Source organism: Eublepharis macularius, chromosome 18 (assembly GCF_028583425.1).
Source record: "Eublepharis macularius isolate TG4126 chromosome 18, MPM_Emac_v1.0, whole genome shotgun sequence".
Classification (NCBI taxonomy): Eukaryota; Metazoa; Chordata; class Lepidosauria; order Squamata; family Eublepharidae; genus Eublepharis; species Eublepharis macularius.
This window is the reverse complement of record NC_072807.1, coordinates 716,826-1,005,183: the sequence shown is the minus strand read 5'-3', so window position 1 is coordinate 1,005,183 and position 288,358 is coordinate 716,826. Positions and strand designations below refer to the sequence as shown.

The window sequence follows — 288,358 nt, the reverse complement described above, 5'->3', positions numbered from 1 at the left end:
CCATGTGGGGGTGGGGTGGAAATACTTTAGATCATTTCCAAGTTGGTCACGTGTTGCTGCATCAAAACCATTGTGCAGAGATGGCACCTGATTACAAGAAAGCTTTTGACTCGTTAAGTGCATCAGCCATTAGCAAAGCTGGGATGAATTGGAAAATTGAAGATATTTTAAGCCACACAAGAAAATGGCATCTGCAATTACACTGCCGATGATAATCATACATTTCAAATCCGAAGTGCAGCACGACAAGGGGGCAAAGGGTGCATTGCCATCAGGATACAGCTCAGCAAAACCCGCTGCCATTGGCACAGAATCCTGCAGCCAGCCAGCCAGCCACAGACGCTCCACATGGACAAGGGAGAGGATTTCCCTCTTGAGTGCAGACTGACATGTCCTGAGGAGGCATCCTGTGATGTTTCAAAAGACGCATGGCAACATTTAATTCAGCAACTAGTTAATTAATTAAATACCTTTCAATAAATGAAAAAGGTCCTCTTCATCCTTGGGGTAGATTATTTAAAAATACCTTTAATAGAAGTATTTTTAAACAATAGCTAATAGAAGAAATCATTCACTCTTTCACGCCCAAGGAATGCCTCTTCTGCTCTGACTGTGATGCATGCATAACAACATTCATTTTATATAGTGCCCTTCAGGATGACTTAACACTCACTCAGAGCAGTTTACAAAGTATGTTATTATTATCCTCACAACAATAATCACCCTGTGAGGTGGGTGGGGCTGAGAGAGTTCTGAGAGAGCTGTGACTGACCCAAGGTCACCCAGCTGGCTTCAAGCGGAGGAGAGAGGAATCAAACCCAGTTCTCCAGATTAGAGTCCCGCGCTCTTAACCACTACACCAAACTGACTATAATCAATAGTCAGCATGCCTCAGCTAAAAGCAAAACATCCAATTTCCCCTTCATAATTCTTCACTTGATTTAAACTGACTATAATCAATCAATCAATCTGCAGAGAGTTTTTTAATTGGGTTGGCATCCTAGAACAGAGAGCCAATTTGGTCTAGTAGTTAAGAGTGGCACGACTCTAATGTGGAGAGCTGGGTTTGATTCCTTCCTTACTCCTCCGCTTGAAGCCAGCTGGGTGACCTTGGCTCAGTTGTAGCTCTTCTAGAGCTCTCTTGGCCCCACCCACCTCACATGGTGATTGTCATAAGGATAACAACAACGCACTTTGTAAACCTCTATGAGTAGGTATTAAGTTGTCCTGAAGGGTGGTATATAAATTGAATGTTATTATCATGGCATCATCAGGTGCAGTCAGTGAGAAGGGCTCCACTTGGCTGCTTGAAAGGGAGCCTAACCTCTTGCAGTTGTTCATCAAGCACAGCCAGCCAACTGGGAAAGGGCTTGGCTTTAAATGGCAGGCTCCCCCCCACTCCGCCTCCACTTCCACCTGCCTGCGGACAATCTCATTAGCAAGCGGCATTCCCTTGGGGGAGAAGAGCAGGGGCAGATTTGCCAGCTGGAATGGGCTCTTCTCAAGGAAGACGAGGAGCTCCACCAGCCAGCGGATCTGCTTCCCAGGACTTCTTATTCATGAGCAGCTTTTCCGCTGTTCTCCTTGGCAGGTGCATATGGTCATGTCTGCAAAGAACTGCAGCAGAAATGTCTTAAAAGAAAAACCAGGAAGAAGGAAGAGCAGCTTCTCTTCTGCTGTGATCAAGTCACTCTAAATTTGTTAACGCTATACTGGCAAAAGCAGCATTTATTTATTTTATTTATACCCACCTTTTCCCCCAAGGGAGACCTAAAGTGACTTACATCATTCTCTTCTCCATTTTATCCTCACAACAGCCTTATGAGGTAGGCAAGGCTGAGACTGGCCCAAGGTCACCCAGCAAGCCTTCATGGAAAAGTGGGGATTCGAACCTGGGCATTCTAGTCCAACACTGTAGAGCACCAGTGAGGCCATTTGCAGGTGGCATGCTCTGGAGATCCACAGGAATATGTTATCCACAAGGCTAAGATGGCTCTACCCCATGATGATAATTGCACAAATATTGGGGGGGGGGACCTCACTCCAGGAGTACAGAATTCTATTGATTCCTGCCCTAATTTACACTCATCCAATTGTGTAGGTCAAGGTCAAGGTCAAGGTCAAGACTCGGTAAAGGTAAAGACTTTAAGGTCTTTAATGACACATGGGGAGACATCGCATCATGGCATTTTCTTGGCAGACTTTTGTTACGGGGTGGTTTGCCATCGCCTTCCCCAGTCATCTACACTTTACCCCCCGGAAACTGGGCACTCATTTTACCGACCTCAGAAGGATGGAAGGTGAGTCAGCCTGGCTATCTGAACCCGGCTTCCGCCAGGATCGAACTCAGGTTGTGAGCAGAACTTGGGCTGCAGGACTGCCGCTTACCACTCTGCCCACGGGGCTCTTCCAATTGTGCAGCATGGCAAAAACCAGGATTCTTTGCTCCTTTGCAACTGGGGCTTCATCTGCAGGTGGTGAGCGACTGACACTCTTCACTAGGCTTATCACATGTCAGTTCCCGTAGATCAAGTCACTGTCAAAGGGGTACAGCTACTTGGCCAGTCCTGGTTGAATGTTGCTGTAAGACTGAAGCTGAATTATATTTGTTTAGGAAATTGTATGTGCTGCCTCTTCTTCTCCTCAAGAGAACTGCTTGAGATGGCTCACACAATTAAACCAGATAAAAACATGGAAACATAAAAAAATTAAAATCAACAAGCCATTAAAAATCCACCCGATAAAAACAGAGATCATAAAAGCACAGAAATACCCAGACCATCAAGCATTTATCAGCCTGAATGGTCATGACAGCTCACAATGATAGTAGCCCTTACTTGAGACTGCCAGATGTTCACTGCAGCCTCTACCTTTAACAGTGCCTGTGGGTCCTCTAGAATCCGCATGCAATGGCCTCCACACTGGCCAAGAATGTTTGCCTGCTAAGTGCAAATGAATTCATTTCCCAGCCCTCACTTTGGCATCCACTTGCCACTTTTGAAAGGATGCCATACATGAAATCCTGCCCGCCCCAAATGGCATGGGCCCTTCTTCACTCTGATGTGGAGGACTATGCAGCTTGTCGTCTAGTAATGGCACATCACTGATCTGGAGTTATGGGGTCAGGCTCTCAGCATCTGCGCAGGTTCCATTGAACTGCAGGTGGCCTGAAACAGGAGGCAGCTGGCAGGGATGGAATTCAGCAACACGAATGCTAGGGCTCTTGTGGTTGAGTGGCATGGTGTGTGTGTGTGGGGGGGAGGTGCAGTGAGGATGGCAGGTTGGCCAGTCTCCAGGTAAGGCCTGGATGTCTCCCAGGATTCTGATTTCCAGATAAAACAGCTCAGTTTCCCTGGAGAAAATGGCTACTTTGAAGGGAAGACTCCATGGCTTTATACAGGGCTTTTTTCTGGGAAAAGAGGTGGTGGAACTCTCTATTATCACATGTGTGCACGCAAAGCACGCGGGTTCCTGGAAATGCATGATGACGTCACTCCCGGAAATGCTGTTACTCCCGGAAGTGCCGTCACTCCCGGAAGTGATGCTGCTTCCCGGAACGCAGCACAATGCATAACAACGAGAAAAATGTTAGTAAGCTTGGAAAAGTACACTATTATGAGAAAGGGTTTTTTCCTTTCTGTATCCTCTACAAAAAGTGAACTCTTCCATACCCTTTCCCAAACATTTCATTTCTTTGGAATCATATTTCAAAATATGCAAGGAGGGAGCCTCTAAAAATCCAAAACCCATCTCACAAATCTAAATTCTAACAGATTCCCTCGGCCAGCGTAGAAAAAAAATCCAAAATTCTTTCTCAAAATTCCAGAGTCTCAAATTCCTAATCTAATGAATATTGAATTTTCAAATTTTCAGGGAAGATTTTGCTTTATGGGAGCAAATCAAACTTAGATACTCAACTTTAGCTGCATTAGATTTATACTTAGTTTAAAATGGCTTTTTTGTTGTTGCCTGCCAACTCTACCTTACCAATTGCTAAGCTGTTATGACATTGTTAAAAGCTCATAAATATTCCAATATCCCAGACAAACAATATTCATAAAAACTTCCTTAACGCCCATATGTCCACTGCAATTTCAGTGATGCTAATCAGCTGAGGGAGGGAAGAACCGTTTGAGTTACAGCTATTAAGACAAAAGAACACCTATATTCTGATTAATATATCGATGAAAGCCTTCTGTGACTTGGACACAGCTATCCATTCCTAGCATAAAACTGGAATAACCATAACTGATATTTTAACTAACACAAATAACCATAACTGATATATTTAACTAACACAGAACCAATCTGCATTCAAAAGCTGTGGGAACCATAACAATATCAACTTCAGCTAAGCCTCCTCTACAGAGTTTGTGCTGGGCCCCAGCACTCTCTCTCTCTCTCTCTCTCTCTCACTGAGGAATGGGAAAAAAGCAGAATGAACTCAATGCAGCTAAGCATCCTCTGCAGAGCCCATGTTGGGCCCCAGCTCTCTCTCTCATTCACAAAGGAATGGAAAAATTGCAGAATGAACTCAAAGCAGCTAAACCTCCTCTGCAGAGCCCTGTCAGGCCCCAGCTTTCTCTCTCTCACAGAGGAATGGAAAAAAGCAGAATGAACTCAAAGCAGCTAAACCTCCTCTGCAGAGCCTGTGCAGGGCCCCAGATCTCTCTCTCATTCACAAAGGAATGGGAAAAAAGCAGAATGAACTCAATGCAGCTAAGCATCCTCTGCAGAGCCCATGTCGGGCCCCAGCTCTCTCTCTCATTCACAAAGGAATGGGAAAAAAGCAGAATGAACTCAAAGCAGCTAAACCTCCTCTGCAGAGCCCATGTCAGGCCCCAGCTTTCTCTCTCTCACAGAGGAATGGAAAAAAGCAGAATGAACTCAAAGCAGCTAAGCCTCCTCTGCAGAGCTGACCCCAGCAGCTCTGCTTGCACGCTCTCACTCTCCCTCACGAATGAGCAAAAAAAGCAGAATGAACTCAAAGCCACTAAGACTTCTCTGCACAGCTGGCCCCAGCAGCTCTGCTTGCTCTCTCTCTCACTCACAGAGGAATGGAAAAAAGCAGAATGAACTCAAAACAGCTAAGCCTTATCACCGACCTTCCCCCCTCGAAGGGAAAAACAGTAATTTTGGTGGTGGTGGATTTCTTTTCTAAACAAGCTCATTTCATCCCTTGTTCTAAAATCCCCACCGCAAAGAGACTCGCCAATCTATTCATGCAGCACATGAGGCTGCGTTCATTTCTTGATAGGGTAATTTCAGACCATGGAGTACAATTTGTTGCCAACTTCTGACGGGAGCTATTGAAAGTAGCAGGGATAGAACAGGGGCTCAGCTTTGCCCATCATCCCGAGAGCGATGGTCAAACTGAAAGGGTTAATCAGGTACTGGAACAATTCCTGAGATGTTATATCAATTACCAACAGGATAATTGGACAGAATGTTTAGTTTTTGCTGAATACTATTATAACAACACAGTCCATGCATCCACCGGTGCCTCTCCATTCATGGTGGCTCAAGGATATGAAGGCACAGTGATGCCCTTCACCCAGACCCCAGTAACTAAGCAACCAGGTGATTTGGGGGAGTGGTGGCCTAAACTGACAAAGCAATGGGACGTGTAATCCAAAGAGGATTACAAAAAATATGCTGATAAAAAGAGATCAACTCCTTGGGAATTACAAAAGGGAGACTATGTATACATCTCTACTAAGCACTTAAGGGGAGAGCAGCCAAGCAAGAAACTAGGCTGGAAATTCTTGGGCCCCTTTCCGGTTGCAAGGATTATAAATGAACAGTGGAGGTAAAATTACCCAAGAACTTAAAGAATATCCATCCGGTTTTCCATTTCAGCCTCCTGAAGAAAGCTCCACCTCCTGACAAGTGGCATCCAGACTGCAGGACTCCCCCCCCCCGCCCTTCTCGTGGATGGACAGCAGCACTATGAAGTCAAAGAAATCTTGGACTCAAAACTAAAACGAGTTTTGTTTTACTTAATACACTGGATGGATTTTGATGAACCGAGAGGGAGAGGGTGAAAGCCTCTGATGTAAACACCTCTGAACTGATTCACAAATTCCATAAAGCTTACTCTCACAAGCCGGGGCCATAGTAAGGGGGGGGGGGTCAATTTTGGAGGGGGCCGTATGTCATGTATGCCTGCCTGCAGTACATGCCATGTGTATGTTATATGCCACTTATTAATCCTCTGACACTATGAAGAGTTCTGATTACCTCTCCTTGCCTGTTCTTGGGAAATTAAGTGTGTTATCTCTACTATGAACGCAAACACTCTCCTGAAACAGCAGAATACTTTCCCTTTGGAAGCGATCGGCCTTGAGACCGGCTGCACCTAACATAAACAAGGCTTCTCCTGGGAACAGGGATGGTTTCATGCTTACTCTGTAGATGTAGTCTAAACTGTGATATTTTTTGTCTCTGGTGTTCACACCAGAGTTTGAATGGACTTCTAACCTGGGGGTGGGGCATTACACTATATCTAACCATGCTTTTCCTTAACACGTCACTTCTGCCAATTTCACTGTCTGAGCACCTTGAAACTGATATATCTCTAATAAAGTTACTTCAACCAATTCACCTGTGTGATTGCTGTGGAGGACTTGGGGATTTACTTGCCAAGGACTGACAACTCCAAGTAAAGGGGATTCAGGGCTCTATAAAACAATTAATGCATCATATTAAAGAGTATGGTACAATGGCAGGAATGAAAGTAAACTATCGAAAGATAAGTTATTACAAAAAATATGACTTCAATACAAGAAGCTGAATTAATTGACAGGATTTCAATTAGAAAAGAAAATATTTGGGAGTATATATATATATCCGCAAAATGTAGTTCTTTGATGAAAGATAACTATGTAAAACTACAATAAGAGATCAAGGAAGATTTAGAGAGATGGAGACATCTTCAAATATCGTTTATGGGAAGGACAGCAGCCATTAAAATGAATATATTCTGCCACACCTCATGTTTCTATTCCAAACTATTCCCATCTATATCAATCAATCCTTTTTTAAGGATCTGAATAAGTTAATTGCAAAATTTATATGGCAAGGGAAAAACGAGAATTAAACTGAAAGCACTACAAGACTTTAAAGAAGATGCAGGCTTCTCACTTCCAGATTGGCAAATGTACTACAGAGCATGCTGTTTAGTGTGGATGAGAGAGTGGATTATATTAGACAATCCAATGGCAATTGAAGGTCATGATTTTAAGTTAGGTTGGCATGCTTTTGTCTGGTATGGTAAAGCCACTGCCCATAAATATTTTAAAAATCAAATGGTAAGAAAATATATACTTTCGACATGGGAAAAAGTTGTATCATTAATATATGTTAAAACACCACAATGGGTCTCACCCTTGGAAGCCTTTACACAACCAAATGTATTCTCAACAGATAAAATTTTTAGATATAAAGAATTATTGGATGATAAAGGGTCTTTAAAAACAAAAGAAGAATTATTAAAGCAAGATATTAATTTAGATTGGTGGTCAAGAGTACAGATTGAGTCTAGATATCATAAAGATAAAAAATTGGGGAGTTTTATACGGAACAAACTGAATTTGAAAAATTGTTATGTGCCTCTGATGAAAAACTGATTGGAAACATGTGTGTATTTTAATGTGAATGAAGAAGGAAAATGAACTGGTAAAAGGTTGTAAGATTAAATGGTCACAAAATCCAGGATATGAGATTGACTCAGAACAATGGAATAAAGTATGGAAGGTTAATATGAAAATAACTAACAGCGCAATCCTATGGCCGGCCCCAACGCCGACGCGGCTGCACTGGTGGTGTGGCGGCGCCGCCGGGCCGGATCCTGTGCCAGCAAAGTGTGGCCGCAGCGGCGCCCGCAGCGGCGCAGAGATGCAATTTTGGAGAACCAGAAAGTGTTGTGGGCGGGTTTGATCCACGGCCGCCGCCAGGCGCAGCCAAAGGGCGCTGTTCCTGACAAGCGTCAGGGGGAGGGGCCAGGAAAGGCGCAGCCTATGGGCAGCACGCGATCCCGGCCAGGCCCCAGAGCAGCAGGCAAACCGCGCCCATGCTGGCAGACTGCCTCGGCTCGTGTGTCGGGCGGGGCTCGCAGTCGGGAAGGAGAGGGGTGGGCGTAGTCTGAGAAGCCTTTCCCCCGTTTGCCCAATGTAGCACCAAGTCCCTGGCGGCCGCGTCCAGAGAGGTTGGCATGGGACTGGCAGGCGCCCTGCCATGAGGAATCCAGGGCAGCAGCCAGTCTCTGGCAGCAGGGGACAGCCCCCAAGTGGTGCCGAAGGGGAGGGCTGGCATGAGGCCGCCACCAAGAGGCAGACACAGCGGGCCTGCCCCCTCGTCCCCATCCCAAGGCAAAGAACACAGACACCCATTGCACAGAAATCAGCCTTTATTATTATATCATCCCACCTCCCCCAGCAGACGTGAGGAAGGGGAGGCGTGTAGGAGAGCCGTCTGTGCAGCAAAACACCCCACCCCACCCCCAAGGCGGCAGCGGCGGTCACCGGCGAGGCCGGCGGCCGGACCCCCTTGGCCGTCCACGGGCCCGGCCTCTCGCACGCAACTGGGCCCGAGGGAGGGGTGCCTCTGGGGCGGGTGGAGCTGCTGCAGCGGGTGGGGCCGGAGGGTCGAGGATGGCGACGAGCCGCCCGAGCAGGGCTTCGGCACGGACTTGAGAGGCACGGACCCCTTCCCCCACTTCCAGTACCGCAGCCATGAACTCCCGGCCGCGGTTGTTCGCCTCCTCCCATGCAGCGTGCATCTCTAGCCGCTCCCTCTCGATCGCCGCCCACATTACGGCTAGTGTCGGGGGAAGCCGCTGGGCAGGGCGGGGCCGCGAGCCCGTGCGCCTGGAAGGATCCCCTCCATGGGCCCCTCCCCCTCAGAGGCGGAGCCAGGTCCTTCCCGCACACGGCCCATGGCACCCGGGGGCGGGGGGGCTGGAGGGGATGGTGCTGCAGGCTGGGACAGCTCCTCGAGCGGCTCTGTCGATGAGGTGTCCTGAACCGGCGGAGTCCCAGGGCCACCTTCACCCTCCACCGACACAGGGAAGCCGAGCGACTGCAGGAGAGCTGCTCCGGCAGCAGAGGTCCTCCGGGAGGGTGGCAGCTCGCGCAGCTGGGCAATCACCTCCCCGCCTATCTCCAGGCGCATGGTCCCTGCTGGAGCGAGACATGGGTGGGAAGAGGCCCCAGGGAGGGAAGAGCAGCGGCCCAACATGGGCTGCCACAGGCCACCGAGCCGGGCCAAGCACACCCATTCCAACTGCGGCCGCAGCCCCTCGTCTTGAGACCGGTCGGCGCCATGAGTGGCCTTGGATGTGTGGCCGAGGCCGGCGGCCTAGCCGGTCCCTGGCCCCACCAGCAGCAGGGCCACAGATACATACCGTGCTCCGGATCCATGCCCCCCGACGGGCCCGGTTGAGGCTCCTCGTCGCTGGCAGCAGGGGCTTGCTGTGGCGGTGGAAGGGCTGCCAGTTCCTGGGCCCCGCTCTCTGCCAGGGGGGGCACAGACTCCGCTGCCTCTGCCTCCGCCTGGCTTGGGTCTGGACCCTCAGGGGCCGTGCCTACTCACGGGAGAGGCCCTGTCACACATGTGCCACGATCCATACGTCCCCCCCCCTCGCCTCCCTGAATCCACAAATACTAACCGGGCAGGACCTCAACGCCCAGGCCGCCCACCACCGCCTCCGGGATGACCGCTTGCATGACCACCTCTGGGCCTGGGAGCCCCTCGTCAAGGGCCTGCTCATAAGGAACCCCCTGAGACATGAGGAGGCGCACTCGTTTGCGCGCGGGCCCGAAAGAATCATTCCAGCGCTTCATTGCCGAGTGAGCAGTGCGGGGCGCGTTGCCCACAGCCGAGACCCTGTCAGCTACCATCTGCCAGAATGCCCGTCGTCGAGACCGGGACGAGGCGCCCCTGTGCGTGCTCAGGGCGACCTCCGCATTCTCCACCACGAGCCCAAAAAGCAGCACTCTCTCGGCCTCTGTCCAGTTTGCCTGGCGCTGGCTTCCGCCGCCACTAGTGCTCTCAGCAGACATGGGGGTAGTGCCCGCTGGAATGTCCGGTCCCCGAGATAAGTGGTGGGAACCAGCCACCTAGTCATGTGCTCACCCATCCCCTCGGCAAGATGGAGGAGGGCACAGGGGGTGCAGGACCGGGAAGGGTGGCTGGGACGGCCCATGCAGCGGACAGAGGACCTGCTCCTGAGCACCACTTGCAACGGGCCGCTGAGACCGGTAGGCCTGCTGCTGTGCGTGGGGGGGGGGGTTCAGGGTGCTGGAACTCAACCTGCGTTCCTTCCAGGCAGGACCTTGATCATCCCCGCCTGGTGCCCGCCACTGCCGCCGCGGCTCCCAGCCATCCGGACCAGCCACCTCCTGCCAGCCGTGTTTGTCCGAGCGGCCCTCAGGCGGCGCCGCCTCAGACGCCGCCGCCGGTTCCAGGCCAGGGTGCCATCCCTGCTCCTGGGCGACATGACTTGCCTGGACCGCTTCCGCCTGGACAGGGCAGCCATACAGGCTCTGTGCGAGGAGCTCGCGCCCGCCCTTCAGGGGCAAGCTGCGGCTCCCCGGGGCATCCCCGTCCTCCAGAGGGTCCTGCTGTCCCTCCGCTACCTTGCAACCGGCTCCTTCCAGGGAGTCATGGCTGAGGCCTTGGAGGTCTCCCAGTCATCCGCCAGCCGCTGCCTGCATGCCTTCCTGGACGCCCTAGTTGGTCGGATCCGCGAGCACATCCACTTTCCCACCTCGGAGGCAGAGTTGGCACCCATCCGGGCTGGCTTCTCCTCCTTTGCAGGCTTCCCCAATGTGATTGGAGCAGTCGACTGCACGCATGTGGCCATATGCGCTCCCAGAGAGGAGCCGCAGGTCTACAGGAATCGGCACCGGTTCTACAGTATCAACGTCCAGGCAGCCTGTGACCACCAGGGGATCTTCACGGACCTCGTTGCCAAGTTCCCGGGAAGCGTCCACAACGCACAGATCTTCACCACCTCCGGCCTGAACAGGCTCCTGTCATCATGGCCTGAGGGGAGAGGCTGGCTCCTAGGTCAGGAGTTGGTGGGGGAGCTGTGAGGGGACGGGGATGGGAAGGGAGATCCTAACTCCGCCTCCCCTTGCAGGTGACCGTGGCTATCCATTGCTGCCTTACCTCCTGACGCCATACCCTGCGGATGAGCCCGCCGACAGAGCCAACTACAACGAGGCCCACCGGCGCACGAGGATGGTGATCGAACGTGCTTTCAGTCAGCTGAAAATGCGCTTCAGATGCCTCCATCACATGGGCGGCCGCCTGGCCATGCAGCTGTTCACCGTCGCCAAGCTCGTGGCTGCCTGTGTCATGCTGCACAATATTGCCGTGCGCCATCAGCTCCCCTTGCCAGCCACAGAGGGCCCAGGCGAGGACCCCTGGCTGCCGCCCGCCGGTCGCCTTTCTCCTGACGCCCCTGCAGAGCCCCAGGAGCATGACTGAGCTGTGCGAGACAGGGTCGCGGAGCACCTGTGGCATGCTGCGCGCTGAGGGCCATGCCTGGCCATGGGGGGCTCGGCCGGCCAAACACTCGCCCTTTACGCCCCTATGGTGTCCCAGGCGGCCCCTCCGAGTCCCCGCTCCCTCAACCCCTGCATGTAGAGAGCATGGGAAAGCCGCCCCGGCCAGCAGCCACCGCCCCCCATGGACGGGCTGCACGGGAAAAGCGGTTAACGAACTTGGCTTTATTCCCAATCGATTCCAGGGCCGCATCAGGCGCCCAGAGAGCAGCTTGCCAACCCAGAACCCCGGCCTCAGCAGCCAGGAGGGTGAGGGCTAGGTAGCGCGTCGGAGCAGGGGGAGGCCAGCGGCCCCGCCACGGCATCCCCGTTACAGAGCAGGGGCCCGGCTGGGGTCCAAGATGCCTGTGCCTGGGATGGCATATCGGCAGCTGCCCGGCCGTCTGCGGGGACGGGCTCCAGCTTCGGCCGCTTCCTGCCAGGCCCCTCCACTGGGTCACCCTCTGGGTCTTCAGCGGGTGGCGGGTAGCGGGGTGGAGACCAGGCGGTGAAGCCCCTCCCAAGTTCCTCCTCATCTGGCGAGGGGCTCCGGGCGGGCGCCGCTGTGGGGGCAAGAGGTGGGGGATGGGAGCGTCAGGGCCCCTGTGGGCTCTGGGGTTGTTGTCGCGGCCGCAGGCCGCCCCACCCCACATGCCCGTGCCCCTCCTGTTGGCGAGACTCACATGGTGCCGCTGCCCGCGCCTGCTGGAATGCCCCGTGAACCCGGTCCATGGCAGCCATCCACCTGTCATTGATGGTCCCTGCAGAGGGGGGAGAGAGGGAGGGGGGGCACCCGTTGGTGGCAGCCCGGCATCTGCTGCAAGCACCTGCAACCTGCGCCTCGACGGAAGTGGCTGGGACGCCTCCGGGCCCTTATGGCCTGCCCTCTGTGGCAGCGGAGGAGGCTCCCTGGATGGCGCCGAGGACCCTGACTTACTGCGCGCAGGGCCCGCAGCCACCTCCTCTTGCAGGAGGTCATGCTCCACCTCGCACAGCGCCGTGTCTAGCCACGCTCGTATGAGGTGGGCCTCCTCCGCACGGCCAGGGAAGAGCTCCTCCAGGTAAACTGGCCGCGCAGTCATCGCACCCTCATCTGCCAGGAGGTCATTCCCGGCTGCCTTGGCAATGAGCTGGGCCCCGAGCCTGGCCGCCCACTGCTCCCGCCACCCGTCGCCCTCCATGCAGCCAGGACCGCTGTGGGTATAGTGTTTCTGTGCTGCCCACCGAACTACACCACCCGCCGGCATGACCTTGGAGGGTCTGAGATGTAACAATTCCCTATCTTCTGTCTGGCAGCTGCATAGTTCATGGATAGGTTCAGCACAGCCCCCCCCCCCCCGTCTCAGACCTGTGGGTTGGAGGGGAGGGGGCCGTGGTGGTTGGCTTCCTATGGCCCCAGGGCCCTCTTCCCTTGCGGGGATGCTGTGCTGCTCAAGTGCATCCTTGCGGGACGTGAACCCTTGGGCCTGGCTGTACGTTGCGCCGTGGGACTGGGAATAAAGCTCATCTACACATGGACCCGTGTCTGCCTGCGATACTTTGGTGAACTGCCAGCCATATCCTGCCCTGGCACCATGAGCGCATGACCAGGCCCGCGGTGACAGCGCATCCCTTCCAAGGGGGGGGGCTTAGGATGCACAAGGACTGGCCAGGGGCCGCTCTGGCATGTCTTCCATATTGCCCTAACGCACCTGCCCTGCCTGGCATGCCGCCCTGAGCTGGGGCAGTCACGCAACCTGCCATCGGGGGGCCCTCCCGGGCCTGGGGTGGCCACCCAGCCTGCATGGCCCGGCCGGGGAAGGGGCACGCTGTGGCAGCCAGCCGGGAGGCCTCGGGCTCCCGCATTTTAGCCACTTTGCGCAGCTGATGCGCTCTTCCACTGCCCCTGTGGGCGGGGCCAGCGGCCTTCCCTGCAGGATTGGTGGGGCTGGCAGCCTCGGAGTGGTTCCCCCCCCCGGCAGGGCAACGCGAGTGGCCACAATTGCTGAACGCAGGAGACGGCGCCGAGCCAGGGCGGAGCCACGCGCAGCCTCGGACACACCCCACCCCGCCCAACAACCATGGCCTGTTGGCGTGGGAGGCTGGCAACTGCTCCACGGGATTGGATGCGAGGCAGGACGCCCTGGGGTGGAAGGTGTTGGAATGACCAATGGGGCTGCTGCAGACGCCCGAGGGGCTGGACCCACTCTGGGAGGCGGCCGCTCATGGGACTGTGTTGCTGGGGCTGCGGCTGCGATGGGGGCGACCCTCCCCAGGCGCGCGAGACCTCCTGCCCGGGATATGGCATCCGCCTGCCACCACCCTGGATTCTCCATTGGTGGGGGCTAGGGTTCCCGCGAGTGGACCGTTTCCCCTGCCATCTCCCGCCCCCTTGCAGCGGCAGCTCGCACCACCCTCTCCCTTGCTTATCGGGTGCCAGCTACTCTCCCCACCGGGGATTGATCCCCCTCCCCGCTCACATGCCCCGCCCCAACCCTCTACCTGGCCATAGATGCAGGGGGGTTAGCCGTGTTAGCCTGTGGTAGCGAATTCAAAAAGGATCCCATAGCACCTTTAAAACTATCCAATTTTATTGTGGCATAGGCTTCTGAGAATCAAGTTCTCTTCTGCAGATGGGTGGTACAGACACTGGTCAAATACAGAGGAGGAGGGGGGGAGGAGGGAGGGAGGGGGCAGGGAGGCAAGACGGGGTGTGTCGGATACATTTGTGGCAATGTGCAGGTGGGGAGATGTGACGGGAGTGTTGGGGGAGGGGCGGAGGACGAAGTCAGACTCGCAGACACAGAAAACAGTTGTTGTACATCTCGTTTTATTGCACTGGAAAGAGCGGGCTTGCGTTTAGGCTGGCGAGGGAGCCGGAGCATTCCACACAGCCCTCCTTCCCGCTCGGAGGGGCGGGGCTGGGATGCAGGCTGCGGCGCGACGGTGCTTCCTGGGCTGCAGCCAACCGTCCGTCAGAGATGTTTGGGGAGGGCGGGGCGCGGGGGAGCAGCCATGCCCTGGATGTGCCTGTGGGGGAAAAAGACACGTGTGGGCTTTGCCTCATTCCACTGGCAAGGCAAGCCCCACACTCCGCCATCCAGGGGGGGGGTTGCACATGGTCGAGGGCAGCAGCTGATGCATGACGGTCTGGTGAGGATGCACTCGGCCTTGGCAAGCCTTTACCTTTAAGGGAGAGAATAAGCTGGTCACAACAAACACCTGGCCACATGTGGTTTTCGAGGCGCCTGCCTCTGAGGCAGCCAGGGGCGGCCATGGTTGCCCCCCACCCCTGCTGGGCCTCACCCAAAGCGGCAAGTGAGCGGGTGGGTTCAGGTGAATGGGCGGTTTGCACTAATCTGCGGAATGCCCCCCCACCTCCTCCTTACCTGTCAGCGCTCCGTCGGTCATCACCAGGTGGGAGCGCCAGAGTCAGGGCACCTGCAAGGAAACGGGAGAGCATGCGGTTAATTTGCAAAGTGTCATTCCCTTCTGCCACGGAAGGGTTAGTTTGTTTGTGCTTAGTTAGAAGCAACTAGCATGCATCAGTTAGCTGTGGAGTCATTCTTTCTATCACGGTAGAAAGAGAGTTAGGCAGACATTTGCACCTCTTCCCCTTTATGCGAAGTTCCCCCAGTTTTTCGCAAAGTCCCCGGAGTGCATTCTGCGCCTGCCAATGTGAATGCCCTCAGCCCGTTTCGGTTTTCAAAGGGGCAATGCCACTCAGCAGACGGGCAGAGCCTCCGGCCGAGTGCTCACTTACCTGGGGGTTTGGGCGGCGCTGGCCGGATGTTTTGTAGGGCGCGGTCGCAGGTGATTGGGTGCAGAGAGGGGGGCTCGTCCACGCCGGGCGCGCACGCTGATTGGTCCCCGGGATAGTTCTCATCCTATGCTCCTTCGGGCCATAGGGGCGGGGCGAGGCGCTCAGAGAGGGGGCTGATTTTTCGCCGTTCCATGGACGCCTATGGGCTACGCCTTCTTTTTCCGTGGCGTAGCTTTTTTGCGCCGCTGTGGGCGTTCCCGCTTCTGGAGGAGCTTAGGGAGCGGACTAACTCTGACCCCGCCTTGCTCCCCGCCTCCCCTGCGTCGGCGTAGGGCTCTACGCCACTTCTGCGCCGCCGCCCGGGCGCCTGTGGCTTGCACCGGTGCTGGCCCGCCGGCGGGCCAGCGCCGCGTCCCAGCGCGGGCGGAAGGCCACTTACGCGGGCGTACGGGCTAGATGCGCCCTCGCAAGCCTTAGTTCGGTTCCTGTTCACTTTCCGTGCCCTTCTTAGGATTGGGCTGTAAATCGGTTAATTTTAAAGAGAATTTATATAAAATGTTTATAGATTGTATCTAACTCCAGATAGATTGGCTAAAATGTACAAAAATACCCCAAGAAAATGTTGGAACTGTGGAAAATGTACAGGAACTTTTTATCATATGTGGTGGATATGTAAAGCTGTACATAGTTTTTGGATAATGACACATACATTACTCCATTCAATTTTACAGATACCAATACCTTTTAAGCTGGAATTGTTTCTATTGAACTGCATCCCAGAGGAATTCAACAAAGATGAAAAACATTTTATAATACATGCAGTGACAGCAGCTAGAATTCTATTAGCATTTTATTGGAAAGAACAAATAATACCAACTCAAGAATAACTAGTGGGAAAGATCATGAAAACAGCGTAAATGGACAAATTGACAATGATATTAAAAGGGAAAATGGAAAAAGAGTTCACCAGACCCTGGATACCGCTTTACAACTGGATTACAAATAAACATAAAGACTTGAATTTACCAAGAATGTAAAAGGACTCAAATGTCTTGCTATTAATAGTATAGGTGATTACTAAGAATGTTTAATGATATATTGAGCATTCAATAGAAAAAGGGACACGACAACGTTGTCCACTCTCACCATTAATATTTATTTTAATGCAAGAAATACTGGCAAGAGCTATAAGGAAAGACTCTATAACAAAGGGAACATCAATTAGAGGACATAGATATAAACTACAAGCATTTGCAGACGATCTACTATTCATACTGGACGAACCTCTAGAATCAATAGAACAACTAATAAAACAAATAAAGGACTATGGATCGATGGCAGGAATGAAGATTAACTACCAAAAAACAAAAATGATAACGAAAAATATGACCACACAACAAAAAATAAAATTGACTAGAATGACAGGATTTCAATTAGAAAAAAAAGTAAAATACCTTGGGATACACTTGACATCAAAATGTAGTTCACTAATGAAAGATAATTATGTGAAGCTACTACAAGAAATAAAAGGAGACCTGGAGAGATGGAAAAGATTACAACTTTCGCTGTTGGGAAGGATTGCAACTATTAAAATGAATATACTACCATGTATAATATTTTTGTATCAAACCATCCCGATAAGTATTAACAAATCTTATTTTGAAGAATTAAATAGAAGTCTAAGCAAGTTCATCTGGCAAGGGAAAAAACCAAGAATTAAATTGAAAACACTTCAAGGCTTGAAAGAGAATGCGGGCTTTGCACTACCAGACCAGGAAACTTATTACCAAGCGTGCTGTCTAGTTTGGATGAGAGACTGGATCTTACTGGAAAATCCAAGACTGTTAGGCCTTGAAGGTCATGATCTACAGTTAGTATGGCATGCATTTATGTGGTATGGGAAGACAGCTGGACATAAATATTTTTAAAACCACCTGATAAGGAAATCTGTTATAACAATATGGGAAAGAATTTTATCACAAATATATGTAAAGACCCCTCAATGGGTCTCCCCATTAGAGGCGTTCACACAACCAAATGTATGTTCTGCAAATAAGATTATTAGATAAAATTGTTAGATAATAAAGGAATATTAAAAATGAAAGAGGAATTGCAAAACCAAGATATTAATTTGGACTGGTGGTCAAGAGTAAAGATTGAATCCAAGTATTACAAAGATAAAAAATGGGGGAGGTTCTATCTAGAACAAAAAGACTTTGAAAAACTGCTATGTGATTCAGATGAAAAGTTGATTAAGAAAATGTGTATCTTCCTAATGCAAATGAAAGAAAATGAAGGGGTGGAGAAATGTAAAACTTTATGGGTACGGAATTTAGGCAATAATATTGACCCGGCACAGTGGAATTGTATGTCGGATATGAGCAAGGAACAGAAACATCTGATAATTCATATAGTAACGGCGGCTAGAACTTTATTAGCGACCTACTGGAAACAACAAAGAATTCCACAGCAAGAAGAGTTAATAGTGAAAGTAATGGAAACTGCGGAAATGGACAAATTAACTTCGCTAACTAAAGGACAAATGGAAGGAGACATTTTCGCACCATGGGGTCCCTTCTACAAATGGATGACAAATAAATATAATGATTAAATGTAATGTAATATTAAGGGTAATAGTATACGATACAATAGAATTCACAGTTAAAGATGCAGAAGCATGAAATTCAGGAGATGAAGAACCAGATAATGGATACAGGCAAGCATAATGATACCTGTCTCATGTCTCTTCTATATATATGTGAAAAAACAATAAAAATATATTAAAAAAATAATAATGATATATTGAGCATTGCTGTAAGCAGGCTATGATGGATATATTTATCTTTTTTTCCTAATTTTACTTACTCTGTTCTAACTTCTTTATCTCTTTTTTCTATTTGCTGGTTATTTAAAAACTAATAAAAATACTTTTTTTAAAAAGGAAAACTATTTCCCCACAAAAGTGACATCATCACACACCTGTGATGCCACTGGGTTTTTTATTTTTCCCTCCACCACTCCAAGTAAAGGGGATTCAGGGCAGGCGATCCTCCGCCTTGACCAGGGCTTGGCAGTCCTACCCCCTCCCCAGTTTTAGAAGCCAGAAGCCCTGGAGCTCCCACTTTTGTATTCATGACAGCTCACACTAAACCGCACACTAAACCAAAACAGGTTTACAATTACTTGTAAGGCTCAAGACAGACCATAACATGAACAGAGAAGTCATACCCACAGCACAGTAAAGAAAGAGGAGCCTGCCAGACGATCTCTTTTGTTCGGGACTCCAATTTCCTCTTGGTGTAACCACAAGCTCAATTTCCTCACAGATTCATTGTTTACATGATATACACACAAACCTGTTATTCAAACACATACCCCATTAGTCTCGCTTCTCCTGCCTGGCTCCTTTGGGCTGCTGGCTGCCTTAAGTGCCTCAGATGCTTATTCATTTATATGTTCATCATTCTCCTTTTTTTAAAAAAACAAACAAAAATAATGGCTTTTAAAAACTCTGTTTGCGTAACTGTCAAAGGAATAAGGGATAAGGTATGTTTGTGATGTCACAAGGTACTAGTGGTTTTTCGGCCTGCCCTCGCCGTGAAGCCGCTTTCTCTTGAGTCAGACCCCTCGGTCCGCCAAGGTCAGGCCAGGGTGCTCCCAGGGTCTCGGGCAGAGATCTTCCACTTCACCTACTGTCTGAGCACCTCCTGCATACAGATGCTCATACTGCTGAGCCACGGACCCTCACCACCTCAGTGGTTCGAGCACGAAGCTACTTTATACTGAGTCGGGCTTTTCGTATATCAAGTATTGTCTTGATAGACAAATGAAGCTACTTTCTATTGAGTCCAACCCTTCTGTCTGCCAAGGTCAGTATTGTCTACTCTGACTGGCAGTGGCTCTCCAGGATCTCAGGCAGACGTTTTTCAGATCTCCTCCTACCGGATCCTTTTATCTGGAGATGCTGGGGACTGAACCGGGGACCTTCCAAGCAGACGCTCTCCCGTGAGCCACAGCCCCTTCCCTAAAGCCATGCACGGCCCACCATTGCTGTTTTTCTTTTAAGACTTTGGACTCTTCCTAAATCACCACACCCACACTGTTCAGATGTGTAATAGATCAAAATCTAAAGCTCCCCTCCCTGCAAAGAAACAGAGTTATGTATGAATGTGATGAAGAAATAACAGAAAAAGCCAGCCAATAAAACGATGCACATATAGGTTACCACGGAGACCAACTTCAGGAAGTCTTGCCCCACTAGAATTTGTTTCATTGGGTCTGCCTCTAGGATTGCCAACATCAAGGAGATCTCCCAGATTTACAACTAATCTGCAGGCTACAGAGATCAGTGCCCTTGGAGGAAATAGTAGTTTTGGAGGGTGGACTCTATGGCCTTACACTCCTCTCACCAAACTCCACCCCCAAATCTCCAGAAATTTCCCAGCCTGGAGTTGGCACCCTACTGGTCTTGCTTTCCTGGCCATTTATTAAAATCATCACTGCTCTTTCTGTGTATAGACATCTTTTCTCTATGGTTAAACTTTTCCTTCTGCAGACCCAGCCAGATTCCTGGTATGCTTCTGGTATTTTTCAAGCAAAGAGACAAAGGTTATTTTGATAAAATACTAGATCAGATGCGGGGAGAGTTTGAGTGAGTGACTAATATGTATGTAAGGCTGTTCCCTCCTGCCATCTAATGAACTGGAAGCTTAACAAGGCGATGCCGATAAGCCAAGCATGAACAGGCGCCACGGTCAGTCAAATCACAGTAGGCTTGCCATTCCCCTGCTCGGGGCTGGGGATCCCCCGCTCCTGCCTCCTCCTCCCTACCCCCACTTACCTGGCCAGCGGGGGGCGAGCCCTCTGGCGTGCCTCCCCAGCGGTGCGGCGTGGCGCACCCCCACGCCCTGCAACGGGCCTGTTTTGGGCTGAATTGGGCCCACAGGGTGTGTGTGTGATTCAGCCCTTTGGCGAGCGCAGGAGCGCTCCTTGGCTGCCGTTTGACCCACATGATGATGTCACTTCCTGGAAGTGACCTCATCACACGCGCTGGGAGGAAAGACACTGCAGCCTCCGCAGGGTAAGTGCCAGGCTCCCAGGCTCCCGCCGGGGGACTCAAGGGACCGGGCAAACCTAACTCACAGCCAGAATCAGAATCGTTACTATGGACCAGGCCAGATGTATGGAAATCCTCCTTCTGCCGCATTTGTATGGCTGTGGTAACAAACACTTCGTGACCAATGCGGACAGGAGCTGTTCCAAAGGATTCAACCAAACGCAGTAGATTTAAACAAGGGCTCTTCTGCATAGTATTCCTGAACCACGACTGTGTGGCTGGAAGAGCTGAGCATGTGAGCAGGACCTGTGTTACATGGCCTGGGAATGCCACAAAGAAATAGGATTAGCAATCTCTGGGGGGGGGGGGCTGGGGTTCTCCCGGAATTCCAGCTGATCTCCAGACTACAGAGACCAATTCCCTGAAGGAAAAGGCCAAGGAGGAACTCTGAGGGATCACGTCCCCATTGAGCTCCGCCTCCCTCCCTTCCCCAAACTCCACCCTCCCCAGGCACCACCTCCAAATCTCAAGCGATTTCCCAAACCAGAGTCAGTCATCCTACACAGGAAAGGGAACCAAACAAAAACACACTTATTTATTTACTTAATTTGTACTTCACTTTTCTCCCCAACGGGGACCCGAAGTGCCTTACAAAATTATCTCCTTTTCAGTTAATCCCCTCAACGACCCTGTGAGGTGGGCTAGGCTGAGAGTCTGGGACTGGCCCAAAGTCACCCAGCAAGATCCCATGGTAGAACAGGGATTCAAACCTGGGTCTCTCAGATCTTAGTCTGACACCCTAACCACAACACCACGCTGGCTCTCAGTCATAAAAGAGCATTAAAAATGTTATCTACATGCAGCAACGCTCAAAAACATCACACTTGTGGACCAAAGGGTTCATAAGGAACTACATGAACAACACAAAGGAGGAGGCTCTGGGGGAGTAATTCTTCCTTACGCAAGGACACAGCGCCTGTCTGCGTGGTGCCATCGCTCAGCAGAACTCTGTCTCTCCACTTCCCTTACAGGATGTGTGCCAGGCAAGTAGGGTGGCCGGGTCCCTCTACCCCTGGGCGGGAGGTTGGAGGCCTGGCACCTAGCTTTTGCTGTCCCCCTCAGGGAGTGATGTCATCGCGCCAGCCACGTGCCGCCCCGGGAAGCGCACCCACACTCCGCAGGGGGCCGAATCAGGAAGTGAGAGGCCTGTGCTCACCTCTGCTATCTCCTTTCATCCCTCCTTTCCTCTACACTGGACAAGCAGCTCAAAATCTGGTTCTCGAGTAAACTGCAACACACAGGATTTTTCCACATGGGGACAGCCATGTGCAGTTTCTCTGCTGCTGCCGCCGACACGGAGCAGCGTCAAGGGCAGGTCTCCTCCCAGTTTCCCTGCCATAGTCTCCTAGTAGTGGCCAATAGAACAAAAGGGGTAGAAACCTCTGAATGACAGAAAAAAGGGGGTACTGAGTACCAGAGTCTACAAAAGATTATGAATGTATAGGGAAAATATTAAAGGTACATATAATGCAAAAATGGTAAAAAAATTATAAATACAAAATCATAATTACTGCAATTGGACATATGCTATAAGAAATTAAGAAGCTGCAAATGGCACACAGCAACAACAAAGACAGAATGCCAGCTACATTCCTGTTTCAATGAATGAATCTTCCTTAGCTGAACAATCTTTTACAAATAATTTTAAAAACAGAAATTCAGAAGTTAATTAGTGGTATACAATATGATCTAACTTTAATCTTCATTGGACATAAACAACTTTGCACTTGTAAATTTGGAAGCCAGAGACTAAAAAAAACCCCAATTCATGATACGTGATTTCAAGGACAACCATTGTAGCTCATATCCAAACTCTTGTATGTATAGTATGCATGTGGTGGCCACCACCGTCCCACAACACCAGGGCTTTTCCAAGATTTTTTAAAATTGGCAATTGAATATTATATATAACAATTGAATATATATATATAATACCAATCCAATTCAGCAACCTTTATTGGCATTACATCCATGTTAACAAAAAACACTCGACACAACCAGAACTCAGTCTACAAATACACAACTTGCCTCATAGATGCAAGATACAAAAATTTAGCTGCAGTTTCGATAACTTTTTGGTTCTGAGTATCCAACAGGAAGATAACTTTACGTTTATCAGATTTTCCAATTTGCTCTCTCAACAGCGGGTCGATGAGTGTAGGACGTATATCACAGTAATAAGTACAATACAGAAAGACATGTTCCAGGGTTTCTATGTCTTGCTGAGCACAAGTGCATAACCTGTTAGCATATGGCGTTTTATGGAATCTCCCATAAAGTATCGCAGAAGGTAGCACATTAAACTGAGCTAATGAGTAAGCTCTGCGATAATGTGGGGCCACTAAACAAGTGAGATATTCTGCCCTATACCCATGGGGTAAAATCCCCAAACCTAGGGGTGAACATCTGCCTATTGCAAGACTCCTGAGATTCTGAATCTCGATGTCAAGGAGTCTTTGTCTGATCTGTGCATAAGCTGATTTTTCTGTGAGGGAAAACAAATCTTCAATATTAATCCCTATTGAGTTAATTTTTTCCCCTATGTTGTTAAGCCACATGGATGAGACTCCATCAGCATGTAAAAGATGAGACTATCCTCATTATTCTTAAAATGTAGATGTAACCAAAATGTGATAGTATTTATCCATGCTTTAGTCTCAAGGAGTCTTTGATTGGTTTCAAGGCAGATGGCCGCATAAGACACACACATGGGAAGGCCCAATATGTTCCGTAGGAAGGTGGATTGTACTCTTTCTGCTTCCTTGTTGAAAGCCATAATCCATATCGGTACACCATAAAACAGTCCTGCACTAATTTTGTGATTGAATCCTCTGCTAGCTGCGGGCACAAATTGATTACCCTTGGTGAAAAAGAAGCGAGTGAGTGCAAGTACATAGCAGTTCACAGATTTTATCAATTCCCTCCTATGTGGAACCCAACTAGCTCTGTAATTGAAATAGATTCCTAGATAATGAAAGCTTTTGACCTGCTCAATCCTGTTACCTCCATGATTTTCGATTTCTCAAAATTCAGGGTCAGTTTGTTTAATTCGCAAAAAATCATGAAAGCGTGATAATAATCTTTTCAAACCAATTGGGGAGAAAGTAAAACTGCATCGTCTGCATATAAAAGCAGTGGAACATGGATTGGCCCGAGTCTTGGAGCGTGGCCATCTATATCCTCCAGAAAGGGAGCCAGATCATTTATAAAGAGATTGAACGATAGTGGGGCTAAAATACAGCCTTGTTTTACCCCAGAATTTATTGGAATTTGGGGGGTTAGATCTCCTTCGCGAGAGCATCTAACCTGACACGTAGTGTTTTGATGTAACTTTTAAATCAAAAATAACAATCTCTTATCAATCCCAGCACTTATAAGCTTCTTCCAAAGTAGTTCTCTTGAAACAGAATCAAAAGCACCCTTGAGATCTAGAAAGGCCACGAACAGTTTGGAGCCCCTCACTTCCTTATTCACAAGATGGCCCGGCACTACACAATGATTCTAGAGTAGATTTCCCACGACAGAATCCAACTTGTTCTGGTCCCAAAATTTTCCGCTCTGACACCCAAAGCACTTAGTTTTTTCGCTAAGCGTCCTGCATAAAGTTTCCCTGCAACTGACAGGAGGCTAATGGGTCTGTAATTACTCGAGAGTTGGTAATTCCCTTTTTTGAATATTGGCTCCAATATTGCATTTGTCCAGGCATCCAGCATTAACCCTGCCTTATCTATTTCATTAAACAGAGTGGCTAGAAAGGGAGCCCACCACTCTGAGAATGCCTTGAACAATTCAGGTGGGCATCAGGCCCAAGGGTATATAAAATACAAAATGTGTAAACAGATGCTCTGGATTTCCAGCTTTCATTTTTTAAAGTAAAGTAAGTTTCTAGCCCCTTTCACTGCAGCGATAAACCTTTCCCCTTATTTCTCTGCAAGGAAAGATGCTCAAGATCTACTCTGGGGATTGAGACCACCTGTTGCACCTGTTTTTTAACATGATATCACTATAATGATGTTCAGTTGTCAATTAAAATAACTTCTCAGTGGCAGAGGGAGAAAATGATTGCTACAGGAAAAACGGCTGCAATGTGGGCAGAACCAGGAAAATCCAAATGTTCCCACCCACATGGCAGGCACCCAGGCTTTCCTGCAATCTTTCCCAAAAATTTGGAGTACAGCAAGTTCGGGAAAGATTGAGGAAAAGCTAGGAAAATTTACCTCACAAACAACAAGCCTGAAATCCAACGGAGGGATTTTAAAAAGACGCTTTGGAGGGAAGACCTGCAATCAAGCCACGGGGTTAAGGGTTCTAAGCACCCCTCTCCTTGGCGCAAATCCCTCCCTTCCTGAAGCTGCTACGGCCAGAAGGCGCCACTACTGTCCTTTAGCCCACAGATCTATTGCAAAAGGAGGCAAAGATCTGGGCAGATCTGGGTAGATTACTGAAACCAGACATCACAGCCACACGTCGCTGAGGAGAAATCATTCCTCCACAATAACCCAATTGCCTGTGCACACCAGGTGTTATATTTGAACCAGTTCATAGAAGAATCAGACAGCCAAATACTACCAACAATTGGGCAAAGCAACAACCAACAGGCAAAAGCTATGAGAGAGTTTTGCCCACTTTTGCCAGCTGTTCAAATGCACCAGAACAGAAATCAAGAAAGTTGGTTGTCACAATTGTTGCCACCGGAAAATCTTGCAGTTATGTTGGAAATACTCTTTGTGTTAACTGAGAGTCAATCATAGTGATCTAAAAGCTTTCCCAACGCACAATGACGTTCCCCAATCAACACGACTAAATCAATTTCTTCTCCCTCCTTTTCACTCTTGCATAATTAGTGCATTTCAATCTAATTGCATATTCATAACATTTATTCTTCCATTCAACTAACACAGGCATTGCTACTCTCCAATTTTTTTTAATTTTTTTTTTATCAAGGTTAGGTAATAGGCCTTTAATGTCTAGTACTACGTTTAAAGGGTTCTTAGTCCATGCAATTATTTATTTTAATATGTTTATTAGTGCTTTTCCGCTCAAAAAAAGAGCTCGCCAAAACAACTTTAGAAATGGGAGCGTGCACGAACATTTATTTAACTGATGAGGCCTGTATACCGTCCTTCCTCTAAGAAGCTCAAGACTGCATGCATGGCTTCCTCCCGTGCTTTTAGTCTTACAAACAACCCTGTGGGGTGGGTCAGGCTGGGACTGGTCCAAGATCACTGAATGTGCTTTGTGGCACAGTAGAGATTAGAACCCAGGTCCTACCTGATTACAGACCAGCTCTCTAGCCACTATGCCACAACGATCCTGTGATGGAATGCCAGTCTGTTAAACGGCAAGGAAGATGCTATTGTAAAAACGGTACTCACTTGCTGTGTTTATTCTAATAATGTTATACTGCATGCAAAGGGGCTGATGAGTGAATTGAAATAAAAGTTAATGGGAATAAGACTTAAAAACAACAATCTACACTAATCAAGACTTGTATGGACAACACCAGATTTATGCTTTTTAAATCACAGCCCATTCTTTAAAGCAACACTTAAAACAGAACTCCTGCCCATATACAGAATATATAAACACAACACTACAAATTGCCTAAAATAGTACAATTTGGAATAGATACATTTACAAACGTACAGGAGTAACCATGTATTCACATGTGCTAATGTACTGGTGAAATGTGCAGATAAAGCTGTCAGTGCGCAGCTATTCTCACAAAAGTGCTTGCGCAAAAATGCTACACCTGACAGATGCATTACTACCCACCCAGGCTTTAAAAAAGCCATGAAATTAAAAATATATGTAAGGATAGAACCAACTGGAGCAAATAATCCCAAGATCATGCAGCAGGCAAAAATATTCTTGATAGTAATTCAGAAGCACTCTGGCTCCTCCTGAGGACTTCGGCTCTCTCTCTTACCAGCCACCTCATTTTTGTTCCTTAGTTCCTAATTACAGCATGAAAGTTAACTGCCCCCTAAATGCAATATTGGGTTGCAAAGAACCCCACACAGATAAAAGCCATTCATGCACCACACTGAACAGAACAGGAAGGGAACTCAGGCGTGGTCTTTTAGAGTCAGGCCTCGAAGAGCAAGCTCCCTGTAGGGTTGCCACCTCCAGGTTGGGATATTTGGGGACAGTGGAGACTTGGGGAGGGTGGCATTTCAGGAGACCAGGGAGCTTAGCGGGGATGTGATCTCATAGACTACACCCCCCAAAGCTGCCATTTGCTTGAGGGGAACTGATCTCTGAAGTCTGTGGATCACTATACTCTGGGAGAACTCCAGGCCATACTTGGAGGTTGGTCCCTCTACTCCTGGGACTTGAATCTGTCTCTGCTGGAGCTTGTGCCATCTCCCTTCTCCAAGGAAGGAAGTCACACAACATTCTGATTCTGTTTGTTCCGCTGTCCTACAATCCTTACAATTAGAAACCAATTCCAGCTACATACACTCCATCGGCTGCAACTGGACTCCATAGCTGCTTACACTTCCCTCAGGGTATCTGGGGAACTGAGCTCTTTTTAAAAAGGCATATATTTTTATTCAACAGCACCCCCCCCCTCCCCAAACCATGTTCCCTCCTCAAGTTCTTTCCTCCAGGCAATACCTGACATGTTCCTTCAGGCACGCATCTATATCATACTAGGAATCTTCTTGCTTCCTTTTGTAGAATCGTTTGTTTAAATGTTTGGAATTTTCCAGGAAGAACAGTCCCCTCCCCTGTCTCCCCTATCAATTTTTAAAAAGTTGAAAATCTACTTAAAAGTTAGTATTCAGCAATACTGAAAAGTTTCAATTGTGAATGCAATTCAAATCCATTATAATCTGTATCCACATTTTCCCCCTAAGGGGTAGGCCCAGGTCTGAAAAAGTCCTGTCCCTTTCATAAGGGCATTTAATGTCACTGACCAGAGGTTATTTTCCTCCATGCCATGAACAACCTCAACTGCCATTTCCACGCATTTAGACTCTACTAGAGGGACAGAGCACCTTTGTCCAGGGCCATTTGGAAACCGTTGGTGCTCTCAGTTTGTCCAAGGAAAAGACAAAACAAAACCTTGAAGATGTGCCTCTGCCAAAGGGTGAAAAGGCCCAAGTGACTTTTGCTGAATCCTAGAATCACAGGGTTGGAAAGGCTCTCCAGGGTCATCTAGTCCAACCCCCTGCACACAGCAGGAAATTCACAAATTCCTCCCCCCACCCCTAACATTCCCAGTGCCCCCTGCTCCATGCCCAGAAGATGGCAAATCACCTCCAGGATCCCTAGCCAAACTGACTTGGGGGAAATTGCTTCCCGACCCCAAAGTGGTGATCGGCCTTACCCTGGGCGTGTAAGAAAGGGCCACGAGAACTAAGCACTGATGTAGCCCTTCCTGCCCTCCCTCTCATGACCTGCCCAGGCTCACAAAATCAGCATTGCTGTCAGATGGCCATCGAGCCTCTGCTTAAAAAACTCTAAAGAAGGAGAGCCCACCACCTCCCGAGCAGGGTGGATAAAAATCAATGATTTTTTTTAAAAAATCCAAAAAAATTGGATTTTTTTAATTTAAATCAGATTTTTTTTTATTTAAATCGGATTTTTTTAAATAAAATGCTTTTTGAGGAAAATATATTACCATCCAAAGGTTATTCCATCATGAAATAAAGATTAGTTTTTAATTATGTAGAATAAGGCTGTATATGTTTAATTTTTTTGGTAAATAAATTCCATTAATCCATTCACAATGTCATGCTCTTCCAGAGGTTTTTGTAAGATTATTGGGCAGTTTCTCTGCCTACAAGATATTATCACAGATGCTTGGTTTTGCAGTTCTCAAAACTGAATTTCTGTCAGCTCAGCAGAGATCACATGCCTCTTCTTCACAGCAAAAATGTTGTAACATGAACAGAGTTGAGAAAAAGACCTTAATCCTATTGTTCTACAAACCTATGAAGACAGAATCAACCCCTCCAGTGCTAAGTTTCAAGAAGTTCAGTGAACAGAAACAATATTTTTCTGATTGTTTGGAGTGGAATAGATCTGCACAAGAAGAAACTAAGTGTGAGGAGGGAGGGGCAAGCAGTACAAAATGAAAGTGAAACTTTTTGAGCACAATACTGCACAAGTCTTTGGATCTTTTGTGTGCATGACCTGAGGTTTATCACATTCTTTCCTTGGAGGAAAAAACCTGTAATGGCAGCAGGCCGTAAAAGAGACCCAGTTTGGGAATACTTTAATGAAGTTCCCTTTACCTATCGGTAAGGCAGGCATCTACTTGCATATTAAAGTTATACCAGCAAGAATTAGTCTTTATGTAGAAAACTATGATTTAAATCAAGCCTTAATGACTAGTGATTTAAATCATGAATTAAAATCCAATCCACCCTGCTCCCGAGGAAGCCTGTTCCACTGAGGGACCGCTCTAACTGTCAGGAAGTTCCTTCTAATGTTTAGCCAAATACTCTTTTGATTTAATTACAGCCCATTGGTTTTGGTCTGACCTTCTGGGGCAATGGAAAACAACTCTGCGCCATCCTCTATATGACAGCCCTTCAAGTACTTGAAGATGGTTATCATATCACCTCTCGTCTCCTCTCCAGGCTAAACATAGCAAGCTCCTTCAACCTTTCCTCATAGGACTTGGTCTCCAGACCCCTCACTATTTTCGTTGCCTTCCTCTGGACACGTTCCAGCTTGTCTCTATCCTCCTGAAATTGTGGTGCCCAAAACTGAACACAATACTCTAGATCAAGTCTAACCACAGCATAGTAAACTGATACCATCTCTGATCTGGACATGATACTTCAGTTGATACAGCCCAAAATCACATTTGCCTTTTTTGCTACAACATCACACTGCTGACTCATGTTCAGTGTATGGTCTACTAAGACCCTAAATCCCTTTTTGCACATACAACTACCAAGACAAGTCTCCCCCATCCTGTAATTATGCATTTGATTTTCCCTGCCTAAATGCAGAACTTTATATTTATCTCTGTTGAAATTCATTTTATTTGTTTTAGCCCAGTTTTCTTGTCTGTCAAGATCATCCTATATCCTGATCTGCGACCTGTCAACTAGTTACAGATCCACCTAGGAGTAGTAAGATCCAAACCACATTTTACCAACTTGTCCACAAGAATATTATGTGGAACCTTATCAAAAGCCATACTGAAATTGAGATAAACTATGTCTACAGCATTCCCCTGATCCAGCAAGGTAGTAACTTTCACAAAAAAGAGCTAAGGTTAGTCTGACATGACTTGTTCTTGAGAAACCCATGCTGGCTCTTAGTAAGCACAGCCATCCTTTCTAAATGCTCAAGGACTGACTGTTTGATTTGTTCTAAGACTTTTCCAGGTATAGATGTCAAGCTGATGGGTTGGTAGTTACCTGGATCCTCCTTTTTCCCATTCTTGAACATTTGCCCTCTTCCAGACTTCTCATACCTCGCCTGATCTCCAAGAATTCTCAAAAATGATGGGCAGAGGCTCAGAAATTACGTCTGCGAGTTCTTTTAGTACTCTAGGGTGCAATTCATGTGGCCCTGAGGAGGACTTAGTTCCATTTAAAGAAACTAGGTGTTTATGTACTACCTCCAAGCTGATCCTAGGCTGTAACTCCCTTCCCCCATCATGTGTTCTGTTATTACCATGTTGAGCACCATCTCCCTCACCGGGAGAGGTGCTCAGCATTTCCTAGAAAAGTCTTTTTTATTTCTCAACTCTTTAGAAAGTTGTTTATGAAGGCACCTTGGCTTCTTTAGGCTCCTCCCATTTTTCCCACTCCTAGGAATCATTTGTGATTGTGCCTTCAATATTTCACCTTGAAGAAACTCCCTCCCCTCTTGAACTCCCTTCTCCTTAAGTATTTATGACCATGTGATTCTACCCAGCATAACTTTGTTAAAATTTGCTTTCCTTAAGTCCAACCTATACATCAGACAACATTCAGCTTTTCCCTTCCCCAAGACAGTAACTTCCAAAATTACATGGTCACTACTATTCAGGTTGCCTACAACTTTCACCTCTTCAACCAGTTCTTCCCTGTTGGTGAGAATCAAGTCCAAGATAGCAGAACCCTTTGTTTCCCTCTCCACTTTATGAAAAATGAAATTGTCAGCAAGACAAGTCAGGAATTTATTTGACCTTTTATTTTCAGCAGAGTTAGACTTCCAACTGATATCTGGGTAACTGAAATCGCCCATGACCACTGCGTCCTGTCTCTTTGAGGACTTTGCAATTTCTTCTAGAAGTTTCTCCTCCAAATCCTCTGCTTGGCTTGGTGGTCTATAGCAGACCCCCACCATAGTATCTCTATTATTGCTTATTCCTTTCTTTACCCAGAGACTCTCAACTGAACTTCCATGCACAGATACACGTATTTCTTCACAAGCAGGGGTCATTTTGTAGAAAAAGAGCTGCAGGAACTCATTAGCATAACTCATTAGCATTTGCCACACCCTTTGACATCGCCAGAAGTGTGTCATTGGCATGACTGATTTGCATATGCCACACACCGCCTGACATCACTGGAAGAGATTTTTAAATAAAAAATTCCAGTCCACATGGGGGGGGGCATACAGTAACATTCAAGAACAAAACACACTCAGATGCTTTCCTGCCAGATTAGAGTATCTCATCAGAAAGCCGTCAAAGCAGAGATTTTTAAATAAAAAATTCCAGTCCATATAGAGGATGGGGACATACAGGGGGGGTCAACGAAGCAAGCAGACACACCGCTTGCAGTTTGCAGGAAGATGGTCACTGGCACTGGCTGGCTGTGGGGCTGTGCCTTCAGAGGGCGCTGCGGGCCACAGGCCGTGGGCCGCCCCCACCGGCTTTCAAGCCAGGAGGCCGGCCAGCGCAGCCCTGAGCGCCGCGGCTGGCTGCAGGGCCGGCTTCGGAGGGGGCCCGGGCCGCTTCGACTAGCTTGCAAGCTGGGAGGCCGTTCAGTGCAGGCCCAAGTGCCCCTGCTAGCTGCATGGCTGGCTTCAGAGGGCACCGCGGGCTGCCTCAACCGGCTTGCAAGCCGGGAGACTGGCCAGTGCAGGCCCGAGCGCCCCGGCTGGCCACAGGGCTGGCTTTGGAAGGTGCCGCAGGCTGTGGGCCACCTCAACTGGCTTGCAAGATGGGAGGCTGGCCAGTGCAGGCCTAATCGCCCCCGCTGGCCACAAGTTCAGCTTCGGAGGGCGCCATGGGATGCCTCAACCAGCTTGCAAGCTGGGAGGCTGGCCAGCGCAGGCCCGAGTGCCCCAGCAGGCCGCAGGGCCGGCTTTGGAGGGTGCTGCCCCTGTTCCCCCATCTCCCCCCCCGCCCTCCCTAACTCACCAGGAGATAATCCAGGTGAGAGCTCTCTCTGCTGCTACTGCTGCAGGGAGGAAAAGGAATCACTGGGCATGTAGGCGAGGCCACCACCAATGTGGTGGCCACCACCCACATGATTTCTTTTCAGAGCTACCAGAACGGTGTTCCAGAACGTTCTCCCCTCCCAAATGGAGCCCTGCTCACAAGTATATACCTCCTTTACTTATACTGCTACTCCCCCCCTTGCTTATTCCTCTATCCCTTTTGAACAAGTTGTATCCCTCAATCCCAGTATTCCAATTGTGAGTGTCATCCCACAGTTTCAGTAATGCCTATTATGTCATAATCCCATTCTTGCATTAGGATTTCAAGTTCCTCCTGCTTGTTTTCCATACTCTGGGAAAAGAGTATGGACAAGAGGGTTCTCAACAATTGCTTGGGGGTGGGCAGCTGCTACTTTCTCCCTGGGCGTCCTGCTCCTGGGGAGCTGCTCTGGAGAAAGCCGCCGTTGTGTCGATGAAGCTCCAGCCCAGGGAGGAAGTGGCAGCTGCCCGCCCCCAAACGATCGTTGAGAGCCCTCTTGTCCAGCAGGCTTGTGACTGGAGGAACGATTCGCAAAAGCTGCTGCTGCCACCGGCTTTCTCTGGCTCTTCAGGCAGCGATTCTAACAGAGAGGGGAAGGACACTCAGACTTCAGTTCCCAGGAAAACTTGCGAAAACGATCAAGTGTTCTACGCGTGAAAAAAGTCACTTGTAGCTTGGCTCTCAGTTAGCTCTTCTTTATTTTATCTCCAATGTATCCTTTATTATTTTCCCTATATGTAGTAAACATTTATTTTAGAAGCGGAACACACTTGTCTGTGATTCTTTATCTGCTGTGCAAATTTTCTACTCTGCAACAATACATCCAACAAAAGGTCATTGGGCCCAGATGTTCTAAGACACAGCATTATGTGTTTTCAGCTTGAAGGGGCAAGCTAAAAAAATTTTTTTAAGGGATCCTTCCCTTGGATTTTTCCTACGCTTCTTACTGGACTTGCAAACTGCAAAAGGGACTATTTGTGCCCAGCACTCCAGGTGAGATGGCCAGAGAGCGAACTCCCTTTGTTTGCCTCAGCCAAGAGGAAGAAAGGATCATCTCCACTTCAAAGAAACTCGCAGCCTGCCCGAGCAGAGAGCAATGAACACCAATCAAGGAGCCAGCAACAGCGGAACCCAAAAAGAGGAAACAGAGCTGGGAGAGAAGGAACACGGCAACTCCAATTTGATGAGACCCAATCTTTCTTTCACTATCCCCAAACTGGATGATAACTACCTCATATGGCGTGCCAGTGTTACCTGTACTTTAGATGTGCATGATTTGAGCCACATAATCTCTCAAGAAGCACCTCAAGATGAGGAGAGATGCTCATTCATGAAAAACGACTCAAGGGTTAAGCTTATGATGCTCCCAACTCTAAACAAAAAGGATGCCCCTCTGGCTATTAACATAGCCACCGCTAAAAGTTTGTGGCAAGCATTAGAGGAACGTTACAGTCATAAAACAGGAAGCCAATTCCTAAGGAGACGGCTATACAACTCTAGACTTCCCGAAGGGGGGGCATGGAAACTCATCTTAACCGAATAATGTCTTTGGTCAATGAACTCAGAGCGGCAGGTTCTGTAGTACAGGACAGCAAAGTAGCTGCCATGATTTTAATAGTCTCCCAGAATCCTGTGCCAGCCACATCTCCATCCTTGAGACTAAAGGAGAGGTGGAACTTTCTTACAGCGTCCGTTGCTTGTGTGATGAGGCACTAAGGAGATCCATCCGTCAAACATCGCAGGGGATGCAAGCCCTGAAAGTTACTGATAGACAAAAGGCTGTAGTGTGTGACTTTAGTTACAAGAGGGGGCATTATGCCAAATACTGTAGAGCTCACCAGAGACAAAGGGAATCCACTGAGCACATGACCCCCTGAGGCCGTAGAGAGACAAGCGGATCTGATAGGAAGAGTAGGGGAGGCTTGCATAGGACAAAGACAAATCCTTCTAAGAGTTTTGCCTGCATGGTTTCAGATGATAATTTTAATGTGAAAGGCTTATGGTTAATTGACACAGGTTCAACCGTTCACCTTTCTCACAATAAGGCTTTGAAAGCTTGGATGAAGGCTATAAACGCAGTATGACCCTTACTGATGGGTCTGCATTGGAGGTTGAAGGGACTGGAACAGCAAAAATAAGAGTTTTGGATGTTCATGGAGAAATAGTGGAAATATCTCTGGAAAATTGTATGTATGCCCCTAAGGCTGACCAGAATATTGTGTCTCTTGGAAAGATGTTGAAGTCTGAAACTGAATTTCCAGTGAAAGGAGATGTCTTCTGCATTTATAATCCTAAGACTGATGTTGAGATTTTGGCACAAAAGATGGATGAATGCTTTACTTATAGGGCTTTGGTCTACCAGTGTATCAAGCAAAATTGAATGAATGCCAGCGCACTGACTGTCTCTCCACCTGGCACTGCAGGTTAGGTCATAGAAATATTGACTCTATTCAAATATTGTTGAAAGATTGTGGAATTGAAGTTGTTGATTGTGGTCTTTTGAAGAATGGCTGCTCAGTCTGTGCTAAGGCAAAGGGGACTGCCCCCAAGCACAGCAGGAAACAGACCAAGCCAATTGAAAAGCCAATGCAGAAAGTGTATTCAGATGTGATTAGACCAATTAATACCTCTCTTGGAGGACATAAATATGTTGTATTTTCTGGATGCTGCAACAAGATATGCATTTGTCTTTGTACTGAAATTTAAGAGTCAAGTGCTGGATAAGTTCAGAAACTATGTAGCCATCGATCCAGAGGAGTTAGCCGTGTTAGTCTGTAGTAGCAAAATCAAAAAGAGTCCTTTAAGGTGCTACTGGACTCTTTTTGATTATGTAGCCATCATGAGAAATAAATTTAATAAAGCTCCAGAAGTGTTGTTCACTGACAATGGAACTGAATATTGTGGCAGTGAGTTCCAAAGGTTCCTAGAGGAGGAAGGAATAATGCATGAGACAAGTGTCGCTTACTCTCTGCAACAGAATGGCATTGCTGAGCAATTTAATAGAAGCCTATTGGAAATGAGTCTTTGCTTGTTATTTCAGACCGGTCTGCCCAACACCTGCTGGGCAGAGGCTGTAACTACAGCAGCCTATCTCTACAATAGAGTACCATCAAAGGCTACAGGAAAAACTCCATTTGAGATGTGGTTCAGAAGAAAGGCAGGACTCAAACATCTCAGAATTTTTGGGGCTAAGGCATATGCACATGTACCCAAGGAGAAAAGGGGGAAGCTTGAACCCCAATTGGGAATTCTTGTTGGGTATGCGCCCAGTGGAAAGGGATTTAAAATCATGAATCCTGAAACATTCTGAGTTAAAATAAGCAACGTGGTTTACTTTGATGAAAGTGACACTTTCCAAGCTCTTGAGAAGGACTCCACAGTGGAAGCCAGCCTAGAAGCTGAAGAAGTCTCTTTTACTGATTTGGCTACAAGGACACCTGCCCGGGATGCCAACCCACAGGAGGAGCACCAAGAAGAGGCTCCACTATCAGAAGGGGAGGCAGGAACCCTGGAATCAGAAGGGGGAGCAGGAGAGGACAGGCCAGAGAAGACTGAGACCACTGTGAGATGTTCACAAAGAATCAACAAAGGAGTACCACCACAAAGATTTGAATTCTGTGCAAGTGTGCAACCTGTGTGTGAGCCCTCAAGCTGGAAGGAGATAACAGAAATGCCTACTCATGAAAGAAACAAATGGATGGAAGCTGCACATGAGGAATTTGAATCCTTACAAAGCAATCAAACATGGACACTCACTGAGTTGCCACCTGGAAGGAAGGCTATCGGATGCAAATGGGTGTTCAAGGTATAAATGCAAATGGGTGTTCAAGGCATAAATGAAATACAACGCATTGATAAATACAAAGCTCACCTAGTGGCCAAAGGATTTACACAGCAACCTGGGACTGACTTCACTGAAACCTTTGCACCTGTCATGAAGTACACATCAATCAGGACCCTGCTAAGCATAGCAGCATCAAGAGGGATGTATGCTGAGTATCTAGGTATCAAAACTGCATTTCTCAAAGGAGACTTAACTGAGGAGATTTATGACTCAGCCAGACAGATTCAAAAGGAAAGGAAAAGAGAACCTTGTATGCAAACTCAACAAAAGTCTCTATGGTTTGGCCAAGCTGTGATGCCATGGAATGAAAAGCTATCTGAACTACTGAAGAAGCAAGGATTTCAACAAGGAAAAGTAGAGCCTTGCTTATTTTCAAGACTAAAGAATGAACAGTTTGAGTATATTCTTGTGTTTGTGGATGATTTGATCCTGTGCTGTGAGAACAGAGAGCACGCAAATGAAATTGCTGAGAAACTAAACAAAGATGTGAGAGTAAAACAGCTCGGAGAGTTAAAATATTATCTTAGGGTCGCAGCGGAGAGGAATGGACGCATGTTAAGAGCGCTCCGACCCTCCTGATCCCAAACCCTGCCAATAAACACCACAAGAAGGAAAAAGTAAAAGAAAATAATGCTTACAAACCCCATCAAGAAAAAGAAAAACAACACGAAAGCGGTGAAAAACTTACAAGCATTCTTCGCGACCCCGGGAGAGCCGAAGGGGAAGGAACGCGGCAAGACGGAGGAAACTAAAATGGCGGACCTCATTGTAAAAAACGGCGCGACTGAGGTAAATCAACCAGAAAAATATTTGGACCCCCAGCTAGCACAATTAAAGCAGGACATTATAGATCAAATGGCCAAACTCATTAATCCGATCACAACACAACTCACGGACATAAAACACGATTTACAAACAGTTAACCATAAAGCTGATAAAGCTATGGAAGTGAGTGTGAAAGCTCTACAGGACGTCACAGACATGCAAAAACTAATTACAGAACAACAAGACAGACTAATGAAACTCGAACTAAATGCCAGGCAAAATCAGGTTAAGATAAGGGGGATAGATGAACAGCATACGTATAACACAGATCTCACAAGCTTTATTGCCAACTGGCTAGCTAAGCAATTAAAGCTAGAGGAAGGAGTCTATCCCTATATCACAAAAGCCTATCGTGTGGGACCCTATCACCAAAATAAAAATAAGGACCGCCCGAGAGATATAATTATCGAGATACCAGATCAAAGAACAAGAAGAAAGATAATGGAAGAAGCCAGAACACGAGGATCATTCAAATGTGAAGGCAAATTGGTATATATTTTTGCTGATCTACCAAAGGAAGTACTTGCCAAAAGAAGAGAACTCAAGCCAATTTCTGAGACTCTGCAAAGAGCGAACAGAAGATATAAATGGCTGGATCAATGCAAACTTATGGTCTTTCATCAAGGCAAAAGGTATACAGCAACAGATATAGACATGGGACTGGAGTTACTAAACGCAGTCGGGCTGGAAATGCCGATGGAGACGAACAAGCAAAACCAAAAAAGAAAATCTTCTGAACTACTATCCCCTCAGAAAGGGAGCAAGATCCCCATCAGAGACACTTGAATTATCTTATCATTGTCTCTCAACGTATTGGTAAAATGATTGATAGTATAACAGCCTGTTTAAATAAGAAGTGGTGTAACTGTAGATAGAAGTACAAACTCAGAGGTTTTTGGGGGAGGGGGGGGCTCTTAACATAGCTCATATAGATCTGTTTAGCTCTCATAAGTGGATAAGGAGGGAGGTTGATTTCCACAACCGGTGAGTGAAGTTAACTCATCAGTTTGAGAGGGCTAACCTTGAATAAATTTTAATAGGAATATAGTACATTGATAATATAATCAACGAAGTGATACGTTTAGTTCATTACGGTACAAGGTGGTAATAGGGAGGGAGTGAGGGTGGGGGTGAGGGTGGGAGGGAAGAAAAGGGGGGAAAAGGGAGGGTGTTGGAATAGTTAATTAGTTGCATATATCAGTCATATAGATTTATATAGTTAGCAATCTTTATAACAAAAAACAATATTTGTTAAAAAAAAAAATAAAAATAAAAATAATAATAATAAAAAGAATATTTATATATAAATATTACAAAAATTAATAAACAAAAAATAACAATAAATAAAAAATAATAGCAATAATTTAAAAAAAAAGTAAAAGTAATAAAAATTGATATTCTATAGTTCATTGATATAGTTCATTAGTATAGAAGGGGAGAGAGGGGGTATAAGAAAGGGAGGGGGGTTAGGGTGGTTATAGGGAGGGGGAGGGAAAAAAAAAGAGACGAATACAAGCAGTTCAAAGTTTGCAACGAAGATAGGAAACCAAGAGAAGGAAAGGTCATAAAAGGGAGAAAGAACAACACTACGAGGTACTTACACAGAGAGGAATTAAAACAGTACTAAGAGGTGAAGAGATATAAGTGGTTTTATTGGACTGTACTCTAAATAATTTGAAAGGTTTATGATACAAGGAGAATAAAGAAGAATTGTATTAATAATATATATACACCGATTTGAAGAGAGTGGTTTAAACAGAATATCTTTGAAACAGCATACTAGGGAAAATATTGTGATAATAGCAATACCTTTTTAAATAATTTCCCCTTTTTTTCATTTTGAGACGGATTAATCAAAAAAACTGGTATTATAATGTATGCCTGCTTATAATTGGGAAAATTCAACTTGCAGTAGTAGTTTATACTTCAGACTATAAAATATAAGCCAAGTCGGAAAACATAGAGTGAGTCAACAACAATATAGAAAACAAGAGTAGAACTTGAGTAATTATTACAATCAAGGATAGAAATGTGTTCTAAAATCAAAACTTTATCTTTCAATGTTAGAGGTTTGGGAAATCCTGTTAAAAGAAGGAGAGTGATTTCGAATTTAGCTCATACTAAAGCACAAATAATTTTTCTACAAGAGACCCACTTGCGGTATAATAATACTGATTCATTGAAAGCTAGGTGGCTACAAGCACAATACCATGCACCTGGTAATTCCAAATCAAGAGGAGTAGCCATCCTAATCGCAAAACATATACAATTTCAACAAACAAAAACTCTCAAAGACAAAAAAGGTAGATACATCTTTGTTAAAGGGAAAATAGGGGAACACAAACTTACACTAGCCTCGTTATATGCTCCCAATATACACCAATTAGACTTTATAGAGGAAGCATTGCAGAAATTAACTACATTTCAGGAAGGAGACTTAATAATCGGGTGTGACTTAAACTACATAATAAATCATCAATTAGATAAATCGAACTTCAATAACCAAAACACAAAAAATATACACAAAACAACAAAATTAGCAGCTATTTTAAAGAAATATCATTTAATAGACACTTGGAGACACTATCATGAAGGAGAAAAAGATTTTACATATTTTTCACAAAGACATAACACATATACAAGAATAGATTACATATTAAGCTCCAATACTATTATAGACAAGGTAGAGGAAATAGAAATTGGAAATAATACAATCTCAGACCATGCATGGGTAACAATGACACTCAACCTAGATGACAAGACACAGAAAAGCAATCAATGGTGCCTACCAAAGCACTTATTATTTAATCAATACGCAACTAAGGAAATTGGGAAAATAATAGAAACAGCTATTGCAGAGAACCTATCTAATGAAATTGGGGTGCACATACTTTGGGACACAATAAAAACAGTGACCAGAGGTCACATAATAGCTCTTACAGCAAAAATCAATCGAGAAAAACTGAAACAAAAGCAAGAGTTAATAAATAATATTAAGGCTCTAGAAATCAAACACAAGTCAACAGGTAGTAAAAAAACATATAGTGAGCTCCTAACGCAAAGGAAAATCTTAGAGACCTTGGAAAGTCATACAATATATAAACAGCTGCTGGCTGCTAAGCAGACACACTGGTCCAACTCTCCCAAAACTCTTCGCATTTTAGCATACAAAGTAAAACAAAGAAGGTCACAAAATAATATTAACAGAATTTATAACAGCAAAAATGTCATACAATATAAATCAGAATCAATCCTCAAGGTCTTCAAAGACTATTACACACAACTATATTCTTCAAATAATCCTGACCCAAAGAAAATAGCCTATTTTCTAAAATCACTAAAAAGTCTCAAGAAATTAGAGGAAGTACACAGAACGCTTCTTGACAAACCCATCACTATACAAGAAACAATAAATGCAATAAAAAATGCTAAAAATAATAAAGCAACAGGACCGGATGGCTATCCGGCAGAATTTTATAAAAAATATACAAATTTATTAGCAATACACCTGACTAATTTGGCCAACTCAATTCTAGATGTAGGTAAAATGCCTCCTACCTGGGAGAGAGCTGACATTATTGTGATTCACAAACAGGGAAAAGACCCTTTGAAATCAGCATCCTACCGCCCCATATCGTTGCTCAACCACGATTATAAAATTTTCACTTCCATCATAGTGAATCGTTTAAACACATTCATATCTAACTACATACATACAGATCAATCAGGATTTATACCAAAAAGAGACATTACAGATAACATTTATAAATCACTAAACCTTATAGATCATTGTACTCACAACAGCATGGAAACTATTTTGTTATCATTAGATGTCGAAAAAGCTTTCAATTCGGTAGAAGTACCATACCTCTTAAAAACACTGTCATACATGGAATTTGGAGGAAAATTTTTAAATATAATTAGAGCAATTTATCATCAACCAATAGCAAATATTAAAGTAAATGCTATGCACTCAGAAAACATATATATAAAAAGAGGCACAAGACAAGGATGCCCCCTATCTCCCCTATTATTTGCTTTTGCCCTTGAACCCTTCGCGGCTGCCCTCAGAGAAAATGATCAAGTAAAGGGAATAAAGGTTAATTCCGCAGAATTCAAAATTAGCTTGTTCGCAGACGACATGTTGTTATACATAACTGACCCATTAAATTCGCTGCCCTATCTCTCAACCCTACTTACAAATTTTGGAGCAATATCAGGATTAACAATTAACCAAACAAAATCTTATTACCTTGCCATTAATATCCATAGCAAAATGATCCAACAAATAAATAAATTATATAATTATCAGTGGTCTCCATCATACATAACTTATTTAGGTGTTAATATCTCTCCTAACCTAAATGAACTGGTAAAATTGAATCATCTTAAATTAACAAATCAAATTAAAACAGACATTACTAACTGGAATAAATTAAAACTCACGTGGTATGACAGATTTCATTTAATAAAGGCTTTTATATTACCAAAATTTCTCTATATGTTTAGAGCGATCCCTCTTACCATAAACAGATCGCTAATAGTACAATGGCAAATACTGATCAATAAATTCCTGTGGCAAAACAAACATCCGAGAATTGCGTTTAATACTATGAGGAGGAAATCACTAAATGGAGGTTTCAACTATCCAGATTTATCACTATACCAATCAGCAGCAAGACTGGCCAACCTCTTGCAAATAACATCTAATTCAACTCTGCCGGATTGGATTAAAATTACGCAATCCTCTTTAAGGCATTATGACATCACAGACATAATTTGGAATAAACCAATTAATAGACCAAAAAATATTAAAACCGGTCTTGTGATATCGTCTATTTTAAAGACGTGGGACCAAATTAAGAGCAAATTAGTCCCAAAACTATCCAGATTCTCATCATTTATAAATCAAGAATGGTTCTCACCGGGGTGGGACCGGTCCCTCATTCTAACACTGCGACAGGCAAAAGTAACCAGACTAATTGACATCACCACACAGTCAGGACTATTAGAGAAGGTAGATATAGAGAGAAAACTAAAAAGTAAACTACAATGGTTTAGCTATCTACAACTTTTGCACATGACGGAGAAAATAAAACTAAGGAACATCATGAAAGAACCTCTGACTGAATTTGAACAAATTTTAAATTCCTCCTCACAACAAAAAAAAGGGATGATAGCTCGTCTATACAAAATACTATTAAACGCAACGGAGAACAAGCAATTAAGTTGCCAAAATAGCTGGAGTAAGGACTGCTCGATTGAGAAATCCTCAGAGGCTTGGAATGAGGTATGGTCATCTGGCATATTTACCTCAAAAGTCATTGTAACAAAACTTCAAACATTCAAAGTGATACATAGATGGTATCTAACTCCCCAAAAGTTAGCATTGATATCTAATAAATCGTCCCCTAAATGTTGGAAAAATTGCGGTGAAAAGGGAACCTTTGCCCACTGTTGGTGGGAATGTAAAAAAATTAGACAATTTTGGGAGGAGATATTAATGAAAATTAAAGACATTACTAATTATGAACTTCCTTTTGACCCGAAAATGATTTTTCTAGACCTATGGGGAAATTTGCATATCCCTAAAATCAGAAAGGAACTCATTGCATCACTCTTTATTGCAGCTAAGAGTACTATTGCAACAGTCTGGAAATCAAAGAGACTACCAACAATTGAGACTTGGTTCTCCAAAGTTTGGAATCACTTTATTTTAGAAAAAATAAGCAACGATATACAAAATGCAGAGCGTTTCACAGAAAATACCGGTTTTATTGATAAATGGCTCCCTTTCTTGGAATATATAGAAGAACACAATTTGCAGCCCAACTCAAAAATTTTCCAAGTTATAACAAACAATGGTTACCTCTCGTTCTACTAAACTAACTGTATATTTGAGTCATCATAAAGAGATATTATTGTTAATTTTCAAGAACACAAGGTTAATAATGTATTGTAAACTAAACTTTTGATCTGACTTGAAATGATGTTTATGATTGTAAGTTATATGCTGCAACAAAATTCAATAAAAATTAATAAAAAAAATATTATCTTAGGATTCAAACTGAGAGAGCAGAAAATGGGAGTTTCCTCCTAAACCAGAAACACAAAATCAAAGATCTTGCAGAATTTCTGGGAATGGAAGATGCCAAAAGGGTAAGCCCACCAACTGAACCCACTTATCTCAAACTCACAGATGGGACGCTACTTGAAAGCAATCAGCAATACAGAGAAGCAATTGGCAAACTTCTCTACCTGAGTACAGTGTCAAGACCTGACACATCTGCGGCAGTTGGAATCCTATGCAGAAAGACAAATTCACCCAACCACCACGACATGAATGCTGTCAAAAGACTTACCAGATATCTTATAGGGACAGCTGACCTGAAGATTTCACCCAAAGCTGGTTGGATACATGGATGCTGATTGGGGTGAAAACCAAGCTAACTACAAATCAACCAGTGGATAAAGCCTGATCAGCTGGACAAGCCAGAAACAAACTTTAGTTGCCAAGTCTACCACAGAGGCCAAAAACACATCTGCTGCACGAGCCTGTGATGAACTTGAGTGGATCATCAATTTGCTAAAAGACTTTGGCATAGATGAACCTAAACCAGTAACTATTTGAAGACAACCAAGCTTGCGTTGCTTTATCCAAGAGTGAGAGCAAGAAGCAAGCACATCGCTGTCAGATATCACTCCGTTCAAGAGATGCAGCAACAAGGAATAATTGATCTCAAGTACTGCCCTTCAGAAGAAATGGTTGCTGACATTCTCACCAAGCCACTCGTGAGAGTGAAGTTCGAGTACCTGCGAGAGAAGATGAACCTTCATGACTTCAGCTACTAACACGAGAGAAGGGGTTGTTGGGATTTTTACAAGTGCCATTCTCTTCAGTCATGAAAGAGTTAATTTGTTTGTGTTTAGTTAGAGACAACTAGTTTGCATAAGACCAGTTAGATGTCGAGTTGTTCTTCCTGCCAGGGTAAAAGGGGAGTTGCATGCTTAATGAATAGATCTAGGATTGATTATTGGCTGACCAGGTTTACTGGGGGGCAATTGACATTTTTTCCTTTACTCAGGACGCCATTGCTCTCCAGTTAGTTAGACCGTTATCTCCAGGGATGTAAGGATGTAGGAACTGAGTTAGCTCCTTTATTTTATCTCCAATGTACCCTTATTATTTTTCCCTATATGTAGTAAACATTTATTTTAGAAGCTGAACACGCATGTCTGTGATTCTTTATCTGCTGTGCAAATTTTCTACCCTGCAACAATACTTATCCAACAGATACCCTGGTTTGAATCCCTGCTCTGCCATGGAAGTTTGCTGGGTGATCTTGGGCCAGTCACACATTCTCAGCCTAACCTACCTCAGAGGCTGTTGTGAAGATAAATGGAGGAGAAGAGAATGATGTTAGCCACTTTGAGTCCCCCTGGGGAGAAAGGCAGGGCATAAATGAAGACAGGCTGCTATATTCTGTATTAAATTGAAGATTCCAATTTGTTTTCAAAAGCAGCCCCATGTGACACTCATTGCAGTAGTCTAGTCATGAGGTTACAACTGCAAGGATCAGCATGGCCCAATTTACTAATTCTAGGAGATAAGCTAATGTACAGATTTTCCTGAGTTAATGGTGGATGTCAGTACTGTGTTTATAGTATTAAGTCATTAAAGTGCATTCTAGAAAATACAACATACGTTTTATAAATAGTATAGCTAGTACACTGTTCCTCATATGACTGGCATTATTACCCCTCTCAACACATATGCACTGGAAGCACCAGTCAGGGATGTACATAATGCTGGAAAAACCCATCCGGACTGATATAGTGAGGAGGAGGCAAGACTTCCCATTCTTTCTCCCACTTGACTCCTGGGCTCCCTGCCCACTCAAGGCTGAGGCCATGGTCACCGCTGAAGAAAGCAGCACATGTTTCTCCAGTTCTGGCTTCATTCCATTTTCCCAGACTAAACACAACCCTCGGCCCTAAGGTTAAGGCTCAGGCATAGTTCCCACTTTCCATGCCAGAAGCTGCACATTCTGCGCAGTCTCTCAATCTCACATAAGTACACACCTAGGGACCTGTGTGTCCCTGAGGGCAGAGCCTCACATTGTCAGGAGAAGCAAGCCACTGCAACGTTTTATTTCTCTCCACAGGATGAATGGAAACTATTCACATGTACGTGGAAAAGTAAAAGTGCGCTCAAGGATGCCCCAGTGCAGTGGAGCTTTAATCTGGCTCCGGTAAAAGGGGGGAGGGGGTCAGTGTTTTGCACCTACTCAACTGCCTCCCAGATTACTGCCCATTTCCTTTGTTCCACGAAACTTGATGAGAACAACCTAGAACCTGGCCAGCTCCTTTCCGTATAGCCATCTTCCTTCACCTGTACATCTCTGCCTACTGTCCACATCCTAGTTTGATGCACAGGAAACCCCCCCCCCCCAATTATAGTCAGTGAAATGTATGATTGCCAGGATCCCTCTGGATCTTGTGGCTGAGGCCCCACTCATCTCTGGAACAATCTGGAGGAGGTCAAATGTAAGGACCATCCCCAGCTCCCTCATTAATTCCAAGCATGGGAGGCAGGCTGAAGTTTCTCAAGACTCTCCGCAGGAGGGTGGGTCGCTGCTGGCCATTGGGGAAGTATATGGGGAACCAGGTATGCAGCTAGATCCTGGGGAAACTGGCTTTTTTTTAAAAAAGCAAGAGAATCTATTCATTCCTTTCTGTGTTTTTCTAAATCTTCCTATTTCTAAATCCTTTAAGATAGTAAAATATTACAAGCAGGATTTTAGGCTGTGTTCACCCCCAAATATCCTATGCAGCAGATAACTTCTCTTTTGCTTTGCACCACCTCCGTACTACACATTCATCACTGAAACCTTAATGTTAAAAGAATTTGGTGCAGTGGCTGGTTTCAAGGTCAATAAGCAGAAGACCAAAGTGTTAACTAAAAATATGAAAAATACAGGATCAAATGAAATTAGAGAACAGGGTTTAAAATCGAGAAAAAGGTAAAATATTTAGGTATCACTTTGTCAAATATAAACTGTATGTTATTCCAAAATATTTATATTAAGACTTGGAATGAAATTATAAGGGATATGTTAAGTTGGGGTAAAATTCAATTGTTGTTGTTGGAAAGAATTATTCCTATTTCAGACAATTCCAGTTTTGACAACTGAGGCACCATTTGAACAATAGCAGAAGGATATATCGAAATTTATATGGCAAGGCAAAAAACCAAGGGTTAAATTTACGGTTCTGCAGGATGCAAAGGAAAGAGGAGGTACGGGTCTACCAGATATGAGATTACACTTTGCTGCTAACTTTCTGGTTTGGATGGAAGAATGGATTTTGTTAAAAAAACAGAAGACTACTGGACCTCAAAGGGCATGACCTAGAATTTGGGTGGAATGGATACTTATGGTATGATCAGGCTAAGGTAAATGCAGAGCTTAATAATCATTACGTCAGGCGTAATGATTATTAAGAGAGTATGAGAGTATGGAATAAATACAAACGTAGGTTTTATTCGAAAATACCTCTCTGGTTATCATCACAAGAAGCTGATTTTAGAAGAGAAATGGTGAGTCCAATTAAATGGTTAACTTATTGTGATTTGTTGGAATTTTCTCAAGGTCAAGTTAAAATTAAATCAAGAGAGGATTTGGTAGCAGAAGGACATGCTTGCCAATGGTTTTCTTATATGCAAATCTCAGAGAGATTTTAAGTTAGACAAGAGATATTGTAACTTTGAGCAATCTAAAACTGAATTTGAAATTGCACTTGGGGGGGGGGCAGAGCGACGCTCGGGAAATGGCGGGTGCTCCTTTCTGAGTCTCCGAGCCCGGCCTGCTCCCAACGCTACTAACAACCCATAACAGTATTGAATAAAGATGGGAAAGACAGAGGCAGGTAAAACAAAACCTCCTCAGCTGCATTCTACAACGGTAAGATCTTATTTTACCTCTGAAGATGTGAGAAACGGCAAAGCAGCCCCTGCTGAACACAGCCCTAAAATGGCGGAGCAGGAAGATGGCACGGCCGCTTTAACGAGGCAGGAATTTCCTGAATCTCTTCAAAAGCTGGAAGTTAATATTATCGCTTCTGTATCAGAACAATTAACCGATGAAATACAGAATGGCTTAAAGCCTATAACAGCTTAAAGAAATCAGCAATTCTATCTCTGCTGTTGCCCAAACAGCCAACGAGGCACTTGAGCTCAGACTCAGTCTGCAGGAAGACTTAAATCAAACTCAGTTAGTGGAAGAAGCTTTGTCAGTGGAGGTGCTTGAACTGGAGACAAAGCTAAAAGCTAGAAATTTGAATCTGAGGGGCTTTCCAGAAAATGAGGAAGAGAATATAGATCTTCCTATATTTATAATGTCCTGACTGGCTGAAACTCTCAAACTCATGAAGGGAATTGCGCCAAGCGTTGAAGCAGCCTTCAGACTGGGCCCCAGTAAGACAAAAAAAATCTCATTTTCCAAGAGACATTCTGGTTATGCTCAGAGACTTGAAAATGAAGGGGGGGAAATTGAAAGAAGCTCGAAATCGTGGGCACTTGATCTACAAGCATAAAGAAACCCAAGTGTTTCCTGATCTTCCATCAGAAATGCTCAAAATGTGTAGGGACCTTAAACCAATTACTACCACACTTATGAAGGCAAACTTGAAATACAGATGGGTGGGATCATCCTCTAAACTCTCTGTCCTACATGAAGGAAACCTGTACTTCGCTAAGGATACAGAAGAAGGCTCTGCACTGTTAAACACCCTGAACCTCACAGTCGACCAATCTTAAACTATGAGACCCATCCAGAAAGAATCTAGACTTCCAAGGAGAACCGAGCGATGGAAGAAAGTCAACCCTACATCCTAGAATACTAACCGGAAGAGTAATTTTATATTATTAGTGGAACCAAGATGCCTTTGATAATTGCACTTACTTAGACTCGTTGGAGTGGAAGCTGGGAGTCGGTAGTCTTCAGAAACGTTTCCCTCTGATACTTGTTTGCCTCCAGGATGAGAGCTTCAGCGCTCTCTATCTTCCTCCTAATTTTGTGGTGGTTGCCAGGAAGGCATGGGGGGTTGTGGCCAGCCTATGCTGACCCTACATTTTTTTTTGTTCTATGTTAAAGAGAAACATCTTTGTGGGAGAATGGAGGGAGGAGGGAGAGGGGGTGGTCAAGTTGGGATGGTGGAAGAAGGAATTGGGAAGTTGTTGTTGGGGATTGAGGTTCTGACTTGGTTAACATGTACCGATGTATTTATGATTTTGTTTTCTATACCCTAAGTTCAGAATTGGTTATTGAATCTACAGGTGGTGTCTACTTTGTATAAGTTAACAAAATCACAGAAGAATCTAAAAGCAGACTTAACTAAAAATTTTGTCATGTACCATAGGAGACTGGAGCGAATGCAAGGGACCCTATTGAAAGAAATAACAGGGTTTAAGTTTGGAAAAATTTGGGTTTATTTTGATCCTGGTCCAAAAATGTTGACCTATCGTTGGACCATCTACATGGGTAATGAGTGAACAGAATTATAAAATAATTTTGGTCAACTGTAGGGGCCTAAATAATAAAATTAAACTCAAGAGAATATCAACTGCTTTTACTCAGCAGAAGTCTTCAATACTGTTTCTCTAAGAAACGCATTTGAAAACCTCTAACCAAAGGGTTTTTAAGAATCGCTGGTTTAATCAACAATTTCAATCTCCAGGATTATCAGAATCCAGGGGCATAGCTATACTATTTTCAAAAGAAACTAAATTGTCTTTGAAGGAATCAAAAATAGACCCACAGGGAAGATATAAGGTCCCCCATGACATTCTGATGGGCAAACTGGAAGACTGTGGACTGGACTATAAGACAGTTCGGTGGATAGGGAACTGGTTAGAGGACCGCACCCAAAGAGTGGTAGTCAACGGCATTTCATCAGATTGGAGGGAGGTGTCCGGTGGGGTGCCGCAGAGCTCAGTTTTGGGCCCGGTACTTTTCAATATTTTTATCAATGATCTGGATGAAGGAGTGGAAGGGCTGCTCATTAAATTTGCTGATGATAGCAAATTGGGAGGAGTAGCAAACACCCAAGAAGATAGAATTAAAATTCAACAAGACCTGAATACTCTGGAGAAGTGGGCAGCTGTGAATAGGATGCAATTCAACAAAGACAAGTGTACAATATTACACCTGGGCCACAAAAATGGGAAGCACAAATACTGGATGGGGGATACACTTCTGGGCAGTAGTATATGTGAAAGGGATCTTGGGGTAAGTGTGGACTGTAAACTAAATATGAGCAGTCAGTGTGATGCGGTGGCAAAAAAGGCTAATTCAATCTTGGGTTGTATCAAAGGGGCCATAGCGTCGAAATTGCAGGAGGTCATAGCCCCTCTCTATACTGCCTTGGTCAGGCCACACCTGGAGTATTGTGTGCAGTTCTGGAGGCCTCACTTCAAAAAAGATGTGTACAAAATCGAGAGGGTGAAGAAGAGAGCGACAAGAATGACAAGAACTACCCACACATTGACTGGGCCAATGGGTGTTCGAATCGGGGGAGAGAAAGTGAGTTTCTAGACTGTCTCAATGACTGTGCTATGGAACAGATGGTTACAGAACCTACTAGGGGAGAGGTGATCCTGGATTTGGTCCTCAGTAATGCTGAAGACCTGGTGAGAGATGTAAATGTGATTGCACCACTTGGGAACAGTGACCATAATGTTATTGAGTACAACATATGTATAAATAGGAAATTGCCAAATAAGACCAACGCAGCCATGTTTAACTTCAAAAGGGGTAACTTTTCTGAGATGAGGGGGTACGTGAAGAAGAAACTGAAAGGGAAAGGAAAAAAGGTCAAAACACTTGGGGAATCTTGGAGACTATTTAAAACTACAATCCTGGAAGCTCAAATTAAATATATACCGCTGGTTAGGAAAGGCACAAATAGGTTTAGGAAAAGGCCAGCATGGTTAACAAGCAATGTAATAGAAGCTGTAAAAGGTAAAAAGGATTCTTTTAGGTAGTGGAAAACTAGTCGGAGTGAGGTTGATAAAAAGGAGCATAAGTTGTGGCAAAAAAAGTGCAAGTCTGTGATCAGACAGGCAAAAAGGGAATATGAGGAGCATATTGCAAAGAACATAAAGAAAAACAATAAACAATTCTTTAAATATATTAGAAGTAGGAAACCAGCTAGGGAGGCAGTGGGGCCCTTGGATGACCAAGGCGTAAAAGGATTACTAAAGGGTGATAGGGAAATGGCCGAGAAGCTGAATGCGTTCTTTGCTTCTGTCTTCACTGTGGAAGATAAGAAGTGCATGCCCACTCCGGAAGCACTGACTTTGGGAGGGGTTTTGAAAGACCTGAGTCACATTGAGGTGACGAGAGAGGAGGTTATGCGACTGCTAGATAATTTAAAAACTGATAAATCACCGGGCCCAGATGGCATACATCCAAGAGTTCTGAAAGAACTCAAGTGTGAACTTGTAGATCTCCTCACAAAAATATGTAATCTGTTATTAAACTCTGCATCTGTTCCTGAGGACTGGAAGGTAGCTAATGTTGTCCCCATCTTTAAAAAAGGTTCCAGGGGAGATCCGGGAAATTACAGGCCAGTCAGCCTGACGTCAATACCGGGTAAGTTGGTGGAAACTATTATCAAAAATAAAATTAGTGGGCACATTGATGACCAAAAGCTGATGAGGAAAACTCAGCATGGGTTCTGTAAGGGAAGATCTTGTCTCACCAATCTGTTAGAGTTCTTTGAGGGAGTGAACAAACAAGTGGACAAGGGAGACCCGATAGATATTGTTTATCTTGACTTCCAGAAAGCTTTTGACAAAGTTCCTCATCAAAGGCTCCTAAGTAAGCTCAGTAGCTATGGGATAAAGGGCCAAGTCCTCTTGTGGATCGAAAACTGGCTAATTAATAGGAAACAGAGAGTGAGTATAAACGGGCACTTCTCACAGTGGAGGGTGGTGAGCAGTGGGGTGCCACAGGGGTCGGTATTGGGTCCAATGCTTTTTAACTTGTTTATTAATGATTTGGAATTGGGATTAAGCAGTGAAGTGGCTAAATTTGCAGATGACACGAAATTGTTCAGGGTGGTGAAAGCCAGAGAGGATTGTGAGGCACTCCAAAGGGATCTGTCGGGGCTAGAAGAGTGGGCATCCATGTGGCAAATGAGGTTCAATGTAGCCAAGTGCAAAGTAATGCACATTGGAACCAAAAATCCAAAATATAAATACAAGTTGATGGGGTCTGAACTGGCGGAGACTGACCAAGAGAGAGATCTTGGAGTCATGATAGATAACTCACTAAAAATGTCAGCACAGTGTGCGACTGCCATAAAAAAAGCTAATGCTATGCTGGGGGTTATTAGGAAAAGGATTGAAAACAAATCAGCCGGTATCATAATGCCTCTGTATAAATCGATGGTGAGGCCTCATTTGGAGTACTGTGTACAGTTCAGGTCGCCACACCTTAAAAAAGATATCATAGCACTGGAAAAAGTACAGAGAAGGGCAACTAAAATGATTAAAGGGTTGGAACACTTTCCCTATGAGGAAAGATTGAGGCGCTTGGGGCTCTTTAGCCTGGAGAAAAGACGACTGAGGGGAGACATGATAGAGGTTTACAAGATAATGCACGGGTTAGAGAAGGTCGAGAAAGATGTGTTTTTCTCCCTTTCTCACAATACAAGAACTCGTGGGCACTCTATGAAATTATTGAGCAGTCGGGTTAGAACAGATAGAAGAAAATACTACTTTACACAAAGGGTGATAAACACATGGAATTCGTTGCCACAGGAGGTGGTGGCAGCTACAAGCATTGCCAGCTTCAAGAGGGGACTGGACAAATATATGGAGCAGAGGTCCATCAGTGGCTATTAGCCACAGGAGATAGATGGTATTCTCTTTGTGGGGAGGTGGTGCTCTGTTGTCTTGGTGCTGGAAGGAAGGCAGTGGGAGGGCATCTGGTGTCCTGGCCTCACTGACAGTCCTTTAGATGGCACTGGATTTCTAGCCACTGTGTGTGACAGAATGTTGGACTGGATGGGCCACTGGCCTGATCCAACATGGCTTTGCTTATGTTCTTATGTTCTTATGTTAGGGGTCTGGAGACTGAGCCCTACGAGGAAAGGCTGAGGGCCTTGGGAATGTTTAGTTTGGAGAAGAAGAGATTGAGGGGGGACAAGATTACCCTCTTTAAATATTTGAAAAGCTGTCATTTGGAGAAGGACAGGGAGCTGTTTCAGCTGGCAGCAGAGGGTAGGACCCGAAGCAATGGGCTTAAATTACATGCAGAAAGGTACCGGCTAGATATTAGGAAAAACTTTTTCATGGTCAGAGTAGTTCAAAAGTGGAATCAGCTGCCTAGGGAGGTGGTGAGCTCCCCCTCACTGGCAGTTTTCAAGAACAGGCTGGATGAATACTAGTCAGAGATGCTTTAGGCTGATCCTGAACTGGGCAGGGGGTTGGACTAGATGGTCTGTATGGCCCTTTCCAACTCTATGATTCTATGGTATCTGTTTTTAAAAGGTAGTCTAGTCCACATGCCTTTAACATTGGCTGTAATTTATGCACCAAACAAGGACCAACTAAATTTTATAGACAATACTTTTAACACTTTTAAATTCTTTTGCAGAAGGAGAAATGGTCCTTGCTGGAGACTTCAACTTTATGATGAATTATGATTTGGACAGGACCCGTAACCACTACTGCCACCAGAGTAAGAAAAAAGATATCTCTGATTTAACAGCATAATGAACAAAGCAGGTTTACAAGATATCTGGTGCACCCAATACTTGTGCACAAGAGACTACACTTACTACTCTTCTGTTCATAATGTATATACACAAATAGATTACATTTTTTTGACTCCCAAACTTAGCAATCTTGTTTGTTCGTCTGCTATAGGTGAAAAATTATGGACTGATCATGCCTGGATGGAATGTGTTTTCAGTTTAGGACTCAGAACACAAAGGTAAACAATTTGGAAATTAAACACATCACTTTTATTTAACAAACAAATTCACTCAAAAATTTCCTCAGATATAAAACAATATTTTGATTTGAATACAGCTTGTGGCGTCTCCCAAGAACTGGTGTGGGATGCTATGAAAGTTGTCCTTCAGAGGCAAATTATATCAGTGGCTTCCTATCATAAAAAACAAAAAGAGAAACTTAGAAATGAGATAGTTGGCCAAAATTTAAACGTTGGAACAGGAGCATAAGAAAACTTGTAGTAAACAATTTATAAACAGTTAACATTGGAAAGGAAAGCCTTGGAAAGTTTAGAAACAGTCCCGATTCAGAGAAAATTACTATACATTAAGCAAAAATATTGGATCAGGTCACCTAAATCTACTAGGCTTTTCATTAAAAAAGTCAAAGAAAAATCTGTGACATGTGCCATAAAAGCTATCAAAAAAGGGCAAGTTCACTCAAAATCTGAAGAAATAGCAAATGTTTTTGCAGAATTCTATCAAACTTTATATACTTCAGACTCTCCGGATCCAGTTAGCTTAGCTGATTATATATCCAATAGAAATCTAGTTAGTAAAATATCGGATGAGCACAAGTTAATTATGGAACAACCAATATCAGAGATGGAAATTAAACTGGCAATTAAATCGCTTAAGAATAACAAGGCTCCTGGAAGAGATGGCTACCCATCGGAGTTTTATAAAAAATATACAGATTTGATTTTAACTCCACTAACAGATACATGCAATTTTGTGATGCAGTCAGGCAAAATTCCCCCATCCTGGAAAGAAGCAGAAATTATTGTAATTCCTAAGAAAGGCAAAGATACTGCGGATCCCAAATCATATAGGCCAATCTCCCTCCTGAATCAGAATCAAAAAATCTTTACTACTATATTAGCAAGAAGACTAGTAAAGAACACTCTACGACTCCCCTAAAGCTATAGTTAGAGCCAACAGTACCTATTCATCGGAGTTTCAAATAAAAAGGGGTACCAGACAAGGTAGTCCCCTTTCCCCTATACTGTTTGCCCTGGCTATAGAACCCATAGCAACATCATTAAGGTTGCATCCTGATGTAAAAGGAATCATAATTGGAAAACGAACCTTTAAGATTAGTCTGTTTGCAGATGACCTGGTGTTGTATCTAACAGATCCCAGGAGTTCACTACCAGCTGTTGAACAATGCTTAACAGACTTCAAAACAGTTTCCGGTTTAGCTATTAACCACCTTAAATCTGAAGTTTATCCCATGAGCCTACAGCAAGAAACTATCCAGTTTATTAAATCAAAATATAAATTCAAATGGATTAAATCCTACTGGTCCTATCTTGGAGTAAAAGTACCTTTAAGCTCGGATGAAATCTGGGACTTGAATTTTAAAGAGCTTTATACCTCCTTTTCTAGAACACTAGGCAGCTGGAATAGACTTCATCTAACTTGGCTAAAAAAAATAATTTAATAAAAACTACGATACTCCCACAGATACTATTTTATTTTCCAGTGCTACCCATCTTTATTAAACTACAAACCTTAGAAAAATGGCAGAAATTGCTGAACAAATGTATTTGGGCAGGAAAGAAACCTAGGATTGGATTTGCTATTTTGAGAGGTCATACCAAACAGGGTGGGCTGGGAATGCCTGATATTAAATTGTATTATGAGGCTAACCAACTCACTTACTTGGTCCTCATGTTGCATCCCAATTTTAACGCTGATTGGAAGGCTATTGAACAGCAAATTGTACTCCCTAAAACGATACAGGAAATTATTTGGAACACAGTATCTGAACGTACAAAGGCAGTTAAAAATCATATTCTTCTAGCTCCGGCACTAGAGACTTGGGATAGGAACAGGGCTATGTTGGTGGACATGTCCTTCGATAAGCAAATTAGCATTGTCCTTTTCTCCTTTTTCATGTTTTATGGGACAAAAATTGTTCGAACCTGCCCTCAGCAAAGACTCATTTGTGGAATGGAAAAAGAAGCATCTTACAAGGTTTGTAGATATAACCTCAAGGGGGCAGCTTTTGTCTAAACAAATGACTGAGGCATGCCTACAATCTGAGATTTCTTGGTTTCAATGACTACAGATTCAGCACTTAGTAGCTGCTCCTGAGACACAAAATTCCCTAAGATGTGAAATAACTGACTTTGAAGAAATATTGAAATCTGGTGGCGGTGGAGGTAAGGGCCTTCTATTGAAGATTTACAAAATTATTTTGAAAGCCCTAAAAACAGCCCTATTCATTATAGAGATGAGGCCCTTTCGTTTCTCATTAGATGTTTGACTTAGAAGAATTTCAAATTCGGTTTTGGGTTTACTCAATATGTCTAGAATTTTTATTTTAGAGGCTATATGTGATAATTGCAAATAGTGGAACCATGGTATAGTGGCGTTAGTTTTCTCTTCCAACTCTTTTGGACAGTAGTCCTCTGTTGGAGGCTATGTCTGTGAGGATTATAATATTTAGCAATCTCCAGAAGTTACTAGTTTGTATATCTTTTCCCGGGGGGAACCAGTCTTGCAGAAATGCCGAGTACCTAGAAATCTTAGGGAAGGTCTTTATTTTATATTTATACCAAACCTTAAGTATTTCTGGAAAAAAAATATTTTTCTGGAGGTACTTTGAGGAATTAGTTTTTTGACTCCATAATATTTCTTGGAATGATTTGGGTGTGATTAGCGGTTGAAGGATTTTAACCCAATCAGGAGGGTTGTTTGTCTTGAGTAATTGAGTTGCATTCATGAGGCGTGTAGCATGAGTTAGGTCAAGATATCTGAGGCCACCTTGATTTGTTTTTTGTTTTAAAGTTTGAAAAGCAATTCTCAATCGCTTGTAATTCCAGAGGAAGCTGTTCAAAGTTGCTTGCCAGTGTTTAATTTTTTCCGGAAGGGGTGAAAGAGGAATACCCCGGAATACATATATTAATGAAAGCTTTAATCAGATGAAGTCTATCAAACCACGAGTGTTGTTGTTTATTCTTTTGCATACGGATTGGTACTTGATGTGCTAATCTTCTCTGCAGGGCTATTGTCGGGGATAGAATGTTTTGTTAGCCTGGTGTTTTTCAGAACTGGAAACCATGCTCTGTTCATTCTTAAGGTTTCTTCTTTCCTGTTGAAGTTTTGCTTATGCTTGTGAATTTCAATGGCTTCCCTGTGCAGTCTGACAAAGTAGTTGGAAGTGTTGTCCAGTATTCTGGTGTCCTGGAATAAGATACTGTGCCCTGTTTGCGTTACCAATCCATATGCAAAAGAACCTCCTCAGGATACAGTGAAGCCTCCCGCCATTAGCATTCCACACCCTGGGAAACTCTTACAGGATGACTCAGCTCAACCCCACCCCTCCTGAGTAGATACAAATGACCTACATCTTTTCCACACTGTGACACTGAGAGATCTCTGTCTTTTGGTGCTACACCTCTGAAGATGCCAGCCACAGCTGCTGGCGAAACGTCAGGAACTACAATGCCAAGACCACGGCAATACAGCCCGGAAAACCCACAACAACCATCGTTCTCCGGCCGTGAAAGCCTTCGACAATACATCAATTGGACAGATCTTCTTCATTTCGCAGAATACACATACAACAATGCAGTCCATAGTTCAACAGGTGAAGCACCTTTCAAAATTGTACATGGGTATGATGGCAAGGCGTTCCCCTTCGAAATACAACTGGGAAATCAACCCAGCGGAGTCCTTCAACAATGGTGGACTGCTATTGCAGAACAATGGGCAGCCATTCAAACAGCTTTGAACAAAGCTAAAGCAGACTATAAAAAATATGCAGATCGCCACCATGTGGCGCAGTGGGAACTGCGGCCTGGAGACAAAGTTTACATCTCCACAAAAAAACCTCAAAGTGGAGCAATCCAGCCGAAAACTAGCTCTAAAATATCTGGGACCCTTCCCTATCAAACGAGTAATCAATCAAGTAACTGCTGAAATAGCCCTTCCAAAGAACCTACGCCACATCCACCCAACATTCCATATCAGCTTATTAAAAAAGGCTCCTGCACCGGATACGTGGCATCCTTCAACAGCAAACCCCATTCCCACCCTGATCAATGATCAAATACATTATGAAATTGAAGAAATCCTGGACTCAAGACTCAGATATAATAAGTTATACTATTTAGTCCGCTGGAAAGACTTTAAGGAGGGGTATAGGGAGTGGGTAGAGGCCATCCATGTTAGAGCCCCCCGGCTCCTGAAACAGTTCCATCAACAGTATCCTGAGAAACTGGGTGGAGGAGGTGGAGGGGGGGTCTTAAGGAGGGCAGAATGTCAGAGTCTGTTATTATAGAGAAATGCAACCTGAGTAACGCCATACTTATTTCTGTAGTTGTTTAGTCTTCCTCTCTCTCTAGGCCCGTGGGATGCCAGGAGCCGTTTCCATGGGAGAGGATACTGCGTCTTATCTGTTCTCTTCTCAGCCGACCTTGGCTGGCCAGCGTTCTCACCGAGAAGTTTCCTGCTATGTGAACTCTGGGGGGAGGCTGGGCTCTGAGGGTTTGATGTGTAACAACTTTCGTTCTGTATCTCATTCCTAACAAAGCTTTGCTCAGCCAGGATCTGCTTGGTCCTGGAATGTGTCCACCTGGGCCTGAATGCTGTCTTTCTAATAAAGCCTTTTGAAATCAAGGGACCTTGTCTTGTATTGTCGAAGGCTTTCACGGCCGGAGAATGATGGTTGTTGTGGGTTTTCCGAGCTGTATTGCCGTGGTCTTGGCATTATAGTTCCTGACGTTTCGCCAGCAGCTGTGGCTGGCATCTTCAGAGGTGTAGCACCAAAAGACAGAGATCTCTCAGTGTCACAGTGTGGAAAAGATGTAGGTCATTTGTATCTACTCAGGAGGGGTGGGGTTGAGCTGAGTCATCCTGTAAGAGTTTCCCAGGGTGTGGAATGCTAATGGCGGGAGGCTTCACTGTATCCTGAGGAGGTTCTTTTGCATATGGATTGGTACTTGATGTGCTAATCTTCTCTGCAGGGCTATTGTCGGGGATAGAATGTTTTGTTAGCCTGGTGTTTTTCAGAACTGGAAACCATGCTCTGTTCATTCTTAAGGTTTCTTCTTTCCTGTTGAAGTTGTTGAAATCTCAACAACATCCACCTGAACATACAAGTCACAATGGAGAAAGAAATCGAGGGAAAACTCCCATTCCTGGATACCTTGGTCATCCGCAAAGCAAACTTTCAGTTAGGTCACAAGGTCTACAGGAAACCAACTCACACTGATCGGTACTTACACAAAAACTCCAGTCACCACCCCCGACAGAAAAGAGGCATAATGAAAACATTAGTGGATCGTGCAAGACGGATATGTGAGCCGCACTTTCTCAATGAGGAAATTAATCATCTAAACCACGCACTTCAGGCAAATGGCTACTCCAGAAATGAAATCCGAAGAGCAATCAAACCCAGGATGAATCAAACAACCAAGGAAAAACAGTCTCCTACAGGAAAAGTGTTTTTGCCATATATCAAAGAAATTACTGATCAGATGGGAAAGCTTATGAAAAAGCATAACCTTCAAGCAGTATTCAGACCCACCCGAAAAATACAACAGATGCTACGATCAGCAAAAGACAGTAGAGACCCCCTCACCTCTGCAGGAGTATACCGTATACCCTGCAGCTGTGGACAAGTTTACATCGGGACCACAAAGCGTAGCATCCAGACAAGAATAAAAGAACATGAAAGACACTGCAGACTTGGACAACCTGAAAAAAACAGGGTTAACATACCTGTAACTTATGTTCATCGAGTTCTTCTGTGCCGACACACATGGGTACTGCGCACGCGCAGGCCAGCCGCCGGAAGATTTTTTTATCGCTTTCCCAGCTCCGAAGGGGCCGTTTGGCGCGCGCCTCAGCGACCGTTTCCCGCCCAAACGGTCACATGCTCCTCAGCGGCCAACGGCCCCTTCCCTCAGTTCTCCCTTGCCGCCGCTCAACCAACACACAGAGCCATAGCCCCGATAAGACCAGAGCCATAGCCCAGCCATAGTACAGCGATCTGTGTTGGAGTTCACAGCGGGGTAGGAGGGAGGGTTGTGTGTCGGCACAGAAGAACTCGATGAACATAAGTTACAGGTATGTTAACCCTGTTTTCATCTTCGTTCTTCTGTGCCTCCACACATGGGAGAGTACCAAGCTTCACACAATAAGGAAGGTGGGGTGAAATCCAACTCAATTTTATTATACAACAAGAAAAACACAAAAAACAACATATATACACATACCCATATATTACCACAGAAAATATATCAACCCCACAACATCCAGCAAGTATAAATACATATCAATATATATATATATACACCATATACAGCGACTTCACCTCCCCATTGGAGTATATTAACCATAGCATACTCCTAGGGAAACAAGGAATGGAGGACAGCCCTTGCAACAGCTACATCCTCATTGGCATTTACATCCACAGCGTAATGCCGTACAAAGGTATCGGCGGACGACCAAGTTGCAGCCCTGCAAATATTAGCTAAAGGTATACCCTTGAGCAGTGCCGAAGATGTCGACTGGGACCGTGTGGAGTGAGCCCTGACACCCAAAGGACAGTCCACCTTAGCCGTGGCATAGGCCTTCACAATGGCTGTCACAATCCAACGTGACACCGTCTGTGCAGACGCCCTGCGGCCTTTGTCCTTCGCCCCGAAACACACAAAAAGGTAAGGACTGTTCCTGAACACCTTTGTCCTCTCCAAATAAAAAGCCAAAGCCCTCCGCAGATCCAAACTGTGGAGGGCCTTCTCCCCTTTAGTTGAAGCTTCAGGGAAAAATACAGGCAGAGAAATCTCTTGTGAAAGGTGGAAGGTTGACACCACCTTGGGCAGGAACGACAGACACGGTCGCAAGACCACCTTATTCGCATGAAAGCGAAGGAACGGGGGGTCTGCCCTAAGAGCAGCCAGCTCGCTGACCCGTCTGGCAGAAGTGATCGCCACGAGGAATGCCACCTTGTAGGAGAGCAAGTCCAGAGGGCACGTAGCCAAAGGCTCAAAAGGGGGCAACATCAACCTGGCCAGGACTAGGGAGAGAGACCACTGGGGCACAGGGGGTGACACAGGCGGGTAAAGATTAAGCATCCCCTTCAAAAACTGGCGAGACTTATGGTGAGAGAAAACCGTGCAGCCATCCACCCGATCATGGAACGCAGAGATGGCCGCAAGGTGCACCTTCAGAGATGCTACACTAAGGCCCTGGTCTTTCAGCTCGCAGAGATAGTCCAAGACCATCCCCAAGGGGCTATCCATAGACGCCACCTTCCTAGAGGCAGCCCAAGCCTCAAACCTACTCCACTTTGCCTTGTAGGCACGCCGTGTGGAGGGCTTCCTAGCGTTCAGTAGGACCTTCCTGACGGGCTCAGAGAAACCTAGGGACGGGGCCGAATCCGCCAAGCGGTCAGGTGTAGTTTCCTGGGCTCGTGGTGAAAGAGCTCCCCGTGTAGGAGGAGATCCCTCCGGGGCGGAAGGGCCACGTAAGTTCGGCCGGACATCTCCAGCAGCTTTGGGAACCAGAGCTGCCGTGGCCAGAACGGAGCCACTAAGATGCAGTCCGTGTTGTCCCTCTCCACCTTGCACAGCACCCTGGGTATGAGAGGGACGGGCGGAAACATGTAATGTAGTCCCCGGGCCCAAGTAAATTGGAAGGCATCCCCAATAGAGAGGGGATCGCTCCCTGCCCGAGAACAAAAGACCTCGGCCTTGGTGTTTGACGACGTCGCAAACACGTCTATGCTCGGGCGACCCCACTTCCGAAAGATCGGCCCAGCGTACTTTGCGTTGAGCCCCCATTCGTGATTCAGCATGTGCACCCTGCTGAGAGTGTCCGCCTGCACATTGTCCGACCCAGCTACATGAATGGCGCGAAGCGTCACCCCATTCCTGATTGCCCATTCCCAAATGAGCGTGGCCTCCCTGCAGAGGATCATGGACACCGTGCCGCCCTGTTGGTTCAGGTAATACATAGCGGTAGTGTTGTCCGTCTGCACCAGCACCTGATGGTTCTGCAAGATTGCTGTGAACGACATAAGTGCAAAACGAACAGCCCTCAGTTCAAGCACATTAATATGGAGACCCCTTTCTCTCTCAGACCAAACATCCTGAACACACAGCTCCCCACAGAAAGCCCCCCACCCTTGCAGAGAGGCGTCCGTGGTTACGGAGAACTCGGGATGATGGAAACCAAATGGGGTCCCTTTAAACAAATTAACATCCGACAACCACCAGTTCAGAGAGGATATAACGGCTCTGGGAACAGAGAATTTAGCAGTCGGAGGATGCTGTAAAGCATTGTATCTCCTCACAAACCAATTCTGAAGCGGGCGCATCCGCAGCCTCGCAAAAGGGACCACCGGAGTCGCAGCAGCCATATGCCCTAACAAGCATTGAATCATGCGCACTGGCTGATAGCGATTCCGTCTAAACAGGGTTACCAGTCTCTTCAAAGAACGTGCCCGCTCTGGAGGCAATAAAGCCTTGGCCTCCCCTGAGTCGAACACTGCCCCAATATAAGGCACAACACGGCTAGGTGTCAGCTTAGATTTTTCAAAGTTAACCAGGAGGCCTAAGCGTTCGCAAGTGTCTAGCACCAATGCCACATCTTGCAGAAGCTTAGCCTCCGAGCTCGCCGTTATGAGCCAATCGTCGAGATAGGGATAGATGGTACAGCCCTGCTCTCGAAGAAAGGAAACCACAGGAGCCACGCACTTAGTAAACACACGTGGGGCTGTGGAAAGGCCGAAGGGGAGAACCTTGTAACGGAATACCCGCTGCTTGTAAACGAAGCACAGAAATTTCCTGTGCTCCTCCAAGATCCCCACGTGGAAATACGCGTCCTTTAAATCCAGGACAGCGAACCAATCCCCCTTCCTCAAAAGGGCAATTATAGCAGGCAGTGTGATCATTTTAAACTTGGTGACCCTTAGAAAGGCATTTAGGCCCCTAAGATCCAAAATTGGACGTAGACCCCCATCCTTCTTAGGGACTAGGAAGAACCGGGAAAAGAAACCCCTCACAGACTCCACAAAGGGCACCTCTTCCACAGCACCCTTAGCCAAGAGGGACCGAATTTCATCCTCCAGCTCAACCAAGGTATTATTCACCGCACTCAGCGGTGAAGTACACATCGGCAGTTCAGTGAATTCCAGCCCGTACCCCTTATCAACAATTGTTAAGACCCATGAGTCAGATGTTATTGACTCCCATTCAGACAAAAAAGGACTGAGTCTGTCCGAAAAGTTCAGGGCTGCCGCAGGGCCGGGTCTTCAGAACTGCCTTCCAGCCCCTTGCGGATCTTTCTGCTGGGGTGGAGGTTGAGACGAGCGGGGCTTGAACGGCCTACGCCTCCTGCCTTGGTGTTGAGCTGGGGTATACTGGCGCTGCGAAGTAGGATACTGCGGATAGTACGGACGGGGTTGGTATCTGCTGCGGTACTGGTAGGGATTATACCTCGACGAATACCGAGACTTGAACGTGGACCTGTCCGCCGGAGTGACCCCCAGGGAGCGAGCTGTTTGCCGGTCCTCCTTCTTCTTCTTAAGCGCCTCATCGGTGGTGGTAGAGAAGAGGGAGTCACCCTCGAAGGGCAGACGTTCAATCTTGGCCCTCACCTCCTGCGGGAGGGCAGTTGACCGCAACCACGAGTGTCTCCTCAGAAGCACTGCTGATGCCATACCCCGAGCCGCCGTGTCAGCTGCATGACTTCCAGCATTCATCTGTTGTTTTGATAATCGTACTGCCTCCGTCTGCAGCAACGACACCACCGCCTTCTTGTCAGCAGGGAGGTCAGTGACATAGTTGGCTAGCTTCTCCCATAGGTAGAGCTGATAGCCCGCCATAATTGTTTGATAGTTGGCTATCCGGAGGGCTAAAGCAGCGACTGAGTACTGACGCCTACCCAGTGCGTCCATTTTCTTTCCCTCCTTATCCGGTGGTACGGAGGAGGACCCCGACCTCTTGTGTTGAATCTCCTCGGCTATCAAGGATGATGGTGGAGGGTGCTTGATGAGAGACTGCCACGTCCCTTGTTTGATCTTATACATCTGTTCGATGCGTTTGGACGTGGCAGGCAGGTCAGATGGTGACTTCCAGACCTTGTCGATGATCTCCTCCAAGCCCTCCAACATAGGAAAACCTACTGTAGCCGGGTTCTCTCCATAGATTCTGCACAGCAGCTTGTCTTTCGTCTTCGGGACCACGGAAGATACGTCAATCTCCAAGGCCTTGGACATGCGGGCCATTTGGTCTGCATAAATCCGCAGGTCCTCGAAGGGAGAGCTGGTGGATGGACCAACATTGTCGTCTGGGGATGGTTCAGAGAACGACTCAGAGCGGTAGCCGGACCCCACATCCTCGTCATCCTCATCAGACGGAAGAGCTGATACTTCGTCTCCTGGGAAGGGTGGGGGCAACCACTCACGACGGCTAGACGACGACGGCCCCGGATCCGACGATCTGAAGCCAGGCGGAGCCCCTTTCCACTGGCACCGAAAGGCCTCAGGTAGATCTGTAGCCTGTCGATGACGCGCAGCCACAGACCGTTCGGATCCAACTCGCTCGGATCCGACACTCCCCTCCGACCAGTACCGCTGACTACGGGCAGACTGTGCAGGCGAAGGATCCCTGGTCGCCTCTCGGATCCGACGACGCGGAGCCGGGCTCGATTCCGGTGTTGGCGAACGCCGCCCACTCGACAGGACCACATAGGCCCCGGGATCCGGCACCTCTTCTTCAAGGAGGGGACGGTCAGGGGAGTCTAGGTGAGGCGACGGCGTAGGTGGAGACACCAGGACCACCTCCTCTGCAGGCCGGCGCCGAGGGGACCGAGAACGATGTTTGGTCTTCTTAGCCTTCTTCTTCGGCACCGATTCGGAGGAAGCTTTCGGAACCGATGTCCTCTTGGTCGACGCCTTTCGCGCAGCCTCCGGTCCCGGGACTGACGCAGGCCTTTCGATCGACGCCGGGGCTGATCGTATCGGTTCCGACTCTCCCGGTTCCGGCCTCGGAGTCGACCTCCCCGGTTCCGACCTCACCGACGCCGACTTGTGCGGGGACTTCGCAGACCTCGCCACCGAGCTTGCCCTCGATGCAGGCTTGTCCGCCGGGCGGGATGTAGCCACCGATTTTGAAGAGGCTACAGAGCCCGCTCGCGACCGGCTCCCGACATGGGTGGAGGTTCGGCCAGCCTTCTCCGCGGCCCCAGGTTTCTCCGCCTCGGAGGGCCCAGGGGCGTCCAAGACCCGCTGCCACAGTGAAGCCTTGAGGCGGGCGGACCGCTCCTGCCTGGCTTTATGCGTAAAGCCCTGGCAGATCTTACAAGTGGGGACTACATGTTCCTCCCCCAGACAAAGCAGGCAAAGGCTATGCCCATCCGTTTGGGCCATTTTAGCACGGCACTGGGCACAGTGCTTAAACAGGGCTGTAGAAGCCATTCCGAGGGGCAAGCCAAAACGCGAAGTCAAATACAGTCCGGATCGATACACTACCAAATCAGTCAGTCCAAATCACGAAGCAGAAGAAAGGTCAAGTTCAGAATCCAAGTCAAGCACGAGAAAGCAATCCAAAGGCACAGGAAAAAACACGGAGCTACAAGCGAACGTTCTCCTCAAGCGGCGGCAAGAAGAGAACTGAGGGAAGGGGCCGTTGGCCGCTGAGGAGCATGTGACCGTTTGGGCGGGAAACGGTCGCTGAGGCGCGCGCCAAACGGCCCCTTCGGAGCTGGGAAAGCGATAAAAAAATCTTCCGGCGGCTGGCCTGCGCGTGCGCAGTACCCATGTGTGGAGGCACAGAAGAACGAAGATGAATCAGCAGTGGCTGAACATAGCCTAATGCAAACAGGGCACAGTATCTTATTCCAGGACACCAAAATACTGGACAACACTTCCAACTACTTTGTCAGACTGCACAGGGAAGCCATTGAAATTCACAAGCATAAGCAAAACTTCAACAGGAAAGAAGAAACCTTAAGAATGAACAGAGCATGGTTTCCAGTTCTGAAAAACACCAGGCTAACAAAACATTCTATCCCCGACAATAGCCCTGCAGAGAAGATTAGCACATCAAGCACCAATCCATATGCAAAAGAACCTCCTCAGGATACAGTGAAGCCTCCCGCCATTAGCATTCCACACCCTGGGAAACTCTTACAGGATGACTCAGCTCAACCCCACCCCTCCTGAGTAGATACAAATGACCTACATCTTTTCCACACTGTGACACTGAGAGATCTCTGTCTTTTGGTGCTACACCTCTGAAGATGCCAGCCACAGCTGCTGGCGAAACGTCAGGAACTACAATGCCAAGATCACGGCAATACAGCCCGGAAAACCCACAACAACCATGGACCTTGTCTTCTTGCAGAAGGGAGGAAGGCAGACTCTAACCTATTGGAATGCCATAGTCTGACAGTAGCAGAGAGTACAGATAGCCTGTTTCTAAAGAATCAAAAGCTTTCTCGGTGTCGAGGGATAGAAGTAGAGTGTCCTGACTTGAATGTTTACTTGATTCAATTAGGTTTAGGGTTTTGTAGAAATTGTCCATGATGTCTCGGCCTGGGATAAAACCCGATTGGTCAGGGTGGATATACTGACCAATAAATTTATTAAGGCGTTTGGTTAAGATTGATGCGAAAATTTTATAGTCCTGGTTGAGCAAAGAAATTGGTCTATAAGAAGCTGGTAGTTGGGGTTTTTTCTCTTGCTTAGGAAGTAATATTACAGAAGCATTATTCCCGGACGGGGGCAAAATACCTGTATTCAAGGTTTCATTACATGTGTCTGTTAGGAGTTGTGTTATTTTATTTCCAAATTTCTTATAGAATTCCGATGGAAACCCATCTGGCCCAGCTGTCTTGTTATTTCTAACATAATTGGTGCGTCTAGAAAATGTTGGTGTGATTTTCTTAATATGTTTGTGCGTTTTTAAAAAGTCTAATATTTCATATTCGCTTGGGTTTTTAGAAGCATATAATTTAGTATAGAATTGATTAAATATATTGAGAATATCAGCTGTTTTATTGTGCGACTGGCCTTTCGTATCTTGTATTGATGTAATTGTTTTGGCTATTTTCTTAGTTTTAACTCTCCATGATAGGGAGAATGGTACCAATGTTTTTGTTTCAAAAAAAGTAGATTTTTTTGGATTTGGTTTGCCTCTAGAGTTTTGAGGATTTTAAGTTCAATTTGCAGTTTTTGGTAGATTTTAGTGCTGCCAGATTTTTTGTGTTGTTGTTCTAAAGATCTTATATTGTCTAATATTGTTTGTTTTTGTTCTTTTCTTTTTTTATTTGTATAAGCAGATATTGAGATTAAGTGCCCTCTCATTACAGCTTTAAGAGCATCCCATTTTATTTGTGGGGAGGTTTCAGGGGAATTATTGTCTTTTATGTAGTCCAGGATTCTGTTTTCTATTTCTTTGCTTACAGATTCACTGTTTAGTAATTGTTTATTCAATGTCCAGTGGGATTCTGATGCAGTTTGAGTGGTAGCTGACAAAGTACAACCAACCCATGCGCGGTCCGACCAAGTTATTATAGAGCCAATATTCGTGTCTATCGCATAGGACATTAATTTGGTAGAGGTATGAAATCAATGCTTGTATGTGTATTATGGCGGGCCGAATAATAGGTATAGTCTTTTGTCTGAGGATGCATTTGCCTCCATATATCATGAAGTTGTGCATCTTTAATTACTTTTACTAATCTTGTGTTTTGTTTTGCTTTCTTTGATTTTAGGTAATTAAAGTGTGATTTATCCAGGTTATACTTCATTATATAATTCAGGTCAGCCCCTGTGATTATTTCCCCTTCATGGAACTTAGTAAGATTCTTTAGTGTGTTTTCAATGAATTCTAATTGGTTTTCATTCGGTGCGTAGATTGAAGCAACAGTAATTAACTCATCATCAATTGTCCCTTTGATAAAGATGTATCTGCCCTTTGGGTATTTGCAAGTTGCTTTATGCAGAAAATTGGTATTTTTGGAGACAAGTATTGAGACACCCCTTGATTTGGATGTGCCATGGGCATAATATTGTTGGCTAATCCAGTTTGCTTTTAGTTCCCCTGATTTGTTTAAGTGTAAGTGGGTTTCTTGGAGGAGTATAAAGTTAGCTTTGAGTTGAGCTAAAGTTGCTAAGACCCTCTTTCGTTGAATCACATTACCAAGACCTCTCACATTTTGCGAGATTACTTTGATGTCTGGTTTTATATTGTTAGTATTAATAAAGTTATAGAAAAATAGCTATCAGATCAGTTTTAATGCACTTTGTAATTTAGAAGTTGCTTCTATTTTATTGATTTGTAGTTTTTTTATATTTTAGGTAGCCTTTGTCACTTTCTTTGTCACTTTTGTCACAAAGCTTAACAGTTCCCTATAATTGGAGAATTACTTCACTCTCCAATTATTGGTAAAAAAACCAAAACTGAGGAACTGTTGATGTATTAAAGTGGGGCTAACAACTAGAGGTCCCTTCCCTCCCACCCCCTAGACCCATGATTATTCAACTTTAACGATGTGAAAATAGACAACAAGAAAACATTGGCTTCTTAGCAATATAAGAGCATTGGTCTCACATGCAAGCGAAAATGTGTGTCATCAGGAGTTCTTAACAGGGATCTTACATCATACGTCTCTTTGTCGGCCATATTTGCTTGGGGATTTATTTCGTCCCTCAAAGCAGGCACCGGGGCTGAGGAGAAAAGGTGCTGGAGGTTTTTTGCAGCTTTGGTATGTGTTCTCTTCTTGTCTATATCTTGCTTGCCCATATCATCAAGTTGAAAAGAAGCGATATTAAGCTTTTTCGGGTCTTTTTAGGGGCGGGAGGGACGGAGCTCAGAAATCAGGCATCCATTCCTCAAAATGCGACACCACGCCCCCATACTCATCAGTTTTGATGTTGTATCCCTGTTTACTAAGGTTCCAGTAAAAGACACAATCACACTTATTAATCAGATTTTCCAGAGGATGTAACAGCCTTATTCCACCATTGTCTGACAACCAGTTACTTCCAATGGGATAACGAATTCTATGAACAGATGGATGGGGGATGCTATAACTGGGAAGCCCGCTCAGCCCAGTTATAGCAAACTTCTACATGGAACATTTTGAAAAGACAGCTCTAGAATCAGCACCCCACAAACATACAGTCTGGTTCCGATTCGTGGATGATACCTTTATCATTTGGAGCCATGGTGAAGAAGAATTGATGGAGTTTTTAAACCACCTCAACAATATCCACCTGAACATATAATTCACCATGGAGAAAGAAATCGAGGGTAAACTTCCATTTCTAGATTTATGAATTACGAATCATGAACAATAGAAAAAAGAGGGCTCTTATGTTTAACACAGAATAAGTGACACTTTGAAAACAACATAGTTGTTGCGGTGAAAATTGGAACTCAATTTGTAGTTTAGTTTTTGTTTTTTCTTATCTTTCTAAACTGTATTTTCTTTTTTTTATTGTTAGCTGCTTGACTCATGGCTGAGAAGTGACGTAGCTCTTGTTTATCCTTTTACAAATAAGAATTAGGGAGGACACATATTGCACCCTTCTAACTGATCTCAGAACACAATTATCTAGAAGGAACAGCAGGGCTTGGCATCTACAGTTGCTGTATGTACATAGGTAAATGCAAACTGTGTTGTTGTTCCCTCTTTTCCCATCAAAAAGAGGCCACAAGGACAGTACTGGGCACTGACCCTTGCAAAAGATTTCTTGGGAGGGAGTAGTCTAAAAGAGAACACACAAGTCTCATCCATTCATGCACCAGTTAACAGAACATAATCTAATACATGCTGACATAGGGAATAACAAAAAGCATTTGCAGTATGGAATGAGAAGGAAGAAATGCCACTGTCATGTACGCCTGCCTGCAGTACATGCCATGTGTATGTTATATGCCACTTATTAATCCTCTGACACTATGAAGAGTTCTGATTACCTCTCCTTGCCTGTTCTTGGGAAATTAAGTGCGTTATCTCTACTTTGAACGTAAACACTCTCCCGAAGCAGCAGAATACTTTCCCTTTGGAAGCGATCGGCCTTGAGACCGGCTGCACCTAACACAGACAAGGCTTCTCCTGGGAACAGGGATGGTTTCATGCTTACTCTGTAGATGTAGTCTAAACTGTGATATTTTTTGTCTCTGGCGTTCACACCAGTGATAATAAAGTTACTTCAACCAATTCACCTGTGTGATTGCTGTGGAGAACTTAGGGATTTACCTGCCAAGGACTGACAGCCACTTAAGCAATGCAGTGCAAAGTTGCACAAGACATATGTGAAAAACTGCAACAAAAAGAGAAGAGCGAACGGCATTTCTCGCCAGATGTTGCTATCAGCTGGGGAACGTGAAGAACCACAAGGCCTTCAATGGTCAGAAGGAAAGTCCAGCTGCAGTTGGTGGCTTGGCTTCCACACTTGTTTTCCCACTTGCAGAAGCACCTTCTGCCTAGGGGAGGCGGGGGCAATCATCAGCAATTCCCTTATCCCTTAGCAGACTCTCTTTTGGCAACTACCTGCCATGCTGTTTCCAGACAACCACTGGCCTCTCAGTATGGTCAAAGCATGCCATAACAGAAGAGCGGAACCAAGAGAGCCAGTCTGGTGTATTGATTAAGAGCGCGGGACTCTAATCTGGAGAACCGGGTTTGCTGGGTTCCAACAATTATCCAACATGGAGTGAATGGAACACAAGGATCTTTCTTCTAACTTTTCCACTACATAATCGCATAGCAAGAGAGAAATTTGGCTAGTAGGGGGAGCAGAGCGGCCAGAAAAAACACATGATGCAAACAGAATTACACAATAGCTGTGGCTCCACATACAGCCAATCTCCAGGCTAGGAAAACCCTGGAGATTTGGGGACGACGTCAAGAGGATAGAGTTGAGGAAGGGGAGGGAGCTCAGTGGAAGAATCGGGCATTTCTTTCAGGGGATACCTTCCAGTTTATCCATTGTGAGGTTATGGACAAGATTCTTGGAAGTCTGAGTCCTACTGTCAGGCCTGGCTAGGGGATTCTCTGACTCTCCACTTCATCCAACACGGTTGTATGAGTTAAAGGCCTTTATTCAGATAAAACTCCCTAGAAGTGCTCTGTTACATAGAGATTGCCTGGAATACTGAAGCAAAGTCCTCTCTGAGAGGTTATACCCCCAGTCCCCTCCCCGCAATTCAAACAAGTCTGTTGAAGTCAGCGCAAGTCCTGAAAAAGCTGCAAAGCTTAATTTCCCAAGATCATTTCCCAGACTGGTAACACTCTGCAAAGCGTAACCAAGATACAGTGAAAGAAGAAAGCTACACTACAGGAAGAAAGCCCACCCCCATCCCGGTACATATGCATTCACAGATAAGGCAGGCAGGCAGGCTGGCTTGCCTGGCTGACACCTACTACCTACTTGCACGCCCCTTGCCCCTCTTCACTACTTAAATCTGCTGTGGGGGGGGGGGCACATTGGTGGACTGGATCCTGGAGGGAATAGATGCCTTCCTAAGAGAGGGGATGGTCAGCCCTACTTTGAAATGGGCAGTGGTGCATCTGCTCCTAAAGAAATTTACCCTGGATCCAGGAAAGTTGAATAACAACCATCCAGTCTCATTCCTGACTGAGCAAGATGACTGAACGAGCGGTGGCTGGGCAACTTCAGGAATTCGTGAATGAAGCAGATTTTTTGGATCCGTTCCAATCTGGTTTCAGGCCCAATAATGGGACTGAAATGGCCTTGATCGCCCTCATGGGTGACCTGCACTGGGAGACGGACTGGGGGATTACAACCCAGTTAATTCTTCTGGGCCCCTCACCGGTTTTTCATACCATCTATCATGGTATCCTTCTGAACTGACTTTCAGAGCTGTGAGGGACTGTTCTGTGGTGGCTTCAACCCTACCTTGAAAGTAGGTTTCTGAGTGCGGCGCTCAAGGGCAGCTACTCTGCCCCTCGGCCTCTTGCCTATCAAGTTCCACAAGGTTCCATCTCATCCCTCATGCTTTCCAACATCAATGTAAAGCCGCTGTGAGATGTGACCTGGAGACTCAGGCCAAGTTGTCTCCAACATGCAGGTGACATTCAGCTCTATCTTGTGCTTCCAGCAGATCCCAGGGAGACTGTGGAAACTATGAACAGGTGCCCGGGGGCCATTGTGGGATGCATGTGGGCTAACAGGCAGAAACTTAATTCAGACAAAATGGGGGTGCTACTGGTGGGGGGAAGGTTTGACCCAGGAAAAAGGTTACCTCCTGTTCTAGATGGGGTTGCGCTCCCCCTAAAGGAGCAGGTTAGTAGCTTGGGAGTACTGCTGGACCGAGGCCTTCTGTTGGACAAAAAAGGAGCAGCAGTGTCTGGGGCACTGTCCACCAGCTCCCGCTCGTGAGCAAGCTGCTGCGCTTCCTTGGCAGGAGAGTTCTTGCCACTGTGATGCGTGCAGGATTGCCAGGTCCCTTGAGTCCCCCGACGGGAAACTGGGACCCTGGCACTTACCCTGCAGAGACGTCAGTTTCTTTTTTCGTGTGCGCGCACAGTGCGCATGGACTCCTGGCATGTGTGATAATGTCACTTCCAGGAAGTGATGTCACCATGCGGGTCAAAGGGCGGCCTGGGAGCGCTCCTGCACTTGTGAAAGGGTTGAATCACCCTCCCCCACCCTGGCGGGCCTGATTTGGCCTGAAACAAGCCTGTTGCGGGGCATGGGGATGCACTGCGCCACTTGGGGATGCGTCGTGCCACCAGAGGGCGCCCTGGGGGTGCGCCCCCTGCTGGCCAGGTAAGTGGAGGGGGAGGAAGTGGGAGCAGAGGACCCCCCCCAGGCGGAGGAATGGCAAGCCTAGGTGCACGCCCTGGTAATAGCCAGATTAGCTTACTGCAACACACTCTATGTGGCGCTGCCCTTGAAAACTGGAAGCTGCAACGGGTACAGAATGCTGCGGCCAGAGTGTTGGCTGGAGTGGGTCACAGGGACCATCTCTTCAGTCTTGTTCCATCTGCACTGGCTCCCAATTTGCTTCTGGGCTCAAGTCAAAGTGCTGGTATTGACCTTTAAAGCCCTATATGGCTTGGGGTCAGCATACTTTAAGGGCTGTCCTCTCCCATGCGAAGCTGCCCATCAACTCTAGTCGTCTTTAGAGGCCTTGCTTTGAGTACCCCTTCATTTCGGGCTAGACGGGTGGCAACTGGAGGAAGGGCCTTCTTGGTCATGGCACCAAAACTTGGAACTCCCTTCTCAAGGAAATCCACCTGTCCCCATCAGTCATCGTCTTCCACCAGTGTGTGAAGACTTTTTTGTTTCATTTTATGTACCTCCAATGAACTCTCCTCCTAGGTTATATGTGTTTGTTTTATGTCCATCAATATGTTTTAGTTGTATTTTATATGTGTATTATAAATGTTATTTTAATATTTTAATTATCTGTTTGCCACTTTGGGGACCCTATAAAGGCAGCATATACATATGAATGAATGAATGAAATTCTAGGCTGGTAATCCTATCCTACAGTGGTACCACTGTGGCAAAACCTGAATTCTACAAACCAAAGAGCAGAATTTGAATCACTAGGGCTGAATCAGCCAGAGGTGGCAAATTTTGTGGGACCTGGGATGGAACTGAACAACCCCAGGTATCATTTTCATTGGGGAGGGAAAGGGAAAGCTATACACAAATGCCCTAAGCAGATATTTAAAGCATGTGCAGGTCAATGCTTGGATGTTGTGTGTGTTGGGGGGGGGGGAGGACCAGTAAGTGCAATCATCTGTACACACAACAAATCCTGGCACAGGCTAAGAGTTTCTTCCGACTGACTGACTGACTGACATTGATCTGATGGCTCCTCAGAAAGACAGACAAGCAGATAGTAAAGCGCCACAAAATGGAACTCAATGGCAAGAGTGGAGAAATAAACCTCCTAGGAGTGCGACAGCAGAATATTGGAATGAATGCCTCCCATCCACCCATCTCTGAGGCATACACACTTCAGAGCAAACTGAACAAGCAACAATGAACAAAAACATTATCATCTCATTTGTATCACACACCTTTTCTCCCACTATATTATAGGATCACGGTCATTCTATCAAGCAGCAAGTCTCACATATTCCATCCTGAAGTCAACGGGATTTATTTAGAAGTGCTGAACTTGGGCTGGATTTTGCCCTCTAGAGACCCATCCACAAAAGGCCACCATGGCATGAGAAGGACTTCCCTGTGCCTTCTCCTCACCCTTTCCCACTAACATTGGGACACAGATATCATTCCAGCGGGGCCAGCAACTCAGTTGCTTCCTACCTGAATACAGCAGTCCTCCCACTAATGCGATTCCTGCTGGAGCAACCGGGGTGGGGTGGGGGACAGCTTCCCTACCCTGTAACACAGGACTCTGCCCCAGTTCTAGAGGATTTTAGAACTTCTAGGCAAGTGGTGACTTTAGAGTCCAACCCACTTATGAGCCAGGGGCCTGTGAGTTGTGGAAGTTTCTTGTCCTTTCTCTAAACAGGCAACCCCCTCCCCTTCTTAGCACTGCTTCAGACTTTATGAAATTTCTACACAAAAGTTCTTCTGTGTGGAGAAACACATATGCATGCTATTGCATGTGAAAAACCCAAGTCCAGATTTACATAGATCATTTTTGGTAAAGCCATGGGGATTCTTATAGGGTTGCCAGCTTCAGGTTGGGAAATTCTGGAGATTTGGGGGTTCAAATCTGAGGAAGTTGGAAGGTTTGAAGAAGGGAGGGACCTCAGCTGAGAGGCGCTGCCACAGGCTCTACCTTCCAGAGCAGCCATTTCCTCCAGGGGAACTGATCTCTGTGGCCTGGAGATCAGTTGTCATTCCAGCTCTCCGTGCCCCACCTGGAGGCTGGCAACCCTCCTGTCTTAAACTTGACATAGCTTAGGTGTGTGTCTTAATTTGACCCTGAAAAAAATCATACACACACACATACACACACTGAGTTACACACACCAGGAAGCTGCAAAGAAAAAAATCTTGGCTCACCAGTGAGAAGACCTGGAAAAAACACCTGGTGCGAGCGGCAACTCACAGTTGACTTAACATGACAAACAGGCAGCCTTTGCCTCCCACCTGTTCAAGAAAAGGATGGTTAAAAATGATAAAATCAGCAACTGCTTCTCACAAGGTTTGTTTCCTGCTCATGTCAAAGATCTGATGGAGGAGACAGCTGCCTCGGAAGAAAAACTCACACACCCGTGTTAATTTTGTTAGACTCCAGCGGTGCGTCAGCACTTTTCTGCTGTCTTGCCATGACAGACTAATACGGCTGGTGCTTCACGAGAGGTCCCCCCGAGCCACCCACTCCTCTGCTCCCATTCCCTAACTGCTTGAAGGCCCAGCATGCGCTAAACCAATCAGCTTTAATACATTATGGAGCTGAACTCCCCACTCTGCTCTCTTAATGATGCCAGACCTCATTAGCTCATTTCCCTTCAAGAATCTCCATCCTTCCTGCCCTGTTGTCTTTTTATTTATCCAATTATTCCACCAAAAATACTATCCAATCAGATCTCTCCTCAAAATACATTGTTGGTCAAATGCCTACACAACTTCTTGACAGTCCCTAGAAGCCGGCAAACTCTCCTGGATAAATCCTGGGGCCTCACACAATCCAGTACTGCTGTCGATAACAACACCAACAGCTCCATCACTTGGTATTTATATAATCCTGAATGTCCGAAGTGCTTTATGTCTTATGTTCGTAAAGCTTTCCCACAACACAACTTCTTGGATCTCTCTCTGAAATAGGCAGCCGCAGGAGAACACAGTCGCATTCTTCACGCACGACAGCTGTGTGGCAGGAATCACTCCCTGGCCAAGCCACCCAAGCAGCTGCGTTTGGGAGCCAGGAGAATACTGATGTCCTGCTTCCAGCCACCAATGGTGGCATTCCCTCCTGGACCCACACCACTGCTGGCAGGGGCCACACCAAACTCATGGCACTGCCACAAGAGCTTTCCTTGGACGCAGCCTGTGGCAGTGGAGGCCCAGGAAGGGTGGTCTGTGTTGCTGAGGGTGACAAAACACCTCACCGTAGGTTTTGACTGTACACCCGTAGCACATACTCCAGAATCTTAACACAGTGCAGACATGCTGGGGCTTCTTCCAGCAGACATATCTAATCTGGAAAGATATAACCTTTGAAATCATAAACGATCTTTGATGTGTCCATGCAATCGGACTGAGAATTAGAACTAATTTCACCAGAAGAGCTGATGTGATATTATGGCTAAGCATTTGAGCTACAAGTAGGAGTCATCTTCATTCTTCTGTACAGTCCTACATTGAGACTGCGCATGCGCAGGCCAGCCATAGAGAGATTTTCTAACTTAAAAAATCCGTTGGGGGGGGCGCTCAGCCTCCACTGCGCACGTGAAGTGTTTTTTCCTGCCCAAACAGCTGTTAGGCTGAGTGCCCCCCCCACTTGCCTAAGTTCTTCTTCCACCACCATTGAGAGAGAGGGTCTTTTAGCACTCCTGTTCTCATCAACTACGATCTTGTCGAGTGTTTCGGAGATCATGTCTCAGAAATCACTCTTCAAAAAGTGTTTGCAGTGCTGGATGAAGATGATCCAAACTGACAAACGTGGCCTTTGTTTAATATGTCCTGGAGAGGCCCATAATGCATTGGCCTGTCGCCACTACCAAAAGTTTACTCCCAAGGCAAGGAATGACAGAGCCTCCTGCCTTAAAGCAGCATTAGCCCTGAAAAAACAGCAGTAAAGACACCTGCTGCGAAAGGGCTATCGTCGACCACCGAACTGTCCACCCTGATTCCAATTCCAATTCAGCAACCTACAATTCCAACAGAGCGAGGGTCCTTGGCTCTGACATTGGTTCCATCTGAATCCCGATCCAGTGCTAGCAATCCGCATCCTGGTAAAGCTACTGAGTGCATAAAACATCGCCTTTCTGATCCAAGTCTACCTGAGCATGTAGCCTCTGAACTTCCTGCCAAGAAGGTGAAGACCAAATCTGAGCATCATAAATGGTCAACGACTGCTTCCTGGAGCAATCGCGGCCATTCTCCATCTCTACCTCCCCCAGTTATGTTGAAAGAGGACATTATGGAATTGCTCCATATGCCCTCGCCATCTCGCACTCCATCACTTCATGAGGCAGATATGGAGTCTTTGCCACCGAGGGACTTTACGGCCTCAAACATATTCCTGATGCACCAACAACAGACTCCAGCACAGGCACAGCAACCTACATAGCATTTGGCTCCTATGGCAGGTCCCACTAATGTCTGGCAAGGTTTCATGAATTGGCTACAGTCTGCTCCTGTTTTTCTACAGCTGCAGCAGCAACCCTTTACCACGGATCCATCAACTCCGATTGTCCAGCCCAACTTTCAGAACCAATCTCATCGGATCCAAGGAGTACAACTCAACAGGCCTCATCGGTTCCACATCATCTCGTGACCCCTTCTTATGTGCCTAGGATAAGGCCAATGGCCACCTTGGGGACAAGTAACAATTTTCCACAGGCCTGTTTGTCTAGGGATCCTGACGGCGTTTTGCCATCTTCTGGGTATGGAGCAAGGGTCACTGGGTGTGTGTGTGGGGGGGGGGATATGTAGTTGTGAATTTCCTGTATTGTGCAAGGGGTTGGACTAGATGACCCTAGAAGTCCCTTCCAACCCTATGATTCTATGAAAGGAGCATCATGTTCAACCCAGGTCACCGACCTTTTCTGATTTGGACGAAGATGACGGTGGAGCCTCAAGATCTGGCCTTTGACTCGTCTCCTGAGGAAGCAGTTGGGGATACAGGACCTTCTTCCCCAAATGATTGTCAGCTCTTCTCTGAGCAGATGGTCCATAGGGCAAGAGCTCTTGAACTTGATGTTTCAGTTTCAGCTGTGAAACCCAGGAGCAAGATATTACACACCTTACACTTTAATTCCACGGCCTCTACTGCTTTTCCATCTATGGAGGATTTCCTGGACATTGTGCAAACCATGTGGCAAATGCCGACTTCCATCCTAGCCATATCTTGAAAAATAGAAAAATATTATAAGCTCAAACAAGAAGACTGTCCTTATTCAACCATCCTCGTCCTCCTTCCTTCATAGTTGAAGAAGTGCAAGCTTGCTACTGCCATGGCTCCTTTTTGACACCAGTGGACAAAGAGGGCAGAAAATTGGACACTATCGAACAGAAGGTTTATTCTTTGGCTGTGCTTACCTTTAGAATTGTGCACTATCAGGCCATTATGGACCCATATAATCTTTACTTACGGGATCGGCTTTCCCATTACGTCCAAGAACTTCCTGACAACTGACGCGCAATGGTGAAACTACTACAGGGAGAAGCCACTAGGCTTGCAAAGCAGCTGATGACCAATTGTTCAGCAAGGTCTATGGCTCTGGCCACAGTCCTGAGACATCATGCTTGGCTGCACTCCACAGTACTCCCTCACGAAAAAAAAGCTGGGTCGAACACCTTCCTTTCGAAGGGATGCCACTTTTTTTTAGAGAAGATGGATGATTCTTTAAATCAAATGAAAAAGAATCATTCGGCGTTATCGCTCTGTCTCAAGGCCAGACGACCGGACAAGGGATCCAGACTTCACAGGGTTACCATCACCATCAAAGACAGTATCACTACCAGCAGGCCTTGTGCTCAACGCCCTTTCACCTCATATCACCAGCTACCACCCAAGAGAGTTCCAAGAGGGGGGGGGAAGCAGATTCATGCCCACTTGCCCCCTTGCCGTTTTCCCAAGGACAGAAGTCAACATTCTGACTAGGCGCATTGGGTCCACCTCTTCTCTCTCTTTCCTGGACAGACTGCATCCTTTTGCTCATGTTTAGGAGTCCATTAAAAGTGACTCATGGGTGCTTTCAACAGTCAAGCACAATTACAAGTTATACTTCTCTGAAGTTCCTCCACTGACCTAACCCCCTCCAAGTTCAAGTTGTTATTCAATTGCAGTTCAGGAGGCAGTTTCAAGCTTGTTAAAGAAAGGGGCATTCAAAAAGTCCACTCTCTTATGGGATTTACTTCAGGTATTTTCTAACAGAGAAAAAGAGGGGGGGGGGTAAGTGGGATTAGGCCAACACTGGACCTCCGTAGTCTCAACAAGTTTATTAAAATTCAAACGTTCCATATACTTACTTTATCCACTGTCATTCAACTTTTAGAGTTTAATACTGGGTTTGCAGTTGTCGATTTGAAGGATGCTTACTTTCATAATTCCGTACATTGCACAGGATATATCTCAGGTTTCAATGTGGCTTTGAGTGTTATGAGTACACTGTACTTCCCTTCAGCTTGGTGCCTGCACGACGTTTTCACCAAATGTACTGCTGTGATCATCGCTTTCTTGCGATCTAAGAGTTGTGCAGTGTACCTGTATTTGGATAACTGGTGTCTTGTGGCAGAGTCTGAATCGTTACTACTTGACCACATTCAATTTACCTTGGCTCCTATTTCTGATTTGGGTCTACTGATTAGTTGGGATAAGTCTAACTTGTCACCTAGCAGAATTATCCAATTTATTGGAGCCAGACTTGACTCTTGCCAAGAGACAGCCTTTCTACCTAGAGATAGGATGAGGCACATACTATCTTTAGCAAGATTGTTCCTCTCTAAGCTCTCTCAGACGGCCTTACTCATTTGGACGTTAGTTGGCTTAATGGTGTCTACCACTTCCGTGGTGTTTTTGACCCGCTTAAAAATAAGACCTTTACAAAATTTGTTTGTAAGGAACTTCAATCCTAGAACATCCCATCAGCAGGTTAAACTTTCCATTCCAAGGTCTGTCCTGAAATCTCTGGTGTGGTGGGTGTAAGCTGAACATTTAAATCAGGGGTACCCCTTTGGGAGGCCTTGTGTGGAAATACCTACCACTACCAATGCCTCCACGTTAGGCTGGGGAGTACTTGGTCACTGAGGGAATCTAAATTACACATTAATGTTTTGGAACTTAGGATGATTCATTATTCCCTTGCTTCTTTTGCCGGTCTTCTGCACAACACAAGTTCACACAGACAACACTATCACCTTTTACTATCTGAACAAATGGGGGGTGGGGGTGGCATCCCTCACCCTTTGTTCCGAGGTGACAGCTCTTTGGGAGTGAACCATAGACGACGTTTTTTCACAGGCCATTCATACAGCCGGAGAAATGAACAACAGGGCAGATGTCCACAGCAGAATGTTTTACCTGCAGCACGAGCGGTCACGAAACATGAAGTACATCCTACCTATTTTCCAGTTATGAGGGTTCCCTTCCATAGACCTATTTGAAACAGAACAAAACAAGAAGGCCGAAAAGTTCTGTTCACTAACGGGAACAGACCCCCTATCTTTAGAGGATGCCTTCCATTGCAGGATCCGACACTTTCAATCCCACTGTATTTTGGGCACTCCTTTTTGGAATCATCAGGAATTGTTTACCATCCTCCGGGCCATGTCCCTAGACAGATGCATATATTCCACATCCGTACTGGATCTATCCCAAAGAGGCAGGGTATGTCATCATGACATCCCTAGCCTCAGGTTGACAGCAAGGTTACTGAACCCACCAGATAGGCCTTCTCTGAAAAATGGAAGCATTTCAGTGAGTGGTTGGCTCCCAAGCACCTCTCACCCTTCACTTGGCCTTTGGCTTCTATTTTTAATTACCTGTTGTACCCCCATAATCAGTGGCTTTCGGTCTCCTCGATTATGGTACATCTTGCCACCATTTCCACTTTCCGTGAGAAGGTTGACGGCAACATAGTTTTTTCATGAAGAAATTCCTAAAAGGTACGTTTTAAGATTTTCTCACCTAAGACCCTTCCGGGCCCTCAACTGGTTCTCAACTGGTTCCGGGCCCTCATTGGTTCTCTCCAAGCTTATCCTAACCCCTTCTGAACGCTTGATATCCTGCCTGATCTCTTTCTTGTCTTGGAAGGTAGCATTATTACACGACATTACGTCAACCAGATGAGTAGGAGAGATCACTGCTCTTAGGGTAGTTGCTCCTTTGGAAGGGACTTCTGGGGTCATCTAGTCCAACCCCCTGCACAATGCAGGAAATTCACAACTACGTGTCCCCCTCCCCCCCACACACACCCAGTGACCCTTGCTCCATGCCCAGAAGATGGCAAAACACCGTCAGGATCCCTAGACAAACAGGCCTGTGGAAAATTGCTACTTGTCCCCAAGGTGGCCATTGGCCTTATCCTAGGCACATAAGAAGGGGTCACGAGAACAAAGCAGTGATGTAACCCTTCCTGCCGACCCTCTCATGATCTGTCTAGGTTCACAGAATAAGCATTGTTTTATCGTCCTGAAGGGCAATAAAAAAAAATATGTTGTTGTTGTTACGGTTCCTCACGCAGTTGAAGTTCTTCTCGTAGAGCACAATATCCAGCATTTTCCCTCTAACCACCTAATCTACTATGAAGTTTTACTCCTGACAGCTGAAAACCTAATCACTCAGCATTGTGCTAGACTTAGCCAGACAATAACACCCCCCACCATGACTGTTGCCAGGTAATCTGCCTTGTGAAAAAGCCTTGCCTGGACCTCTCTGATTCCTCTCTGCACAACCCTGACTTTTTGCTTTTCATTGGTGGATCTTCCTACATGTCAAGAGGTCTGCGACACTCTGGTTACGCTGTGTGCCCTGACGCTACTGTCTTGTCTCGTGACAGGGCATTTCCCCGCCCTGTCATGTATAGTCCCAGGCAGCTGAACTGTGTGCCTTGCAACATGCCCGTCTCCTTGCCTTGCAGTGTTCTGTTATACTGACTCTCAATATGCATTTGGTATTTGCCCTGTCACTGGTGCTCTTTGGAAACACCAGGACTTCTTAACTGCATCTGTCACCCTACTGCCCACTGACATTTGCTGAAGGCCTTCTTTCTCTCATTTTGGCCCCTTCTGCTATTGCAGTTGTCCATGTGAAAGTTCATACAGGTGCTACCACTTCAGAGGCCAAAGGAAACCCTTTGGCCAGTCAAGCTGCTTGTGCAGCAGCCCTTCAGCCACTTGAGATTCAGGCACTGGTCATGGCCCCAGCCTTCTCTCTGCCACCCAACTTTCAGTCTGGAAAGGAAAGTGGCCAGGAAAATCATTTTGAAGCCACATTTATATCTGGACTGTGGGTTTCGCCAGACTGTGGGCCTCCCTTTTTCTCCCCAAATGCCCATGCTCGTGGCCCTTGTGGCCAAGGGGGAAATATGGATCTCGTGAACAGGCAGTTTTTTGCTCCAAGAGTGCTCGTCTGGGCCAAGCAAGTGGCTTTCCACCTGTTTTACAAAATCCACCCAGTCCCAGCCACCTCACGGCGCCCACCTAATGGGCCATTGAACCTCTTCAAATTTTACAAATTGACTTTGCAGATTTGCCTACATCAGGCTGCTACAAGCATCTCCTGGTCATAGTAGATCAACTCACTCTCTGCTCTAAGGCTTCTCCCAGAACAAAAGCGGATGCTACTACAGGGGTGAAGGCCCTTTTACAAGGCATTGTGCCTCGCTTTGGGGTCCCTTCTGTCATAAATTCTGATTGCGGCGCTCACTTCATTGCCTCTGTTCTTCACTCTGTGCACGACACTTTGGGAACGCAGCCTCAATTGTATGCCCCCCCCCCTACAACCCGCAATCCTCTGGACAAGCCAAACTGATTGCTTAATACATTGCTGGGAAAACTCTGTTCTGAAACTGGATTACAATGGCCTCAAATTCTGCCTTTCATGCTTTCAACTTCAAAAACAAATCCCAGAGGCACTCTGCGTGTCTGCTCCTTTGAGCTACTGGTTGGGTGACCCTCACTCTTGCCTAGTACTCTGAATACTTTAACTGTTCCCTTGCTCTCTCTTAGGTGGGGACAAAATGCTAGCCAACTATCTAATCAGCCTGCAAAAGCAAATTAAGAAACCACAAAGGGACTCTGTACAAGTTCTTCCTTTAGATTGTTTATTACATTCTTTTCTTCCAGGAGACCAGATCTCCAGACTCATTGGAAAAGTCTCTTCCAAGTGTTGCTTACCAGTCATTCTGCAGTAAAATTACAAGGTCTTGAACCCTGGTTTCATCACTCCTGTGTGAAAGAGTTTTGTGCAAAACCCCACTGAATCCCTTTCCACAACAGAAACAGAAGACAGCACTGTGCAGGGGAGCACTGCTAGCCTCTTCAGTTCTGCTGAAAGGTCAGAAGTTGCTGACCTTTTGGAGTTGTTGCAGGGAGACTTGCCTCCTTCAGAAGCAGTTGACAGCCAGCCAGTCAAGGCTTGCAGTGACAAAGGACAATGTGTGGATCCTCTCCACCTAGTCCAAAGGAATTCTACTTCCCCTTGGGAAACTATTACACGAGGTGTCATTCATTCAGTGTTCCAGTTCCATTTTTGGCCATTTCGGGCCCTGTTTGGCCCATTTGGGGGGCAAAACTGACCGGATCCAGGCCAAAACGGCCAGTTTCGGATCGGTGCCAGGCAGGAGGAGCCTCCCCTGCCTGGCACCAACCCGGTCTCAGCCATTTCGGCCCCGATTTGGGCTTAAATGTGCCCAAAATGGCACATTTTGGGCACAAAATGTGGCATGTTAATGAGTGTGGGTGTGGCATATGTTAATGAGTTATGCTAATGAGTTCCTGAAGTTCTTTTTCTATGAAATGACCCCTGCTGATAAGTATCGTTACAACTGTTGTCTGTTAGATCAATTGGTGTTGTTGCCTGCAGTGTTATGTTGCCTTATTGTCTTGGTGCCGTGTACCTCTCAAACCCGTCCAACAGATGCCTCTGCAACTTTTCTGAGATGTCATCTCTCCTGAAGCAAAAGTGTGCTTGTTCCAGCAGTATTCCGATTTTGGAAAAACAGTGCCAAAACAGTGCCTTGAAGCTTCACTGCAAAAAAGGGGGGATTTTTCTGGTAAATCGACTAAGGTCCTGATGGAGGTCAGCAGCGGAGCCATAAAAGCTCGAAGCGAGCAGGTCACATGAGGCAGGGCCAGGGCTGCAGCGGCAGCACTGAGATCACTGTCAAATCTCCCACAGAAGGGGACAGTCAGGTTGTAATATTTCTATCGGTTCCACATTTCTGCTCTTTTTTATGTAAAAAGTATAAAAGGTTATGATGCGATTTGCTCTGTGCTTCTGTGGTAGGAGACTCCCAGAACCTGTGCATGTTAAAAATAAAGCTTTCTGGTTATAAGGAACAAAGTGGTTGTTTCCTGTTTCAGCCCAGCAAGGATAGCCCGGCTTTCCTCAAAGAACAAGTTCTTGGAGCAAACACCACCATCACCCTGCACAAGACCCTCCAATTGCTGACTAACCTGACTAAATGCCTGCTGTGAATAAGCACTGCTGCAGATTACAAAATCAAACATTTTGCTGCTTCATAATGGATCTAAAAAACATGACTCCAGCATCTGATGTTTGTTTCCGCCTTATGATTAAGCTCACCATTTCAGAAAAGCAGACAGGCTTCCAATGCTGATGTTGAGTCTCAACCATCTGTGGCTCAGCCCAAGAGAGATTATTATTTTCTCTGTTCCCAAAGAGCACATGGCCAAGGAGAGTCTGCAACAACAGACTCGAAAGTGGTTGGGAGACAGACCGGGAGGACTTCACAGAGCAGCCTCCAGCACTGCTGCTTGCCAGCAAAGGGCTAGGACAGGCATCTTGCACGCAGCCTGCCCCAAAGGCCACGCAGCAGGGCCTCGCCACATCTGGTCATTCATGCTGCCGATCAATGCCCCGACTATCCCACCACCACACCAAACCAGCAGCAAGATATTAGTCTCCTCTTCTGTGTGCGCGCGTCAGAACAGAAAGAAAGAGTGCATCAGTATTGCATCACCAGCAAAGTACAGACCTGTACAACTTGTAGTTGAAAAAGCTAAACAGTTCTCTAGCTGTACATGGTAGCCCAATGAGTTCAAGAACATGCCCCGCCCCCCCCAACCAGCAAAATTACTCCTACATTTATTTTCAATAGCCTGTTGTTCATTTCTACTTTTTCAGCTGCTTCTGGTTTTTAAAATTTGTATTTTTTTTAAAAAAAATCACGAAGTCTTAAAAAAACCTATATGCTGTCTACATTTTTAGATAACCAAAACTTATTTAAAAACAATCATACACTATCTTTTTTTAAAAGAGTCTCTCAATTCCTAGTCTGACACTTTACCTGCTAATCCACACTGGCTCAGAATGTGTGTGTGCACACGCCATCAAGTCACAGCTGACTTACGGTGCCCACAGGGTTTTCACGGCAAGAGCTGTTTAGAGGTGGCTTGCCATTGCCGGCCTCTGTGAAGCACCCCTGGCCTTCCTTGATGGTCTCCCATCCACAGACAGACCAGGGCTGACCCTGGCTCAGCTTAGCTCCCAAGATCTGATGAGATCGGTCTACCGGGAACATCCAGGCCGGGGCATGCATATGTGTCTTTTTTAACTTAAAAAAAAAGGTGCCAGTACTCAGATGTTTGCCACCGTGGCAACCCAAGCCCACTGGCTGAAAAAGGTATTGGTACTGCATACTGGCACATGCCACCAGAAAAAAAGTCCAGTTCGGTTGGGTGGGTGTGTCTCCTTCCTCAGAAGAACTAATGCTATTAAGATGGATATTCTCCCAAAATTTTATTTTTCAAAATGTTTCTCTGACAAAATGTTAGGACTGGCAAAATAATATATCCAGTTTCACCTGGAATGAAAAAGACAACCTAGTGTTATTTACACAACTTAACATGATTATTACACAACTTCACGTGATTACTGGACAAATGGAGGGATAAGAATTCTGACCCCAACATGCAGTTGCCATGCAAACGATCTGGCTTAGTTGGAAGAAAATATGAATCTCTTGTAGTTCACCTTCCTAAGATCTAATATGAATAAGCAAATCGAAGTTATGAATATATTATTCAAATTATACTTTTACCTTTAATACTTCACCAGAAGTTTGGATAAGCATCCGCCCTGAGCCTGCTGGTGTGGGTAAGGTGGAATATAAATCAAATCAAATAAATAAATAGGAAGAAAATTGCCTCATTGGTGTCTCCCCACTGCTTCTGTAACTAATAACAAGCATTCAGTCTGGATTGTCATTTAGGTAACTTGGAGTTATGGCTATTAAAAAGAACATTAGACCTGCTTGCTGGTGACAGAGCTTTGTCTACAATCTGACCTCTGATGCTGCATATGTAAAGAATTGCTTGGGTCAAAAGATGACGCCACCAGAGCAGAGGGCAGTCACTGCTTGTGTAGGGGTCTCTCTACTATACTACCTCCAGTGTGTACTACCTTCTGTCCCCCAAAACTGTCTCCAGAGGTTGGGGGACTCTCTGCAGTGGTGTTTGGAGGGGAGGCAGACACAGCTGCACATGGGAAGGGGAAACCACAAATTCTTCTCGTTATGCAAGCAGAGGATTTTAAACTTGGACAAAAAAGACAGAATGTGAAAAACTGGTCTCGGAAGAAAACATACGTGCCTAACCATCTCTACAGCTAAGAAAGCAAGCTGTGATCTAGGAGGTCGCTGATTCAAATCTTGTCTCAACCTTTAGGTGGCAAACCACATTCCCTCAAAGTGTTACTAATACTTGGCAATGATCTGCGTACGTCAGTCCGGTAGCTACTGACACATGCAAGGGAGCTTCCTACGTATGTCAGTGGCTACCAGACTGACACATGCAAAGCACAAAAAAAGCCCCTAAGAAAACAGAATGCATGTGATATGGCGTGAAACCTTTTATAGATGCAGCCCAATTGTATCATTACTCAGAAGTAATTCCCCTTGAATTAAATAGGGCTTATTCTCAAGTAACGGTGCATAGGACTGCAGTCAGGAAAACTCGCTTATGCTGACCAGAAAGTGAGTCCCACCCACTGAACTCAATAGGGCTTATTTCTGGATATATATATATATATATATGCATAGGATAGTGTTGCACCTTACACTAACTGCTGTACATGGTATCAATTATGTATTTATACCCCATTTTTTTCCACATTGCAAAACAACGTGCACTGTTCTCCCCTCTTACATTTCATGTCCGTAATAACCACCCTCTAAAGTAGATTAGGCTGAGAGAGAGAGAAACTGGCCCAAAGTCTCCCAGCAAGTTTCCACGGCGGAGTGGAAATTTGCACCGGCTCTCCCAGACTTGTTCGTTGTATCTCGTGTCATCTCCAAATACTATTTAAGCTTATTGTGAGAGATCTTTAACTTATTATAAAAAATCTTTAACTGAATATACTGAATCAGACCTTTTGGCCCATTAAGATCAGTGCTGACTAGTCAGACAGGCAGCAGCTCTCCAGGGTCTCAGGCAGAGGTTTCTGACATCACCTGCTACCTGGTCTTTTTTTCTGGAGATGCCAGGAATTGAACTCTGGACCTTCTGCATCTAAAGCAGATGCTCTACCACTGAGCCACAGCCCCTCCCATCACATTTTCATGTGATTAAGCTATGTAATTTTTAATTTACATGTTTTTTTGTGCTATGTTTATGGAAGGTTACATTCTGTTATTTTATGTTTGGTCCCATTAAAAAGTAAAACACCTGGGACAACGGCTGTCCTGGCGTTTCTCAACACTAACCACCTTTCTCCTGTTTTGCAGCATTTCCGAGCTGATGAGGCCTCAACATTCCCAGTGACAAGATCCTCACACCCACAGAAAGATATGGATCACACTGAATCTGAATCACGTTCATCCTACAAGAGGAGGTATTCAAAGCAGTATTACATTACTCCAAATCCTAGTGTGGCATTTTATAAAAGCACCAGTGGACAGAGACAGACCACTCTGAAAGCTAAGAAAGCCTCATAATAGCAAGTGGGGGGGGTGTGTGCATGCACAAAACAAGAGCATCACAACACTCCAGACAGGTTCTCAGATATTGCGCACACCTATCTGAATGCATGCATTGGTGTGCTTGTGCATGAATCTTCCCACAGTGCAAAGAAATCCAAACAAAGGTGCAGAGGCAAATTTGTAGCATATCAATAAATCCATATTGGACCACCACCATCCACCTATAAAGTAGGTCAACCTTGTTATCTTCAGACTGCAGGTGAGAAGTTGAGGCTAAGAGACACCAGTTTGCCCAAGGCTATCTCGCAGGCTCACAGCAAAGATACGACTTTCAACAAGGGTCTTCCCTGTTCACAGCTTTTAGCTGATATGCTATGCGAGCGATCTCCACCAAGCGTCACTACAATGCACGGTGCATTTTTCTGCAGAAATTAAACAGCAAACCCCCTCCTGGATAACATATCAGTTCAGTTCTTAGAATGTGTTTCATTCGGCCTTAATTAGCATTTAAATTCCCCCAAGTGGGTAATGACGAGGCACTCAGTGGAATCCTGGCCAGCAAAGAGTGGGTTGACACTGGGGATGGTACCTCGTTATTTTAAGAGAATGCGTGGGTGATACAGAAACCAAGATAAGCAGACACCGCAAATTCACATACAAAAGAAAGATAGGGACATGTTTTGGAAGCCAAATTTATTAGGTAAGATTAGATATTTGATTAAAAGACATAATTTTCTTGGAACTCCACTCTGGACTAGGTTCTTGATTGCTGTAAGGAAAGGGAGTTTTGGATGCAGAGAGAAAAAAGATCTCGCATCGTAGAAAGATTTTTTTTTAATGAAGGCATGACCAGAAACACACACACACAATGGTTCAGGCCTTATTGACACTTCCAGCTTAAAAATGGATTTGCTTCCCTCTAAGTGGCACAATACATTCTGCAGAGAGACGTGAAGGGCAAGAGTGATATTATGCCACTGAAGAATCATGGCCAATAACAGCTTTTGATTTTTACTTCTGTGGATATTATAGGCCAATCATTGTCTTTGGTATGCATGCTCTCTTCTTAGGTTCTGGATTAAACCGGTTTTTCTACAAATTTCTCCATACATATATGCATTCATTCCAGTTTAAAATACATGAAAAGGAAAGAATGAGGTAAAAGTAATGTTGACTGTATGTACTGATTTTGTATCAAAACTGCAGGGGTTAAGGTTTAAGAGGTGATGTGTTTGTTTTGGAAGCTCCAAGAAACCTGACCAAAGACAGGAATGGGAGGGGTGGACATTATCACGGGTGTTATCTACAGATTTTTGGAGGTGGGGGAGACTATTGGCTGTCTCTGGCGTTGGATAAGTTACTGATTTTCTCTAGTGATGAAAAAAGACTGCATTTTGGGGGGGGGGGTTTGGGACTAAGATCAGTAGAATCATAGAATCACAGAGCTGGAAGGGTCATCTAGTCCAACCCCCTGCAAAATGCAGGAAATTCCCAAATACACTCCCCCCCCCCACACACACACACATGCACACACGCAGTGACCCTTACTCCATGCCCAGAAGATGGCAAAACTCCATCAGGATCCCTAGACAAACTGGCCTGGGGAAATTTGCAACCTGCCACATATATCAATGAAACAAAAAGATCTGTGGTTGTTGGGGGTTTTCCGGGCTGTATTGCCGTGGTCTTGGCATTGTAGTTCCTGACGTTTCGCCAGCAGCTGTGGCTGGCATCTTCAGAGGTGTAGCACCAAAAGACAGAGATCTCTCAGTGTCAACGTCAGGAACTACAATGCCAAGACCACGGCAATACAGCCCGGAAAACCCCCAACAACCATCGTTCTCCGGCCGTGAAAGCCTTCGACAATACATCAAAAAGATCTGTCTTTGGTGCTACACCTCTGAAGATGCCAGCCACAGCTGCTGGCGAAACGTCAGGAACTACAATGCCAAGACCACGGCAATACAGCCCGGAAAACCCACAACAACCATCAAAAAGATTATGTTCCAGAAAAGGAGCTGTGTATCACATGCCAATTACTCTCAAACAACTGCTTCTGCGAGTTAAAGTCACAGTAGTAGAGATAATTGGCAGCACAGTCACAAAGAAGTTGCTGTCCTTCAATTAAGTCCGTTGTTTCACAGGTATTCCAGAAATGCATTCTTGGCTCAGTAATTTCTATTTATGCTGGGGATGGGGAAAGAAAAGAAGATCCCAAAGTGACACACCTGCCAAGACCTGCCAAAAGAAAATAGGTGCAGCGTACATCAAGGAAACAAAAAGATTATGTTCCAGAAAAGGAGCTGCATATCACATGCCAATTACTCTCAAACAACTGCTTCTGCCGAGTTAAAGTCACTTCAAGACAGGGCAGTTTGCAGGGGGGGGGGAACAGGAAAGAGGCGCTCAATCCCTCCCTCTTCCCCCCCCCACCAATTTTCTGCTGCAACTCTTCCCTCCTGCTTTGTTCTCTATGGGGTTCTAGTTGTACAAAGGACAAGTAAGGGATGGAGAGAATGACTAAGTATCCCTTTGCTGCCACTTTTCTCCTGCAAATTGCCTATTTCCTAAATCCACTTGGAGGAGGAAAATCAGCCAAGGGTGTTTGTTTTTCATGTGCCATTTAGCCTGTGGCATGCCTTAGGAAAAACAGCAAAGAACAACACGGAGTCTTCAAGACAAAAAAAACCCCTATTGCTGCACTTGCAGCTAAGACCCAACATCCTAAGAAAGGGGCTCATAAGAGGCTAATGAGCAAAGCAAAGGTGCAGGATCCTTCCTTGGAAGGCAGATAAGCAAGCCTTAAAATTAAGTCCAAAATAAATGTTCGAACAACTAAACGTCTATTATTTATATATTAAACATGTGCATTTAATTTAATACAATAAATCTCATTCTCCGTAATGTTAAAAATGGTAGAACCAGGACCAGTTCCAGGCATTGGGGAGGTTGAGGTGGAAAAGACAGGATGGAGCTCTGTGCCACTAATTTGACAGAGGAGCACAATTTATCCGCCAGTGACTGAAATGAACAGAAACGGCTTAAGGGCCATGCAGAGCTTGCACAAGGGAACTTCTAGGCACTTCAGGTGGCTGCCTCCTGGTCTAGGCCAAACGATTTCCTACTTGTGGCCAAGTTACACGAGACGATTTGCAAGTAAGGTACAGAGCGCAGGGAGCTCACCGAACAGGCACAGCTAAAGCAAGAACCCCCACCCCCAGCTACACATCTAGGGTGCAGCCTGGATTTCACCCCACAGCAAAATCCCCACTGATTCTAATGGCTTTCAATTACACTCCCAGTAGGCATCAGCAAGTTTGTTTGCAAACCAAGGCAAAACTAGATGTGATGCCCCTGAACTGTCTCCTGAAACGCTTGTCATAGCAGGCTGCAAATCTGATGTGTGCATGTTTGGAGGGGGTGATTAACTCTTTCTCTCCCTGCTGCTTGTCCATCCAAAGCCATGCCCCCTCCCCCAGACTGCTTCCCCACATGGCAGGAAAGAGACAGGATCCCCCCCTCTACCTTTGGTCCCAGCAAAAGGATTAAGTGCTCCCCCCCCCCCGCTTCTGCAAACAAATGAGCAGCAGCCCCCATCCAGTTAGGAAATCCTTCATGGACTCCCTGCAGTGCCCCTACACAGGATCCAGCTCGCCGCCCAAAGCTGCTCCTATGCAGAAGGTGCTGTGGCCCAAAAGACGCCCTGAATTCCTTAGTACCCAGGCCAATTCCTCCATTCTCTGTTGCTATTTTATTTTGGAAAATATCTGTCCAATTACTGCTGAGCTGAGAGAAGACAGACTCCGTGTCTCCTCGGGGAGGCCTGCTGGGCAGCACTGCTGCTTGAAATGCTCACTTGGAAACAAACCCCTCCATACCATGGGTCTTCCCTCCTAACAGGGCAGTCCCAGCTGATGTTGCCAAGATAAAATGAGGGCACTAAGGTGCATTGTAATGCACTCTGAAGCCCCCCCCCCACCTCCCACCCCAGAATCCGGCAGGGAAGAAATAGGAAAAAACCCAAGAGTAGATTTATCCCTGGCATAGCACAGGGGCCGGAGCCAGAGCTGGGCTGTCCCGAAGGGTTTTGGTGCAGAAAATCCAGGGGGGGGGGAGGCACACGCTCCCGGACGCGGGCCCAGTCCCCCGGCTCCGCTCCCACTCGTTGCGATGGGGCTGGGGGCAGAGGGGCGGGCTGGGTCGCAGGGCTCAGGCCCACCTTCCCGCTGCCGAGCCTTAAGGGCGCCCCCACCTCCACCTCCAGCGCCTGGGGAGGCCTCTGCGGCCAGGCCGGCCAGCCGAAAGAGCCGCACAAGGAGGGCGCCCACAGGCGAGGAGGGGCCGCGTCCCGTCCAGGCACCTGCGGCGGCGGGTGTTGCGCTTCCCTCCGCAAAGGGCTCCGCCAGCAGCGCGGGGCTGAGGGGGCTGCCCTGGCCGCGCTCGAGCCCCGCGGAGGGAGCCGGAAAGGCGCGGGGCGCCGCGAGGGACGCGCAACGGCCACTGCAGCGGGCGCCAGGCACGACCGGAGCGGGCGAGCCGCGCCCCCCCCCCGACCCCCGCTTCGGCTTCGCAGTGCGGGAGGCGCCTCCGGGCCAGCAGCCGGGCGCGGGAGGGAGGGAGGGAGGGAGGGAGGGGGCGGCGCAGCGGCAGCGCCACCGCAGCCCCGAGGGAAGCCCGCGCCGCGCCGCCTCTCCCGCGCGGGGGCCCTGCTGCCCGCCGCTCCGCTGCCCGCCTGCCCCAAAGGTCTCGCCCGGGGGCGCAGGGGCACCTCCGAGCCGCCGGGCACCCAGTGGCGCAGCGACGGGGGGTGGGGGGAGAGATGGCTCTCCAGAGGCCGAGCAGCCTCCCCCGGCCCCGCCGTGGCCGCCCAGCCCGGCGATGCCAACCCAAAGGCCCCTCCTGAGGCGCCGCCGAGAGACGCGCAGCTGCCGCAGACGCGCCCCCAGGCCAGCCCGCCGCCCTGCCCTGCCCTGCCCCGCCCCGCCGCGCCGCGCCTTACCTACAGTCCGGGAGCCGATGCAGCCCATGCCGCCGGCCGGCGGGCTCCCTCCCGAGAGGAGGAGGCGGCGGCGGGCGGGCGGGCGGCGGCGCGGCGCCGCAGCCTAGCGCTGAAGCCGAGGCGGTGCGGCAGAGGCGAGGCGAGCGCCCATCACGGCCCGTCCCCTGGGCAGCTCGGCCGCGGCCGCAGGCAGCCGCTCACGGCTCGCCAGGGGCCGCCAGCCAGCGCGCCGCTCCCGGCCGCTGCGGCAGGCAAGGCGCGCAGCAGCCCTGCGGGGGGCCGGGGCGAGGCGCGCAGCCGTCGGTCGAGCAGCCAGACCCGCCGCCGCCGCCTTCTGCCCGCCCGGCTGGCAGATGCTCGCGGGGCTGCCAGGGAAGGAGGAGGCGGCGGCGGAGGGCTGAGATTGGGTAAGCCGCTCCCGAGGCCGGCGCGGCGCTGCCATTGGCTGAGGCGCAGCTGCGGCTGGGGAAGGGGGAGAGGGGCGGGCGGGGAGAGGGGCGGGCCGCACGGCCCCCCGGGGCAGGGGCGCCTTCACACGCCCCGCGCCCAGGGCCGTTTTGCGGCGGACGCGCCAGAGACGGCGCGGCCGAGCCCCCGAACGTGCGCGCTTCCCAGGCGGCCGGGGAGGGTGAGGGACGGCTCCGCGCGAGGCAGGGCAGGGCAGGGCAGCGCAGCGCAGCGCAGCGCAGCGCGCGGGACGGCGATCAGGCGCGGCGAGGCAGCGAAGCCTCGGGGAGCCGGGAGAGGAGCGGCGGGCGGCCGCAGCCCGCCTCTGCCCGCCCGCGGCCCCGGCTGCCGGGAAGGCCGGGCGCAGAGCCCCCTGGCGCCGGCGGGGGAAACTGCAGCCGGTTCTGCGCGCCGCGGCCGTGTCAAGGCCTGCGGGGGGCGGCAGAAGAGCCGCATTGCCTTGGCTCGCGTTGCCGGCGAGGCCCGGAGGGGCAGGGGGGCGGGAAGGCAGACGCGGAGGGGCGGGGCGGAGCAGGCGGGCGCCCGGCGCGGCGAGAGCAGGCCTGACCGCCGGCCGCCTCTCCAGGGGAGGCCCGGGGCTGGCCGGAAGGGACTCGGGGCCTCCAAGCAGGCGGAGGGGGGCGAAACCTGCCCCCACCCCCCGGGGCGCCTCCGCGCGGTCCTCGCGAGGTGCGCCTCGGGCCCGTCCGGAGGCGCCTGGAACGCAGCGGGAACGCGTGTCGGGGGTACGTGAGGAGGCGGCGAAGGGCTTCTGCGGGCCGGGACGGCATCTTTGCGGCCAGGCGGCAGGGCAGCCCGCGCGCTCCTCTGGGCCGCAGAAGTTGTGCCGCTGCCGAAGAACCGGCGCTGGAGCGGAGGCGCGGGAAGCCGCGGGGGGGGGGGGGCTGCGCCCGGCGCTTCGGGCGTTGCTGTCGGCTGCTGGCGCCCAGCCCGTTGGGGCCGGCCTCTCCCCGTGATCAGGGGTCGCTGGCTGCCCGGCCCGGCGTTCCGGGAGCCGAGGCGCGGCGGGTGCGTCTTCGCGGCTGCCCCCTCCCGCTGCTGCTGCTGCTGCTGCTGCGGCCCCAAACCAGCGCGTGGGCTGCCCAGTGCCTGGGAGGGGAGCAGCCTGTCGGGGGCCCCGGGCACGTCGTTCCTCCCGGGAGGCGGCAGCAGTCTCGGCCTTGCCGTTGGGTCCCACCCACCCGCCGAGATATCCGGGGGGCCGGAAATGGGTCCCTTGGCCTCTGTTGCAGGCTCTCGACAGCCCCGTGGGGTGAGTGAGGCTGAGAGCGTGTGGCGGGGCAAAGGGGCGGTCAGAGCCCATCGCTTGCTGCGGCGCCGGAGGAGTTCGCCCTGTTCGTCTGTGGCAGCAAAGAGTCCACCTTTAAGACTAATCAACTTTATTGTGGCAGAAGCTTGCCAGAGCCAGAGCGCTCGTCTTCAGATGGCGGGGAGGGTATGAAGACACTGGCCAGAGATATGTCAGTGGTGAGGGGAGGAGGGAGAGGGTGCAGGGGGTGAGGGTCATGTAAATCTAAAGTCACAAGACCTCATGAAAGAGGTGGAATGCACAATCGAGGCTTCCAGTCCGATCCCAACTCAGCAGCTTCCCATTGGATTTTGTTTTTGAAATGTTTCTGTTGAACTATGGTGACCTTTAAGTCCTTGGTGGAATGTCCTGGTCTATTAATGTATCCATTAAAAATGGTAACATCCAGAAACCAGTATTTCAATTTACCAGGACATTGGTAGAATTGGAATTCATATGTAAATTTGACTCAGTCAGACTTGGATTGAATAAGATTGTGTATGGTTATCTTTAGGGACATGCAAATCGGGTTTCCAATTCGGGTAAAACATCTGACTTGGACTCGATTCACAAAGATTTGGGATTTCTAGATTGGGCCAGCATCCTCGGCCCCATTCGGAAACTCCGACTCTAAGCTCCCCAAAGTGATTCATACTGCTTCAGGAAGCTTTGGAACACAAGGTTTTAAACGACCCTTTCCATGCTGCTGCACAGCAGCAGCAGCAGCAGGGAAAGGGGCATTTAACCCAGGGATCAGCTGCTTGGTGGGGAAATTCCCGCCAAGCAGTTGATCCATGCCGACAGCTGCAGCGAGAAGGCCTTTTAAACTCCATCTGGGTCACGGGGATTCCCCCTGTGACCCAGATGGCGTTTAAAGGGCTGTTTTGCTGCCACTTGCATTGCAAATGGCGGCAAAAGGGCCCTTCCACGCTCCACCTGGGTCATGGGGGATTCCCTCTGTGACCCAGATGGTTTAAAGGGCTGGTCACAAACCCTGCCAAGCAGCTGATCTGCGCAGGTGGGGCTTGAGCTCCCCCCTGCCACTTATTTCACCCGATGGGAGCGGAAGGAGGGGGTTCCCTCCTCGCCCTCCCATCAGGTGAAATAAGCGACGCGGGGGTAGTTGATCAGTGTGTTCTGAATCTTTATGGAGCACACTGAAGCGTGTCAAAGACGGGATTCCCAAAGTGGCATGCTGCTTCGGGAATCCCTAATTGCTGACCCTTTTTTACTGCTTCAGGTTTCCCAAAACGGGAAACCCGAATATATTTTTTTTGCACACGCCTAGTGATCTCATTACCAAAAGTAACTGCCTTCAGGCATTCTATTCAGATTCTGCCATGGAGGGGAGCGGTCACACCCAGCCTGGTTTGTGCACTCCACCTCTTTCATGACTTCTTGTAACTTATTTACATTTACATGACCCTCACTCCCTGCACTCTCTTCCTCCTCCCCTCACCACCTATATATCTCTGAGCAGTTTCTTCATACCTTCCATGTATCTGACAAAGAGAGCTGTGGCTCTCGAAAGTTTATGCTACAGTAAAGTTGGTTAGTCTTAAAGGTGCTACTGGACTCTACTATTTTGCTTCATATGCTGTAGACAGGTAAAAAAGAGCTCGGAGCTTTTGTGAGCGTCTTCTTAATGTATGTGTGGTGAAACAGGGCCTTTCCTCCCACTGGTAGATCCCGCTCTGCTTACCCCTCCCTTTTCACCTCTGGCCAAGCACCTGAAGGGGCTGTCTCCCTTTCCTGTCTCTGGGTAGTTGCTGCCACCACTGTCCCTGTATGGGGTCCTGGTTAGGCAGGACAGCCTCCTAACCTCCCTCCTCTGCTACTGGGCCCAAGCTGTTGGGGGACTATGTGGAACAGAAGAGCTTTCTTCCTTCATAATCCTCCAAAATCACGTTTAGGGGTGTGCACGCTGGAAATATTCAGATTTCCTGCTTTGTGTTTACCCGAAGCAGGAAAAACATTCGGAAACACCCCAAACCAGAAGCGGCAAGTGGGTATGTGAATTGCTTCGGAATGCTCCGTAAAGATTCGGAGCATTCCAAAGTGATTCAGGGGGCTAGGTTTTCCAGCACCCCCACCCACCCCCACTCCCAACACCCCCCACTTAGCCCCCCCTCGATAGCTGGCAGGCAGCAGGGGGGGGATTCCCCCTGCTGCCTGCCAGCTGATAGTTTAAAGTGTCAGACTATGGAATCCCTGTTATCTAGAGTTCGTCTCCCCCTTCTGCAAGAAGCACAAGTTTCTTGATTTCAAAAGGTTTATTGAAAGACTAGGCTCTGATACGTGTCCATATTTCAAGGCCTAAAGAAGACTTGACTGAACCAAGACATTGTTGAGAATGATATACAAAACGAAACCAGCAATACATCAAACCCCCTCGTTCCCAGCCTCCCCCCATAGTTCTGTATGCTGAGAACTTGGACGTGGGAAGGCCCGGCCTGTCAAGGTCTTTGGCTGAAGAGACAGATAAGAAGTATTCTCTCCCATGGAAAATGCGGTCAAAACAACATCTGGACCTGGAGGGAGAAAAAGCTTAACAACTACAACTTAAACATGGTGTAACTCTGGTTAAGAACATGAGCTTTAAAAGAGATCCTGACATAAAGGGCCCTGTCCTGCCCCAGGGCCCTTTAAAAACCCCACAACACCCAGCACCCCCACTTGCTTTTGCCGAGTGCCCGGTGGGGAGGTGCAGGCTTATGTCTGCATCCCCGCGCCACCGCCCCCCCCCCTGTGTCAGGGCCGAGGTGCCCCTCGACCCCGACATTGATGGGCGACCAGAATTCCCGGTGGGGGGGGGGGTGCAGGCTTAAGCCTACAGCCTCCCGCAGGCTCCTTTGCTTGCCCAGCCGATGTTGGGGCCAAGGAGTTCATTGGCCCCGACATCAGAGGGTGACCGGAGAGTCGGGGGGGTGCAAGCTTAAACCCACCAGTGTCAGGGTCAAAGAGCCCTGCGACCCCAACATTGGGTGACCAAGTGCACGGGGGGGGTACAGGTTTAAGCCTGCAGCCTCCCACCTCCTTGCTCGCCCACCGGTGTCAGGGTCGAGGAGCCCCACGCAGCCCAACATCGGTGGGCAACTGGAGTGCACGGGGGGGGGGGGTACAGGCTTAAGCCTGCAGCATCCCGCCGCCTCACTTGCCCACCGGTGTCAGGATCAAGGAGCTCCTCGACCCCGGCATCGGCAGGCGAATGGAGCACCCAGACGGGGAAGGTGCAGGCTTAAGCCTGCAGCCTCCTGCCGCCTCCTTCACTCACCCACCAGTGTCAGGGTCGAGGAGCTCCAAAGTGCCCTGCTCAGGGTATGTCATGAGCCAGCTCTAAGAGCTTGGGCCTGTATTTCTCTGGAACCACAAGCTGTCGAACTGCTTCCCAAGACCCTTTTCTAACCAGAGCCTGTATAATCGACCCTACTTCCATACCACTTGCTCTGAAAGAGCGTCTGAGAACTCCACTTCCTGGTTCCTTGCCCCATTGCGCAGTGGTTCCAGACTAGGGTCTCCTTGAACCTCTGACAGAAACATTTCTGGATCCCCCAGACTTTCTACCATCTGTTCCTCTAGACCACCCCTAGTCCCACTGTTTCCAGGGCCCTTGGCAAAGATTTGGTTGGTGTCCTCAGTTCCCTCAGTTGGATTTTTAGCATTATTCAACTGACCCCCTTCTAGTCTGGAAGGCTCCACAGTTTCCAGCTCCTCTTGGGTAGAACGGCACCCTTCTTTGTTACCAGAACTGCTATTTTATGGGGAAATTAGCTAGCAGTCTGGGACTAAATTAAGCACGATCTTAATGTATACCAAGGTCCACTTCCAACGCAGCAAGAAAGAGGAGGCAATTTCTCCAAATAAAATGTTGTTTTAATGCAAAATTGTTGCGTGTACCTTTACTAATACACATTCAATCAAGAACATACAAGTACTAAGAAAACAGAGCAAAGAAAGCATAGAGAGAGTTGCATTAGCAGGCTCCCATTTGAGCACGCTGGAGCTGGGGTAGTTATAATACGAACCTGTCCCGGTGAAAAGAAAGAGAATCAGCAGCCAATGTGTATTCGTCTAACGGCCATAGAGATGGGCAAGGGTGTGGATAGGGGAGGCGCTCGAGAGCGAGGGAAGCCTGCTTAGATACCCCGAAAGGGGCTTTGAAACGTGCGTATTCCTAGTGGCTCTCGGATGTAAAAACGAAAGAAAAGGTTTTTATTGCTCCTGTCTCTAAGATGAATGGGCCACTTTTAGAGTCAGGATGTCCTATAGTAACACCTGCAAGGGGGGGGGAGCAGGAAAGGGGATGTCGGGTTGATTTATGCCAGGAATGCCGGGGGGGGGGGCGCATGGTTCTGGTGTCATTAAGTATGTTTGGATTGCCAGCCCTTGATGTCTGTTGCAGAGGCAGCCTCCCTTGATACACAGAGCAGGGCAAGGCTGGGTGCAGCGGAGGTGCTATGAGCTGGTTCAAGAAACGGCATCTTAGTTGTAAACTGTTTCTGCAGCTGGGACGCATGGCTCCTCTCTGGGCATTTCTTCCGAGCTGGTTGGCAGGCTGCTCGGTGAATGGGCAGACTTAGCACCCGTCCTGCCAGGGGCTCCCCGTGGGACCTGATCAGGGGGTGCCTGGCCTGGCTTGTGGCGAGTCCCTCTGGCTGGCACTGTGTTGCTAGTGGCCTGGTTCTGGGCCCAGGTGAGGTACGTGTCCAAGGAGGCAGGAGAGAGGCACAGGTAACACAGTCCATAAGAGCAGAGAGGCAGGGAGCAGGCATGTGCATTGCTGCCCCTAACAGAGTCTTTGGCAGAGCTTCAAAACAGCAAGGCAGGAAACTGGCACAGTTCATATCAGGCTCCGTAACAGGAGGGGGGGCTGGCGACATCTCCCCCTTTGAAACGCTCTCCCTCGGGGCTGGGGACTGTCTGGTTCTGCCCCTCCTGGGGGACTACCCTCTCCTCAACCCCCATACCCTGGGGGTCACTCTGTCCTCCTGGGTTGGTGGAGATTTGGCTTCTGTGAAGTTGCCTTCCTCCTCCCACCTCCCTCTGAGGGTTTGGATGCATGTTACTGCATTAATGATATGCCGGCCAGCCAATAAATCCCGGCCCAATAACACTGGAACCACCTGTTCCTTCATTACTCCCACCTCTGTGAGACCTACTGACCCTCGCCATTCCACTGGTATCCGGGCCACAGGAACCATGGCAGGCAGTCCCAGAACCCCCTGGATTCTGTATGCCATAGCAGGGACAATATCAGTTTCCGACACCAGATCTGCCCTCTCCAAGGTTACCGAGGAGCCAATGTCAGCATGTACCAAAACCAACTGGTCTTTCAATCTTGCCGGTTCCACAAAATCACTCCAGTTTTCTGCTGGCTTCATTCAGATAAAGAGGCACTCATGGCTTACCACTGCCACCTTCTCCTCCTCCTCCTTTTGCATAACGGGTACGTTTGAATGGGGTTTGGAGGTCTCGGCTTGCAACTGTGGGCAGGCTGACTTCAGGCACCCAGCCTCCCCACATTTGTAACACCTGCGAACCTGGGGCCATTTCCAATTTGTCAAATCGGGGGAATTCCTACCCTCTGCCTTGGCAGGTGCCCCTTCCCTTTTCGGGGAAGGTTGTACTTTCCCACCCCTCTGGGAACCCCTCTCTTCCCTTCAGAAATGGGAAGTCCTCCAATCCAACCCCTCCCTGTTCAGCACCAGCTCGTCCACCAGTTCTGAGGCCCCTAGTTTAGATCTTTTAAAGCTGGTGGCTTTTATATGCTGCAAAAGTTATTCTGCCGTCCCCCAATAGGCATGCTGTGATAAATAGTTGCGAGTTTCCCAGTCAGGATCCTACAGAGGTAAGACGTATAGTCTTCCTCTGCAACTCCCCACTGCTTGTCCATCTTCTCGAAGTTGGAAAGGTATTCGGAGGGGTCTTCTCCCTCCTTGTATGCCACGAAGTCCTTGGGGGTGACTTGTATTTTTCTTGCTCTGGGCTGCTTTCAGTTGCAGAACCTTGAGCTCATGTTTCCGTTGCTCCTCCCGCTCCTGCCAGCGGGTCTCTGCCTCTCTTTCTTGCTCTTGCCTGAGGATCTCTGCTTGCCTCTGATGGAGTTCCCGTTCATGTTCTCTCCGCTCCCTCTCGGCCTGAATACGCATCCGTTCCAGTTCCAGTTGCAGCTGGAAGTTTGCCTCTGGCTGGTTTAGGCGCACATCTGCAGATGCTCCTGCCTGCTGGTGCTTGGTCTATCAGGAGGGCTTGCAAATCTGCCACAGTCGTATTTTTACACTCCAGGTTCCGCTTTGCGCATCCTTCCTGGAGCTGGGGTTTTGTCATCTTTAGAATGTCCCGTATCTTGGCAGGATCCATCCCAACTAACTTAAACTTTCCCTGCCTTGGCCAACCCCAGAAAATAAAATAAAGCTTCCGTCACTGTCTGGAGGGTACACCCATTTTAAAGGCCTGCACCGTCAGACTTCCGGCTCAGTTTCCCTTCCGTTCCCTCTGTCTGTCCTTATCCCACTGCTCCTCACCAAGATGTACACAAACCAAGGGAATCTGCCCGGATAGTGATGAATCACAACAAACAAACAATTCCGGGAATATATATTCAATTATCAATTTTTTATATATATTTAGTGCATAAGTGCAAAGTGTAATTACATGAATATATGCATTAATAAATATACAATAAATACAATAAAAATATCTGATATGTCTGTCTCAACATGCAATAAATACAATAAAAGTCAAAAATTGTATCCTGGTTGTTATGAAAAAGATTTTTGAAAATGATTTTTTCGAAATCAATGTCCATAGGCTTTATATGATGAAAATATAGCAGCATACAAAATTTCCGTATATAGAGTTCCGGTGTGAATGGTGGGAAGCTCCAGTCCAAACTGAAAATTATTCCAAAGGTGCCGACGGGATTATGCGTGCATATTTATGCAATTCCCGTTTCGTATATAACATACTTCTTCCTGGGCACAATTAAATATGGACAGGTTGGAGGCAAGTTCTGACAACAAAAAGGCCAACAACAAAGATTCTCAGTTCAAACTCCATGGTCAAGTAACGGATTCCAAAATCAAAGACTGTGACCCTCCAAGGCTCAGTCATCCAGCACCTAAGAGCTCCGCAACAACCAGGTCGAGAATACCATGATTGTGACTCAGTTTGAACTGAGAATCTTTGTTGTTGGCCTTTGTATAAATTGTATAAATATGCACACATAATCCCGTTGGCACCTTTGGAATAATTTTCAGTTTGGACTGGAGCTTCCCACCATTCACACCGGAACTCTATATACGGAAATTTTGTATGCTGCTATATTTTCATCATATAAAGCCTATGGACATTGATTTCGAAAAAATCATTTTCAAAAATCTTTTTCATAACAACCAGGATACAATTTTTGACTTTTATTGTATTTATTGCATGTTGAGACAGACATATCAGATATTTTTATTGTATTTATTGTATATTTATTAATGCATATATTCATGTAATTACACTTTGCACTTTGCACTTATGCACTAAATATATATAAAAAATTGATAATTGAATATATATTCCCGGAATTGTTTGTTTGTTGTGATTCATCACCAAGATGTGGCAGAACGGGGCCTTTCCTCCCACGGGTAGACCCCACTCTGCCCACCCCTAACCCTTTCCGCCTCTGGCCAGGCACCTGGAGGGGCTGTCTCCCTTCCCTGTCTCCGGGTAGTTGCTGCCACTACTGTCCCTATAGTGGGTCCTGGTTAGGCGGGACAGCCTCCTAACCCCCCTCCTCTGCTAGTGGGCCCAAGCGGTTGGGGGACTATGTGGAACAGAAGAGCTTTCTGCCTTCATAAATTCCAAAACTCATTTACTGAACTTCTAACTATACGCAGGCAAATATACAGTGAACGGAAGGACTAATAAAGCATAAAGAGAAACCCCTACTCTCTCTCCCTCGTGCCCTAATTGGATGTTGTGTAGGGCAGGCCCAGTCCTTTGCTACCTGGGGTCACACTAGATCTGCCTCTCCCCTCGGAGCCGTCTCTCCCTCCACTCTCCAGCCACCAACCGTCCACCTCCAACTCCCGCCCCACCAACTGACTCGCTCTCCCTCCAATCACCTTCTACTCCAGGACTGGCCCCTCCCCTCTGCAGCCCATAGCAAGTGAACTCCACAAAGAGAATGGCGTTTCTCCACAGTATATCTGGATGCAACTGCATAGCCCCATCCTGAGTTTAAAATCGAGTTTTCATTGAAATAGCAAGTCTGTGTCTGACGTCCGCACCCCTTCACCTCTGGAGGTGGGGCGTAGGTGATGGGATGCCCCAAACCAAAGATTCTCACACAGGGAGCAGCAGGTCTGTTCAGAGGTAAGTCCCATTCTGCTCAGTGAGACCGACTCCCAGGGAAGTGTTCTTTCCTGAGCACTGCAGCCATCGTAACCTAGCATGTCAGAGAGAAGCTGAGCTACAGCCTTTCCCCCTCGATTTTCCGGGGGAAGGAAATCACTGTGTATAAAGAGACATTCCATCGCGAGAGCTGGCATCTGCACTTTGGAGTGACGCAGACAGCCACCGGTTGATCTCCTTTGGAACAAAACTTAAGGATGGTTAGAATCTCCCCAAATAGAGATTTGTAGTTGTAGAATTTAGTTTCCTTCGAATGAGGGCATGTGGAAATTTATGTTATCTTCATGATTATTAGGTTTATGTGTATACGTGTAGAGTACACACGGACTCCTAAGAGACAGGCAGCAAAACTGCTGATCCTGCAACAAAGTTTATCCTGGAATAAAATGTTTTTAAGGGGACTCAAGGCTCTTGTTTTAAAATCCTGCATCATACTTTCATAAAAAAACATTACTGCAGCCTACCCTATCCAGATGCAACTCCACTCCAGTTCTCTGAATCCCAATTTAAAATGCAGAACTGAATACGTGAAGCTGCCCCATCTCGAATCAGACACGTGGCCCATCAAAGTCAGCATCGTCTCCTCGGACGGTCAGTGGCTCTCTAGCGTTTCAGGTCTTTCACATTAGCCACTACCTGATACTTGACTAGGGATGCCAGGGATGGAACCATGGACCCTCCGCGTGCCCAGCAGTTGCTCTGTCACTGAGCCACAGACTTTCCCCAATTGGTTCCAGATCATCTGTGTATCTTCTAGGCAATTTCAGGTCATCAGGAAAGCTTCCCCAGTCATGAAAGAATATTACATTTATTTTGTTGAAGCCTGGCCACATGTAGTGACCAAGGAGGCCAAATATCTAAGCCCCATGATGGGACCCAGTGCTGCTCTGAAGTACATGATAAGTGGCATCTCTGGAGCAGCATTTCACTGGTAATACTTCGGTGTTTGATGTCCTCCGCCAATGCAGTCATCCTTTGCAAGCAGCATGACGCCTGTGTAGAGCTGTCAGTGACTCTGAAGGCGTCCACCTGGCAGATGTGGAGACTCACAACTCTGTGCTTCACTTTGGAGAGGGTCCACAGATAGTGGTAGAGCACATGTTTTGCACATAGAAGGTCTCAGTATCCATCCTAGGCATCTTCTGTTAACAAGAAATCTCTGAACTTGGAGCACTGTACCTGGGCCTGCTGGACCAATCCGATAGCACAAGGCAGTTTCACATGTGCAAGAACAATCACACAGAAGAAGCATCGATAGGAAGGCTTTTGCTGCTTTCCTTCCATTTTCTTCCAATTTTGTATTAAATACACCAAGCAGAGATTATGGGAAACTCTGTTATTTCATTCATTCCTGGAGTCCAACTCCTGATGATTTTAGTGATGTGTTATTATAGACAGCCATTGCTGGCGAACTGCTTACTCCACCATTCACGATTTCACCCCTTCTAAAAACTATGGGGAAAATACTGTCAAGTCTAGCCAAAATGGGCAATCCTTCCTCCTGTAAGGCTCAGTAAAACACTAAACAGATAACACTAGGCAGGCTTTTACCTGGAACTTGTTTGGGTCCACGGATTTTTTCCCCTGTATCTTCCCACAGTAGCCCAAATGCCCCCCCCCAATGCTGCTCCTGCAGGATGGGGGACCTGCATAAATAACTAGGGTGGAAACCAACTCTCCCTGGGAGGGGAAATCGGTGAAAATCGCCCTCCTTCCTTAAACCTGCAGAGATTCTAGCCGAGGTCCTAGCCTGTATCTTTCAGATTTCTTATGGACTTAGTCCCTCATACCAGAACTGGCTGTCAGGCTGTCTGCCATTGATCAGCTCTCTAAGATGGGGCATAGGAGGGGTCGAAGTGGGTGACCTTCCAGAAGACTGAGGGTTCATGTTGTCTATACTTAACTCACCTTTCTCATTGGGACTCAAAAATGCAATCAGACAGCATAAGGCATCTAATAAACAGTGCATTAGAACTGGGATTGTGAAATCAGAAGTCTATGCAAACACCCAAAAAAGCCACTCCATTAACAATAAGGAAAATGGATTACAAAAGGTAGAAAATACATTAAGAGCAAGATGATACATACAATAGTGTGATAGGCTACAGTCCTTCATGCTTATAAAAGTATCCTCCTGAATGTGTGTTTTACACATGCTACAGTGTAAGTGTCATAGACTATTTTGTCATATCAACAAGTTTGGCTTCTCGGTCAACCAATGTGGTGGCTGACTGTTAGGACCGATCTTTGTTCTTTCCGTGCTGATCTACTCCCTGGACTTGGTCCAAGAAGGCAAGGTTGGAGCAATCGACTGGAGCCTATCTTCTTGATAAAGAAATTAAGCGAGCGCCACTCGGTGATTCACGGAGTTGTCTGCTCTCTTTAATTAGAGGGAGACGGCCTTCGTTCCTCAGCAGCAGCACATCTCACTGGAGTCAGATTGTATGTGGTTAATGCCACTTCAGCTGACACTGGAATTTTTCTCCTTAAGATTCTTCTAGAACCTTATTTTTTTTCTCCTTTTAATCGATTCTTCCTTCTCCCCAGCCTCTAAGAGACTGTAAAGGGCTTTAGGTTTTTTTGTATCTTGTATCCTGTATTTGTGCCTGGGACGATACCTATTTTAATGGTGGAAAACTACAAAAGACGTCTGCTATTCAGCTCAGCATTGACACATTCAGTAAGTGAGACATAAAATAATTGGGATTTCTTCTCTGATCGGCAAGTTACTGATAACTATAGAACTTTTTAAACTGCATTTGGGAACTCAGCCAATATACAGAAATCTTCTAATTGAATTTGGGAATTTTGCCAGATCATTTCCTTCCTTTCTCCTTTTACTTTTGGCTTGCTTTACTAAACTTTTTAAAGAAGGATTGCAACAAGTTATTTTGTAAACAAACAACTGATTTTAATACCTTTGATTACCAGGCTAATTTGGACTACAGTTTATCTAAAGGGAAGAATTTAGAAGTCTTTATATCAGAGATTTAACAAATTTGTGGAGATAAACAAAAAAAGGGGGAGAAATATGGTGGATTTTGAACTGCGTAGTTTCACCATCTACTACCACCTGCTGGACTAAAAAATGGTCGCAGTCATGAAGCAAGCTTGAGAAGAAATTATACAAAGAATCTCCCAAGGAATAGCCTCCTTCCTCTCAAACAAACTTGAAGGTTTGCTAAGCAAAGTAAAACAAGGCTATGGAAATATTTTAGCCTAGATGTGGCAAGGGGACCAAGATCCTTCAGAATTAAATCCAGAAGACAATAAACCAGCACTGCTATCTCAGCAAACTGATCAGGCCATGAAAAGAGTTGCTGAAGATCGTGACTATGGATTTGAATTACCTTCTGGACTGCCCAAAACAAATCAGGCATCTCAAAGAACCAATCAAGCCATCCAAGAACTTAAGAAACAGTTGGAGAAAACTACTAATGAGGGAAAGGGAACCGAATTCCGACATTCACTACAAGCAGACTTTGAACTCAGGAGGAACAACCTAGGTGTCATGTCTGTCCCCCACAGCCCTTCCATTGCTCCCTGTACTGAGCCATTGCTCTGTGTGCCATGCACAATGTGCATCTCTTGCTTCTTTTGCTTCTACAGCTTCCGTTTCTTCAGGGCCTGGGAACGCAGCTGGCTTATCTTGAATTGGAGGCTCACTGCTCTGGCCTTGAGACGTCTACGCTATTATTGTTCACATGGCTGTTGATACTATACTCTGTGGTCTAGATGGGAGGGGGAGCAGGGAGTGGGTATTTAGAATCTGTACTGTATTCAAGTTACTATTCTTAACAAAGGACCTGTGTACAGCCAGAGGCCTTTCTGTTGCTTCTGATTATCCTATGGACATATATATGGCAAAGCCTGAATTTCTGAATAAAACCATTTACTCAAGAGCTTGGATTTCTTGCTGCAATGGTCCAGAGTCTGGCGCACCATATCCTGTCATCCGTAGTCTGACGCTAGGCTTCTGTGAGGACTCTGCAAAGATCCATGGTGATTCTGACCCAGGAGGACCCCCTCTATTGAGACCCCCAAGGATGACAGATGTAAAGGAGATACTGAAAGCATGCATTTTGTTACATGCAATTATGGTTTGTCTGGGGAGGGGCGTGGCCACTGGCTGGTGTGAGCGGGGTTGTCAGGGGAACGGCGGGCGGGCGCTCCTGGCAGCGGCCACACCTCGCCTTGCCGCGCTCGGGCGCCAGCGGGACTCTCCTGCAAAAGTCCATAGGGAGCCGTGGGGCGGCACCCCGTTTACGTCGACGCAGGAGCGATGGTGCTGCCTCGGGGCACAGGATTCAGTTGTAAGTCAAGGAATGGAACTAATATTAAATAATCTGTGACAGAATTTAATGTGGATACATTACATATAGATGCTTTTAGTTTCATTAGTGCAGGATCCTCAACAATAGGTGGAAGTATAATTTGTATTGCTTTGGACTATCTGCTTGGAACTGAGGAAGTAAAAAATAGTTCATATGTTTTACTTATATTTTGTAGGTACTTCAGTTTAGTGTATTAATGTATTTTACAGCATGCATAATTTGTTAGATCTATTTAATAGTTTTCTGTATAAGGGTCTATGCACTCGGGTTAATTGTTTTTCTTAAATAAAATCTAAAATAAAAAAAAAAAGTTTGGCTTCTTTTGTGAAGGCTATGGAAGTGGGCTATTTTTTGAGAAGTGATCATCTTCCAATTCTGTTATTCTTAGACCTTAGAATTTGCAATCTACTACAAAAGTTTCCAAGTATAAAGATAAATTATCCTCATCTTCTGCAGATTCTCTGTACATGCTGAGATATTTAATGTTTTTGAACCAATAAATACTAGGTCTTACACACAGAGAAGCTGCCGACCTAGGCTAACTCCCTGAAACCCGTGGGAATGTAGACAGGGAATGTAAACAGACAAAGAATTCTCACGTAAAGTTAGAGAATTCAAAAAGAAAAATTATCATGAAACATTAAATGAACTACTGGCACTAAAAAAGGATTATAAATTCCAGTTGGCACATCACAAACACAATTATATTCATAAGGGCTGGAAACAACTAATTGTGACCATCTGCATTTTGGTCGATTATTAACTCAGGAATGAAGATTTATCACAATATCCCTATTTGTATCTCATCATCTACTTGGGTTAACTTCTTCAGCTCTCTTATTTCTTCAGTGGAATTTATTTCATTTTTAACTAGTCCCTCTGAAAATCTTCCTGTTTGGCCCCCAATTACTCTTAAAGTAGTTGAACGTCTTATCTCTCATTTGCGTGTGGGTAAAGCTCTGGGTGCAGATTTAATTCCTAATGAGATATTGAAAGTTAATCCTATTTGGTGGGATGGAGTTTTAGCCCCAGTCTGTATTATGGTAAATGCCTCTGGTAACATTCCACTTTCCTGAAAGCAGACTATTCTAGTCCCCATTTTTAAGAATGGATCTTGCTCTGACCTGACATGCTCCACCCAATTTCTTTATTATCTTGTTTAGGTAAATTATATTCCTCTTACTTACTGGATAAGCTAATGGAAAAACATTCTAAGGCTGGGAGCAAATTGGCTTCAGAAATTGGCTTTCCACTCTTACTTTAGACCACTGTTTGACTCTTATAATAAATAATAATAACATTCGATTTATATATCACCCTTCAGGATGACTTAACACCCACTCATTTTCAGAAGTTCTTTAGGTAGCCTTTATGGACCTTAAGAGAGCATTTGACAGTATTTCTGGATCAAAACTCTGGAATAAATTAAGGAAATCCACTATAAACAGATAACTTTTGTGGTTGATTGAAAATCTTCGTATTGGCCAGAGTGCTCAAGCCAGATGTAGAGTAGAAGGAGAATTGTCTAAAAGCTCCTGGAAATGGGCATGGACCAGTCCACATGCCAGGGACCTTCTCAGTGCAGCTCTCCCTTAATAATGGCTTTTTCTTCCCGATTTTCACCCTCATCTGCATAACATGAGTGTTTTGGGCAGCTGCGGACTCAGAAATGACAGAAGATGTCTCCTTCCTCAAACCCATGTCTGCATACCTCCATGGATGTTGCTGGGCTGGCCTTTCTTTGCATTGTGCATAAAAAGGCACAGAAAAAGATGGACTCTGCCGCCCCTTGTCCTGGGAAAAGGCAAAAGGCAGCGCGGGTGGCTGGGAAGCCGTCCGCGCCATTTGCCTTCCCCAGGACAAGGGTCGCGTGGCAAGCTGGCCGCCCCTTGTCCTGCGGGGCAGGTGAACAGCGCAGGCAGCCTCCAAGCCACTCGCGCTGCCGCCAGCTCCGCGGCACGCTGGCTGCAGGGGCAGGGGGGCACCCAAGCATGATGACGTCACTATGCGCACGCGTAGAGCCTGACTATGGCCGGCAACCGTAGAACCGGCCCTGTTGGCAACCAAGGGAGGGTCTGCAGAATAGGAGTGACATGGATGAGAGCCAGCATGGTGTTTCACTTAAGAGTGTCAGACGAGGATCTGGGAGACCTGGGTTCAGATCCCCCCTCGGCCATGGAAGCGCACTCGGTGACCTTGGGCAAGTCACACACTCTCAGCCGAATCTACCTTACAGGGTTGCTGTGAGGATGGAATGGAGACAAAGAGAACAACGTAAGTGGCTTTGGGTCCCCATTGTGGAGAAAAGCAGATATAAATGGAGCACATAACATCCCACCTGGTGCATGGTTGCCACACCCCTCCTGGGGGTGGGAGATCTTCTGCCCCTTGCAGGCTTTGTCATGTGGCACTCCAGTGGCCAGTGGGAGAATTTTTTTAAAAATGCCATCACTGAAGGTGTGACATTAGGGGGTGTTGGTATATTTAATTGCTGAAGAGGTTTCTTTAGTGGGCACTAAAGGGCAGACAATGCCGAGACACCCATCGCAAATATCAAGGGCAGGAAACTGGCCGTGGGAAAGTCAGAACATCTTCGGGGCAGGCGCTGCTTTGGGGAGGTAGCACTGTCTGTCAGAATGCCTGACTGCTTCCCTAAACTCAATGTATAGAATTTTAAATGTACAGATTACAAAACTGTCATCATTCTCCATAATTCTCTGCTCATAAAGGAACTGATCCTCTAAAACGCTGACCCTGTGTCCGGCGACGCCGGCCTTTTGTCCACCCCCCCCACCAGCCCTGCAGCAGCAGCAGGCACCCCCTTCAGGCCCTGCAGCCCAGCCTCTGGCAGCGCCTCAGTTGCAGGGGCCCCTCCAGGCCTCTCTCAACCTTAGGCCAGTCGCAGCCGACGCCCAGGCACCACTCTGGGGAACAGCCTGCAGCCACCCAGCAGACTCACCTGTCTCCTTCAGTTGCCCAGGTGGCTCCACTTCATCCAGGCCCACAGGAGATTGTGCCATCAGCACAAGCCAGGCAGGCGCAGGCCCCAAGATGCCAAGGGAGCCACTGGGGAGGGTTCAGAAGCAGCAGGGGTCAGCCAGGCAGAGAGCAGACCAAGTGCCCCACCCCAGGCGGGGATGGAGTGGGTGGGGCCAGGAGACTGCAGAGCCTACCCAGCCCTCCTATCAGATAGGCTGGCAGCAGGGCCAGTCAGGGAGACGGGGTGGCGATTGGGGGCAGAGCCAGGGAGGTGGGGCCAGGGGAGGCCTTTAAATTCAGGTTCCTGTGAAGGCCGAGGAGCGTTTTGCAGGGAGAGACAGCTGGAGTGCGCTGCTACTCCCAGGGCAGGAGAAGGGACCAGGTGGTGCAGCCCCCTTCCCAGCCCATCTGAGGCCGGAGGACACCTGCCTGGAGAGATGGTAGGATGGCAGGCCGTCAGGTGGGGGTGCCAGTGAGGGAGGAGCCTCACGCCCTGGGACTTCCTATGGGTTTGAAAAATGGAGATTAAATGGCAGGAGAAACATGACTAAATTTCATAGTCACATATATCTCTCCACTACAAATTAAATATAATCCCATAGATTCTGTAGGACTATGAAATCCTTCTCCACCATCCAGGAATGTGCAAGAAATGAAGAAATGTTTTCAGAACATGTTTGAACTGCAAATAACCTAGAGAGAACCATTGCAGGTAATTGTTCTAGCAGTGAAAGAGGAAATCACGGATGTTATTGGCTCTTTGTTAATTTCCTTCATGTCTTTGTTTTCTCAAAACCGGTGAGATTTACAGATTATTCAAGTATGCATGAAATCTAAACCTATTACATCATGTCATGAAACCTCCATGAATATATCAAGACTGAGCTAAAAATCTGGAGATGAATACTTGATTATTCAGTAAAATCTCTGCACTGGGATATTTCAGTATTACAAATAAATTATATATTAGCCAGACCGCAACAGCACAGACATAATATACCAATTTCAGGAACAATCCATCTTGTCTCAGCACTGGGCTCAGACAACTCAATATCTCACTCACACACACGCGCACACGCGCGCGCGCGCACACACACACACACACACAGAGCGAGAGAACGAGCAGCATCCCCATTCTGGTATGTGCTTGAATAGACCAGGCAATACGAACTTCTCTCCTTTGAGTGTGTGCACGGTTATGCTCTCGCTAAATAAGTTCAACATGATTTGAGTCCATGAATCTGTTGCACGGTCAGTCTCAAAACCAGATTTAAGCCAAGAATTAGCCCACTGAACATGTTAGTGCCAAGAGAGCCATTTCCAATATGGCTGACACACAATTCCCAGCTGTGGCTTACTGGTGGTAACACTCGCTGTGTCCAAAGCTGCCAGGGTCACCAAATGGGTCTTGCAGTGCTCATTGGCCCCTCCTCCCCAGGCTGGGACAAATACAGCAAAGTGGTCACTGGGAGAGCCACCGAGACGGTCCCTTTCGCGATGGGACTTTGAAGCGTTTCAGTATCTGTTCTGCTCCCCTTGTTTGCAGGCGTTCCACACTTGCAAGGCAGTCATAGGATGCAGTCGCACAATGTTGGTCTGTGGTATCCCATATACCCCCCCCCCACCCCTCACGGACATACCATGATGTTATTTTGAAGCCACTGCTAAGTCACATCTGGCCCAATTAATGTCAGTGCCAACCCTATACTCGCCTTCCGCTTCCCTTCTCCCCCCTCTCCTTTTCCCCGGGAGCTGATTGGTCTGTGTGGAATCAGCCACTCTCACCCTCCATTTTTTTCAGTAAAGCAAGGTAAGGGTCCTAAGGCTGCTTCTCCTCCCGGGTATGCACCCACTCTCTTATTTTTTTCCCAAAGCCAGGAAGGATTCCTAATCTTGCTGCTTATTCCATGCTGGCTTTAAAAGCCAGAAAAGGGTTAAATGGCTTCCTTTCCTCCCTCGAGAGTATGTGCACACTCTCTCTTTTTTTAGAGATGGGAGCTGTGTTGTAAGGTTACTGCTTATTCACTGCTGTCAGGGAAGCTGCTAGGAGAGGGTGAAGCGGCAGCGTTTTAACCCTTTCCTGGCTTAGCTTTAAAAAAATAAATGAGAGTGGAACAAGCACAAAAAGTACATTTCCCCCTCCAGAACTCTGCCACTAAGGGACAGCCCAATCACCAAATAAAGGGGGGAATGAGTTCCAACACTGAAACATTACTATGCCTGCTCAAAGTTAAAAACAAAAAAGTGTGACATGAATTGCAAAGCCCTGAAAGCCTGAGGCTTCCAAGAGGGTCTAAAATGAAACGCCAGATGCCAAATTGAAGCTGTCTTGGACAATGTAAAATATACAGGTGCAATGCCAAGGCTGTTGCGATCGCAGTGAATGCTCATAAATGGCGGGTTAAACTTTGAGTGTGAAAAGGGCCAGATGTTACAGAGTTGTCGGCCACACCATTCCTGCATCCAGCATTTGTGGAACACACATCTAGATTTTAGAGCAGGGGCTCCCAACCATTATGAGCTAGTGGGCACGTTTGGAATTCAGGCTCAGTGCAGTGGGTTCAGCAATGATTTGGCAGGGCCAGACTGACAGGGGGGCAGGGGAGTAGTCTGCCCCCGGTGCCACCAAAGAGGGGTGGCTGGCTTGCCGTGCACTCCCATCAGTGGGGCAGGCGAACAGCAGATTAACCCAGCCCTCCGCTCAGCCGCCCGCACTGCCACAGCCAGCTCTACGGAGCACCGTGCACCGGGGTGGCCAGCTTGTCATGCGGGCGGGCACACCTCTGGGCCCCTGCATGATGACGTCACAGAAGTGACGTCATCACGCAGTGCCAGGAGCGTGCGTGTGCTATGCGCGCATGCGGAAGGAATACCGGTCTTGGGTTGCTCTGGGCACTGGCAACCCTAGGTCCGCCCCTGCGATTTGGCTGCCACAAAACAGCTGCTGCAGAAGGAGCCAGCCACAAAACGGCTGGCACAGCTGACCTTCAGTCACACAGTAAAGATCCTTGTGTTTTGGAAGTGGTTTCTGCCAAAGCAATGTTTTTAAAAATCTGCACAGCCAATCAATATACTTTGATGGTCAAGCCATGCTTTGTAAAAGCCCCACCTGACTCCACCCACTTTCTAAAAACACTTGGCAGGCACAAAGTGCTACAGCTTACCTTCAGTCACATAGTAAAGGTGAAATAGTAAAGAGTCCAGTAGCACCTTTAAGACTAACCAACTTTATTTTAGCATAAGCTTTTGAGAACCACAGCTCTCTTTGTCAGATGCATGGATGAAGAGAGCTGTGGCTCTCAAAAGCTTATGCTACAACAAAGTTGGTTAGTCTTAAAGGTGCTACTGGACTCTTTACTATTTTGCTACTACAGACTAACATGGCTAATTCCTCTGGATCTATGATAGTAAAGGTGGGTGCAATTGTGCCCACGGGCACCATGTTGGGGACCCCTGTCTTAGAACATGGCTCAGAAGGAGGTGAGAGTGGTAGCCCTGCTTGCTGGTAGAGGATAAAGGCGTTGCTTAGAATTACTCAGTGTCAGGGCTTGCCGCAGCTGCCGCTGGGCGTGGCACTGGGCGGTCTGCTCCTGACGTCACAGGGGGGCCAGGGACTCTGCAGGACCCTGCTCTGTGGAAGGAGGGGCGGTATACCTCACCCAGACTCCCTCTCAGTCCACTCGCTGGCCTGCTCAACCTGGCCTGCTTACCCTCTGCGTCCTCCTTCATCTCCTCCTTCCAGAACTCTCCTCCAAGCCTCCACCCTTGCATCCTACTGCTCTCACTCCACACCATCACTCCTCACTCACACCCACCACCGCAGAGCTCTTCCCAGCCACCCTTTATAGGGTTTCCTTTCTCCACCCCGCCCTCCTTCCAGGCTTGTTCCCTCTCCTGACTGGGCCCAGCTGTGCATTCCTCCAGGTGTTTCCCTCCAACCACTAATCCCTCCTGGGCCCTTTTGCCATGCCGGCAGGGTGGGGTTGAGTGCGAGCCATCCCCAGCTGAGGGCTCCTTGGCCTTGCTCACGAGGAGCTGCCCCAGCCAGCCCTTGTGCTATTGGGCTTGCCTGGCCTTGCTCACGAGGAGCTGCCCCAGCCAGCCCTTGTGCTATTGAGCTCGCCTGGCCTTGCTCACAAGGAGCTGCCCCAGCCAGCCTCTGTGCTATTGGGCTTGCCTGGCCCTGCTCACGAGGAGCTGCCTTAGCCAGCTTCTGCGCTGCCTGCTCAGCAATGCTGGGCGGGGTTACCCATCTCCTCCCCCAGAATGCCTGTGGCAGCCCCCCCTGGAGAGGCTTGGCTTCTAGCAACTCCTGATCCAGGCTGCTGTCTTCTAGCCATGGTGTGGCTCTGGGCTGCAGCGGCGGCGTCCTCTCCCTGCCAGGTAAGGGCTCTGCTTGGGTTGCTGCTGCTGCTGCTGCTGGACCCACCTTCTCCCTGCTGTGTCCCTTTCCCTCCGGCCTGCTTAGCCCCCTCTCTTCCCCCTGGAGGGTGGGGCTGGCTGGTTTCTCCTTGCCCCCTCCACCCCTCTGAGGTACTGGCCTTTTGCCCCTTCCCCATGGAGTAGGTAGGTTCTGGCCCTGGTTGCCGGCTTGGGGGGTGGAGTTGCTGCCACCCTTTTGTCCCCTGCTGTTCCCTCTTGTCAAGTCTGGGGGCTGGGGCTCAGACCCCGGACACTCAGTGTCAGAAGATTTGCTGTTAAATTCCACGTAAAACCGCTGAGATTTTAGTTTCCCAATCTTGCACATGAATGTTGTCCAATATGACAAAGGAAACAGCCGTTTCAAAAACTGCTACTACAGTTCCACGGAACACGAGTCTTGGTGGCGCATTCTGCTGTGCTCAACTGGGCCTTTTACTGGCAAAATAGTTCACAAGGCGCTGCATCTTCTCCAGTGGGCAAACCCTCTTTTAATTCACTTGCAGTTTAATCTAGCAAGCACAGATTTTGGAAGTGTATTTGAATTCCCAACCCTGTTGTTTAGGAAACAAAGCAAAATGGTCACACACAGAGAGGTTTTTCTTTACTTGCAGTGAGGTTTTATTGTGGGCAAGCATCCACACAAAGTGCCGTCCTCTAAATATTTTGGGTTTCCCCCATCCATGGTATGTTATTGGTACGAGACCGGAGAAGGAGGGACGCAGCAGCCTCTTTTGTGCTCCAGAGGAGTAAGTGCTGCAGGAAAGCTCTTCCATGTTCATCCAAGTAAGACCAGCCTGTAAAAACCAGCCTGGCCTCTTGTGTATACGGATGACCCCTCCGTTCAGATCAAAATGCTTTGGGGGATCACAAAGTATATTTTTTCTGCAAAGTTAAGTGAAACACTGGGGCCCCATACAAAGGTTTGTAAAGTGTTTTTAAAAACACCCCCACAGCGTATGTCTGCACACAGGCAGATGCCGCCAAAAAGTCAGGTGGCGCATAGGGTTGTTTTAACAAAACAAAAGATTGCCCAACAACCAAGAGAGGCATGGAGCGGTCAGATTGGGGGTGGAGGGCAGGGTTTGGGGAGGGGAGGGACCTCAGTGGGGTATAAATCTGGGGGAATCTCCAGCCCTCAGGCAAATAGGCAGGAAGCAGGACCCGGGACCAGAGGGGAGACCAAGGGGGCTGCAAGGGGGGGGAGGGGAGAGCTCAGTGGGTGAGGGGGGGAAGGAGCGAGAGGAGGGGGGAATCCTGTGTGTGACTGGGGGGGCAGTGGGAAGGAGCAGGACAACAACAGGGAGAAAAGAATGAAGGTGAAGGGGGGGAAAGCAGCTGCTTGAGGAGAGGGAGGAGAGGCAGAGAAGGGTTGCCAACCTCCAGGCGGGTCCTGGCACTCCCCCAGAATTACAGCTGATCACCAGACTACAGAGATCAGTTCCCCTGAGTGGTGGGGGGGGGGAGGCTGCTTTGGAGGATTTCTATGGCATTATACCCTGCTGCGGTCCCTCCCCTTGACAAATCGCAACCTCTCGAGCTCTACCCTCAAATCTCCAGGAATTTTCCAGCCTGCAGTTGGCAACAGAAAGGAAGGGGCAAAGTTTGAGCAAGCGGTCCCTGAACGAGAAGGGACCAGTGGGTGGGGACAGGATCCCCCCCCTTCCCCGTGCATTGTTAGAGGGTCCCTAACCCCTACCTTTTCTCTCCCCAAGACAGATCGGTGATCGGTGGGAAAATGGGATATAAATATAGCAAGATTTTGGTTGTTAGCCCTTTGTCTCATAATAAGGACCCCATTCCAGAGATGTGAAGGAAGTCATGAGTGTTTCTGGACATGTACCAAATGTGAACTTCCCCATAATACCAGAACCACCATGAGCATCCATTGCTCTGAGGCCAGGGAAGGCGGCATCTGGTTTGACCTGGGGGAATTCCCGCTTATTTTTACAATTGAGCCTGGAGGGACGGGCCGCTTGGGCGGGCAGGTGGAGAAGACCAGGGGAGCGAGGACAGCTCTGAGGGTGGGGGTGAGCGGGAGAATGGGCTGGAGGGTGGTGAGAAGGGAGAAGAAACCGGAAAGGGGGCTATCATGGCTAGAAGTGGGTGTTTGGACTGACTGGGCATCTGGACATACATTAGGCAAGGGGCATGGATGATGCAGAAATGCAGCCCTGCTTGGAGCTTTGGGGGAGAAAAATAGAGGGGAAGGAATGTTCCGCCCCATTTAAGAGAGAAAGCCTCCCATACAACTAGTACCTTTTGCCTCACCACTTCTTAGTCCGAGCTTAGGATTCCTCTCCCATCACCCTCATCCGTAGCAAGCTTAGCTTTGGCAGGTAGCACAAAAGAAGCCTCCCTACTAGGTAGCATCCATTCAGCAGCAATTACGTATGACATCCTCTACATTTCTCACTCCTGCTCTCAACAGAAACGCCCAGTGCACCATTCTCCTCTCTGAGCATGTGCAAGCTACTTTCAAGCCTGTACAGAAAGTAATTTTTTGCTTATGGTCTTGGTTGCCTGACTAAAGTTCAGAGATTGCTCAGCATGTAGCCAAGTTTTGCTCCCAAGAGACTGAACTCCGTTCCCTTCAGATCTCGCCAGGCAATGCTGATGAAGAATCGATTGTTACATTTACTACTATAACCTAGCTTCTCTTAAAGCGGAACTACAAGTGACAAAAGGCACAGGTTGGACACTTGTCAGCTTCCCTCAAGTTTTGATGGGAAATGTAGGCAGCTTGGCGGAATGTTGGACAAGTGACAGTTGAAAAGTCCATTGGACAGCAGTCAGAGAGCCAAGCTGCAAGACCAGGATGCCTACATTTCCCATCAAAACTTGAGGGAAGCTGACAAGTGTCCAATCTGTGCCTTTTGTCACTTGTGGTTCCGCTCTTAGTCATATTTTGTCTGGGTTTATCTACAATTTTATCTGCATCTGCTGCTAACTCTGATTTAAATGCTAGAAGGCAGTTGGCAGATACTGGCCTTCTGGTTAAGTATTGCACCATTATATTTTTAGCTGATTGATTTTGGTGAACTGTTCTTAATATGGCAGTTAGGGTTATTTCTGATGTTATGTATTAGGGTCCAGATCTAGTTTATCTCGTACATCATATTTGGCTTGTTTTTGTGTTTTCTATCTTTTTTCTCTGGTCATGGACTGTAATAAATGAAAATCAATCAACTGATCCATGCACAGGAATCCGGAACCCCCTCACACACATACCCCAGTGCAATTCTCTTCCCTTGTGCGCCACAATCACAATCCGTCGGGCTTCTTCAAAATATGCAACAAAGCGACAGTTGCCTCGTGAGATCATTATTGACTTTTCAACTAAAAAGATTCGGGACACCATCCTATATAACTCATACAATGCGGATTTGGACTTTATGGGTTTGAAAGTCAAGATTTTGAAGGACGTTCCATTTCTAGTCCGGAAACGGCGTTTTAAATATAAAAAGTTTGCAGCTCTTCTGAGGGACCATGGAATAAAGTACAAATGGTTATTCCCGGAAGGAATATGGTTCAGATATAAAGATCAGGCCTATAAGATATTATCAGAAGATCAACTAAAGGATTTTGAGAATAAAAACCCAGAACTCTGCTGCACCAAGAACGAAGAAAAGGAGGAGTCGGAGGGGGGGGGAGGAGGAGAGCATTGCAACAGCAGTTGCACAGAGAGAATTGCGTCCGGGACCCAGAAGGGGGAGGAAAGTTTAATCAGAATTTGAAATGTTTATTCTCTGTATGATTAACCACTCCATCATTATTCTATGGAGCTATTTTTGTATTATGACAGTATGAAGGGAAACATTGAAGTGTAGTGTTTAGTGTTTGTAGTTCATTCCCCCCCCTTTTCTTTTTCCACTCCCCTTTGTCCCTTCCCTCTTCCCTTTCCTTGTGATAGTCTGGTGTAGTGTTTTGTAGTTATGAAAAATAAAAAAATTTATAAAAAAAAAAAAGAAACCTGAGGGAAGCTGACAAGTGTCCAATCTGTGCCTTTTGTCACTTGTGGTTCTGCTCTAAAAGTAGAAAATTACAAGTGAACGCACAATAAGGTTGGAAGGTGGGTAGTAAACTCACATTCTGGCATGAATTAACAAGGGGTTAAAAATCAAATCAGGAGAGTGTATTTAAAACCACACTTCTGTCTTCCGCCCACGCGCATCAACATCAGGAGAGAGGCTCAAAATCACTTGAAGTGGTTCTCGGACTCTCAGACACCTCAAGTCACAAAACATTTGAGATAGAAAATACAGCGACCAGCAGGGGGCTACGAGCCATGATTATAAAGGGCCGGGAAGCGGAATGTGTCAGTGCACAGCCTTTAATATCTGCAGCCCGAGTTGCCGATTTTTGATTGTCCAGATTAGCACAAGGGACAAGAAAGTCCGAAAGGGAGTGTCTGTGCTACAGGAAAATTTACGTACAAGACATAAGTTGTGGCCTTTGTGTTTTCTCGTTCCATTTGGATCGAATACTGCTTGTGGTTTAATGTGCGTGCGTGTGTGTGTGTTTATCATTAGGGTGTCCTGTTGCACCATAACACGTTCTGTGGGGCAAAGCATTTCTCAGACCTCTGATAACCGAGGTGCGTTTTCCTCCTCTCCCGAGTTAAAACTGCAGGCGCGTTTCATCAGTAACAGCCACGAGGTGCTGGCCGGCTTGCAGTGCTATCCTAAGAAGAGTTACTCCAGTCTAAGCCCATTGAAATCAGTAGCTCCTCTTAGGATTGCACTGTTGATCTCTAACCTGGTTATCTTCCCAAATAGCAGCCGCAGGATTCAGAGGAGGGCTGTGGCACGGGTGGGAGGATAACCCGTCCCACATTTCCTAGCCTAAAGAGCATCTAGCCCCCTCCACCGCCCCCCCTGCAGTTGCTGTTGAACCTGTAAAACATAGTGGAGATCTGCTCAGGCCAGCAAGCAAAGAATCAAGCATGAAAGCAGGCCTACGGAGGTGAGCAAAGAACTCCCCATTACTCATTCCCACCATATAGTGGACCTTTCACTAGTGTCACTAAAATGGAGCAAGATCCAAACGAGTCTGCAGAGTCTACACGACTTGAGGCTCCAGGTTGCCTCTCCCCTTTCCAGCATTTCTAGTGAATCATTCTTATATCATGCTTTGTGGGTTACAATGAGCACAGACTTTATTTTCCAGGTGGAGTCTTCCGTCTCAAACATTTCCTCTCAGGTCTACCCAGTTTAATGAAGAATCACTCTGTGGCTGAGCGCGAGGATCTCTAATGAAGGTGCCCGCATTCGCATCAAATCAAAGGCTCGGATCAAAGAGCGTGCTTTCAGAATGCACGCACACGCGCGCACTTGTACACATGGGCATGTACCCACCTTCAACTGAGGGCGGAAAGGGTGATGAATTACAATATATGTCAATCTGCCAGAGAACAGGTTGGCCCTTGGAACACAATCTTAATCAGGTCTACTGACTACTTTAGTATTGTCAGTGAGGCTTACTCCCAGGAAAGTGTTCTTAAGATTGGACTAACCAACTGTATTGTAGCATAAGCTTTTGAGAACCACAGCTCTCTTTGTCTGATGCATCTGATGAAGAGAGCTGTGGTTCTTGAAAGCTTATGTTACAATAAAGTTGGTTAGTCTTAAAGGTGCTACTGGACTCTTTACTATTTTGCGACTTCAGAGTAATATGGCTAATTCCTCTGGATTTAAGATTGGACTGCTAGCCTTCGATGGCTAATTCCAACATGTACTCAGGACACTGGTGTTTAAATGTACTTGTCTTTAATTCAGGGTTGCTTTATTAAACAGCCCTCACTCCCCTTCCTTATATTTGTGTTTGTGGCTTTTCTCTTCATTATTAAAAATGGAAAATGCATAGTTCAGCCCTAAATCTGGCTGGATTGTACCCCCAACAGTATTTAACATTAACGGTATTTATACATAGGTTTTTGATTATTGTACATAACTATAAATTGTATATAAATTTAAGATGGTCCTCTCTTTGTCTTGCCAACACATGGAATAAAACTAGTTTTCTTTTCAGGTCAATGGGGGTAAAACTTGCCTCAGCCATTGTGGGGATTGAATGGAGGAGGGGGGACCTGCTGTTGCAAGAGGCGACTTCAGGTCCCCAGTTGTGGCTAAAAGTGGGGTATGAATGAAATAAATACCACTTTAGGAGCATTCAAAATGCCCCATATGTTAAGCACTTCGGCCACTGTAAAGGGCAGAGTCAATGCAGAGTAACTGTACATCAAAAATCCTTTCCATATCCTTTCATCCTTGGTCAAAATTATCCTCCTTACAGGCTGCAGATCCGTTTGAGTCTTGCTCGAAGCCATGAATGAAAAATGACTGGACGGCTTCCTGGCTCTGGGCGCACAGGAGATCAGCCGAGAAAGGGGGTGTCTGGTTTGTCTGCAGAGACAGGAGCCATGAAATGAATTTGTGGAAACGTTTAAGAGCCCTGCTGCACCAGGCCGAAAGTCCATTTAATGCAACATCCTGTTTCGTGCAATGGCCAGCCCCAATGCTTTCCAGAAGCCACACGAGCAGGGTGTGAAGGCCACGGTGCCCTTCTGTTGTTCCCAGCAACGAACTTTCATCAAAGGCATCTTCCCTTAGAAACTGGAGCTTCCATTTAGCTACTTTGCCTAACTGCCACAGATCAACCTATCCTTCATGAATTTGTCTAACTTCTGTTTCACATAAATATTATCTCAAGCAAGATGGTTTCAGTTACATAGCTTTGTTGTGGCAAAACAGCCACGTTTGACAAAATTTGAGGATATAATGTATGAAAAGAAAATATAGAATGGACTTATTTCAGCCACGTGACTGCTTAGTGCCAGATCTGAACACATCAAAATGCAATTTTGCAAATAAATGGCAAGAGACAACAGGTAAAGCCATTACTGAGGAGGACTGGCGAATTATTTTCTCATCTTCCGCTGCAACAGCAAGATGTATAAGGGAGAATTTTTATAAGATCATCTATAATTGGTATTTAATTCTGCATACATTAAATAAGATGTATCAAGCAAACCAGTATGCATGTTGGAGATGCAGAGAAAAGAAGGCAGATCTTATATGTTTTGCCATTGTCCAGCAGTGGAATTTATCACACGTCAGAGATTATCACCCCTTCAGATCCCAAGGTAATAGTTGCTGCATATGCAGGTCCAAACGTCTGTCTAAGGACGGTTTGCAACATGTTTACAGCTGCCACATGTTTACTAGCAAGAAAAAGGAAAACTAGTAAACATCATACAATTAAATTTTGGATTTAAAAAGTCTGGGCTATGGCAAAATTATTAAAATTGTCAGAATGTTTTCAACTAAGAGAGTTGTATTTTAAAAAGCTTATTTTTGATAGCTAGAAGAAAAATGAATTTTGAAGGAACAAATTAAACATACCATTAGACTTATATAATTGTCCTTTATTTTTATATTAAGTAGAATGGAAATTAGTATATTATTAAGACTGTGAATTAAGTAATTGTTACATCAATAAGCCTCAGAATGAATGTAATTATAATTAAACATACTATTATTATAATACTTAGTTTATTATTGCTTTTGTTGTTGAGATAAGTTATTCACAATGAAAAAATGTGCTTTGTTAATGTGTTTTGGCAATGTATTGTAAATTTTTTTTAAAAAAGTAAAAATTATTCAATAGAAATATTTTCTCAAACAACTGAACTTTAGGGTTGCCTAGAGAAAAAGCAGAGGTTTAATGGGATGTTATTTATCAGGTGATATTATTTAGCACCTTATCATGAAAAGCTTCAGTGGCCCACACATAAAGCCTCTGTTAAAAGGACAGCATATTTTTTTCCCCTTCAGGTTGTTGGCAACCCAGCTGAATTAGTTTTAATGTACTGCGGACTAATTCAATTGGTTGCATTCTCAGCTCTAAAAAAGAGTGGAGAATTAGCACCATCTAGCAGTACTCCATATAATTAACATAAATACTTAGTACTGCGGCTGAGGGTCCTCTCCCGAGGACCCTCCTTTTGGGCCTGAGGTACTCCTGGGATAGCGTGTTTGAGATCACTAGGATCATGCCCATAAAAAAGGGAGAGCGCGTGTTCATTTAGTCGGAAGGAATTTCCACGGAGATCAATACGATTTACTGCCAAGTAAGTATGCAAACTTTCCCCTCTACTTGTGTACAACAGGCGGATCCGGGTGTATCTTTTGCCTTGGCACACAGATGTATGAGCTTAAACCACGAAACACTTTGGGAATGGAAGTTTGACATAAACAAGCCGAGTCTTGCTACTGCTGCCCCCCCCCCGCCCCGGCCCCGTTTCTTCCTGCGCCTCATGAGGGCGGATTCACATCACGAAGCCCAGGAGTCCCCCAAGCGGGCTGTCGATAGACAGAACTCTGGGGGGGGCGGTGTTGGGGGGGTCTGGCTCAGGCACGCTGGGGGGGGGGCTTAACCCGCTCACCCGCCCCCTTGCCCCAGCCTGGCGCCACGCGGACTCCGCGGAGCTGTTTCTGGCCGGGAGAATGAGCCGGGGGGGGGTTGGGGGGGCTGAAGGAGGGCCTTGAGGAGCCGGTAACACGCGACTCCCCCCCCGCCTCGCCGGCCTTCCTTGGTCCGGAGCCCCTCGAGAGCAGCCGCCGTTGGGCTGACCCGGGGAAGGTTTTGCTGCCCGGGCGGGCGCGGAGGAGAGCGCGGGCCCTCCTTTTTGCGCACATGCCGAGATGCGCGCTCAGCTGGGACAGGCTGCGAGACCCGGACCTGCCCCACAGCCTCCCCCGAACACGCGCAGCCGCCCCGCTCCGGCTGCAGCCCGGAGCCCGCGCCTCCCTTGCCCCGCGCCGGCTGCGCTGGGGACAGAGGCCGCCCGCCGCACCCGGCTTGCCTCGGGACGGGGGCGCCGGGGGGGGGGGGCGGTGCGGCGAGAAGCGCCGGCCTCAGCACTTTGGGCCGGCGAGGCCCTTCTGAGTCAGGCTCCCGCCCTTCCGGCCGGGCAGAGCGGGGAGGGGGCGGGCGGCGGCCCTGACTCATCCGGCCGGAGGGCTGCCCGGGCCTGGGGGCGCCACAGGAAATGAAGTCACTCCCGGGGGAGACGGGGGCCGGCGGGGGGGGGGGCAGGAGGCCCAGGCAAGTTTCTTCGCCCAGATGTAGGCGGGGCCAGCAGGAAAGCGGGGGGGGGGGCTGCGGGAGAGGGGCGCGCGGCGGCCCCAGCGACCCCCCCCCCCCGGAGCCTCCTTTTAGGCCCCGCAGCTTTGCTTGGGCTACCTGGCGAGGAACACGGCGCCGCCGCGAGCCGCGCTTGCCCCCCCCCCCCCCGCGCGCCTGAAGCCCGGGCGGCCAGGCTCCCTCCCGCCCCGGGCTCGGGCGATGCTGCTGCGTGAAGACGCGCCGGCTCCGCGGGGCCCCCTCGCTCCGCAGCGAAGCGCTCCCGGCCCGGCCCGCAGAACTGCCCGCCGAGCCCGCGCCCCCCTCTCGGCGGGCTGCCGGACGGGGACGGGGACGGGGCGGGCGCCCCGGCAGCTTCTCTCAGGGCGCGCCCACTGCGAGGCGTCCCGGAGGCGGAGACTGGCGGGGGTGGGGGGCGAAGCAGCCGCGGCCCTCCGGCCTGGCGCTCCTCCCCGCCGCCGCCGCCGCCGCCGCTGCCGCGCCTCTTGCCACATTCCCCGCGGAGTGAGCTCAGCCGCCTCGCTCGCTCGCTCCTTTTATGGTCACACGGCGCGGGCAGGGCGAGGCCGTCTCCGCTCTCCCCTCGGCGGGCCGCGGGCTTTAAAAAAAGCGCCGCTCGCCTCGCCGCGCTCCCGGCCAGCGCAGAGACGCGCGCGGCGGAGCCAGCAACAGGCGGGCGGGCGGAGCCCTCCGTCACTCCCTCGCTCAGTCCGGCCGGCCTCGGGGAGGAGGAGGAGGAGGAGGCGCCTCGGGAGCGCTCGGCGAGAGGCTGCGCCCCAGCGGGGAGCCCACAGCCGCGCCGCCGCCGGCAGTTCTTGGAGCTTCGCCCGAAGGTGAGGCGGTCTCGCTTCTTCCCTGCCGGCCCTCTCCAAAAACTCCCCCCCCCTCGATTTTGTGAGGCCGGCCGAAGCCCTCGCCCGCCTCCTCTTTTGCTCGGAAGAATCCGGGTAAGGGCACAAGTTTGCGCAACAGACTCGAGCAAGGGGACGGGCTTAGCGTGGGCGTTCTGACGTGCTGTGGAAGCCGCGTGTCCAGAGCGTCCCGTGCGCCGGAGTAGCGCGTTAAGAAAATCCTTGGTTGCTTGGGACGCGCGTCTCGCAGCGCACGTCTGGCCGGGCGCTTAGCAGGGCCGCTTCGTGCCGCTTGGCCTCCGGGCGCGTCCCTCGGGAGTCCGCGGCGGGGGGTTCTGCGCGGAGTTGCCCGGTCTGCCCCCTCGCTTGGACCGGGGTGAGAGGCGAGGAAGGCCGCGCGGGGAGTTGCGGAGTCCTGCGGCGCAGAGGCCCTCCGGGCAACTCGTGTCCCTGGCCGCGCTTCCGCAGAAGGGAGTGTCGCGCGCGCGCGTGTGTGTGTGAGCTCGCGTCGTGGGAAGGAAGTCTCCTGGCCCTGAGGAAGGCGAACCCGCCGGGGTGGGCGGAGGGAACGGCCTCCTCCTTGGGGAAGCCCGCGGGGAACCGCGCTGGGCCGCCGCCTCGTGTCTGGCAACCTCCCCTTTCCTGCGCCGAGGAAATACCTTCGGCAGCCGCCGCCTCTCTCGTGTCAAGGTTTGGCCGTTTGCTGAAACTTGAGAGGCAGGCGGGGGGGGGGGGGGGAGATGTTTGGCGTGTGTGTGTGTGTGTGAGCCCCCCCCCCCACTTCCAGTTTTCTGAGCATTTTTCCAGATGCATGTACTTAAGTAGCAGAAAGACTCTGCGAGTCCTTGTGGGAATGTGATTTTTGGGAAAACATGATCTCTGTTCCAGGAAGGGAGAATTGGGCTTCTGGATCAGTTTCCTAGTCCACTTTTTTAAAAAAATAAAAGAAAGCCTTTGTCAAAAGAAAAATAACAGGCTGTGTTCGAGTGAACTGTCTGCAGTAATATTAGGCCGGTTGCAGTCCTTGCTTGGAGCCATGGACTACTTTTCTTGGGTGACCCTCTGCTGCAGCTTTGTCACAGGAAAATACTTTTGCCAAAAAAGCACATTGTGCAAGAGTAGCCAGGGGTGGTTTGGATGGGGGAAGAAGGGGAAGAAGAAAGCATGGAAGAGAATTGTGCATACTTGTTTTACTATATCAGCCAAGAGAAGGAAGTGAGGTTTCCCATCCAGAAGCAGCAGCAGGCATCCCTCTGAATATCAGGTGCCGGCACTAAACGGGGGGGGGGAGTCTACTGCCTTTGTCCTCAGTGTCTGTCTAGCCACTAATGGAAGCAGAAAAATGGACTTGGGTGAGATCCCGTTTCTACCCTTCTTGACCCATCAGGTCAAGTTCTAGATAATCCTGCTTCTCCACAAATTCTCATTTTTCTGCTGTCTGAATTCATGCATAGTCTGAGAGAACTCGGTTCCTTCCCTGCCATCCCACCCAATGTCGTTCCCTTCAGAACCCTTTACTTGAGTGGAGGGGTGCTTCGCTTCCCGCTGGAGCCGGTCATACAAGAAGCAGATTCCCTCTATTGCCTCACTTGCAATCTGTGGGTGTCAGCAGAGCTGTGGTCTATTTCACTGCATGGTGATCCTCCCCAAAAACTGGGCTTGGGGAGTTCCACTAAAGGGAGAAAAGGGTGTGGTCCAGCGCTGGGCCAGGGGTCAGAAACTTCCCTTGAAAACCCAAACCTCTGGGTGTGGCCTAGCCTAGTTTCCGTTCCCTGCTGGTGTTGTCCCTGCATCTGCCATGATGCCTCAGCAGCCCAAATGCAGCCCTTGGTTGGGTGCTGAGCTGAGGTAGAGCAGGGGAAACTCAGTTGATGGGGTTCCCTTTCTTTAACATGGGGGTGGGGGGTGGGGGGGAGATAACACCGTACAAAGGCAAATTGGTTTGATTCTGCATCTAGCAGTGGCTGAGCAGAGGCCCCCAGTCATGGATTGTGGCCCACGAAGCAAGAGAAACAGGGCCCCGAGTGCCTGGAGGTGCGGGTGGGTTGTGTCCTGCTGCTGCTTTGTGCTCTGAGGTGGCCGTATTTTAAAAGGGCTCCTCTGCATATCAAACCTACATGGGGAGCGGAGGCAGGAGGCCTAGAACAGTGTCTTGGGTTTGGAAAACTGAGTGGGAAAAGCTTTTCATGTTCTGTGCCTCAGAAGATGGGATTGTGTTTCTGAACTGGAAAAATGAGCATCTGAGGGAAGAAGGCTGGGCGGAATTCTTCTCTCCGTGTTAAGGCTGCCCCCTCCCATGGAAGAGCGGTGAGAGAGTGCGGTTCCTCTTCCTTGAGCTGAGAAGGGCGCCATTTCCCACTTGCTTCCGCTTTTTGTGTAAATGGGTTTCTGTGCAGCTCTTCTCCTGTTGCTGTTGGCCACATCCCTTTCATTTGTGTTTGTCAGGCTTTGTCCCTAATGTTATAGATTGTATAGGTTAAAAAAAGGTGGTGCAGAGGGTCTCACTTGAAACCATGGGTGAATCCTGGCATTTTCACATGTGCAGTTTAACAATGGTTATTGTAACTCCTGAATGCCCCGGAGGCAGGCAGAGTTCCTCCGCTGCATGCATAAATGAGCAAGAGATGCCACCCCTGGAAGCCGCAGTAAAGTGTTATGGTCAGACTTCCTCAGCTGTTGCATCATGAGGGTATCCATCCCTTTTATTTAAAATATTTTTTATCTCCTTCTCCAGCAGTTGAAAGTAGTAAAAAAAATGTAAAGCACTTTTAAAGAAAAAACCCTTTCATTCAGGCTTTCTGTAGCTCTCAACTGCTCATATAAATAATTGCATTGAGTGATATATGTAGACTGGTGAGTCCCTTGTCAATTTCCTCCCTCTAAAGGAGCCATTATCAAGGAGGCCCTGCTGCCTCTGGCAACACTGTGCAGAGACACTTTCTAGGGAGAAAAACTCTCAGGAGAGGAGGCAGGTCTTTGAGAAAACACATGGTGGGCTGTCAAAACCAAGCTTTCCCTAACTCCTTTGAAGACTGCATTTCTGCTTAAGGAAATGGCCACCCTGAAGGCTTGTTGGTTTTTAGTATGTTTTTTATCTCTCCCTTCCTCCATGGAGCTCAGGATGTTGTACATCATTCTCCCTTCCTCCATTTTTATTTCCGCAACAGTCCTGTGAGGGAGGGGAGTTTGAAAGAAAGTGACTAGCCCTGGGTCACCTCCCAATCTTAACACCATGGATTTAAACCTTCCATACGTCAATACCCTGAACAATAGACCACACTGAGTTAAGACCTCCCCCCCCCCTTCCTAGCCACTTGCATGGAAGATGTTAAGATTACCCTCCCCCCTCCCCTTTTTTTAAAGATCAAGTAACTTCATGTCACAATTTTCTCCCTCTATTCCTCCCAAGTAGCTGGAAGGTGAGATGGCCTCAGAGCTGTCCTGGGAGTTTCCCTGCATTTTGCAGCACGGCACAGGGAATTTCTTCGCTGGGGCAGACTTGGATCACTTGTTCAGGCCTGCCAAGTTGCCGTTCCTTGCCGGCACGGGCAGTGGAGCTCAGTTCTCTGGTTCTGAATCTGGGACCCTCGTCTGCGTTGTGTTCAAGTGTGCTGCTTGAGGACAACCAGAGTTGTAGTCTTCAGCTGCACTTCTCTCCTTGTTCCTTCAGCGGATGTTTTGTTTCAAAGGCTGGTTGCCCGTCTCCCGCAGCGACTCTGAGCAGGCGAGAGGGAGAAGAGAAGCCACTGCAGCCGCCGGCGGAGGAGGCTGAGGCAAGCGTGTGGGAAGGGGGTTTGTGGGAACAGTCGCTCTGACCATGCCACTGGCAGCGCAGTCCTAAGCCGAGTGACAGCCTCCGAAGCCCCCTGAAGTCAGTGGGCTTAGAAGAATGCAACTCTTGCCTAGGGTTGCATGGTGAGCGGCTCTGTGGGGCAGACTGTGTGTCACTGCCCTGGGCTTGTACTTGTCAATAGCCCCAATCTGCTGTCTCTAAGATCACAGAATCACAGAGTTGGGAGGGGCCATACAGACCATCTAGTCCAACCCCCTGCCCAGTGCAGGGCAGGCATGGAAGGTGATCAGAAAACTTAAAATAGCCCCTGCCTTGTTTTCGGAGCTGTTTTGTGGGAAATGACAAGCGTGTGGCTTCTCTGGTCTAACTCCAGCAACAGGCAATGGGGGCGGGGGGAGGGGAGAGTCATTTTTTCTTTGGACTTGTTTCAGGGAAGCATTGGAGAATCCAGGTGGGGGGTGGGGGTGGGGGGGGTGGATGCCTTCCTATTCCACTGCATTTCTTGAAGATGAGCTGAAACAGATGGTTCTGCTCCAGAAGGCTTTTGACAGCCTCTGGAAGTAACAAGGTTGCAGTCGGCAGGGAGTGTGGAACTGAATGGATTCTGCAAACCATTCAGGGTTTTCAGATGGTCTCTGGTGATGCTGTTAATCATATGCGCATGTGAGGTTAAGGGCTAGCATGGCTTGGGGGTGCCCTTGGGGCTCGGCATGCACACCATTTCTGTACCAAACTAGTAGGCTGCTGGAAACTGGCAGCTATTTGGAACTGGTAGAGAAATCAGTCTGGCTGAACCAGAGCCTGGGAATTTACGCTAAAATCCTGTTTGCGCTGGGATAATTGGCACTTCTGCTTAATTTCTCTCCCTAGAAGAAAGAGGGAGAATGTGGGGGGTGAGTCCTGTTGTCTTTAGAGCACGTGGGGCTAATGTTACCCTCAAAAGGGCCCCCTCCCAGCTTGGCGAGGCGACCCGCCCCCCCAGACCTTTTCATGGCCTTTGAGGGCAACGTGCTCTGCCGAGGGTCCAGACCAAAGGAAACGTTGCCGTTCTGTGCTGGCTAGGTAAAGGCAGGTTTACAGTCATATGCATGTTTAGGATGTTTTTGGCAAAACAAATCTCTTGGTACACAATTGATGCAGACACAGGCCAGTGCTCGCAACTCTACCCAAAGCTGCCGAGTCTGCAGTTTCACTCTTTAAAAGCCGTTGTGATGTTCTTGTGCTGCCAGGCTTCTACCAGTTCATAGCAACCTGGGCATTCTTCTTTCTGGCTCTGTCCAAGCCTGCTTCTACCCACACCACGTGCCGGTGTCGGCATCTGCAGCATCTCCCTTTGCCTGCAACAACACCAGCAAAAGGTGGGGAGGGCGGGCTTTAGGACAGCCGCTGTGTAGCTCAGGCTGGGGAAGGAGGCGTGTGACTCCAGGAACGTGTCAGCCAGGCTGGCTGGGTCTGGGAGCTGCTTCCTGTGGAGAGGGAGGCGGAGCAGGCGGAGGTGCTGGAGCACAGGAGTGCCTGTCTCCGGCCCCAGGGACCAGGGGGCCAGATTCACCGCTGCCTGGGCAGGAGGAAGGCAGCTGGGGAGCGGGGGGGGGGGGCAGGAGCTGATTCTCCAGTGACACCGCCACGGACTCTGCCAGGTTTCCTTTTGTTCAGCTTTTGCTGTAGGAATCTCTCTCTTGACTGGCTGAGGCCAGGGGCCTTAGGGTAAGACATAGTGGAGGGTGTTGGACGGCCACCAGTAACTTAAGACGATGGAGGGGCGTGGAGCATTAGGGAAGGGGAGTGGGTAGCCGCGGCAGAAGCTCTGCAGAGCTGGTCCCTCCTTGGTTGCTTTTGAAGGAGGGATTCTGAGGTAAACAGAGTCTTCGGAAGCCCCTCCAATTTAAAAAAAAAATGCCATACGATCCGAGTGGCAACTTGGCTATTGCTAGAGTGGTCCTCTGTGTTGTGGATTTGTTTTTCACGGTGAGATGTTCAGCTTTCTCCTCCTCTGTCCCCTCCAAGGTACAGCACTGATATTCTCTCATGTCCACTAAAAAGAAGGTTTTAGGCCTGGTTCTGCCCAGCCCTGTCTGGAGGCCGGAGAATTGCTCCTTGCGTGCCGGTTCTTCTTGCCCCATTCTGATTCCCTTCCTGCCCTCCAGCCCAGATGGTAGCCTGCAGTCTTCTCACCCGGTACGGGAGCCTGCAGTTCTCTCTGCCATCGGCTCTTTGTTCTGATGTGTCTTTCTCTCTCCTTAGCTGCTGAGCCAGCCTGGCTCAAGATGGCCTCCTCAGGGGCCCCAGGGACACGCATGACCTCCACGGTCAGCATCAACATCTCCACTCCAAGCTTCTATAGCCCCCAGAAGAAATTTGCACCGGTTGTTGCTCCCAAGCCCAAAGTGAACCCGTTTAAAGCTGGTGGTGCCGTGCCCGGAAATGCCTTGGAGCAGACATTGCCTCCACCAGCTGGGGCTTGTGCCCAGATGGGGAAGGTGGGTGAGATCCCAACAGCCACAGCATCTTCTCTTGCTGAAGGTAAGTCATTGCCATGGTAGTTTGCATTTGGGAAACCAAAGGGTGAGGTCCCCTAACCATCTCTGTTGCTTATGTGCCATGTTGACGATATAAGAAATAAGGACAAACCTCCTTGTGACCCCCTGCTTGAGAGGGGCAGTAGATTTATGAAATGACTCCGCATAATAGAGTGAACACTCTCCTGGGTGTGGCGGTTGTCTTGAGTGAGTGATGTGGAGAAGGGAGGGTTAAGTTCTCGTTCTTGGCACAGTATACTTCGTACCCTTCTGGTCCAATGAAACCATGTCAGATTTCTCAACAGAGTGCTCAAATACACTTGGTACTGTGTGTGTGTGTGTGTGTGTGTGTGTGTGTGTGTGTGAGAGAGAGAGAGAGAGAGAGAGAGAGAGAGAGAAGGCCTCCACCCAGAGCTGGTGACTGCACTTCCTGCCCTCCAGATCTGCAACATGGACTGTTTTGGTCAGTAAGGACTAATGAGATTGACTTCAAGAGCTTTGAACTCTTCTGATGCACTGTATAAATGTGGGGTTCTGTTTTCCTCCTCCGAACTGTATCTTTGGTTGGCACATCCCCCCCCCCCCCCTTTCACTGGTTCTGTTTTTGTACTTACAATGGTGAAAAAGTGACAATGACTTAAAATAGTGCTACAGCCGTATCTCCAAGTCATATGCTTTGGTAATGGTGTTTCTCGAATGCTCTTGTGGGAGCATTTTAAAAATCTCAGAAGTGCCAAGACTGGAGTGTGTGTGCACATGTCTGCCTTGGGAGGAGCCCTACTATTTAATTCAGAGCGGGTGTGGGCAAGCTCCAGGCACTCAGGAATGAAGTGAAAGGTGTTCTGTGCATACTCAGAGGTCCCATTGCTTGTATTTGTTTATATTTCTGTTGAGTGGTTTGAAGATCTCGGTGGAAGGCATGGCTGTTTCTCCTCTCTGTTCTGCTGGTGAGGCTGAGAGAGAGCAACCCGCCCACTGTCACTCGGGAAGCATCATGGCACAGTGGGAGTTTGGACCTTGCTCCTCCAAATCTCAATAACTAACCACTATACCACACTGTGGATGTTGTTAAGGGAGGAGAAAGTAGCTGAAACTCTTTTAAGACTAGCGGTACCTGAACAGAGTTTTTTCTTTTTCAAATTACTTCTGCTTCTCTCTTCTGAGGATCAAGTGGTTATCGCATACTATACAGAAACTACAGCCTAGCATAAATTCTGGCTGGGTATGTGTTTTAGTTCTCATCACACTCCTTCCCACTTTAAAGATGCTTTTCAGCAAGGACCTTGATGCGCTGACCTGGCACGCCTTAATTTCCTTTAATCTGAAAGCTGTCTTCCTTCTCTACTTCGCAGGCCTCCTAGAAATTAAATTCCCCTGTTTGCATCCTGGTACATCTGGCAGCTGCCCCAGGAGATGTCCTTGACTTCACAGCAGGGTGGCCACAATTTTACAATGCTTCTCTCCGCTAAGAGATAAAGAGGAAGTGTGTAAGCATAACAACAAAGCCTAGCTGAGGCAGGCCCAAGAATATGGTTAAAAGTCCTGTTTCAGCTGTCGAGCCAATTAAAGGGAAAGCATTGAAGTCTTCCGTGAGGCCTGGTCCAAGCTTGCATTTCCTCTCACGGAACCTCTGAGGGGAACTTCCTCTACTTGCACTGGGGAGTTAAAGAGAGTGTGAGGGAAGCTGTAGCTTATTCGAATCCTTAGCTGGATTTTATTTCAGTCACTGATCTCGTAAAGCACTCGGTTTCACTTCCCCACTGTGGAGAGTAAGCAGCCCTCTTGCATTTATCAGCAGTGGTGGGTAGTGGGAGTCTCTTCTGATTTTTTCCTCAGCGTGGGGCCATAAGGGGCAAGATGCAGTCTTCGTATAGAAATGTGACTCTCTTCTTGTGGGGCTCCCTTGAATTTTGCAGTCTCTGGAGTCCCCCGTACACAGCCCTTTTTTCCTATGGGGGGAATTGCTTCAGGCACTTGACCCCGGGGGGGGGGTCTAGTCTCCCAAGGCAGTTGGTCTTTTAAGGTGTCTTTGTATGTGCGGCAGCAGTAGACGAACATGGCTTTCCGTCTAGAATCCCTGTTCCACATGCCTGTCCTAAGGGCTGAGCAGGTTTGAGTTGGATGGGTATGTATTTCTGTTAGTATGAAAATATTAATGGTAGCTTGCCATAGCACCTGGCTGTGCAGCAATGAAGTAATCTTTAGCCAGCATGGTATAGTGGTAAGAATGCCAGGCTAGTACCTGGTGGGCCTGGGTTCAAATACCCACTCTGCCATGAGGCTCGCTGGGTAACAAGTTGCTTTTTGGTGGCTTAAACTGCCTCACAGAATTGTTGGGATCAGAAGGAGAAGGGAGAAACTGAGCCAGTGGTGTGTTAGTGTCAAACTAGTATCTGGGAGACGCACCTTCAAATCTCTGCTTTGCCATGGAAGCTTGCTGGGTGATCTAGAGCCAGTCACATGCACCTACCTCACAGGGTTGTTGTGAGTGTAAAATGGGGGAGAGGAGAACAATGGAAGCCTCTTCCATTGGGGAAAACAGTGGGGTATAAATAAAGTAAATTATTTATTTTATGTTACTTACAGTCTACCTATCTCACTAAGACTCGAGGCGGATTACTCAGTGTGAGTTAGTACAGTCAGTTTTAAAGACATTTCAGTGAACAATGTAGTAGGGTATATAAATACAAATTTGCAAAGATTTAAAACCAGCAGAAATCCAATACACAGAGCTGAAGAAACGCTGAAACAGCGTTAGCATTTCTAAGACTGACACATTAAACGACATAGAACTACCCAGGTTAGGGCCCTAGTTATGAGCAGTGCTTTAAAATGTCTGTGGACTTCGCCTGGCACTTTGATTTGTGTGTGAGCAGGCACTTGGTCTGAGGTGGAAGAGAATTGCCAAGAAGAGCAAAAAGCATTGCCTCGAGCTTGTTCCAAAGACTGAGTGCTGTTCTGTTGGCTTCCCTCAGAAGTCCCAGTTTTTCTGCCCCTCCCCACCCCCACTCGCCTGCTGTGGAGAGGCGGCTTGAGAGCTTTTAATGCCACCCTTGGACTCTTTCCACCTAACACTGACATAGATTCTAGTCTCAAGAACTTCTTCTCCATCCCCAGCTCCTACTGTGTCTTCTTCTTCTTCCCCGTGCCAACTGAAGGTGAGCCAAAGGCCTCTTTTTAACTTTGGTTGTGTCTCGGCTGAGTTGCATGTGATTGTGGCGCACAAGGGAAGAGAATTGCACTGGGGTATGTGTGTGAGGGGGTTCCGGATTCCTGTGCATGGATCAGTTGATTGATTTTCATTTATTACAGTCCATGACCAGAGAAAAAAGATAGAAAACACAAAAACAAGCCAAATATGATGTACGAGATAAACTAGATCTGGACCCTAATACATAACATCAGAAATAACCCTAACTGCCATATTAAGAACAGTTCACCAAAATCAATCAGCTAAAAATATAATGGTGCAATACTTAACCAGAAGGCCAGTATCTGCCAACTGCCTTCTAGCATTTAAATCAGAGTTAGCAGCAGATGCAGATAAAATTGTAGATAAACCCAGACAAAATATGACTAAGAGCGGAACCACAAGTGACAAAAGGCACAGGTTGGACACTTGTCAGCTTCCCTCAAGTTTTGATGGGAAATGTAGGCATCCTGGTCTCGCAGCTTGGCTCTCTGACTGCTGTCCAACGGACTTTCCAACGGTCACTTGTCCAACATTCCACCAAGCTGCCTACATTTCCCATCAAAACTTGAGGGAAGCTGACAAGTGTCCAACCTGTGCCTTTTGTCACTTGTAGTTCCGCTTTAAGAGAAGCTAGGTTATAGTAGTAAATGTAACAATCGATTCTTCATCAGCATTGCCTGGCGAGATCTGAAGGGAACGGAGTTCAGTCTCTTGGGAGCAAAACTTGGCTACATGCCGAGCAATCTCTGAACTTTAGTCAGATAACAGCATATTTATACTGTCTGAATCAGAGATGTCTGTAGAGTGTTCAAGTAGTGGAAGAATATTGTGTATGGATCTCTGATTGCATTTGATAGTGTGAATGGATGCCCTTGATGTTGCTGCCCTGGTCCTTCAGTCCTTGTACAAATCAAAATATGGGTCCTGTGTTGTTGTTTTAAAAATTAATGGCTTATCAGAGTCCTCACGTCTTTCTGTAGGAGTGTTAGGTAAAACTGGGAGAGGGATAGATAGGTGCAGTTTCCTGCTTGCCTTCTAAAGATGCTGTAGTGATGGCAGGAGTTGTAGAGAGAGGGCCTGAATACCGGGTTATCTGCACTGACAGAACTTCGTTCCGGGTTCCGCTTCCTTGCCTGGCCGTAACAAGCTGTTTTCAGGCAGTGCAAATACTTGAGGATCAATTAAACAGGCTTTTGGCAGACCCTAAAAGTAGAATAAAGCCTTCCTAGATCAGCCCACGCAGGCAAACTAAAGGAACTCTATGTAACAATGGTTGGGTGTTCCACAGATGGTGCCAGTCGAACATGCGGTACCAGATGACTCATGTGAATAAGCTGTGTGCACCATGTGGCCACAGTAACAGCAAAAATGGTAGTCTTAAGAATTTGCCTCTAATACCTAAAGCTAAGCAAGCTCTTATTTCCTAGCTCCTTAATTCCTTGTCTCCAGTTAAAAATCAGACATGCAAGTAAAAGCTCAAGGGCAGCATACTGTAGAGAGACGGATCCTAGAAATCGGCGTGAGGAAGGTGGGGCTAATCTAGCTAAATATCTTTTTATGTTGGCCAGTGGAGCAAAGACTCAACCAGGGGTGAGGTGGCTACAGACCACCCCGTGGGCCACTGCTCTGGGGCTGCTGGGACAAACAGAGCCAAGCCCAGGGGCTGACCCTGGCTTCCTCCTGGGCCATTTTGACTTCTGAGTCTGCCCCGGTTGCGGTCCTTTTTTTTCACCTTCCCATTAGGGTGTCCGGTTGTCCGGTTTTCCCACTATTCTTTAGTGGCACAAACAACAAAGCACCCATTTTCCTTAAACTTGAAAGGTTCCTTTATTTACAGTACTTACATTAACTGTAGGACAAGTAACTTGGCTTGGAAGAAAAGATATCAGAACTAAAGGCAGTTCCTTGTCCACGAGGACCCGGGGCTGCCCTGGCCTGATTCTGGAGACCTCTTGGGAGGCCCCAGACCCTGGCAGGAGTTGAGCAGGGAGAGGGAAACTGTGTCCCTCCCACCCTCTGCCTTGCACTGAGGCCACCCGGATAGAGGCAGTTCACAACACCCCTGGAGAGAGTGCTATTTTTGACTGAGCAGGGGAAACGGAATTGAAACACGAGGCCTATAGATGTCTGGTATTTTTACGCTCAGGCAAGACCTCGCTGAGAGGAGCAGGCCTCGTCTTCCCACCTCCCAACTCCAGCAGCACAGCCAGCCAATCGGCTGCGGCCAGAGAAAGCTCGGCCCCTCAGGCTTAGGCTGTGCCTCCCTGTGCTCAGCAGCCCCTTAGGAGCCAAGCAGGCGCTCACCTGGAGGGTTGCCAGGTGTCCGGTTTTGGCCAGGACAGTCTGGTATTTGGGAGATTGTCCGGGAAAAACGTTCCCCAAATATCAGACACCTGTGCCAGGCCAGGAAAGCGGTCTGCCATCCCATGTGCCCAGCTGGTCTCCTGCGCCTGTGCAGCGCCACTGCTGGGCCATGGAAGTGGCCTGCCACCCCAGGCACCCAGGCAGCGGCCTGCAGTGGCACAGCACCACCCTGGAGTGGCCAGCCAGCCCAGGAGGCCCCCTGCAGTGGTCTGGAGGTTGGGGGGGGGGTTAGTGTGATGATGTCACTTCCCACAGTGATGTCATCACAGTGCCCCGAGAGAGCACACCCCTCGCCTCTCCCTGGGTTCCAGTATTAGGCCAGACCCCATCTGGCAACCCTACCTGTCCGTGCAAGGGGGACAAGAGCAGCGGACCCGCCATGCCTGAGCTGCCTCCCCTGCCGCCGCTCATGCCGCCGCTCTGCTTCTCGCTTCCCCTGCTGGCCCCGTTGGTAGGGTTGTCAGTTCCCTCTGCCCTCTTGACGAGAGGGTACGGAGCCTGGCTGTTTCCTTGTGTTGGGTACAAGGTCCTCGTTTGCGCACACGCAAAGCCTGCGCGTGCCCCGGTGCTGATGTGGTGATCTCACTTCCAGAAGTGGCATCGCCACACCCCCAGAGAGTGCCCGGACGGCACGTGTTCCCTAGGTGCCTGCTGGTGGCGGGCAACCTCTGGGGGGCTTGCTACCTTCTGCCTGTTGGGGGCGATCGGCAGGTGAGGGGGCAAATCACCTCCGGGCACCTGGGAACCCTACCCGTTGGGCGCCTATCAAGGCAGCCTCTGCTGAGGGAACAGATGCCCCCACTTCTGAGCTGGACATCACCAAGCTGGGCCCGGGAGCACGTGCAGGAGGAGTTGCGGTCCAGGGAGCGCGGTATGACTTCATGGGCCATCTGGCAGCCCTGCTTCCCGTCTGTTGTTGAGGCGAGTGCTGCCCGTTCTGGGTTGGGGAAATCCCTAGAGATTCAGGGGTGGGTTGGGGGCAGGGTGTAGTTCCCTAGACTCAGCCCTCCACAGCAGCCATTTTCTCCAGGGGATCTGAGCTCTGTAATCGGGAGGCCAGTTGTAATCCCAGGGGATCTCCAGGCTCCACCAGGTGGCTACAACACAAAATACAGAATCCGGGGAACAACAATAAATTGCCAATCGATTGAAAGTTAATTTTTTATATATATTTTTGCTTATGCAAAGTGCTGAAGTGCAAATGCATGTATATCAATTCAAAATGCAGTTACGAACAATAATAATGAGGTAGTCTGTCAATCCAGAAGTAATTACAATATATACAGTCTCAACTGGTGGATGGAGAGTATACAAGGATGGGGAGAAATGTCCCGCTTGAGATGAAATTCAGACCATCAGTCCAAAGATGGAACTGGAAGTGCCAAAGAACACTGCCGACGGGCTTATGCGCAGATTTCCATTTCCCGTTTCGTTCTTACTTCTTCTTGGGCATAATTCAATGGACTATGATGGAAATTATTATGCAATATTAATTAATAAATTATTTCTTATAAAACATAGCGTCTTGTATAGTGATTCATATGCATACTCACTGGTCACAGGTATCTCTCCTCACACCCCACTCAGTTGGAAATACAACGAAGGCTCAAAATGCAATGAGATGACAGAAACAGCTAACAGAAAACCACCCCGTATTTCAATAAGATGCCTTGGGCCAGATCATTAGGACAATTAGCATCTACCGTTTCCTTAAAGGGGTCTAAACCACATAATAAAATGTGTGTGATACAGTACACCAATTGATACTAGTTCCTATAAATACATACATATAATATCTACATACATATAAATACCTTCATATAAAATACATTCATATACAAAAGGAGCAACATAATAAATATTTTTTATATGTATGGTCGTAGAAGCAATGCTTACCAGAAACCTGAGGACCCACTAGGTGGCCGGCAACCCAACTCTTGGGCGGGACGAGGCCTATCTTTTTCAAACAGGGGCCAGCCCCTCCGGTTGCCAGTTGCCTCTGAGGAGGAACTGAGATGCGCTTTCTTCCAACGCTGCAGTGCTGAATTGGAGTGGAATCGCTGAAATGGCTGCCCCCTCAGTGCAGAGCCTTCCCTACTTAGTACGTTTATAAAATCAGGAGAAAGTAAAGCACTCTTGGACGTGGTTAAGGAGAGGCCTCCGCCAGCTGGTTCCTTTTGTCTGGCCGCAGCCTGGGGGCTAGGGCTGTTGAGGGTTGCCTGGTCTTCCTCCCCTATCTGCAGGTGTGGGGGGAGACCCAGCCCTTAACCTCTCGGGCACTGGCCTGATGGAGACACTTGCAGGAGAGAGATCCTTGCGCAAGTCCGGGGAGCGCTTCTGCGCTTCACACCGGGCCAATCCATTTAGGGCCCAAATCGGCCCAGTGCCACGCGCAAGAGCGCTCCCGGGGCCTACCTGACGACGTCACTCCTGAGAGTAGCATAGTTGCATCCCCCAGGAGTGCACCCCAGGAGGCCCATTTCCCTGCCTTCTCCCCCCCCCCTGCCGGCCAGGTGAGTGGTTGTTGGGGGGGGGGAGGAGGAGGCTGGGTGCGGGGAATCCTCTGCCCCCAACGGGGGACCGGTAACCCTAGAACCAGTTGCACCAAAGCCAGAGCCGTGCTTCCTTTAGTGCCATATCAGAAATAGGCCTCTGACCAGGGCAAAGTAAGTTCATGCGTGACGCAAGACATGAACCACCACAGAACACTTTTTCTGTTCTCTGCAGATCTCCCACTGCCGCCACCCCCCCCCTCCTGGAGAAGATATGGTTGTCTCCTCAAACAGCGCTTTCCCTCCTCCGCCTCCCCCATTTATGGAGCCGTTTCCCCCACCTCCAGAAGATGTCTTCCCGTCTCCTCCTCCTCCAATTGTGGTGGAAGAGCACGCATCTCTGAGTGGGCTGCCTGCCCCCCAGGTGAGTCTCTGCCTGAGATCATCAAGAGCTGGCTTTAATGAAGTAGGTCCCGCACTACCATCTTGTTCCTTGGACGCTTTGCCTGTGTCAGACATGGGTGGTGCTGCCCAGTCCAGCTTGGGCCACCCCACCCGTACTCTGTGAGTGAGGCAGTGCTAAGAAAGCGGGCAGGAGGGGCTGTGATCCAGACGCCTCAGCCATCCTTTTGGCTTCCCTCGTGCATACTCTGTGTGTGCCCATGTTTTTTAAAACTAGCGTTCTGTGCCAAGCCAGCCCAGACTTTACACAAAGGGAACTGGAGCTCCGTGATCTGTAAATTCAGCAAACTGGGCGACTGTGTCCAATTCTTCATCTACGCTTTGTGGAGAGGGACGGTGTAGCAGAGACCTCACCTGCCCTCTGACTGGGGCCAGCTGTTGTTTCTGCAGTCTCACCGGGACTGGCTCAGCGTTAGAGGAGGGTTTTTGTCTTTAAATGGGAACTGAGGGAGGGGCTGGAGGAAATGGTTCGATGCGACAGAGTCCCTTGCTGTTCTTGCCCAACTGGCCCCCCGCAGTCTCCTGAATTTGCTCTTGTGCAGAGCTTGCTTACCGCACTACCAAGCTTAGCTGGTGTTGGCTACTGGCCTCGTTAGCCTCCGCCTGGCTGGGGACGACCTCTAACATGTGCCTTCCTTTCTCCTCCACCGTGGAAGGGGCAGGTCCGCGGGAAGGTGAGCAGTATTGATTTGGAGATGGACTCTTTGTCCTCAATGCTGGATGACATGGAGAAGAACGATCCCTTCAAACCCCGGGTGAGCTGCAATGCACGGACAGCCGTTGCGAGGCCTGGGTCCTCCCTGCACGCGCACACGCACTTGCGCATGGACCGTTTCCTCTGTCGGGAGAGAGGCTAGGTTCAAACCCGTCTCCTTGACATCTAGGTATCTCTGGGCGGGGGATGTTTGCGTCTGGAGGAGCTTTCAGTCACACGAGTCTCTTTTTGCCCACTAGAGTGATATGGCCTGGAAACATTTGACGGTCTGGGTAGCAGGAAGTATCTTGGGGGTTTGAGAAGACAGAACAGGGTCAGCCGTGCTGGTGTCGGATTTCACGCCTGACCTGAAGCCGCCTTTCCTTCAAAGAGAGCTCATGCAGATGACCCAGCTACCCTGGGAGAGCTGCCTCTTCCCTCAGTAGCCGAGATGTCTGGATTGGCTGGCCGAGTGATAAGGCAGATCTTGAGGGCCAGGAGCGTGGTGAAGTGAACACCTGCACCCGGCCCCTGCTCTGTCTCGGATCGTCTCTCCCCGGTTCTGTTCTCCTTTTCCATGCCGAGGGAAAGTCGGATTAGTGCCCTCTGAAACTGGATGGCTTGTTTGTTGCTGTTTACCTTTTCTGTTATCCGGTGATCCTTTTATTTTTGCAGCTGTCTCCCGGGTGTTTGGTCACTGCCGGATGCGGATCGCAAAGTTCCTCGGAAAGCGTGGCTCCACCTAAAGACGTCCCTGCTCCTGTTTCTTTTCCTTCCAACGCTGCCTCCAGTCCCAGTGTCAATTACCTGTCCAAACCGTCAGGAGAAGCATGTCCAGCTCCTCCTCCACCCTGGGTGACTTCGAAGCAGCGCAGAGACTTGCTGCCAGCAGCGCCGCTCCCTGCTCCGCCACCCGCTCCTCCTGCTCCAGCAGCCCCCAAGGGCCCTCCCCCCCCTGCCGCTCCTGCCCCCAGATTTGTCCCTAAGCCAGTTCCGAGCGTTTCTTCCGGGTTTTCCAGGCCAGCTGCTCCAGCCTCTCCTCAGCCTCGCTTGCCTGCTCCTCCCGGTGCTGGTCCAGCCCCGAAGCCACAGCCGCCCACTTTCACTTACGCACAACAACGGGAAAGGCCCCTGGTCCAGGAGAAGCCGTGCCCCACCATCCAGCCGCCTGCCCCACGAGACATGGTGAGGGGAACGACTTTTGGGGTGGGAAACTCGGTGTGCCAAAGTAGAGCTCGCTTTGCCCCCTGAAAGGTGGTGCATTTGTCTAAACAACTTTCATAATGGAATTATAGTTTTGTGCAATACTAGATTTCCATGCTTTCTCCCCTGCGGAATCACAATATGTCAGTTACCCCACAAATGCTAAGTTGTCTATTAAATGAAAACAGACGCTTATTGATGGGGGAGATGGAGAGCAGGAAGAGGTACGGGAGGGGTCCCCAACCATGTCAAACTGTGGGTACTTCTGGAATTCTGAGGACGGGGTGGGTGCGAACCCCAGGTGCTCACCGTGAGAGCTCAGTTCATCCAGTCGCAAGCCACGCAGGGTCTGATGTTGGACTTGGCTCTGTCATAAAAGGAAACTTGGCTTGGGACCTCCCAGCACAGTGTTCTTTGGCCTCTTCCCACTCCATTGGCCAGTCACATTTTCTTCTTCATTTTGAAGAAGAGTTGCTTTAGGGAAGCAGCAAGTGGGTGCCAAGAAACGGATTGGGCAGTGTCAGCTCCTCCCGGTCCCATGTTGGGGATCACTGGGATAAGGGGCTGGGAGAGGGAACGTGGTAAAGGACGACGGATGTTTGCTGTGCTGCCAGCTAAGGGCCAAGTCACACATTGTTATACGGGCAGTGAGAACACGGTCAGACACCCAGAGTTGCCTACATGAAACTCAATTTTGTGGTCATGCAGGCCAGATTTAGACCGGGGCCATGGGGAAAGGGGGCTGAAACCTTCCCCTCCTGCATCCCCTCTTTTGTGGCCTGAAATGGCCCCGAGGAACCGTCTCTTTGCTTGGGGGGGGGGCTTTGCTGATGGGGAAGCTTGAGCCCCTTCTTTCGGCAGCCCTGATCCAAACAGGGTCTCTGTGCACTTGAGAATTAATTACAAGCAGGGGAACTCCCAGTACATGCCTGATAGAAACATGTTTGCCCACAAGGGCTTTGTAAAGTGTGAAGTAGCCTTAAGCTAAGAATTTGGGCCTGGGTTATGAATACAGACTTACAGCTGTGGGATCGTAGCGCTAAGAGTCATTCTTCAAAATAAGCCCTGCTACTTAAAGTAAAGATACGTCCCTGTCCTCCCCCATAAGGAGTCCTGTGTGCCCTGACCGATGTAATTGGTCTAATTATCTTTTGGTGCGGAATTGTGGCACTCAGTGTGGCTGACACAGCAGAGCTTTCAAATTACCCACACGCTTCCAATTCTGGCCTTGCGTGCGAAGGATGCTCCAACAGCAGCCTGGGCCGCCTTTTTGCCTTTACATTTGGCAGCATGGCTGGCGAGATGTGTCGGAAGGCAGCCATCCACTCCCAGAGTTCCCGATTCCTCTGTCCCAGGCTTGATGGCTTTTTCTGTAGGAAATGTTTCCAAAGCCCACAGAGTTGCAGTATTTTTAACATCTGACAGCCAGTAGTTTGTTACAAGTGGTTGAATCCTGATACACTGGAACTCAGAGAGCTTCAGAATGTAGACTCAGCATCCTTTGGCCCTAACTTCCAGGAAAATACATAAAACCTTTCCCCTTTGGTATTTTTTAAAAAGCTCTTTTAAGGCTGTTTCTTACACTTGAGTAGCAGATGGGCTAGAGGATCCTTTTTGCTTGTTTCCTGTTTCCAGCAGTGGCTGGCCGGGTGCCCCTGGGAAGTCTACGGGTGAGGAGGGAAGAAGGCAGCAGGCCTCCTTGGGTCTGTAACTTGCCTCTGAATGTGGAGGGTCCGTCGGGATCTCAGAATTGTTAGTGCCTCCCAGATGAAATAAAACCATATTTCTGAGTAAGGCAGAGGCCAGCAATGTTCAGCTTAATGCCTTAAAGCCTCCTGTTGTCCCGTGAGCCACATCTGTGCCTGACTGCGTCTTGCCTGGGGGCGTGGCCTAGTGGCACAGCATCTGCTTGGCGTACAGTTCAGAGGATCAGGTTATAGGTGGTGCATAAAAGGCCTCCACCTGAGACCCTGGAGAGAGGCTGCCAGCCAGCATGGCCAGGACTGACCTTGAGAGGTCAGTGGCCTGACCTGTGTGTTGCCGGAGCTACTCGAGAGAGGTGCTGCCTAGTTGTGTTTTTTCTTTTTCTTTTTCTCTATAAAAAATCTGGGTGCCGGTCAGGCCTGACTGGACACCATCCAAGACAGGTGTTTTTAAAGCATGGTGTGTGCGCGTGCGCGTGTTTTGGCAGGCTGCTGAAAAGCTGAAGCCAAATACTCTTTCTGGCACTGCTAAAGATAATGTGTTCTTTTATTTAGGAAATATGTACGCCAATCGATGCTTCTGTAGATGAGGGAATTTCAGCATGAGTACTTTTATTCTAGAATACTTGCTGAAATTCTCTTCTCTATGCAAGCATTGGAAGGTGAAATAGGCTCTTTGACTTTGTGGAGGAAAATAACATCTTTGAAGGAGCTTAGACCTCTCCCTGGGATCGGGTTCCAGAGGTGCAGGTTTGATAAGATGGACGGGACTTTCCTGGGGTGGGGATGGGTGGAGGAAGCTTTCCATAAAGTTAAAGAGAGACTCGTCCATATTAAGGAACATTGAGAAATGCGTCCTGGCGTTACGGGGGTGGGAAGTGTGACCAGGGTTAGGGTTCTGAACTCGTTGCAGTGACTCTTTGATCTGTGCTTGTCCAGCGCAACCCAGCCACCTTTGCGAACACGGAGTCAGATCCTCCCAGGGGAGGTCCTGCTCTGACCATGAAGGAGGTAGAAGAGCTGGAGATGTTAACTCAGAAGCTCATGAAGGACATGGACCACCCTCCTCTTGCAGAGGCCTCCACTTCTGGTAGGTGTGTGCAAGTGCAGAGGGAAGGGAGGGGAAGAGAATCAGATTTCCGTTCAAAGACTCTGCTGGCATTTTTCATGCCCGTCCCTTGCTGCCGGCAGCGGTAGATGGAGTGTGTGTCTACACACTGGCTGTTGAGCTATCAGTGTGCAATAGCAGTCACTTGCCTCCTGAACGGTCCTGCCCACGTTGGAAAATCCAGTTGCAGAGGATGGCTTGTGTGCGTTATCAAACAATGTGTGGATGCAGCCTGACACACAAAACTTGAGCAAGTGTTGCTTTCCACACAACTTTGTTTCCAAGGAAGTTTCACCTGCTGTGTAGGCCTTGCGGAGGCTGAAAGAGCTGGCAGAAGTCTTCTATGTGAGGGTACCTGTCTTCAGTTGGCAGCTCTCTCTCTTAAAACTTCTTCTTCTTCTTCTTCCCGTCCTGGCAGAGGTGTGTGGCCTGTGCAGTAAGGCCCTGTCACGGACACAGCCAGCTGTCCGTGCCCTGGACAGGCTGTTCCATGTGGAGTGTTTCACCTGTTTCAAGTGTGAGAAGCAGCTGCAGGGGCAGCAATTCTACAACGTGGACGAGAAGCCCTTCTGCGAGGAATGCTACGCAGTAAGTGTGTGTGTCTGGGGGTCGCAGGGGGCCAGTTCGTTGTAGGGGTTTGGGTGTCAGACTAGGATCTCGGGGACCCAGATTCAGATCCTCCCTCTGCACAGAGCTACTCTCTCTCAGCCTCATGTACCTCACCGGTTGGTTGTTGTAAAGACAAAATGGGGAAGGGAGAGCCATGAATGCAGCCCAGAACTTGGAGGGGTGGCAGAACAGAAATGCATTGGATAGGACCTGTGCGGTTGGCGTTGTGGCACAGCGGTAGAGCATCTGTTGAACGCACAGAAGGTTCGCGGTTCAGTCTCCAACATCTCCCATTAAAGGACCTCCTGTAGGAGGCGAAGTGAAAGCTCTCCCCTTGTTATCCTGCCAGAGCTGCTGCCAGTCAGAGTGGGCAGTGCCAGTCTGGCTGGAGCAGTGGTCTGACTCCAGCTTCATGTCTTTGTGGGGGTTTGGCGTGAGGGCGTGAGCCATGTGGTGACCACCTTGGGTCTGGGTTGGACATGACCTTGGCAGTACAGGCCACAGAGAAGCAGGCCCTAGTTCAGCATTAGAACACACAAGCGCAGGACCCACAGTGGCCTGCAGGGGGCATCTCATGTTCCTCTTTCCCTTCCTGGAAAGTCCCCGTAGCCCCTCCCCTTTTCTTGCATCCCTCTCTCCTTCCCACCCACCCGCCAACCTACCTTTTAACTGCCCACACCCATGTTCAGCTATACTTACTAATTACTTCATTTATACCCAGCCTTTCGCCACGGTGGGGACCCAGAGCTGCTCACTTCATTCTCCTCTCCATTTTCTCTTCACAACAGCCCTTTAAGGTAGTTTTGGTTCATGATGTGGCCCAAGGTCACCCAGAGAACTTCCACAGCGAAGTGTGGATTCGAACCTGGCCTCTCAGGTCCTAGTCTGAAACTCTTAGCAGTCCACCTGTCTGGCTTTGAGGGGTAGCTAATGTTGAACGGAACAAGCAGCCAGTCCCGGGTGAGTCACGCGAGTTGTGTGGGATTAAGTGGCCTGGGGCTGGTGTCGGGGCTGGCCTCAGTGAGTCGTCTCTCAAAGGCCAGGGCAGACCTGGAAAAGAACCTGCCCCGCCCCCGCCCCCAGCTTTTTAGGGACAGAAACCAAGGCTTGAAGACCGGCAGTGCTGTTACGATTGCCTGGCAACAGCTGCTAAGGGCATTGTTCTTAAACCTACAGGCACTGCTTCTATTATTTGGGGAGGATTTTAACCTTTCCAGTGTATCAGTTTTTTAAAAGATTGCAAATTATTATGCAAATATGGGGGATTTTTCAATCTGTAGAAAGATCTGTTTTGTCTGTTCATGGCTCCAGTCTCTGGGTTGAAATACCCACTAGATAGATCAGGACCTACGTGGACTGAACCACGGAGCCGCCTTCTCCCAGTGGATTTGTTCCTGGCGCCTTTTCCTCCTTAACCCCCCCCCCCCCCATTGTTCTTCAGGGCACCCTGGAGAAGTGCTGTGTGTGCAAGCAGACCATTACGGATCGGATGCTGCGAGCCACGGGCAGTTCTTACCACCCTCAGTGTTTCACCTGCGTGGTGTGCCACAAACCCCTGGAGGGGGCCTCCTTCATCGTGGACAAAGCCAACCAGCCCCACTGTGTGGACGATTACCACAGGTATGTACTTTGCTCCCAGGGCAAGCCCCTGCCTTCCCTTGAACGCTTGTTCAGCTGGAATGTGGGTGGTGAAAGTTTGAATCCTCCACGCTCCCCATTCCATGCCTACAGAAAATACGCTCCGCGGTGTTCGGTGTGTACTGAGCCCATTATGCCAGAACCAGGGAAGGACGAGACTGTCCGAGTGGTGGCCCTGGAGAAGAACTTCCACATGAAGTGCTACAGATGTGAGGTAAACAACAACGTTGTTTTGTATGCTCTCTTTCCCATTTTGCCTTGATACCCTTCGCTTCTCAGCATTACTGATTCTCACTCTCTTCTTGTCATCTTTCAGGACTGTGGGAAACCTCTCTCCATTGAGGCAGATGACAATGGCTGTTTCCCCCTCGATGGCCACGTGCTGTGTAGGAAGTGCCACACCACACGTGTCAAAGCAGCAGGCTGAGCGCCTCGGAGCCTGATGTGCCCTCGGGGTCTCCCTCACCCCCCGCGCCAGTGGGCCTGATGCCCCCCTGTGCCCTGTGATTCTTCCTCCTGCTGCCGCCTCTTCCTGCCCACGTCACTGGGCATTTTGCCCTAGAGTCTGGTGCTGGGTTAGATTTTGTGGATCCATTCCACTGGCAGGCATTTCCCTCTGATGGAAAGCGCCTCCCTTGTGCTGGGGAAGCCTCCTCCTCCTGGGGGAGGAATGCATTTCTGCCCAATGGATGGCTCCGCAGGATCCAGCCCAACGTACCTTCCTCCCCTGACCCTCTCCCCTCGCCCTTTCAAAATGGCACCTTCCTTTCATCTCTCCTTGCTGCTGAACGTTCTTTCTGATGCTATTCAAAGTGACGTGGAGGCTGGTCCTGCTCTAAGCCCTGCCGCCCTCCTGGCTTGGCGAGAGAGAAATGAATCCTGGAGAGCAAAGATGCCGTCTTCCAAGCTGTGCCTCCCCCTGCCCACACTCCCAGGGCCTGCCGGCTGAAGCTTTGCTTTGTGGCATCCCCCGTTCAGGTTTGGATCTTGGAACTGCACATTGATGCATGGTGGGGGCGTTGCGTGACCCCCTCAGACTCTGGGCAGGGGGATGAACTGCTGACTTTGCCTAACTATTTTCTTTCTGCCAGTGAGAAAATACTCTTGACTTCAAGGTTGATGGACCACGTCTTCCCCTGTCCCACTCCACTCCTCACATTTTTGTTTTTTGTGATATTTTGGCTTCACTATAGTAAGCAATCCAAAGAACTCATCTGTTTACATGGAGCTTGATAGAGTTTTGAATTGGTGTTGGGAGAGCCATCACCTCCCAGGGAGGGGGTTTGTTTGCTCACAGCCTCTGTGTGTGGGGGGGGGGTGCCTTCCAGCTCCCCATGCAGGTTGCTAGCTGCCTTTGTCTCTTGTGACAGACCCGCAAACTGTTTTTGGAATTCTCTCTGGCTCGCTGTCATCAAGCAGTACCCCAGCTCCTGGGCTGAACAGAATATTGAATATTGTGCTGTCCCAGCCAGTCTCTGTCTCCAATAAACATTTGAGGTTTGGGGTTTTGTGTTTTTTGTTTTGTTTGGGGATGTTTTTTGCCTTGCAACTTCAGCCCTTTCTGTGGTGTGCATGTGCTCGCTGCAATGCTGCTTGGCAGTCATCCATTCTTCTTAAAAACATTCTACTTGGTGCCTGGCTTTGCACACCGAAAGACTCGGGAGTACTGTGAAGCAAAATCGCCCGTCCACACAATCAGCTTTTCAGTCTGTATCCAATTAGAAACATAATTTTTGCTGAAAGAAAATAGTTGGTTTTAAGTAGTTGTCCTCATGTGTGAGCTTTCCCCTTTTGCTGCTCACAGTCTTAGCAATTTTCTGTGTAGTGCTTCCTTTCTAAAAATAATACTGTGACCTTGTAACTTTTTTAAAAATGCCATTGTGTGACCTTTAACCCCACCTCTCTTTTTTTAATCTGTACAACCTCAGTTTAGAATTTGAAATCCAGACGGTTTGGTTCTGTCTCCATCATTGCTAACAGAGGTTTTAACATATTTTAGGATCTTCTCAACATCTGCTTGGTTCCCAACGGCTGAGGGTTAGGCCCTCTGCTGCATTACAGAGTTAAAGAAGCAGAGGAAGTGGGTTTTTGAGAAGGGCGTTACTGCAAGTCGTGCGACAGCTTTGACTGCTGCCCAGAGAAAGACAAACTCAAACTTTCACGCAGTGGTGAGAAACTGATCTTGAATGAATACCATTTGATTGGTTATGAGCTTTGAGAGTAGAGAAGAATATCCGCAAGGATTCACAAATCTTACTTTAAAAAAAATGGAGGATGTTTTCAGTGGTTAAACTCTGGCTGCTGACATCTTTTAGATTCCTGGTAGTTGCTTTTCTTGTGCATGTTATTTGGAAGAAAAGATGGCATTTTAGCTAGATCAAGCGGATACAACTTGCAGTGGTCCAGTTGGACTCACTCCTGCCTCCTGGTTCCGCCTGCTTAATGAGAAGGGGGTGGATGGGTGGGCCACACTCTACAGCGGCTGGCTTGGCAGGTCCCCGATTGTGTCGCCCTGATCTGGATCATGCAGTCCAGTGGCACTCTGTGTGTGTGTTGGAAACATGTCGGCATCAGGGTGGTTTATATTCCTCAGTTTGACACAAGTGTAGAAAACCTTCATCCAGCTTAACTTTTGTGAGAAACTTTGCTTTCATCTTAAATGAGTTTCTAACTCCTTTGGTGAAATCTCAGAAACAAGAGGTTGGCTGAATAAGACCTCCTTCCAGAAGTTTGAATTTGAGGCTTTGAAGCCTGATAAGACCTGGGTGTGGCAAGTAGTAAAAGTTAACATGGTCCACCCCAAAGCTGCATCTCCTTCTGCAGATACTTGGTGGTATTGCAAATAACAAAGGTCAACAGTGAAAGAGGGTGGCAAATGTTTGCCTAGTTCTTGAGGTGTTTGTTCAGGCCAAGTGTAGTTTCGTTCCACAGTCCTTTTGATCTCTCTGCTTTGTCAGCCTACCTACTTCTTAGTATTTGGGGAACATACAACTAGCGGACTGTGTTGTATAGCCAGGGCTGTGTTTGAGATAGCTCTGTGTGTGTGGGGGGTGGGGGTGGGGGGTGATGCTCACTTTGCTCCCCATACCTCTTAGCTTGTGCAAAAAAGCCCTCCCCCTAATTTTTGTTCCCTTTCAGCAGGAGCATTTTCTAGTTACTTTTGAGTAGCTTGTTTCCATCTCTTGACCCTGGAGGCCTTCAGCTTGGAAGGTTACTAAAGAAGTCATACAGCCATTTCCAGGAAAGCAGGTCTGGAGCAACTAGTGCTCTGTTCGCAAGGGTGTGTTTTGCAAATTTTGGAGGCAAGTAGCAAGGTTATCACAGGCCCACGGTATATTTTAGTTCATCATTTGCCCTGGACACAGGCCTTAAATCTCTACGTTTGTGATAAATCCTTTCTGATCCCGAAAGAGTAGGGTTAATTTTGACACAAATTTTCTGGAGTTGATCCTGACAGTTTTTTAAAAAAATATCCTATAAACCTCTTGCTTTACAGATTTGGTTTGGAAAAGTTGTGCAGATTCAAATTTCCCCTGGATCTACTGATGGGGCTACTGCAAAATGCGCTTCCAGTTGTTGTTGTACTATTGTAGTTTTGGCAAAGTTTTTATCAGCAGGGAAATGGCAACCAAGAATGCCTGAACTTTTCTAGCTCACAGAGGGTCGTTGTAGGTGGGTCTGGGGGTGTTGAACATGTGGGGGGTTCATTCTTGTCAAGCAACTAGTGTAAGTAGGGGGAGATGAGCAGCCAACGACTGGTAGGTGGAGAAAGAGTACCCTTCAGCGTCTGCTTAATAGCACAAGCCTAGAAGTGAATCGCCTTGTAACCTGATCTGCAAGTGCCCTGTCCGGTGAGACTGGGGAGTAAATGTGCATAGGTTTGTTACGTATAGGTTGACTTGTTCTCCGGACATCTGTGGCTCTTACACAAGGGTTGGAGGTCCTGCTCACACAGTGCTTTGTGGGCCAATTTTGCCCTCCCAAGTCCCCATCTAATGTATTGTCGAAGGCTTTCACGGCCAGAGAACGATGGTTGTTGTGTCACAGTGTCACTGTGACACTGAGAGATCTCTGTCTTTTGGTGCTACGCCTCTGAAGATGCCAGCCACAGCTGCTGGCGAAACGTCAGGAACTACAATGCCGAGACCACGGCAATACAGCCCGGAAAACCCACAACAACCATCCCCATCTAATGATTAAAATGGAGGCCTTTGGTTTTAGGGTAGCATGGGCTTCCATATGCAGGAAGAGTTCACTGTTGAGGTTGGCTAGAGGGGTGGCATATGACACATGCAGGGGGGAGCGGTTTACAGAGGCCACCCTTCTTTGGTGCTCTAGTTCATGAACCAGACAATGGATGAGCTAGTACCCCACAGTCATCCCTAACCATTCCTGGATCATTGTGCACATAAGCACGCATGCACCTCTGATCAGTAACATCGCACATAGGACTACATTTTGTCATGGGTGAACTAGCCATAGTCCTCCAATAGCTTAAGGGGGGCGGGGCGGTATACAGTAATACCTTTGTGGCCGTTCTCATTCAGTGACAACTCACAATTTTTCAACTTATCATGCATGTCATGTGTTTATAACCATACTCCTGCTTGCCAGCACCTGGCACCTTTTAATTGCCTCGGGGAGAGGGGACAGACTTGTACTGCAATAAATTAAAAGGTGCTCTTGGGTTTTGTGTTAAGCTTATTTACTGCAACTGATTCTGGAGTTGGTGGAGCTGCTGTGACGTCTCTTTCTGCTGGTAGATTCATGGCGGTGGGGGGGGCGGGGTGTAACTTTTTTGCATTGAGGGAGAACACTGGTGAATCTTTACAATGCGATATCTTAGCAATTACATTAGCACAGAATTGTAACAGAAGCCACGAGGACTAAGGCTGCAGTTGCAAGAGATGCGATTTTGCCTGCTTATATAAGCAGACGCTAGACACAAACATGGCTGTAATATTCCATTGCAGTCAATTCCCACTTGGGAAAGGGTCGCTTGTATCTGAAGATGAACGCGGGTGGGGCCAGGGTGGAGGCCGTTGGAGTAAGGGCTCTCCCCAGCCCCCTATCCCAAGTGAATTCCCCAGAAGGAACTACAATCCCTGAAGAACAGGGAAGGGCCTACTCTGCAGTGTTGGGTGTGACTCCTGGTAGGCAGAAGCAAATCGATGCCTCCAAAGAGATGCCTGCCTGTGCCCTCCCGTGAGTCCCCCTTCATGCCGCTTGCTCTTGTCAGTCGGAGCGGAGATGTTTCACAAAGTGTCCCTTCCCTTCCCTTCCGCCTCCCGTCCCTGGAGCCACCTGGCAGGAGGACTTCAGGGGGCCCTCTGTCCCAATTTCTTCCTTGTGCCTGCCTCTGTCCCCAGGCTTCGGGGCTAAATGAAATGGCAGCCTGACTCCCAAAGGCTTTTCATGTTCTTCTCACCCCTCCGGCATAGTTGTTGGTGCCTTGAATACAGATGGCGTCTCTGGATTCATTGAAATACATTTTTTTAAAAATCAGCCGTTACCTTTTTTTTGTCTCATTCCCCAGCTTGCGGCCGGTGCACCAAATATCCCACGGGTGTGAGTCTTGCCTAACCTTGCCTAGAGTAGCCAATCTCCATGTTCTAACGCTGGGCCTTGTCTCTGCGCTTGTTGAAGTGTCGTCCCGTCCCCCGTCCCCCCCCCCCCCCGGAATGGGCTAAAAGGATCCGGGTGGGTTGGGTTGGAAAAGATGAGGAAAGGTCTGCAACTGTTGCTCTCTCACACAGCATTCTTCGCCCTTTCTCTAACCTTGGTTTTGCCAAATGACTGTATGTGAGTGTGTGGGGGATGGGGGAAGCTTGATATTGAAGGGCCGTCTCCTCTATTAATGCATATATATGCATTGTGAGTTTATTTACAAAATCATACATACAACCTATTTCCCAAGTCTGGGCTATCTCCCCCCTGACATTTTAAATACTTAGGCAGGCCCTCAACTTGAGGAAGCAAAGTTCTTGGGAGCAAGTGCTGTCCTGCTGTAAACAAGCTGCCTCCCCTGATGAGGTTAGATTTCGGGCGAGAGAACCGAGGGGGGGTCTGAGGCCTGCTGCCCTGGGCCTGAGTTCTTCTGTGCAGGGGCCACCGAGCCAAGAGGGAAGGCCTCAGCCCCCCCCCCAAGCCTCTTGGTGCTGAGGGGTGTCCCTTCCCCCCCCCTCCTCACTGACACCCCCCCCCCAACAACACCCAGGTCCTTCCTGCGTCTGCGGGATCGGCTGTTTGAAGAAGGCCCTCGGGGTTAGATGCATCTTGCCTGGCCAAGGCGGCTTTGGCCTCTGGAGGCTCCAAGCATCTGTCGCTTCCTTGGCAGATAGGAAATGAGCCAGGTGAGGCACGTTTGGAAGCTCGAGAATGAAGTGGGGGTGGGCGAGACGGAGGGGTAGGAAAGGAAAGCAACCAGTGCCTGGCGTGATGCCAATTTCTGGCTCAAGAGCACAGGGATCTTCCTACTCGGCGGGCGTCCGTCCTGGGCCAGCTCAAGCCCCAACCCTTTTGAGGGACCATTTCAGTGCCATGGAGGCCGAAGCTGCTGCTGCTGGTTCTGAGAATCTGGTTCTCCAGGGTAGACGCAGAACTTGGTGCAAGTTTGGTTTGGTTCGCCCCACCCCTCTCTTCTTCCTCTTGGTCGCTGCTCCTTAGCTGGCGCAGTGGTCTTGTGCCCGGTGACAGCTTGGTGCCTTGTGGGCCCTTTATTCCTTGAAGCCCTGGATGCTGCACAGGATTCGCTTCTGGTGCCCAGGAAGAGTCACACCCATTTGCTTCAAGTCCCTGCACGGAAAGAAAGGGGGAAAGATTGGGGGGGGGGCAGGGCATTGCCACAGTGAGGAACGGCAGGGGGGCTTGGAACAAAGGAGCCCCACGCCCTCCACCTCTGTTCACCTTCCTTCCTTCCTGACCCTTGGGAGACACTTCCACTAAAGTTTTTCCTCCAAATGATACGAAGATCAAGGAACGGAACTGGCTTAGCCCAAGTATCGGAATCTCTGTCTGATGTCACGGCCAGTGGCTGTCTTGCCAGAATAAGCAAGCAGCGGGGCCAGAGGGAAACATTGTACAGAGAGTAAAAGTTGTGCGTTAGGATATTTTTTAAAATCTGTATATCAAAATGTCGTGCTTTAGTCATCAGTTCAAAATAGAATTGGTGTATTTATCATGCTCCTGAACAGCAGTTGATTCTGTGTGTCTAGTATATTTTTCTTACAGAACAATTTGAGATTTTTTTCTAAACATTTAGTTGATCCTTGTTAATTAATTAGTGAACTTTTTGGAGGGTAGGAGCTTACAATTTCTTCACATTGCTGGTGTTGCATGCGCTCTTTTCTATGCTCACTTCTCTGCAAGCAGCTTCTGCAAGTTTTTGGAGCACCAAAGAAACCTGCAGCGCCTGGCCGATCTGCGACTTCACAATGACACGGTCTTCAATTCTCACAAAACGTAGGGCTGGGGAGGGGAGGAGGGTTACCTCTTTTCTGATTCAGAGTTCCCTCATGCACAAAGGAAGGAGAAGGGGAGGTCAGTCCCAAGGCAGCCATCCTGTGCTTCTCTACAAAACAGCTGCCCCCCACCGCACCACAGAAACTAGAGGGTGGCTAGACACTCGGGCCTGACAACATCTCTCCGTAGATACTGTACGGTTCTTTTAAGCAGTTACCAGTCCTCTGATGGGCTGGTACCTGATTGTAGAGCAAAGAGGATTTTATTTTTTTTTGCAAAAGTAAGTAGGCAGGCAGTGGCCTTTTCCAGCAGACTATTATGTTGGGACCAGTGCTATCTAACTAGCCCATGAATGATCTGGAATGGGAGGGCAGGGCAGCTGCGAAGGGTCCAGTGTTGCAGCTTGCACTGGAAGGAAAGAACCTTAGTTGTGCAAAGAATGCAGGCAATGACTGCAGGACAATTAAGGGTTCTCTCTTCTTTTTGGCGCCCCTATACCTTCCATGGCAGCCTGTCGCTGAGTAGTTCCAACAGTTGAGGCTTCTTCCTCCTCCTTATCCTCATGTCAGGAAAAGCTTCAAGGTGCAAGAGCAGGCCCAACCAGAAGATGGACACCTATGACTGCATTTTAGTACTCACATGTGGAATTAAATGGGGATGAAGCAACAGATGGATGGGGGCTCTTGGGATCTGGAGAGTGATGTCAGCTCAGGAGCCGGGGCGGGGGGCAGGCTCTTAGGATTCTGACTTCAAGAGATTCCTGGACACCTGTTGAGCAGCACCACAGCTGCTCAAAAGCTCACACGGCCAGCCCCCCAGCCAAGGAGCCTGCACTTACTCAGCAGAGAGCTCCAGGACGGATTCCATGGTGTTCAGGCCAGCTGTGCGGAAGTTGATGATGTACCGTTTCATGCGGATGGACTCCAGCCACTCAGGAATAGACCGATAGGGGATCCCATCAGAGCCACTGCAGCTGGGGAGCCGGAGTGTCACCCTAGAGAGCCAGGAAAACACTTTGAGGTCAAGTGTGGTGCTCCCCTCTGAATGGGCTACAGCAAAATACCTCCTCTTGGTTGGAGAGCCGGGCGTGGCATCCTACATCGAGGGGCAGCCTCTGGAGCTGTCATGCTTTGCTATGTAGGTGAGGAAACACTGCATCGTGTCTGGGCTCAAGGAAGGTGGTGGCACATTCATTTCCGAAGAGCAGCATGTGGTAAGATTCCACACAAGTATGGGGGAAATGCCAAATGCAGTGGTTGGTATAGAATTCAGCTGCCAGAGAATTTCTGGCTTCATTTTGTTTTTAAAGAAAGTCATGTTTCTAGCCATCAAGCCACCCAAGCTTTGGAGTAAAAGGGTGCAGGTTCATAATTGCTCAGATCTCGGGGCCAACAGCAGCAGCGTGCAGGATGCGGCTCCGGGAGCCGTTTTGCGTGGCTCTCAGCACCACCTCCCATAAGCCGGGGGCAAGAGGTGTGGCTTGCAGTTGTCATAGCAACTGCAGCATCTCGGAGGAGTTCTGACATGCTGCTGTGGCAGAACCTTCTGTCCCCTCTCCAGAATGGGGAGCGGAACCGAGGTGGAGCACATGACGATGTCACGGGTCAGCCCGCTTCACCTCCAGTCAAGATCGAGATATGGCTGAGTTGTGGGTCCCTTGAGGGTATCTAGATGAGACCGCCAGGGAGGAGCGTTGCAGCTTTCTGCATATCTCCTGCTCCCTCCCTGTGACTAGCAATTCTGAGCTACATCAAATAATAATTATGCAAAATAAGAAAATAGATTTCTGTTACTGTTAATAACTTAATTACTGTTAATAATACTGTTAATAATTACTTGTTGCTCAAGTGGCCTCGAACAGCTGCAAATAAGAAAATACAAGCGATGGCATACATTTTAAGGCTGGAGAATTTCGCTTTTCCTGGGCCAGATTTTTTTTAAAGAGCAGAGCAGAACGTGCTGCTGCTCTTCAGCGTTGCCCTGCACACTTACCTAGGGTCGAAGTCTGCCACAGTCCGAAGCAAATGTGGGCTGGCGATGAAGTGCTCCAGTTGAGCATGGATCTCCCGGAAACGGGGCCTCCGTGCCCGATCGTATGACCAGCACACTTTCATGAGCTCATAAAGGATGGAGGGACAGTCCACGGGTGGTGGGAGCCGGTACCCATCCTCTATGCTTTTCATCACCTGCCCAGGTAAATGATGAGAAATCACTGAGTGGATAAAGCATTTTGCAAGAGGAGACAGACATGCGAAGCAAGGGTGTGGTTATTTTCTCAGGAATGTTCTGGACAAATCCAGGGAACCCTTTGCAATGCAGAAAGTCCACAACTCACAAGAGGTATACAGGTCAATAACAGAAGGGCTTTTGGCCAGCTACTAGTCTTGGTCATTCCATGAAGGGAAGAGCTAGAAATTGGTAGGATGTGTCCTAGGAGAATGATGCTGCCAGGGGTCCGGAAGCAAATGCATTTCTGTAGGCCTGGTTCCACTTTAGTTCCAAATCTGCTTGCTCAAAAGGTGTGCCTCCGTCTTTGCCCTCTTACCTCCTGATTACTCATGTCCCCATATGGCTTGTCACCATATGAAAACACCTCCCACGTGACGATGCCGAAGCTCCACACGTCACTAGCTGAGGTGAAGATTCTATGAGCAATGGCTTCCGGAGCGGTCCACCGGATAGGGATCTTGCCGCCCTGTTGAAAGAGAGGTCGGAGCTGAGATGCAAGCACATCGCTCAGCCTTTAATCTGGGCAAGATGCCACTTGGCATTGCAATGTCCTTTATTTCTACATTTCCTAGCAAAATAACCCTCAATGGCCCAAGAAGTTCTGTTGTGTTGTCCCTCCCTCTCAGTCATGCTGGTTTTCACTGAGGTGGAATTTGAATAGTGACATTCACCTCCGGAAAGCACCTTTCGGGCAGAAGCATACAAGGTCATGAACCAACTGGGATGGGTGCCAGCTGACCTTTTGGCAGTAATAATCTCTCATCTTGTGAAAGGCGAAAAGAACATTGATGTTTAGGTTATTATTCCACCTCCTGCTCCCAGGAGTAGTTTTGCACTTCTTAAAAATGGGCAAAGAACAAATATATAAATGGATAAACAAACCCATAGTACTCCAAAGTTTAAAATAAAGGTTGAACACTCAATGAAGTTGCCTTATAGCGATCCAAAGCCTGGGTCCATCCAAGTCAGTAGTCTCTCCTCAGATGGGCAACAGCTCCCCAGGGTCTGGGGGGGGGTCTTTTGCATCACCTGCCACCTGGAGATAGTGGGGCGTAACCTAGGAACATCTGCATGCACAGCCCCCCACCCCTTCACTGGGTTGGATTGCATGCTGCAAATGTGGGAGAAGAAGCAAGACCGCTAGCCGAGCAGGGGTTTAATTCTCTGGTATGCACATCTGTTACACAATTTGTGAAACCGGAAGGAAGCAGAGCCCCTTAAATGGGGTCAAATGGGACAGATGTTCAGTCTCCTGTCAATGAAATATAATCTCAGTGACTGGTCTCCTGTTTGGTCGTCTTTCATAGTAGAAGGCTGCACTGCTTCCTTGCTACAGGGGATTTAGGCCCCAGAAATGTGTTACTGAGTGTGAAATTACAGGAGCGCCCGTCTGTGAGGCTTCAGTCATCCTGAAGGTCTGCAGTCTCCCCCCTGCTCTCAATTTGCCCTGAGACGCATTCATGGCACCCTTTAGCAAGGGAAACCACCTGCCCCATCCAGCTTCTTTCCACATTACCTTTGTTTCGTACGTTCCTTCCACATCATTTTCCAATATTCGGGAAAGACCAAAATCAGATACTTTGCACTGAAGGTTATGAGATACCAGAATGTTACGGGCTGCTAAGTCTCGATGGACGTAGTTGCGGTCTGACAAGTAGGTCATCCCCGAGGCAATGCCCTGCAGCAGGGTGACTAGCTGCACCGGACTGAACTTGTCCACGTTCTCCTGCGAATGACAGAGGGAGCGACATGCATGGCCAAAGATGAGCCTCAGTGTTGTGCTGCATTGCGACTGGTTGTTTGCAGGCGCTCTTGAATCAGAGCGGAGAACCTGCAGTTAACTGGCGCAGCCACCAAGTCTGCAGCGGTAGCCAAAGGGCCTCAGATCTCGGCTAAGGCAAGTCTGCTCAGTTTTTTGCCTACCAAGCCAAAACCAGTGATAAACTGTGGCTTGCATGATGCTGACAGTCCTAACCAAGCTGCAAAACCAGCTGCAAAGGGGTTGCCCCCCCCATGCCACAAACTGTCCAATCCTGATCTAAGAGACTTGCTTCCCCCTACAAAAATTGTGAGCAAAATGCAGTTTCCTTCCCTCTCTTAGACCATTTCTCACTTAAATAGATAAACCTGTGCTTGGGCTGGTCTATTTCTGGATCCAACTGGGGATTGCAGACGGAAAAAATTCCCTGCACAGAAAACAGTTGCTAAGAGGAAGTGATCGAGAGTAACCCTTCCCCTTTTCTAGTCCAGGGAATGGTTTAATATGGAGGGATTTTCACTTGTGTGGTTTGTCCTCCGGCAGTCTGAAGCACTGTGGCTAAGAGGCAAATGGCCTCCGTGACTGGCAGTAGCTGGCAGATTCCTGCACCAACTAGAAATGCAGCCCCTCACCCGTAAGAAAGTGTCCAGAGCTCCGTTTTCCATGTACTCGGTGATAATCATCATGGGGTTTCCTGGAAAGATAAGAAAAAAAATTAGGCATGTTCTTCTTTTGCTGCCTTTTTGGAGCCTTCACACCCGCGTTTCCATCCCATTTTCACTTTACGAACCTATGAAACGGCCTTAGGGGGAGTCAGCTCCCTTATGCAGACCCTCTAGTCTGCTTTGTCTCTTCTGCTTGCCAGTGGTTTCCCCATAGTCAAAAGCATGATCATTCCCCAGTCTGAAAACCTTTTTACTGGAAATGTCAGGGACTGAACCTAGGGCCTTCTACATGCAAAGCAAGAGAGCCAGCCAAGGGATACTGGAATGTCTTCCAACAGCCTCATGTTTTTTGGTGATTCCCTGTTGCAAAATGAGACAGTCAAGACCCAAGGCAGAAATTCCAAATGATACTCCTTAGCAATGTTAATAACTATTTGCTGTTCTATTGTCACAGCATCTGCTGCCTCGCCCTCCCCAATAGGATGGTCAGCTCTGGCTGCAAAAATCTCCTATCGCAACACCAAATGAACCAAAGACCCGCTGTCCTGAAAGCAGCACCCTGACTCCTCCCTGCAGGCATTCGCAAACACCAGTAATTCCCGGCTGATGCTGTCACTTAAGTGGACCTTTCCATCCTCACGGAGCACTTACGTTTTGTGACGACTCCCTCCAATCGCACTATGTTGGGGTGATTAAACTGGCCCATAATGGTTGCCTCACGCAGGAAGTTCCACCAAGTCGAGTCTGAGTAACTTGACTTGAGGGTCTTGATGGCCACAACACCACGTTCCTTCCCTGCTAAGTGGAGAGTGCCCCGATAGACCTCCCCAAACTCCCCTGTGGAGCATACAAAGGAAAGTGGGTGGTTAAGATGGGAACAGTGAACGGAGGCTCTTTGGAGATGCAAGTGGTAAGACTCAAAGATGCTTTCTCACCTTCACCAATAACAGTCTCAATGTTGACTAGAGAAGGATCCAACTCCTTTGTAAATTCTAAGACTCCACGGCTGGGATCCTCGTAGGGCTGCAGATCTACGTAAGGTTTCAACCAGATCTCATCTGTCAAGAAAACAGGCAATGATTTCTCTGCCAAGATTTCAAGAGACAGCAAAACTCTGCTGGATCAAAACAGAGGAGCACTCCTAACATTTCAGTCTGCAACCAGTTGACTGAGAAGGCAATCCCACGGAGGTAAATACACAGAACCTGTTTTCAAGCAGGGATCTTCAAGATTACGGCCTGAGATATTAGGCAGAATAGTGTGTGTGTGTGCGTGTGTTGCAGCTGCAAAAGAAAACGAGCAAGTTTGCAGGATAAATTCACTCAAAGGCTGTAGCCCCAAAGAGCGGAGGACTGCAGCTCCTTAGAGGCTGCCCCCCTCGGGGATTTTCCAAGCTCGGTCAGCTATTTAAAGCTCCAGCGGTGCAACACTATGTAGAGTTGCCGCATTCTAAATCTATTGATCTGTATGGACCTAGATTGGAGAGACCTCTGCATAGGATTGCACCGCAGATCCTCTGCTTACAGAAATGCAAGGGGAGGCAAGCAGGCCGAGTTCTGCTCAGCTGTCCCCTGCTCCAGTGGACTATAAAACTTCTGGGATAAGTGACAAGCACTTTCCACATATCTTTAAAAAACCCTAGCATTTCATTTTATTAAAACTATTAAATTACTTAAAGCTTATTTAAGCATATTAGTCATCAACCAAAAAGGAGACTGTAACCAAGAAATCAAATGAGACTTGGAAGAGCAGCCGTGAAAGAACTAGAAAAGGTCCTTAAAGATAAGGACGTTTTGCTGGAGGAAGACCGAGGTTAAGATAATCCATACTATGGTATATCTGGATGAGAAAGTTGGACAATGAAGAAAGCTGACAGGAAGAAAATTAATTCATTTGAAATGTAGTGCTGGAGGAGAGTGTTATGGATACTATAGACTGCCAAAAACAAATAAACGGGTTCTAGATCAAATCCAGCCTGATTTCTACCTAAGAGCTAAAACAACTAAACTGAGGCTATTGTACTTTGGTCATTTCATGAGAAGATGAGACTCAGCAGAAAAGACAGTAATGCTAGGAAAAATTGAAGGCAATAGGGAAAGGAAGAGACCCAAAATGAGATGGTTTGTCTCAATAAAGAAGTCATGGCCTTCAGTTTGCGAGATTTGAGCAAGGCTGTTAGTGATGAGACAATGACAGAAGACAAATGCGATTTGGGGCTGTATCAACAGAAGTATAGTGTCCAGATCACGGGAAGTGATGGTATCGCTCTACTCTGCTCTGGTTAGACCTCACCTAGAGTATTGTGTTCCGTTTGGGGCACCACAATTTAAGAAGGATATGGACAAGCTGGAACGTGTCCAGAGGAGGGCAACAAAGATGATGAGGGGTCTGGAGACCAAGTCCTATGAGGAACAGTTGAAAGAGCTTGGAATATTTAGCCTGGAGAGGAGATGACTGAGAGGTTGTACTTGAAGGGCTGTCATATACAGGTGATGTGTTTTCCATTGCCCCAGAAGATCGGACCAGAACCAATGGACTGTAATTAAATCAAAAGTTTTTGGCTAAACATTAGAAGGAACTTCCTGACAGTTAGAGCGGTCCTCAGTGGAACAGGCTTCCTCGGGAGGTGGTGGGCTCTCCTTCTTTGGAGGCTTTTAAGCAGAGTCTAGATGGCCATCTGACAGCAATGCAGAGTCTGTGAACCTGGGCAGATCATGAGGGGGAGGGCAGGAAGGGTTACATCAGGGCTTAGTTCTCGTGGCCCCTTCTTACATGCCCAGGGTAAGGCCAATCACCATTTTGGGGTCAGGAAGCAATTTTCCCTAGGCCAGTTTGGCTAGGGATCCTGGAGGTGTTTTGCCATCTTCTGGGCATGGAGCAGGGGGGTCACTCTGTGTGTGTGTGGGGGGGGGGGAGAGAGTTGTGAATTTCCTGCTGTGTGCAAAGCGTTTGACTAGATGACCCTGGAGGGCCCTTCCAATTCTATGATTCTGTTTTGGAGCTCATAATTCTAAAGGTTGCCATAAGTCATAAGCGACTTGACGTCACAGAACATGCCAACATATTCAATGAGATTTGTTCAGGTTTTTGCAATTCCTCGTTGAATTTTGGTGTCTTCCCCTCCGCGCATCTAACCCCAAGATCAGGCTTGACTTTATTGCTGAAAGCTGCCGAGTCTTCAGCTGAATATCCTTCGGCAGAAAAACAGACCCTCCAAGTCCAGAGGCAGTATACCTCCGAGGGTGAGACCGTGGGGCAGGAGGGAGGCCCCCGCCTTCATGCCCGGCCTGCATCTGACTGGTCTGGCTACTGATGGAAATAGAATGTGGGGCTGAACAAGTCCAGGCGGCTTTTCATGTTCAAGGGCAGGATATCTTTGCGGGGGGGGGGGGGGAGGTTTGCACTCTGGTGGGTGAATTTGCACAAAACAAGAAAGTACATGGACAGTGCAACCCCATGGAGAGTCATTCCAGTCTAAGTCCATTGACTTCAATGGGCTTACATTGGAGTAACTCACCATAGGATTGCACTGTAAGATGTCTTTGTGGAAATGATCCCTTTGTCCATGCAGAGTGCATCCTGCCACACTGAGGGCTGCTCACAGAGTTGCACTTGCTTTGCAAGAAGTGCATGTCCTGGTTAAACACTCTGTTCCTGCAAGGTTCCCTGAATAGAAAAGACTCTACATGTTACACCTAAACAGCCCTTTTAGAACAGCACAGTCTGCTACCTGTGGTGATGGGAGAAGGCCTTCATTTTTTATACCTCACTTTCCCACTTTAGGGGCTTCAAATCTGTTTGCCCTTGCAAATATCAAAGCTACAGGAGGAAATCAGGTGAGGGGGGGACCACCACCAAGTAGAAAAATGGCCAGGTTTAAGCACCCTGTTCTCTCTGCCCCTCCGCTCCTTGATCACCTTCACTAGAAGCGGCATCTAGTGCTTTAAAATGGTCGGGAGATCTCCTGGCCCATAAAGGGCCATGAAGTTATAACTAAATAAGCCTCTCTTCAGTTGCTCTGCCTTCCCTGACCTCGAAAGCTCACCTCGGTCATAGCCAGAGTGATTATGACTCGGTCGTGCTCGGTGACGATGAGCGTGCCTGAAAGAGACGAGGAAAACATCAGGATGGAGACAGAAATGATCCTGGGGAACTGAGAGGAGGCAGCGGGGCCCTGTTGGCAGGATGTCTGAGTCAGGGGGGCTGCTCCCACTCCTCTGCTGCCGCCCCCCTCCCATGAGGTCTGCTGTCTCTACCTTCGCCGGAAGATGACAAGCCCCACAACCAGACCAATAAACAGCAGGACTCCGAAGGTAATGGAGACGATCACTCCTCCAGCAGGCACCCCGGTGTCTGCAAGCACAAGAGAGAAATGGTTGACATCGTTACAGGAATGAAGCCACCAAGCCCGTGTCTGCCACTTCAGAAATCGTCTTTGGATTGCTTTCAATATTCGAAGCAGCCCTACGCTGTAAACGCCTGTTTCCTTCATGCAAGGATCCCTAACGAGGTGCCTTTGGGTGTCATGGCACCCACTGAGTTGCCCTCTGTCGTCTTCTCCAAAGCCAAGCACCGGTTCTGGCTCTCCTTCATTTCCTTAGGTCTGGCGGTGCTTCAGAAAACCCCAGGAGGAATCTATGTCTGCAGTGAGCTCCTATCCAGAAACAGTGGCCTCCATCACCTCTTAATGTTCTGGGCTTGACTTCACAGCACCTTCTGTAAACTTGCAGGGCTAAGTTTGTTTCGAAAGGTAAACCTTCCCTTCGGTTGCTAGATGTTCTTATTGTAGCAAGCATAAAGCCTTTGAATTCTCTTCCATGAGAGGCAAGTTTTGTGGGGAGTAAAAACTCAGAGATTACTGAAGCAGGAGGCTTATAAAAATAACAAACATGATTTATTTATTTATTTGCAGATTGGTTTTAAAGGACAGTTCAGCAGCACAGGTGACAAAGGTGAAGCCTGGCTGAGGCACAAAAATTTAAGCTAATTAGGGCCTCAGACTGTGGTACGAATTCCCTTTTCAATTTTCAGGTACAAACAGGCTTTCACTGACTAGCCATCAGGTTAGAACTTTCCCACATACAAAGGATTCCACGTAGACTGGCTTGCCCTGTTCCAGGGGTCAGACTGAAAGGTCTCGTCACCAGAGGCTGTCCTCTCCCCAAAGCAGAGCTAAACCCCTCTGTCACAATATCAAGCAAAGCTACCCTTGACTCTTGTGTTGGGTTTACACCGCTGTTGTGGTGATACGATAGAAGGATTGCCAGCTCTGAGTTGGGAAATACCTGGAGATTTGGGGGGTGGAGCCCGGGGAGGGTGGGGTTTGGGGAGGGGCTGGAACTCAGCAGAGTATAATGCCACAGACTCCACCCTCCAAAGTAGTTGTTTTCTCCAGCGTAATTGATCTCTGTAATCCTGGGAGATCCCAGGCCCTAGCTAGAGGTAAGCAACCCTATTATATTGGTATTTTTCTAAGAGGCGCTAACGTTCAGATTTTAAGACTGTTCAGAAAACACCTTTACCAAGGGCTGGAATAATGCGCTATATTGTGAGCCATAATCGGATCTTGTGGTATTTTAACATTCGAAAGCACCATGCCATTTGACAAAGGCTTCCCAGGAGCTTTTGCAGTGTTCTAGAGGATGTTGGGCAGGCATGCTTGGATCTCATGCAAAACATCTCTCGCATTATGCCATGCAGCTGCTTGAGAAGTCATATTTTTGGCACGCCTGTGCTGGATTCTGGGGTGCAGTCCTGCATTTCAAAGCTTCATTCATTTGGTAAAGTTCCCAACATATTCTGAACACAGCTCTCAGGATGTCCTGTGACCTTTATCTAGTTTGCGTCTATAATTTCTTATAAAAGAGCACACGTTTATAAAGGAGTTTTACATCTTGGTAAATGTTACAAGAGAATGGGTCTTGAATTCCATCTCGAACATTCTCTTATCCTGGGCAAGTTATTTTTCTTTCAGTTTCTTTTTATAATATTCAGCTGGATGTTAGTCTAACCCTGGACTTTCTTACTTGGTAAATCCTAAACCATTATTTGATGGGGGTTTTTTTGCAATTGATCATTCAAACCATTATACATCCTCTACTGAGAGTTTAGGAATATTTAAATTCCTGCAAAATTTCCATAGGTTCCATAGTAGAAGATGAGCTACAGAATGTTTTCTAAATTCCTGAAACCTCTTATCTTTCAAGGGAAAATCTGTCAGTGAGAATTGCTTCTTTCTTTGTCCCCATTCTAATAGCTGTGGATTTTCACTGGTTTTCTGAATTTTGGCTTTCATAACATTTGTTCGCAATGCTTGTTCTTGTGCTGCGAAGATCAGACCTTCAGTTTCTTTCTTGATTGTACCCATCGTCAACCATGCCCACGTCACTTTTTCTTTCAATATTTTTTAGATGTTGCCCATGTAAGGGTTTGTTCTTCCAGCCATTTAATCTATTCTCAAACTGTTTCTTCTTGTATTCAGCCTTTGTTTCGGTCGTTTTTAATATGTGCTCTCTTTTCACAGCCTGAAGTAATTTTTCTGTGCTTCTACTGATGGGTAATCATTCAGGCCTCTCTTTATCATCATCATCATTAAACTGAACTGCTTTTCTGTAATAATTCAGGGTATAGGTCTTTTTAAAATCGATATTTCTGTTCCTTCAATCATTAATCATTTTCCTTTCCACAATCTTTATGGAATGGCTTCTTTCCTTTAAACTCATAAAGGATACAATAAAGTCCCTAGGTGTATTTAATGTCTTGGCTGCATTCAATCTGATTGTATCTGCTGCCTCAGTGCTTACTACTCCACTCTGACACACACCTCATCCTTTAATACCTGTTGTAATTGCTGCACTAAATTCGATTTTCCCAGGGCTTCAGAAAGACATCTCAATTTTAAATTAGAATTCCGGTTCATATCTGTGAGTGGCCTTTTCTTCCAACTGAGGGAACCCACACAGCCTGCTGTCTGTTCCAGCATCCCACATGGCAACCGGTCTTTAGTGGGACCCCCACAACGTATTCTGAAAAATCCAAAAGTGCCCTCAGGAAGAACAAGGTTGGGAGCTCCTGACTAACTGAACGCTTGGTGAGAGAGTAAGATGGTGCTCGGTTTCCCCCAACGTCCACCACAATTACATATGCTGATGTAATGAGTGGTCCTTCCCTCCCTGTAGAGAACCTGATGCATAAAGACCCAGTGGCCCCAACACCCCATAAAATGGGGGGGGGGGTCCAGTTAAAATGATTTGCCCACAAAGGCTCATGGACCCTTCCAGATTTCAGAATGCCTTGGGGAATCTTAGAATTCCATGCTCCATGGAAGTTGCAATAGGAACATGGGACGCAAAGCTCCTTGAAGCTATTGACACCATTGCTCCTTGTCGACCCCTCCGGCCTTTGGGATGGAAGCCAGCCCTATGGTTTACCACAATGCTCACTGACCTAAAGAAGGTTGGAAGATGTCTAGAAAGACGCTGGTGAAAAACTCACGCAGACACTAATAGAGCATGCTACAGAGTCCACTGGAGAACCTATGAAGTGGAGATGAAGATGGCAAAGAAGTGATATTTCTTGGCAATCATTGCACCAGCTAGTTCACAACCATCCCAATTGTTTAAGATATCCAGGCACCTTCTATCTCCTAAATCTGAATCTTTACAGTCCCAGGAACAGCTGTGACGCCTTTGCTAAGTTTTTCGCTGATAAAATAGCACAAATGCACTCTGATCTAGATGCTAGTTGCAATGCAGAAGAGATAGAAGAAATGCTTAATACACCATCTGGCCTACATTTGGACTGCTTTGAACCAATTACAAGGACAGACCTTAACAGGATCCTGGCATCTATGAAAACCACTACTTGTGTGCTTGATCCTTGCCCATCTTGGCTATTAAAATCAAGTAAGGACCACATAAGTGAACCACTGAGATCTATTGTAAATCAATCGCTAACTCAGGATACCTTCCCCCGCCCGCTCAAACAGCTAGTTATCCATCCACTGATTTAAAAAAATCCCTAGACAAAAATGATGTGGCCAATTATCTAGTTTCTAATCTGCCCTTTCTGGGCAAAATGATTGAAAGAGCAATAGTTGACCAACTCCAGACTTTCTTGGATAACTCTAGCGCTCTGGACCCTTTCCAGTCAGGTTTCAGACCAGGGCCTGGGACAGAGACAGCGCTAGTAGCATTAGTGGATGATCTCCATCTGAATATAGACAAAGGCCATGCCTCCTTATTCCTCCTCCTGGAACTATCTGCAGCCTTTGACACAGTAGCCCATGCCATCCTGTTGAAGTATCTGGAGACAGAATTGGGCATCCAGGGATGTGCCCTGGACTGGTTTAAATAGTTTCTCATGAAATGGACTCAAAGGGTTGCTGTCAGAGATCAGCTATGTCCAGAATGGGAACTATCTTGTGGGGTCCCGCAGGGTGCAATCTTATCTCCTATGTTACTCAGCCTCTACTTAAAGCCTTTAGGCGAACTCATTCACAACTATGGAGTTGGATGCCATCAATATGCAGATGACGCCCAACTCTATACCTCACTATCCAGGTCGCCAGAGGAGGCAGTTGAAATCCTGGATTGCTGCCTGACAGCTGTGGTGAAATGGCTGAAAATGAACGCGTTGAAATTGAACCTAGACAAGATGGAAGAGATCCTGAAGGACATTGTACTACCCACTTTCTATGGAGATCGTCTGACCCTCGAAGACTCAATTAAGAGCCCAGGGGTTATACTGGATCCAGCACTATTACTAGAAAGCAAGTTAAGGCAGCAGCAAAAAAAATGCTTTCTACCACCTCTCCCTAACCTGGAAAATGGCTTCTTACCTTGGCCGACCTGGCCACCTGGATCCAGGCAATGTTAACATCAAGACTTGACTATTGTAATACACTATATATAGGTCTCCCATCTAAACTAACTAGGTGCAAAACGCTGCAGCTCGACTGTTATCAGGAGTGAGCAGGAGCATGAAAAACATTCCCAGCATGCAGTCACTCCATTGGCTACCCATTAGTTACCGTACTCAGTTCAAGTTATTGGTTATCACTAGAGATGGGCACGAACCAAAATACAAACCAAAGTTTCTCACGAACCAAGCCCGTCTGTGGTTTGCAAAACCGGTGGTTTGTCAGAGCCCATTTCTGACAAACGGCGACAAACTTTAGGCCAGTTCATTTGGTTCATTTTTCGGTGTGTCACTAGAGGTGTGCACCCCCTTGGGTTTTCTGCTTCGGGTACCAAAGCTCAAACCAGCACTTTTCTTGCCATTTGCTTTCAAACCCCTCAGCTGAAAAAAGCAGCTGGTATTTGAAAGCAGTTTTTCTTCAAGTGATTGGAGGGGGATCCCCCCTCCCCTCAGTTGAAAAATGTTGCCAGCGTTTGAAAGCAGCTTTTTTTCAGTTGATGGGAGCTGCTTTCAAATGCTGGCAGCTTTTTTCAGCTGATGGGGGATACCCTTCCCATCAGCTGAAAAGTGACAGGCATTGGAAAGCAACACTTTTCTTGCAACTTGCAAGCAGCAAGAAAATTGTTGCTTTCAAACTTCCTGCCCTGCTTTTTTCACTTGATGGGAGGGGGAGGAGGGGGTCCCTTCCTTCCCCTCCCATCAAGTTCCCTCTTCCTCCTCCCATCAGGTGAAAAAAAGCAGCGGAGTGGGAAGCTTGAAACTTTTCTTGCTATTTGCAAATGCAAATAGCTGGGAAAGTGCTGCAGCTGCCCTGAAGTGATGAACCATGAACCGAACGAACCAGTTCATGGGTGAATTTATGGTGGTTCGTGGTTCATTGGTTTTCATGAACCACAAACTGCCGTTTTCCCGATTTGTGGCCACCACTTACAGAGCTCTTCACGGCCTTGGTCCAGCATACCTACAGGATCACCTCCCTCCCTATGCTCCTCCACCACAGCTTTGTTGTTCTGAACAGGGTCTCCTGCAGATGCCACCCTGCACATCAGCAAAATCAACAGCAGCCCATACATGGGCTTTCTCTGTGTTGGTCTCCATCCTGTGGAAGGGCCTGCCTGAGGAGGCCAGGATAGCCCCCATTCTCCTGGCTTTCCGCAAACGATGCAAAACCAAATTATTCAAAAAGGCTTTTTACTCAGCTAGGAGGGCTGTATTGTAGGGAGGGGATCTCAGATGATCCGCTAATGAGTTAGGAATCAAAGGCTTCACTACTCCTACTAAACCTGTGTCTTCGTGAACTTGTATCTATTTACCCTATGGCATTATTTTGGAAATGTTCTTGGTATTGACTGTCTCACACTGTGCAATCTGCCTTGAGTCTCAGTGAGAAAGGCAGACTATAAATGACCTAAGTAAACAAACAAACAAACAAACTAATATGCAATCCTTACCTCCCATTTTGCAGAGTAAGGGTTGTAGGTTATTGGCCCCCTGCAAGCTGGACTCTGCGTGCAGGTGCTGCTTACATGTGTCACGCATTGTAGTGAGCCAGGTCATAGGGCAGGTATAAGCAAGCTCTGGAAAAGCACCATGCTGTTGCCCTCTGCATTTCAATTTCCCAGACCAAGCATTTCAGCCCCACCTAACTAGGCAATTACTAGACTGTGCTCTTTCCCTGCAATTTGTCATAATTCAATCAATCGCTCCTTTTGTATTTTGGTTTATAAGGACATTTGAGAAGTGTAGAAGAAACGGTGGAAATAGGCAGCTAATATGTGCACACCCAATGTTAGCAATGGCAAATTTGTCTGCAGGTGGTATAGTTAGTATTCAATATAGGCTGGAACTGCTTGTCAGTGGGTGGTTTGTCCAGATCCCAACTGAACTCACAATCCTGAGAGTCCTCTGGGTCCTTTTCCAAACACGTTTTTCATTCTGGAACTCCATTCAGATCATTAAAGAATATCTATCGGCTGCCTTTGGCTTCTTGCTCCCATCCTGATTCCCAGATGCCCTTGCTGGACTTAATTGTCTTGCCTGGGTGCCAGGTTGGAATCTCCCCGTCTCTTCGCTCCACTGGGCCAAGTTCATTTTATTTATTTATTTATTTATTTATTTATTTATTTATTTATTTATTTATTTATTTATTTATTTATTTATTTATTTAAATATTTGTGCCTCATGTTTCCCTTTGGCTCAAGTCGGAAGCCCTCCTCCAATCTCCCACCAAACTAAGCGGCTCTTCTCTTGGAGGAAGAACCTCTCAAGTTGGAGGAGCATCTCCTTGGAAGATGGTTGGACCCGCCCCACTATGAGTGGTAGAGAATTTTCACCCAGCAACTGGGTTTGCCAAGAACAGTTACACCGTTGTCTCCTGCAGTAAACACCTGACGTGTAGAGGGCAGATCGGCAGCACTGACAATTTCCACAGGCAACTGGTCGAGTGGTTGAACTCGCATGAGAGGGGAAAACCTTGTAAGGGTTTGGTAAGCCCAGTGGGGGAATATGCTGCCATGTTCTGAGGAGGCTGGAAGGAAGGAGAGCCAGTTCCCAGGCGGAGGCCGAAGTGAGGAGGTTGTGGAGGAGGTGTGTGCAGTGGGAGGCTGCCATGGTGTGGGCCCCCTCTAAATCCGCCACCTGAGTCATCCATCTCAGTTGGCTTCACTGAGGGGCTGGACCTTTAGAGATGTTTCAGAAAAACCATGGCCAAGGGCCAACGAGGATTCCCTGATACGCGTGCACCAATGTTTAGGGACATGTGGTTGCCCTTCACATTTTATACAAGAAACTCTAGGATCACTGTGGCAGAACGTGAAGCAGTTCTCTGTCTCTGAAGGGAAACCCTGTGCATTTAATCTTCCTTTTGCAAAATGGAGCTAAAGATTTTCTCAATTCCTTTTATCAAATAGACAAAGTGAAATAGCATTTGGCTTTTTCAAATAAAGTTCCAAAGGCAGCTGCTGTGGCTCCAGCCTCTTTCCAAGCCTGATAACGGAACACAAGGCCCGGCAGCATTTTGGACCCTGCAAGCGTCTCCTACAAATGACCTTTCAAGAATAAAAGTGAAATGGCCTGTCTAGGCAGGACGGACGTAGGGAGATCATCTTTGTACTCTGTGCTATTTTCCAAAAACCTGGCCTAGATGTGTGCTTCACGGCCGACAGGGGCTGACGGGACAGATGTGCAGGCTCCGTGGGGCTTACAACCAAACTAGACTGCACTAAAACAAAAGAATTACATAGGTGCTGCTTCCCTTTTGCCACTGACTCACAAAATGATGTGGGCAGTGAGCCAACTGTGGGGGGAGAGAGTGTGGCTTGCTCATATCCACATTCCACATATACTCGGGAACCTGCAGGCTTTGGAATGGGGGTTCATATCTAAAAGCTGCCAATTAAGTTCTTTGGAGCCTCTGCAGGGGGACTGCAAAATCTACCCCCCCTGGGATGCCCCCCCCATTTATTGAATATGCACATTGGTTGGATCTCAGGAGCTTCAGGGATTCAGAAAATTTGGAACCTTTGAACTTCCAAACAACCCAAGAACCAAGTATATCAGAGAAGAACTTTTTCTTTCTTTCTTTCTTTCTTTCTTTCTTTCTTTCTTTCTTTCTTTCTTTCTTTCTTTCTTTCTTTCTTTCTTTCTTTCTTTCTCACTGAGACTCAAGGCAGATTACACAGCATACATGGATATCATCCGCGGCTGGGACATTCCATAAACAATACAACAGGCTACGGATTGCAGGAATGTGAAAACAAGCATATTTCTGAGCTTAAACATTGCTGAAACAAAACAAGAGCATTTGACATGATGTATTAAACAATGTGGAAACTACCCGTAGGAGCATATCTACATTAACAGATAGTACCCAGTAATAGCATCGATGGCCCCTCTTCCTTTACCAAAGGATCTCTCTGAGCCATTTCTTACTGCAGGGCCCTTTCATCTGAGTGAAACAGACCTCTTAACTCAATTTTGCAAAAATTATGGAAATCCGAGAGAGCAGGAGCCCTCCTGACTTCTTCAGGCAAGCCATTCCACAAAGTGGGGGCGAACACAGAGCATGTGCATGTATGGGCAGCAACTGATTTTGCCCAATCGCAGGGTGGGATCTGCAGAAGGCCCTGTTCAGATGAATGAGGTTGCCATGGTGGAGCATAGGGAGACGGGTGGTTCTGCAGATACGAAGGGCCAAGGTCATGGAGGGCTTTGTAAGTGACAGTCAAAACCTTGCATTGAGCCTGGAAATTGATGGGTAGCCAATGGAGTGACTACAGAAAAGGAATAATATGCATGCCCAGGCCAGCTCACAATAATAACCGAGCAGCAGAGTTCTGCACCAGCTGGAGTCTCTGAGTTGGCTTTGAGGGGAGACCCACATAGAGTGCATTACTGTAGTCTAGTCTTGATGTCGTCTGTGGCATGAGTCCAGGTGGCCAGAGCAGCTGTGTCTAGGTAGAGAGCCATCTTCCAGGCCTGTCTGAGTTGGAAGAAGGCCTTTTTTGCAGATTGAAAAGGGTCCAGATAGCACGAGAGTTATCTAAGAAGACCTGGAGTTGTATGTGCGTTTGCCATTAATATTTGGAAAGGAAAGGAACCTGTGCAGAAGTTGAATTTCAATATTGTAAATGGTCCAAAGCAAGGAAATGAAAAATTAAGCGATCTTTCCCCCTCAGTTGCTTTATCTCTGCGTGGGCACATGGGGGCTCTCTGATGTATAAAGAATTCTTTCAATGGATACCTTGTTACAGGTTCACAGGTAATTAAAATCACCTTTGAAAAACAATCCAACAGAATGTAGTGGGACAGCCAGTCTTTAAAAAAGGCAACAGACCTTCTGTTCGGCTGGGAAATAGAAGTGGGGTGTTGAATCTGGTCCCCACCCCACTCTCCAAGAACCAACAGAGGATCTTAGCCTTTGTGAAAGTGCTCCCTGCCTGCAGCACTGGGAAGGGGCTCTCCAGCCAAGCAGAGAAGTTCATATAATAAACTTGTTGCCACAGATATGCGACTCCTTGACTGGGTTACAGCAAAATTGTTTGGTTTTTGTCCTACAAATTGAGCGTTTCAAAAAGAGGTTTTTGCATTCATGGTCAGAATTGCTCTGTGTGGTTTATGCTCTTTTTAACTTTATGATAAAACATTGCACCAACATTTTAAAAAGATTTTAAAAGCTACAACGTAAATAGTCTGCATTATCAATGTGTTAATGTCTATGCCTCCACACCCTGGGTGGTGCTTACAGTAAGGCAGGTGAAACGCCATTTATTATTTATGCCATTTTTATACCCTGCCTTTCTCCCCAAAGCAGTTTACATAATTTTCCTAGGCTCTTTTTCAGTCTCACAACAACCCTGTGAGGTAGTTTAGGCTGAGTGTGCATGACAGGCCCAAGGCACCCCGTGAGCACCCACGGCAAAGGAGGGATTCAAACCAGCGTCTCCCAGATCCTCGTCTGCCACGCCCAACGCTTCACCGCGTCACTGTCTTTGTAGCTCTGTGTTTCCTTGCAGGGGGCTTCTTTTTTTCTTTTAATAAAAGGCAATGTTTGGGACTGCAATATAATGAGAGAGAGGCCAGCCGGGAAATGGGCTATTTAATTCTTTCTGCTCACACTGAAAATTCTCCTCCAGCTGACGGGGAAAACTCATATATGGGCTCATCTGGGGATGATGGTTTTCAGTGGGGAAAACAGCCCACATGGAAAGGGTTAAAAAGAATGGACCCCCTCCAAGTATCTGCCTTCCCCTTTAACCAGCTGACCCAGTTGTTGCGTTTTGTAAGAACAAGAAAAAGAAAATACACCAGAAAGATTAAGAGTGCTAAGTCTTTGGCTAAAATAAAATCTAGTTAGTCTTTAATGCGCCTGGAGACTCCTGTTCATATTGCTTTAGGGAAAGCCACATTTCCCAAGATTAAGTGGCTATGAAGGACACGGCCAAGAGGAAGCGAGTTCATCTCAAGGGGCCTTACGCAGCAGCATTGGAGAAGAAGGCCACCTGGATCCACACCTGGGGAGCTTGGGGGGGATGAGGATGCCCAAGAGAAGGTGCTTCTGTGCCCAAGTCTCTTAACAGAACCTGGGACTCGAGGAGGGCATCCAATGAAGCGGAAGGGCAGTAGATTGAGGACTGGCAAAAAAGAAATCCTTCTTTGCACGATGAGTGATTAAAATGTGGGATTAGACATGTCCATGGAAGACAGGCCTCTCAGAGGCTATAGCCATGGCGGCTGAAGGGAAACCTCAGGGCCAGCAGGGGAAGGCCTCGGCCTCCATGCCTGTGGTTGGCCCTTGAGAGCAACTGGCGGGCCGCTGTGTGAGATGGGGGGGCTGGTCTGGTCTGATCCAGCAGGGCTCTTCTTATGCCCCCCCCCCCGAACCTCTCTTCAGCTCCTGCAGGGGAAGCCAAGGCCCTACCTTGGGGCAGGGTGCGGAATTCCTGTGCCTGTGAAAATGGCCCATGTCCAAAGGGGGTGATGGAGCGCACACGCATCACGTAGGCTGTGTCGGGCTGCAGGTTTACCAAGGTCACTTGGGGTTCCTGGAGGTGCTGGACAGTGTACTGCTTCTCTTCTCCCTATGGGGAGGGGGAAAAAAGTCATGGGATCTCCAGCACGGGGCCCATCCGTGTGCTTCCTGGTCTGCACTCCTTCCCCAAAGCAATGAGCCAGTCCTGGCTTTTCGCCACCAGTCTGGTGCCTGGGGAGCTTCAGGGGACCCCAGGAGGCATCACCTTTGGACCTGCAGGGAACGCCCATTTGGAGACCGCTGCTTCCCCCTCTGGGTGATGCTGGGCTGGCAGCCTCCCGTTATTTTGTGGCTGCTCTCCCACAGCTTTCCCAAAGGTCTGCTTTGTGGCACCTCCTATGGCAGCCATTTTGTAGTACGGACCACTGCTCTGTCTCAAAAGGTACCCACAGGCTCAACAAGGCTGAGGGTCCCCCTTTTAAAAACAGGATTGGAGCAGCTTGTGAAACGCACGAGGAATGCTTACAGAATTGGCAGGGAAGGGGAAGAAGAGGCCATCTTACCTTCTCGAAGTACATGACCTCGAAGCTCACGGAGTTCTGGCTGAGAACGGGTGGTGCTTGCCAAGTCAGAGAGAGGCTGCTGTCGTTCCGCTTCATCATTCTGAGGTAGGACACCATGATAGGAGCTGCGTGTGAGGAAAGGGAAGATGGTCAAAGCACAACCTCCCCTTGCAGCAGGCTGGCAAACCCTTCCGAACCACTCGCACCCCACCTGCCCTTTGCACGAGCTCTGCGGCTTCACTGCTTTGCTTGCCTCTGCCATAGTAAAATGTCTTCTGCACAGAGGCCGGGCCCCTGCAATCACACAAGAGTAGGTGAGCGTCTCAAGCCTGATTTAAAACATGATGCTGGGAAATAAAAAAACAAGTCACCTGTGGAATTTTGAACTCATGCAGTGTTTCCATTACATTGGGCTACTTCCTGCGCACAGCAGCTAGCCACTTTTAATTAGCACACCAGCTCAACCCATGTTTGGGCTACAGACCTGTGGCATGCTAACTAAGCACGTGCAGCTGCTTTGCATAGATAACTACCTACTTGTTTGCTGGACAAGTGCAAAGATTGCTGGACAAGTGCATAGTTGCGCAAGTGACTTCTTTTGCCCTGCAAACATCTTGTTTCAACCAGGTCGGAGATGATTCGAATGGCAGTAGAGGGAGTGGGAGCTGGCCAGATCTGACCAGGGGGTGAAATTTGCCAGGCTCCCCTATGCACCCTTTCACCCTTTGCCAGGCTCCATTATGCACCCTTTCACCCTTTGCCAGGCTCCCCTATGCATCCTTTCACCCTTTGCCAGGCTCCCCTATGCACCCTTTCACCCTTTGCCAGGCTCCCCTATGCTCCCTTTCACCCTTTGCCAGGCTCCATTATGCACCCTTTAGTGCCCTTCTGGTTTGGGGACAGTGTCTGGGATACAAAAGTGTTTGAAGGATGCTAACCGTCCTAAGTAGAGTTACACCCTTTTAACTCCCTTGAAGCCAACGGGCTTAGACGGGTGCAGCTTTATTTAGGACTGTAGCATAACTTACCCCAAAGTAGCTCCCAACTCTCCCAAGATGTAGCGCTTACATCATTATGGGGATGCTGCGTAGGACAGAGATCTTGCCCTGCTGGGCTGGGTGCCTCCAAGTATTACCCCCCCCCCCCAACCCCTTACGAATCAACAGGGGGGGGCGGCCCAGTGGGATGCTCTCCTTCGCAGCGAACAGAAGCTGGGCTGCAGCTCCAGGAAAACTGCCAGGCGGATCGTCCCCTTTGTTGATTGGGGTGCATTTCCGGGTGATGAGGGAGGACGTGCTCTTTGCACTTTCTACCCTGGTGTCATGAAAGTGGGTCACACATGCTGTGAGTGGATAAACAAACTCCACAACTCTCACACTGAGCGATCTGTGCATTAACCCATTATATTATTCAGTTCAGGGGAGGGAAGTCACGTTCCTCCGGCACTGCTAGTGGGAGCAACAAATACCACGTGAGCGCTTGGGAGAGTTCATTGTTAGTTGCCTTGAACAGCTGCCTGGAAAGGTGGCATGCAAATGTTTTAAACCCCAAAGAAATGTTGTTTGGGCATTTAGAAGCTTATGATTGATTTGTTTTGCATTGACTCTTTGAGCAGAAGTGTAATTATTCCTTTTTTAATAGTGCATTTCAATAACTATCATCCCACTGTGTGAATGTCACCCGGGGGCCATGGGATGGTCATTGTTTCTCTGTCTGGTGGTGGGAGGGGCAATTAAGCCACAGCCAACTGATGGAGACCCCCTGTGGGGGTTTCAAGGCCAGAGGCATCCAGAGGTGGTTTGCCGTTGCCGGCCTCTGCGAAGCAACCGTGTCTTGGCTGCCTTTGGTGGTCTCCTACTGGGCCGACCCAGATTAGCTTCTGAGATCCGATGAGATCAGGCCAGCCTGGGTGATCCAGGTCAAGGCAGAGGAGAAAATGGTGACGCTCCACCCACACCACCCTGGGAGGCTTGGAGGAAAAGCCAAAGCCTGGAGATCCCCGTTTCTGAGGCAGAAACCAGCATCCTCTTCCCACGAGGGAGGAAGGGGGAGGGGGGAGGGGAGACACCCAGGTCATGAATGGCAGGAACTGCGGAGGAAGGAAGGGAAGGCGCCCTTTTCATTCAACCTGCCATTGGGAGCCAGGAGGCAGAACGGAAAAGGGAGAGCGAGGGCCGTCATTCCTTCAGCTGCCATTTTAGAGCCGGTTGCCTCTACTGTCCCCATCGTGGGCAAGGGTTGTTGAGGCTCAGAGTTTCTTCCTAAAGCCACCGAATGAATTCACATCAGAGGCTCACCGCTCACATTCGTACCATGCTGCATTCGCTCTCATCCAAACCCCCTTGTGACAAGTGCATGCGCATTGCACTTCTGCGCAGCGCACAGCCGGCAGCACCAAGCCCAGGCGGCTCAGGGCGCCACGGCTCCTTCCCTGTACTTTGGCTGCTCTCCTCTTTCCCCTAAGCTCACCCCAGTGACTCACCTGCGTGCCCCACTGCGACCCAGACCACAGCACTGTCACTGTTGTGCGAGGCAGGGCTGAGAGCCGACACCCCATTATGAGCTCGCACAATGAAGCTGTAATTGTTGTAAGCCTCCAGGCCATCCACAACCACAGAGGGACTGGTAAGGCCTGATGCACCCGGGGAAAATGCCACGCCGCCCGCACAGGGTTCACACGCTGCCTGGGTGCAGTGCTGGCAGGAGACGCTGTAGGAGAGGTCCTGGCGGCCGCCCCGGTCAATAGGCAGCTGCCAGGCAAGGGAGACCTGACTCCCCGAAAGAGAGAAGCTGAGATTGCGGGGAGCAGAAGGGGGGCCTGCAAAAGCAAAGGTGTGTGTTAAAGCTGTTGTCCCTCAAAAAAGTCCTCTCCACGCATACCCTAAAGCTGCAGTTTTCAACCTGTGGCAGGGTGGCCTGGCATGGCCTGGCCACCCGCGGGGAAGGCAGGCCATCACTCCTGGGGAAATGGGGCAAACCATAGAGGCTCAGGCAGTTTCTAGAGCGATTCGATGTCACTCCCAGTTGTTGTTTTTCTGGAAGTGATGTCACAAAGTCGTTCCAATGGCCATTAAATTTTTTTTCCCCTGCTACTGCTTGGAGTAGGGTTGCCAACCTCCAGGCGGTGGCTGGGGATCTCCCAGAATTACAACTTATCTCCAAGTGACAGAGATCAGTTCCCGTGGAGAAAACGGCTGCCTTGAAAGATGGACTCTATGGCATTATACCCAGCGGAGGTCTCTCCCTTCCCCGAACCCTGCTGACCCCTGGCTCCACCCCTAAAATCACCAGGAATTTCCCAACCTGGAGCTGACAGCCCCACCTTGGCGTGGCGGTGGGGATCCTCCACCCTCACCAGTGGGGACCCAAAGTAGCAAACATCATTCTCTTCTCTTCCATTTTATCCTCCCAGCTATAACCCTGTGAGGCAGATTAGGCTAAATGTGTGTGACCTGGCCCAAAGTCACTTAGCAAGCTTTCATGGCAGACTGGGGATTCGAACCTGGGTCTCCCAGACCCTGGTCTGACATTCTTACCACTACACCATGCTAGTTGTCATATGATTCCCAATCCACAGTGCAAAGAGCAGTTTCCTTTTCTTGGCTGTTCCTTCTCCCACCCAGTACTTACGTGTGCAACCAACCGTTTGGTCCTCAGTAGGTGCCCGAAAAAAGTCTTTGAGGCAGGGGCAGGCCGTGGCCCCAGGAGAACTGGAGGAGCTGTTGGGGGGGCATTTGAGGCACTGCTTGCTCTCCAGGGAGTGGCGATGAAATCCCGGCTGGCAAGCTGCAGAGAGATTTGCAAACGAGACCATGAGCTCATAACGCTGCCACATAAGCTACGTTTCTAGGCACAAGTCAGGCCATCCTTTGTTCTCGTCTTTGCCACCTTGATTTAAATCTACAAATCAAGCAAAAGTGTAGTAACAAAGACTGCAAAGTGAAATTTGGGGTAAATGCTTGTGCTCTCCTGCGTGTGGTATTCTTGTGTCAGTCCTAGTTTGTAGACATTTTCGTGTACAGGCTTTGGAACGTGAAGGTACACTCTGGGATGGGAAAGAGAAACTCATTGGTTAACATAGTGGCTTTTAACATGGCGTGAGTCTCGAAGCCGTCTGTTTTTCCTTTTTGTGTTGAAAGCCTCCTTAAAGGAAGCTTCCCTTGATGTTTAGAAGTTTTGAATCTTGTGGTAAAAGGTGACGGGCATCACAGTCTGCAAATGGGCACCGCTACAAATTCTTACAAAAACCTGGGGCGGGGGAGGGGGGATTCAGTTCCCTGCATAGCTCCTCGCCCTTCTACATGACTAAAAAAACCAGAATAAGTTAGGCAAAATACTAATTTCAGCATAAATTATGCAAATATAGTCTCAGTATAAATTATGCAAAATAATAGTAATTGAAGCATGCAAAGGGTGATTGTTGTGGGGATAATAACATACTTTGTAAACCACTCTGAGTGGGTGTTAAGTTGTCCTGAAGGGCAGTATATAAATAGAATGTTGTTGCTGTTGTTGTTACATTAGGTATTTACTTTACATAAGTGTCATAAACAGCTTGCCTGGAGGAGGTTTGGCCACCCAGTTTCACATATTTTGAGGTAGACCTCTGAAATAATGGCGATTACCACCTTCTTTCTCAGACTATTTCCTCAGGGCAGCGAGCATCTTTCCGAAGATACAGTTACCTGAAGCCCCACTCTAGTTTCTCTGAGCATGAGGCCTTTTCTGTCTCTCTACATTTGGGCGATTTAGCATCCAGCTCAAACAGTTAAAGAACAAAAAAGTATGTATATAAAATAACTGGTGTCAAACAGGCCATTCAGAAAGGAAAACAATTTCAGTTTCTCTACACTCACTCTAGTCTGCTCTGACGGCATTTGAAGCTCATCCCCAGGACGGGACCCCCCCAAATCCGCCCACCCTTTTCAAAACACCCTTCTGGGAGGTGGGGTCTTCCTATGGGGTTGTGGAAGTCATGCTGGAGGGGCTTACTTGTACATTTGAATTAACCAGTGGGAGATTAAGGTTTGGGAGCTGGGATTTATCATGTCTGGTGTTAATCACCAGAGATCAGGAAAGAACTGACTCCTATTCAAAGAGGCCAATTATTGGGCGTGTCAATCACGGGGCACGTCAGTCTGCGGTTGGAAGAATTTGATTATGCTCATCTGCTCCAGGGGCAATATGAGATCAACTTTAATGTAAGTGTCACTGGCATAGGACAATGTGTCAGAAAAGTTTTTCTCCCTCCTTTCTCTGTCCATCAATAGGAGAAACAGAACAGGACTAAATAGTTAAAAAAAAAAAAATCACAATTATGCAAATTTACACAATTTGCATATTATATACAGATGAGGAACTCGTCTTTTCTTGTCACTGAATCTGGACTACGTTGCTTTTTTCTTTTCCAGCAGAGAGTACAAAAATGACTACCATGTATCAGAGAGACATTTTCAGTCTCTCTCAGCGCTTTTCATCCAAGAAAACCGCATCACAGCAGCATGACCCCCCCCCCCCGTCCCCCTCTGCCTCCCACTCCTTTTACTAACAAAATGCCTGTTGAAAGCAAAAAGATTTAGCTGGCACCTGGCACTTTTTAAAAATGTTTCTGCTCTCTTGATCTGATTGTATCGCGCTATAGTTTTAAGCAGGGCTTTTTTTTCTGAGAAAAGAGGTGGTGGAACTCAGTGGTGCCATATGCACACGTGCTCCTGGGACCATGTAATGATGTCACCTCTGGGAAGTGACATCATCGTGCAGGGTGTGGCCACCCCCGGGAGTACTCCCACAATTCGAGTCCGCTTGCCTCCCTGCCCCAGGCCGATTTGGGCTCGATCCTGGCTGTTTTGGGCCCGTTTCAGCCCAATTTGGGCCCAAAGTGGCCAGGATCAGGCCACTGTTGGGCGGGGGAGTGTTCCTCTGCTTGGCAGAGGCCTGATTCTGGCTGTTTTGGGCCCAATCCTGACCATTTTGGACCCATTTTGGCCATTTTGGGTCAGTTTCTGTCCAATTCAGGCCAGAAACAGCCAGGATCGGGCCACTGCCAGGTTGGGGGAGTGTTCTCCTGCTCAGCAGAGGCCTGATCCTGGCCTTTTTGGGCCATATCCTGGCTGTGTTGGGACCGTTTTGGCCATTTTGGGTCCCTTTTGGCCATTTTGGGCCCAAAATGGCCAGGATCCAGCCGCAGCTGGGCGGGGGAGTGTTCTCCCTGGTAGTGGCCCATTCCAGGCCATTTTGGGCCCAATCCTGACTGTTTGGGGCCCATTTTGGGAGTCCGCTCCGTTTCAGAGCGTTCTGGCAGGGGAAAAGCCCTGGTTTTAAGTGATTCCATAGCTTTAATTGGGCTTTGCTGTTATTTGTTACCCACTTTGAAGCTTTACTAGAGACAGGCAGATAGAAACAGAATGAATGAACAGAAAAATAACTTAATAAACAACAAATGGCAATAACTACAATAATAATAATATACAGAACAGTTATCCGGAGGGAAGTCAGAGTATTTCAAGGACCCTTGCAGGGCACAAATATACTATGAATCTCTGTCAGTTTGGCTCCCCGCGTTCCGTGTTACGGAACAGGGCAAGTTTTATCCTCATCAGCGTCTCCTGTTCCCGAAGAATCAAATGGAAGATACTAAAAAGGGTGGGCTAAAACAGCAATCCTGAGAAACCTTCCTGAGAATAAGCCCCTACTGAATTAAATGGGATTTGCTTGTGAGTAGACCTGCTTCTTTCCTCTGGAGTATATGTATACTTGAAGAAAAGTGGCATAGTACAGCCCGATCTAGTCAGATTTTGGAAGCGTGGCAGGATTGGTACTTGGGTGGGAAGCTCCAAGGTAGACTGCAGAGGCCATGAAAGCCCCTTGCTGGGGGTCACTGTAAGTTGTTTGTGACTTGGCAGCACATACCTACATAAGTATATACGGGATCTAGGAGATCCAGGTTCGATTCTCCATTCTGCTGTGAAAGCTTGACAGGTGACCTTGGAGCAGTCACAAAATCTCAGCCTAAACTACATCTCAGAGTTTTTGTGGGGATAAAATGGAAGACAGGAGAATGTCATAATAAGCCACTCTGGGTCACCGTTTGGAAAAGGTGAGGTATACACTTAGCTTGTATGTATTTATACTAGAGGAAAGCAACAGGAACTATATCTCCCTCCTCTTTTTATAGATAAACTTTGAAATTATATCTATGTAGAAGTATAACATACAAAGTCATTACAAAATTGTTTCCAGATACATTGGATGTGTCACAGGAGTCTTGTTGTAATCTTCCTGTATCAATGTTACATCAAGCTATATCACATATACTTCTGGTTTTACTGCATCTGTGTAGCCTCTCTGGCCCTCTCTGTTTTGCCCCACCTGGAATTTGAGCCCTCAGTCATGCTGGAGCAAGGTCACACAGCACTGGCAACTGGCCTGGGGACCGGAAGGGTTGGGAAGGCAAGGTGGAAATATTTAACATAAATAAATGTGGATGCTCATCCCCTTGAAAAGCAGGTTTCTAACTTAATGCAACAGCTGAGAGCCAGTTTGGTGTAGTGGTTAAGAGCATGGGACTCTAATCTGGAGAACCAGGTTTGATTCCTCACTCCTCCACTTGAAGCCAGCTGGGTGACCTTAGGTCAGTCACAACTTCTAGGAGCTCTCTCAGCCCCATCCACTTCACAGGGTGATTGTTGTGGGGATAATAACATACTTTATAAACTGCTCTGAGTGGGTGTTAAGTTGTCCTGAAAGGCGGTATATAAATCAAACGTTATAACAATTTAAATTGGAGTGAAATCCTTGGATATCGCTTGCTCTTTTAATAGTAAAGAGTCCAGTAGCACCTTTAAGACTAACTAACTTTATAGTAGCATAAGCTTTTGAGAACCTCTTTGTCAGATGCAACTAGATCTTTTAGTTCCCCACCGAAAACTTTCCATGTGGCTTCCCCAGACCTGCCCATAGCAAAATTTCTTTTGTGGTACTTTTTAAAACTCCATCATTTTTCATATACATAGGAGCTAAGAGTCACCCTGCCAGACAGAATGCGTTCTCACTTCTGCAGACACGTGAACTGGGTGGGAAATGGCTGCGTGGGTGGCTAGAAGGGTAGGGAAGGAGGACAGGCAGGCAAGGTGCAGGCGGGCACCAGGCGTCTGCATTATGTCACCTGTGGGAGGGAATGGGGTGGGAAAAGGGCCAGACATATTCTTTATTTAAAACAACAAATGTAATAAAGGACAGCAGGTGGCAGCACCAACAGTAGGAAGGCAATAATATTTCTTTAACTCTTTTGTATCTCAAGAGTATATTCCCCATCATTTAGTAATTAGCTCTTACTCTTTCTTTCAAAAAACTGTCTGTACTCTTGTTTTTAAATTGGTGTTTTAACAAGCTTTTCCAAATTCAAAGTGTTTTCAGAATTCAAACTGCATTTAAAACAACTTTTATTTGTCTACTGCTGCTTCTGTGTCTAATACTGTTTATTGTGTTAATTGTAGTTGGGTTTTTTTTATAGCCTTGGAGCTTGGGAATTTCAAGGAAGGGCAGGGCAAAGAAGACCTTAACTAAAGAAAACTATTTTTGCAAGCTACATTTACAAACTCCAATTTGTACATGGTTTGGAACCAAATAATTATCGCCCCCTTTATTATTGCAACAACACCTCAAGTCATCACATATCAAAAGAGGCTTGTCTGAAGCCCTGCTTTTGCTGAGGTAGTAAAACTGAATCTTGACAGCATCACTTCGGAAAAACAGATACCAGGAAGAAGAATTTGCCTCCAATTTTAGGGAGAAGTTGCCTAACCTAGCCTAGTTTTCTATGTCTGAAAGTTTTTTCCCCCCGGATGGAGGCTCATTCAATATTCCTCAGCCTGCAGTCTGAAGTGGTGTAGCCCTAACCTAAGGTTATCACTTCTGTGAGAATTAGGCCTCATGAGCAGGGGTTTTTTTCAGCTGGAAAGCGGTGGAACGGAGTTCCGGAACCTCTTGAAAATGGTCACATGGCTGGTGGCCCCGCCCCCTGATCTCCAGACAGATGGGAGCTTAGATTGCCTTCCACGCCGCTGAGCAGCACAGAGGGCCATCTAAACTCCCCTCTGTATGGAGATCAGGGGGCAGGGCCACCAGCCATGTGACCATTTTCTCCGAGGGCAACCCACTGAGTTCCACCACCTCTTTTCCCAGAAAAAAAAGCCCTGCTCATGAGAGATTCCAACATGTAATGGAGACAGAAGGCAATAGAGTTGCCAGCTCCAGGCTGAGAAATTCCTGGAGATTTAGGGGGTGGAGCCTGGAGAGGGCAGGGTTTGGGGAGGGGAGGAACCTCAGCAGGGTGTAATGCCATAGAGTCCATCCTCCAAAGCAGCCATTTTCTCCAGGGCAATTGATCTCTATAGCCTGGAGGTAAATTGTTATTTCGGAAGATCTCCAGCCATCATCTGGAGGCTGGCAACCCTAATTGGAGCATGACACACAAGTTGACATCAGCAGCTGCTAGAAGCCAACTCTGGTACAGCTCTGTTTACAAAGGTCCTCTAACTTCCTGGATTCTGGGATGGGTCTGTCTTAGAACCCAGGGGTAATTATTTCTGATTAAAGATGGATTATCTTTCTTAATTAAGGACAGCTCAATTTCCTGGGGGGAATACATCAGTGGCTGGGTTGCGAGTCCATGTTGAGGCAATTTACCCTCGAGCGAAGAATGCCTCTGATTAAATAATGCTTCAGGTCCCTGTCACACATTAGACAATGAACCTCCGGAGTAAGCAACTGCCTGTTCACTTGGTGGCGAGTCGCAGCCTCAACCCGACCTGCAGGATAAACATTTCTGCATTCCCCTTTTCATTTTTATGCATATTATGGCAAAAAACAAAACAAAAACCAATGTGCAAAGAGGTCCTGTCAGAGTTGTCCTCTTCAGAGCCAAAATGGGGACATCCTGTAATAATCTTTCACCAGAGATACGAGTCAGTTGACAAAAGCCGCTATTTACTTTGGGGGTTGATATAGGTGCCCTACCCCATGAGCTGCAGAGGGCTGGGGGAGACCCTTGGAAAGGTGGATGTATATTGGGGGAAGGAAACCAGGAGGCAGCGAGACACTCCTCCCTACTGTGGGGGAGGCAGACGGAGGCACCGGCTCGGCTCAGCCACCACCGCCCAGCAATTACCTTTAATAAGGCCTGGATGGGCTCATGAAACACAAGGAAGTACCAGGCACCTCCAGCTGTGCCCTCCCCAACAGAGGCAAAGCTTGGGCTCCCGATCCTCCTTCCTGAGGGCCAGGGCCAAGGGCCAGTCAGGGTGGGGGTAGGGTTGCCAATCTCCAGGTGGGGCCTGCAGTTCCCCTGAAATTACAACTGATCTCCAGACCACAGAGATTGATTTCCCTGGAAGAAAGGGTAGCTACAGAGGGCAGATTCTACGGCATTTCATTCCTGCCAAGCCCCCTTCCCTCCACAAACTGCATCTTCCCCAGGCTCCGCCCCCAAATCTCCAGGAATTTCCCAACCTAGAGTTGCCAAACTTAGTAGGCGGACAGGGTCTCAAGTCTCAGATTTAGACACTTGTTAATGTTTTTGTATTTGATAAGTTTTGTAATTTGTTTTTACTTGGATCACGTGGTGTCATTTTTAATTTTTATTATGGCTAGGGGCCTCAAAAGCTGCAATTGAACCGGGTTTCTTTGGACTTCTGACAGCCTATGCGACTCCCCTACCGCCACCTTGCACAGAGTTGATATTCCAGCACACAAGACCAAAAGTCAGATCACCCACTGCTGGCCCCACAGAAAGAACCAAGCAAGAGACGGTGTTCCTTATTCAACTGCAAGGACGCGGAATCCGTCCGCAGCCGTCTCCCACTGCTCTCTCCTGGACCGATAGAGAAAGCTCACAGTTTAGTCTCTAAGTATTCTGCATCAAGTGCTGCAAAAGCAGCAGCGCTTATTTATCATATTTATAACCTGCCCTTTTTGCAACACAGAACTCGAGGTGGCTTCTACGGAACACCCAGGCACTTTGTGCTCCCGCCGCTCCTCGCTTCGGCAAGGTTGCCGTGTCACTTGCTTCCAGGCCATACCCTGGCTGGCCCCAGCATTCAGCGCCCCAAGAATCTCAGCTTTTCTGTATGTGGAAATGTGGAGGGAGCTTAGCTAGGATGTTTAACCTGGGATGAGTATTACCAACCAACCTCCAGCCTATTGATGATCCCGTGAAAGGAAGTCATATAAGGCCGGCTAGCTGTGATTTTGTGCATTCTGTGCAATGACTGTACTCAAATCCTGGGCTCAGGAAAACAAGGTTCTGTGGATTTTCCCCATACCACAAATGCTAAGATAAAGGAAAGATCAGAGCTAGAGGATATTCTGCCCCCCAAAACAGCTGTTTTTTTAATGGGATGTTCTTCCAGAAGGCCCAAGGTGCAACATGATACCAGCGCATTTTAAAAATCTGTACACCTGCTCAGTCTCTTGCACAGAATGCTTATAAGACAAGGCCTCAAGAGCATAGCCTGAGACATCTTTAATTTCCCCCCTGATTTCATTTAGTAAAAAATAAAACAATATGACAAAGAATTCTGGAGAACTCGAAAGCTTGCACTCCCTTTTGGATCACCTTGGTTGGCCCTAATAAAAAAGTATTCTATGGCTTTTGTTTCTAGCCCTGTCACCCTTGTTGGCCCCTTTCGTTCGTGATCCCTTTTGGAATGGACCCCACCCTGGTGTGGGAACAAGGGTGTGTCACCGGCACTCTCAACAGTGGGTGTGTTCGGCAAAAAGTTTTGGATCTGGCCCTGCTCTTGAACACACACTTGGCTCTATTGCCAAACCAAGGCACCTGGGACAGAGATGTGAGTACAGGTACAGCTGCCAAGTTTGCTGGGTTTTTATTGAGAGTCCTTGGGAGCTGGGAAGCTCCACGTTGGCCAAGGAAGGCAAGATTACTTTACGAATTAAAAGACAACCCTTTGGTGAATAACTGGAACAGGAGAACGTGGCAAGAGGCACGACGGGCAAGAGAGAGGGAGGAGGGGGGAAACTACTCTTTATAAGGTAATAGCAGAAGTGTTTATTAGGGCAAGCAGTGAAAAAGAGTGTGTGTGACAGATTTACCAACCTCCTGGTGGGGGCCGGAGATCTAGAATTACTGCTAATCTTCAGACTACAGAGATCAGTTCCCCCGGAGAACATGGCTACTTTAGAGACTGGACTTTATGGCATTATATCCCGTTGAGGTCCCTCCCTTCCCCAAACTTCACCCTCCCCAGGCTCCACCCACACATCTCCAGGAATTTCCCAACCTGGAGTTGGCAACCTGAGTGTGTGTGTGTGTGTGTGTGTGTGTGTGTGTGTGTGTGTGTGTGTGTGGAAGTAGAACTTGTACACCACAGAGATCCTGTGCTGAACTGCAGTGTGTTTCCTTGTGCTGCTGCACAGTGCAACCCACTGTGGCATCCCGGTGAGTGGCAGCCAAGCCTAGGGTTGCCAACTCCAACTTGAGAAATTCCAGGAGATTTAAAGGTGGTGCCTGAGGAAGGTGGAGTTTGGGGAAAGACCTCCTTGGGGATGTGTTGCCATAGAGTTTATCCTTCATAGCTGCCATTTCCTCCTGGAGATCTAATCTCTGTATTTTGGAGATCTGTTGTAATTCTGGGAGAACTCCAGGTTCTACCTGGAGGTTGGCAACACAGGCTACCCACTCACGTAAGCGGACAGAGTTTCCAGTTTCTCTCACATTGTCACCAAATGCAACACTTTATTCTTCCCTGTGTGAGAAAGTAGCAAACATTCACTGTTGTGGCAGAACACACACGAGTTCTTTTGGGAATCCTGTCCCTCTGTTGACTCCAGTGTCTGGGTGGGGCTGGGCAGGATTTACTCTCGAGGAAGGACTCCTCCATTGCAATCCCATCTCCATTCCCTCCCCAGCTTCTGAGAAGATACCTGTCTTGGATCAAGCTGGCTAAGGGAGCCGTTTGCATGTCAGCTGCTGCCTGGGTGGTGCCACACAGACCTGCCCAGGCAGGATGGGCCCATGTGCCATTTCAGGGGACGGCTCACAAACCAGGAGGGCGTGAAGAGTACAGTAATAGTCGCGTCTAAGTGGAAAAACTGGCTGAGCTGTGGCAGCAGAGCAGCAGGGAGGGGCAGGATCCACAGCTGGAAAATTTTCTCAACCCTTCACCTGATCCCAGTGACAGGAAGGCTGCTCAGCAGGAGCCCACGCCAGGCCTCTAGTCTGCAGTGGGCCTGGGCAGTGGGCAGGAGCTAGGGGCCAAGCTTTCCCTAGGACAGAGAGGGCCGAGCCCTGACAAATGCAGATTCCGTCAAAGGCTTTGGTATAATCCAGACAGTTTCCTCTGTAAGCCACTCTCTTCATGATGGTAGTCAGTCACACATTAGGCCAGTTTTAATTTTCATTTGTTTTTCCAGTTCTTGCCACCCTCCAAGTGGGGCCTGGAGTTTCTCCCAGAATCACGACTGACCTCCACGCTACTGACATCAGTTCCTTGGAGAAAATGTCTGCTTTGGAGGGTGAACTCTGTGACATTGTACCCCGCTGAGCTCCCCAAACCCTGCCCTCCCCAGGCTCCACCCCCAAATCTCCCCAAATCTCCCAGCCTGGCCCTGGCAGCCCTGTCTGTAAAACCTAGCCCTACTGCCTTGTATACTTGAAGTCTTTGCTGTACAACTGGATTGCTTTTCAGAGTTTGTAATCCATGTTGAGTCTTAGGGGGAAAGGCAGGTAATATATGAAGATGGTGATAATTATAGCTCCTTCTTACAGGAAATGTTAGATCACTGAACGATCTACAGATTGAAAAATGCAGATCAAATGCAAAATAATTTCCCGTCGCAACACTGACCTACTATTTGCTTTGATGGCACTTGATAGGAGATCAGGGCGATGGCTGCTTTTCAGTGTCATCAAAATGACAGACCCTGAAATTCAGGGTTGCAGAGGAGTAACCCATGGCTTGGTGCAAAACATTGCCTGGGGGCCCTCTGCCTGCACCTCACCAAATGCTGTCAGGTGAGAACAGAGTGTACCTAAGTGCCTGGCTTATCAACATAACAATGGTTTTGCGTAGTTTTGTCTGCAGTGCTTAACAATGCAGTGACTGTGTTGCTGTATTATTAACCATCAACACTGGATCGCTAAATAGGCAAACAGGCTTCCTGTTTGAATCTGTAACCTGCTGTCCTGAAAGTCAAAGGTGAAATGTTGGTCAATCTGTCCTTGGGCAACAGAACCCATCCAATGGGGGAGATCAGCGGGGGGGGGGGGGTGTCCTGCTTTCCCTAACCCCCCATCCCTGCTGACGTTTCAGATATGCGAAAGCAGAAACAGGACGTAGGAGCTGCTTTTAAAGAGCGGCTTAGAAAATAGTGACTATCAGTTGATAGGTAAAAGGTAAGGTAAGTTTCTTAAAAGTCATTTAGCAGGTTAATCACACAGGTTCAGCTGGCCTCTACAGCAGTGTTGGCGGGAGGGGCGGGGGGATGTGCTAGTAGGTTTTTTATTCATTTCTTAAAGCGTTTTTACCCTGCCTTTCCCTGTAATTCAAGGTGACTTACAGTAATAGTTTAAAAACATTCACAGTTTAAACCAAAATAAAATAACCACCTGGGGACTGCCCTGACCCCTGGCAACTGACAGGAGATGGGGAGGGGGGAGGGACTTACGGGGTCACCAAGGGCCTCACCAGCGATGCCCTCCCAATGCACCTGGAAGTGACATCAGCACACCACCAGCAGGTGACAGGAAGCTGTAGCACTGGGGCAAAATGCTAGAGGATCCCTAGCTTCCCCCAGTGACATGCTGACATCACTTCTGGGCACAAAGGGGATAATGTCAGAATGGTGGGATGCGGACCGTGTTCTCCCCAACACCCAACATTCTCCTCCCACCCCACTAGCCGGCTGAACGGCGGTGGGAAGTCCCAGGCGCTGGCAGGGGATCCCCCAACCTGACTGAGGGAATGGTAAGCCTAAACAACTCCCCAATCCCTCCCTCTCCCATTAAAAATGCCTGCCATTCAAACCCCCTCAAAAGCCCTGGCGAACAGACAGGACTTGCACTACCGCCTGAAGATCTCCAAGCTGGGGGCCACCCCCGTCTCTTTAGGGAGCGCATTCCACAGAGTAGGGGTGAAAAAGGAAGCGGCCCGAGCTCTGGTTGATGCCAGTCCGGATAGGCCACCCTGAGAGGTGGGATTGCCAACTAGAGGTAGGCACAAACCAGAATACAGACCTAAATTTGACACAGTCTGGCCTGGATTGCGAACACACAGTTCATGAGACCATGTTTTTCACAAACTTTGGCCCGTTTGGGCCAGTCCATGGTCCCTGAGTCCAGACATCCTGGTGCTGATCTATGGATTCCCTAGGCAATGGAGGGGACATCTGCAGACCTTCTGCAGGCCTTGGAACACACCAATCCTAGCCCTTAAAAACATGATAGGCAGCTCTGCCTGCCAACCAGAGAGCTCCCATTCTTCTCTATGAGAGCAAGGAGCAAGAATTCCCTAGGCAATGGCTGGGAAGGTTTCTGTGTGGTGAGTGAGGGTGCTCTTCCCTCACCCTTTTCTATTTGATTTTGCTTCATTGCAACTTTTTGGTGCTGCAAGCCAATGCAAGTCAGTTGGTATTTGCGACTCATAGTATCTACAAGAAGTTTCTTGGGGGTGGCTGTTTTGGGGGTCTGTAGCTCAGACCTCCAAAATGCAATCTTGGCGAAACTTGGAGGGTGGCTGGAGGACAATCTTCTGAAGCCTTGCTGCGAGTGTGGCATCTCTGAGTGTGAAGGGGGAAGTCCTAGGGCCCCACAAGTGACAGACCATAGGCCGATGAACTGGTCTGTGAACAGAGTGGATTTGTGACTGGTCCATGAAAATTGATGGACCATGAGCCAATGGTCCATGGGTTTTTCTGGTCTGTGCCCACCTCTATTGCCAACACATGGCTGCCTGAAGTCTGAAGCCGGCACACTGGGACACATGGAAGGAGATGGTCCTTCAAATATGTGGCCCCCCAGGTTGTGAAGGGCTTTAAAGGTTGTAATCAGAACCTTGAATTGAGCTCAGAAACAAATTGGCAAAAATTTAGTTGTTTTAAAATGGGCAACATATGTTCCAAGCAGCTAGCCCCTGACAGTATTTAGGCTGATGCATTCTGGACCAATTGTAATTTCTGGGTTGTTTTCAGGTTACAGAAGCATGGGTCAGTGTGGCCAGGTTGCCTGAGTCTAGGTAATGAGAAAGGTGGCGAACCAGATATAGCTGATGGAAGGTGCTCCTGGCCACTCTGCCATTTTTGAAAGAGCAAAGCAGGGTTCATGAGCATCCCTGAGCACTTAACATGCTCTGAAAAAGGTTTAGGACAAACCTTTCTACAAGCCTTTCAGAAGTAGTCTTGTGAGGCAGTTTGGCAGGGGAGTTATCAGGGAATGCAAAAAAACAACAACACCCCAGAACAATTTTGCAATGGATTGCAGCAATATGGCTAGTGAGAGAGCTGAGACAGTGACGTGCAAAGTCTGTGGCATGTTTATATTCTTACTTGAGGGTAACAGCAATTACACCTGAAGCAAGCGTAAGTTGGTAGCCCTATTGGAGGAGAAGATACAGGGACCTGAGGCATGCTTGTCCCCCATTTTATGAGGGAACGTGAAAAGTTCATGGACAGAACGAATGAAGCACTCTTTAGAAGGCAACAGGAGAAAGAAGGAAAGGTATTTCAGAACTGAATTACGCTCCTCCTCCTCACCAGAGGCACATCACAGCCACCTGAGCTCTAAGAAGGAGCAGGAAAGAGAGCTGCTAGAGCAATGAGTCTTTCTCTATTGCCTTTAACTGCTGGGGGAATTTGCTGAGGTTACTGTGTGGGAGGACAGTGTTTGGGGGGGGGTGAGTGCGTAGAACCTGCTGCTAAGTGGTGCCAGTTGGTTCTGCCAACCTTTCTTCTGAGGCAGTTTGGCAGGGGAAACCTGAACCACCTCTGAAATGGATTGCAGCAGCATGGCTGGCGAGAGAGCTGAGGCAGTGACATGTTCAGTCTGTAGCATGTTTGTCTTCTTACCTGAGGGTAACAGCAACTACACTTGCAGCAAGTGTAAGTTGGTAGCCCTACTGGAGGAGAAGATACAGAGACTTGAGGCATGCTTGTCCACACTCAGTTTAATAAGGGAAGCTGAAGAGTACATGGACAGAATGTATGAACCACTTTTTAGAGGGTAACATGAGGAGGAGGAGGGAAAGGCATCTCAGGATTTGGAGGAGCACCCAATGCAAGAGGCGGGCACCTGGAAGAAAGTCACCCACAGGAGCAGGATAATCAGGAGCCACTCTGAACCTCTGATGCTAAGCAGTCGGTTCCAGGATCTCCCCATAGATATTGATTCTGAACCACTGGATCAAGAGCGATTCCTCCAGAATCCTCGAACTTTGAAAGAAATTTCTGAGGCCCCTGCGGACGAGAGGACTCGAGCTTCCATTCCTCAATATAGGAGAAGGCGTGTGCTGGTAATTGGGGACGCCCTACTGAGAGGGGTAGAGGGTAAAGTGCACCGACTGGACTTGTCATCTCGAGAGGTATGCTGTCTATCAGGTGCATGCGTGCAGGATGTGACAGAAAGGGTAGGAAGACTTATCAAACCCATAGATTATTATCCCTTCTTCCTGATACATGTGGGAAAAAATTATATTGCTGGGCACAATCCAGGACACATTAAAAGAGACTATGTGGCTCTGGGTAAAAAGGTTAAGGACCTGTGAGCACAGGTTGTGTTTTTGTCAGTTCTTCCTGTCATAGGCCGTGGTTTAGGAAGGGAAAGAAGAGTGCTGCAAATAAATGACTGGCTTCATAGATGGTGTCATCAGGAGCCTATAACTGGAAAAGGGAACACTGAAGACCTGCAGGGAGTGGAACATATGCTAGGAAACATTAATTCACAGGTAAGCACAGAAACAAAAACCTCAGGGCATATAACACTTGGCTTCCGATGTCTCTACGCTAATGCACAGAGTATGGGAAACAAGCAGGAGGAACTTTAAGTCCTAATAGAGGAAGGGGACTATGACATAATAGGCATTAGAGAAACTTGGTGGAATGACAGTCACAATTGGAATACGAGGATTGAGGGATACAACTTGTTCAAAAAGGATAGACAAATAAGGAAGGGGGGAGGAGTAGCATTATATGTAAAGGAGGTATATACTTGTGAGGAAATACATGTATCTGAGCAGTGAAGTTCTGTTGAGAGTCTCTAGGTAAAAATAAAAGGAATAAGAAATACTAGTGATATTATGGTGGGGGTCTGCTATAGACCACCAAGCCAAGCAGAGGACTTGGATAAGACACTCCTAGAACAAATTACAAAGTTCACAAAGAGATGGGACACAGTGGTCATGGGAGATTTCAAGTACCCGGATATCTGTTTAAAGTCTAACTCTGCTAAAGATGAAAGGTCAAATAAATTCCTGACTTGTCTTGCTGACAATTTCATTTTTCATAAAGTGGAGAGGGAAACGAGGGATTCTGCGATCTTTCTCACCAACAGGGAAGAACTGGTTGAAGAGGTGAAAGTAGTGGGCGTCCTGGGTAGCAGCGACCAGGTAATTTGGGAATTTACTGTCAGACATACAGGTTGGACTTCAGGAAAGCAAATTTTAACAAACTGAAAGCTCTGCTGGGTAGAATCTCATGGTCAGAAATACTTAAGGAGAAGGGAGTTCAAGAGGGGAGGGAGTTCCTTAAAAGCGAAATATTGAAAGCACAATCACAAATGATTCCTATGAGAAGGAAAAATGGCAGGAGCTTAAAGAACCCAAGGTGGCTTCCTAAATAGCTTTCTAATGAACTGAGAAATAAAACTCATTTAGGAAATGGAAGGAGGACCTTATAACCAAAGATTAATATAAACAAATAACCAATGCTTGTAGAGAGAATAGATCCAGAGGAGTTAGCCATGTTAGCCTGTAGTAGCAAAAGTAGTAGAGTCCAGTAGCACCTTTAAGACTAACCAACTTTAATGTAGCATAATCTTTTGAGAACCACAGTTCTGACAAAGAGAACTGTGGTTCTCAAAAGCTTAGGCTACAGTAAAGTTGGTTAGTCTTAAAGGTGCTACTGGACTCTTTACTATAGAGAGAATGATAGAAAAGCTATAAAGCTCAGTATGAGCTTAGGCTAGCAAGAGATGCTAAAAACAACAAAAAGGGGTTCTTTGCTTATGTTCAAAGTAAGAAAAAGAGCAAAGACGTGGTAGGCCCATTGCAAGGACAGGGACGTGAAAATGTAACAGGCGATGAAGAGAGGGCAGAACTGCTCAATTCCTACTTTTCCTCAGTCTTCTCCGGCGAGGGAGATGGTGCTCAACATGGCGATAACAGAACACATGATGGGGGGAGAAAGTTACAGCCTAGGATCAGCTTGGAGGTAGTACATAAACACCTAGTTTCTTTAAATGGAACTAAGTCCTCCTCAGGGCCACATGAATTGCACCCTAGAGTACTAAAAGAACTCGCAGACGTAGTTTCTGAGCCTCTGCCCATCATTTTTGAGAATTCTTGGATATCAGGCGAGGTGCCAGAAGATTGGAGGTGGGCAAATGTTGTCCCCATCTTCAAGAAGGGGGGAAAGGAGGATCCAGGTAACTACTGACCCTTCAGCTTAACACCTATACCTGGAAATATTTTAGAACAACTCATCAAACAGTCAGTCCTTGAGCATTCAGAAAGGAAGGCTGTGATTACAAGGGCCAGCATGGGTTTCTCAAGAACAAGTCATGTCAGACTAACCTTATCTCTTTTTTTGAGAAAGTTACTACCTTGCTGGATCAGGGGAATGCTGTAGACATGGTTTATCTCAATTTCAGTAAGGCTTTTGATAAAGTTCCACATCCTGGAGGTGTTTTGCCATCTTCTGGGCACAGAGCAGGGGTCACTGGGGCAATGGGGGGGGGGATTTGTGAATTTCTGCATTGTGCAGGGGGTTGGACTGAATGATGGTGGAGGTCCCTTCTGAACCTATGATTCTATGATTCTATAGGGAGGAGCACCCTACACAGGAGGCGGGTGCATGGAAGAATGTAACTCACAGGAGCACGAAAATCAGGAGATATTCTGAGGCTCTGACACTAAGCAATCGGTTCCGGGATCTCCCCACAGATATGGATTCTGGATCAAAATGTCTCTGGCTGGCCCTGGAGATGTCCTATGCAGTGATGAAACACCAGCACCATCACTGCACCCTACAGGTGCCTTGAACCCTTGGGAGACACTGGCTGAGTGAGCCACAGTGCAACCCTAGGAACCGTTCCCTGGGAGCAAAGTGCCGTTAAATAGACCTGAGTAGCATTCTGAGTAGGCCTGTTTGAGATTGCTCTCTCAGTCACAATCACAGCTTCTCAGTCCCTGAATCTGGCACCACGACTAGAATGATGTTAGGAAGCCCCCTATGTTTTTAATCACTGTTTTTAATTGTAGTTTTGCTCTGTAAGTATTTTAGCTTTGGTTATAATTGTTTTATTGATGGTATTCTTGGGTGATTTTAAAATGTGATTTTACTGTGCATGTTTTAATTTGTTAGCCTTTGTGAGGGCCAAAAGGTGGGCTTATGCATTTTAAAAAATAAAATAAATAAATACATTTATGCCCGTCTGGAAGTCCGTGAGAAAGAGAGGCAAGCAGCACGGGAGTCATGAAGGAGGCTGGGGTGGCGGGAATCCGCCAAGGCTTCAGGCTGCTCACATCAAAATGAGGAGAAAAAAGGAACAGAACCGCTACACACCATTTCCCCCAAAACTCTTTGCAAAAAGAAAAATCAGCACAGCGGACAATGGTCTGGGCTAGTATATTTTGTCCTATTTCGTGGGAGGTTTTTTTGGTTTGGTCTTTTAAATATAGAGGAAGCATTCAAAAGCGGTACGACGCCCCTGCAGTCTGAAGTGGTATCGCTCATTCTATTATTTTCCATTCTACCACATTATCCTGCAGAACCAGGCTGATTAAAGAGCAATGAGTCACATCGGTTGGGTAGTTCTGTGTTGTCTAATGCCAGTCCTAGAATTGCTTGTGTTCCGTTTCAGCATTTCTTCGACTCTGTATTGGATTCTTGCTAATGTTATGTCTTTGTAAACTTGCATTTATATACCCTACGGCATTGTCTATGGAGATGTCCTTGGTATTGACTGTACTAATCTCACATTATGCAATCTGCCTTGAGTCTCAGTGAGAAAGGCGGACTATAAATGGCATAAATAAATAATAAATAAAATGCCTCAGTCAGTCATATGCAAAGTCCACACCTCCCACCTGGATAATCCACTGTTTTCAGCTCCTGGAAGCCCTGCCCCCCAGCTTGCCCCATTGGAATACTTACGGACACAGCTTCCTCCAGCCTCCTCAAAGCCAGGGGCGCACAGGCAATGGCCCACCAGGACTAGCCACTCCCCATCCGGACTGCAGTGCATCCTGGGTGGGAGCCCCACTTCCTCGGTTGCATTTTCGAGACAGGCACCGGGCACTACAGCCAACCCCTCAGAGCTTGCTATTGTCTCTGGGAACTGAGCCAGTCCACGCACAGTTTTTGAGCAGGTCTTGTAGTAAACTCTCACAGAGACCAGGGCCACACAAGCCCCGGAGTTCTGGAAGGCCAGGTAGAATCCACGCTGCTGCAAATTCCCAATAGGGGATACCTCCGTGTTCAGCTGCAGAGCTCCCCGCTCAATGTCCCGGTTTGTGAAACTGCGGTCTCCTGCTACAGTATTGACCTGCAAGAGAAGAGAATCAGCCCCAGTTTAGACTTAAGCTGAAATGACTGGGGGGGGGGGCATTTGCCCCCATTAGTGGCTGCACACTTTGACCTGGATGGCCCACACCAGCCCGACCTCATCAGATCTCGGAAGCTAAATAGAATCAGCCCTGATTGGTACATGAACAGGAGACCACAAGGAAGCCCTGGGTTTGCTACACAGAGGCAAGCAACGGCAAACCACCTCTAAATGTCTCTTGCCTTGAAAACCCTATGAGGCCACCATAACTTGGCTGCTATTTGATGGCACTTTACTGATGAGCTACATGTTACATTTCAACAGTAGGGCAAATAGCACCCCTGGCCCATTTCTGGTCTGCAAAATAGTGCAAGAGGGGGGAAGCCTAAGCACCCTCTGTCCACGCACCAGAGTCCTAACAAAAATGGGAAGAGAAGAACTTCAGGACACGTCTCTCTACTCAACCCAGGGACATCCCTGTGGAAAATGTAATGTTTAGATAGGCCCTTAGTCTACAATAATGACGTAAGAAGAGCCCTGCTAGACCGTTCTAGTCCAACACACAATGGAGCAGCCCTCATGGGGAAAAGGTCAAAAAAGAATAGGACTAACCAATGAAAAAATATGTATATTTCAGTCCAATATAGTCAAGAAGTGCATAAGAGTGCTATTGCTAGAAAATGTACAATCAGAATATCTTTCTAAACCGTATGTCTTATTGTCTCATCATTACAGATGCAGGCAGGCAAAAGATGGGAGACACAAGGCCCCCCCGACTCAACAAGAAGCCAGCAAAGAGCTTGTTTCGAACTCTCTTCTTCAGGGTGAGGTGCTGACCGTTCATTCTACCGAAGAGTTTCATGGTGGTTTGTTATGTTTCAGGTATATTTACTATCACGACTCCTGAAGAAGAGAGTTAGAAACAAGCTCTTTGCTTTGCTAGAAAGATATTTTGCATACATATAGCTGTCATTGTTGTACCTTCGGGCTGTAGTATTTGAGCCCTTGTGTTAATTTTTACATGTTATTGGGGTGGTTGCCGCTGTTCCGGTTTTGTTGTATAAATTCTGATTGTACGTGTTCTAGCAATTTCACTCTTAGGCACTTTACTTCTTGACTATATTGGATTGAAATATACATATTTTTTCATTGGTTAGTCCTCCTGATCTTTTTAGACTGTTCTAGTCCAGCATCCACTTTCCAACATTAACCAACCAAAGATGGAACAGTCCGAAAGTATACCTTCATACATGCATCAATCTGCAGTCCGTTACCATGACTGTGTTGTGTGCGTTACGTGCCATCAAGTTGCCTCCGACCTATGGCGACCCTATGAATGAAAGACCTCCAAAATGTCCTCTCATTAACAGACTTGCCCAGATTCTGCAAACTGGAGAGCGTGGCTTCTTTTATTTATTTACTGTTTTGTATGGTTGCCTTATATCTTGTAATCTCACAGATCCCATGATACCTGACTTCAGGCAGTTTGCTGTTCATTGTTCCTCACAATGTCATTGAATTTTGCATTCCTAATTGTTTCAGCTCTTGAAAAGCAATACGGGGGCGGTGGGGGGGGGGCTCTTCCCCAGGCTCTGTAATCTCCAGCAGGCTTTTCAAAAGTAGAGAGAGAGAGAGAGAGCTCTAAATTGGCCCATGTCCTCGCGGAGGACTTGGGGACATGGGATCATCTAGTTTGGCCTTCAGCAGGGCTGGGTTAACTGACCAACCAATGGATAAAATACATGTATTAAATGTATTTAATAGTTGAGGAATGAAAAAAAATAAATTCTGAAGTGCCTTAATCAATCAGAGAACAATCCAGACAAACTTAAGCACCTTGAAGCCACCTTGCTTGTTATGTAAGAACTGATCATGCACCAATGAAGCCAAGAAGGAGCTAAGCCCTCCCAGGTTCACCCAGGGGCTGACAAGCAGTTGTATACAGGGGATTCCTACTTGAATCGAAAGATTCTCAGGCCCCTGGAAGCCAATTTGGATCAGGACTGCAGCATGCAGGGAGAGGGAGCTTAAAGCTCCTGCCCTGCACCATTTTCCTGACCTAAAATGTTCCCTAGAAGCTGCTGTTTGCTCAACTTCATGTGTACTGATAGGCTGTTTGTAAGTTTCCCTGATGGTGACCCAATAGCAGCTCTCCAAGACATTTTAGGTTGGGAAGATGGTGCAGCAGGGAGCTTTAAACGCCTTGATCGCTCCTGCTGTCCTGATCTAAATCCATCGGCCCCGGAGACCTGAAGGTCTTCTCTGCACCAGTTCTTTTGATGCTTCTGACCTGCCTTGTTTCCCCCCCTCTCTTACACCAGACCAGATTTCATGATCAGATGTTGCTCTCCTGGTTTTATTTCAAGTCCCCCCCCCCCATGTTTTTCCACAAAGGTGGTCTGAAAATACATGGGGGGGGGGAAGCAAAACAAAATCAGAAATGGAAGAGCAATGAATGGAAAACAATACTGTGGAGGTGGGGTGGGGGACGACAATGCAATTAAGAAGCCCGGCTTCTGCATGAACTTGGAAAGTTTGAGCCAGGAACACCCAGGGTGCATCTGCCTGACAGGGCCCCTAGCTGACCCAGGAGCAGCGCCTTCTTGAGTACGGAGGTTCTCAAGACGTACGTAGGTATGTAGAAAATGTGCCCTGATTATTTGCAGCTCACCATGTTAAGCCATGCCTTCAAAATTTCATAGATGATAGATGGACACGCTGATGTGCTTGGAACATTCTCATCTACTCTGCCTCCCCATTCCCACCGTCTCTGCTTATACCGGGAATGCTTTAAGCTCCACTGCAGTACACCTGACTCATAAAAGTGCTTTTGAGGCTTTCTAGGGAGCTCCCACCTCTTGAAAATTTCCCATTGTTTTAATACAGCTTCTGTTTCTAAGCCTAAGTAATTATTTCTTGTTCAGTTCTCCCTGGCATTGGCTCCTGTGTGCATGTGGGACGGGTCAGAGAAGTTTTTAATTACTCAGTCATAGGCCGTCGTCACACGGCCATAAATTTAGCGCCAAACTAGCGCTAAACTATTCTCCCGCTGAATGCTCACCTTATCCCAGTTCTCTTGCAATTTCGCCATTCTCCCCAATTCATGCTTTGTGACTCTTTATGTCATCTTTACCCACTTCCATGTGAATGCCCTGGATCGACTATGAACTTTTTCCAGCACCAAAATGCTCACTCTGCCCGATCATCTGTCTCACCTAACACTGATTCCAGTGGCACCTAACCCTAACCCTAACACCGTTTCCAGAGGCACTTTGACTGACCGTAAAATTGCGCTTTTCCCTTTTAATGTGACTGACTGGAAGTGCAAGCAGTCGTCAAAAGATGGGAGAATCTGTTCTAATAACGATAACAGAAGAAACGATTTCTAGTGCAAAACTGATGAAATAAGGGCCCGTGTGACAACGGCCATAATATCGTTAATACTTTGCCTATGATCATAAACAAGTCATCAATGATTGCATTTGTTGCAAAGGAATGGAAGAATTAAAGCTTTCCTCTGCAAATAAAGGATCTGTTAAGGAATGCTGGGAGAATGGGAAGATCTTAAACCAAAAACAAGAGGTGTTAAAGGCAGTTTAAAGGAACAGAAGCCCTGAGGCACCTCCAAAGCATTTTTATTGTCTAAAAGAGGAAATCTGGCACTGCAATCACATTTTATGTGAAAAAATCGCCAGAAATCAAGTTTAGAAAGAAGATCTGTCATAAAAAAAGACGAATAATCCCAGATTTAACGGCTGTGTTGATCCAACCCAAGTGGAAGATCTTGCTCTCTCTTAGCTCAATCCATATGAAAAGACTGAACATGCCACATATACAACATTATAGCCAGTGGGCTTTACAAAGCAGAGTAAGGGTTTTTTGAGTGTGGATTAGGCATCTGCAAAAATGCGCTTGTCTGGACATACTTTGTGATGTAATCTCTAGAAGGGAATTCTTAGATTCATGGAATCATATAACTAATACCGATGGGTGGTCCTCCTTTGTGGACCAAAATCCTGCAAGAGGTGGGCCACCCAGGGCTAGGATGCATGAGAACCTGGAATAAACCCCTGGTTTGAAGAAAAATCTTCCAAAGGTTGATAGATATAGATATATATGTCCATCTGTCCATCTATATGTATCTTAAAACTCTCCAGAAAGTAACCTTTGATTTCTCCATGGGCACAAAGGTAAAAAGGGAGGGGGGCGCAAGGTTGCCCTAAGAAAGGAAGGAACTGCTGATTGAGTGGGGAAGGGAAAGGAAACTAAATGAGTGAGAGTATCGGGGTGGGGAGGACAGCTTGCTATTATTACTCTCCCCCATTTTATAATATTTTAGCAGAAACAACTATCAGGCAGGTCATTTAGGAATGTCTGGTTGAACAACGGATATCTCATCTTCAAGATTTTATGTTTTATTTCCCCTGTCTGAAACTTGTCTGCATTCAAGGTGCGTTTTTTTCTTACACCTTCTGAAGAATACATTGCTGCTGGTTGTGTCTGGTTGTTGCAAGCAGGCTCTTATACCTGTCTCACAATTGTGCCCTGGGTCACCGCAAGATGCCTGCAATCCCAAGGGTCTTGGCTCCCTTCCAAAGCTGTCCTGGAATGCAGAGGTTCTACCTTTGAAAACCTTGTCAAGCTGTCTCCACACACTCCATTTGGGGGATGAAAACCTCAGGGGTTTTAAGTGTTTTTAAGCGGGTTTTACGTGTATCCTAGAGATGTGAATGGTGGCAAAAGTGTAAGTACGGACACAGCTACACATCTCAGGAAAACGTAATTGGCTGGAGCTGTCTACTTGAACATAAGCCTCCATGTCAAACCCAGAGTGGTCCCTGCATCTTGTAAGAAGGCCTCAAGTTGTGCCAGTTGTACAAAATATTGCCCTGATTCTTTTTTGCATCACAGTTGAAAACTGGAACCTCTGCTGACAGGGCATTATCTGCTGTACCCACCCCACCCTTGGCATGGCGCAAGGTGAGCCAGCCGTGGTGCAAGAAGAGCCATTGCATGCATTTGGGTTAGCATGACCCAAGACTTTGAACTGGTCCTGTGAAGCCTAAGGACAAATCAAGGGGCTTGCTCACATTCCCAGTTCTCCTGCCTCTCTGAACAGTCCTGGGGGGTTGAGGCAAGAATCTTCCTGTTTTTGCTTATAAAATAAGTTCAATCAAAATGCCGAAAGCTTCTCCGCAGCTTTAGCGCCGCTGACCTTAGCGAAGAGAGGGCGGTGGAAGTGGATGCCAACGTCTTGGTCTGACTCCATGTAGTAGAGGTTGAAGGTTTCCTTGCAACTGACCACGTCCTCATCTTTGAAGCTCTTGCAGTCCCGGACAGTGAATTTCAGCTCCACATAGATGCGGGAGGGGGCCTCTCCTCGAATGATCCAGTTGGTGCGGAGCCAGTGGTCCGTATGGCCCTCGGAGAAGACGCTGCAGTCCTGGTACATGTAGACCGGAGTGCCGTTGAACATCTGCTGCACCTCACCCCACTGCACATGGGGAGAAAGGAGAAAAAAATGGTTTTGTAAACTGCAGTCTTTCTGAGCAATCAAAAAGAATCACATTTTGTCACTAGTCCTAGAACCTGTTCACCTCTCTGAGAGAAAGGGTGGGATAAAATGAAAATAAATACTCCAAGGGGAGGGGGTAGAAGAAGCACAGGGTTTCAACCTCATATCATTGGATATTGTTGGATATAATTCACAAAACTCATGGCCTTGTCCACACAGGAAAACCCACTTGCCAATGATTGCTGTAGCGCGATGATTGCCTCGTTTCCAGTGATGTGTGGATGCAGTTCTGGAGGAAGACCGAACGTCCCTTCCCTCAGCACGTCTTTAATCACATGAGCCTCATCTGGCCCTAAATACACGGTACTGATGGTAGGTAGGCTGTGCTTTGGCCACCGCTGGGGTTACCTATAAGGATTGTTTTATCTGTGCCTCATTAAAGATTCCAAAACATCCCGTTCTGAGATTTATATCCCAACCCTGAACAGCCCAGAAGGCTTTAGATAACGAGACCTAAAAACAGAGACCTCTCTTTGAAGAGCAAACAATTTAGATGGGTTCTCCTTGTTTTAACTCTTCTCATCAATGCAGAGAGATTTTTTTTTTTAGAGTTTAGAAGTTTATTCCTTATTTTTAAAAACTCTAATATTTTTTTCAGAGCAATCCTGAAAGAGGGGGGCGGGGAGTGCTTTGGAAGCCAACTCGGAGTTATGATGGCATATCTTGCACTGAGTGGGGAACTGTGGACAGCATGAAGGCCGGCTCTCCCAGCTCCGACTGACATGCACACAGGCACCGTTGTTAGCGGTCAGACTTGCCCCCGCAAGATTAGAAGGTTTATGATTATGACTGTGCCATCAGCCCCTTCTCTGAATGGGCTTCAAGCACTAAAACTACTGCTCAGGCAGCCAGAAACATGGAAGCTGCTGCCCAAGCAGGCAAGCCAGATCCCGCCCGGGAGACGGAATGTGCAAACGTGCGGGATGACTGGTGACGAGGCCAGCTCACGGTCAGGGACTGCCAATTTAGAGCGCAGTAACGTCACTGCATGAGTCCATGGAGACATGAGTTAAAGCTTAATTGAGAATCTACCAGTGCAGCACCGCAGACATTTCTTGTCAGGAATAACTTTTCCCTCCCCCTACTAGGCATATTAAACCCTTCAAGAACAACCCACTCTACTCTAACCTCCCCCGAGTTATGTTCCCATCTAAGCAACAACAGAAAGTAAAGTGCAAGAAAGTAGAATTGTTATGACTGTCAGGTCCAGTATATATCTAAACTGTACTGACTCCATTTTCTAATGCTTCTAGTGTTTAAGTGCTTTCTCCCCAGGTGCACCAGTTCCCAGGCAGCATTCCCACCAGAGGAGATTGTTGTGTCTAACACCGTTCCACCAAGCATTGGCCTTGAAGGAGAGCAGCTTCCCAGGACTGAAAGATGTTGTTTTGAGAACTATGGGGGGAGGCTGTTCCAGATGGGTATTGTTACTCTGTATCCTATGCTTGCTCTTCATTGGTAACAATGATCATGTACCATCCTGAGTCTCCTATTCAGGACAGTGGACTATAATGGACCTTTTCTGCAATAAAGCTTCCTTTGCCAGACATTGGACTTATTCTTGCTTCTAAAGGGAATCTTGCAGAGAGTACCTTATTTAGCCACAGTCTGACATTTTGTTACCAATCATGTCTGCGTCGGGCCCAGCGGAATCCAAGGTTGTCCCGGACAGGGATCCTTTGTTTGATCCGTATGCGTCTCCCGACAATCAACCGGTGCAAACCCAAGACTCCCAGGAGCTGGGAGCAACCGGGAACGGAACCGGAGCCTCCACTTCTACCCTGCCTCTCATCGACTTCAGTACTCGAAACGAGACCGAAAGCAATCTCGGGGCAAGGCCGAAAGCAACCGCTCTCCCCTTGATCTCGGTGCCCACCCCGTCGGAGTGGGGAGCCAGACCCCGAGAAACCAGAGAGCGCCGGGCAGGTGGACTCCATCCACGAGTCTCGATGGACGGGCGCCGAAGCCTAGAAACCGTCCCGGAACTAGATAGCAGCCAACCATGGCGATATTGGAACAGGACGTTTGAGCAGATGGAGGGGGACACGTCTCGCCGAGGCGCCCTGAGTTGGGATTATTCCGAACTTGCCCCGTGGAAGGAGCCAACGGAAGTCCCTGAACCAAGTTGGGAGCAGATACGAGGTCGCACCTATGCGGTAGATACCAGCATCTCGGCCGTGACGGGTATGGCCAAGGGAATTCTAGCCGCGAGGTCGCGAATAGTTCAAGGGGACCCTCCTCCGTGGGGCCCTTTCTCCCCGGTGAGTACAGCGAATGAAGGTTCCCTGAGCGAACAACCAGGGCCAAGTCGTATACAACAATTAGAAGCTAAGCTGATGGATATGGAAGAAAGCTTGGCTCACGCCATTCATTTAATTTCCTCAATGGGGGCAGGGGAAAGACTGTCTCCTGAAGAGATGGCGATACAGATAGCTACCCTTCAAAGTGTCATCTCCTATCCGATGGAGGAAGTTCAGCAGCGGTCGTCGCCTACCGGCGGGGGGGGCACCTATCCTGGCGAATCGGGAGAACAACCCAAGGAACTTCCCCCTCAGCGGGAAACTCCACCGAGAAGGGACCACCCGGTTGTGCCATCCGGTGAGACTCCCATCGAACTTCCTATCACGGGAGGGGATGTGCCGCCAGACGAGACCCCCGTTGAGAGGCCTACGGAAGGGGAGGAAAAGCCAAGTGATACACCGGTGATACCCCCCCATACTTCCCCGAAAACGGTCCGGCCGGACCAAGCGGGAGCACCCGTGGCTCCATCAGGGGAGGGAGCCCCTGGTCAACCGCGCGAAACTGTTCCCGTCGGGCAACCTCCGGGAGATGGTCTACCAGCGCCAAAAGGCCAGCCGACGCTTCCCAGAACAACAACGCCCGGAGGGGCAAGCCCGCGCGGCCTTCCACCCATTCGGCCTTCGCCGCTGCGGCCCCTTCCGCTTCGACCACAACTAACCCCGCCGCTGCGGCCGATACGTTTGCCACTGGAACAACCCGTAAGACCGCCTCCGACCCAACCGATGGGACCTACACCACTGCGACCCCACCAACCCACCCCTCAGCGGCCGATTATTACTCCGCCACACCAACCTCAACCGCCAGCACCTCAACCGCTACGGCCAGCACCTCCGGCATTGCCACCAGCCCTGCCGAGAGCACCGCCACCAGCCCTGCCGAGAGCACCACCGCCAGCCCAGCCGAGGCCGGCACCCCCGGCTCAACCGGTGAGGCCACCGCCAGCACAACCGGGTCCCCTCATACCTCAAGTGCCATTGAGGCTTCCGGCGGACTTCTACCCAGCCCCGGCTCCGAGGCAAGACCTCCCAATGGGTTGGGTGAAACTGGACGCCACTTTTGACGGGGATCCCTCCAAGCTGGGCTTTTTTCTAGTGCAAGTCGTGCAATTCTTCAACCGGTGGGGACACCTCTTCGGCAGCGAGGCCAGCCAAATTGAACACCTCGGCTCCCGCTTACAAGGGAAAGCAGCGGACTGGTACGTAGGACTATATAATATCGGGGCCCCAGAACTCGATACTCTCCAGGGGTTGGTGGATGCTATTAGAGCACAATATGAAGATCCCTTAGAGGAAACCAGGGCCCGAACAGAATTGCAGGCCATTAAGCAGGGCAGCATGGCAGCGAGAGACTATATCACGAAATTCCAACAATTGGCTGCCAAGTGCCCCAGGTGTGAGGAGTCCACAAAAATTATTCTGTTCAAACAAGGACTTAATCCGAGACTTTTGGACAGAGCCCTCATGCAAGACAATCCCCCTACGCTGTTAGGTTGGATTCAACTTGTTTGCGAAGTGGAAAATCGCATTTTAGAAGTCCGTTTGGTTGAGCAACAACAACAAACGGGACAAAGAAGACCATTGACCTTACAGAAGGGAGCTCGGGGAGCTGGCTACGCCACCCGTGGAGCGAGAGATGCTAGATGGCAACAAGGGCTGTGTTTGCAATGCGGACAGGCTGGTCACTTTGCAGCACAACGCCCCTACCGGCCTGTGCAAAGACCTCCGCTCCAATTACGGCGTCCAACCCTTGCTCCGTTCCCTACGCTCCAACGCCCGACTCCAGCTCCACGAGCAAACAGAGGCCGCGGCGCTTCCCAAAGGCCAGCCTCAGAAAGAGGGCTGGAAGCGGAAGAAGTTATGGAATACGATCCCGCTTCCCCATCTGCAGAAGTCAATCCAGAAAGTCCCCAGTCGGGAAACGAGATGGATCTGTCGTAAAAGGGCCCAAACGACAGATCCGCCCCAAGCCCGTCCCTGCACGGAACCGGCCACCTGGGTCCATTTTATTCATGCCAGTGACTTTAATCAACCCAGAGAGAAAAATGCACATTCGGGTGCAAGCTCTTATTGACTCGGGTTGCTCAAGAGATATCATAGCCCCAGCTCTAGTCAATGGACTAGTCTTACCAACTCGGGAATTACAAAATCCAGTAATTTTTGAACAAATGGATGGTACCAACATGAATCCGGTCACAACTGAAACCATCCCGGTGATCACAGGCATGGGACAGCATTGGGAAAAGAGGTCCTTTGTCATCAGCTCTACTGCCAAGTACCCGTTAATTCTAGGCAGCAAATGGCTATGTGATCACAATCCCTACATAGACTGGGCTCAAGGATGTATTACCTTCAATCATGCCAACTGTAAACTTCACCGTTGGAATCAAAACTGGGGCGAAGACCCTACTCAGAAAGAAAAGGCCCTCCTTACCCAAGAAGAAGTCAACCAAATACCCGAACCTTACTGGCCTTTTCTAAACGCTTTCTCGGAGGAGGAAGCGGACACGCTGCCCCCGCATCGACGAACGGACTGTGCGGTGGAAATTTTACCAGGAGCCTCACTACCCAAAGGGAGGCTCTACCCCATGAGTCTCCATGAACGTGAAGAGCTCCGGAAATTCATCGACACCAACCTCCAACGAGGGTTCATCCGCCCAACCTCTAGTTCCCACGCCGCTCCAGTTCTCTTCGTGAAAAAGAAGGATGGGGGACTTAGACTGTGCACGGATTTCCGAGGACTAAATGCAGTGTCCACCAACAACGCCTATCCTATACCGCTCATCCGAGACCTTCTCAACGTCGTGGCCCAAGGTAAGATCTTTACGAAATTAGATCTAAAAGATGCTTACTTCCACGTTCGTATCAAGGCAGGGGATGAGTGGAAAACCGCGTTTAATACGCCCCTCGGACAATATGAATACTTAGTTATGCCTTTTGGATTGACGGGAGCCCCGTCTGTATTCATGTCCATGATAAACGAAGTTTTACATGAATTTCTATACAAAGGGGTGGTGGTGTACCTTGATGATGTTTTAATTTATTCTAACACCGAGGAAGAACATGTTCAAATGGTACAAAAGGTCCTGGCCACCTTGATGAAGAATAAACTGCCCATCAAGTTGTCCAAATGTGAATTCCATAAAACCGAACTCACTTACCTTGGGTATTGTATCTCACAAGAGGGGTTGAAAATGGATCCAGCCAAAATACAGGCGATCCAAGATTGGCAAACACCCACCACCCGCAAAGAACTGCAATCCTTCCTGGGTTTTGCCAACTTCTATAGAGACTTCATCGCAAATTTCGCCCAAATCACACTCCCCTTAACAGAATTGCTGAAAACCAAAGATAAAGGGGACCAAGCCAAAAAACCCTCTGCTAAACTACAATGGACCCCCGATTGCCAAACGGCCTTCGAATGCCTTAAAAAGCAATTTGTAACGGAACCCATCCTCTCCCACCCCAACGAACAGTCCCCCTTCATAGTACAGGTCGACGCCAGCGATACGGCGATAGGGGGGGTTTTGCTGCAGAAGGGGGAGGATGGGAATTTGCGGCCTTGTGCATTCTTGTCTAGAAAGTTCTCAGAGGCAGAAAGGAATTGGAATGTGTGGGAGAAGGAGGCCTTTGCAGTGAAAGCAGCTCTCACAAACTGGAGGCATTGGCTGGAGGGGGCGAGATACCCTTTTGAGGTCTGGACAGATCATAAAAATTTGGAGGCCCTACGAAGCCCACGCAGACTGAATGCCAAGCAATTGCGGTGGGCGGAATTCTTTTCCAAGTTTAACTTCACCCTCAATTATCTCCCGGGCAAAACTAACTTTTTGGCGGACGCCCTGTCGCGCATGCCCCAACATAAAAGCAAACGGGCGGAGACTGTCGACACGGTCTTCTCGCCTAAGCAACTTGGGGGCGTGGTGACTACTCGCAGCCGTGCTAAGCAGGCCCTCCCGGCCGACCAAGAATGGAAATCGAAACTCAAAACTGAAGTGGAGAAGGAGGGGGATAAAGCTCCGCGAAACAAACTAACCCGATCCCCACAGGGGGATTGGCTAGCAGGGAGCAAGTTTTATGTCCCGGACAGCCTTAAGCTGGATGTCTTGCAGCGCTGTCATGATGCTCCCACTGCTGGACATTATGGGTACCTGAAAACTTTACACCTAGTTCAAAGACAATTCTGGTGGCCGGGCATGCGCAAAGACATTTCCCAATACGTTAGTTCCTGCCCTGTTTGCCTCAGCGCAAAAACCAGGAAAGGGAAACCTCCGGGCCTCCTGCAACCATTAGAAACGCCGAACAGGCCCTGGGAAGTAATCTCTATGGACTTTATCACTGATCTACCTCTTTCAAAAGGACACAATTGTATTTTAGTTGTGGTAGATCTCTTCTCCAAACAAGCCCATTTTATCCCCTGTACTGCTATACCCTCCGCTCGAAAACTAGCGGATCTGTTTCTAAAACACATCGTAAAATTACATTCTTTTCCGTCCAAGGTGATTTCGGATCGCGGCGGACAGTTCGTTGCCAACTTCTGGCGGGAGCTTTTGAAAATGTTGAATATTGAACAAGGTATCAGTTCAAGCCACCACCCACAAACCGACGGACAATCTGAAAAAACTAACCAAATTTTAGAACAATTTCTTCGTTGCTACATTAATTTTCAACAAGATAATTGGGTGGACCTTCTTCCCCTAGCCGAATTCTCCTATAACAACAGTGTACACGCTTCAACGGGAGAGGCTCCATTCAAAATTGTGTACGGGACTCACTTCGATCCCTTCCCGTTAGACGCACCCCCTCTCCATTCCTCTAAACTGCCAGATGCATCTTCATGGTGGGGGGAGGCGGCGCAGCAATGGACTCTTATTAAGAAACACCTCGAAAAAGCCAAACTGGATTACAAAAAATACGCAGATCGCCATCGTGTGGCCGAATGGGAATTACAACCTGGAGATCATGTGTATATTTCCACAAAAAACCTAAAGCTAGCTCAAACCAGCCGCAAACTCGCTCTAAAATTCCTGGGACCTTTTCCTGTGCGCAAAATAATAAATAAGGTGACTGTTGCTGTAACTTTACCTAAAAACCTGCGCCATGTGCATGATACGTTCCACGTCAGCCTTCTAAAGAGAGCTCCCACCGACAACAAATGGCACATAAGAGCTCCACCCATTCCAACTTTGATTGACGACCAAATACACTATGAGGTACAACAAATATTGGACTCTAAGCTCAAGCGAAACCAGCTTTTTTACCTCATTCGCTGGAAAGACTTTGATTCTGGTTACGATGAATGGGTGAATTCTGCACATGTTCATGCTCCTAGATTAACCAAAGCTTTTCATACTCGCTATCCATATAAGCCAGGGGGGGATCTATTTTAAGGGGGGCAGAATGTCAGGTCCAGTATATATCTAAACTGTACTGACTCCATTTTCTAATGCTTCTAGTGTTTAAGTGCTTTCTCCCCAGGTGCACCAGTTCCCAGGCAGCATTCCCACCAGAGGAGATTGTTGTGTCTAACACCGTTCCACCAAGCATTGGCCTTGAAGGAGAGCAGCTTCCCAGGACTGAAAGATGTTGTTTTGAGAACTATGGGGGGAGGCTGTTCCAGATGGGTATTGTTACTCTGTATCCTATGCTTGCTCTTCATTGGTAACAATGATCATGTACCATCCTGAGTCTCCTGTTCAGGACAGTGGACTATAATGGACCTTTTCTGCAATAAAGCTTCCTTTGCCAGACATTGGACTTATTCTTGCTTCTAAAGGGAATCTTGCAGAGAGTACCTTATTTAGCCACAGTCTGACAATGACTAGGAATCCAGTCCTTCTCAAGCCCTCCGGCCACGTCCCCTTGGCAATGCTGATAACCGCATTCCTTTTCAGCTTCACACGGCTTCTCAAGCCACTTCCTCAGCAAGAAAGGAAGAAAAAGCAGAGAAAAAGCACCCCCAAAGTATGTCACAGAAGATCAGCTCTACAGCCCGACAATGAACCCCAAACTCTCCGAGTATGGTAGGGGCTGCTACCCTGACACTCACCCCCTCCCACACCCTAGCGGTGCACTACGGATCCTGATACAATATGGCCTTCCTGGAGTTCCTGAATTAATCCATTCAACACACTCTATTGATCTCCCCTTAACCACTTACGTGTTCTTAGGTGATTCAGGAAGCTGATAGCTTCACCCATCCGCTTTGCGGATCATCAATCATTATTGATAACTTTATTTCCGCCTGGGAAGACCTAATCAAATGACCTTCTAGTTCATTATCACATCCAGGAGATGGTTTGCTGGTTCATTGTCCCACTTTGGAGCCAGTTCACCAGCTCTTTGTCTCGCCCCAGGGACAACTTCTCAATCCTTTGTCCCACCCCAGAACAACCATTAAGTCTTTGTTCTTGGGGCAGAAGTTGCAATCTTGACCCTGGGTACGTTACACAGTATAATTGGACTGCACCTCTGCCATAGCCATGTGCATACTTTGGATCCAGCATCCACCCTCGGTGTCCTCCCGCCTGGATGCGCAAATCGCTCAACGCCCCCCCCCCTCTCAGATGCCCTCTTCTGGATGGAAAATATCACCCAGTCCCTTAAACTCTGTCCAGCTATCACCACTGCTTTCCAGATAGCTCTGAGCGTGTGCTGTGTGTGTTTTGTGTGCTGTTGATCTTTATTATTATCAATAAAAATCCCGTTTTTGGTTGAATCCTCTGTTTGGTCATTGAAATGGTTCTCTAGCTGGGACAATCCTTGTATATGGTGGAGATCCCTTTTGTCGCCCTCTGTGCATGCTAATTCCTCCAACTTGCAAGGAGACCCTCCCTTGGGGTAATACTGTCGCCATCCAGATTCCCTCCCCTCTGTCCACAATGCAATAAAGCTTGTATCAAACACCAGCCCTCTTTCCGTCTGTTCACTTGCCAGTGGCCGAAGGAGGCTCCCTCCCCCCACTCCACTGTAGGGCCGCCCTCTTGCACAACCTGGCGGGTGGTCCCTGGCTCTGGGCTGAATGGACAGTGTGGCTCCGGGGATGCTCCCATGCCTCCGCACCTTTGTGAGGCTCTCCTGTCCCAAAGAGGAGGGGTCCAGAAACACCTTGGAGGCTTCCCAATGTGGCCCACCCCCTCCCCATCTCCCCTCTAACTTGCATCTGGGAGTCGGGTGGACCCTGGAGGGTTGCCTGGCATGCCACTGGTGTCTGATAAGCCAGGTAGATTCCTGGAGATTGTGCCAGGACCTCTGCCTTGGTTTTAAATTTAGCTGATTCCTCAGGTTTTCAATCAAGCCAGAAGTAACGCCATGTTCAGGTGCAAGATATACTTCATAAAACCTCTAGATGTTGACAAAAAGTTAAGTGAGCAGAGTATGATCGGTCCATTCTAGCAATTAAAGAATCATTGATCTCCTACTGTCCACTAATTTTAATTGGTTGTCAAAGATAAAAATAACATCTTTGTGGTTACGCAACTGTTGACAAACTATATTACAGTTCATAAACAGTTCACTCGAATACACACGTATAACTAGAGTATATTGTGATCTAATCCATATTCCTGTTACACAGCACTTAAGGGAGGAGGAGGGAATGGTGTCCCATGATGCCACAACATCACATCCGGCTGGGTAACTGAAAGTGACATCATCCTATTGTGGGATGCTCTAGGATTCATCCTGTGACGCAGTGACACCACTTCTGGTTGTGCAGTGACAAGATGGCATTGCAGGATGTTAGGGTTGCCAGGCCTAGTTTGGCAACCAGCAGGAGACTGGGGCGGTGGGCGGGGGGGCATAGACAAGGGGGCAGCCGTCAAGGATGGCATGATGACACCCTGTCGTATCTGCTGATGGACAGCCAGCCTGACTCGGCCCCGGACGTCCTGGAGCATGCTTTTGAAGCCATGACTGGATGGTTGAAGCAGAGTCAGCTGAAACTGAACCCTATGAAGATGGAGGTCCTACACTTGAGTCGCAGGTGTGTAGGTTAGGGACTGCTTGCACAAGTTCCAAAGGTTATGTGCCCAGGGATGATCCTGGATGCCTCCCTGAAAATGGAGGCGTAGGTCGCAGTGGTGGCCAGGTCCTCTTTTTTCACCTTTGACAGGCCAGGCAGCTTGTTCTTTACCTCTCTACCCGCGATCTAACTGCAGTGATCCAGGCAACGGTCACCTCTAGGCTGGATCACTGTCACTCACTCTACACGGGGCTTACCTTGAGTCTGACCCGGAGATTGCAGCTGGTTCAAAATGCAGTGGCACGTGCCATTGGGAGTGTCGATTGGAACACATATAACACCTATACTGTGCCAGCTGCATTGGCCGACAGTGGAGTACTGAATTAGATTCAAGGTTCTAGTACTAACCTACAAAGACCTATGCAGACTGGGACCAGCGTATCTTTTTGGACCACCTCTCCTCATATGTACCCTGGAGGATGCTTCAATCAGGAGATAAACAACCACTGGTGGTCCCTGGCCCCAGGGAGGCCTGCCTGACCTTGACCAGAGCCAGGGCTTTTTCAGTCCTGGCTCCATCATGGTGGAACTCTCTGTCTAATTCCACCGGGCCTGTAAGACAGAGATGTTCTGCCAGGTCTTTGGTTGAGGTTGGGCTGGGCCTCCATCAGCCTGGACAGAGGAGAAGAGAAGATATAAGCCCTCCCGATCAGAGTTGTCCACCATGTAGCTTCTAGCAAACGGATTGCTGCTGTCTTGCATATTAGCTTTTATATTGCACTGTTGTGATGCTTGTTTGAATGTCTGATTTTTTTCTACTGTTTTATTGCTTTTATGATGAAAGTGTATAACTGTTTTTTATCTGATGTAATCCACCCTGGGCCTGCTCGCGGGGAGGGCAGAATAAAAGTCTAAAACAAACAAACAAACAAACAAACAAACAAACAAACAAACAAACAAATAAATAAATAGTCACTTCTGGGGAAAACCTGATAGTGATGTCAGTCCTCTCTAGGAACTGCTGGAAACTCTATGGTTTTATCATAGAGTATCCAGTGATTTCTAGAGAGGCATGATATAACTTATGAGTTTTCCCAGAAGTCAACAGTCATGCTGTTGCTGTTGGCAATTAAATATTTTTTTCTTTCTCCCACCAGCTGCTGAAGTGCCAGCAGATACATGGCAACCTTATAGGATGCCATTAGAGTAACTCCCTCCTCTGTCAATCTCACAGGGCTAGTTGTATTAAATATAAGACATGTACAAAAAAAAAATCCTGGCCACAACCCTAGGGGTTTGTTCACACACTCATTTATTTTTGATTTTCGTAACAGTCAATCTCCAAGCATTGGCATTGTTTTGAGTAGTACAGTTCTTCCACAAGTCTGCCCTGCCTTTGCATTTTTACATTTGTGGAGTCAGATTATTTTCTTCTGCACGTGCATTAAATAATTAGGATTTTCAAGTGAAGTTGCTGTCATCATCAGTGGCATCATCAGTGATGTCACTGCACACCACTTTTTTTGGTACATGCTTATAATGTTATATTGATAATGGGGCTGATTTTTTTTTTAAAAGATTGAAAATGAACCCATGGGGAAGTCTTTGCTTGAGGATGCCTAATAGGGGAGCAGCGCTGCCACCCATCCATAAGTCCCGCCTCCTCTGCAATCCAAACTGGAAAGCTCCACCTGGGCTGACCGAGAAATAGGAGGCGGAGGCCAACATCAGTGAGGCCAACCAGCCTCCGTTGGAAGGGAGAGCAGCAGCAGCAGCAGCAGCAGCTACAGGCTCTTCAAGCCATGCTGCTGTTTTGGCACCAGACGTGGCCACTCACCCTCCCCTTGCCCCTGGGGAAGAATGGGGGGGGGGGGGAACCACAAAAACTACATGCAAAAAAATGCATACAGAAATCAGGGGATAAACCGAAGCAGTATGTAGCTAGAACCAACAGAAAAAAACATGTCCAGAAAATCCTTGGAAAGAAGATGACTTCTTTCTCAGGCAATTGATGGAAGTACTGTCTGCATGTTTTTCCTTATATCTCCAAAGCTGAAAGACTACAGATTCACTTTTTGGTGTGTGCAATACAAACTAATTAGGTATGGAAGAGACCTAGGGTTCCCAGGTGCCTGCTGGTGATGGCAAACTCCTGGGGATATGTCCTCTTGCCTGCCAATTACCTAGTAATCAAAAGGGAGCTAGCAAGACCCACAGAGGTTGCCTGCCACCTCTTTGAAGTAACTTTATTAGAGATCCATCAAGTTCAAGGTGGTCAGACAACTGAATTGGCAGAAGTGATGTGGATGGGGTTGGTAGTGTTAGTTATAGGGAAGGTTCCTGCCATCAGGATAGGGATAGTTGAAGTTTGGGCGCGTAGGAGCCAGGGTGTGTGTGTGAAGGGGAGAAGCTAGGTTTAGGCTAGACAGAACAAAGAATGAAATCATCCCTGTTCCCAAGAAGGATACATTTTGCACCGGCCGCAGCTGGCCTTCAAGGACGCTTGCTGGAGGCAACAGGGAAAGAGAAAGTAAATACTTGTGAGATAACCTACTGCCTTAACATCAATAAGAAACTTCTCATGCCCTCAGAGGACCAGTACATAACACAGAATACATTCATGGTAGATATGCAGAGAGACATATGTGACAATTAGTTTCGGTTTTCTATAAAAGAGTCTGAAAACTATTTCCTACTTTAGCAAAATACAGGGTGTGATTTTCATTGTCTACGTAGGAATCTCAGAAGCAAAGATTAAGGGAAAATGTTGCAAGTGTGTACATTAGATGCAAAATTAAATAAACATCCATGGATTGCAAGATCTATTGCAGGTCTTAACCTAAAGCCCTTGTAGGTTGCTCCATTCCCATCTTTCCCTACCACTGCCAAAAATCCACACAAGTCACTCCAGTATTTTGATTGTTCTCCCTTTTCTCTTGAACAAACACTCTCACTCCCAAATATCAGGCCTGACAAATAAAACAAGGCCTGATTACTGCCTATCCATCACATTGATGGCAGATTTCCAGAAGTTTACATTGATATTGAAAATTTTGCACAAAATGTTCATAATGGGGGAGGGAGAGAACCGAGGCCTAGGGTGATTTTCCAATTTGTAGTCTATCTTAACTTTGGCTCTGAAACAACAGCAAGATAAACTGAAACTGTTTGAATTTGTTGTGGAAGCATTCACAAATATCTTTCTCTCTGAGCATCAGCTAATCATCTGTAAACTTATGCCTTCTTTATAGGGGTGTCAGGATCAAGGTCTCCCACTATGCAGCTACACTGGGAAACCACCTAGCACAGCCCCTCCCCATTCCCCACCACTGCTGGACAGACCAATGGGGAGAAAGGGGGGGGGCTGTTTACAACATCACGCACAACAGCAAATCAGAAGTGACGGCACTGAGTTGGGGTAACGCTTTAGGATTCACACCAAACTCTATGGATTACCTATAATGCAACAGACAAGAAATTGCCCCCCATGTTTTAAAATGAGGTTGGAAATTACGTTATACTCAAATGCAAACTTTTTAAAAAATGGCCTCTATTGTTATGAAATAACTAACTTGAGATGAGATAATTTGAAGCATAGAATTGGCAGGAGTTTCTGTAGCCAGAATGCGAGCAAGGAGAGTGCATGGAAACTACACAGGATTAGCGGTCCCATTCTCCTGGTGGTGGCAGGGGATCCCCCATCCCCTGCCTCTGCCCCCCCCCACCTCTTACCTGGCCAAACGGGAAAAGGCACAGGATCCTATGTGCTCCAGAAAACTTCCACATGGTGCCAGTAATGACGTCATTCTTGGTGTGACATGGAAATGCGGGGTCACATCAGGGGCCAATTTGGTAAAAATCGGCACCCAATGCTAGATTGGGAGACAATGTTTACCAAATCGGTCCGTGAAGCGACGCGTCGCTTCCGTGTCATGCTGAGAATGATGTCATTTCTGGCATGATGTGGAAGCATTCTGAAGCACACATGTGAGGTAAGTACTCCCATTGTGCCCCCCATGTGCCTCTGTACCCCAATTTGAGCCCCTGGGGACCTGGCAACCCTGGGCAGGATGTCTGTCTCATGTCATGCCCCACTTCAAAACCTGGTTTCAGTTCCCAGTTTGCTGGACTCTTACTCAGGCATGGTTAGCAGAGCCCACATTCAGAGAACCTCACTAACCATAGTTTAATTAAACCACAGTTTCAAGTGATGTCCCCACTGACCACGCTTTTGCTGAGTCACAGTGTGCGTGCGCACACACACACGCCACTGCCACCATGTTCAACTAACCTTATGCTCTAACACATTGGATTTGTGTATTGCTCAGAGTTCTGGGTTCATCGGCATGCAAGAAACAAACCAGCCCCAGGGCAGTACTGGCACCCACACCCAGTCACTGAGGCCTGCCAGGTACAGCCTGTGCAAGCAATCCCAAAAGGAAGAAGAGGCACCGAAACAGAGGTCTGGTCAGGCAGATCCCCCAGCACTGCACTGCATCGCCTCAGGGTATGAGTTAAAGATACTTTATTGAGGAGATATACCAGCATCAAGATGTTCAGACAGAAGCATTGGCAGGAGTGACGCAAGGTGGGCAAGCCATGTTAATGACAGGGGGACGTTCCCGACCCTGGGAAGAGAAGGACCATTAGGGTTTTGGCGCAAAGTGCCCAGGAGCTGGGAGAGGAGGGGGAGAAAGGAGGGACGAGCGCATTCATCCCAGTTCTCAGAGAGGATGAGACGGCCCCAGCTGGGGCTCCAAGGCCACGTTCTCAAGCCAGCCGGGAAATGGAAAGCAAAGCACCTGCAAGAGAAGCCGCTAACAGCCAAGCAGCAACTGTGTCCCCTTTGCACATTCTCGGAGGTTCAGAACATTATACCTAAGAAAACCATGGCCGATATACCGGGGTGTATCTGACACTCATTATACATTATACCGGGGTGTATCTGACACTCCCAGCCCTCAGTTGGGTCTACCAGTCTCAGATTCCCATTCTCCTCTCTTCCCTTGTGCTGCTTCAGATCTGAAATGTCCTCTCTCTCCATATGGATGTGTGCTTGGGGGTTTTGGGAAGGGACTTGCTTGACAGGACACTGCACCGAAACGCGTGCCAGGGCATGCTTTGCAAGTAAAAGAAAGCCAGTTGGGCGAAGGCTTCGGTGACACCTTCTCTTCACCTTGTCAGGATGAGCGCAGGGCGGTGTGGTGTCCCTGACCAATTGCCTTCTTCCTTATACCTTCTTAGCATGGAGTGGGGAGCGGAACAGCAGTTTTGTGTGAGCCTGTCGGATAAGTCACTTGTGTTTGTACATAAAAACCACTGTTGCTCCGACACTGAGGCAGAAGAAAGCTAATGCCATGTCCTCTAAGGTAAGGATGTCGAGAACTTCCCTCCTGTTTGAAAGTTGCAATTGCACGTGAGCTGGGATCTCCTCAGCTTGCCACTAACTCAAGCAGTGTGTCGAACAGCTCTGCAGCTGCATAGCAGCCGGGTTTACTAACTTTTGTTCCTTTGTGATCTGCAGTGCAGACTTCTTTGGCATCTGTGCAGTAGGGTGCATTAATGTTTTGTCATGTTGTTAAAGTGCACAAATCATTGAGAGTCTCTCTATACAAGACATCTTACACAGGGACGCTCATGTCACTTACTTTCTGTGTGGTCTTCTATTCAAGTGTACTCTGTCTCCCTAGTGGTGCATGTGGATCCACAATGGGAGAACACGTGTAAGATTTTTTCACTTAACAACAACAACAACAACAACAACAACATTCAATTTATATCCTGCCTTTCAGGATAACACCCACTCAGAGCAGTTTACAAAGTATGTCACTATTATCCCCACAACAAAACACCCTGTGAGGTGGGTGGGGCTGAGAGAGCTAGAAGCTGTGACTGACCCAAGGTCCCCCAGCTGGCTTCAAGTGGAGGAGTGGGGAATCAAACCCGGCTCTCCAGGTTAGAGTCCTGCCGCTCTTAACCATTACATCAAACTGGCTCTCTTGATCCTACTTTTGTAAGATGTCTTGTGTAGAGAGACTCTCAATTTGCCCCACTGCATGGATGAAATGTTGCCAGTCCACATAGATCAGCCGACATTAATAACAATGAGCACCAAAAGCTTTTAAAAAATAAAAATAGTGTTTATTAATAAATCCCTCATAGACCTACTGTTTTGCTTCTTTAAAACAACTGGCTACAAAGTGGCATGTAGCAATGACAGGTCTGCAAAGGGAATCTATGACTAGTACTACCCTATTTGAATACACAACAAGTAACCCACTGAACGGATGCAAACTGCTCACAAACAGCCAAACTGTCTTACAAAACACAGTCCCCCTGCTTGCAACGGGCAAGCAGAATGTTGACCCAACTAGCGTGTATTCAAGCACCCCTAGTCTTCTCCTCAGTAAACAATATTTTTTGGAAAGAATACACAAACAGACACACCTCAACTTTCTGCAACATTTTACAGATTTTTACATCTGGAGAATAATGGTGTATGGAACTTCTATACACTCTTGGTAGCTAGAGTTGCGATCCTTCAAGTGCGGCCTGGATATCTCCTGGAATGACAACTAATCTCCAGATGATAGAGCTCAGTTCCCTTGAAGAAAATGGCTGCTTTGGAAGGTAGATTCTATGGCCTTGTACTCCCCAAACCCCATGGGCCTCAAGCGCCACACCCCAAATCATGATGTCAGCAAGGATGTAATGTAATAGAGTCCACACTCCAAAGATGCCATTCCCTCCAGGGGAGCTGATCTCTGTAGTCAAGAGACGAGGGGTAATTCTGGTAGACGTGCAGGCCCCACCTGGAGGGTGGCATAAATTTATAAACAGGTCACAAGCTTGTAAGTAGAAAGCTACAACTGGCTCCTTGCCAGCAAAAGAAGTGTTATGTCCAACACAACCGTCTTGAGTTCTACAAAACACACCCTCGGGCTCCATGGTTCAGGACGGATTGTCAGTGGGAAGCGACAAGCTCCCCGGCCAGGGTAGCTGCTGCTGTCTTACTGGCATGATCTCCAGTTCCGTCCCAAAACAAGAACTTCACGAAGAAGAAGTGGTTTGCTGGGTGTGGGAAAGGCCTGTGTTTGCGGGAAGGGGATTATAACTTTTTCACATTCTCCTGGATTTATTTTTCACATTCTCCTGGATATATAGAGAATCTTGTAATGAACTCAGTGCCCAGAGCCAATTTTCTTGTGCCTTTTGTCTGTAAAAAAAGGGTCATACAAAGTCCCATTGAGAAGCAGGATATCCTTAAGTGAAAGCATATCTGGTATCCTATCACTTCACTCAGCAAAGTTTGAAACTATCCTCCAGTTTAGGGCTTGGATCACACAAAGGATCGCCATGGACGGAAGGGGGTGATTTTTTGCCAAATCCGCCCCCCGGCAGACCTTGTACTCCCCTTGTGATGCTATTCCGGGGGGTCCCTTGTCTCCCAGAAACAGCATCCTGGGAGGTATTTCAGCCTGCTAAGGGAGAAAGTCACGCCTGCAGATGGAAACCCCTTCTCACTGCAGAATCTTCCAGGGGATCCGTCCTTCAATATAAGCGGCTTTTCTGCCAGTGGGCCTGTCACTCCCACAGGAAGAAAGTTTAGCCGCTGTTGGTATCTCTAATGTAAAAGGAAAGGTGGATTTGGAAGCACTCTGAAAAGAACTTTAGAAGAACAGCTACCAAGGAAAAGGAACTGGGCCTAGTCTGCTCCCCGACTTACTAGTTTTCTATGTGAAGGTGTATTTTTTAAATGGAAGAACATTTACTCATGTGAGCCCTCCACCTGCATTCTGAGGTGGTACAACCCCAACACAAGTGTGCCGCCTCAGTGAGAACCCAGCCTGTGTTGCATGCACACCTAGATCGCACACACATGAGCGTCAAATTGGGTAGTCTCGCTCAAGTCCGTCCTGACCTAGTTATTTACCACATCGTTCAAGCATATATTTTTTAAAAGAACTGCTTCACTATAAGGCATTGGGCAATGTTTCATTTTTGTGATCTTTCAAACTTGAAAGTAGAGACACTCCCTGGAAAATTACTCTTTTTGAGTATTTCAAAAGCAGCCTGGCGATTTCGATTTTGTCTCCCACAAGCCCTTACCACCATACCACTCCCCACCAGCAATTTTACAATACTAGGCCCTAAAGCGATCCTTATAAAACCAGGCGTTAGAAAAATCAACTTAAGGATGGGTTTTGATGTGTTTTTAGGAACTCTCCCTGCCCGCGGAGACAGACGTCCCAGTTGTCCACTGGCTTTTTGCAGCCACTGCCTGGAGCCTGTTTCCAAGATTCACACTCGCCTGGCCCTCCTCGTGAGAGTACGCTGTTGCCCTCAGAGACCACTCTGGCATAGCGAAAACAACACACAGTATGTTTGAAAAATTATGGATCGCACCTTGAGGGAAGCTGGAGAAGAATTGCTTGGCAAGATACGGAATGGATAGCTTGAAAGGTTTGTTGTTCCTTTCACGTTTGTGTAGCTATATCCTGTGGAAAGACTCCTTCGCCCTCCAGGGCTAGGACAGCAGAATCCGATCAACTGATGCCACCCAGCCTGTTCCTACCAGGAAGGGCCCATTCCCTTGGCAGCAGAGCATTCCTGTGCATGGCACTGGGTTACACCGCTGGCATTTCCAGCAGGGTACATCAGGTAAGAGGGCTGGAAAGGAAATTTCCCTGACACCCTGGATGTGCAAAACGCCAGATTAACAGGGAACTCCTAAAGAGAGTTATGCCCTTCTAAGTCCATTAAAGGGAAAGGGAAAGGTAGTTCCCTGTGAAAGCACCAAGTCGTTATTGACCCGTGGGTGGACGTCGCACCACGATGTTTTCTTGGCAGACTTTTTGTTACGGGGTGGTTTTACCATTACAGGGGTGTCATTCTGTTTAGGATTGCACTGTAGTTCCTAGGAAAGAATTTCAAATAGTGTTGCCAGATTCAGCGGACAACTGGTCTTATGCAATACACAGTAACAAAGAGGGTTGCCAACCTCTAGGCTGGGCCTGGTGGTGATCTCCCAGAGTCGCAACTGATCTTCAGACCACAGAGGGGTCCGTTCCCCTGGAACACTCGTCACTCCAGGAGCAGTCCCGGCCCCACCTTGCCAACCTAATTTCTTCTTCTTCTGCTGATGTGGGCAAGGACGACTGCCAGCCAGGCCTCCCTCCATAGCGGGAGGCCTGGGCGCCCTGATCTGGGCACACGCCCTCTCCCACACATCCAGCAACATCCCCAAACCATCCTCAATAGCAGTAATCGTGGTGAGGGGAACATGTAGAAATGGAGTTCAGGCACGCACCTTCAGTAGATACCGTGGCTGTTATCTAAAGAGCTCCTATCGTTTGCATTTACAAACTGTGGCTTTATTTATTTATTTATTTATTTATTTATTTATTTATTTATTTATTTATTTATTTATCTATCTATCGCCTGCCTGCCTGCCTTTCTCAGTGAGACTCAAGTTTCCCACTTGAATGACATGAGGTTCACGATTTCCGGACTAGAGCTCGTTTCACGTGGGACTGCCCCTGCACGGACAGCAGGAAGCTTTTGCATGACATCATGCCCAATCTGAGCGTGCCTCACTAGGTCCCCCATTCTTATCCATGTACTCCTAAGAAAATATAAACCTCACTTTCTGTAAAACAATGTGGGAAACTAGAGGGCGGCAGCTGCAGGGGAGCACTGATGTGTACGCTCCTCCACAGACACCATGAGAAGGAGGCAGAGTTTTATTCAACATCCCGCCTTTCAGGACCGCCCCCCCCCCCCCGCTTTCCCATCCTACCCTCCTGAACTTCCTTGCAGGGGTGGGTTGGCCATTAAGGCCTCTGGGGAAAATCCCAGTGGGCTGATGGCATGAGGTGGGGGGGCATCCCCAGGGGCTGCAAATGCTGGCAAACAGCAGGTGGCGCTTCTCCGCCAGTCCCCTCGCCCTGTTAAAGTGGCTGCTTCCGAGCCCTGAAGATGACGCAGTGGTTTCTGTGGAGCACCGCAGAGAAGAGACAGGCTGCATTAGGAACCCCAAACAGCTTGATGAAGCCACTAAGTCTGGTGCCTCTGAGCTGGGTCCATACCTGGGTTTTAAGGGCTCCTTGTAATTTTGGCAGTCAAGGCCAAAATAGACAGAAAGGGAGACAGCCACATTTGTTTATTCACATATCTGCCCAATTCAAGCAAGAAGTTTTTGGGGGTGAGTAGGGATCCCATTCCTCTGGTGGGGGCAGGGGATCCCCTTCTCCCAGCTGCTGCCCCCCCCCCCACCTCTTATCTGGCCAACAGGGGGGAGGTGCAGGAACGGGCCTGGGAGTTCTGCCGCAGGCGCCCACGTGCTCCAGAGCACTACCTTGCCGTGCTGGGAATGACGTCACTCCCAGCGTGACGAGGAAGTGCTCTGGAGCACGTGTGTGCAGAGTCCTTCACGCAGGCCCCCCACCCCACCCCCGTCCCCTGGTTTCAAGTCCGGTGGACCTGGCAGCCCTAGGGCCGAGGGTCGGATTGGGGGTTTGGGTAAAAATGCTTGATGGCACATAACACACACCCTTTGCTTATTCTGACTGGTAGCAGCTCTCCCTAATAGGGTTACCAACCCAGCTCTGGCAACCCCCAGGAGATGGGGGGACAGAGTTGCGACAAACTAGGATGCACTGCAAACGCTACAGTTTTGTGACACATGCTGCCAATTCCCTCTCCCCCACTTTGATCCCACCGCTCCACCAAGCAGGAGCGGGCGCGGTGGGGCCCAAGGCCAAAGCAGGAGGCCTGGCACCGCTGCGCCAGGGTTTCAGGCAGAGGCCTCTCCATTTGTGACCTGATCCCTTTAAACAGGAGATGCCGGGGACTGAACCTGGGCCCTTCTGCATGCAAAGCAGAAGCTCTACGACCGAGCCACCACAGCCCCTCCCCAACCCCCCTGCCTTATCCCAAGAGGCTTCTGGTCTGTTCCGATCAGCACTGCCTACTGTGGGTGGCAGTGATCCTCTGGGGTCTCAGGCAGAGGACCTTCATATCTTCCCCTCCGCGGTCTTGGGATTTGAACTTGGGACCTCGGCATGCAAAGTACATGCTCTGTATCAGTGAGCTGCAGCTTTGATGTGAGGCAAGATGATGTCACTTCCGGGAGTGACATCATCACGCCCTTTGGGGCCAAAATCGTTTTGGGCCAAAATGGACCCCAAATGAAGCGTGGGAGTGCTTGCATGGCTGGCACGACGATGTCACGTCCGTAAATTACGTTGTTGCTCTCCCCCCAGGAGTGCACACACTGTGCATGTTCCAGGGGTGCCTGCTGATGGTGGGCAACCTCCGGAGGGGCATGCCATCTCCCGCCAGTCTCTGGCAGACCAGCAGGCAAGGAAGCAAACCCCCGTGAGTTTGCCCGCCACTGGTGGGCACGTGGGAACCTTACCTGAGGCTTAGTTGCACCGTAGCAGCAGAAAGGCAATCGTGGCGGCCCACAGCTGCCTGGCCATACTGCAGAAACGGGAGGACATTTAGGCCAGGTAACGCTCACTTATCACCATGACTGTCCTTAAATTCTGCTTGACGAATCTTCAGTGTTACAACTTACTGATCTTCCTCTGCAATCCACACTGGGAGCATTCTGGGATGTCTCTTAGTTTACGTGGGGGGGAGAAACTCTGTAATGGGTCCAACTAGGAGCCCCACATAATTACAGAATGTGTCCCAGAATCCTTTGTAACTCTCTTGAATACTGAAGGTAGATGCATGGAGTTCCTCAGCAGATGAGCTGATGTGGAGAGGGGATCCCTGTCTTATAAAAACTGCTGCCTCTGGAACATGGGTTCCACTTGTAATGTTTTAACGTCACTGTAGGAAATCCCAGGAAATGTTGGCGGTGGAACCTGGAGAGGGAAGGGTTTGGGGAGGGCAGGGTCTCCCACAGGGCATAATATCATAGAATCCGTCCTCCAAAGAAGCCATTTTCTCCAGGGGAAGCAATCTCTGTTGCCTGGAGATCAGTTGCAATTCTGGGAGATCTCCGGCCACTAACTGGAAGTTGGCAACCCTACACTGCCCCCACTTCTGGGCACCAGTCCTGGGCAGCACTGCAGTTGCAGAAGGCTGCCCAGCTGCCCAGCTGCTGGTTGGCTGCTCCTGGATGCTCCTGCGCCACTGCAGGAAGCTTCCCAGGTTCCTGGGGTGGCAGGCCACTTCTGTGACTTGGCTGCAGTGGTGCTTAGCCGCAGGAGACAAGCTGGGCACCCAGGCTGGCTGGTCAGCCACTCCCGGGCAGCACTGCTCTGCCACAGGAGCCAGGAGGCTGCCTGTTCACCCTGGATGGCTGGCTGGCAGCTCCTGGGTGGTGCCACTCTGACACAGGAGGCCGGCTGGGCGCCCAGGGTCGCAGGCCACTTTCCCAGCCTGGCTGCATAGCTACTCAGCTGCAAGAGGCTAGGCATCGGGCTGGGCATCTGATGGGGAGGGGGAAGGGCTGGCCCAAATCTCTGGTATTTGGGGGGAAGTTTTCCCAGACAGTCCCCCAAAATACCAGACTGTCCGGGCCAAAAGCAGACACCTGGCTGCCCTACTCTCAGCATGCTTGAAAAGCAAGGCAGAAGGAACGGCACTCTTGATCTTTATGCAAGCCCAGCAGCAGTATGAACCTGCCAGAAAGTTGGAGGCAGGGGGGGGGACCTCTGTAAGAGCTCATGGCCCACCTGAGGGTCCCAGCTCATGGAAGAAGACTGCTGCTGTCATAGGGTGGCGAATTAAAAATATTAAAGATGGCTTTCCTTGTAACAATGGGTGCAACTGCTTTTTGTTAAACTGCAAGGTATTTCACGGCTCCTTCCAAATCCCAACAAGTTTAATGTACAGAGACTGGTCTTATGGCTCATACACAAGGTAACCACAGATCACCAATACCAAGTAGTCCCATAACCAAATGCAATTAATTAAATTACCACAGGGTATTAAGAACATAATTACTGCCCGGGGTGCATCATTCTGTTTCCAGTCAGATGCCAAGTTAGAGGTAGCTTTATCCAATTTTTTTGCCTCAGATTGCTGGTGTTTAGAGGTCCAGGGCCTCTGAACATGGAAATTGCATTTACAGTGCAATCCTAAACAGAATTATACCACTCTAAATCCTCTGAAGCGAATGGGCTTAGAAGAGCATAACTCTGCTTATGACTTCATGATAGGCACCCTATTTAAATAATGATGGACTTACTCTCCACGAATTTGTGTAACCCTCTTTTAACAGTTAGCAGCACCATCGTCCCAGCTTGATCCGAGCCTGTCAGGGCTTGGGAATGACGCAGGGTTGGCCAGGGCCAGTACTTGGATGGGAGGCCGCCAAGGAAGGCCAGGGCCACTACTACACAGAGGCAGGGAATGGCAAGCCGCCTCTGAACGGATCTTGCCTTGAAAACCCCAGCAGGGGTTGCCATACGTGAGCGACGACTGGGCAGCACTTCCCACCACCATGCAGCCGGCGTAAGCAAAATCATTTTTACAAGATGATTGTAGTTGTGCCGTGATCAACAGGAATTGGGGTGCTTGGAAGGGATAGGAAGGGAGATATAGAACTTGTTTGGCCGCTAACCATGTGCCAGAACAAGGTACTCAGCCGAAATGGCTGAAACTAGAGAACCTCGTTATTAAGAGACTAGAAACTCCACCCTGAGGAATGGCACAACTCCAACCCAAACTGTTGTTGGATCACATAAATTATAGCCAATCTACGACTTATGGCAACTTCTAGCTCCGCTGTAAAAGATGATGATGTGGGATAAAACCCTACTGTAGGTGGAATAGAGAATAAGGCACTCCCTCCAATGCTAATTAGGTATCTGAGGCTGCTAGGCAACTGGTGCAAGGAAGGTAAAGCCCGCCAAAGTGCCTCGGAGTGGTTGTTCGTCTGGTGCCCGACTGGTGGCTGACTTTGACCTTGCCTTTCCAGCTTCTGAAGGGTACACAAAGAAGAACAGTGGAAACCAAATATGCTGTGCTGTCAAACTGTAGAGTATTTTCATAGCCCAAAACACATGCCGGGTCATTAAACCAGTACATTCAACGTGTTGACAAACTAATAACCCCGATGAATCAGTCTCAGACATACCTGCAGCACTGTTAACCTGTTCCCTGGATACTATCTGGCACCCGTAATATTGTCTGCTGCAGGTGGAGCCGGGGCTTCTGCTTCTGCAGACAGTGGGTGGATTCCCGGGGGAGATCCCCACGTCAGAACTGGAGGCGGAACATTTCACAGGAGGGGCCTAGCGCAGTGGCAGAGCACTCATTTTGCATATCTAGGTTCAGTCAGAAACTCCGGCCAGAATATAGTTTCAGGTAAGTAGCTGTGTTGGTCTGTAGGAAAACAGCAAGGTTTCAGTCCAGTGGCGCCTTAAAGGCCAACAAGATTTTCAGGATCACATCAATTATAGCAAATTTTGAGAGTCAAATTTTGAGAGGCAATCTCAACTTCCCTCTGCCTGGCGATCAGGGGGTGGGGCCACCAGCCATGTCACCATTTTCTATGAGGGCAACCCACTGAGTTCCACCACCTCTTTTCCCAGAAAAAAAGCCCTGCCTGGGGCTAAATAGAAACATAGGATACTTATCTCATGACAGATTCTAATCCTGGCTCTAACCAAGCTGCTTTGTAACATTGTCCCTTTACATCCTGACTTCCTTCTTTACTTCACCCACCTCCTGACTGGGATATAAAGGCTCAGGGATTTTCAGTCCTACTTGTATCTGAAGAAGGAAGCTTTGACTCTCAAAAGTGTATACCCTACAAATCTTGTTCGTCTCTAAGGCAGCACTGCACTCAAATCCTACTATTTCAGCCAGGAAAAGATCTCAGCTAACAGAACAGGGAAAGACCTCTGCCAGAGAACCAATGCCAGCCAGACTCAGAATTAGTGGGGGTGGATGGTGTGAGTTGGTATAAGGTAGCCGATAGCCAGAGTGATGTAGTGGCAAGAGAGCTGGACTAGGAGCTTGGAGACCTGGGGTTCAAATCCTCATTTTGTCATGAAACTCAGTGGGTGACTTGGGGCCAGTCCCTCTCTCAGTCTACTCTAATTTACAAGTTTGTTGTGAGGATAAAATGAAGAAGGGAACACTGGAAGTTGCCCAGTTTTTGCAATTAGGTTTGCTACGTGCCTGAAGGTGGCAGGCAAACTTGTAGCAAGTAGCCCCTGTGCCTTGCAATTCCTGGCAACTGGAGGGAGGAGACAGGCTGCCCACCTGTGGGAGAGGTGCATTTAAGTCACGAGCCAGGTCTTAAATATACAAATTCGTGTTTGGTAGAAGCTGGACTGAGAAGATGGATTTCTTCTACTGCCTAGCTTGAATAAACTGAATCGTATTCGGAGAGATCTAAATTAAACACTGACATGTTCCAACTCAAACCTACCAACTTACCCATTTTGCCAGCTGTGAACTTCCCCTGTATCATCCCCAGGCCTATGCAGGGCCCCTCACGCCAACTCACCCATAAACCCTCTGCCTAGAGTTAGAGATCTCACAAATCAAAGCCCTTGATGAGAGATAAGCTCTTCTCGGAAGGGAAGACACTCCCTTCTAGCTACCCTGCCCGACGGATGTAACTGAAATAATTATTCCTGCCAGAAATTCCCTTACAGTGTCTTTGGGTGGGACAAAAGATAACCCATGAAAGGACAACATAAAGGGAGATCTCGTGCCCTGCTGCCTGGCTGTTCAGTAGAGAAGCGAGGGGATGGAGGACAGGATAGGAGTTGCACCACTACTATGATGTGACTTCCAGGTTTGCACTGGAAGTGACATCACAGTGTCACTACAACACCTATTTACATGTGCCTGACCCCTTAATTTCATACCTGTTGCCACCACTCATCTGGCAATCCCAGACAAAAATGAGGTTCTCAGCACTGCGTTAAACCCTTACTTATTCAGCTAGCTATATCCATATTTATTTTTACCATATTTTTCTGGTTTCATTTTTAAAGTGAATGCGGTTGGCCTTTTCTTACTAACAGATGTATACGCATACATGAAGAATGTCTACATGTTCACTGTTAACATGTGAACAGGACAGCAAAGAAGAGAGTAGAACTGGCCACTAATCATAGGGCCTTAGAACAGGCAGAAGTATACACATAATGAAGTACATAGGTCGGGTCTGGGCCCCATCCTGCCAACATAGCACTATTGTATATGAGTAGAGATGGGCACAAACCAGAAAAAAAACAAACCATGTAGTTTGTGGTTCGTTAAATTTCACGAACCACGAACTTTCACAAACTGGTTCGTTTGGTTTGTGAAAAAGTCACATCCAGGGCAGAAAATCATCACTTCTGGGCCAGTAGAAGGTCACTTCTGGGTCAGCAGAAGGTCTGCAGGAAGTCCATCCCCTGTTGCCTAGGAAACTGATTTACTGGCACCAGGCTTTCTGCAGTGCCAGTGACAAACCAAAAAACGAACCAAACGAACCAGCCTAAAGTTCGTGGCAGTTCATCAGAAATGGGATCTGATGAACCGCTGGTTCATGAACCACGAACTGGCCTGATTCATCATGAATTTTGGTTTGCATTTTGGTTCAGGCCCATGTCTACGTGTGAGTGGTGCTGCAGCGATGAGGGAGAACTTTTTTTAAATCCACAGTGTTACATTCAGTGCAACATCACTTCTGGTAAAAAATGGAAGTGACAGAATAGATCTAGAAATCTCCAGAAACCCTATAGTTTTATCATAGAGTTTCTGGAGATTCCTAGAGCTAATCATTTCACTTCTTTTTTTATTAATGGAAGGACATGACACTGGAGCTGGCATCACAGCCCCCCATACCCCTCACCACAGCCCTCCCGCTGGTTGCTTGGCAACCTTGTGTGTGTGTGTGTGTTATGTGCCGTCAAGTCGCCTCTGACCTATAGCGACCCTATGAATGAAAGCCCTGAAAAAAAACATCCTGTGATGGCAGCCTTACAGTCTGTATATGTTTAGAGGGCCTTTAATACACAGAACTATTTCATACATCTCAGGCTGCGTCCTAATGAGTCCTGGCATAAGACAAGACAAGGGTGGGGAGAGGCCAGAAATGGACTGTTTGCACAGTCAGAGGAAGGAATTGTCTGGAAAACACCTTCTGTTCGTGAAGTGAAATTGCAAGAGACTGAGGGAAGACTAGGAATAGTCTTTTTAGGAGGTGAGGGTTGTTTGGTGGGGGACGGATTGTGGCTAGGTTGCACGGCACACTAGGAAGTAAGGCAAAATCCAGGCAACAGTTGCCAGGCTTCAGGCCCACATAGCACTGATCGGAGTTTCCCTCCTCCTTAATCCAATGGCAATGGTCTCCCAGCTCTGTGGTACAAGGCACACTGCCTATGCTCAGAGGCACAGTAGTTTGTTCTTTATTTCTATTACACCTGAGAACAAATGACTGGCCCAGCATCACCTGGCAAAGTTCAAGGCTGAGTACAGATTTCAACTCAATCTGTAGGTCAGCTGGTTTACCACACGGATGGATGCCTCACAGGACTGAAACAACTGCCCCTGACCAGTATCTAGCTGTATCCCCCCTTTGCAAAATGGACCAAAGAGTAAAACATCTTGATTTGAACCTGCCACATTCTGAACCCATGCACTGTGAAACGGAACTCTTCCAAGGAGCTGCACTGCTTGGTCTTTTTGCAGGCAGATTCCTAAAAATTACTAAAAGCTCAGCAAGAATGCTCTGTAGCCATGCAGCAATTACTCTTAATGCCATTTCAGGTGAATGCAAGAAGTGAAGGAAACAAAGCTGGTGAAGACTAAACTTACATGCAAAACAGGGCAGGTTAGTCAGCAATGCAATTATGTGAGTCACTACAGCCGGCTGGGTCTGAAAGGGTGTTCACACGCTCCTTTTCATGCACGGTTGGCTGCACTAGATCACTTTAAGTAATCCTCTTGTGGGCTTGCCCTCAAGATAGTACATGTCCCTTGGATGTACTTTTTCTTACCAAGCGCTGTCACCTGTAAATCTCCTTCACCTGCTCCTCTTGGTGTCAGTTGTAAAAGACAGAGGGCCAAGTTCCACCATCAGTAGCTTTGCGTGACACATCAATTGCTGTTGGCTCTACCATTTCAGACTTCAGGGGAGGAACTAAATATCCGACTGCTCCCACGCATTTAAAACAAACATACCTACGTTAAAAAAAAACCCGAGCATATGTGGAAGAGCTTCCCAGTTTAGCTTTCTGGTAAATGTGCTTGGTTTTTGCACAGAGCAGTTATAGATATATAAATATGGGGGGGACACTGAAATACACAACTCCCCACCAGTTACTACACAGTACACAGGGATTGTACAGGTTGCGATGGGAAAACTTAAGACATGCAGCCCCCTCATGCGTCATGCCCAAGTCCATTTCAGTTGGGAAAAGTGTGTGGGGGGGGGCAGGTCTAAGCCGCTTCTTCCCATGGTCTCAACTCGAATCTGGCTTGCGCATACCTGGGAAGCACAGAACTCCAGAACGAGTCTTTCGACTTAAGTACTTGGGGGAAGTGATCAGGCCCCTCACATTGTACAGAACAGCAGTAGATCCATGAAACTGTGGGCCATGCCTTTTGCCTTGGAAATGAACCCCGAACGGGGAGGGTCTGTGGCTCAGTGGCAAGGCATCTGCTTGGCATGCAGAAGGTCCCAGGTTCAATCCGAGGCATCCCCCTCTAAAAGGACCAGGTGGCAGTTCATGTGAAAGACCCTCCACCTGAGACCCTGGAGAGCCGCTGCCAGTCTGAGCAGACAAGACTGACCTTGATGCACCGGTACGTTAAGAGTAATCCGGCCGTGGAATCGGCTGCCTACGGAGGTGGTGGGCTCCCCCTCGCTGACAGTTTTCAAGGGGCGGCTGGAGGAATTCTTGTCACGGAAGCTTTAGGCTGATCCTGCATTGGGCAGGGCGTTGGACTAGATGGTCTGTAAGACCCCTTCCAATTCTATGTTTCTATGATTTTAGGATTTCAAAGGGATACATCTAAAAACACCTGGAACATCTAAAATTAATTTTTTTTGACTTTTTAAAAATACCTACCCCACGAACAAATCTCCCGGTGGAATATAAGGGCACCGTGAAGGCTCATCGTGTCATAAAGAGTTGTCTGTCTACAGAGCACCTTAAGAGACTTTCCTGAAGCCGCAGAGTTGCCAAGTCTCCTGCTAGGGCAGAGGAAGACTTGCTGCCCCTTGCTGGCCCTTCCCACCACTGCTCAGCCGGGTAGCAGGAGAAAAACAAGGGGATGGGGGCAATCGGCATTGTCCTGCCATGATGACATCACTTCCAGCATGATCAGATGCAACTTCACTGTGTTACCACCAATGCTCTAGCACTTGGTAAAATCTCTATTGTTAAACCATAGAGTTTGGTCCAAATGATAGAACATTACTGGCAACGTGGTGACGTCACTTCTGGCTGCTCTGGAAGTGACATTACTATGTCACGGGCAATGTCATTATGTCACTGGTGGCCCCACCCCCACCCCCACCCAGCAGGGTTGCCAGGTCCCCCACCAATTCGCAGGGGTAGGGGTGGTGGCCACTCACCCCCTCTTTTATGTTTTGGTAATGCTGTCACTTCTGGGCTGTGCTGGAATTTATGTCATCGACTGATGCTGTGGGCATCTCTATCCATTTCTCCAGCCTGCCATCTCTGGTGCAAGCACTTCAGACCTGCCTACTCTTGCTGATCAGCTTGCAATTGGCAAGCAGAGGAAGGAATCGCTGGAAGATTTCTTGCCGCCAGCAGCCTTCTGGGGAACCTATCCCACAGCTTAGTCTTCCTCGGTTTCCAGAAGTATGCTGATAACAATACTCATGCATATATATATTTTTTTACCCAATACATTACATACCCTGGGGTTAAAAAGTTACCCCAATAGGGACATGGATATTTTTCAGTGGTTGTTTTCTACACCAGGTGCTTTTTTGTTTATAGAAAGTGAAGTGGTAACTGGCTTCACTTTGGGGACATTGTGCAGGTGACGATGTCCTAACAGGGCAAAGTTCCAGAGCCGCTTTTCTCATATTCTGCCAACACAGAGCAACCAGGGTGAACTAATTCACCCAGGCTCATTACAAGCGTAAGGGCCAAGGGCAGAAGAGATGGTGGAAGGAATCCGGGGTTCAAGCTACAGAACTGAAAACGACAGTGACTTTTGACTGATATGTACATTGGTATGCACCCCAAAACTCACCCGGGGCACAGAGTTAATTGCCGCGTGACGACACCACACACCTGAAATTCCTTCCTGCAGCAGGAGGCAACAATCTACGACTACCACAGAAACAAAGGCCCCGAACAATGCAGACGGTAAATCTGAATAGTTACAACAACCACACAATTTCCACAACATGGCTCCAGGCTCCAGCTAGTATTTGTCCCAAACTTCAGACCTGACTAGTTCTCTCAGTTCAGAGATTTAAAATTCAAATTTTAATTTGGCATTAAAATCTGGCATAGCTAAGTTAGAACAAATTCAGTAAGGTTAAAACAAACCACTTTTATGCTTTTTCATTTATTTAAAATGTATTCCTCACCTCCCTCCCTCCCTCCCTCCCTCCCTCCCTCAATCAATCAATCAATCAATCAATCAATCAATCAATCAATCAATCAATCAATCAACGTACCCTCTGAACTGCTAGAGAGCTGCTGTGTTTCCAGCACAAGACTTCGCACGTGTTCATCGTGGACCTATTGTGAGGTTTTGCTGTTCTGAGATCTTCAGGAAACAGAAAAACCACCAGAAATAGCACTTCTGAGGTCCTTCTGGATTTTCTACATTTTGGAAAGATTTAGTAATTTGTTTGGTTGATATTTGTGCAACACTGGTGTAAGGATCTGCCAAGCAACTCTCAAAAGGCTTCACTGTTGTCAGTAAAAGAGTTTTATTGAAAAGCTGCTGGTATCAGGACCTTACCCCACCTTTGCCAGGAACGACATGCACATGCAAGCATCAAATATATATATATATAGGTTTCCAGAGCGCAGGCAAATTCTAAGATCCTCCCCCCCCCAACTCCTAGTCTAGCGGTCAGCTCAGAAGGAAAACATCTAAGCAGGAAAAGAGCAGAACCGATGTGTGGGATTTTCAAGGTCGTGGCATCTGGGCAGGCGCCTCTTCCCAGACTAAGGAGAGGGGCCCTGGGCAGTTCAGAGGATCATAGAGATAACAGCAGGAACAAACGCCTCCCTTGCACAGTTTCACATCTCGGGTTTGAAAGACCAGACGAGCAACATTTGCAGGCCAGTAAAAGAATAGCATAACCATAATAACATGAAGCATTAGACCATAATTATGACAGCAGGGTGTTGCTGGGTATGGCAGGTGATGCTGGGCACCTGACATCCTGCCCCCCCTCCCCAAACTCAACCTCTGCCTGGTTTCTCTGGGTATGTCATATATGCCTACCTGCATATCTGCCATGAATGTATTCTGTGTTATGTACTGGTCCTCTGAGGGCATGAGAAGTTTCTTATGAATCATTTGATTAATCATCTGAAGGGTCCCAGGTTATTTCCAATCCAGTTTTTTACTTGGCTGTGCCCCCTTTAAATTCTTGGTTGACACTGAATCTCCTGGTTTCAATTTTCAGGGAGGGGAGGGAGCGTTTATTATCAGCTTGTTCCTTGTAATCTAGTTTGGCTTTTTCCAGAGTTGTTTTACAAGGTCCCACTGGGTTACTATTTTAATCCACCAGTCTTTCAAGTCTCTCCCCCCACCCTTCACCTTTGCTTCCGTTTCCAGCAGTGGCATCGGCTTCCCTTCAGAACCCTGGGTCACCTGAAATGGTGATGCTCCAATGAAGCTCTGTGCACACTGTTGCTGTAGCAATATTCAGCACAGTGCAGAAAGTCAACCCAATCATCTTGTTGATAATTAATATAACATCTCAGGAACTGTTCTAGTATCTGATTTGTATGTTCTGTTTGTCCATCAGTCTCAGGGTGGTACCCTGAGCTAAGCCCCTGCTTAATTCCCGTTACTTTCATAACCTCCTGCCAGAAGTTGGCAACAAACTGGCTCTCATGGTCAGAAATTATTTTATTTGGGAAGGAATGTAAAATCACTACATTCTGCATGAAGAAGTTAGCTACTATCTTCACTGTGGGGTCTGGCCAGCCCTGTCTTAGAGGTGCCTTCCTGCTTGGAGGTTTTGCGTGGGGCCATTGTTCTTCTCACGGACCGGCCCCTCCCGGTGAATTCTTGTCTTCCCGGGCACTGGGATGCAAAGTGTCCAATGCCCCTGCGTTGGATGCACAGGCCTCTTCTCCAACGTATGGCTCTTTCCGTCTCTGGGGAGGGCAGTTTGGGCACCATCTGCTCTCTTCCTTTGGGTTCTGAGGGCAGTTTCCTGGCTCCCGCTTCTTGCTGCATTCTCACGAACTTCACCACCTGGTCTCAGTTTTCAACTTCACATGCCAACTGGATCCATCCCAGAAGGGTTCTGGGGTTGTCTTGCACTAATGCTTTAGTGGCTAAGTCAGCATTTAGTCCATTTCGAAAGTACTCGATTTTGATTCTTTCGGTATAATCACGCATTTTGGCTGCATATTGTCTGAACTCAGCTGCATATTCATGCACCGGTCTGTGCCCTCGTCTTATTGTTTCTAACATCGTTCTAGCCCTTTCCTCATCAAGAGGGTCCTCAAACTGGGCTCTCAGGGCATATACAAACGCATCCAAGTTTTGTAGTTTGGGTGCTACCGCCTCATAGAGGGTTACGTACCATGTGACTGCGGGTCCCCCTAAATGGGATCCTAGGTGGCTCACCCAGCTATGTTCATTTGGAAACATGTGCCCCCAGTCCTGGAAACATTCCAGTGCTTGCACAATAAAAAATCCCAAATCCTCTGGATTTCCATCAAACCTGGCATCTAGTTTGCACCACCCTTGGGGCTACCCTACTGCGTGGGCCCCAGGCCCCGGAGCTGTTGGCTGCCTTGGGATCAGGGCCACAGGGGGAGATTGTGGCATTTGACCTCCCTGACCTCCAGGGGGTAGTTGGGGTATGGCATAGCCCCTATGGGGTAGAGGGGCTACCGGTGGCAGAAACAGTGGGGGCAGTTGGTACAATGACACCTACCCCCTCAGCGTTCCATGGGGAGTTGCATGGTAGGGTCTCCCTGATACTGTGGGCCCCTCTGCAATCCATTCCCTGCTGAGACAAATGGTATCCCCAATGACAACACTAGGAGCAGGGCAGCAGGGGTACTAGTTACTGCTTTGGTCCCCCTTTGCTGGCTGGCCACCGTCCCTCGGGGTGGCAGTCCAAGGGAAATGCCCTGTAGCGGTGGACCTTTGGGTACGCCAGTCACTGGGGGGGGGGTAGATTGTAATCCCACGGGAAGAGTTGGCCCCGTTATGGGAGGTTTTGCTGACCTCCCTCCTCCTTCTCCCGGCCAGCTGGTTACGAGCGCCATAGCTCCTAGTAATGGTCCAGCCATTGCCTGCTGTTGAGGAGGTTATGCCCCCAACAACCCCTGGGGTTGTGCCGGGCCAGGAACAATTTGTAATCCCATCGCCACTCCGGATAGTGGCAGCACTCCAAGATCTCTTGAGCAGACGGGGCCCCTCGATACTTTATTGGTTGGTGGGGTCGTCTCTTTCCTCCACAGGGGAACTCGAGGTGGAGGAGCCCATCTGGATCATGGTTGTGGCAGTTCCGCAACTTGCTCACCTCCTCTCATCTGATGGCCTGTAGGGGTTCCAACCAGGGGCACACCCATAATTTTTTGCACCCCTTGCACTACTTGCCCCCATGTCTCACTGAAGGGATTCCATTTGGGCTTCAACAGCCCGCCATTCCTCAGATTCGAAGGTTACTTGTTCCCCTCTTTTGGCGTACTCTGGGATTCCCAATCCTGAAGGCTCAACCCCTCCAGGTGGCTTTCCCGACGGGGCATTTTCCAGTCCCAATAATATCCTCTGTGCAGGCAGTTGCGGCGTCCGGCCCCACAACGGGTCTATTGGCCTGGCCGCTGCTGCACCAAGCTCACACAGTCCTAGGGGGTCTTTGTGCATGGCCCCCATCATCGGCGGTATGGTTTCTTCCTCCCAAATGGGCCAGATCATCCCCGTACAGAACGCAAGAGCGCTCTTGAGTCTGGCATGACAGCGTCACTCATGGAAGTGATATCACCACATGCCCGGCATGGTGCCATCACTTCCATGACTGATGTCATCACACTGGCTCTGGAGCGTGTGCGCGCAAAGCACATGTGCAGGGAGAAACTGAAAGCCAGCAGAAGGTAAGTGGCAGGCCTCCTGCCAGGAGGATTGAGGGACCTGGCAATCCTAAGTGGGAAAGTAAGTGCAGCAGTAGGGGATTACTGTCTAGAGCCAGGCAACTGGCAACCCTATCCATGATTAAGACCTGGTTTTTTCCTAACGTAAGGGAGTGTTCAAAACTGTGATCATCTGCTTGTTGTCCAACTCATTTTTCCACTATCACTTCATTCCAGTACATCTGTACACAGGCTTCAGTTATGCTCCTAAAAAGAAAGATGCTAGCAGTGCAATCCTAAACAGTTATAGCCTTCTGTTGACTTCAACAGACATTTGAAGGATTTAACTCTGTTTAGGATTGCATGTAAGAGTGGGAAAAGAGTGGGGTGTGGTTTTAATTTTATAATGGGGCAAAAAGTCTAGGAAGAGTATGTGTAGAATCCTCTTCCATCAGAGGAAGGTTCATTATGCCAGAAGAGAGTTTCAAATTTGGCTGAGCATAGATGTCCAGTTTACTTCCTACCTCCAAGGAACTGAGGAGCAGAATTTTAAAAATGGCGTCCATATAGTGACACTCTAGGAATTTCTCCCTCTGTGGTGAAGACCACAGAGGCTAGGGGAGGCGGCATACTGCATCACCCAGAAAGGATAACATATCCTCTCCAAACTGTGCCCTCTCCAGGAAGTGATTGCAGTCACTCACTCTGAGTTTTATATTTCTTCCCCAAAAGACCCAGAGATGGAGACTCAAACCCTAAAATGTTGGTCAGGCTCTGACACTTGGCAGCCTTAAATCCAAGGCAAAACCTACCCTCAAGGGCACCCCCAGAGGCCATTTTAGTTGGGCAAAATGGTGTCTCAGGAGAGGAGGTGGAGGCGGAAACCTTTTCTCCTTGCATGCAGGCAGCTCCAGCGTGCCTCTGTTCCAACATATGCTGGAGGTTCGACAATCTCCTTGTGATCTTCTGAAACAAGTTAAATAGTCCCTTCCTCAAACCCTTCCAGTTCAGGGTAACTGTATGGGGGGAGGGATGTGAAACTTCTTCTGCTTGTACCCCACAGTCTGATCCAGAGTGAGAGCAGAGCACATGGGAATAGTGGAGAACAACCAAATCCCGCACAAGTAGTGGCCAGGTTCAAGAGGAAGGGTTGGGTTGTTGCTACCAGCTTGATGATGTTACTTCTGGTAAACCCAGAAAGTGACAATGGGCAGCTCTAGGAATATCTGGAAGCTCTATAGTAAGACTGTCAGGGCTTGTCGCTGCCACCGCTGGGCGGGGCCCTAGCTGGGCCGGCCCTGACATCAGAGGGGCGCCAGGGATACTGCAGGACCCTGCTCTGTGGAAGGAGGGGCGGTATACATCACCCTGACTCCCTCTCAGTCCACTCACTGGCCTGCTCAACCTGGCCTGCTCACCCCCTGCATCCTCCGTCCTCCATCCTCTCCTCCTCCCAGAACTCTCCTTCAAGCCTCCCCTCTTGCACTGCTCTCACTCCACACCATCAGTCCTTGCTCACACTCACCACCTCAGAGCTCTTCCCAGCCACCTTATATAGGGTTTCCTTTCCCCTCCCCACCCTCCTTCTAGGCTTGTGCCCTCTCCTGACTTGGCCCAGCTGTGCCTTCCCTCAGGTGTTTCCCTCCTACCACTAATCCCCTCTTGGCTTCCTTGCCTTGCTGGCAGGGTGGGGTTGAATGCGAGCCATCCCCAGCTGAGGTCTCTTTGGCCTTGCTCACGAGGAGCTGCCCCAGCCGGCTTCTGTGCTGCTGAGCCTACCTGGCCTTGCTCGCGAGGAGCTGCCCTGGCCGGCTTCTGGGCTGCCTGCTCATTGACGCCAGGCGGGGCTACCCATCCCCTCCCCCAGAATGCCTGTGGCAGCTCCACCTGGAGGGGCTTGGCTCCTAGCACCTCCTGAGCCAGGCTGCTGTCCTCTAGCCAGGGTGTGGCTCTGGGCTGCAGTGGCTGCTTCTCATCCTTGGCAGGTAAGGGCTCTGTTTGGGCTGTTGCTGGGTCCCTATTCCCCCTGCCTTGGCCCTTTTCCTCTAGCCTGCTTAGTCCCCGCTCTTCCCCCTGGGGGGTGGGACTGGCTGGTCTCTCCCTGCTCCCCCCAGCCTTCTGAGGCTTTGGCCTTTCGCCCCTTCCCCCTGGAGTAGGCAGGTTCTGGCTCTGTTTGTCAGACAGAGCAGTTGAACTGCTGTCTCCCGGCTGCCCCCTGCCGCTGCCTGTCAGCAAGTCCGGGGGCTGGGCTGCTGACCCCGGACAAAGACCACAGAGATTCTGGTGCTTCCTAGAGCTACACACAGTTATTTCTGGATTGTGGTGGCTTCACACTGGTGCTTTTTAAAAAATTCTTCCCCTGCCACCACTTGGAGCAGTGGCAGGCAAGGAAAGCTTGTGACGGGAAGACCCCTGTTCCCACTGGGTCTACTGACTGGCTATTTTGTCCCCACCTGTGAACCCTGTCTTGAGGAAATTGACCCTGCAGAGGCTCAGTTCAGACACCAGAACTTTCCTGAAGAAGTGACTGTGAATGAAGCGCTTCCTGAAACTTCCCCACTCATGCATTTTGAATCACTTCCTCTCAGAGTGCAGCTCAACAAAGGGAGAGCTTCACAGCATGTTTCAGCCTTGGTCAATGACTTAGCAGAGCAGCATACTATGCAGAGAAACATGAGGTGTAGGAGCTTGTGTTCCTGGGTGTGTATGGGAGAGAGAAAACAAACTTACAGTCAGAATCTTAGTTAATGTTTAGAAAAGAAATCAGAGTTCTTTATTGTAGGAACTCCTTACTAGATAGGAAAGAGGAGTGAGAGTTCTGTCTAGCTATCTAGTCTAAGGATACTTGTGGATACCAGGGTGAGTCCTGCATCCATCGTGCAAGATAGAGGAGATTGTGACAAGGAGAGCAAGATGAGATGTCACGCGAAGGAAGTCCTGAGACTAGCAATCGACACATTAAAGGATAGTGCTGGGGCAGCAAAGGGTAAACAGATCCCTGACCTCTCTGTCTAAATCTTTCATTTCTCCTCCTCTGAAGAGTAAGGGGCAGCATTAGTCTTCCTCTTCTAACGCAAACTGTGTCACAGCCTATACTGAGGTGGCTGACTTGTACAGACCTGATTCAGTGCTCTGGCGGTGACACAAGAGGCGGCTTCAGGAGCCGAACCGGCAGGGGCCGCTGGCAAGACATAGGAGGAGGCAACTGGCACAGCTGGCACTAGTTGCTGCCTCTCAGTTCACCCACGAAGCCGGTGAGTACCACTTTTCCTGCTTCCTTCAAGAACAGACATTTTACCACCCTGTGCTCACTCTGCCCCCTTCTCTGCGGATTAGTCTGTTGAGGGCTGGTAATTCGGTTGGGTAACTTGTATTTCATGAGATGTGATTTTTGTTGTTGTTTTTGTTGTAAGGGTTTATTGGGGAGGACACTGTAAGCCACTTTAAGCGGAGAAAAGTGGGTTAAAATGCCCAAATAAAATAAACAAATATTGTTCTGAGCAGCCACCAGGGACACCTCTCTGACTGCCCTTGTAACAACAACCCGGTGCTCTAAACGAGACGGAGGAGTTTGGAAGCACCTGCAGAAATCCCGTGCTTGTGCCAACTTCCCTCTTCCTTTCAAGGGAAACAGAGGCACCAGCACTCACAGAGAAGTGAGCGTGTGGCTTGGATCCAGCCACCCGAACATGCACCTGCAATATAGCCATGAGCGCAGGGATATCTATATTAGGGCGTCAGTATGCAAATGGTAGCGTGGATCCTGCCCCTCTTCTCAGCCGTGTTTGAAACCAGCCCCTGGCCTAATGAGCCCTCCTATGAGGAAAGAGGCTCAGAACCTCTTCTATCGGAGGAAGGCTCCTTTGACCCCCAAACAGTGACAAACTTGACCGAGTGCAGTGGTAGGATACAAGCCACGATGCTCAAGAAGCCCCTTGGCAGATTTTAAGGGTTGCAATGAGAAACTAGGGAACTGATGGAAGAAAACATAGGCAGTGCTGGGCGACTGTTATGCAAAGGGTTGCCAGACTCCAGATGGGGTCTGTAGATCTTCCAGAATCATAACTGATCTCCAGATGACAGAGGTCAGTTCCCCTGAAGGAAATGGCTGCATTGGAGGGTGAACTCTATGGCATTATACCCTGTTGAAGTTTCTCCCCTTCCCAAATCTTGCCCTGTCTCGGCTCTATCCCCCAAATCTCCAGGAATTTTCCAGCCTGGAGTTGGCAATCCTAGTAGCAAGCACCTTTAAGTGCATGGTTTGCAGTAAACAGATTACCTTTGTGCCACGTTGACAGACCACCATGGCAGCTTCTTTCGTCTCCTCAAAGCTTTGTTTGTTTAGATGACTAGCATAGAACGCCCACATCAGAATCAGCGAAGGGAGAATTGGTATGTTGCAAGGACCCCTCGAAGAGGAAGTGCACGAAGATAAGTAACACGTCCCTTGTCTGGACTACGAGGGTCAGTACATCTACTGTCCAAGATACCAAGGTCAGATTTTTGCCCTGACTGCAGGATTTTCTCAAGTGCTGTTTGTTCTTCCCTTCTCAACTCTTGTCCCTCTTTCTACAGGTCATTATAAACTTCAATTAAAGCTTTCCAGACCTCAAAAGCTGTTAACAGCTTTTCTCTACGCACATTCTCTCAGTTTTTCAGTATCCTTTTAACATGTAAACATCAAAGAGGGGAAGAGAATAACTATTTTCAGTCTCTGAATTATTGTATACAGTCATAAATCCCTTCTGGTAATTTAACACATCTTGCAATGGCCTAGTTCTCATTAAGGTGACAAACCTCTGTTGCATCGCTGCACACGGCCATTGGAACTCACATGGCCGAGTGCTCCTCCACATAAAAACCCCCCTCCCACTTGGGAGACTCTACGTCCCATTTGAAAAAGGGTTTCCGAACCGGGCTGAATGGATCAGTGCTCTGACTCCGTGTGAGGCAGTTCCTTATTTGCAGAAGGCACATAGCTCAGTAGAGAACTGCACAGTCTCATTCAGCTGGCAGGTATCAAAGGCTGACATCAGGCCAGGTCTTTCTCCGTAAGGAAATAATCGACAAGATGTTTGCTAGAAGCAGGCCTGAGGCTTGAAAAGCCAGCTAGAATAACGGGGCAGAGAAGAACGTTGCACAATATTTGTTTTAGGTCGTTGCTTGGCTACGGTACCCAGTAATTGAAGCAATCACTAGATGGTGACCCTAATCCGGCAGGAGCCACCGGCCGGAAGTTCCACCCTTATGCGGGAGAATGTGCAGCGTTGATTCACCATACTAGGAGACATGCTCATGCATTCCTATGGAAAGGATCTTGCCACGGTGACACATGCTGCAGACAACAGCAATGCGAGCTACGTGGCACAGTCCTCAGATTCAATTTGGACGTTTTAGCGGTCCAATATGTGGTTGTAGGATAATAACTGATATTAACAGCATAGACAATATCACAACAGAACTGAAAAAACTCTACTAGCTGTCAATTTGCTTCCAAGCAATTTTTAAAATTTATTTGAAATATTTATTAGCCACCTTTCCTCCAAAGATGCTCAGGGCAGCTTACAGTGTAAAATATCACAAAAGCAATTAAAAATGGGGTTAAAACACAGTTAAAAGACATTAAAAGACGTCCTAAATAAAAGAGTGTTCAGCTGCGTCCTGAAACTAGAGAGCAAGAGGGCTCGGCACACTTCCCTGGGGAGACTGTTCCACAGTCCCCGGACTGCCACCGAAAAGGCTCTCTCTCGTATGCCCACCAACCGAGCCTCTTTGGCTGATGGGGTCGATAGGACAGTCAAAAAGGTCTCTCCTTGGGATGTTCTCCTGGGCAGTAACATGGGGGAAGAGAGTCTTTCAGATACCTTGGTCCCAAACCATGTAGGGCTTTAAAGAGTAGAACGAGCACCTTGGAGCTGGGCTTGGGAGCAGATGGGGAGCTGGTGTCGTTGCTGTAATTTTGGGGTCACGTGTTCCTAACAGCTTGCCCCGACAAGCAGTCTAGCCACAGCATTCTGCCGCTGCAGCTTCCGAGCTGTCTTCAAGGGTAGCCCAACGTACAGCGCACTGCAACAGCCCAAGATGTAACTCAAGCATGGATCACTGTGGCTACATCTGACTGAACCCAGAATGGACACAGCGGATGCACCAGCCGAAGCTGGGCAAACACTCTGAGCCTCCTCAGCCGCTTGGTTTTCGAAGGTGGCTGCTGTGTCAAGCAGTACTCCTAAGCTGCGGACTTGCTTATTCAAGGGGAGTGTAACCCCATCCAAGATGCAGGAGGTCTCACATTTCTACTATAACAACAACAATAGTAGTAGTAATAATAGTAGTAGTAAGAACAACAGCAACATTCGATTTATATACCGCCCTTCAGGACAACTTAACACCTACTCAGAGAGGTTTACTAAGTATGTCATTATTATCTCCACAACAACAATCACCCTGTGAGGTGGGTAGGGCTGAGAGAGCTCTGAGAGAGCTGTGACTGCCCCAAGGTCAGCCAGCTGGCTTCAAGTGGAGGAGTGGGAAATCAAATCCGGCTCTCCAGATTAGAGTCCTGCACTCTTAACGACTACACCAAACTGGCCCAGAGAACCTCTGTCTTGTCTTGCCAGATTAAATTTCAGCTTGTTCACCTTCATCCAGCCCATTACTGACTCCAAGCACCGATTCAGAACATCAACAGCATCCTTTGAGTTACAAGGAAAAGAAAGATAGAGCTGGGCATTATCTGCGTATTGGTGACCCTACGCCCAGTGGCCCAGTCACGCACACTCGGAGCCGAACCCATGTTACAGATTTGTTGTTGTGAGGATAAAAATGAAGGAAGGTAGGATAGGCCGCAACGTCTCCCCCCAGCTTTGGAAATCTCACTTCCACGCGCTCTAGTCATCTGAAACAGACCCACACACTTCCCTGGAAATGCAGGTACAAAATATTCCAGCATGGCCACCAGTAACAGTCAATGAAGTTAAAAAATAAATAAACCAATTGAAATCTGGCAAGGTTCCTGGAAATGATACAATCTCTCCAGTCCAGAGATGGCAAAATTGGTGGGCCTTAATGTTTGCTGTACATTTCACTCACAGTAATCTCCCAGCCCACATCCCTACCAGCTACTGACCAATTAGCCTCTTTAGTAAATTATATTCAAGATACTTATGTTGGAAAGCACCTGAGCTGAGGCAAGAGCACATGGTGGAGAGCTGAAGCTAGAGGGTAAGGGTTTGTTGTCTTTCTGCCTTTTGCCTTCCCTAGCTACTGTGTGAGAAGCTGAGGGTGAGTGGGCTCTGTGTAGCTTGCTAGAGAGTGGTCCTGGTTAAGTTCTGTGTGAGGCTGTTGGGGGCTGAGTGAATTGCTGTTGTTCGCTGCTGGTTGCTGTTGCTCTTGGTTACAAGCCCCGCCCCCTACTGTCCTGGGCCCTGCTGGGCTAGGCAGGAAGTGACATTTTGAAACAAAAGGCTCCTCCTCGCCAGAGGGAGAGAGCTAAAGGGCTCTTGGCCTGTGGCTCTTAGCCTGGGGATCTGCCTGGGGGACCTGAAACTCTGCTAGTATACTGGTTCTGCTAGTACTCTAGGTACATTTGGAAGGCAATCATGTCTACTGAAGCCCCCTTCGCAGTCACCTGCATGGAGTGTGCCATGCTTGTTTTCCTCCCAGAAGAGAAGACAGAGTTCACTTGCCAGAAGTGTAAGCTGGTCAGAGTTTTGGAAGAAAAGGTTCAGAGCCTGGAGGAAAGGATCACCACCCTTCAGGAGATCAAGGAGGGAGAGGATTTTATTGACAACAGCCTGGGGGCTCCGCACAGCCAAGAAGAGGAAAGTCAAGGAGGAGGGGAAAGAGTCGATCTCCCTTCTGAGCCTCCTCTCAGATCTACGGTACAAACCCGAAGGCGTCAACGAAGAAGATGCTCTGGTCCACTTGAGCTCAAGAATCGCTTTGAAGTGCTAGAGATGGTGACAGAGGTGACAGTGGAAGGAGAACCGCAAAGATCTGGAAGAGGGAGTGCAGAAGACATGGGGCCACATGGAAGTGGAAAAAATCGGAAGGAGGTAGTCATTGGGGACTCCTTGCTCAGGGGTATGGAACGCCATGTCTCTGGGCCAGATCCCCTATTCCGAGAGATGTGTTGTTTGCCGGGAGCCAGAATTTAGGATATTACCGACCGGCTGCCAAAACTCATCAAGCCTTCTGATAAGTACCCGTTTGTGCTGATTCATGTGGGAACGAACGACACGGCTTCGAATACTGTTGCAAGAATTAAAGAGGATTACGAAGCCCTTGGAAGGCAGTTGAAGAAATTGGGGGCTCAGGTTGTATTCTCTTCTATCCTTCCAGTCACAGGAAGAGGAGCACGCTGGGAGCGGACCATACTTGAGGTGAATCGCTGGCTGAGATGGTGGTGCCGGCAGGAGTGCGTTGGGTTCTGGGACCATGGGATAGGTTTTCTTAGAGAAGGCCTTCTAGCACATGATGGGCTTCACCTCTCAAGGGCAGGGAAGAAAACGTTTGGAACGAACCTAGAGAAATTCATCAGGAGAGCTTTAAACTGATGCCGCAAGGGGCAGAGGACGATCGACATGGTGACTTCAATGATGAAGTGAACACAGTGGGGACCCACCTGGGTAGGAAAGGTCAAACAAAGGTACAAGGCTACAAGTGTCTATATACCAATGCCCAAAGTATGGGCAATAAGAAAGAAGAGCTTGAGCTTCTATTGCAAACAGAGGGTTACGATATAGTAGGAATTACTGAGACTTGGTGGGATGATTCCCATGAGTGGAATGTGCTAGTGGATGGGTATGAGTTGTTCAAGAAAAACCGGAAGGGTAGAAGAGGAGGTGGAGTGGCGTTGTATGTGAGGAGAGGGCTTGATTGTCAAGAAGTTATGGAGAATGGGGTGGACAGCCCAGTGGAAAGTATATGGGTAGAAATAAGGGGAGGAACGACAAAGGGTATTATTGTTGGAGTCTGCTACAGACCACCTGACCAGCGAGAAGAAATGGATGCTGCCCTCTTTGAACAGATTGGCAGAGTATCCAGACATCAGAACCTTGTAATTATGGGTGACTTCAACTTCCCCAATGTGTGCTGGGAGACAGGCTCAGCAAAGCGTCATGAATCACGCAATTTCCTGACCTGCCTGGCCGATAACTTCCTTTTTCAAAAGGTGGAGGAAGCTACAAGGGGTTCGGCCATACTAGACTTGATATTAACCAACAGGGAAGAATTGGTAGATGAGATGAAGGTGGTGGGGACCTTAGGGGGAAGTGACCATGTCCTCCTTGAATTCCAGTTGCTGTGGGGGGCCAAGGAAGTTCGTAGCCAGACTCGTAGGTTAGATTTTCGTAGGGCCGACTTCAATGAACTCAGAGGCTTGATGAGAGTCATTCCGTGGGGGAGTGTGCTGGAAGGGAAAGGAGCGAGTGAAGGGTGGGCCCTTCTCAAACACGAGCTTTTGCAAGCTCAAGCCCTCACTATCCCAGCAAGACTGAAACATGGTAAGGGCTCCAAGAAACGATGTGGATGCACAGAGAGCTCCAGAATAAGCTAAGGGAGAAAAAGGAAATGTTCAGGAAATGGAGAGAAGGACAGACCTCTAAAGAGGAGTATATGAGGGTTACTAGGTACTGCGGATCAGCCATCAGAGAGGCCAAAGCTCAGTATGAGCTGGGTCTGGCCAGGAGGGCTCGCTACAATAAGAAAAACTTCTACAGATATGTGAGAAGCAAACGCAAGGTAAAAGAGGCAATTGGACCACTGTTGGGAGTAGATGGAGAAACTCTGATGCAGGACAGAGAAAAAGCAGACAGATCCAGAAAACATACTGATGGACAAGCAAGCAGGCTTCAGAGCTGGCCGTTCCACCGCCGACCAGTGTCTGATTTTGCACCATCTTGTAGAGGAGTATAGCTCTAACCAAAATGGAGCGATCTACATATGCTGCCTTTGTGGACTTTAATAGACATAACAACCGAGAGTATCATGGAATAAGGACCTTTAACACCGTGAAAGCTCATTACAAACAATCAAGGAATTGTCAAGAACATTTATATCAATGTATATATATGTATTTTGTAAAGTGCAAGGAAGAATAAATATATATGATTTAAATAAATATGTATGGGTTTTGTACAATAATTTCATAAGTCACAATTCACAGTTCCACAAGTCTCATTTACAGTAGAAGATAGACAGGTACAAAAAGTCAATGTTAAATAACAGAGAACCTCACATCTTTATATATAATCCTACTATAGCAGGAAATTTTACTTCATTGACAGTACAATCCTAAGCAGCAGGGGGGAAAGCGCATAGGGAGCGAACGAAGGCTTACGCCGGCGTAACTGGCTCTTATGTAAACCTGTCTCTGCCAGCGCCTGCCCGAGGCACATTACCACAGACGGGTCGCCGCTGGAGGGCACGCTTAGTGGCCAGACGGAGGTGGAAGTGTGGTGCAAGTTCCTGTTCCGGCGCGGGAGGGGGCAGGGGGCAAGGCGCGAGTTAATCCGCTTCCAAAGCCACTCCAGCCCTGGGAACGCCCCCTTGCAGTGGCGGAAAGTTACACCTCGAAAAAAAGGAGGCATAGCCCATAGGCACCCATTGAATGGGAAAACTCGAGCCCCTCTCCCGGTGCCCAACCCTGCCCCTGCAGCCTGAAGGAGCATAGGATGGGAACTACCACGGGGGCCAATCTGCATGCACTGCCAGGGTGGGCGAGCCCCCCTCCCCGCACACAATCATCTGCTCTCGCACCCTACAAAATGTCCAGCTGCACTGCTCATCATGACCGCAGGCAGGTGAGCACACGGCCGAAGGCTCTGCTCATCAGCCTTCTGCCGTGGAGACTTTGTGCACGAGGTGGGAGAGCGGGTACTCACGGCGGTGGACCCTGAGTGCACTGGGCGGACTTAGCAGGAAAACTGGGAGAACCTGGCACTTGTTCAATGTCTAACAATAACCACGCAAGTCTCCTTGCAGGTTATCTGACTCTGAAGTTCCAGCTCGGTAAGGAACGAGGGAGCACTGACGGGTAAGAAGGAGATGGGCGGCGGCTAACCCGGCTTGCTGATTTGTGCCAGCTGCCCCCTCACCTGAACTCACCTGACTGCTAGCCTCTTCAGGTGAGGCTCAGTGGGGGAGGGGGTGGCGGCGGCTGCCCCTGCCTGCCCCAGAGGCAGTTGCCCAGAAAACTACATTTGACACAGCCAGTTTGGGGGGGGGCACTACCCATGTGGGAGCTCTGTTCAGACCCCCTCAGCTGGGGCCCCTCCCGGCAGAGGAGGAAGTGTGGCCAGTGGTTGGGCTGACTAGGTGTTCGTAACACCCTGTTGCTGAAGGGTGCTCAGCCACTTGACTTTCTCCCTCATGGGATAAGATCATCCCAAGGCAGAGCGCTGTCTCACCAGAGAGTCATGCATCATGTGGTTGTGAGCTGCACCTGTAGAGCTGCCACCACAGCTCTTAACCAAAGGACACCTTCTCAGACGTTGCAGATTGGGCTTGGAATCAGCCGCGCACTGGCCTGGATCACTTGCAACATGTGTCTGTTTCCCTTGCAGGCAGATCACCACTCGTCTGGGAGACCCAGGGACACGGCAGTCTGAGCTCCCCGTAAGCCTCCGCAAGTGCCAGTCAGGTCCTGCCCAGGGAGCAGTTTACCCGCTGCTTGACTACATTGGCAGGAAATACTTCCAGAGAACCTCTACACCTTTTCCACTTTAATAAAATACGTGTTGAAAAACAAGGAACTGCTGTCTGTTCACTCACTCCCCTGACATTGACAATAGCAGCCGCCAGCCCCAGCCCCCCATTGGGATGTCTTCTCAAACACCCCCACAAATTTTTCTTGGCTCGGGGCTGGGATCGATGGGGTGGGCTCTGCTGCCAGGAGGAGCAGGTGTCAAGTGGCACCCTGTCCAGCTCCCCTGCCCCCTCCCCTCCTCTCAATGTAAGTTCAGCCAGTGGGGTGGGAATTGAAGTGTGGCCCATGAACGTCTGGCAGGATGGGGTGGAGGGTGGGATGCTCCACTGAGGACGTTCATTCTCCGACAGACTGAGCTTCTGGCGTCTGATAAGCCAGGCAGAGGGGAAGGCGGAAGTTACTGCAGGGAGGTGGGGGATGTGGAGCGACATCTTCGGATCTCCTCCTCCTGCAGAAGGATGGGCCACCCTCCGTTTTGCTGTTTGTGGAAGTGGGGATGGACTTGGGAGATCTTGCACGGGGAGGGGGTGAATGGCAGCCCCCAGAGCAGTTCCTCTGCTCCTGTGGGGTTTCAGTCCATGGGGGTGGGGGCTGGGCTGGACTGGACTGGGGCGTGGCTCTCAAGGTCCAACCCGCATTCGCGCATCGTTGTGATGCAGTGATTGTTCAAATGGTGCCACCGCAAGTCTGTGGGCGCTTTGCACTCTCTTCTGGCATTCCTGTCACTCATTGTTTTTAATGATGTTTGTATTTGTTATCCGCCCTGAGCCTGCGAAAGCGGGGAGGGCGGAATATAATAATAATAATAATAATAATAATAATAATAATAATAATAATAATAATAATAATAATAATAATAATAATAATTGTAGAACCCGCCACCCCCACCTGCCCCTCCAGATCCTGGGGGCTGCTCCCAAGTGCTGCAGGCTTTCTGGTCCCACTTTTCAGGGAGGGGGAACTTGTTTCTCACGGTAGCGGCAGCAGTGGCGGGGATTTGCAGGCGCACCAAGCTGTGGCCACTGGCCTGGCCCTCACTGGAAATGGGGGCTGGACGGGCAAGAGGGCGGGTGTTCAAACTGGACCTTCACTGTCACCTCTGCCTCCCTGCCTGGCAGGGATGCCTGCTCTCTGAGGGGGGGGGGGGGTGTATTGGTGGCAGCAGGGAACATGGCCTTCCCATTGGCTGTGCTGCTGCTTGCCCCTCACCTGCCTGTCAGGGGAGGGGTGTGGCCATTGGCTGGTGTGAGCAGGGTAGTCATGGGAACAGTGGGTGGGTGCTCCTGGTGGCGGCTTCGCCTCGCCTTGCCGCGCTCGGGTGCTGGTGGGGCTCTCCTGCAGAAGTCCATAGGGAGCCGTGGGGCGGCGCCCCATTTACGTCGACGCAGGAGCGATGGCGCTGCCTCGGGGCTTAGGGTGGAGCTGCCCAATCGCTGGTGCAAGTAAGTCCATTCATGAATAAATTTCAAAAAACATTTGCAAAGTCCTGCTATGTAAGAAATAATCCAAAAGGTCCAGAAATCACACGAGGAAGACCTAGTCCCCCTGTGACTATGAAGGGAATCCCGCTGTATTCTCATGTTCAAATTAATTCCTTCCTTCTAAGTCCACTTGACAAAGGAGTTAATCAGGGTTGTATCCTGGCCCTTCTACTTTTTAACTACTATATGAACTCTTTGGTGAAAAATCTAAGAAATCCAAGCTTCCATTCGCCAAAGCTCGCTGACAAAACATTTCCTCCTTTATTAGATGAAGGCGATACTGCAATCTTATCTTATTCACACGGGGGCCTCAGGGAAGCGCTGTGTACCTTCACCATATACAGTAAAGAGGAACAGCTCGTGATAAAGTATCGAAAAACAAAAGTCCTTATCTTTACATTGAATCCATACATGGCAAATAGAGGGCCTCAACATGAGACTAACAAAAACCTCTGAATGTCTTGGAAGAGTCTTCCAGTCATCGGGACACCGGAGAGTTCAGGCGCTGCACGCGGCAAAGATGGCCCACCGAGCGTCATCCATTTTAAGATTCTGCTTCACAAAAGGAGCCTCCTTTATCCCTGCAGCTATCCAGGGCCGTTTTCACACCTCTCGCCGGCCGCGCAAAACTCCCGGAATGACAGGAAATCGTGCCAGGAAGACGCCGTCGTTCCAGTAGTTTTGTGTGATTTTGCATGGCAAGTAAGAGGTCTGAAAATGGCCAGTGTCTTCCAAGGAAAGGTTGCATCTCGGTCATTCTACGGTTCTCAGCTCCCTATCTAAAGATAAAGGGGCTCACTAGAAGGGATACAATCCAGAGTTCCTGCAAAAGGTCCTTGGTGTCCCACAACGTATCTTGAATGCCCTTCTTAGACTAGAGACTTGGCAGATCCCCTTGGAGACTCATATTGGTTAAAACTATTGGTTAAAACCAGGGTTTTTTTCTGGAAAAATAGGTGGTGGATCTCTCTATTATCACATGTGCACGCACAAAGCACGTGTGCACTGCCAAAAAAACACACAATGACATCACTTCCGGAAGTGACCTTGCTTCCTGGAAGCGAGGTCACTTCCAGGAAGCAAGGTCATCATGCAGGGTGCAGCCACCCCCTGAAGTGCTCCCTTGATTTGGGCCCACTCGCCTCCCCGCCCCTTACTGTTCCCTCTAAGCAGTCCAGTGTTGTGAGCTAGAAATCTCAAAGAGAAAGGAAGGGAGAGGGGGAGGAAGAAAGAGGGAGGGAGGGAAAGGCCAGGAAAGAGGCCGGGGAAGCAGGCGTCCCGGGAGAAGCTCCACTCAGGGAGATGGCCCACGGGTCTTTGGGTGTCAGGGGTGGGGCCACCAGTCATATGATCTTTTTTCAGAGGTGCCAGATCTCAGATCTGGGGAGATCCCGCTGAAAAAAGCCCTGGTTAAAACTCATCTTCAGTCCAGTAGGTTTAGTACCCTTGATCCTTGTTGATAGCCACCATTCAAACTGGCAAAGAGAAACCAAGGGGAGTAAGGCCTTTCTCCCCAAGCTGTATTGCATCTTGGCTACCAAAAAGCAAAAGAGACAAACAGAGGCTCTGGGATCATGCCCTACTATCAATAGGACACAGGTAGAGAAGTATCCAATTATTCTGTAGCATGCCAAATGCTTCCAACCAGCAGATTATCTTAGATCCCTTGAGACTCCCAAATACTGGAGAACCTTTATCTTTGCATTCTTCAGCGTTCTACCGTCAGCCCTCCTAGAAGGCAGATACCATCCTGTCCCACTCCCTCAGCAGCTCTGCCCAGGCCGTACAGGGAAAGGAGAGTCTATGGAACATGTTTTTCTGCACTGCTCGTTCTATAATGACGTCCAATCTCAATATATGGCTCCAATTTTGTCAACTCTACCAGGAAGATCTGAACAACTTTATGCCTCCCTCCTTCTTGCAGACTCTTCCCAGGAGATAACCAAGAAATCTGCTAAATTTTGCCTTCGGGCATGTGGCATACGCAAGCGGCCGACTGAGCCTCAGTAACTTTTAATTTCTTTGTCAGAAGGAGGTGCTATCTCTCTGTCCCATCCCCCCCCCACCATCAGTGTTCATTGCTCTGTGCTTGTCATACTGCATGTGCCCTCCCTATTTTTTACTTTATTTTTACTTCATTTATTTTTTATTCTTATTTCCATTATTACTGACTTTCCGGAGTTGATCCTGCACTGTAGCTTTGACTCCAGAACTGTCTCCTCACAAGGAAACTGCAGAAAAACTCTCTGCAAAACAAAAACCCCTGACATTTTTGTTCATTCCTCTACGTAGGGGGAAAATACCTCCCCCACCTTACTGGAGGCAAGTGGCAGCAATTCCGAAAATGTACGGTTAGCATGCAGCATCTCAGGAAAATCAAAAAAGAAGCTGAGAGGTATGAGACAATCCCCAGAGGCCATGGAGATTTACAGTGAATTCCAAAGCATGTTCAAAGTATAGCTAGGTAAAGCCTAACACAAAGACCTTTAAAAATTCGGAGCCTGTGATCTGTGCGAGAATTTCACTTGGGGAAAAAATCTCCCCTCTGAAAGAAGCGAGGGGTCATTTGCAGGATGAGGCAAGCCAGCACAGTTCGATCTCTGCTTTAAAAAGAGAAGGCGCCTGGCTCTGAAGAGGCCACGTGCAGCTCATAAAAGGGCCTGGGACTTTCTGTCCTCTCTTATTGAGAGAAGGAAAAATCACACCGCTATCTACAGTTTTTAATCCCACCCTTCGTCCAACAAGCGCCAGGCCATTTGTTCGGGCCTCCCTCACCCCATTTTCTCCACGTGACAATTCTGTGAAGTCAGCTAGGCTGAAGGACTGGTCCAAGGAAGCCAGTGAGCTTCATGGTAGAGGGGGAATTTGAACTCACATCTCCTCAAGTCCTCATCCAACATTCAGGAAAGAAAAATTCAGGGAACAAAGGCAGCAAATGCAAATGAAAGCGGGGGTGGGGGGAGGAGTATTAACAGATACGAACAAAGCACTTTTTTCCCATGAAAAAAATCTACCCAAGAAACAACAATGTTCCTGAAGGCTGCATTGCTGACCCAAAATATGTAACAGAGAAAGACACTGTATTTGCAAATGTTTGGTCTACAGCTACTTCAGGAAAAGGGAAAAAATATTGAATTCATTCCCTATCCTTTAGAACATGCTCTGCAATTTGGTTCTAGAAATGGGAATTCAAATAATGGAGGCTCAGAAACTATAGCAAATTGTTGTTCAAAGGCTCTCTGGGAACTTCAAACCTACAATACGAAACTCCCTTTGAAAGGCTGGCAAAGAGAAGGGCCGATTCCAGATGACTAACCTTAAGGCATTTCATGCCGCCCTCTTCCGGATCGTGACGGGGAAAATGCAAAATATCGCGTTTCCTCGCGCAAGTTTCTGGAAATTACATTGCAGCTAAAACTTGGCTCCTTATTTCAGGGCAATATGTGAACGTTGGCTCTGGTTATGGGCCCATTCTCCCTCTTATCCTTTCTTTCTTAGCTCCTTCCCTTGGCCTTCAGTTCCTCTATTGCTTGCCTTCTCTCTCCCCATGCCCCGGCTTCTCCGGTCCCTCATTGTCCAGGCCCTTGTTCCTGCCCTTTTCTGCCATCACAGCAGGTCAGCCGAGGGCAACCAAAGGACCCTTGGCCTGCTCAACTCCCCTTTGACATCAGAGCAGCTCCGCTAGCCCATACCAGAGACATCGCCACCTGGGTCTGCAGCCTCCCCGTGGGTCCTGGGTTTTCCCCAGGGTTCCAGCTGACTTCCAGACTACATAGATCAGATCCCCTGGAGAAAACGAAAGCTTCAGAGGGCAAACTCTATGGTAAGCCACAGAACCTTGGTAAAATCCCCAAATCCCACCTTCACAGGCACAGCCTCCAAACTTCCAGGAATCCCCCAGGCTGGAATGGCAACCCTACGTGCCATGACAAAATCCCTTTCAGTAAGTTATGATTCACGTAGCTTCCATTGTAGAACATGTACTGGCTACTCACCCCAGATTCCTTAGGATTTGGCAGCCAGCCCAGTGGACTCTGAGCAGTACTTGTGTCAAGTAGATTCACTGAAAACAAGAACACAAAACAAGGATTAGAAACCACAGGTCAGTCATGGAGGCCTTGGATTTCAAGTCAAGAAGACTACGCGGAGTTTTCTCCTTCCCAGGGCTTTTTTTCTGGGACGAGAGGTGGTGGAACTCAGGACCGCACAATGATGTCACTTTGGGTCAGCTAGAACAAGGGGGGGGAGTTTTTTAAAGTTTAAATAGCTCTTGGAGAAAATGGTCACATGGCTGGTGGCCCCGCCCCCTGATCTCCAGACAGAGGGGAGTTGAGATTGCCCTCCGCCCTGCTGGAGCGGCGTGGAGGGCAATCTCAACTCCCCTCTGTCTGGAGATCAGGGGGTGGGGCCACCAGCCATGTGACCTTTTTCAAGAGGTGCCGGAACTCCCTTCCCCCGCGTTCCCGCTGGGAGAAAAAGCCCCGCTCCTTCCTCAGCGTTGTTGAAGAAGGGCAGCGGCACAGATACCCTCTTCTGGCCGAGGAAGACTGCCAATACAACCACTGTCTTTACACTTGTAAGAAGGGCCCGTATCAAACCACGTGTAACTAAAGTTGCCAGGTCCCCAGGGGCTTACAGTGGGGCTGAGGGTGGGCTTGCATGGGGTTATTGGGTGGGCACGCCAGCAGGCTCCCGGATGATGCCGTTCTTAGCATGACACGGAAGTCATGCTGGGGGGCAATTCAGTCACGATTGCCCCCAAGGTTAGTGTTTGGGACCGATATTTACCGAGTCTGCCCTCAGCAGGGCCCAGCATTTCTGTGTCACTCTGGGAACGATGGAGCTCCCAGTGCAACGCAGGAGCACTCCAGAGCGCACAGGAGCGCATGGAGCATTTCCAGCCTCATTCCTGCGCCTCCCTCCAGCCAGGTGAGAGGTGGGGTGGGGGGCGGAGGCTGGGAGTGGGGGATTCCCTGCTTCCACTGGGGGAGGGGGCTGATTGCCCTATGTGTAACTAGGGGTGCCAATTCCTGCCTGTAAAATTCCCATAGAGTTGGGGGCAGTGCATGTGGAGGGGAGAATTTGGGGATGGATTTTACCTAAAATCTGTGGTATGCCACAGAGTCCGCCCTTCGCAACAGCCATTTGGCTGCCCGGTGAAGCAATGGAAAAGTCCAAACTATCCCCTCAAGGATGTGCAGGGCCACCTCTCCCCCGTGTGCAGTTCCGCAGGGACTCCTCCTGCTTGGCCCGGGCCTGCAGGGAACCGGGCGTTTCCCTGGCGTGATGCTCCGGCCTCCTCTCTCCTGCTACCGGCCGACTGGTGGAAGGGGAGGGAGCCTGGGGTGGGTAGCATGCGAGCAAACTGACCGACTGTTTCTGCTGCACAACTTTTCGCGACAGGCTCCCGCCCGCCCCCCCCCCCCCGCTTCCATCAGTCTGGCCAGCAGCAGGAGAGAGGAGGTGGGGGGGGGCAGAGGCTGGGAGCGGGGGACACGTTTGACTTTCTCTTTGCTTTACTGAGCACCACCTATTAGCAGTTGCCTCTGTTCAATTTCCTTCCCGGAGGACACTGAAGATCCTGTATTGATTAATAGTAAAAAGTCCAACAGCACCTGTAAGGCTCACCAACTTTGTTGAGGCACAAGCTTTCGAGAACCACAGCTGTCTTTGTAGATGCCTCTGATGAAGAGAGCTGTGGTTCTTAAAAGCTTATGCCTCAGTCAAGTTGGTGAGCCTTAAAGGTGCTACTGGACTTTTTCTATTTTACAACTACAGACTAACATGGCTAACTCCTCTGGATCTATGTGTTGATTAAGGTTGCTGTGCTCAGTGCACTTGTCTGCCTTATACTGCTGGCTGTAAAGCAGTTACGTTTCAAAACAAGGATAAATTGTGTTACTCTGAAAAGATGCACGGTCCTGGACATTTTTCTCCAAGCAATTTCATAATTTCTGGACCAGCCACAAGGGCACTGTCTAGGGATCCTGTTCCCCAGGTGGGGACCTGGCAACCTTCGTGCTGTCGTTTTCCAATCTAAACCATTCCCCAGTTCCAGCATTGCCAGGCCCCCCTACCTTGAAACTGTGGGGGAGGGGATGCCAGGCAGGGAGGAGCACCAGTTCACCTTGCATGCAGGCCCTCCCTGGGGCGGGATTCCGATGCCATCACTTCCTGTTCAAACTAGAAACAACAGGGCCTCAGCATGGCTGATTCCCAAACCATAACTCTATGTTTCGGACCGATTCTTAAAGAATTGGCCCTACTGAGAGCCTGTCGCTTTCAGTCTGAACCAGAAGTGATGCCGCCGGAAGCCCTGCGGAGCACACCTGTGCCATGTCACTGTTTGTTCCAGTCAGCCTTCCCATGCCTCCCAGCAGCCAGGTGAGCAGCAGCCAGGGGCAGCAGCTGGGGTCTGGCAACTGTACCCAGTTCTCAGTTGGGAAAATATGTAAGAGAGGGATTGATGCAGCCATGGTTCTGTTGGGTTACACATGCAAAGCTTATTTCTTCTTCTTTCCTCTCCACAGAGGAAATCCAGAGCCAGTTGGGTATAGCAGTTAAGAATGGCAGGACTCTAATATGGAGAGCCGGGTTTAATTCCTCACTCCTCCACGTGAAGCCAGCTGAGCGGCCTTGGGTCAGCCACAGCTCTCTCTGAGCTCTCTCAGCCCCTCCCACCTCACAGGGTGATTGTTGTTGTGGGGATAATAACAACACACTTTGTAAACCACTCTGAGTGGGTGTTAAGTCATTCTGAAGGGTGGTATATAAATCAAATGTTAGTATTAGTCTATTAATCGCATGCAGCTCCTTCTGACCCCAGAACAATCATACCTGGGTTTGCAGGAGTCCTGCAGAGGAACGTTGCTGCTGTAGCTAAGGACACGGCAAGGAGCAGAGGGAAGGGGATTAAACTGTCCCTCTTGGGTCTTCTATTGCAGTTCCACAGAAAGAAGGGGAGGGATTTCGGCTCCCTCCCACTCCTCACTACTGTTTGGGCCTCTGTTCCTCCATGCAGATTCGCAGCCTCAAGCATGACCTTTCCAGGGGTCAGAAGGGCCCAGCAGAATGGAGAGGACTGTGGGAAAGCTTGTACTTTCATACATGGCTGGGTACTAAGGCTGTCAACCTCCAGGTGGTGGCTGGAGATCTGGAATTACAATGGATCTCCAGACCATATAGATCGGCTCATCTAGAGCAAATGACTGCTTTGGAAAGTGTCTCTGGCAACACACCCCGCTGGGGCCCCTCCCCTCCCCAAACACCTCCCTCTCCAGGTTCCAGCCCCGAAATCGCCAGGAATTTCTCTACCCAGAGGTGGCAACCCTAGGCTGGCAGGAGATGGCCAGCCCCGCCTAGGTGAGAGTGCTTGGCCCCACAGCTCCCCAAATCAAGAGCTCTTTCAGCTCTGCGAAAAACTCTAACGGGAAAAGAAAAGCCCGCGAGGCAGCGTCAAAGAGGCCCCGCCGCCCCCTCCTCTGCCAGCTGTTACAGCTTTTGTAAGCTCGGCGGCATTTGAGTCGGTACTTCACGGACGGCCTTCAGGCCTCCTCAGCTGCTTCCGCGTGTTTAAAACATACATTGTAAATCGCAGAAAGCGCCACAATTGAGATCGCAGAGCCACACGATACGCTGCTTACGCAGAAGGGTGAGTCTCCGCGTCTTCCCCTAAGGGCCACAGGTTGTCCAGTAACACACTTAAACCGGCCCAAGATAAACCTGGGATTTATGGAGACGGAAGAAGATGGCAAGCAGTCATCCCTTCAGCATACAGGAATTTGAGCCAGAAAAATGGATAAAAAGTGACAGGGACAAATTACTGGAGCCAAAGTTCAATTAGTATTGCCTTGGGGAATTAAACAGAACCAGGAATGAGAGACCAAGGGAGGGAGGAAAAGAGGAGGAAGAACAGGCACGCAGGGTTTTTTTCTAGAAAACTACTCAATTGATAGGAATTCACTGTCTGTCTAAAATGTTTTACTTCCTGCCTTTCCTTGTTGATCCAGCAACATGCAGACATGACTGCAAGACTAAGAAGCACAAATTAAAACAGGATGCCAAAATACAATATCCACAAGTTTAAACAAACCTACACGCAACACATTGCTCACCTGCTACAGAAAATCCATAGTCAGCTCAAGAAAGAAAGAAAGAAAGAAAGAAAGAAAGAAAGAAAGAAAGAAAGAAAGAAAGAAAGAGAAAAAGCTCACTAGACAAAGATGGAGTTAAAATCCTCACAGATGGCCATTGGCCGGTGCTTTCTGTGCTGTCCATTCCACAACAACAACAACAACAACAACAACAACAACAACAACAACAACAACAACAACAACAACATTCGATTTATATACCACCCTTCATGACAACTTAATGCCCACTCAGAGCGGTTTACAAAGTACGTCATTATTATCCCCACAACAAAACACCCTGTGAGGTGGGTGGGGCTGAGAGAGCTCTGAGAGAGCTGTGACTAATCCGTGGTCACCCAGCTGGCTTCAGGAGGAGGAGTGGGGGATCGAACCCGGCTCTCCAGATTAGAGTCCTGCGCTCTTAACCACCACGCCAAACTGGCTCTCAATACAAAGGCAAAGACTTAAACAATCCTGGGAATACACAGAAGTCACGTCGTGATGGGAGGAGAGGCTGCATTTAGAGGAGAAAGTGCTGTGCAGAATGCAGCTGGTGCATGGGTTCGTAGCGGTACACGCTGAGGCAGGGTTTCCAACCACCAGGTGGGACCGGGAGTTCTCCCAGAAGTACAACTGATCTGCACACCAGATTTCCGCTTGAGGATGTGGCAGCTGCCGAGGGCGGACTCTACGGCATCACACCCTACTGATCATCCTCTCCTTTTCAAGCTCCACCCCCCAGGTACCTCCAGGGCCGGTGCGCCCATTGAGGCCAGGTAGGGGTGGCCTCAGGTGCGGGGTGCTGGAGGGAGCGCCGGAGGAGGTGCGGGGGGCGGGAGCGTGCGCCACAGAGCTGCAGCCTCCTATCCCTCCTGCCCCGTGCCGCCACCACCGCCAGCACATGACCCCGGCCGGGCGCAGCAGCCGCGGGCAGGCATCTGTGGCGGCGCAGGCAACCGAGCGGGAGAGCTCGGAGGCCACCTGCGCACCGTCCCAGCTGCCCGCAGCAGTGATTGGGCTGGTGGCACGCGCGCGTGCCCGTGATGACATCACACGTGATGTCATCACGCAGGCTGGTGTGTGCGCGTGCGTCCACACGCGCATCCACAGGGGGCGCCCAGCCTGCCAGCTGGGCGCACCAAAAACCCTGGCACCACCCCTGGGTATCTCCCCCAGGTCTCCAGGAATTTCCCAGCCGGAAGTTAGCAGTCCTAGGGCGAGGCAGTTCCTTAGGTATACAGGCCTTGGTTTCTAAAAGGCTTTCAAGGTAAGAACCAGTCTTTTGTATTGTACCCTAGGGCAGCTCTAATTTATTTTATTGTTTTATTTCTAAATTAAATGTAGACAAAGGAAAGTACCCTTAGCAACAGCTCCAATCAGATTCTCCCTCAATAGGGTTGGTTCCAAGAGCTCCCCCAGACTTCTGCTAATGATAATCTGACATCATCGAAAGGCCAATCTGTTCCAGCGTCCCCAAACAACACCACCGCAGTCTTATCTGGATCCAGAATCAGCTGGTCCATTCACTTGGCGCTTGCTTCAAGGCAGCTGCTTCTGAGGGCTTACTGGACAACACGTATGGTTGTGTGTCCTCCACATATTAAGGACAACCAGTTCCAAAGCTCTGGAAGAACTTGTTAGCATCTCAGCTTAAATACTGCAAAACATTGGTAATATCCTGAAATTTGAGGGATTACACATTTTGAATTCTATCACAGGTGGCTTGGTAACCACCTGTGATAGATTTATATATACTGCCCTTCAGAACAACTTGCGGTTTCCAAAGTATGTTATTATCATCCCTTTGGGTGAGCCTAAGAGAGCTCCATAGAGCTGTGACTGAGCCAAGGTCACCCAGCTGGCTTGAAGCAGAGGAGTGGGGAATCAAACCCGGTTCTCCAGATTAGAGTCCCGGCACTCACCAAACTGGCTCCTGTGTTCTCTCTCTTGCACAAAATCGTCAAGCCCAGAAGCCCCACCCTCTTTTCCAAGCACTTCAACAAAAACACCAAAAGACAAGATGCCAGAGATCCATCACAGGATCGCCCATCACTTTAAAATTCTATAAAAAGCAGCTTCAGGGAGGTTTGGCTTGGTTTGAAACTATGGCTGTGCAGGGGCAATTTGACCCATTTCCGTAAAGTTAATCAGCTTCTTGGAGATGTTATTTGTTCCAGTACAAAAAACAACTGTTTCATTTCATGTTATTTCCCCTACTGGGTCAAACAAATCCTCCAACAGATGAATTAACACTTGGGAAAGAGCACTAGAGAAAGGCTTACCTTCATCACACTCACACACACCAGTGCTGTGGTCCCAATCCAAACCACCTCCTCCCGCACAGCTATTTATCCCTTTGAAGAAACGGGGTGCCTACCGTGCTGTTCCAAGAAGGCAACATCTGCATCTGTTCCGCAAGACCCAGGAAAGCGTTCTCCAGGCTTTCCTGCAGTTGCTCCCCAGGAGGAGGCCTGCCCTTGGCGGGGCAAAGGGGCCTCGGCTGGCACGGGGCCCAGAGCAGCGGCTGGCGATGTGCTTTTCAAACCATGTTGCTTTTTTGGGCACCAGAAATGGCCACCTGTATTCCTGGGCCAAGAGCATTTTTTGCAATTTTTTAACAATTGTCATTTTCATATCATTATTTCAACCTACCATTGTAATAACAGATGCAACAGATTCTCTTCTAGCTTTCATTTTTTTAAAAGATTAAGTCTCTGGCCCCTTTCCTTGCAGAAATATAAGGGGAAAGGCCTATTTCCTCAATGGAGCAGGTTAGAGGCTTACTTTTTTAAAAAAAATGAAAGCTGGGAATTCAGAGAATCTGCTGCATCTGTTTGTACAATGGTAGGCCAATATAGCCATATAAAAATGACCATTAAAAACAGAAACAAAACCAGGAGATGCTGAAAGGAAGGTGGGGCTGGCCCACAGCCAGAGCTGTGACCCTTTAGGTCAGGGTTCTTAACCTGGGGCCCCTGAACCCCCAAGGGGTCCATGGATAAATTTCAGGGGGTCCACGAACTTGGATGGGGAAAATGCCACCTTTATTTCCACTAATCTAACCGAAATTATGTATTTTATTTTATGCATTTAAAAACATTATTCTGAGAAGGGGTCCATAGGCTTCACAAAACTACCAAAGGGGTCCAGTGCAAAAAAAATAAAAGAAGTTGTTAAGAGCAACCTGCGTTAGGGGCACAGAGTCTAGCAATGCCTGGCGAGTCACCAAACTGGCTGTGGAGATTGGGTTGCCAGCCTCCAGGTGGGGCCTGGAGATCTCCTGGAATTGCAGCTGATCTCCAGACTCCAGAGGCCAGTTCCCCTGGAGGAAATGGCTGCTTTGGAGGGTGGACTCTGTGGCATTATACCCCATTGAGGCCCCGCCCCTTCCCAAATCCTGCCTCCTCAGGCTCTCCCCGCAAATCTCCAGGAATTCCCCAGATCAGTTGGTAACCCTAAGCAGAGGCATTCTGAATCTACCCCCAGTCTTTACCTTGATTTTCATTTTCAAATCTGAGATTCACTCTTCTGACACTTTTCCTATTCCCCTTTTCTCTTGGATTGTGCCACTCTTTCTTTCATATGCATTTTAGCTTCCTTTGCCGTGGATTCCTGGCAGTCTTGCTTTCTTTCACCTCCACCACCTTGGCTAGCCTCATCTCTGTTTTTATAGCCCGGCAATCACGCCCAGGGAAAGCTTGTTGCAAATCTCCTTCATTTCCAACCTTTGCTCTAAATCCATGTTCTCTTTTTCACATTGAACAGTCTTCCCCCCCTCGTGCCCCTCCTTTCTGAAATCAACATCTCTTGCTATCTTTAATATATCTGCATCCGCTAGTTCTTTTTTCTGCCTGCTGTCAGTTAGCCCTTACAAACACTTCATTTCCTTTTCACTGTAAAGTTCCTGGCCATCAAATGCTCTCTCAGGTCCTTCATGTTCTCTCCTACAAATTTCCCCTTATTTATTTAGAGTATTTATATGCCGACTCTCCAGAGAACTGCTTTAGCAGCTTATGAAACAAAAACAATGCAAAATCAGAAAACATAAGAATGGTCAACATCAAAGCAACAAAACCTTCTTTTAAGTCTGGACCACCCCTGCCCCAACGTCAGAAGGGGGGAAAGACCCCCTGCCCCAAGGAGCCTTCCCTGAGCGCCTGGGCGGTGCAACGGCTGCCACGGACACTCACTGGGCAACTCTAGGCCACTTACCTAGGGTTGCCAACACTGGGGTGGAAAATTCCTGGAGATCTGGAGGTGGAGGCTGGGGAGGGCAGGGTTTGGAGAGGGGAGGGATAGATTGCTGTATTGGGCATCACCAGGAGACCTCCAGGCCCCAGCTAAAGGGCAGCAACCCACCTCATCCTCATCCTAAGCTCCACCCTCAAAATCACCAGGGCATTCCAAACCTGGAGTTGGCAACCTTATATCCCAAACTCAACGCTTCCTTGGGATGAGGTAGAAGCAGATATCTGAATCACGCAGTATCTAGAGATGGGTTGAACCTAGCACTGGAATCCGATAGATAAATCCACATTCTCAGATGGAGCGGGGGGCGGGCTTCTGTGGAATTTCTGAGTGCCTGCATGGATTGTGCCCACACCCAGGGAGCTTACTGGAGTTGCCAAGTCCCCCCGGCCCAAACCATGGGACAGGGGGGTGCAAGGGGGGTGGGGGAAACTCACCGAAACCAGCCAATTTTAAGCAAAAATATCCCCCTGCGGAGGCCTTCCCTTCCTTGTTACACCAGGGATGACGCCCGGGAAAAGGCAGCGGGAGGCAGGGAGCGGAGGATGGCCGGCCCTGACCAGGGAGCCCGGGGGGCCCTGCTTGACGTTCTCGTCACGAGACAAACCAAAAACACAAAGCTCTACGGGAGGTTTCTCTGTCCAGACCCCACAAACAATGCAAACGGACAGCTGGTTTTAGGTTTATATAGACCAAATTAAAAATAGCTTGATGGTTGTTGTGGATTTTCCGGGCTGTATAGCCGTGGTCTTGCCAAGACTACGGCTATACAGCCCGGAAAATCCACAACAGCCATCGTTCTCCGGCCGTGAAAGCCTTCAACAATACATAAAAATAGTTTGATTTTAAGCTCTGCTATTTACTTTTGAATCTCTACTTCCCCTCCAACAGGATTGTTTCTTCTGGCAAAGGAAAGTCCAAGGCAGCTATTTCAAGGTAAGTTTACTTGCCGAGTTAAGGGACTGTTATCAGTTTCTTTGCAAGTGCAAAGGTTAGGCAGGCATTACAGTGGCTCTCTCTCTCTCACAGACACAGGATTGCCAACCTAAATCATGACTAATCTCCAGAGATCTGTTCCCCTGGAGAAAAATGGCAGCTTCGGAGGGTAGGCTAGGGTTGCCAGCCTCCAGGTGGTGGCTGGAGATCTTCCGGAATTACAAGTGATCTCCAGGCCACAGAGATCAGTTCCCCTGGAGAAAATGGCTGCTTTGGAGGGTGGACTCTGTGGCATTATACCCCACCGAGGCCCCTCCCCTCCCCAAACCCCACCTTCTTCAGGCTCCACCCCCCAAATCTCCAGGAATTTCCCAACTTGAAGCTGGCCACCCCAGGGTGGGCTCTATGGTGTCACGTGCCTCCTGAACTCTCTCCCCTCCCCAAAACTCTCCCCTCTCTGGGCTCCTCCTCCGGAACTCCAGGACCAGGACCTTCCCTACCCGAAGTGACACACTCTTCCCCACCGGTTTCACGCCTGCTGGTCGCTGCTACGTGTGATTCAAGAAACACTCAAGCATATTGCTGGCCCGCTCCAAAGGGGCGTCATGCAAAGCTTTTCACAAGTTGCCCCCTTAATGCCTAGCGCCGCTTCGTATTCACTGATCCATCCACAAATCACCTTGTGAAAAGCTTCGCGTTTAATGAGAAGGCAAGGCTCGCCACAGTATTAACTGCAGAGGCTTAAAGCGTTTGCAATTTGAGCTGGCAGGAAGCTGGCAACTCTCGGCGAACCTGGAACTTTTGATGAAGTGGCACCATATCGCCGTATCACCGTAATGCACGCTGCTGAACTGGGGCAAGCTGCCTAAGGCACGCAGGCCACATTCGGGCCATCAGGTCTTCTGCGGGGAAAAACAAAACTTCCTATGAAGCTGCCTCCTACTGAGTCAGGCCGTTGGTCTATCAAGGACCGGCCGTAGAGTCTGCCCTGACTGGCAGCTGCTCTCCAGGCGAGGCCTTTCAGGTAGCCTCTGACCCGGCCCCTTTAAGTGGAACAGCTGGGCACTGAACCTGGCACCTTCTGCATGCCAAACATGTGCTCTGCCACTGTAACTAAAACCCCTGGACCCTCTTTTCATCCATTACTAAGAAACGGTCCTCCTTCCCACCCCCCCACCCCCCCCACCCCTTCCATGACGCACCACCCCCTTCCGGACTGACCTCCTCCTCCTCGCCTGTGACCTCTTTCCTTCTATTGCCCAACAGGGAATTTCCTTTGTAACTGCCTTTACTTCAAGATTTTGCTTTATCCTAGTCCTACTAAAAAAGAAATCATAACCACATATATAGATTTATGGGGTAAGAACCAGCTAGAACTGCTAAGATGATGGTGTCAGAGAAGAAAGCAGAATTAGTCCAAACATGAACTCAGCCCACCGGAGAGCAAGCAACAAAAAATTCCTTCACTGGAGCACTTCTTTAGAGTCCTTCCTTGAGAGAAAAATAAACAGGGTGTGGCGACACAGGGACATTTGGAACCGGTTCCTTAAGGGACGGAGCTCTACCCGTTTCATGTACAGGAATCTCTTCAAATAAGAAGCTCCCTTACATGGAGTTAGTAGTGTCTACTCTGGCTGGCAAAAGGTAGAAATGTAAAATTCCCAGGAATTTTGAAGTCACAGAAGAAAAGAAAAAAAACAATTTTAACCTTGGGGGAAAAATGGAAATATGAGGAAAAATTAAAATATGCTTATATAGCTTAGCGCTGTGTGTGTGTGTGTGTGTGTGTGTGTGCATGTGCGCATGTGTGTGCGCACTGTACTAATACCACTGAACTACAGGTTGAATCTGCCATGGACGCTTGCTGGGTGACCTTGCACCAGTCACATCCTCTCAACCTTGCCCACCTCACAGGGTTGTTGTGAGAATAAAATGGAAGAGAGAAGAACAATCTAAGCCACTTCAGGTCCCCACTGCAGAGAAAGGTGGGGTATAAATGGAGTAAGTAAGTAAGTAAATAAATAAGTAAAATAGCATTTGAAGATACAAAGATCCAGAGGAGTTAGCTGTGTAGTAGCAAAGAGTCCAGTAGCACCTTTAAGTACTAACCAACCTTATTGTAGCATAAGCTTTTGAGAGCCACAGCTCTCTTCGTCAGATGGTCCGCTGTGCTGTGCCCCCCCATCCATCCTGATCCCCCTGCCGAGGTGAGCTGCCACACACCCATCCCCTAAAAGTGGCCGTGCTTTCCGTGTTTGTGGAGGTCACCGTGACAGAAAATCTGCATTAGAGTCCCGTGCCCCGCCCGGCGTTGTGCAGTGAAGGTGTAAGTTTGCAAGGCCAGCATCCACTGCTGGACCATCTCGTTCTGCTGGCTCCAATCCTTTATCCAGAACACCGTGTACAACATGTACAAGATGCTACGCTAAGCTGGATGGTCGGTCACTAGGGTAAAGGGATTGCAGAGTAAGTAATACCACAGGGAGGTAACTGCCCACTTCACCGCCAGGGTGGAATAATTCCTCTTTCCCTGGGGAATAATTTCTGGCTGAGGAAAACCACAGGATGCTCCTGGCCCCCCTGCGCCTGTGCTAGGACCGCCCCTACGCCAACTTCTGAGGCATCTGTGTAGACCGTGGACGGTCGTGAGAAGTCCAGGGCCCTTAGCACTGGTGGATTTGTTAGGACCTGGTTCTGTGACTCCCTTTTTGAGTAGGTCAGATAACGAGGCTGCCCAGGTGGCAAAATGGGGGACAAAGCAGCTGTAGTGCCCAGCCAACCCCAAGAGCTGGTGGATTTGTTCCTTTGTTTCCAGTCGGGGGAGGTCTTGGAGGACCTTCACCTTGCTGTGTAGGGACCGGACCTCCACCCCCCCCCCATGAGCTGTCCAAAGTGGGAACGTCGGGCCAGCTGGCATTTCTTTGTGTTCAAGTGCAGCCCCGCCCGGGCATTGATTCCAAACACTGTCTCCAAGTTCTGCAAACACTCTTCCCATGAGTGGCTGTACACCACCACATCATCTATGCAGGCAGCCATAAACCTCTGGCATGAGCTGAGCAGCTGCTCTGCCAATCGCTGAAATGTCGTGGCCACCCTGTGCAGCCCAAAGGGCATGGTGACAAATTGGTACAAACTCCAGGGCATGGTGAAGGTAGTCTTTTCTCAGTCCTGCGTCCTCAGGGGGACTTGCCAATGGCCCTTCGTCATTTCCAGGGTGGAGTGGAAACAGGCTTCTCCCAGTCGCTCCAGCAGATGAGGGACTTGCTGCATCGGGTAGGCATCGCACCTAGATATTTATTGGCCCCCTGAAGGTCCAGACACATGTGCAGGGAGCTGCCTGGCTTTGGCACCAGTACTATGGGGCTGCGTCAGGGGCTTGCTGACCCCTAGCTGCATTGGCTCCTGCACAGCCTTTCCGGGTTCAGTAGCGTGGGCCGACCAAGATGGGGGGAGAAGGGCCCCAAGTGCCTTGCCAATAGCCGCTGCAGTGCTTGGTACTGGGAGTCAGCCAACCCATCCAGCTGTACCTCTGGCAGCTCTGGTTCCTCTTGCTCCCACTGGGGAATCTCTTGTTCCTCGGGTAGCTCTGTGGCCACTGCAAAGAGCGCTCCTTCCTCCTTCCACTCCTTCAGCAGGTTGACATGGAGCCACTCGGTCTGGGCCCAGGTGTGCCCTGCTTGAATGGCATAGACGTTGACCCCACGTCATCCCACCCTGGGACAAGGACGTACCCAAGGATCCTCTTTTCCTCCCCATCACAAACATCCACGCTCGGGCTTGGTCCCCCTCTGTCAACGTTTGTGGTCGTGTCTGTTTGTTGTAACTCCTCTCTTGGGTGGCCTGAACCTCCCTCAGATGGTCCTGAACCCATTCTTGTGCCAGTCGGAGCCTCTCTTGCAGCCCTCGGAGGTAGCCCTCCCGTGACCAGCTCCAGCTCCTGGGCACCACTCCACTCTTCTGCTAGCATAGCTATAGGTCCTGGTGGCATCTGGCTATAAACCAGCCGTAAGGGTGCCTCCCAAAGGGATTCCTGGGGTATTTCCCAAATGGTAAACAGAAGAGGGTCTAGTAGCTGGTCCCTGGCACACTAGCTCATCTAGTAGCTGTACCCCGGCACACTTCCTCATCATGGCTTTAAGGGTTTGGTTGAAGCATTCGACCAACCCATCCATCTACGGATATGTGGTGGTAAGGAGGTGCTTGACCACCGAGGCTTGGCAGAGGCGCTGGAACAGCTGGGATGTGAAACTCCAGTCCTGGTCTGCAAGTATATCTCATGGTATGCCCACCCATGCAAAGTAGGACAGCAAGGCTTGTGTGACGTCCAGGGTCTTCATTGTCCAAAGGGCAAAGGCAGCAGGGAACTGGGTGTAGTCCACCACAACCAGAATGAAACAGTGTCCCCAGGCAGTCCAGGGAAGGGGCCCCACAAAGTCCATCCCAATGTGGCTAAAAGACACAAGCTCCAACAGCACGGGGGCTGGCTGCTGGGTGGGGACCCGCACCACAGACCAAAAAAACTTCTGCAGAACCCACTCAAGGGTCTTTTTCCTTCATGGGTGCCCCGCCCATTCCCCGTCATGGGCTAGTACTGTCTCTCTTGCCTGCTGTGGGACCACCAACTGCCTTAGCTGGACTGCCCCACTCCCTGGACCTGGGTAATTCATCAGAGAAGCGCCATCGCCCACCCATCTCGGGTGTCCCTGCGGGCTGTGGGGCTGGCAGTGTCTCCCACTTTCTTTTCCAGGCTTGCTGGGTCCTGTCCCCGGGCATCCCCTAGTTGAGGAGGTGCCAAAAGTACCCTTTCCGGAGTAGGGTTGACCCACAATGCCCTGGGGAGGACGCACGCCTGCCATCACTTGTTCGAGGGGTCTCCACGATTGCCCCTCTGGGGAACCCTCACTGGGTCCCAGTGGCTGGTTCCTTCCATACATGGGGACAGGGTCTCTCCTTTGCTGCCCCCAGCAGCCCACTCTGCCACCCAGTAGTCATCCAATGCTTAGGCCAGATCTTCTAGGGACTCCTGTTTCTGTCACAGTGCCCAGATATGGCAGGGCCGGGGTATCACCTGTAGGAGCTGCTCCTTCACTACCTTGTCTACGACGGCCTCGGCCTGGTGACCCACTAGAGTCAGCCATTTCTGGGCTACCTCTCTCAAGGAACAAGCTATTTCAAAAGGTCCCTCATTCTTGGCCCTCTTGTAGGCCGGGAATCATTGGCGATAGGTCACAGCTGTCACATGCAGCGTTTGAAATATCATTGTCTTCATCTTGTCATTGTCATCCACATCTCTCACATTCAGGGCCTGATAAGTCAGTAAGGCTGGCCCCGTCAAGGATGGCCCCAGCATTGTGGCCCACTGGGCGTTCAGCCAGGCTGCTGCTGTGGCCCTCCTCTCAAACGCCTCAAGGTAAGCTTCCACATGGCCTGAGCCACATCCTGCATCCAATGGTCTTGGACGCCTCACTGCTGGTCCATGAGCTGCTGAATTAACTCCCCCTGAGCATTGGCCAGCCACTTCCCAAACTGTGTTAAGTCGAAACCTGACATGGCAGGTACTGGCGTCTTTGGCCCTGGGGTTATCATCCTGCCTTACTTCTTCCCAGCCCCTGGTCAGGTCCCAGACGAGCCCCCACTATTGTGAAGATCTTCCCCAGGCCTCAGGCTCGGACTTGCATTGCCAGCATTTCTGATTTCCATCACCGGCCTCACCTGGTCGTGTTCCCTTCACCAACCTGGCTGTGCTCCGTGAGGCAAGAGTTCTATTGTGTGCCGTCTGTGAGGGGAAGGGGTGGCGGGCTTTCCCTGGGCTCTCCTGGTCCTCTCGGTGGGTGGCGCAGCTGCTGTCTCCCTGCCTAGCCTGGAGGTTCTGAGCCTGCCTGCTCCCTTAGACTCTGCTGGCCGGGTGCCAGCCCTCGGCAGAGCCCCCTCGTCTCTCTCCTCCTCTGTCTGTCTGCTTTCCTCCTTGCGCTTTGCACCTCACTCACTTGCTTTCCCTCTCCTCGCTACTGCCACCCCTCTTCTCCCTTCCAGCCTCCCTCTTGAACCTTCCACCTTCCTGCCTGGGCCCTCTCCCCTAGTGGCACCCCAGTGCTTCTCCTGGCCCTTCCCTGCGCCCTTCCGGCTTGGCCATGCCGAGCGTGCTCACGCTGTTCAGCCCCCGCAGCTTTTGTCCAAGCCCGGGCTCCTGCAGCCACTGCTTGGGGTCCGCCCCTGCTGCGGTCCACTGCGCTGTGCTCCCCCATCCAGAAACCTCAATCCTAGACCCCCCTGCTGAGATGAGCCACCACAACAGGTCATTCCTTTCCCCCTCGAGTGCTTCTGTCCCGTCCTGGGCCTTCACATCTCTAACAGCAGCTCTCCAAAATTGCGGACAACAATCCTTCCTACAACTGAAGCTCTCTAACTGTCAAGCACTGAATGGAGGATCTGCTGCCTCCACTGTGTGTCCTGATCCACAGGCAATATAAGGAAGACCCCCACCAACATTCTGGGCCAGTCTAAGGAGCTGAAGGCCTTGCCGGCTCAAACTAGCCGCACTGCGTAAACAGGGACAGGCAAGTCCTCCCCAGAGCTGCTAAAGTAAAGCCACAATAAAAGAGGGGTGCAGCTGCTGGAGAGTGAGGGGATGTATCTGGGGGCTGGTCAATCCTTCAGTCCCATTTCTTCACGTGAAGCCAGGAGGCAGCTGGCCCTTGAAGTGTTACCTCCACCAGCATCTTCTAATCCCCGTCCAGCCCTGCCCATATGGAAGCTGCAGAAGCTTTCCTGAATGGCTGCTTATACAGGACAGGTGTCTTAAGGCTGAAGGAAAGGAAGAGAGAATAACGACATCCCCTAATCCTCAACTAGTGAAGTCTGGAGGAAGCAGCACACACACTCCCTGCCTTGAAACGGAAAGCCTGGAACAGAAGAAAGAAAGAAAAGCAAGAAGAAAAGAAGATGACTCACAGATGAGCCAGCCAGTGCGGTGGAGTGCTTGGAGCGTCCGCCTCGGGTCTGGGAGACCCTGCTTGGAATTCCTGGGCTGCTATGGAAGCTTGCGGAATGACCTTGGGCCAGTCAGCCTAGCCTTCCACACGGAAAGGTAGATGGGCTGTTGAACTTACAGGGAGATGTCCCAGTGGGCCCCTGCCCTGGAGGGCCTCTGGCAGCCAAGCCTCAGCAACGCTGCCAGTGCCTCAGGGCCCCTTGGCGCAGACCCTTCATTGGTAATCAGTGCCAGGCCACCCACGGTCTCCGCCTGCACTGCGGCCTTTTTGCAGGATGAGGCAAAGGGTGAGTCAATGCCCATTCTTGGTGCCACTGAGAGCCAAGCTACAAGTGACGCCTGACACAGGTTGGACACTTGTCAGCTTCCCTCAAGTTTTGATGGGAAATGTAGGCGTCCTGGTCTTGCAGCTGTAATGGAAAGCCAAGCTGTAAAACCAGGATGCCTACATTTCCCATCAAAACTTGAGGGAACCTGACAAGTGTCCAACCTGTGTCAGGCATCACTTGTAGCTTGGCTCTCAGTTCAGAGTTCAGTGTGCCCCGAAGTGCTGGCTTGTAGCACCACCGGGCTGCTCAGCCAGGCTGTTTTCAGGGCCGTTTTCCATTCCCAGTCCATTCCTGCCACACAGGGTTGTTGTGAGGATAAAATGGAGTGGAGGAGAACAATGTAAGCTGCTTAGGATCGCCAGTGGGGAGAAAGGTGGGGTTTGAATGAATGAATGAATGAATGAATACAACCAAGGCCCTGTCTCCAACAGTGGCCAACCAGAACTCCCTGGCAAGCTCAAAAGCCAAACAATATGGAGACAACCTGTTTCTTTCGACCCCAGCACCTGGGAGGCACGCTCCCGCACCTTTCCCCTCCACCAGCCAGGTGAGTGATGGCCGGGGGGGGGGAGTGGCAGTGAGGGGCTTGGCGGCCCTGTTCTGCTGAGAGTTCCGTGCTGGGAACTTAATTCCCAGACACACACAGGGCCAAACTGGATTGGGACCGCAGGGTGCTGGGAGAGGGGGCTTACCATCCCACCGTACCATTTTCCTGACTTGAAACACACCCGGGAGAGCATTATTTGCCCCACTGGGGAAACTTGAGTGTACCCTAAAAGCCCCCAGAGCCCCCAGATTGCATTTGAAATGTATGTTCCTGGTACAGTTATCTCGAAATTTGTGACCTCTGTACCTAAAACAGGCAGAGAAGTGTATTTATCACCTCATTAATTCAGAATTTGCTATTCATTATCTGTCCATTTCTAATCCGGTATTTCACCATTAGGTTATGTCAACATTTAAATAATTCATGTTTAAAGGTCATAATTTAACAAGAACAACAACAACAACAACAACATTTGATTTATATACCACCCTTCAGACATTGTTGAATGTTGTGTTAATCACTGCTATATAGCAATTGTTCACAACTGGATTTTCCTGTGTGGACAACACAACCCATTTGTTGATCATTTTTACAGCATAATAGTGCGCAATCCAAACATGTCTGAATGTAACACATTTATTCTGGACAGGGGTGCAGAAAGAACAAGTGCTAACACAACATTTGGAGGGAAGGTGGCACGGTATAGCTTGATCTGGTTAGACTTTGGAAGCTACGCAGGGTTGGTACTTGGACGGGGGGCCACAAAGGAAGACTGTAGAAGAAAGCAACAGCAAACCACCTCTGTCTTGAAAGCCCCTTGCTGGGGTCACCATAAGTCAGTTGCAACTTCACATCACATACACTGAATGTAACACAATATTCACAGTGCAATCCTATGCAGAGTTACTCTTGATAAAAAGCCAGATGCCACCTTGTCCTGAAGCGTATTGAGGGCAGCTGGCCAGGCAGAGCAGAACCATTGTTGCTCATTGGCCCTGTGCCGGTAGAGTAAGAGAGCAATCCTAAGCAGGCCTACTCAGAAGCCTGCTCAGTGGGGCTTACTCCCAAGAACACATCCTTAAGGTTGCACTGTAACACAGGATAGTTCATTGAGACACAGAATATTAACACACACACGCACGAGAGAGAGAGAGAGAGAGAGAGAGAGAGAGGCATACAGCACAGAAACGTAACAGGAAGCAGTTTTTTTGGCACATCCCTTTTTGATCAGGAGCCGTTTACCTGCATCATGAGCCCTTTGAAATCCAGCTGTGGTATTTTTACAGGTTTCCAGTTCCCCCCAGTTTTACAAAAGAGTCCCTAAATGGGCAGTTTAGAGGTGGCTGCTGTTGTATACTTAACTTTAAATTTATATAAAATAATCATGTCGCTTATTTTTTAAAAATATGGGGTGCTTCTAGACTGGAGGGCTGGGCATAGAACTGGGAGGTCTGGTTTTAGGTGTAAAAATTACTAGTTACTTTACCGCACCAGCTTCTTCTGCCCTGACTTCCTGCCAAGTATGTAATAACCTAATCAAATGTACTTGATGAGAATCAAAACAGGAGTCCAGCAGCACCTTGAAGAACGACAACATGTATTCTTTAAGATGATGCTGGGCTCCTGTTTCATTTTGTTGCTGTAGACACCACAGCGACTCATCTGGAGTCATCATGAATGGAGGTCCATTCTAAACCTCTTTCCACAACTTGCTTATCATGAAATTTCACCATTACCAATTTTGACATTTAAAAAAAAACACCAGCTTCTTGAAAATATCTAAACTCAAAAATTCATAGACCAACAAAAACACCACTTAAAAAACAAAAAGCCACGATTTTTCATTAATTGCGGGTGCTGGTTCCCTTCATGCTACCACCTAGGTGGGCAGATAATGCAGCAATGGGTAGAGATGAAGGATTGTGAATTACGCTCAGTGTTCAGATTCTCACCCTCCTCTATCACTTCTTTAATTTATATGGCCACCCACAACTGCCAATCCGGGCTTTGCCACAAAACTGGGTTTGCTACTCAATGGCGAGCCGCAACCCGATGCCTTTCAAAGTACAAACATCTGTAGAGAGAGACCCCAGTTCTCCCCATTCCCTTCTCCAAACTCAAGCACATCTCAGTCTTCTCTCTCTCCGATCCACTTAGCTGTCACCTCTCCTACAAAACACTTATAAAACAATCTCTGCCATGACACTGGGCTGGGTGATCACAGGTCTAAACTTCTCCCTGCCTAGCCTACCTCACAGGGTTGTTGGGGGGATACAGTGGAGAGGACAGGGGAAGCACAGGCACTGCTGCCTTGGAGGAAGGAGAGGGCAGGAATGCCCTAGACGTTCTTTCTTTATTTGCTTCTAAGTGCAAAACTTCCTCCCCTGCTGCCTTCCAAAGAATCCGTCCAGCCTTAAGCACTCAGCTTCCCAGTCTGGGAGCCCACCCTCAGCCAGCCCACAGGGTGCCAGGCGCGCTTACCTTCTTTGCCAGGTATCCCATGAGGAAGGGAAGCCCAGAGCAGGAGAAGGAGCCCCAGGCAGAAGCCTGTCTTGCAGCCTGGATATCTCCACTCCATACTTCCCAGCGGAGGCACTCCCGGACCCCGCTCCTCACAGCAGACCTCTGGTCTGCCCCGCTACAGCCCTCTCAGGCCCTTGGCCAAGGCCCTCGGCATCTGGGCACTCCTGCGGCACCCTTTCCATGAGGCTCTCCCTGAGCCTTCTGACGGGGGCTCACAGGCATTGCAAAATCAGCCTGCCCGGCCCTGCCTTGTGATGAAAGGCCAAGAGGCAGAGGAGTGGTAAAACCAGCTCTCTCCCAATCACCTCCCTGGCTCTACTCGCTTTAAAGGGGCTGGCCCAGGACTTCCCATCCGGCAGACAAATAAAACTTACCTTAAAGGTAGCCAGCCACCTTTCTGTGGAATCTCTCCTCTCTCTCTCTGTCTTGGCGCCTGCCAGGCTGTGCTTATGGCTCCAGGCTGACACCTTGTGGACTGCTTGTGTTTTCTCACAAGTCTCAAAGTCACAGAGAAGTCTGTTCTACAAACAGTATATAACAGTATAAGCATGCACCAAAAATGCTCTAAGTGAGGGCGTTGCGACTTGCAACCCCACCAGTGATGCCAGCACCCTCCCTTGAAAATCCTGGTTATTTAAGGCATGTGCAGAAGAAAATAAACCCACTCCACAACTGTAAAAATGCTGAGAAGAAGCATCCCCGAATGGATTCCAACGTTTGGGGATCAACAGCTAAGAAAATCAGGAATAATTCGAGTGTGTGGGAAAGATTTACGTTTAGGATTCAGTAACTAAACATCACTTTTTTGTGTCACTACTACCAGGTACCCTTCCTAGCACTTATCCTTACCCAACTCCCAGGTCTCCACCCACCTTTTTCCAGAATGTCACTTAAGACCAAAGTAGATGCGGGTGCAACCTCGTGGCTGCCAGCAGGGCACGGCCATCATTCTAAAATGCTGTGCAGGCACAGTCCTGATTAGGCACGGAGCACAGGGCTCGTATTTCCCCCTCGCCTTATCCACTGCCCCAATAGCCACACTCGCAGACATCCTGTGGCTGTTTTGGCACAGAGGGAGAACAGAGAGAAGCACCTTATGCTTGAAGAAAAGTTCATAATGTAGTTATTGTGACAAGGGAATGTGTATCCCCTGCTTGCGGCTCTGGAGTCTTCGTTTTGAAAGCATTCCTACCTCACCCCAAGGGTAAAAATGGCTGCCTTAGGAGATCAACAGTGTAAGCCTAAACAGAGTGACACCCATTGACTTCAATGGGCCTAGAAGGAGATATAATTCTGTTTAGGATTGCACTGCAGGCAGGGCTTTTTTTCAGCTGGAACGCGGGGGAACAGAGTTCCGGCATCTCTCGAAAATGGTCACATGGCCGGTGGCCCCGCCCCCTGATCCTGCACTGGGCAGGGGGTTGGACTAGATGGTCTGTATGGCCCCTTCCAACTCTATGATTCTATGAACTCTGTGAACTATCTCCAGACAGAGGGGAGTCGAGATTGTCCTCCGTGGAGGGCAATCTCAACTCCCCTCTGTCTGGAGATCAGGGGGCGGGGCCACCAGCCATGTGACCATTTTCTCTGAGGGCCACCCACCGAGTTCCACCACCTCTTTTCCCAGAAAAAAAACCCTGACTGGGGGTGTTGCAACTACCAGCTCAGAGTGCCTTATAATATCATTCCCGGTTTCCCAGGAGCGTTTCTTCTTAAAATCTGACAAATAATTTTCAGAGATCCGTAAGGGAAGCAAAAGATTATTTTCAGAACAAACATTTCTCCACTGCACCACAGCCTGGTGTTGGAGTCGTGTCTCAGGGCTCAGTCGCATGCCACAGATATACTGGATGTTCCCTGCTGGGAACTTAATGCCCAAATTGGCACCACAGTGTGTAGTGGGGGGGGGGCGGCTTAAACCTTCCCTCCCTGCTTTTTTCTTGACCTGAAATGGTCACTTTGTCCCTCTGGGGAAACTTAAATGTAGTTACCATGAAAGAGGAAAGTGCAAGACAAGCTGAAACAATCAGGAATTCACTGCCCAACCAGTTACCTCAGATGTTTTGCAGTTTCTCTTCCTTTCCAAGCAATTTGAACAAAATACAACCTACACCTTTCCCTTTATATCTCTTCAGTGAAAAAAGCTAGTAATAGAAATCGTTATAACATTTCAGAAAAAATGCAATAGCAAGTTCTGATTTTTAATGGGTCCTTAAAAAGCCCTCCAGTGCTATGGTGAAGAAAATGGTGGCTGCCTTTTCCTTTTATTCCCTTAAAAGCTCATTGATTTATAAATCTTGAGCAGCGGAAATACTTATTCCTTAACTTTTCTGGAGTATAAGGGGACAGCTGATTAATTAAGGGCTTAATATAATAATCCCTTCTATTTTCAAAGAAACAAGAAAAGCCTGAAGCCCAAGCTACGTGTCACTGACACTCCCAACTGTTTTGCTCCCTTTAAAAAAATAGCTATGGAGAGGGCTCCACTTAGAACGGGAACATATTTTCAATGAACCTACATCCAAGCAAGGCATGAAAGGATGCGCCAGTCCTATTAAGACCACAAGGGCAAATTCTGTCAGAACAGGACCTATTCAAAAACCTCCCCTGTAAAAACCATTGTGGGTAGAATATTCAATCTTGCAAACAAGAATGCTCTGCAGTATCATGGAATGGTAAGAGAGTACATATGGGGGGGGGTGTATTGATTTTGGGAAAGAAAGACCAAAAGACAGGGGTGAACAAACTCTGCGGGCTCTCAAAATCCAGCTGCTATGGTCTGGGACACGTTTTTTAACCGGAGAAAATGCTTTGAATTTGCCCATCTCAAAAATATCAATTGACATTCCACCTACCATCAGCTTCTCACCCAGGGCTTTCCTCCAAGTGGACTGGAGTCAAGCATCCTTGTGTAGGCCGCCCCTGTCTTCTTTAGAAAGTTCAAGAATGTCAGAGAGACAAGGGAGGAATTTAGAGAGATGAGGAGGAGATATGACACATCAGAATTTCTAGTCATCAAAGTTGCCACAGATCTTACCACAGAAGAGATCTTGCAATCATCCCTTGGGAAAGATTTTCTTGATTCAATAAAAGCACTACAGGTTCCCTACCAGGTCCCACTTTGTCTAAGCTAGCTCTGTTCTCTTGGAGACTGAGCACTTGCAATTATTTCTGGTGCTTTGTTCTTTTATGTCATTTTCTTTTAATGGTTAGCTCCAGTCATCCTCACTGATTCCAGGGCACACAAATAGGCTGCTTCCACACACGTTGGATAATCCACTTTCAATACTCTTTAGTGATCATTTGAAATTGCTTTTCCATGTGTGGAACAAAAGATCCACTTCCAAAGGATTGCTAAAGTGCATTGAAAGTTCATTATTCAACGTGTGTGGAAATGGCCATAGTGTGTTTGTCTGTGTGTGTTTGTCAGTCCCTGGCAGTTAGGTCCCTCAAGCACGCCACAGTTAACACTCAGGTGTTCCAGTTGAAGTAGCTTTATTGAGATCCATACAGTACAGGTGTTCACCCGAAGGTCGCAAAATTGGCAGAAATGACAACGCAAACAAAGGCATAATTAATTATAGGGAAACTTCCCGCCCTCCAGGGTCCGTTGACATTCTGGCGCAAAACCCCAAAGAAGTCACAGGGGAACAGATTAGTTTAGACTACATGAAGTACAAAGCAAAATATCCCAGTCTCTGGGAAAAGATACAATGTGCGCTGCTAGCAGCCCTTCTGCGAGGACACTTGCTGGAAGAAGCGAACGTGCATATTTTCAACAGATAACAGAGAGGCCCCACTGGCCCTCCTGCAATTAGTATCGGCAGTTAAGACACTCCCAGATGATCTGAGATCTCAGGCACAGAATACAGCATATAGTTCTGGCAAACAGCATCGACCAGCACAAAATACAGAATACAACCATGGCAGGTATGCTGGCATACATGACGGTGTTAATATTGCTGATTCTCAAATAATCTCTTTCTTGTTGCCTGTTTTCCTGGAGGGTACAAGAAACGCTATTTGGAATTCCGTCTGTCTTCTTGAAGGGGCAAATGTAAAGTCTCCTTCAGAGTTTCCTCTGAAGCAAGGGTCACCGTGTGTGTGTGTGTGTGTGTGTGTGTGTGTCAGGGCGGGGGGAGGTCGTTGTGAATCTCCTGCCTTGTGCAGGGAGTTGGACCAGATGACCCCGGAGGTACCTTCCAGCCCTGTGATTCTAGGAGTCTCTGAAACAGGGCCTAGAGGTCAATACCTGGTGTTGCCTATTAGCACTGGGGTGGAGGCTGACTGTCTCTGAATGTGGACAATCCCTTTGGCCACCATGGGCAGGAGCCATTGATGGACCTCTTCTTCATGAATTGGCCTAATCCTCTTGATGTTAGTGGCCATTGCCGCACCCTCTGGCAGTTAACTCCACAAGTTAATTACTTGTTGAGTGAACAAGTTGTTTGAACTGGATCTATTGCCCATCAACTTAACTGGGTGTTCTGAGTTCTCGTAATATGGAAGAGGGAGAAAACGTTCTCCTGCTGGATTAGAGAACGGAGGCCATTTTGTCCGGTTGGGCCCTGATGCTCAGGACTGCTGCCTTTGTGAGTCATTTTAGTCATAATACCACCCCAAAAACCCACAACTCAGGAAAACATCTGATATCAATCTCCTGTAGTCAATATTAAGAACATTTTATGTGCTGTGTTTTTTCTCCATATGTATGCTACTGTAGGTAAAGAACCAGGGTGAGACAGTAGTTAGACTAGGAACAGACTCCTGTCTGTGCTCATCTGTGAAGCTTGACCCTGGGCCAGCTACACTCTCAGTGTAACTTCCTCACAGGTTGTTGTGAGGATACAAATAGACAATGACAGAAAAATGTGCACTACACCGAGCTCCTTAGAGCAACAGCAGGATAAAAATGAGATGGACAGAATTCTAGGAGAACAGGTGAGGTGCCAGAAGATTGAAGGGGGAGCTGCCCTGCTACGTACAAAACCCCAACCCAGAATCAGGTTATCTATGAATGATTTAGCACAGGGTACCCCACAAACACATTCCTCGACGGAGGTGAGAGGTGGCCCCCTTCAGGCCACGCTCTGCTCCCGAGGTGGATGGCTCTCCACACAGGGCCCACTGGCCCGGCTATCCTTGGGCGACTGAGGCTCCTCAGCGATGTGGTATCGTTACGCTTGGGGGGGATTCTGACTTAGATGTGTTCAGTCATAATCCCACAGATGGTAGCTTCACCCCATTGGCTCCTTAGCCAAGCACATACACCAAATGTCGACCCTCATAATTTTAGGCCGATTATCTTATTGTGCATCGCTTCTAAATTGTATAGTAAATATTTGAAAAATAAATTAGAGGACAGTGTTACTGAGAACAACTTAATTCATCCCCTGCAGATAGGGTTTAAAAAAGGACACTCTATAATTGAACATTGTCAAACATGGGATTCGTTGGCTGTGCATGCAGTTAGAGGCCCAACAAAAGTGCTTTATGTGACCTTTATAGACGTGGCCTCGGCTTTTGATTCTCTTGACAGGGATCAATTATGGAGGAAACTGATAAAACTTAATATTGATCCCAGGTGGGTCTACTTGATAAGTCAACTGCATAGTAACACTATTGTTAGGGTTAAAGTTGGAAAGGAAGGTGTGTTAACCAAGGTTGTATCTTGGCTCCTACCCTGTTTAATCTGTATATTAATGACATAGTATATAGTTGTGAGGGCATGGCACTTTGCCCCTGGCAATGGGTCAAACTAAGGTACCAATAATGTTATATGCAGATGACATAGTTTTATTGTCACTGACCAAAATTGGCCTGAGAAGGCTATTGGATAGAGTGGGTCAGTATTGTGAAGAAGAAGGCCTCCGTATAAATTATGCCAAGTCCAAGGTAATGGTTTTTAGGAAGCGCCCTAGGAAGTCAGTTTGGAGAATTTTAGGTGTACAGATCGAACAGTGTAGTACATATAAATACTTAAGTGTAACGTTTTCAGAAACTCTCATGGTGGCCTCATTTAACACTGTTAAAAGTCTGCTTCTATGAAGACTCTGGAGGCGATAGTGAAATTTTTCTTTTCTAAGGGAGATGATATGGTTGATCCTGTTATCATGCTGTTTGAGAGTAAGGTGATCCCCAGTTTGTTTTATGGGATTGAAATATGGGGCTGGGAAAAGAAGATTCTGGATCAATTGGAAACAATTCAAAATTACTTTATGAGACGGATCCTTGTGTTGCCAAAGGGCTCTCCAGTTGCACTAATGAGGGCTGAGCTTGGTATTCCTTCTCTGAAAGTTAGGGCAAGTTTTAGAGTTCTGTCTTACTGGAAGAAAAATCTAGAGTGCCCTCAGGATTCACTGGGAGGCCAAAGTTTCTGTTCTTTTTTGGATCATGTTAAAACCTGTAAGGAATATCTGGGATTTATACAGTCCAAGTATGTAATACCGAATGACCTGATCAGATCTAATAGATCAGGTCATGAGTTGAGGGATTGGGTCTTTAAAATGGTTGGGAATATAGATAGATATGCAATTGTTCAATCTAAAGTGGCCCCTTTCAATTTTTTTTTAAAAGATCATACTAGGTCACCATACCTTAGGACCTTAACAACAATGAAATTAAGAATGGCCTTTACCAGCTTAAGATTTCAAGCTATGCCTTCTGCGGTACGTATGGGCCGCTTTTTAAATGTTCCCGCCCCTCTACGACTTTGTTTGGTATGGGAGAAGTAGATGATTTGAATCATTATGTCCTGAGATGCCCTCTCCTTTTGGACCCCAGAAACAAACTTATTTCTAATATTTTGTCCTTGCAGGAAGGGGTTTCAGATATGAAAAAAGTAATATTTTTGTTAGCTGATGAGGAGACTTATGTTTCTAATAGAGTTGCTTTGTATGCATTAGCAGCAAGAAAGATTAAATTGAAATGTATGGTATAATAGTACAATTGTGTTGTGAATATGTTTTAATCTGGTTCTGACCCCTGTCCAGCTGTGTTTTGTATTATGGTGTATTAAATTGTTATGACCTATGGTTGATACAATAAGCTACAACAACTACTACTACTACAGAAGGTTGAAGGCAGGCAAATGTTGTCCCCATCTTTAAGAAGGGGGGGAAGGAGGATCCAGGTAACTACCGACCCATCAGCTTGACGTCCATACCCGGAAAGGGTTTAGAACAAATAGTAAGGATCTTGCCAAGAAATTACAAAAGACTCCACTGGCTGGTTTTTTGAAGCTTTATTGTAAGTCCTAGTGTCATGATATTACGAAGGCTTTGTTAGGAATAAAGTGCATGAAAAAACAGTCACCCATATACTTCAGAGATAACTAGTCCCCCACCCCCCCTTTAGGGGTTTGGCATTCATGCTTAGAGAACTCAAGGCCAACTCGGCCAGGCTCCCAGCTCCACCACCTTGAAAGAGACACCCAGCTGTACCATCCCCCACCCTTAGGACAGATGGCAGGTGCCAACATTAAACAGTCGGTCCTTGAACATGTAGAAAAGACGGCTGTGATTACTAAGAGCCAGCACGGGTTCCTCAAGAACAAGTCATATCAGACTAACCTTATCTCTTTTTTTGAGAGAGTTACTACTTGGTTGGATCAGGGGAATGCCGTGGACACAGTCTATCATGATTTCAGGAAGGCTTTTGATAAGGTCCTGCATGATATTCTGGCTGATGAGTTGGTAAAATGTGATTTGGATCCTACTACTGTTAGGTGGATTTGTAACGGGTTGACAGATCGTATCCAAGAGTGCTTGTAAATGGTTCTTCATCCTTGTGGAGGAGAGAGTAACCAGTGGAGTGCCACAGGGATCTATCCAGGGATCCAGGGATCAACATCTCTATGCATGACTCAGATGAAGGAAGAGAGGGGCTGCTCCTTAAATCTGCAGATGATGCAGAATTGGGAAGGGTAGCAGCAAATACTGTAGAAGACAGAGTCAGGATACAAGATGATCTTGACAGGCTGGAAAACTGGGCTAAAACAAATGAAACGAACGAACGCCCCTTCTTACAGGAGCGCATTTACCTTGGCTGGATGTGCAGCTATGCCATCAACGGTACTGGAAGGGAGATATAAGAAGGTCTCGTACGCAGAGAGATTTTGCCCTCGCACTGTAAACATGTCTTCTTTTGCTTCTCCTTTTATAAGGAACTATGAGATAAGATTATTTCTCCCCTTCATGATAGACCAACAGTTTTTGCAGATAAGACCTGCTTGGAGAAACTTTTAATAGACGGAAACTCAGCTGCCACCAGGCTTGTGTCTATGTGATAAAATTTTGCAGCAAGCAATAAGGTTATACATAGAGATCTATTTTTCCTCCCTTTTAATATGATATTAACAATTTTAACGTTTTAATGTGTATTTAAACCTTATGATGTATTTACTATATTCCTTATTTTATATATTGAAAATTTAATGCGCTTCCCATTTTTGAGGATGTTGCAACCATTTGCTGGTGGTCATTGACCATAAACAAAATAAATGAAATCAAATTGAGAGGGGTAGCAAATACAGTAGAAGACAGAGTTAAGACTCAGGATGATCTTGACAGGCTGGAAAACTGGGCTAAAACCAACAAAATGAATTTCAGCAGAGATAAATGTAAAGTTCTTCATTTAGGTAGGAAAAACCAAAGACATAATTATAGGATTGGGGAGACTTCTCTTGGCACGTGAACAGGATCTAGGGATCTTAGTAGATCATACACTGATAATGAAATAAAGAAATAAAACAAACAAACAAACAAATAGCTTAAAAGGCAAATGTGATTTTAGGCTGTATCAACAGAAGCGCAGTGTTCAGATCACTCAAAGAGAAGACGTCACTTTGCTCTCGTTAGACCTCACTTGGAGTCCTGAGTTCAGTTTTGGGCCTCAGTTTAAGAAGGATGTTGACATGGCAGACGAAGATGGTGAGGGGTCTGAACGGAGACCAAGTTGAAGGACCTGGGCACGTTTAGCCTGGAGAGGAGGTGACTGAGAGCTGAGCTGACATGGTAGCTCTCTTCAGGTATCTGAAGGGTTGTCAAACAGAGGATGGAGCGGAGTCGTTTTCTGTTGCCCCAACAGAACCAATGTGTTAGAATTAAGTCAAAGGAGTTTGGGGGTAAACATTAGGAAGAACTTCCTGACAGTGAGAGCGGTCCCTCAGTGGAACAGGCTTCCTCGGCAGGTGGTGGGCTCTCCTTCTTTGGAGGTTTTTAAGCAGAGTCTAGAGGGCCACCTGACAGCAATGATGATTCTACAGCTCAATACGAATTTAGGCTGAATGGGAGAGGGAGGGCATGAAGGGATGAGCTGGCGCTAGGTGCTTGTTGTAGCCCTTTCTTATAAGCCCAAGGCAATGCTGATCTCCACTTAGTAAGGGATTTTCCTCCAAGCCAGGTTGCCCGGGGATCCAGGAGGGTTTTTGCCTCCCTCTGTGCACAGAGCAGTGGTCACTGGGGGAGTGAGGAGGGGGCGGAGAGATAGCTGTGCATTTCCTGCATTGTGCAGGCGGTTGGACTACATAACCCTTCCAGCTCCGTGTTTCTATCTTTCTATATGCTTTCTGACACATATACTAGGAAGGACTAACATTTTTAAAATATTTTCTTTACACTTTCATGCGGAGAGGGCAAAGAGATCTAGGCAGGTTGGGAAGAGAGGAGAGTAATCACAAGAAATCAGGTGGAGAGACTTGCTTTGTCAGGCTGGATCACGAGGAGCCACGATTATGCAGGCCGGAGTTACCCTGAATCTCCTCCCTCCACTCTTCTCTTCTTATGCAGACCTCCGCCTGCGGTCCTGGAGAGCACTGCCAGCCTGAGTGGACAATATTAGCCTCAGTAGACCAGCAGTGCGGCTCAATGGAAGACAGCCTCATATGGAAGAAGCAATCCATGAGTGATTTTGTCTCCGCCATTTTGATGGAAAACACCTTCCCATACCTTCCTGGAAGCATCTGGCAGCCGGGCTTTGCATTTTGTGACATTGTGTTGTGCTGTGCGATACTGAGGTGTCACTTCTAGTTGCACAATTGGAAGTGATGTCATATGTCACCATGATGTATTAGCAACCCTCCAAATCTCTGTAGTAAAGCCATAGAGGTAGGAATTTCACTGGGACTGGCTTTGGTGTGTTTCCAGGCCCCTGCTCTGACTACTAATGCATTTGCTATGTTCTGGCTGGAGCAGAAACAGACAATGATTTCAGCAGAATATTTAAGGCTGTTTGCGATAGGCATCCTCATCCCATTTTGGGTACCGATAAACAGATCTCTTAGGATTTTTATTATTTCTGAAATGTCAACAATCTGTTGAACAGAAAGAAATACGTAATTATGTTATAGAAATGGTGCTTCCCTTGAACCATTTTCAACTTCTTTGTAACTAATTTGTGACTCTAGTCAGATACTCATCTTCTTAACAGTGTCTCTTGCAAACATCCTCCTGAGCTGGTGACTAGAGATGGGCACGAACAGAAAAAAAAAACCGGACGTGATGTTCGTTGTTCATTGCCATCCACGAACAGGGACTCACGAACAACCATGAACATGGCCCTGTTCACAAACATGTTCGTGGTTGGCTGTTCGTGGGGGCCAGCAGGCTCTCCTCTAGCCATCATCCAAGTCAAGATCCCTACTGCACCACTTCCAGAAACCTGACCTGAGCAGGCAGCAGGAAAGGTACCAATAATAAATAATAGCTTGGCCCAGAGCCTGGCAGCAGCCCTGGAACTTGAAGGGGTAGATCCCTATCCCACCACGTACAAAGAAAATTCAAGCTCCAATGCACTCTCTCTCTCAAAATGCCAACAGCAACTCTCTCCCTCTCCACTGTCTGCAAACTAAGCCAGATCTGTGAGCCCCCCTCCCCCCTGCTCTTTGCTTCCTTGTAACAAATTTGGAGCTCCACACTTGAAAGGAAGACCTGCCTATCAAGCTAAATTGGGCTTAGTTTGGGGTTTCCAGGGCAACAGCAGGAGTTCAGACAGAGTTCAGACAATCCCTGCCAAGTTGCCAAGGCAATTGATTGCAGGTGCCAGACTGTCTGGCTTGACGAACAGCAACGGGATGAGGCTTGCAACGACCACCTGTTCATTTAGAATGGGGCCTCACGAACAGTTTGTTTGCAAACTGCAGATTGGGCTATTCATGGCTTTTTTTGGTTCATATTGCTGTTCATGCCCATCTCTACTGGTGACACCCCCCCCCCCACCAGTCACACCTTTTGGCTTGCCAAGTGCTTTATAACTGGCCAGTCCCTGGCAAAAAAGTTCAGCAAACCCCTGATAGAGACCATTTATGGTTTCTGGGCAGCAGGCCTACCTAGCCCAGACCTACCCTTAAGGATGTTCCAATTTGGTCGGGCCAGTTTCTTCTGCAGCAGTTTCCTCACTGCACCTTTGATTTCTTTATTCCTGAGACTGTAAATCAGAGGGTAAAGCAAGGGGGTAATGTTGGTGTAGACCAAGGACACCATCTTGTCCCGGCTTGGTGAGTAATTGGATTTGGGGCGGACGTACATGAAAGTGGCACAGCCGTAGTGCAAGAGGGTAACAGCCAGATGGGAGGCACAGGTTGAGAAAGCCTTTCCCCGGCCAGCAGAATCACGAATCCGCATCACAGCTAAGGTGATATAAGTATAGGAGACAAAGATGAGCAGAAAGGGGAGCAAGAGGAGGACAATGCAGGCTGCCAGAAGGGGCAGTTCACTGGTGTAGCTCTTTGTGCAGGCCAAGTGGAGCAGAGCAGGAATGTCGCAGAAGAAGTGATTGATACGATGGGAGCTGCAGAAGGGCAAGCGGAAGACGGACACGGTCAGGCCCAGTGAGACCACGAAGCCGCCAAGACAGCAAATCATGACCAGCTGAAGGCAGAAGTCCTGGCTCATCATGACGGCGTAGTGCAGAGGCCGGCAGATGGCTGCGTAGCGATCGTAGGACATGGCAGCCAGGAGGAAGCACTCAGCTCCTCCCAGTGCCACAAATAAATGCATTTGGGTGGCACAGCCCACGAAGGAAATGGTGCTCCCCACCGGGGAAGTGAGGTCGGCCAGTGTCTTGGGAACGATGACGAGGGTATAGCAGAGTTCAATTGCAGAGAGCTGGCAGAGAAAGAAGAGCATTGGTGGGCGGGAATGCTCCACAGCCACAGCCAAGAGGATGAGGAGGTTTCCTGTCAGAGTAGCCAAGTGCACCACAAGGAAGATGAAGAAGAGAAGGCCCCGCAGATGGAGCAAGTCGGAGAATCCAAGCAGCAGGAATTCCATGGTGGCACCAGAGGAATGGTTACTTCGATCCATGTGGTTTCCAGAACAATACCTCCAAAGAAATAAATGGGAAGCCAGAGCATAAGACTAGAAATTTGTCTCTTTCTTTAACATTTCTCTCCTACTTTTCTCCCCACTGGGGACCCAAAGTGGTTTAGGAAAAAACACAAATATAAGCTAGACAAACAAATAGAGGGGAAAAAAGCACCACAAATGCAAGGCTGATCTTTTTTCAGGAAGCACCGCGGTTCCTCAGCTTTCTGCCAACTGATCGGTTCCTATCATTAAAACCAGAGGCCTGACTCGCCCAGTGGGGGCAGTTCCCCTTTGGCTTTACTTTGTGGTGGGCAGAGTATTAGACGGGGATTTAGGAGACGCGCGTTGCAGTGCCCCCCTGCCATGGAAGCTTGCTGGGTGGCCCAGGGACACTCACGCTCTCTCTCAGGCTAATCTCTCTCACAGGGTTGTTGTTGTGAGGGTGAAATGGAGAAGGATGTTGTGAGCTCCTTTGGTTCCCCATCCAGGAGAAGAATGGTGTGTACACATCTAAGTCTGTCTGTTTACAGACCTTTAGACGCCAGGCCAAAGCAAGCATTTAACTGATGGGGTTCCATATTTTATCTGAGCCTGATGGTTGTTTTATGTAGATCATTTTAGGCTGTTTGTGTTTTATGCTATTTTTATGCTTTGGCTTGTTTTTGTGACTTCTTTAAAAGCTGTTGTACTAATGATTGCAATTCCAAGTTGGTTGCCATGTTGATCAGCATCGCAACAGCAGGATTTGAGTCCCACAAGGTTTTCAGGGAGAGTCAAAACGCTCAAAGCTCTGTCTCTCGAAAGCTTATACTCCCCAAAAACGTCTTGGTCTCTAAGATGCCACTGGTTTCAAATCCTGTGATTTTAATGATACTAGTTTTACCCACCCCCAACCCTTCTAGTCTCCAGGAAGGCCTGAGGTTTTTCTTTGGGGCACTGGTTGGAGTTATAAGGTGTATATTTGAGGTATACTTGAGGGGAAACGACTGGTGGACATTGTGGGTTTTGTGCGGGATTTTAACTGTGAAGGAGTTTTGATTTGATGTTGCTGGCCTCCTGCGCTTTTGTTTTGCAAGAGAAGAATATAAATGTTTGGAAATTAAATAAATAAATAAAATCAACATGCTAACAGACAAATTGCTCACCAGCCTCTGGCTTTATGGGAAAAGCCCTTGCATAACTGACAAGTTCCAACAAGGCCAGGGAAGGAGGACAAAGACGAAGGTAGGCGGGCTTCTCCGAGCAGGGAGAAGTCAGTACAAGTCATAGCGCACTTCCTTCTGTTCCTACACCAAGACAACAAACTTGTGTCTGCTCGCTCCCCGGTAGGGATACGTTCCAGTAACGAGGCAACTGCCTCAGGGCAAAAGCAGACACGACAATGGCAAATGGGTGTGCTTAAGCACGGATCTGCCTCAGTGTAGAAGAAACTAAGCACGATACGGACTGTGACACATGAACATGATCATCAGGCAAACTTACTGTCCTGGTTCCATGATTAGTAACACGCAAGATGAGCTTCTGATTGAATTTCCTGGATGGCTGTTGCCGACGTTTGTGTCAAGCATCTGGGCAGGAGGGGCTTGTCCTACAGGGCTTGGTCGTTGCCGCCTTTGACCGCTTGTGTGCAGTTTGAGAACTAAGTTTTCCTTACTGGTGATGGAGGAAAATATCCCCCTCCACCTTGGTCAGGTGGTCATTCAAGTGACCTACCCTCTTGGAAAGCAGGGAATGACTGGTTAGGTGCTCTTGCTTTGTCCCTGTGCAGTTGGATCCAGACTTTAAATGATCAGCACTGGCTAGACTGTGTTAGTTGCTTTTTGTGTTTGTGCAGTCACGGCATCTGTTTGTAAAATGTCTGCAAGAAATGGGTACAAGATGAAGCTGGGTTCATGGGAAGACATGGAAGGCACACAAAGCCACTAGTAGTATGTCTCAATTCAAAAAATATCCAACGGATCCCCCCCCCCTTTTCATTATGTGTCTTTTAAAATAGAATGGAATGAGTGGGACTGCTGTGAAAAAGCACTTTAATCGTGTGAGAAAGCAGGATATTGTTTTATTCTCCTCTTCTCCATTTTATCCCCACAACAACTCTGTGAGGTGGGTTAGGCCAAGAGTGCCTGGCCCAAGGTCACCCAGCAAGCCACCAAGGCAGCGTCGGGATTTGAACCCGGTTCTTCCAGATCCGAGTCCAACACTCTGACCACTATACCACACTGCATAACTATGCAGTAGACACATCCACATTCGTTTGGACACATCTGAACAGGTCGCCAAAGAAGCAGCTCCCTTTATTCAACAGCAAAAAGCAGACAGATCAGCAACCAAGAACTCGGCTGGCCCACGGCTGGCCTCTCCCTTTGAGCTCATTTTTGGCCTCAGCGTTTGCCCAAGGAGAAAGGTGACTGGGGAGACTGGTGTGTGCACCAGTTTTGCCATTAAAAACAGACTGTTTGTCCCACCACCTGATTTGTATGCAATTGGGATAGATTTGTGTTTATACACGTTTGCCTAGCAGTGTGTAAATGTTAGAAGTCACTAATGGTGAGAGATGGCAATGCCAATGTGTTTGTCCACGGTCCACTGGAAAGTGGATCTCTGCAAATGCCGTTGAATCTCTCTGTCTACAGCATATTTATCCCGTCCGTTCTTCAGAGCTCAGAGTGCTGCACATTGTTCTCCCATTCTCATTTTACCCTCCCCTCAACCTTGTGAGGTAGATTAGGCGGAAAGAGTGCAACTGGTCCAACGGCATCCAACAAGCTTTGTGGAAGTGTGGAGATGGGGAGTGGGAGCAGTGTCCAGAGTGGGTAGAAGGGCTAGGATCTGGGGGACCCTCAAGTTCAATCCCCACTCTGTTATGAAGCATGCTGGGAGACTTTGGGCCAGTCACAGTCTCTCCGCATGACATTCCTTGTTGTGAGGGTAAAGTGAGGAGGAAAGGACCACGCACAGTGCTCTGAGGTCCACGGAGGAAGGAAGATGGGATAAATACCTAGTCTGGAGAGAGTCTAGCGCAATACTCTAAACACTACATCGCCCTGGCTCTCCTGTGGTTGTGCAAATCCCCTTCCCCATTTCATTTTACACGTGGAACTTTCTGGTGAACTGAGTCCCGTGTTGGTTAACGGGAAGAGTGTCATTTGAATTTTCCTCTTCAGGTCCTGACGTGTCTTGGGCAGGCTGTACTCTAATGTGCAGATATCTTAGGGCGGATCCTACCCCTACACTACCACACCACTGAGTAAAATTTGAAGTGTTCCTCCAACTTAAATAACTCTTCCATTGGAGGAAGAGCCACTCAAGGCTCCTCAGGCTGCAGGAAGGTCTGTGGATGATCGTTGGATCCACCCCACATAGATGTCACCCTTCAGCTGAAACAGAGCAGTGGGGAAAGCTGTTTCTTTTGTGTAACTTCATGAGAATGGAATGGCTGCAAAAAGACTTGCTCCTGCATAAATACAGTTGCCAGGAGAACAGCTTCAAGGTGACATACAACACAGTCTTCTGACTTGGCCGTACCACTCCAGAATCTATTCGGTACTTATAGAACTTCTTTTAGCTTCACCTATACTCTGCCATGTAAGTTTTGCACATATAGGCCTGATTGTACATGGGACACTTTATGCCAATGGCTTGCTCATGTGAATTCCTGAGGTCAGACAAGATGAATGTACCATACCAGAAGCTGCGTGTTTGAATTGACCGGAGAGAATAGAAGCATACAGGAGAGGTAGACTGGCGTTCTTATTAAATAGCTCTAAATGCAGTGTTTGGTTATTATGCGTATCTCTGCCCTTATTTTTATTTTGGTTCTCATCAGGAGCACCAGCACATGAGCCAGCCAGAGGCACACATGCGTAGCAGGCTAGAAGAAGATGAAATACCACCCGCCTGCTATTGGGTGTGGAGATGGCAGCAAGATGGTAATGAATGATGCTATTTTGCATGTTGAACAGAAGAACGGAACAGAAGTCCAACATTCTGATTCTTCTGATATGCTCAGAGGCAAGGTATGAAGGCAACAGCTCTTCTCTGTGGTTTGTTTACTACCTCTAGTAATGAAAGATATCATTCCTCTGAATATGGAAGTTTTCGATGACCAGGAAGTGCATTAAGCTATCCTGGCTAGGGTGGACCCCCAGGTTTTTGATGCCCTAGGCAAAGAATGACATTGGTGCCTCTTCCCAGGCAGTCACTATAGAGAAAAGCAAGAAGTACAATATTTGATACTTCCATAATATATTAATACGTTTTTATAAATAAAGAAACCCAGTTCCATCCAATCCAATAAATAAAGAAAATCCAGTTCCATCCAGGCCCCTTAGAGCCTGGTGCCCTATGGAACTGCCT

General features: G+C 48.3%; 5 protein-coding genes and 1 non-coding gene across 9 annotated transcripts in view; 2 read left to right on the top strand and 4 right to left on the bottom strand.

The window, feature by feature from the left end:
• The window catches only part of FAM131B (family with sequence similarity 131 member B), a 129,000-nt gene extending 37,655 nt beyond the window's left edge, over positions 1-91,345 (bottom strand). Inside the window, exon 1 of the mRNA XM_055003090.1 lies at positions 91,238-91,345. Coding sequence (XP_054859065.1) covers positions 91,238-91,265 — 28 coding nt within the window. The 5' untranslated portion in view covers positions 91,266-91,345. The remainder of the gene's footprint in view (positions 1-91,237) is intronic.
• Positions 85,792-85,863, bottom strand: TRNAL-UAG (transfer RNA leucine (anticodon UAG)). Its single transcript has one exon. It is a non-coding gene; the product is annotated as a tRNA-Leu (tRNA).
• A 30,480-nt stretch (positions 91,346-121,825) lies between the features above and the next one.
• On the top strand, positions 121,826-126,898 carry LOC129345683 (basic proline-rich protein-like). The gene is made up of 3 exons (XM_055002911.1): positions 121,826-121,988; positions 122,528-123,108; positions 126,797-126,898. The coding sequence occupies exons 1-3, from the start codon at positions 121,826-121,828 to the stop codon at positions 126,896-126,898; spliced, it is 846 nt and encodes a 281-aa protein (XP_054858886.1).
• A 1,483-nt stretch (positions 126,899-128,381) lies between these two features.
• ZYX (zyxin) lies at positions 128,382-149,591 on the top strand. Its single transcript, XM_055002271.1, is given in 11 exon segments — positions 128,382-128,626; positions 129,164-129,442; positions 137,723-137,739; positions 137,741-137,911; positions 138,606-138,704; positions 139,319-139,828; positions 142,489-142,639; positions 143,076-143,245; positions 144,708-144,886; positions 144,998-145,118; positions 145,221-149,591. Coding segments are annotated over 10 exon segments (1,785 nt in total). The 5' UTR covers positions 128,382-128,626; positions 129,164-129,186; the 3' UTR covers positions 145,332-149,591.
• A 1,052-nt stretch (positions 149,592-150,643) lies between these two features.
• Positions 150,644-271,886, bottom strand: EPHA1 (EPH receptor A1). 4 transcript variants are annotated; one of them, XM_055002267.1, is made up of 18 exons: positions 271,656-271,886; positions 251,987-252,054; positions 199,957-200,235; positions 194,351-194,741; positions 176,600-176,755; positions 175,452-175,787; positions 172,970-173,094; positions 172,356-172,515; positions 161,275-161,371; positions 161,064-161,119; positions 157,954-158,076; positions 157,670-157,855; positions 156,986-157,047; positions 156,111-156,320; positions 154,911-155,060; positions 154,358-154,551; positions 153,204-153,359; positions 150,644-151,699 (listed from the first exon to the last, which is right to left on the bottom strand). In XM_055002267.1, the coding sequence occupies exons 1-18, from the start codon at positions 271,750-271,752 to the stop codon at positions 151,621-151,623; spliced, it is 2,925 nt and encodes a 974-aa protein (XP_054858242.1). In that variant the 5' UTR covers positions 271,753-271,886; the 3' UTR covers positions 150,644-151,620. The 4 variants fall into 4 exon arrangements, with proteins under 4 accessions (XP_054858242.1, XP_054858245.1, XP_054858244.1 ...); XM_055002270.1 differs by lacking the exon at positions 175,452-175,787; XM_055002269.1 differs by lacking the exon at positions 199,957-200,235.
• Positions 271,887-282,997: 11,111 nt separating this feature from the next.
• Positions 282,998-283,999, bottom strand: LOC129345680 (olfactory receptor 10AC1-like). The gene has a single exon (XM_055002909.1). The coding sequence runs from the start codon at positions 283,997-283,999 to the stop codon at positions 282,998-283,000; it is 1,002 nt and encodes a 333-aa protein (XP_054858884.1).
• Between the last annotated feature and the right edge of the window lie 4,359 nt (positions 284,000-288,358).

What these genes read in the sequence shown, in the direction of transcription:
- LOC129345683 (XM_055002911.1), top strand. Translation starts at nt 121,826, where the DNA reads ATGCCGAGATGCGCGCTCAGCTGGGACAGGCTGCGAGACCCGGACCTG. An exon ending in GAGGCCGCCCGCCGCACCCG is followed by an intron (nt 121,989 to 122,527) that starts GCTTGCCTCGGG and finishes CTCGCTCCGCAG; the next exon opens with CGAAGCGCTCCCGGCCCGGC. An exon ending in TCTTGGAGCTTCGCCCGAAG is followed by an intron (nt 123,109 to 126,796) that starts GTGAGGCGGTCT and finishes TTGTTCCTTCAG; the next exon opens with CGGATGTTTTGTTTCAAAGG.
- EPHA1 (XM_055002267.1), bottom strand. Translation starts at nt 271,752, where the DNA reads ATGGAGTGGAGATATCCAGGCTGCAAGACAGGCTTCTGCCTGGGGCTC. An exon ending in TGAGACTGTTATTGGTGAAG is followed by an intron (nt 157,856 to 157,953) that starts GTGAGAAAGCAT and finishes TATGCTCCACAG; the next exon opens with GGGAGTTTGGGGAGGTCTAT. An exon ending in GTCCTGGAGCTCTCTGCTGA is followed by an intron (nt 151,700 to 153,203) that starts GTAAGTGCAGGC and finishes CTTTCCGTGCAG; the next exon opens with GGACTTGAAGCAAATGGGTG.
- LOC129345680 (XM_055002909.1), bottom strand. Translation starts at nt 283,999, where the DNA reads ATGGATCGAAGTAACCATTCCTCTGGTGCCACCATGGAATTCCTGCTG.